Raw genomic sequence first — 288,358 nt, 5'->3', positions numbered from 1 at the left:
TTATTATTAGGGGGGGTGGACTCGCACCTAATTTCATAACCACAATCCCTCCCTGGGTAAACCACAAAAGTCACTAAATTAACCTGTGTCTAACCCTCTGGTAGCTTGGCACAAAAGAAGCTTGACTTAATGGCAGTGTGTAAAATATTTCTGCAGCACACAAACAGTAATAATGTAAAAAACAACACAAGAATGTTTTCAAAACAAATTTAGAAAAATGGGGTACATCCTAATAAATATGAATGATACCAGACCACCAAAAATCCATTCAGACTAACAGGAAAAATTCACTTTTAAATTTTGTAGTGAAAGCCGCTGGTGGTCTCAGTTGGTGCAAAGAGCAAGCTTCACTAGAACTTCGCATTGGCTTTGTCACAGATAGCAGAGTATTGGCACAAATGCATCTGTTAGTGGTTGTGAAAAGCCTAAACATCAGGATTTTCACCTTGTCTTCAGGAGGAGTACAGTCTGATGTCAGCCAAGGGCCCAGTGCATGGGGAGGCACCTCTTGGGGATCAGGACGCACTCCAACAGAGACTAAAAGGGATCATTCAGGTCCATTTGAAGGCCCAACTGGGCAGTTTCAGGATGAACTATGAAGTTTGTTGTGTCCCTCTAGCTCACACAGGATTTCAGACCACTGACCCATGAACTCACTCTGATTAGCCTGGGATGAAGACAAGGAAGTCCAGGCTTCCTTCTCAAACTGCAAGGCAGTCCTTCAAGCAGCACAGCAGTCATCTTACAGCAGGACAGACTTTCTCCCTTAGCATTGACAGGATCAGGAGTGTTCTGAAGCGTGCTTATGGAGGACCAATATTGATATACTTGGTGCCAGCATTTGTCTGAGGGGGCCCTTTCCAATCACCACAACTGGCTCTGGAAAGTTCTTCCCCCTCCCTATCAAGGCTCCAAACAGTCTGGAGGTGTTAAAAGGCAGGGAAGGCCTGGTAGCATGCTCCTTTATGTGTACAGGATGTCAAGCCCTTTGAAGTGAAAGTGGGTCTGGGAACATTCTCTTTCCAGTCATTCTGCCAGGATGGCCTATCGTGTCCACACCTAAGCCCACTTTGTGTTACTGTCTGGAAGAAAAGCACAAACCCCAAGAGCAGAGCCATTCACAGGCGTTTGGCTCACTGACAAAAGGCACAAATGAATGGAATAGGAAAATGGTAGCTTTCTAAAATGGCATTTTCAGAATTCTAGCTTAAAATTCCACTTTACCATTAAAACATATTTTAAATTGGAATTCATTTGAGTGTAAATGCCATATCTCTACTTGCTCCCAATCAAACGTTAGCACTTGAGCACTGAATGCAATAATAAATGTAGGCGTTTTTCACTGCCAGGACATGTAATACCTTAAGGCCTAAAGTAGGGGTAAGTTATATGTATTACAAAGGAAGGTTTAGGCCTGGCAAAAGGTTTATTTTGTCAGGTCATAATGGAAGTTTAAATATGCACTACAGCTGCCTGAGACATGTTTGAAAATGTCACTTTAGTGGGTGTTACAATAAGTGCTGCAGGCCTACTAGTAGCATTTAACATATAGGCTTTGGGTGCATCTAATACCATTTACTAGAGGTTTAGAAGTAAATTAAATATGCCAAACAGGTATCCGCTAAAGTAGCATGTTTTAGAGAGGGATCACACTCATGTTAACACTAGTTTGCAGTGGGAAAGTGCACAGAATCCTAAAGACAACAAAAATGGGGTTATGTAACAGAAGGCAAAACGTTGGGAGTAGCCCTGCAAAAAGGGTCAGGTTCAAAGTGTCTCAACTAACTTCACATAATTGAAAGACTTGATGACAAAGGTTTACACCTTTGTTAAGTTTGAGAATTCTTTGAGTATCATCATAGTTGTGAGTCAAATCATGATGCTACGAATGATAGTGAAAATGGATTCAACCATCTACAAGGATTTTTCATGTGAAGACACTGTAGTATAAGAAAGAAATGTAGAAAATAGTATTTGCACTAGCCCTTTAATGAAAGTTAATAACCTTCTAACATCACAAACATTGCATAATCATTTGTGTCAATATAAGAAGATCACTCTTCCAACACACTTACCATAAATGTGTGACTGCAGTTTATCCTAAACTAACACATGGGGGCTGGGTGTGTTTATGCATCCAGGAGTCTCCAGACTAGTGTACTTATCAACAGGCTTACAGCACCAAACTTCAGTAATTTCCCCAAAAGTATGTGCCATTTCTTCTGAAATCAGCTGGAAAAACGCTGAACAGGGCCAGGAATGTGCATGATTATAGCATCAGCTATGCCTTCTCTATGATGAAATGCGTGATACAAAGTGAAATCTGTTTATGAAAATACAATGTGGATTCTCTCCTACTGATTTCTTGCAAGTATGTGTGTTGGTTATGTATAAAGCTGCTGATAATGGAGGCACAAGCTTGTGTGTGTGTTTGTGTGTGTGTGTGTGCCTGTATGTGTGCGTGTGTTCATATGTGTATGTCTGTGTGTGTATGTGTTTGCCTGCCTATCCAGGATTGTTGAATTGCACATGGGAGTGCAGAAACTGGCACACAATGGTAGCTTGCTTGAGGTGCAAGAAGCAGGAGGTTTGCCCTTGAATGTTTTCAAGCCTCATCAGGACCAACCATTAGTTATCAGATTTTACCTCATCTTCCTTTCCACGTTTTCAAATTCATATTTAGGACACCCTTGTAATATGACAAACAAAATGAAGTAGAAAGCATTTTAGATTACTGTGCATGTCTGAGCTAGGAAAAGGGGGGTCATGTGTCTCCCACCTAACTGTTGCTTCAGTGAATTGTGGGGAATTTCTAGGTAGCCTAAATTGTTTATTCTTTGTTTCTTGTGGAAGTGCATTTAGCTGAGAGATCGTTCTCAGCCATACCAGCTTTGAAGGAGGGATAGAATATTAGATACATATATTCTGATTATATTTTTCTCCAATATCTGGAAATTGTATATACAGTTTGAAGAGTAAGTGGAGCTTGATCAATTACAAGTTTGAATTTGTTTAAATTGTGATCTGACCAAAAAGGTTGGAGAAATGGTAGCAGAAGAAACAGTACCTCCGAAGGCAGTTAGCAAGTCTAAATTGGGATCGGTTTCTTGGGTCACTGTGCCAAAGAGTTGCTGTAGAGCTCAGAATTGTATTACATTGAATATGTTTTGAAGGCAAGGTTAAGAGTAGTGTCCATATATGAAGAAAAGTCTCCCAGGATGTACTAAAGGTGTTAATAAATAGACTTTATTTGTTGATGACAACTAAGGGCATTTCTGGCCCCCATGGACCTCCATCAGGCTAGAAGATGACTCCATCCCACAAAGCTCTTTGTGCCTGGAGGCGCATCAGCAGCACATCTCTGAAGGGGTTGTGACCAGCCTCACTGGCGCTCATTGCTCTCTCTGCAGTCCTACAGCGTGGGTTTTATTGCAGACAACTAAGGGCTTCTCTGGCCCCTAGGGACCACACTAGGGAACTCCATCCTCCAATGCTCTTTGCGTCAGGAGGCACACCAGCAGCACATCTCTGAGGGGGGGCATGGCCAGCCTCACTGGCGATCATAGCACTCTCTGAAATCCTACAGCATGGGCTTCATTGCTGACAACTAAGAGCATCACTGGCCCCCATGGACCTCCCTTTTGCTAGGGGGCTCCATCCCCCAATGCTCTTCATTCCAGGAGCTGCACCTGCAGCATTTCTCTGAATGGGGGCAGCTTCCCTCACCAGAGCTCATGGGACTCTCTGCAGTCCTGCAGCATGGGCTTCATTTCTGACAACTAAGGGCATATCTGGCTCCACAGATCTTCATCCCACTAGAGGATTCCATTCCACAATGCTCCTTGTACCAGGAGGTGCACCTGCAGCACATCTTTGAAGGGGCATGGCCATCTTCATCAGCGCTCATATCGCTCTCTGCAGTCCTGCAAAGTAGGACATGCATAGGCTGCACCCAGGCTAAGCCTGGGCCAAGGACGGGCCCCTCCTGTGCCCATCGATGACCGACAGATGCCAGGCCAAGTCCCCCGTCTTGGTTCTGAGTCTTGACATTGCCTACTGGTGTGGACGATCTTGTAACAACTCATAGGTAAGAGAAAGACCACAGCAATCACCACGGTGTGTGACACTATTGCCACCATTGAGTTTTTTCTGGTTCATGCAGTAGGTGTTTTTACAAAGGAGATAGAATTGTCTGAAAGAAGGCTTTCTATGGATGAGGCTATGGTCTACTCACCAGCACTTGAGTCTTATGACGTTGAGCATCACAGCATGGTTCTGAGTGCCCTCGAGCAGTTCCCACTCCACCTGCTACTATTGAGGAACTGTGCACAGTATCAGGAGATAACTCTAATTCCACCTTCACTGAACCACTGGTCAAAAAGAAAAAAGGAATGGCCCTGCGTAAAAAGCCCACCCTATTGACTAAGTAGGTTAACGTGCCTAGAGAAAAAGTGAAGACTGCTTGTTCTGACTCAGACTGGGGTGTTATGGATGAAATATGTGCCAGGGTGGAAAGGTTTGCCACTATATTGCATTGCCTCTGCAGCTAGTGTAAACATGTCAGGTTTGCAGCATCACAGGTTCTCAGACCTGCCCCCACTCAGCCATGTCACAGTTTGTGGGTTGCTCTATGCACCCGTCAGAAGGTTAATCTGCTGTGGGAAAAGACATGTTTACTATGCCGCACGTTGGTGTTTGCAATGTCCTATAACATGATCCTGTTATATGTAGGTTATACCAATGCTTATTTGCAGACATATTGTACACTATGCTATACCAATGCTTGTTTTCTTGTGCCATATCTAACGCCAATGCTTGTTTGCAAGAAGCATATTATACACTATGCTATACCAATGCTTGTTTTCTTGTGCCATATCTTATGCCAATGCCTGTTTGCAAAAGACTTGTGGGTTGTACTTTCAGGTGTAGTGATTGGCAGCACCTTGGGTGTGGCCCCAGTCAATTTAAGCAGCCCCTCCCTTGGGGAACTGCTCACTATTGCTTTGATCCTTGGAAGAGACGGTTCTCTTCTCTGCAGCTCCAGTGTTCGGCTGGGTGGCCCGAGGGATTTTTTCTGCTGGGTTCTCCCAGTCGGTGAGTTGTTTCTTTCTCTTGAATTGCAAGGTAAACTTGAGGTCGGGCTCGTCCTCGGGATGCATTTTCTCCTTTCTACCGCATTTCCAGGCCCAGTGGCCGACTACTGCTACATACAGATTTTCTCAAAGCGTCTCCAGAATTCCTTAGATCACGTTCACTCTTTAAGGCATACTCAGAGCTGTTCACACTCTGACCGGTAAGCGCTTACCGAAGTGACAAGTGGTTTTCCTTTTCTTGATTTAATTAATGTATCACACTAGATAAGAATCTAGCGAACATTCTTACTTATAAGAACTCCTAAGTTATCATTGTCACAGGTTTCTCCAATTGTTCATTATAATGAATTCCATTTTAATTCGGAGCAACTGAATATTAAGGGTGGTGCCTGATCTTTTATTTTGTATAGTACTTTGTCGGCACATTTCATAAGAAGAATTCAGTCACAAGGCGCTTCCAGGAAATATTTCACAATATTCGTTTTGAAGGCAATCTTCATTTCTCACCTGGTTATGAAAGAGATCATAACTGAAATATATGGATTGGTACCACTGTTATAAAAGTATACAAGTACTGTTTGTATGTTTAACTCCTTTTCCTTTTAGGTCTCCTTCCCCTGTGTTCCCTTCTCAAGTTCCTTTCCCCTCACCTGGCCTCTCTAATGCTCCGTACTATAAAAGTAATCTGACTTGGAGCTGCCTGGTGATAGGCCCATAATCTCCTCGTGCTGACCCTGAGGGAGTTTTTTGACAAGTGTTACAAAACATTTCTAATGTTAAGGAGGGAGGGAACAATCAGCTGCAGCGTCAGCCAACTACTCTCCTCGACTCTATCGGAGAGGAAGGTTGGCCACCTCAGTTGTCTCCAGTAGCAGGCAAATATCACAAGCTGAATCGCAAACTTACAAAGCCCCTACTGCCATTACTAAACATCCCCCCCAAAGTGAGCATATGTTTCCCCTGGTTGATGGAGGTGGTAGGGGTTTACAGGAGAACTCTCAAGGCAAAAGTCAGTGAAAACCAACTCACTCATAAAGGCCTAAAAGCGAGGCAAGGGCCACTCGGGTTCTGAATCTACCACATGCATCTTGCACATATGTGGTAGTGCTGCCAAATGTACTGAGGTTTACTCAGACCGAGTCAACTGTCTAGTTGATATCAAAGTTTCTCACTGGTTAAAGAAGTCCCTGGGTTCTGCTTAGCCCACATTATGATGATAAGAAGGGTTGACTGGGTGGATACGTCACCAAAATCTTTACCTCAAAACTGTGTAGTCGTGAACTTTAGAAATCCAGCCATCACTCAAAATATCCTTCAAAATATCCTCCCGCCCAGGGAATAGTTCACCGCCTCAGTTAATTTTGCAAACCTTGTGACCTGGCTAATTTATGGCTTAATTCTATCTCAGAATCCCGGGCTGGCCTTATTGTGGTAAAGCAATCAGAGTCCGCCCCAGGGATAATGTCTAGCAATAGAATTTCTCCCTCAAATGAACTGGAGGGCTGTGATACACTGGCTGACCCAGCAGATACTGCGGCTGCATGGGGCATGGCAGGTTCACAGTCCAATGGCATCCTTAAAGCGAATGCTCCATGGCCAACCCCAATTAGAATTTTGTCATGGAACATTGTGGACCTCTGAAGTAAGATAGGAGACCAAGAATGGTTAGATCTTGTGGCAAACTGTCAACTAAATTGTTTACAAGAAACATGGGTGGTGGTCCCACCTATATCGATAGATATAGTGCTTACTGTACACTGGCCATGCCCTCTAATGTTGGGAGGGCCAAGGGGGGATTAGTTACTTCAGCATTAATTCTTTGCAGGAGTGTTAAACAACTTTATAATCATTTGGCACACTTTAATTGGTTGTTGTGTGAGTTTTCAACTGCTTTGATGGGTCCGTTACGCAGGTGATACCAGCACTTGAAAGAATGACTAATGATATCAGTAAAGCCCCCCAAAAGCCCATGTAGCTGCTTTGGGTAGGTGATTTTAACTCCCACCTCTGCCCAATGATCAATAAATCTGTCTGTGGCCTAACAGATAATAATGGGGAGCCTTTAACTCATTTTTTGTATGATGTACCTGATGCCCAAGGTAGCCCCCGCAAATCACTCTTGGTAAAGTTTAACCTCCTGATGCTAAATGGGGTCAAAGAGTCTACGCGGAGGAGGGGTTGGCCCCGACTTTTATGGGCACACTGCACTGTATGTGTTTTGTACAGAACTTCTAGCCACAAGAGTGGCTGATTTCAGGGTTACATTTTCTGGTTTCAGTGACCGCACCCAGGTGTGTATTAAGATAATGATGAAGGGCAGAGATTTGACACATGAAGAGGTGGAATTTAGACTGATCTTATCCAGAAAAAATTGACTCATGGTTAAGTGGGAGAAAGTGGATAAGTCCAAGTTGTTGTATATTGTGCTTATTATTCAGGTTGAAGTTTCCACATGTTTGGATGAGGGGGTTGATACTTGACACAGGACATGGGTCTAGCTAAAACCCGTTCCTTGGCCTGGTTTGATTCAACTTGCACGAAGGCCCTCCCTAATCTACACGCAATTCTACATAGTAAACTCAGAGATCACTCTCAGATCAGGGAGGCGAGGTCGGCTTATAAAAAAGCCAGTTTAAGGATTAAGGAGATCAAGGAGTGTAAATGGAAGGCTCTTCAAACCATTAGCCTTAAGAAGGAATGGGCAGCCTTCTGAAGGGTGATTAATGGCACTTATTTTAGGGACGATGTAGGCCCATTTACAGATACACAGAGTCAGAATATTCCACTCTATCAGAAATTGTAGAGGATATGGACACTTTTATGTTCCAAGTTGCCCGCCTCCCCCCCATCATTTGTGATCTAGGTGGTACTGTGTGCCCTGAGGGAAAGTTGGTGAGGTAATGCTCCTGGCCCCAATCGGGTTCCAGTAGACCTCTACATCAATTGCCCAGATCTTTTGGAATGTCTGATCACAAATCTTTTCAATGCAGTCCCAATGCAGTCACAATGGTGGGTCATTTGGCCACCTGGAAACAAATCAGTGATTGTCACCATTTAGAAGAAGGGAGGGATGTCAGAGCTGAAGAATTATAGACCGATATCCCTACTGGATGCAACAGCAAAACTAATCAGTAAAATACTGTTGCATAGATTGGATTAGTGGCCCAGTGCAAACCATTTACTAGTAGATACCCAGTACAGTTTTAAGAGAGGTATGGATACCACAAGACCAATGTTTGAATTTGAGCTTGTTAATTTTTAAATATGATGTTTCAAAATGAGAAACCTTATTTTTAGTGTTCATGCATTTAACAGCAGTGTTTGACTGCGTATTTCATGTCAAACTTTGGGCAATCATGACTGATATGGGTATTGAGGATGGTATTATCAACTTTATTAGACCGCTTTATTACAAGGCCACCACCTCTGTAGGGTTTCGAAAGAATGGGGAATGCAGCAAAGTGTTTGATATACAGTGGGGAGTGAGGCAGGGGTGCATTTTGGCCCCCTTCCTTTTTTCCCTCTGCACTAATAGAATTGAGGCTGCTCTCACTTTAAGTTCTAAGATACCCCTTACTTGGGAACTCACCATCTATCTTTTCTCCTCCATGCGGATGATGCAGTCCTAATGACCAGAACTGGGAGGGTATTGCAAGGGCTCATTGGTGAGAATACCAGTTTGATGTGGATCCTGGGCCTTCACATTAATGAAGGGCAAAACCTTCACAATGCCTTGGGGGAAGAGGCCCAAGAGCAAACCAGTACATTGCGTGAAAGATTTGAGAGTGAAGAATACCACTTTTTTCTCTTTCCTGGGAGTGCTATGCGACAGCAAATATTCATGGAAAGCCATGGTTTTAAACAGATGTGCCTTGCTAGAGAAAACTATTATGGGGTTACAGGGATTCTGCAAAAAGCTAGGCTTCAAGGGAGTTAGAGAGCTGCTAACCATTTATGAGGATAAAGCAGTGGTGGTTGCTACATATGGGGTGACCATTTGGGGCATGGTGGACATACAAATCATCCAACTAATAAAAAACAGCTTTCTTAAGAAGCTTCTTGTGGTTCCATGCAGTTGCCCAAAGTCCATGATCCACGATGAGCTGGGTGTTCCTCATATAGTGTACAAAATCAAACTAGTCCCATGATTGCCCTGACACACTATTTGGGTGAGGGAGTCCACTACATTAAGCCGATTTATTATCAAGGATTGCCTGAAATTGCATGCAGTTTATAACATCCCTTGGCTCGTATATGTGAGAGTGGCATTGGGGGACATAGGACCTCCAGATTTATTGGCTTCCCTGAATTCCTGCTCCAGATTCCCGATGGCCTGCTCTAGGGGGAAGCTGAACGATGTGGCTGTTGCATTATCTAGGGCAATGAGAGTAAGAGCTGATAGTTCTTCAGCCGTGGTATTTTTTGTTATAAACTGGTTTCCTTCCAAGAAGGTCTGCAACCATACCTCTACGTAATTCATAATCAGCAACCTTGCTTCGTTTTAACCAGATTTCGGTTTAATAACCTCCCCCTCATGGTTGGTTATCCTGCTGGTTGCCATTCACTGTCAGGTTTAGGTCCCCGCCCTTGAGACTGAGTGTCACTTCAAACCGATTTGCACATCTTGCACTTTTTATGAAACGCCAAGGAGAAATTTGATGTTACCTTATTTTGAAATGTTTACATTTCATCATTATAGGCATTCCCTACTTTTTCTACAGCAATTGCACCCCCCTTGTCTCCCACTCAAAGGCGGTGTATATATGACAGATCATGAAAATAAGTAAGAGTGGAGTGGCTTAAGGGTGAGTTGTAGATTTTGTTTATTTGTTTAAAGTGTGTTGCTGTGGATTGTGATATTTGTGATGCATTTTTAATGTACTTAAATCTATATGATATCGGCCGTATTTATGATCGGTTCTTTGGCTGATGATTTTTATTATTGTTAACCATGTTTCTTTTATAACGGATGTGCATCTTGTATGTTTATTTATTCTTTTATGCTGCTGAAATGCTGTGAATAAGGATTTGATTCTGACTTAATAAAGTCTTGCACAAAAGCTGGGGTTATACCTGGGGGGCAATACGTTAACAGGAAATAATACACTGGAGGTGCATTTAGGGAAATCTTAACAGCCAAACCAATTCGCTTAAAAGAGTGGATCATACAACGATTGTGAATAGTGACTCCTTATCCACATTTCTCACCTTCTTCATCAGAATACAAGACTCTATAAATGTGTGGTGTGGCATCAATAGATGCGCAAACTGAACACTCTTTCAGCCAAGTCTCAGCACGAACTGAAATGTTAAATTTTTTAACTAAATTAAGACCATAAGCATGTTTAGACACTGAACATGCATTTAATAGCCCCACTTTTAACACGAGGGTGATCTACTTGAGGCTCTTTTACGAAATCACCAAGTTGATGGCCAACTAATAAAATATTCAGAGTAAAGTCATGAAACAATGTGACAGCAGCAGACGATTTTTGTGAAGTAGTACAAACTCAAGTAGACTTTAAGCTCAGAGAGTTTTTTTCATACTACCATAAGAGGGAAAATGGGCATCACCTCTAATCTCTGGGTTCGGCCGGGAATGGAGGGACACAGAGCACCTTGTTTTTGGCACACCCTTCGTGCACACCCACTGTGGGGCTAAGCATTTGGTATGTTTTGTGGTTTTATTTTGGGAGGGTCCTGTATATGATTGGTAGACACATGAACATCCAGGTCACCAAGCCATACTGTGCAGGGAGCTGAAGATTGTCACTTTGTTAAATATAAAGAGGAGGAAGTCGGACTCATCAGACAGAGAAAATTGGAAGTTTCTAGGGAATGGTTTGGCCGCGCATAAAAAAAGCTATAAAAATATTAGGCATGCAAACGCACATTTGCATTTGATTTACTTTGTCAAGATCTTTCACATGAAGGAAAATCTTTAAGTAAAGTTCATACATTTAGAGTAGTACACCAACTGTAGTTTTACAGGGGTGCTTTTGGGATTCTTTGAGCATGTCTTTGATTGAAATTTACTCCAAATTTGGAAACATACCTATGGGAAAAATGCTGAATTTTTGCCGGCTGCCCATGTGAATCGGGCCCTTTTTCAAAGATGCAGGTTTGCTTGATCAAATATTCTGCTTCAGGGTTAAACAAAAAAAATGAAAGTCTATGTTGTAGGAGACGCTAACAAGCTGTACTTTTCAGAACTTTTATCTCATAATAGTTTGCATAGACGTTATTGTTAACAGTTATTTCTGTATAGTGTAGATTTGATTGTAAATCTATGCACACATTCAGATTAGACATAAGCACAATTTCGTTCGTTCGTTCGTTACTTTATTTCGGCAAATATTGCCATAAAAGTCAGGACAGGAAATAAATACGACATACATAAATACATTATACAATAAAATATAAGATACAATACATACAGTTGGCAAGAAGTATATGGATGTCCCCATGATTAAGCAGTATCATTAAGTGTATAAAAATATAAATAACAATTTATAAAATAATTAAAAGCCAGAACTAAGAGGAAAGAAAAAAAAAAAAAAATTAATTAACTTGTCGATAAAACAGTGCATCATATACCTTTGCAAGGAGGGGGATGAGCGGGCCTCCTGACAAAGCGTTACAATTTGTGACCAAGTCGATTCCTGATAAGGTACACATTATATAGGAATCTGCTTGTGCCAAACACCACTAGTTGTGAAGTATTGGACTGAAATATGCGCACTGCTTCTTTATAGGATCTGACCCCCACATATTTACAAACGGGTTTGATCCACCGATCCCTTGGTTTCTTGTATACTGGGCAAAAGAAGAGTAAATGAACAACGTCTTCTTTAGCCCCTAAGGTACAGAGAGTGCAGAGTTCACAACCTTTTACCCCTCCCCAATTGCATGTGTAAGCATTAATCTGTAAGACCCCGTACCTAAACTGTAAATAAAGTGTTTTTGCCAGAGGAGGGCCGACCTCATCCAAAAATTGTTCGAATTTAGGTGTATCTTTTATGTTTAAAAAATTCAAAGTCAGAGTACCAATCGATGAACTATGCAATAGCTCTCCGTTGACATAAGACCAAAAAGTGTCCTTTACATTTTTCCTGGTACATGTTGTCATATTCTGTGGAGCTTCCCATAGGTGTGATAAACCTAATCTCTCGTACCACTTAGATACATATTTTAACCAAGGGGTATTCATATGTCCATCTATCTGAGTTAGTTCAGTCAGTCCGTTCTTGGAATCACTCAACTCCGGGGTTACCCATAGCCTGACCCAATACAGCAATGGTCTTAATAATGCTTGATAGTCTGCTCTTTTAAGATTAATATCAAGGAAAACAGGGACTAGGGGGGTTCTTGTCGGTATTTTAAGTAGCCTTCGTACAAAATGGTTTTCCGTTTTTCCAAAGTTGTTATTGCAATGGAAGCCCCAGAGTTCAGCACCATAAAGGGCGGTCGATTGGGCCTTTGCTTTATATACTTCCAGTGCTGGTGAGATTGCTTTAGAGTAACTGGCTCCGTGTATTTTTAAAATAGGCATTGAGTTTTGTTTAAGGGCTAGGATGCTTTTATCCATCTGCCCTTTCCAGGACAGGTTACTATCCAGCATCATCCCCAGATAATTGAAACTCCCTACCTGTTCCAGTTTTTGGTTATCCAAGGACAGATTATTCCTGAGGGATTTCTTGGAGTTTATTGACATATACTTTGTTTTGGTAGGATTTATTTCTAGCCCCTTCCCCACGCAATACTTCTGGAAAGAATCCACCAAATTCTGTAAACCTCTCGGAGTTTGAGAAATGAGGATGGTGTCATCGGCAAATAGTAATGCCGTAACCGGCTCGCCACCTAGCTTCGGTGAGTCATGTACACAATCCCTTAAATAGATTGGAATATCATTAACATATAGTGAGAAGAGTGTAGGAGCTAACACGCAGCCTTGGCGCACACCACGGTCTACAGGTATGGCCCTTGAGGTCTCACCTTCTTTACCCCACCTAATTTTTGCATAGTTCCCTGTGTGAAGCTTGATAAGTTCTTTAAGTAGTTCCCCAGGGACTGCCATGTTTCTTAATGTAGACCACAACAAATTGCGAGGAACAAGGTCAAAGGCGGCCCTTAGATCCATGAATGCCACATAGAGGCTACCCTTCCTTATGTTTATATACTTCCAACAGATGCACATGAACCTAAACACCTCGTCAACCGTACTTACTTTTATTCTAAAGCCAGCCTGATATTTGGTTAATATTTTAGTCTCTTCAATCCAATCTAAAAGCCTGTTTAAAATATGTCTGGCATATATCTTTTGAAATGAGTCTATCAAACTTATTGGGCGGTAATTACTTGGATCGTAGCGATCACCTTTTTTAAAAATTGTCATAATTTCTGCCCCTTTCCAGGAATCGGGGATTGGTGTGCCTGCCACAATGGAATTACTCAAGTAATTTATGTAAGGCCCCCACACATCCACATCATATTTTAGAAGATCTCCGGGGATTTTATCAGGGCCTGGGGCTTTGCCCAATTTCACAGCTAATAAAACCTTATTAGTTTCTTCTAAACTAAAGGTTAATGGAGCAACACTTATCTCTGAATTTGTCTCATGGTCCTCGAAGGGCAAATTCTCCTGTTTGTTAGCATAGAGCTTAGTGAAGTGGTCGCACCAAGTATTTTCATCTAGGAAAATATCCTTTGTTGATCTGCCCTGCTTATTTCCATTAGCGATTAAATTCCAGAACATACTCTGATCCTGTAGCTTAGCTGCATTCAAGAGATCCTCCCAGAAATTTTCATCCCATGTTTTTTTAGCTTGGGCCAACATTTTTTTGTGGGCTAGTCTATTGTTTTTTATATCCAAGCTGTTCCCGGATTTTACTGCCTGGATTAGTCTTGATTTTGCTATACGACAGTCTTTATTATACCATGGGTTCGCTGCCTCAAGATCATTCCGTTTCCTATTACCATCTTTTTTATAGATTTTGCTCAATAGTGGGGTTAATGCGTCTACCAGCTTAAGATGTATGTCAAGCACACCTTGTGTTCCCACTAATGCTGTCTGAAGGCCTCCTACCGTGTCAGTAAATACATTGTATATATTTATCAGCGTTATTTCAGTTCCCAAGATATAGGGCCATCTTAGGGCACGCCTGTTATTAGTTACCTCTAGTTCCGCGACCGTGGTATTTAATAGGGTCTCTTCTTTGGATTTAATAATGAATGATTGAGAATCCAGCCATAGTAGGAGGGGAAAATGATCACTCTCCGTCCTAAGGTCTATCTTGAAGTCGGTTATTTGGTCCCATATATTCCGGGTAGCCATTACAAAATCTATATGGGATCTGGAATTTCTCTTAAAATAGGTTGGGGCTGCTGGTCTGTCTGAGCGAAATCGACCATTACAGGCCCTTAGGTCATGCGCCACAGTCAACTGTAAAATCTGTAAGGCGGCTTTTGTGCCTTTAGCTGCACTTACAGATTTTAAGGGCAGGATGTCATTAGCAGCATCTTGATCGTCAAATAATTTTTCCAACCCCGGGATAGGCTCATATTTACAGTTAAAATCTCCACCAACTAACACCTTTGCATTATCTCCTAATGAGTCTAGAACGGAGTCCAAGAGTTCTACTACCTCTGATTCCTTGTTAGAAGGGAACGGTCTGTTATATATATTTATTAGATGTATAGTTTCTTTCCCTCTTGTTTTGATTTTAAGGCCTAGTAGGTCCGGGGAGGGGATGGGTAGCGGGGTGACATCTATTTCTAGGGTCACTTTAACCCAGATGACCAGTCCTCCTGAGGCTCTCCCTCTAGTTGATGGAATAGCATGGGAACAATAGGTTTTATACCCCAGCCTATGGGGGGTTTCTACCATCCAAGTTTCTTGTAGGAGTATGATGTCGTAGTTCTCAATATAGGAGCACCATACCACATCCTCAAGGTTCCTTGCTAAGCCAGCTATGTTCCATGATATCAATCTAATACTTGATTTTCCTTTTACACAGGGAGGATCTAATACTGTAAGTAGGTTGTCTTTTTCTGTAACATCCTCCAGCTCAACTAAGGGGTTTGGCTCTTTATCTTGGTTGTAGTTTTTACTAGTGTCTTTACTAGTGTCTTTACCCTCCATGGTCACTGAGAGGCACTTATCCAGTACACCCGAACTAGTTGTCTTACTTAAAATAGAATAAGGGGATTTAACGTTGCCTACCAATTTAACTGTCCTTGTATTTCTGGGACTCGAGGGTACTATAAGTTCCGGTTCAAGATCTTCTATACTCTGTTTTTGTTCCCACGTCTGGGTATATACTAACGTTTCTGTGATGGGATCCCCTGCTCGTGGGAGTCAATCGTTTTCGTCCAAAGTGCTCAGTACCGAAAAGGTATTTCCAGTTGGGGTATAAGAGCTAGTGTTTCTTCTAATAGTCAAGGGTCTGTGTTTTTTAGAAGGTTCTGATGTACTGGCTAAGTGTCGATAAAAATAACCCAGAGGATGCACACCCACGTCAGATTCCTTTATATCCAAGGAGGCTGCTCTAAGAAGGACAGTCGCAACATGTTGAGGGTGCCTAAAATTGACAATTACACAGTCTCCCTTACATTTTTTCCTTGCGTTTCCGATCCATGGTATCCATCTAGTAGACAGTATTTGATCGGATAGGTGTGGGGGGAAACCACAATTTTTGTTTAACCAGGCAACTGATTTCCGTTTGAGAGAATCATGTGATTCCTCACGGAAGTTCACTGCTGTTGGGTCTAAGGGAGGAATGTTCGAAAGGACTATGACATAGGGTTCACAATCAGGTGGAAGGTTAATAAAATTTGGTCTGTTCACAGGAGTAGTGTTCCTCACAATATTAGATGCAGCTGCTTTCATATGAGGGGTACTATCCACCATACTTGGTGGCTCCCTATATTCAGGTAAACGTGGCCTCTGTGCTTCAACCAATTGTTCAGGGTTGCCGGATTGGACGGATAGCTCAGACTGTTTCATAGTCTGTTCCATATACATTTTGTCTAAAAGACCACCCAAGCTAGATACCTCCGTAGATAGTAATTCAATCTTTTCCATAAGAGGTTTAGTCATATGGACTAGTTTTTCCTCAAATAGCTTAGCGATGTGGCCCAAGAGAACACCATTCACATCGTCCTTGTTAATTGTAATCCCATTTTCAGCTACATTACTTCTATGACCATATTCTATCATTGGTTCTATTGTTGGTTTGAAATGAGTGTTACCCCGCTTGGATAGCATTTTTCTGCATTTTCTAACAGCTCTCTTAGGGGGAGAGTGAGACGATGCAGGCTCACTCGGGGGCTCCAATGGGACTTGATTTGGTGGCTCTAAAACTAAGGGTAAAGCGGCTGAGTTTTCCAAAGGGAAAGCTTCAATATTAAGGGGGTCCATCATAACAGAACCGCTACCATTGTTTACAGGAGAAAACATTTCTGGGGTGGACTCCTTCCCTAAGGACTTCCTTCTATCAGTGTTTATCTTGCTCACCATTTTAACCAGGTAATTATCCAGGGTGGAAATATTCTTAGCCATTCTACACCGCCTTCACGAATATGACGACCACTACTAGTTTTTGATAAATACTAGACTGTCTAGTTTTATGGCCCTGCACTACACAGAACTTTTATATCGTTTACAAAGTATAGGGCCTCTACATATATCAGCAATAACACAGAACAGCAAGTGTATAACACCCAGAAGACACAATGAATCAATTTAAATGGAGCCCAGGTATACAGCTTACTAAAACGTTATCAGATTCAATAAAAACAATTACAATTAACTGCTTAGTGAACTTGCTCAACCCGACCCCTTCTGGCCCCCTAACGGCTCCCTAACGGACTCACAATGGCCTGTCCTTTGCCCGACCCCGCTCAGCCAGGGGCAGGATCAGTTTGATATCACCTTGGGGCGTGTGAGATCTGTTTGTTCTGCTTCCGTGGTGCTAGGGGACCTGGCTAAAGTAGTCCCGTCCTGGTCCGTCAACGCTCCTCCCACACAGCGGTCGCAATGTCGGGCGACGGCGGGGGGGAGACGTGGAGGTCAGCAGAGGGAACAAAAGGGACAGCACCCCCCGAGGACCACAAAGGCACACAGGTATGCTGCACGATACAGGTGTAATTAAATTACAGCATTAATATGTCTGTGACCAGATATTAAAGAGGGGTGGCCCAGCCCAGCCTCTTCCTGTCGATGACGGGCGAAGGACGGGCCCGCCCTTGGCCCGGGCTTTGCCCGGGCGCCGCCCGCGCGCGTCCCGCGGTTGCGGGCGCGCTGTGAAGTTAAGAAGGGCTTCCCGCCCTATCAGCAGCTGAGGCTGCCTCCGACAATGTTTAAAGGGCTCCCGCCCTGGAAAGAAGCTGTGCGCGTCCCGCGGTTGCGGGCGCGCTGTGAAGTTAAGAAGGGCTTCCCGCCCTATCAGCAGCTGAGGCTGCCTCCGACAATGTTTAAAGGGCTCCCGCCCTGGAAAGAAGCTGTGCGCGTCCCGCGGTTGCGGGCGCGCTGTGAAGTTAAGAAGGGCTTCCCGCCCTATCAGCAGCTGAGGCTGCCTCCGACAATGTTTAAAGGGCTCCCGCCCTGGAAAGAAGCTGTGCGCGTCCCGCGGTTGCGGGCGCGCTGTGAAGTTAAGAAGGGCTTCCCGCCCTATCAGCAGCTGAGGCTGCCTCCGACAATGTTTAAAGGGCTCCCGCCCTGGAAAGAAGCTGTGCGCGTCCCAATTTCAAACTTCACCCTCCAAGTTCGGTGATGTAGGCAATCTTTACACTTTGCACAGATTGTAAAGTTCGCCAGTTACCGACGGAACCCAACTTTTCTTCCCGGATGTTTTTCTGCACATAAACTAGGATGAGATTGAATGAAGATGTTGATGATGATGAACGCTTTGATTTCTAATTCTAATTCTCTTCGTTGTAAGAGAGCTTTACACTTGAACGCCTATTCTTAGCAGGACCTTTTATCAAATCTTTTCTTTAGAATTTTCAAAATAGCCTATGCAACTTTGCAAAGCTAGCACAAATGTGCCTTGAAGCTATAGAAATAACAATGAGACGAATTGTAGGCTGTACGTGATTAGAATACAGTAACATATTAACTGAAGATCCTCCCCCTTCACTCAAAATCAGAATTATGAAACACGAACCCATTTAGGTAAGTGGATTGATGATCATCAACTGTTCAGATTCTGTGTTGTTTGACAATAATTTGTTCATTGATTTTCAAAATGACCAAACAAGCTTATATCTGCATTTATCAATTTGATACAGAAGGCTTCACTCAGTTGAGCATATTTTGTAACAATAGTAAGGATATAGAAAATAAAAGTTAACAAGAGTAGTATAGAAAATAAGAATATTTTCTGAAATACTAAACATCCACTCTATATATCCACTGAATTGCCCAGAATCTAAAAAAAGCTTCTGCCAGCCTTCGGTCCACAAATATTTATTTTTCACTACTACTTTGGGACATGTGGCTACCTTTAGTTACTTTTTTGGTAATTTATTGAGCTTTTTTGCACCAACTTTTAATACCTGTACAAGTTTTCAAATATTTCCCCCAAAAAATTCCCTTTAGAGATCACCTTGGGACTCCACCTGATGGTCCGTGCAACTTGGACCAACCCCACCTCTAACTGTTGATGGTAGAAACCTGCGCATGATCCTGGATACCATCCTCATCATGAAGCTCCAGGTCAATGCTATCACCTCTGCATGCTACCACATCCTCCCAATTTTATGTAAAGTCTTCAGTTGGCTCCCAGTGGATACCAGAAGCATCATCACACAAGCACTATTCACACGCAAATTGGTCTACGGCAACGCATTCCATGCCGGAATCCCAACTCATTCTTCTTCACAGACTTCAAACCATCCAAAATGCTGCCGCAACCCTCATTCTCGACGCCGATACCACACCACACCTCATAGAGCTCCACCGGCTTGCCATCCAAAAGCGCTGCAAGTTCAAACTTCTCAGACACTCATTCAAGTCACTACATAACATGAGACCTATATCACTGGCTTCACTTCCACCATCCTACCAGACTTCACTCAGCATCACTCTCACTCCCACACACCCCGCATCCACGGAAGCAGAATGGGAGCTGATAATCCTCCTTCCACACTGCCAGATCATGGAATGACCTCCTCCATCAGATCGGGCCTCCTTCTCATTTTTTTAATTCCACAAGAAGCTGAAGATCTCCATTAGTGTTCTTGCATGACCGTCAAGACCACCATTACTTAGGCTCAGCCTCACCACAGGCTTACTCTCACCTACTCAGCACCTGGATACCCTCATGGGTGACCAGCAGCACTCTACAAATCCACCTTACATTACATTATGTTACATTTAGTTCAATTGCATGAACCATCCTCTTCAGAAATGAAGTACTCATCAGCCTTAAGGGTTTATTTTCTCCGTAGCTGAATGTTCTAAGATTCATGAACTGGATACACCTCATGTTAGTCATTTGCAATTCCTTTTGAATATCACAATTTAGCATGATTTTCATTTTCAGAAAGGTCCTTTTCATAGATGCAATGCATAGGATGTCTTTTCAATTGTTAGAGAAAGCTGTGTGCCTCCGGCAAGAGCTGTCATATCTTTTCAATGTTCTGTTTTTGCTTAATAAACAGTTTTGGCACATCAGATAGGATTGTTAGGTATCTGAGAAAAATGACAGACAATGTTACCCTCCACCTCAAACACTCTTTTTCTGAATGTCTTAACCTGTGATGCATTACCGGCATGCGGCAGGAACATTCACACATTGTTAATTTCTTTATCAATATGCGCCTATGACAAATGCATCATTATAGCCATTTCTATTCAATGTAAACATGACTCACATAGTGGCAAGATCCATGCAGAACCGAAAGCGAACAATATGAACATTAACAAAATGTGCTGTTTCTCTTGGTGTTAAAATGCAAAATGCTAGTATAAAAGACATTTAAGAATAGACAATTCCTTCATTTTTTGTGCCCTAGAATAGCATCTTTCTCTGTGATCTATTGTACACCACACCCTCATTATTACTTGAGTCTAGGGGTCTCAATTCCAGATCCTGGTGCCAGATGTTGGGCATTCCGCAAGCGTCCACTAGTCTCTATCGGTATTGTAGCTTGACTAAGTTCAGTCACATTTTTGAACAAATTAATCAGAAAAATAGTGGGGGTATGGGATCCTGCAAATAATCTTGTTGGTGACAGGAGGGGAAGAACGAGGTATTTGTCGCCATTAGTGGGCCTTGGCATTGCTGTCCGCAATGAGCAGAGGGCTGCATGTGAGGGGATAGCTATAGACAGCTTTTGGTGTTCTGGAATCAAAGTTGCATTGGAATCTAGCAGCTGTCGTCCAGGGCTAGTGAGCAAGGCCAATCACTGCAAGGGGGATTTCTGGCTGTGCAGCCTCCATGACATTTTTGAAAAACAGGGCAACGCGGGGCATTTCGCAACACATATTTCAACATATACTGATAAAACGTCATAGGGTTTATAGCATAATGAGTATAAGATAATATGAAATTGCACCACTAGCTCAATCAGGATGTGAATCGTAGGAAGTGGTAACATTCAGTTGAATAAATTTAAAGAGGTAATAAAATAAGTGAATTAAAAATACCCTGTAACATACAAAAAAGCAGAGCACTATTACTAAGAAATCAAGGTAAAGCTGGAGACATCATACGCCTATAAACAAATGTTACTTCTATCTCCATGTTGACAGTTTTTACAGAGCAGTTTGCCATCCTCATGGCTTGATTCATTATTATGTATATATTTGTAGTAAATATCTGCTCGGAAACCAAGTGGTGGTTGTTTTTTAGCTTTCACTGTCTCGCCAGCATCATGTTTTCCAAAATTATTTTTAATAAAAGCACATTTATACAGTGTATACATACAGGGGCTTTCTGCTACTCCTTTTCATCTGTTGGCCTGCTCAACTGCTATTCACATTATGCTTCCTCTGACCACAGCATACAGGATGGAGCACTGGGTCAGCCCACTTCATTCATAAACTGTCTTACACTTTTAGTGCCAGGATTTTTCTTAATCACATTCGTATAGCAGCCGGAAAAAACTAGCATATCAAGGACAGGGCTGGGTTATCTACGATGCTGACCCTGCCTGTTACTTATCATTGTTAGCTTTGTCATCAGCCTAGTTTCCTTACTTCACATTGGTCAGCCAGTGCCAGTTTTATGTTCTCTTTGTGTGCTTTTCCCCTCCCTGGAGAATGGACCAGGCACTTATGAATTGCTTTCGTTGTGTCCTTCCACTGCTTGCACTCAAACTTAGATACATTTTTATGGGCAAGCGCAAAGTGCTCCGTCCCATTCTGTAATCTCTCTTTGGGCTTCAAGCCACACCCATGTCACGTCAGTCACTTTCCTTGGTTCGTGGGCTTGCCTTTTCAAAATCCGCTTGCTTTCATTTGTGAAAGGCATGCATATGTCATGCCTTTTCCGGTGTTTAGCCCACCTATACAGCACCGGTAAACTTGTAAAAACCTACGAGGCTCGATGTTTTCAGCATGGCGTCCGGACTACTTTATCTGTTTATTTTTCATGCAGCGCGAACTCGCTGCATTTTCTTTTCTCTACAACGCTAATAGCTCTAACTCGAGCAAATGCGATACCCGTTGCATTGAAAATGCTTGTATTGTCATCGTTGCTGGCTCAATTCCACGTTGTTTCTTGCACCCATTTTCTCTTGTTTAAATCACTGTGCCTCATGTGTACACTCATTCTCAATACACATTGCTCATTCTTGTTCCACTTTCACTTCAAGCAAGAGAAAAAAACACTGTGTGTCTCTCCGTCTATCTTTTGCTTTCCTTTTGCCACTTCCTTGCCCAGGCAGAGTGCTGTGCCTTCAAGGTTTCAGCATGTTTTTCCCAGTTACCAGTGTTATTTACTGGTGATCCTAATAGGGGACAGCAGGGATCAGTGCTGCTGCATCAGCCTAGCAGTGAGAATATAACTCTCCTTGGCCATTAAAGGTTTAAAAGTACAGACATTTAACATTGATACTGCTTGCAATTGGAGTGTTTAGTTAGATGGTGAATTATTCTTGTCTCCTTCACAAATAAAAATAAGAATAAAATGTGTATTACAAAAGAACGGCTTGTTATTCAAAAAAGCAACTCCACTAAAATGGCCAGATCAGTACATTATATTTAAAGTTTAATAATTTAGTGAAGACACATGTCAGCCACAGCTAGGTAGGCACATGCTTTCTTTGTAACTTGAGCTTGTAATAACAAACATAATAATCATTGCACAGTCTGCCACGATCAGACCTAATGGATTTGACAATGGTTGTTAATGATTGTGAAGATGAAAACAATACATTTGAGCTATGTTTTGAGTTTACAGGTATCAATGGTCTCTATAATCATTACTTTCAGCTAATGCTGGCATCTTAGCCAAAGGCAATTTAATTCTGTATTCTTGTAGTTTTACTCTTCTCATTATCGGTATAGGCCTAAATATACTAGCGTATAAAGACTAGACTGACTGAAAGTGTTTCTAATGACACAGGAGCACTTGGCAGGGATAATATGCTTGCCATTGCTCATAGTTTAGACCAAATGTTTTAACACACCCTGGTTAGATGTAAAACTGGAGATCTCAGAAACTCGTAATTTTATGTGAGCTTAACATTTTGTATTAACGTTTACCATAAAAGCTCTAATTTCAGGAACCACAGGACTTCTGATGAGGCATTATCATATGCACACAATGTGATTTATAGATTATAGTGACTCTGGGTTGCAATGCTATTCCACCATTCCAAATTTTCTCTAAAAAATATGGGGGATTACTACTCTCACCAGTGTGTCTACACTGATTTCCAGAAATAATTCTACATTTCCAGACAACTGTTGTGAACATATTTAACCAGACAATACCTGATGAATATGTTCTCTTCTTAATCCCAATGACCCATTACCAACCTTGTAGGAAATTGGGCTACTTGTGGACTGGGGTGTAATCCCTGGTTAAGCAGCAATCACAATCATTGTCAGGGTAAGGCAAAAGCAAACCCCAAATTAAGCTGTGTTCGGCCTCCTGGTAGCTTGGCATAGAGCAGCCAGGCTTAACTTAGAGGCAGTGTGTAAAGTATCTGTGCAGCACTTCAAACAGTAACACAGTGAAAACACATCACAAAAGGAGCACACAACAGAGTTAGAATAATGGAGTCGATTTTAATAAATAAAACAAGAACAAAATGACAAAAATCCAATTGGTAGAACTGTAGTTATCAAATTTTAAGTTTTTGCAAGAAAATACTGTCAAAAGGTGTAAAGCTCCAAGTGTGGATATCTGGTAATGGTGGAGTGGAACAAAGTCATGAGTTCAGGCCAACTGTAATGGAGTGTGGGCCAGCTACAAGGGTCCAGTTAGGCCCACTGAACAGAGTACCTTAGACCCTGGGTTGTGGAGAGTTGCATGGATCCATGTCAAAGATGGGTTGCTGATGTGATTAATTGGTTCTGAGATGCAGCGAGGCTGCGGTGCGAGGTCCTGTTACATCAGCTCTGAGGTTCCCATCGACAGGGCTTGCAATGTGAAGTCCAGCGTTGGGGTGATGCCTCAGTTACAAAGAGCGGTGAGGCTGCGATGCAGAGTCCAGCATTTTCGTCAACGCTACTGTCAAAAAATCTGAGGGCCTGCGTGGAGGAGTGGTGATTCTGATGGTGTTGTGGGTTGCAGCACCAATATGAGTCTTTGCGATGACTCCTATTGATGCAGCAGCAGTGATGCATTGGTTCTGCTCAGAGTTGCACTGTGTAGCAGAAAAGATAAGTAGGTTCTGCTGGATCCACAGAGGCTGACAAAGCAGCTTAAGCCCTCTTCCAAGGGTCCAGGTCTGGACTGGCACCACTTGGCAAGGTAGACTCACCAATGACAGAGTCCAGGTGCAGATGTAAGGTTGTTGGAAGCCTCGTATGTCCTTGAGGCTGGAATCAGGAGGCCAGCCAACTAGCCCTTGGATTCACTTTTGGTTCTGGGTCCAAGAACTACAGGCCCAGTCCTTCTCCCAAAGGCAAGTGGGCAGCAGGCAGAAGGTCAGTATAGCAAAGCAAGAGTCCAGCAGGGTGAAAGTCTTTCAGCAGTAAAACAATCCCTTCTCCTGGCAGAGTAGCCACAGCTCCAGAAGAGTTGGTGTGATAGTTCCAGTATTTATACCACGTTGTGCCCTTGAAGTGGAGAAAAAGCTTGTATAGGTTTCCCTTTCAAGTCCCTAGGGGGCATATTAATACTCTGCGCCAGATTTGCATTATTTGTTTACACAAATACAGAGCAAACTTTACTCCATATTTATATTTTTACGTTAGACCCGTCTAGCGTCATAATATTGGAGTTAATGTCTTTTCTTTACCTTGAAAACCTACCATGTATCAATGAGATGCAAGGTAGGCGGTCCCGGGCAAAAAATCACTCTAAGGCCTTAGCGCCTTATTTACCTTCCCATGCAAAAATAACGCACTGGGGGAGGAGGGCCTTAAAAAATGGTGCTAGGCCTGTTTAGCACCATTATTTAACACCTGGGTCAGGGCAGGTGTTAGGGGACCTGTGGTCTCATTTTCATGGTAGCATTCCACAGGTACCCTTCCCTGACCCCAGGGACACCCCCAGCCACCCCTACCCACACATGGAGGACACCTAAGGATGAGGGGACCCATCCCAGGTAAGTCCAGGTAAGTTTAACATTTTTTTAAAAAAGTGCTATAGGGGGCCTAACATGGCCATTGGGGAGGGGGGGGCATGACTCCTGTCTTTACTGAGACAGAAGTCATGTCCATGGGGATTGTGCGTCCAAAAAATGATGCTAGTCAGGTTAGAGTAATTTGTTTTACTCTAACCTGACTATCGCCATTCTTTGACGCACAACCTCCTTTTACCCCTATGCCTCCCCCATCCAGTTGGCGTCATTTATTTTTATGCTAACCAGGCCTTAAGCCGGCTAGCATCATTCCTTAAATATGATGCCTGGCTGGTGTCCAGGAATGGCGCTAGCCAGCGGTAAACTTTTTGACACAAACCTGCACTAACGCAGGTTTGCGTCAAAAAGTATAAATCAGGACCTAGGTGTCCTGCCTTCCCTGCCTTAGCTCCAGACCAACTACAGGGGGGAATGCAGTCCTTTGTGTGAAGGCAGGACACAACCTTTTCAGGTGTAAGTAGGGCTGTGGCCTACTCCTCCCTCTCATCCTTCCAGTCTCAGCTCAACCAAGCACATGTAAGCTACCTATTGTGTGTGGCTATCTAGACAGGGGTGGCTTCTCCGCAATAGTGGAGGAGTGTTGCCCCCCTGGCTAAGAGCCAGAAGATGAAAAATAAAACAATAGCTTTCTATCATTTTAATTTTCATCTGCTGGCTCAGCGAGCAGTGCAGGGAGGGGCAGGGCTTGGCCATGGGAGGGAGGAGGAAGAGGAGGAGAGAATGCACATAAGTGCAAATGTGTGCTTCGCCGGCTGTGATAAATAGGCAGGCTGGAGAAACTGCCCAGACCCCAGGGCAGTTCAAGCCACTCCGACCACTTCTAACGCTGCTCTCATGCTTGGCTTAGCACGAGAGCAGTGCCAGGATTGCTGGGGACCCTGTACTGATGTCCCTGCGGCAGGGAGAGTGGTAAGTGTTTTTTTGCTTTTTGTCCACTTGCTTCCCCCTCCGCCGTCATCCCCCCACCCCTCTTTGACATTTGCGGCGGCCGTCACTGTGTCAAGGAGGAATATTCAAAGCCCAACTGCCAGCTTCACCCAGTCACGTGACTAGAGACAGGCTGCAGACACCATTGGCTGAGGCAATAAAATGGCAACTTTCTAACAGTGCCATTTTCAGAATTGTAATTTAAAATCTGACTTTACCATAATTTAGAATTGAAATTAGGATTCCAGAGACATGCATGAACAGTTATCTCTTCCTATTTGGAAATTAGACTTATAAAATGTAGTAAGACATCGCCAAAGTTATCCCATGGAAAAGATAGACCTTGCAGTAGGCAAAAAATTATTTTAAGAGCTTTTCATAACCAGGGCATATAAAACTTGAAAGTGCGTCATGGTTTTTAAATACATTGCACCTTGCCTTCTGGGCTGTCCAAGGCCTACCCTGGGGTGACTTATATGTAATAAAATGATGGCTTGGGTTTGGCAAAAAGTTTTTTTCACCAGGTCGAAATGGCAGTTTAAAAAAGCACACACAGGCTGTGCAATGGCAGCCCTAAGACAGTTTCAAAGGGCTACATAGTGGGTGGCACAATTAGTGCTGCAGGCCCACTTGTAGCATTTAATTTACAGCCCTGGGAACACTTAGTTCCACTTTATAGAGACTAATATGTAAATTAAATATGCCAGTTGAGGATAAGCCAATATTATCATGTTTTAGGGAGTGAGAACATGCACATTAGCGCTGGATAGCAGTGGTAAAGTGGGCAGTGTCCTAATGTCAGCAAAAACAAGATCAGACAAAATGGAGGAGGAGGGCAAAGAGTTTGGTGGAAGATCACCCTAAGGCTGACAGGTCTAGCAAAACTCATCTAGAATTCCAAGAATTTTAGAATAAGAGACTGAGGCCTTTATTACGAGGCTGGCGGTCCTGGGACTGGCAGACTCGAGGTGGGAGTCAGACCGGCACCAAAGCACCTCTGGCCTGGCAGTGCCAGCGGTCTTAATCCACCAGGGCAGCACTGCCCACAGTGATGCCTTGGGGATTACGAGTCCCCTCTCTGCTGTCTTTTACATGGCGCTTCCACTGCCATGCAAAGACTGACGGAGATGGGGTGCCAGGGGCCCATGGGAGCCCTTGCACTGCCCATGCACTTGGCATGGGCAGTGCAAGGGCCCCCATGGACAGCCCGTCACAATTTTCATTGCTTGAATTACAGGCGTTGAAAAGCAGGATGCGTGCGGTTGCACCCTAAGCCCCGCAGTATTGCTGCCGGCTCAATTACGAAACAACGTCAGTGTTGCGGCCTGTTTCCCGCTGGCCCAGTGGGAAACTCATAATAGGGCCAGCTGGGGGAAAACCGCAGTGCCAGTTTTCCATCCTAAAGAGTTTGGCGGGCAGCCTCTACCACCCGCCAAACTCAAAATGAGGGCCTGAGTCTTTCTGTTCAGTATATGCCATTCCAAAAAGCAGATGTTGTGAGAAAGTAGCCTCTTTCTAGCCTTGTTACTCCCACTTTTGGCCTGTTTGTGAGTATATGTCAGGGTGTTTTCACTGTCTCACTGGGATCCTGCTAGCCAGGGCCCAGTGCTCATAGTGAAAACCCTATGTTGTCAGTGTGTTTGCTATGTGTCACTGGGACCCTGCTAGCCAGGACCACAGTGCTCATAAGTTTGTGGCCTATATGTATGTGTTCCCTGTGTGATGCCTAACAGTCTCACTGAGGCTCTGCTAACCAGAACCTCAGTGGTTATGCTCTCTGCTTTCCAAATTGTCACTAACAGGCTAGTGACCAATTTCACCAATTCACATTGGCATACTGGAACACCCTTATAATTCCCTAGTATATGGTACTGAGGTACCCAGGGTATTGGGGTTCCAGGAGATCCCTATGGGCTGCAGCATTTCTTTTGCCACCCATAGGGAGATCTGACAATTCTTACACAGGCCTGCCAGTGCAGCCTGAGTGAAATAACATCCACGTTATTTCACAGCCATTTACCACTGCACTTAAGTAACTTATAAGTCACCTATATGTCTAACCTTCACCTGGTGAAGGTTGGGTGCGAAGTTACTTAGTGTGTGGGCACCCCTGGCACTAGCCAAGGTGCCCCCACATTGTTCAGGGCAAATTCCCCGGACTTTGTCAGTGCGGGGACACCATTTCACACGTGCACTGTACATAGGTCACTACCTATGTATAGCGTCACAATGGTAAATCCGAACATGGCCATGTGACATGTCTAAGATCATGGAATTGTCACCCCAATGCCATTCTGGCATTGGGGAGACAATTCCATGATCCCCCGGGTCTCTAGCACAGAACCCGGGTACTGCCAAACTGCCTTTCCGGGGTCTCCACTGCAGCTGCTGCCAACCCCTCAGACAGGTTTCTGCCCTCCTGGGGTCCAGGCAGCCCTGGCCCAGGAAAGCAGAACAAAGGATTTCCTCGGAGAGAGGGTGTAACACCCTCTCCCTTTGGAAATAGGTGAGAAGGCTGGGGAGGAGTAGCCTCCCCCAGCCGCTGGAAATGCTTTGATGGGCACAGATGCTGCCCATCTCTGCATAAGCCAGTCTACACCGGTTTAGGGATCCCCCAGCCCTGCTCTGGCGCGAAACTGGACAAAGGAAAGGGGAGTGACCACTCCCCTGACCTGCACCTCCCAGGGGAGGTGCCCAGAGCTCCTCCAGTGTGCCCCAGACCTCTGCCATCTTGGAAACAGAGGTGTTGCTGGCACACTGGACTGCTCTGAGTGGCCAGTGCCATCAGGTGACGTCAGAGACTCCTTCTCATAGGCTCTTACCTTTCTTACTAGCATATCCTCCTTCCTAGGTAGCCAAACCTCCTTTTCTGGCTATTTAGGGTCTCTGCTTTGGGGAATTCTTCAGATACCGAATGCAAGAGCTCACCAGAGTTCCTCTGCATCTCCCTCTTCACCTTCTGCCAAAGGATCGACCGCTGACTGCTCAGGACGCCTTCAAAACCGCAACAAAGTAGCAAAGACGACTACTGCAACCTTGTATCGCTTCATCCTGCCGGCTTTCTCGCCTGTTTCCTGGTGGTGCATGCTCTGGGGCTAGCCTGCCTCCTTCTTGCACCAGGAGCTCTGAAGAAATCTCCCGTGGGTCGACGGAATCTTCCCCTTGCAACCGCAGGCAACAAAAGACTGCATCACCGGTCCTCTGGGTCCCCTCTCAGCATGACGAGTGTGGTCCCTGGAACTCAGCAACTCTGTCCAAGTGACTCCCACAGTCCAGTGACTCTTCAGTCCAAGTTTGGTGGAGGTAAGTCCTTGCCTCCCCACGCTAGACTGCATTGCTGGGTACTGCGTGATTTGCAGCTGCTCCGGCTCCTGTGCACTCTTCCAGGATTTCCTTCATGCACAGCTAAGCCTGGGTCCCTGACACTCTAACCTGCAGTGCACAACCTTCTGAGTTGTCCTCCGGTGTCGTGGGACTCTCTTTTCTGACTTCGGGTGGACTCCGGTTCACTCCTCTTCTAAGTGCCTGTTTTGGTACTTCTGCGGGAGCTGCCTGCTTCTGCGAGGGCTCCCTGACTTGCTGGGCGCCCCCTCTGTCTCCTCATCCAAGTGGCAACATCCTGGTCCCTCCTGGGCCACAGCAGCATCCAAAACTGTAACCGCGACCCTTGCAGCTAGCAAGGCTTGTTTGCGGTCTTTCTGCGTGGGAACACCTCTGCAAGCTTTTTCATGACGTGGGACATCCATCCTCCAAAGGGGAAGTTCCTAGTCCTCTTCGTTCTTGCAAAACACCAAGCTTCTTCCATCCGGTGGCAGCTCCTTTGCACCCTCAGCTGGCATTTCCTGGGCATCTGCCCACTCTCGACACTGTTGCGACTCTTGGACTTGGTCCCCTTGTCTTACAGGTACTCAGGTCCGGAAATCCACTGTTGTTGCTTTTCTGGTGTTGGTTTTCCTTGCAGAATCCCCCTATCAGACTTCTGTGCTCTCTGGGGGTTGTAGGTGCACTTTACACCTACCTTACAGGGTCTTGCAGTGGGCTATTTTTCTAACCCTCACTGTTTTCTTACAGTCCCAGCGACCCTCTACAAGCTCACATAGGTTTGGGGTCCATTCGTGGTTTGCATTCCACTTTTGGAGTATATGGTTTGTGTTGCCCCTATACATATGTGCTACTATTGCAATCTATTGTAACTTTACACTGCTTGCATTACTTCCTTTTGCTATTACTGCATATTTTTGGTATTGTGTACATATATCTTGTGTATATTTGGCATCCTCATACTGAGGGTACTCACTGAGATACTTTTGGCATATTGTCATAAAAATAAAGTACCTTTATTTTTAGTATATCTGTGTATTGTGTTTTCTTATGATATTGTGCTTGTGACACCAGTCGTATAATAGGAGCTTTACATGTCTCCTAGTTCAGCCTAGGCTGCTCTTCTATAGCTACCTTCTATCAGCCTAAGCTGCTAGAAACACCCCTTCTACACTAATAAGGGATAATTGGACCTGGTACAGAGTGTAAGTACCCCTTGGTACCCACTACAAGCCAGGCCAGCCTCCTACATTGGTTGTGCAGCGGTGGGATAAGTACTTGTAACTACTTACCACTTTGTCATATTGTACTTTTCGTAAGAGAAAAATATACAAAACAAGTTCAGTGTATGTACACCTAACCAAAAAGTTTTGCTTTTCTTCTCTTACACTTTCTGCTAAGTGCTGAAAAGTACTCCTAAACTTTCTAAAAGTTTGAAAAAGTTTGAAAAAGTATTTTTTCCTCTTCTTTAAAAAGTCCTGAAACTTTTTCTCTCTTCTCACTGTCCCTAAACCTTCTTCTATCATGTCTGATGTAGGAACTTCTCTTAAAATGGTCAATACAACATATGACAATCTTAACTTTAAGAGCCTAAGGAGTCTCTGCATTGATAGAGGTTTAGTGGTAGGGAAGAACCCTTCTAGAGAATTTCTGTATAACATGCTCATTGAGAATGATAAGTCCCAGGGTGGCACTTCATCTGAAAAGTTAGGGGATAGCTCACTCTCTGACTCAGGGGAACCCCTTGAGGGAGGTGTACAGGGTTCTCTCCCAAATCTGCCCCTTAGCAGACCCATAGCAATGCTGGTAGTAATAGAAGCTCTCATCATAGTAGGGATGTTTTTGTTCCTGAAGGCCAGGTTGTTAGAGTACAAGCTGTTAGGGGCAGGTCTCCCTCTGTTGAATCCAATATATCTTCTGTGTCCAAGCATTCCCAACCCACCCACCCTGAAGACAAATTGTTAGAAAGGGAACTCAACAAGTTGAGAGTGCAAGAGACCAGACTGAAGCTTAAACAGCAACAGCTGGCTCTAGACAGGGAATCCCTAGATCTGGAGAAGGAGAGACAGAGGTTGGGGTTTGGACCCCATGGTGGCAGCAGCAGTATTCCTGATAGCAATCCTGTGAGAGAGCATGATTCCAGGAATCTGCACAAGATAGTTCCCCCTTACAAGTAGGGGGATGACATTAACAAGTGGTGTGCTGCACTTGAGAGGGCCTGTATGGTACAGGGGGTCCCTCAAAGGAAGTGGGCTGCTATCCTATGGCTATCTTTCAATGGAAAGGGTAGGGATAGGCTCCTTACTGTGAGAGAAAGTGATGCCAATAATTTTGCAGTTTTGAAGGATGCACTCTTGGATGGATTTGGCTTAACCACTGAACAATACAGGATTAAGTTCAGAGACACCAGAAAAGAGTCCTCACAAGACTGGATAGACTTTGTTGACTGTTCAGTGAAGGCCTTGGAGGGGTGGTTACATGGCAGTAAAGTTTCTGACTATGAAAGCCTGTACAATCTAATTCTGAGAGAGCATATTCTGAATAGCTGTGTGTCCGACTTGTTACACCAATATCTAGTGGACTCAGATCTGACCTCTCCCCAAGAATTGGGAAAGAAGGCAGACAAATGGGTCAGAACAAGAGTGAACAGAAAAGTTCATACAGGGGGTGACAAGGATGGCAAGAAGAAAGATGGTGAGAAATCTCAGGATAAGCATGGGGATAAGGGTAAATCCAAAGATCCTTCTTCAAATCCTAAACACTTTTCAGGGGGTGGGGATAAATCAAATTCTTCCTCTTCTTCACAACCTTTACACATTAAAAAGCCTTGGTGTTTTGTGTGTAAAAATAAAGGCCATAGGCCAGGGGATAAGTCCTGTCCAGGTAAACCCCCTGAGCCTACCACCACTAATACATCAAACTCTAGTGCCCCTAGCAGTAGTGGTAATAGTGGTGGGACTGCTGGCAACAGTCAAGCTAAGGGTGTAGTTGGGTTCACTTATGGGTCCATCATAGAAACTGGGGTAGTCAGTCCCAAGACAGTTTCTGTCACACCTAGTGGCATTGGCCTTGCCACACTGTCTGCTTGTCCCCTTACAATGGATAAGTACAGGTAGACAGTTTCAATAAATGGTGTTGAGGCCCAGGCCTACAGGGACACAGGTGCCAGTATCACTTTGGTGACTGAAAACCTTGTGCCTCCTGAACAACACATCATTGGACAACAGTACAAGATTATTGATGTCCATAACTCCACTAAGTTTCTTCCCTTGGCTATAGTTCAACTTAGTTGGGGTGGAGTTACTGGCCCTAAGCAGGTGGTAGTATCACCTAGCTTACCTGTAGACTGTCTCTTAGGTAATGACCTAGAGACCTCAGGTTGGGCTGAGGTAGAGTTTTATACCCATGCAGCCATGCTGGGTATCCCTGAGGAATTGTTCCCTCTCATTTCTACAGAAATGAAAAAGCGAAGGAGAGAAAAAGGCCTGAAAACTCAGGATCCCTCTCCAACAACAGGTAAAAAGGGGATCACAGTATCCCCTAACCACCCTGCCATTCAGGATACCATTCCTGTGGTGGGAGAAACCTCTCCTGGGGTGGCACCTGTACCAAGGGAATCATCAGCCAGCATAGCTGTACTCCCTGAGGTGGAAGTACTTCTCTGTGGGATAGCTAATATTGTTGAGAAAAAGAGCACCATTTCAGTTAACATGGAGCATCCCTCCAACCCTCCCAGTGAAACTTTAGGGCAGAAACCCTGCACTGCCTCACAACACTTAGGACAGCAGCCCTGCCCTAGTGTGGAGCTCATAGGACAGCATCCCTGCCCTGCTCCAACTAAAGAGAAACAGCATTCCTGTTCTCTTTTACAGCCATATGGACAAAGTTTTTGCCCAGCTATGGCTTTACTGAGACAGCATCCCTGTCTGGCATTCTCATCACTAGAAATAGGTCCAGTGGACAATTCCCACTGTTCTAAACTAAAACTTACTGATAGGAACTCTGAAAATATATCTTCACATTGTTGGTTAGCTAAAAAAACTTCAAACAGGGTGGTTTACATCCCCACAGGGAAGTAACAATATAGTGGATGATAAAGGGAGTAACCAGTCTATTGCAGAGCTACTCTCCACTTATCACCACTTAGACAATAAAGTCTCAACTGGCCAAGGTTAGCCTTATTGTCCTTCGTTTGGGGGGGTTGTGTGAGAAAGTAGCCTCTTTCTAGCCTTGTTACCCCCACTTTTGGCCTGTTTGTGAGTATATGTCAGGGTGTTTTCACTGTCTCACTGGGATCCTGCTATCCAGGGCCCAGTGCTCATAGTGAAAACCCTATGTTGTCAGTGTGTTTGTTATGTGTTACTGGGACCCTGCTAGCCAGGACCCCAGTGCTCATAAGTTTGTGGCCTAGATGTATGTGTTCCCTGTGTGATGCCTAACTGTCTCACTGAGGCTCTGCTAACCAGAACCTCAGTGGTTATGCTCTCTCTGCTTTCCAAATTGTCACTAACAGGCTAGTGACCAATTTCACCAATTCACATTGGCATACTGGAACACCCTTCTAATTCCCTAGTATATGGTACTGAGGTACCCAGGGAATTGGGGTTCCAGGAGATCCCTATGGGCTGCAGCATTTCTTTTGCTACCCATAGGGAGATCTGACAATTCTTTCACAGGCCTGCCAGTGCAGCCTGAGTGAAATAACGTCCACGTTATTTCACAGCCATTTACCACTGCACTTAAGTAACTTATAAGTCACCTATATGTCTAACCTTCACCTGGTGAAGGTTGAGTGCAAAGTTACTTAGTGTGTGGGCACTCTGGCACTAGCCAAGGTGCCCCCACATTGTTCAGGGCAAATTCCCCGGACTTTGTCAGTGCGGAGACACCATTTCACGCGTGCACTATACATAGGTCACTACCTATGTATAGCGTCACAATGGTAACTCCGAACATGGCCATGTAACATGTCTAAGATCATGGAATTGTCACCCCAATGCCATTCTGGCATTGGGGAGACAATTCCATGATCCCCCGGGTCTCTAGCACAGAACCCGGGTACTGCCAAACTGCCTTTCCGGGGTCTCCACTGCAGCTGCTGCTGCTGCCAACCCCTCAGACAGGTTTCTGCCCTCCTGGGGTCCAGGCAGCCCTGGCCCAGGAAGGCAGACCAAAGGATTTCCTCTGAGAGAGGGTGTAACACCCTCTCCCTTTGGAAATAGGTGTGAAGGCTGGGGAGGAGTAGCCTCCCCCAGCCTCTGGAAATGCTTTGATGGGCACAGATGCTGCCCATCTCTGCATAAGCCAGTCTACACTGGTTTAGGGACCCCCAGCCCTGCTCTGGAGCAAAACTGGACAAAGGAAAGGGGAGTGACCACTCCCCTGACCTGCACCTCCCAGGGGAGGTGCCCAGAGCTCCTCCAGTGTGCCCCAGACCTCTGCCATCTTGGAAACAGAGGTGTTGCTGGCACACTGGACTGCTCTGAGTGGCCAGTGCCATCAGGTGATGTCAGAGACTCCTTCTCATAGGCTCTTACCTTTCTTACTAGCATATCCTCCTTCCTAGGTAGCCAAACCTCCTTTTCTGGCTATTTAGGGTCCCTGCTTTGGGGAAATCTTCAGATACCGAATGCAAGAGCTCACCAGAGTTCCTCTGCATCTCCCTCTTCACCTTCTGCCAAAGGATCGACCGCTGACTGCTCAGGACGCCTTCAAAACCGCAACAAAGTAGCAAAGACGACTACTGCAACCTTGTATCGCTTCATCCTGCCGGCTTTCTCGCCTGTTTCCTGGTGGTGCATGCTCTGGGGGTAGCCTGCCTCCTTCTTGCACCAGGAGCTCTGAAGAAATCTCCCGTGGGTCAACGGAATCTTCCCCCTGCAACCGCAGGCAACAAAAGACTGCATCACCGATCCTCTGGGTCCCCTCTCAGCATGACGAGCGTGGTCCCTGGAACTCAGCAACTCTGTCCAAGTGACTCCCACAGTCCAGTGACTCTTCAGTCCAAGTTTGGTGGAGGTAAGTCCTTGCCTCCCCACGCTAGACTGCATTGTGGGTACCGTGTGATTTGCAGCTGCTCCGGCTCCTGTGCACTCTTCCAGGATTTCCTTTGTGCACATCCAAGCCTGGGTCCCCGACACTCTAACCTGCAGTGCACAACCTTCTGAGTTGTCCTCCGGCGTTGTGGGGCTCCCTTTTCTGACTTCAGGTGGACTCCAGTTCACTCCTCTTCTAAGTGCTTGTTCCGGTACTTCTGCGGATGCTGCCTGCTTCTGTGAGGGCTCTCTGACTTGCTGGGCGCCCCCTCTGTCTCCTCATCCAAGTGGCGAAATCCTGGTCCCTCCTGGGCCACAGCAGCATCCAAAAACCCTAACAGCTACCCTTGCTGCTAGCAAGGCTTGTTTGCAGTCTTTCTGCGTGGGAACACCTCTGCAAGCGTCTTCACGACGTGGGACATCCATCCTCCAAAGGGGAATTTCCTAGTCCTCTTCGTTCTTGCAAAACACCAAGCTTCTTCCATCTGGTGGCAGCTCCTTTGCATCCTCAGCTGGCATTTCCTGGGCATCTGCCCACTCTCGACACTGTCGCGACTCTTGGACTTGGTCCCCTTGTCTTACAGGTACTCAGGTCCAGAAATCCACTGTTGTTGCTTTGCTGGTGTTGGTTTTCCTTGCAGAATCCCCCTATCACAACTTCTGTCCTCTCTTGGGGTTGTAGGTGCACTTTACACCTACCTTACAGGGTCTTGCAGTGGGCTATTTTTCTAACCCTCACTGTTTCCTTACAGTCCCAGCGACCCTCTACAAGCTCACATAGGTTTGGGGTCCATTCGTGGTTCGCATTCCACTTTTGGAGTATATGGTTTGTGTTGCCCCTATACCTATGTGCTCCTATTGCAATCTATTGTAACTTTACACTGCTTGCATTACTTCCTTTTGCTATTACTGCATATTTTTGGTATTGTGTACATATATCTTGTGTATATTTGGCATCCTCATACTGAGGGTACTCACTGAGATAATTTTGGCATATTGTCATAAAAATAAAGTACCTTTATTTTTAGTATATCTGTGTATTGTGTTTTCTTATGATATTGTGCATGTGACACCAGTGGTATAGTAGGAGCTTTGTATGTCTCCTAGTTCAGCCTAAGCTGCTCTGCTATAGCTACCTTCTATCAGCCTAAGCTGCTAGAAACACCTCTTCTACACTAATAAGGCATAACTGGACCTGGTACAGAGTGTAAGTACCCCTTGGTACCCACTACAAGCCAGGCCAGCCTCCTACAGATGTGCACTACTATTCCAATAATTTTAACTCTTCTAGGTTAATTGATGTGGACCTGCAACCAGAATAATTTATATTGAGGGAAACATTTAAAGTGAGTAGAGTAGTTTTAGCTTGTGAGGAGGGTCAAATTGGGGTGGGAGTGGAGTGTGGTTGTTCATAGTTGACAGGCTTTGGGTCCCATTACTGTTCTGTTAAGTTATGATTGCTATAAAACTTCTTCCATTCTTCATGTCTCAAATCATGCTGTCTTAATAAATAAGATTAGCTTCATGCGTCTACCTTCTTAACTCCCTTTAACCTAGCCTTTCGCCCACTGTGCTGGGATACACAGCCCCTCTGCATTTTTTCAAATGTAGTCATTTATTGTTTATGTATCAAGTGTCTTTTTTAGCACATGGAAGACCCAACAACAAAAAAAAGCTTTATATAAAAAGCAAATTTGTAGTGAGACAAAGTAAAAAACACAGGTGATCAGGTCAGAAAAGTATTCCAAACTAAAGATGAGCAAAATGCCTTTTTTCTCATACCTGGAAAGTGGATACAAACTGCATTCAGTTTTGCCAAATCTGCATCTGTCTCCTGTGTAATGCAAGAGAACTCACGCGCAGAACAAGCTTCCTTCACTTTAGGCACTGATGAATGCAAGGAAAGAAGAATGTATGTATGTTTTGATATTTCTAAAACATAAACCTAGCTGGCAATCAAGAGAACACTGTACCATGTGCAAACCTCAGTGAAAATAAATGGAATAAAGGAACAGATGGAGGGTGTAGAGCTTGAGAAATCTGAGCCAATTTTCCTTGAAGAAATGGGTTTTCAGTTTCTTCCTGAATGGTAGAAGTGTTGGTGCTGTTCTGGTGTTAAAGGAGATTATGTTCCAAATGCTAGAGCCCTAGGCTAGAAGGCTTGCTTTTTTCACACTATCCTGCAATGTTTAGTCTCTAATCTGGGTATGTCAGAACTCTTCGTATAGCTCTGACCTCCAGATATTGTTGTTTTGTGAGCTATGTAGAAGTAGTTTTGGTGTAGAGGAACTTATAAGCATTGCAGCTCATCTTGAAGATGCTCCAGGCTTGCATTGCGTGCCAGTTTAATTCCTTTAGCACTAGGTTGACATGGCCAGACTTCTTTAAGCCCATGACAAGCCATACTGCTGCATGAAGAATGTTTTAAGAGGAGCAAGAGTATGTATGTTTGTATGCATGTATGTATGTTTGTATGCATGTATGTATGTATGTATTTATGATTATGGTATTTTTATAGTGTGAACGTAGCCAAACAGCAGTGGTGCACGATACAAAGTCTAACAAAAGCATAATGTCTTCAAGTGATAAAAGCAGTAGCTGGGTTGAGGACTGTTAATGCATTGTGATGTAGTGTTCTTTAGATAGCTGAGTCTTTAATTCTGTCCAGAATTTTAGCAGCGCTGGAGCAGTCCTGATGGATACGGTGATCCTGGGTGCATAGATGAAAAATGTCTACTGTCTTGCTTTTGTTTACATTTCCTAGTTTGAATCTCATGGTATCCTGGCTGTAGGTGTGCCTTGGACTACCAGAAATATGAGCTTGTCTGAAAGATGAGTGACAGTGCAGGCCATTATAGCTTTGTAGATACGCAGGTGGTTTTGAGGATGATGTGAGCTGACAAAGGGAGACAAAGGAGTTTCAAAGGTCCTCAATGGAAAGTGCTGTGGTATGCAATATGCCCCTAATGGGTGCCAGTGTGGAGTCTGGGAGGCCATGGAATAGGAGTGAATCCAAGGAACAAGTGTTAAAAACTGCAGGCCAATCGCAATTGAGGACATCAGGTTGCTCACCTTAGTCCCTCTTTTCTGGGAGCCTCAAAGATAAATTGAACATGTTGTACTTCACCCCTCCCAGACAGACACTCCTCCTGCAGAGTTAGCAAGAGGTTCCTTCCCTCTCCCTGTAGACAAGCAGGCTTCTAGGCTCTTCAGGAGAGGCTTATATCTCCTTCAGCAAGAGATACAGACTTAGGTGATGTCCTCTCACCGATGGGGGATTGACTGTCATGCATACACGAGTCTATCTCACTTTTATACACCAAAATCTGGCAGATGTCCATCCACTGTCTGCAACTGTAGAACCTGGTTGAGGTGGTTCTACTCTCATGTGTACTTTCTAGGCAGCTCTCCAGACACAGTCTTTGTATAAAGTGATACTTCTCACAGCAGGGTTTGACTCCCACATAGAATACCCACAAGAAAATGCACAATGAGATGTGAGGTTTCTGCATCTGGCTGTCGTAAGCCAAATGAAGGAGTAATCAGACAAAGTGTCAGGCCTCACCTAAAGGTTTCCTCACCTCTGCACAACAGAGTCTGCAATTCCACGCTGTTCTACTACCATACACCAAATGGCAGTAGCATCTCCTTGCTAGTGAAAGGCCTAACTAAATTTCTATAGTATCTTGTCTCCATTCCGCTGTCTGCATTCCCCTCCCTTTAGTGTACCTACACTTTCCTGTAAGTTTACAAGTTTTTATTCACAAACTATAAGTTAATAGTATGTGTATGACTGCGTAGAGTCTGCAGTCAGGGCAGATAATTCTGAACATAAAAAAGATATCCCGGTCCTATTCTTTTATGTGCAAAGCTCTTCATCCTGATTGTTGAGGCTTTACAGTGAATACCAAAAAAATAGTAAACTTACACAGAAGTGCAAGTTTACCTTTGTGAATCATGCCCTAAATGGTGCTGTGGTTACTGTTATTGTAGCAAAATCTATGATATTACATATGTTTAAGGTGTGGGCCATCTTTTTCTCCTAGTTGTTGTGTGATTCAATGATATCACAATTTTGCTTCTGTTAAGCATTTTTGGCTACAGCATCAGACAATACTGATATGCAATCAATGTAAGCTATATCAATGCAGTGAAAAGGATGTACACAAGAGTTTATTTCACCAACCAAGTTTAGTACAGTCATATCATTCTTATATAATATAATGCTATAATGAAGATCAAAAAATATTTAATACCTATTTGTCTTTTGCTTAAAAGTAACTCTTTATTTGCATCTTGCTCGTTTTTTTAAACGCAAACAAGGGTTTCCTTGGGTGGGATGTAAAACTTAAACTGTAACATTTTACAAATATTCTGGCTTCCATTGATTCTTTATAGCTATCTGCCTGCTACAATCTAACAGGAATATAACTTTGCCTGTCAGCTTCAATGGTATTCTAAGGGTGGTTCTTTTTCAGCAATTTGAAAGCTCTGTACCACAGCTGTATCTGAGGTTGTAGAACCAAGATTGGCAAGCAGCTACATACCTTTGATTCAAGATAGAAGGACAGAACATAAAAGCCACAAAACAGATCTGAACTACAGCAGCAGATCACAGCATCCACCACTGCTTCCTGGAGGTTTTCAAAACTGGATTTCTTCTCAATACCAATGTAGGAAAGGGAATTATTATTTGCAGTGGACTGTAGTCCACCACAAGTTATAATGGCACTTTTCTTGTTCGGTCCAGTGAAGGGTTCAGAAATTTGAACCTCAATCCCTTGTAGCTGTGGCACACAGCAGACAGGCTCAAGTAAAAACAAAATTGTAAAGTATTTAGAAGTACCAAAACAGTTAAAATGGCAAAAACACAACAAAATAAAAATCCCACTCCAATTTAAAAAATTGATAATGTTGTAATGAACAAAATGACATCAAGACAATGTAAAATTTAATAAGAGGTACGGAGATTAGAATTTTTACATTTTAGATAAAAATAGCATCAAGATGTGCAGAGTGCCAACCGCGGAAAAGTGTTTGCACTTGACAGGGACAAGGATAACATTTAAGACCTTCAGCCAAGAAGCAAGGGTAAGATACAGAGACCAGGTCTGTTGTGGCTGGAAGTTTTCCCTTCTGACTTAGGGCCTCATTACAACTTTGGTGGTCCTAAAAGCGGACCACCAAAGCCATGGGAAGGACACCACCATCATACCTGAGCATATTGCAATGTCCCGCCATGCTGACCTGGAGGAACATTCTGATACGCACTACTGCTGGGCTAGCCAGAAGGAACAGTGCCAGGATATTGCCTCAGCTCCTTTAAGGGAGCTGAGACCAATATCCTGGCACTCCAGGACCTTGGAATGCTCACTGTCTGCAAAGTAGACAGTGCGCATTCCGACGGTGCTGGGCAGGGGGGCCCCTGCACTGCCCATGACTGGCTTACTGGCAGCCTTTTCATGGCAGGGTCCCCTCCATGAAAAGGCCGGTGGAAAGTGGGGTTCTAATCAGCCGAGCGTCTCTGAGTTCAGCACCACCCTGGCTGGTTACAACCCCGACCGCCGTCACCCCTTCAGGAATAATGTTCTTGGCAGGAACACCAATCTCCTTGTGGGTCCACCCACCACGGTTGTAATGCAGTGCCCGACTGCCACCATGAGGATGGGGGTCCTAGGACTGCAAACCTCATAATAGGCCCTTAGTCTCTGTAAAGGGAGATAAAAAACAACAGCGGGCAAGGCTGTAGGCTGTAGCTGAGATTAGTTCTGTGAGGCTGAATAGCTGTTGGACAAAGTCCTGGTAAAGCTGTTGGCTTTTGGTGGGCATGCTTCAAGTGGGGGAAATACAAAATTCATGTCCAAGAACGGTTCGTTGGCAGTCAGATACTTTTGACGTCATTGCCTGGTGAACTTTTCTGCCTTCGGACCTAATCAATTTTTTGGAGCTCAGATTCCTTCAGTGGGGCAAGGATGAAATCTGAAGCCGAACAAAGATCCCTGAGGCAATATACCTCCTCTGTGATGTCCCACTGAAATGGATTTGCTGGTGCGGAACAGCACTAAAAGGGAGCAACCTGAATGTTTGGCCCAGCAGCAATGAACCTTCGTCGGGTTGACTTGGCAGGTTGGCCCCAGTCTTCTGCCAGTTCTCTAGGTGAAAATCCTTGAAAAGGTTTTCACTTATCTAAGGGGCCCAGCTCCTTAGGGACACCACTTAGAGGTCAGATCTAACTCTAGGAGAACCTACTACCTGTGCCAGGACATGTTCAGTTGGAAGCACTGGGCTCTCCAGAAAGTGGGCATCTTGCATCTTTTGTGCTCCTGAAGCTTAACAGAAGGTCAGCCAATTAACCCTTGGAGTCGCTTCTCCTGGGTACACATGGGAGCATGTCCAGCTCTTGGGGACTCATCACAACAGCAGGTGTAATCCATCTTCTGTCTTCCACAGGTCCAGAGGTGTTCTGAATAGGGAACATATATGCCTAGTGCAATCCTGTGAGTTGGGGAAAATCATGGCTACTACCTAACCAATGCAGTAAAAGTTCCCAGGGGTGACCCAATCTACTTTTGCAGCATTTCCTGGGTATTGTAATGTAAGTTATCCCACAATGGCCCTCTTTACTGAAATTATAAATCAACATCTCAAAATGTTGCTTCCGCTGTGCACAGTTCCCTGTGCCAACCCAGAGATGTAGCAATGATAATGGGAAACTCCTCCCATGTAGCCACTTCAAATCAGTTTTGACGGTACCCTCCCTCATACAGATTTTGGAGACAGCCTGGCAATGAGGGCTAAAGTCACAGGAATGCAGGCTGAGGTGTGAGCTACATCTGTCAGTGAAAGGGTAGGCTTCTTTTGATGCTCAAGAAGGGACTGTGCACAGCCCTCAGGCCATCTTGAACAGGAATAAAAACATATCCCCACACACTAACCATTTGTCTGCTTTCTCATAACAATACATATCTCACAACATGAGAAACATTACCAGCCAGGTGACACTAAACACTGGCGTAGATGCACACTTGGCTTAGGTAGGAATATGTCAAATATACTACTAAAAGAAGCCCTTGAATCATTTTCGAGCTATTCCCAAACTGACGTTATGTGTTAAAAGGTGTTATAATGTAGCCACGCTCTATATGACAGGCAGTCTTACCACAAGGAAAAAAAATATTTTAGATATTTTTCACTGTCACAACAAGTAAAACATAAGTATACATGCCCTGCGTTTTAAGTACCATACACCCCTGGCCTATGGGCATGTAGCACCTAATTTAGGGGTGACATATAAGTATTAAAAAGGAAGGTGTGGGCCTGGGAAACTATTTATTTTGCCAAATCTATTTGGTAGTTTCAAAACTACCTACCCAGGCTGCAGGGGCAGTTCTGGAGCCATGCTTTACATTGTCAGTTTAGTGTAGGTGCAATGGATGCTTCAGTACACTAGAGACATTTAACTTACCAGCCTTGGGTACACTTTTGTACCATGTGCTAGGGACATATAGGTACATTAGACATGCCAATCAATAGTACAACCAATTTTGACATGTTTTACAGGTCAGAACACATGCACTGGACAGAGTGAAAAAACAGCAGCATCAGTCCAGATAAAAAATGGGTGACCATGTGTTGGACCTGGCTTTTTGACAGGGTCATCCCCAAACTTTTTGCCTTCCTCCTTCTCTTTTTCTGACCTCATTTTTGCTGGTTTTTAGACTCTGCGCACTTTACCACTGCTACCCAGTGCTAAAGTGCATATGCTCTCTCCCTTAAAACATGGTAACCTTGAATCATACCTGATTGGACTATTAATTTACTTATAAGTCCCTAGTAAGGTGCACTTTATGTGCATAGGGCTGGTAAATTAAATGCTACTAGTGGGCCTGCAGCACTGGTTGTGCCACCCGCTTAAGTAGCCCCTTTTCCTTGTGTCAGGCCTGCCATTGCAAGGCCTGTGTGTGCAGTTTCACTGCCACCTCGACTTGGCATTTAAAAGTACTTGCCAAGCCTAGAACTCCCCTTTTTCTACATATAAGTCACCCTTAATGTGTGCCCTAGGTAACCCCTAGAGCAGGGTGCTGTATAGATAAAAGGCAGGACATATACCTGTGTAGTTAGATGTCCTGGTAGTGTAAAACTCCTAAATTCGTTTTACACTACTGTGGGGCCTGCTTCCTTCATAGGCTAACATTGGGGCTGCCCTCATACACTGTTGAAGTGGCAGCTGCTGATCTGAAAGGAGCAGGAAGGTCATATTTAGTATGGCCAGAATGGTAATACAAAGTCCTGCTGACTGGTGAAGTCGGATTTAATATTACTATTCTAGAAATGCCACTTTTAGAAAGTGAGCATTTCTTTGCACTTAAATCTTTCTGTGCCTTACAATCCACGTCTGGCTGGGCTTGGTTGACAGCTCCTTGTGCATTCACTCAGACACACCCCAAACACAGGGTACTCAGCCTCACTTGCATACATCTGCATTTTGAATGGGTCTTCCTGGGCTGGGAGGGTGGAGGGCCTGCTCTCACACAAAGGACTGCCACACCCCCTACTGGGACCCTGGCAGACAGGATTGAACTGAAAGGGGACCTGGTGCACTTCTTAGCCACTCTTTGAAGTCTCCCCCACTTCAAAGGCACATTTGGGTATAAAACAGGGCCTCTGCCCTACCTCATCAGACACTTGCTGGAGAAGAAACCGGAACCAGAAACTACATCCTGCCAAGAAGAACTGCCTGGCTGCTCAAAGGACTCACCTGTCTGCTTTCTACAAAGGACTGCTGTCTTGCTGTTGCCCTGCTGCCTTGCTGAACTCTTGTCTGGCTGTAAAAGTGCTCTCCAAGGGCTTGGATAGAGCTTGCCTCCTGTTCCTTGAAGTCTCAGGACCAAAAAGACTTCTTCCTTTCACTTGGACGCTCCGTGCGCCGAAAATTTCGACGCACAGCTTGTTTCGCGGCGAGAAAAACGCCGCACACCGACGCTGATCGACGCGACGCCCTCGGGACGATCGAGACTTCGACGCACAACCTCGCAAGGACAAAGCCGCTCGACTTTCCAGGAGAAATCGGCGCGACGCCCACCGTGAGTGCGAAACTTTGACGCACGGCCTCGCAAGGACAACGCCGCCCGACTTCCAAGGAGAAATCGACGCGACGCCTGCCGTGAGACCAAACTTTCGACGCACGGCCTCGCAAGGACAACGCTGCCCGACTTCCAAGGAGAAATCGACGCGCCGCCTACCGTGAGATCGAAACTTCGACGCGCAGCCCCGCAGAACGACGCGCAGCCGGAAAACAAGCAGGAGAATCCACGCACAGACCCGGGACATCTGGTAATCCCCGCGATCCACAAAAAGAGACTGTCTGCGCGCTGGAAAACGACGCCCGACTTCCCCGCGTGGAAAAGAACGACGCAAGTCTGTGTGTGCTGAGGAGAAATCGACGCACACACCCCTTTTTCCACGCATCTCTTCTCCTGTGGCCCTCTGAGGAGATTTTCCACCAGAAACCAGGTACTTTGTGCTTGAAAGACACTGTATTGCATTCTAAAGACTTAAGACACTTTATATCACTTCCCTGTGATATTTCTACAATTTTCCATTGCAACTTTATTCTTTTTGACCTACAATTATCCTGATAAATATTATATATTTTTCTAAACACTGTGTGGTGTATTTTTGTGGTGCTATATGGTGGTATTGTATGATTTATTGCACAAATACTTTACACATTGCCTTCTAAGTTAAGCCTGACTGCTCGTGCCAAGCTACCAGAGGGTGGGCACAGGATAATCTTGGATAGTGTGTGACTTACCCTGACTAGAGTGAGGGCTTTTGCTTGGACAGGAGGTAACCTGACTGCCAACCAAAAAACCCCATTTCTAACATTGGTGATCAGCGGTGAGGATAGGACTTGTATTGTGCAGTGACATACAGTAGCTAAGTATTTCACTACCTACCCACAGTTGAAGGTCAACTTGGTTTTTATCTCTTTTTGCAAATCCGTTTTTTTCCTGACAATTTTCAAAAACTAAATCCTCACTCAACATGTCTCTGACTGGGTCTCAGACAGGGGACTTTGACCTAGTCCAGGTGGATACATATACGGTCAAACAACTAAGAGGATTCTGCAGGGCATTGAGGGTACCCACCCAAGGGGCCTCCAGAAAGGAGGACTTTCAAGTGGCACTGAGGGCCTGGGCAGAAGCCCATTTAGAGGATGATGAGGAAGAGGAGCCAGAAAATGGCCCCTCAGAGGAATTTTCACTATCTGTGGATGGTGTTACCACTGCAATTGTGCCCCCTTCCAGACCAGGGAGCAGTGTCTCTGGGCAAAGCCTGACCGCAGAGGAAAGGAGAGAAGAAAGGGAGTTCCAATTGCAAATGGCAAAATTGAAAATTGAGGCTCAACAGGAGGAGAGAAGGGCAGAAAGAGAAGCCAAACAAGCTGAGGCTGAAAGAGCAGCCGAACAGATTGAAGCTGAAAGAACAGCCAAACAGATTCAAGCAGAAGCTGAAAGGGCAGCCAAACAAGCGGAAGCTGAAAGAGCAGCCAAACAGGTGGAAGCTGAAAGAGCTCTGGCTGAAAAGAAACTCTTGTTGGCTCATGAACTGAGTCTCAAGGAGCTGGAGATCAAGGCAAGACAGTCTGAATCCAGCAATAATGGTGGCAGCATACTGACAGGACCTGCTGGAGAAAAGAAGGTTCGTATACCCAAGAATGTGGTGCCCAGTTTTGTGGTGGGAGATGACATAGATAAATGGTTAGCTGCTTATGAAGTTGCACTAAGGGCTCATGAGGTTCCTGAAGGGCAATGGGGGGTAGCTATGTGGGGTTATGTACTGCCATTGGGGAGGGATACACTCCTCACATTGGATCAACCTGATCAAAACACATACCCACTTCAGAGAGCCATTTTACTTGCCAAGTTTGGGCTGGCCCCTGAGGGATACCGTCAGAGGTTCAGGGACAGCACCAAACAAACCACACAAACATGGGTAGATTTCTTTGACTTCTCCAGTAAGGCACTGAATGGATGGGTGCGGGGCAACAAAGTAACTGATTATAAAGGTTTATATGACTTGATTCTGAGAGAGCATATGCTTAATACTACTTTTACCGAGTTGCGCCAGCACTTAGTGGATAGTAAGCTGACTGATCCCAGGAAGCTTGCTGAGGAGGCGGACCTCTGGGCAAGCACCAGAGTGTCCAAAAAGGTATCTGGGAGTAACCCCGAGAAGGGTAGTTCCGGTTCCCCCCAACAAAGTGAGGGGGAGGTTAGAGATGACCCAGACGAGTTCCAGAGTAAGGGGGGAAGAAAGGGTTCCCATACCCCCTCTGAGAAACAGGGTGGGGGTTCTGGTGGGCAGTGGCCCAAAGTATCCCATTCCCAACCCCGCTGCTTTGAGTGTTCCCAGATAGGACACAGGAAGGGGGACTCTGTCTGTCCAAAGAACTCACCCAATATTGGGACCTCTACAGGGGTGGCCAATGTGGCCTTAGGGGAATGTCGTCCCCAGGGGCAGGTCGTAGACCATGCCTTCATCTCCTTCAGTTGGGAGGTGGACTCAGAGGGTAAACTGGTGATCCCTGAGGGTGGGAGTCGTCACTTCCACCAGGTGGGAGTGAATGGGATCCCAGTCACCGCTCTGAGAGACACGGGGGCTAGTCTTACCATGATTGTGGAGAGACTAGTGTCACCAGAGCAGTACACCGGACAGGTGTGTAGAGTGACTCCAGCCATTGGGGAAGATTTCTTCCGCCCCATGGCCCGCGTGTCCCTAGAGTGGGGTGGGGAGGTGACCCAGAGGCGGGTCATAGTTAGTCCCCAGCTGCCCATTGACTGCATTCTGGGGAATGAGTTTCCCTTAGTGTCAGGAGAGCTGAGAGGGCCGACCCCCAAGGGTGCCCTAACAGTTCATATATCTGGCGGTACCACTCCCCAGAGGAGGGTATGGAAGCCCAGATGGGGAGGCACGGGGAAAAAGGACTCACCCCTGCCCTCTGTTCAGCCTCAGAGTACAGACCCTGGGCTGAGGGACCAGTATCAGGGACCCACCCCTGACCTGGTGAGAGTGGAGAAGGGGTGCCAGACCCCTGGGGTTACTACCCCCCATTCTGGGATGCTACAGGAATCCCTTGGGAGCTCCCAACCAGCCCCCCAGCTGGAGGAGAAGCTCAGCCAACGGCCCCCCTCCGGGTCTCCACCTAGCAGTGGATGGTCAGGGGCCTGGCTCATAACACTGACAGCTGTCAGTGGCATCTATTGGTTTCTGTCCTTGTGGGCAGAGTTTTCCCTGGGTGGGGGACAGAAGTCAGACCCAAGGAATGGAATGGGCCACATCACTTTGTTGGCCATGGTGATACTGTCTGCATACTGGGATACATCTGTAAGCAAATTAAAGTTAGGAGCTGTCCAGATGGGGTCCTCAGGTGATGAGAAGGGTTCCCCATGGGCCAGATCAGTGGCCCCAGAGAGTATAGACAAAGAAGCCTCACTGAGTTCGGAAAGGCGTAGAACTGGCGAGTGCCCCTGCAGTAGTGGGCCATTGTCCATGTTCTATCGCCTTAAGCAGGGAAGTCCATCAGAGTGTTGATTAGTCTACCCTGGCTTTAGGCTGGGAGGGGGTCATGTTGGACCTGGCTTTTTGACAGGGTCATCCCCAAACTTTTTGCCTTCCTCCTTCTCTTTTTCTGACCTCATTTTTGCTGGTTTTTAGACTCTGCGCACTTTACCACTGCTACCCAGTGCTAAAGTGCATATGCTCTCTCCCTTAAAACATGGTAACCTTGAATCATACCTGATTGGACTATTAATTTACTTATAAGTCCCTAGTAAGGTGCACTTTATGTGCATAGGGCTGGTAAATTAAATGCTACTAGTGGGCCTGCAGCACTGGTTGTGCCACCCGCTTAAGTAGCCCCTTTTCCTTGTGTCAGGCCTGCCATTGCAAGGCCTGTGTGTGCAGTTTCACTGCCACCTCGACTTGGCATTTAAAAGTACTTGCCAAGCCTAGAACTCCCCTTTTTCTACATATAAGTCACCCTTAATGTGTGCCCTAGGTAACCCCTAGAGCAGGGTGCTGTATAGATAAAAGGCAGGACATATACCTGTGTAGTTAGATGTCCTGGTAGTGTAAAACTCCTAAATTCGTTTTACACTACTGTGGGGCCTGCTTCCTTCATAGGCTAACATTGGGGCTGCCCTCATACACTGTTGAAGTGGCAGCTGCTGATCTGAAAGGAGCAGGAAGGTCATATTTAGTATGGCCAGAATGGTAATACAAAGTCCTGCTGACTGGTGAAGTCGGATTTAATATTACTATTCTAGAAATGCCACTTTTAGAAAGTGAGCATTTCTTTGCACTTAAATCTTTCTGTGCCTTACAATCCACGTCTGGCTGGGCTTGGTTGACAGCTCCTTGTGCATTCACTCAGACACACCCCAAACACAGGGTACTCAGCCTCACTTGCATACATCTGCATTTTGAATGGGTCTTCCTGGGCTGGGAGGGTGGAGGGCCTGCTCTCACACAAAGGACTGCCACACCCCCTACTGGGACCCTGGCAGACAGGATTGAACTGAAAGGGGACCTGGTGCACTTCTTAGCCACTCTTTGAAGTCTCCCCCACTTCAAAGGCACATTTGGGTATAAAACAGGGCCTCTGCCCTACCTCATCAGACACTTGCTGGAGAAGAAACCGGAACCAGAAACTACATCCTGCCAAGAAGAACTGCCTGGCTGCTCAAAGGACTCACCTGTCTGCTTTCTACAAAGGACTGCTGTCTTGCTGTTGCCCTGCTGCCTTGCTGAACTCTTGTCTGGCTGTAAAAGTGCTCTCCAAGGGCTTGGATAGAGCTTGCCTCCTGTTCCTTGAAGTCTCAGGACCAAAAAGACTTCTTCCTTTCACTTGGACGCTCCGTGCGCCGAAAATTTCAACGCACAGCTTGTTTCGCGGCGAGAAAAACGCAGCACACCGACGCTGATCGACGCGACGCCCTCGGGACGATCGAGACTTCGACGCACAACCTCGCAAGGACAAAGCCGCTCGACTTTCCAGGAGAAATCGACGCGACGCCCACCGTGAGTGCGAAACTTTGACGCACGGCCTCGCAAGGACAACGCCGCCCGACTTCCAAGGAGAAATCGACGCGACGCCTACCGTGAGATCGAAACTTCGACGCGCAGCCCCGCAGAACGACGCGCAGCCGGAAAACAAGCAGGAGAATCCACGCACAGACCCGGGACATCTGGTAATCCCCGCGATCCACAAAAAGAGACTGTCTGCGCGCCGGAAAACGACGCCCGACTTCCCCGCGTGGAAAAGAACGACGCCAGTCTGTGTGTGCTGAGGAGAAATCGACGCACACACCCCTTTTTCCACGCATCTCTTCTCCTGTGGCCCTCGGAGGAGATTTTCCACCAGAAACCAGGTACTTTGTGCTTGAAAGACACTGTATTGCATTCTAAAGACTTAAGACACTTTATATCACTTCCCTGTGATATTTCTACAATTTTCCATTGCAACTTTATTCTTTTTGACCTACAATTATCCTGATAAATATTATATATTTTTCTAAACACTGTGTGGTGTATTTTTGTGGTGCTATATGGTGGTATTGTATGATTTATTGCACAAATACTTTACACATTGCCTTCTAAGTTAAGCCTGACTGCTCGTGCCAAGCTACCAGAGGGTGGGCACAGGATAATCTTGGATAGTGTGTGACTTACCCTGACTAGAGTGAGGGCTTTTGCTTGGACAGGAGGTAACCTGACTGCCAACCAAAAAACCCCATTTCTAACACCATGCAAAAAGAGGTATATTCCTGCACTGATGGTTTCTTTAATTTGAATTATAACCAGGTTGAAACTGATAGCTGTTAGTGGTGTGGTTTTATTCAGGGTGACATATACCTCTGTCTATACCACTAGCAGTCTGGTCCATTGATCCTCTCTGATAAAATCATTAAACTTCTCCACACCTGGGACCCCTCACTTTTGCCTGATTAAATGTTGTGATATGAATCATACCCAGGGCCAACAGAATGATGCAAATGTGTGGCTGCATTGTTTTTTTAAAACATATGGATTCATCACATTTGCCACATACTCCTCCATCTGCTGCTTAATTTGCAGATTTAAACAAAAAAATGTTTGTAGCTCAAATGGTTCAAAGGTTACTAAAAATGCAGCAACACATGTTGCCACATAGTGGAAGGTCCTTTGCAAAGTTTAGCTGGTCACTTTTCTTTTGCTTAAACTGCTAGTTCTGAGTTTTAACTGACACCGTTATGTTAACAAGTATGAAAATGCCAAAATAATGAAGTAATACTAGCATAAAATGGGCTCACTGCGTTTCATAATTTGCCTCTTGTTGCTGCATGATTTAGTCAACCTTGCCGCCTAATTTGGCACTTTCCTGCCACATGACACCAGCGGCCCTAGTAATACCTGTGTAGTATGTGTCTTTCATAAATATGATGCCTATTGAGTAACTAACAACATGGTGGGTCTCCCCTATTGCAGCAAATCCACCGACATTACCTGAGAGGCCCGGATTTTATTGTTCACTCAGCTCTTGTTGAACTAAAATCTACATCCAGCATATCCTTTGCCCAGAAACAGACCGTGGGCAGAAAGAACATGCTATAGAAATATTAGGGTGAGATGCACAATGCACACTGCATCAGACATTTGCTTTCCTCCACAGTCCATCTACAGCTTGAAACGTGGCCCATACAGAGTGCTACCACTGCTCCAGTTGGCCCAGTCCTCATAATTTGAGCAATGCATTACAGTAGGTTGGACCACAGATTTCTCTTCATTTGTCCGAGCTTTGGATAGAAACTTGTCCATTTGGATACAATATTTGGCAACAATCTGGAGTGTCAATAGGATCTGAACATCTGGAAAAAAGTGTCACTTCAGGGGCCATAAGGACTTAGGGGCATATTTAAGAGCCCCTAGCTCCTCCGTGAGCCACATTAGCGTTATTTGTTTTACGCTAATGTGGCCAAACAAGGCCAAAATCATCGCACCATGTTTACAAAGTGGCACAATGCATGCATTGCGCCACTTTGTAACCCTTTGCGCTACATTATGCCTGCGCCCAGCATAATGTATGTAAGGGGGGTGTTCTACCCATTAGGGGGGCTGAAAAAATTAGGCAAAGAAATCTCCTAATTTCTTGGTGTCAATTTTTTCAGCACTTTCATTGCCGGCTCAGAGCAGGCATTAAAAGGAGGCACTCCATTGATTACAATGGGCCTCAATGGGCTTTGCAGGATTAGCATCAACATTTTTTATGGTTATCCTGCAGAGCTCCGGACTAGCGTAGTTTCCTAACTACCGCCATGGTGCGCCGTGTTTTAAATATGGCGCACACATGGTGGCGTTAGGGGGGCACTAAAGGGCACAACAAAAAGTGGCGCTGCACTGTGTGCAGAGCCACCTTTCTCATATATGCTTTTTATTTTTCTGCCAACAAAGCAAAGATAAAAAACACACAGGTGAATTCAAGCTGTTACTCAGCCCTGTGACCATCCTTCCCCAATGTTTTTGAAGTGGGAATATATAGGGGGAATAGCCTGGGCTCACGGACGAACTGTTGTCTTGAGTCATTGAGGATGGTACAGAAACACCAGCCTACCAACGGACGTTGGGCACAGTTGCACACCATGGCGAAGGGTGCATTAGATCAGACGCACGAATAGGCTAGTCGTGGTCAAATGAATGGATAAACAGAGAAAGTGGAACAGCACACCTACTGAAAAAAACAACTGAAAGTGCATGTTGTACATACAAAATGCACAAAGCATGTATGGAACTAACTTGTTTTATTTCTACCTGTGGCGAAGGCAAAAGTGTGTAAACTTTATAAAAGAACGAACACACTCACTGCATGGTCCCATGTACTTGGCTGCCTCTGCAGACATACACTTCCCTTCCCATTGATCAGACTATTCAGGGATCACACATGGGGAGCTTGTATGAAAGTACAGAATCCCTGTGATATGCGATGGATCTGAGGTATTCTTTACCACAAACCGTGGCTGAGTCCAAGAAGGGTTGTGATCGGCAAGAGAAGTAGCTTGGTACCCAGGACCCAAAAGAAAAAGCCAAGAGCAAAGTAGTTGCAGGCCTTGGACCGTTTAAGCCCTATTAAGGAATCGGGGGCGACTGGCAGAGTGGTCCCCTGAAGTTGATAAAGGACTACAAATAGGAGAGGAGGTGGAAGTAAGAGAGTCCTTTCCGTGAGATACGGAAAACAAAACTCCCACACAAAATTTAAATCTATAGAGAAAGATTTCTAAAGACGAGCGGCATTCATTGAATTCTAGATGAAGCAATTATCTCAAGGACAAAACAAATATAAGGGTGCACATGCTTTATTAAATATGAAGAAGATAATTTTTCATTTATATCAATCCAGCATTCAATTATTGAGCATTTTGCATCAAATACATAAAATGCATCCTCAAACGAATCCTTTTTAGCAGTGGGTAGATATTAAATAATTAAGATTTCCGTTAAAATGCATGTTTTTACTAATTCGGAGCAAAACAAGATGTTGGTCTTTTATAATGCTATGAAAAGCTTTTCAGAAATCAGCGACTGAAAAAGATGTTCAGACCAAACAAGGATTTGCATTCCTAGAAGTATATTAAAAAGAGAAATGTTTGCCATATGAATCAACAACTCAAGCGCAATATGAAACTTTAGTAGCATTGTTCTGAATAATAGCAAATAACGTTTGTATTCAGGTGTTAATCTCTATTTTCTCACGCGTGTGTTGTAAAATAATTACATGTAGGTCCATACTTATCAATACAACACGTTGTTACTCTTCTTTTGAGTGAGAACGTTTAATAAACAATTCAAGCCTACGATCAGTCTTAGTATGATTGCATAATTTAGAAATGGTACTAGGCATACTGAAGTGGATTGCAGGTGTAATTTGTGCAATTGTGCTGTGCAAAACAATTACGAGGAAATCGTCATTAACATATAAAGCCTGATCTGTCAAACGTACGTAGGTTGAAACGCTGAACATACTTGCATTCTTTTAAGTTTGAGTAACTCTTCTGCATAGTTAATCATGGTATCGTATATATATAACGGAGGCCAGAAAGTGAGAGCGAGGGAGAGTGAGTGTGTGTGTGTGTATATAAAAAGCCAGGTGAAATCCAGTAGACACCATACCCGAATGAAAGTTCCTGTACCAAACTATTTGTTAAATAATACATTTATTGCGGGTGTAACACCCTCCTGAAGCTATGCCCCTTTTTGAGATCCCACTAAGTTAAGCACTTTGGGTCTCAGTTTGAGTTTTATGGATGGAGGAGTGTCTGTCTGGATGGCTGAGGATATTACCCCTGCCATTTCTACAGTATTCTGCCCACTATATTTAGAGACCCTGTCTAGCAAACTCAAAATAGTGGCCGTAGGGCCTCACTTACAAGGATTTTGTGCCGCTGTAGCATAATTGTTTTTACGCCTAGGCAGCACAAACAGTTCCTCACACAACACCGAATTCACAAACTGGTGCAGTGATACCATTGTGTCAGTTTGTAAAGCCTTGCACCACATTGTACCTGCGCCAGGTATAATGTATGCAAGGTAGGTGTTACCCCGCATAAAGCCCAGCATGAATGACACAGTGAAATCTACAAGATCTACATTTCACTGTGTCATTCTGCACTCTCACAGTGCCATTTTCTTAACTGCTGTTTAGAGCAGGCCTTAAAGTGATTCTGTGCTGTTTTCAATGGGGCCCCCTTAGTATTGCTGGACTAGTGTCAAAATTTTTGACGCTAGTCCAGCCATCCTAAGGTTTCACACCACAACTGTGTCAGAATTTCTGATGCAGTTGTGGACACTGTACGCCATGGAGCATTATACTATAAATACAGTGCTCACATGGTGTTGTTAGGAGAGCTCAGGGTGGAGAAAGAAAACTGGTGTATTGATGATGATGTGCCAGTTTCTACTAAATGAGGCGCTTAGTTTTTAGAAAGTTCCTTTGAAGTAAAAGAGGGTATCTGTGAGGAATCCTGGGCTTATCCGTAGTAGCTTGGAATCAGCAGTATGATCATCTCAGAAAGAATGTACGATGGAACAACGCATGCGCCAATCACGCATGCCTAAATAACGTGGTCGAAAAAACGACTGCATTGTTTCCACAAATGCCTTTACCACGCATGCCTTTTCAACGATTTTTCGTTGTAAAGGCATATCTATTTTCACATGCCATCCCCCACCTGCCCTAATAATACAACTACCCGACCCCCCACCCACCCTAAAAATAAAACTACCCCGTCTCCCCAACCCGCCCTAAAAATAAACTACTCCGACCCTCTAACCACCCCTTAAAACTACCCCGATACCCCACCTACCCTGAGCCATAAAACCGACCGCTACCCCACCCCAAAAATAAAACTACATCACCCCTTAAAACAAAATTACTCCGACCCCAACCCCCAAAACCAGCAACCCCCACCCCAAAAAACCAAACTAGCCCGATCCCCCACCCCCAAAAACCAAACTATCCCGGCAGCCCCACCCCCAAAAACACTAACTACCCGGCCCTCCACACCCAGAAATGAAACTACCCTGACCCCCACCCCAAAAACCAAAATACCCCGCCCACCCACCCCCAAAAAAAATAACTACACCCACCCCCCCAAAACAATGACCCCCCACCCCAAAAACCAAACTACTCTGATCTCCTCACTCCCCACCCCCAAAAACAAAACTACCACAACCCCCAACCCAAAAAAACAAACAACCGATCCCCCACCCTCAAAAAACAAATTACCCTGATCTCCCGCCCCACCCCTAAAAAAAAAAACTACCCCAAGCCCCACCCCAACCCCAAAAACAAAAGTACCCCAACCCCACCCCAAAACAAAACTACCCTCACCTGCCCCTAAAAACATAACTGCCCAATCCCATATCTCTAAAAACCAGAACTACTCCGATCCCCCACCTCTCCCCTAAAAAAAAAAACTACCCTGACCTACCCCACCCCATGTCTCTAATCCACACCCTCCCATAAAAACTACCCCAACCTTGCCCTAGCCCCACTTACCTGACTGAGTTCTCTCCCTATGGCGACTCCCTTTTTCTCTGCCATAACCACACATGTGTGTTGTTCAGCACATGCGTGGTTCCACTTGCGTTACCAACGTAGGTCTTTGTTCTGAAGTTGTTGTTCCGGATGTTCCCCTCTCAGAAATACTGATGTATTACACATAGCACAACAGTAAACTTCAGGAAATAAAATCTATTTATTTCTCAAATGTATTCAGTAAATAGTAAAATTTTTGATTAAAATAAGGGCTTAATGACAAAAACAGTGAAAGGGAATGGAATCAGGAGTTATGCATTTTTTTACAAAAATGTGAAAAACATACATAGAGAACAATGGGAAACCAAAAAGTCAGTACTATTGTTGGACCTTGCCCTTTTTGCAGGGTCATCACCAGACCTTTTGCCTTCTTCCTCCTATTTTTTCTGACCTCTTGCTGTTTGCTCTAGAACTCTGAGAACTTTATCACTGCTGATCAATGCTAAAGTGCAGGTGCTTTCCCTTCTGAAGTTGGTATGATTGGCTTACACCTAATTGGAACATTTAGTTTACCTGTAAGTCCCTTGTACAGTGGTCTCTCTATAACCAGGGACTGTAAATTAAATGCTACTAGTGAGCCTGCAGTGTTGCTAGCGCCACCAACAGAAGTAGCCTCTCAAACCTGACTCAGGCCTGCTAGCACAGGGCCTGCATGCACAGTTTCCTGCCACAGGGACCTAGCATCTAAATTTACTTGCCAGGCCTACAACTCCACTTTTACTTCATGTAAGTCACCCCTAAGGTAGGCCCTCACTAGCCCTGGGCAGGGTGCTATGTATGTATAAGGCAGAACATATGCCTTGTTGGGTGGCCTGTCCTGGTAATGACAGACAGCCTATTTTGTTTCTCACTGCTGTGAGTGCTGCCTTACTCATTGGATTGCACTGGAAATGCACTGCCTTGTGTCTAGGGATTATTGTCTGATGTATGAGGGGTAGCATAGGCATGTTTGGTATGGTTGTAATGGCAGTGGTAGTGAGAAATGCTGCTTACTGGTGTAAATGGATTTTTTATTACCATTATAGAAATGCCACTTCTAGAAAGTGAGCATTTCTCTGTGTTTATGACTTTTGTGTTTTGCAGCTTGACTCCAATCCACATCTGGTGCACAGTGACAGCTAGGCTTTGTGCATACTTTTCAGACAGCCTGTACACAGGGAGGGTGGAGGTGTCTCAGTGGTGCATCTGCATAATGAATGGTCTTCCTGGGCTGAGAGAAGGGGAGGCGGGGCACACCTGCGTTTGTAAAAGCTGTGCCCTGGCCTCACACAAGGGGCTTGTTTACCCCCAACTGTTGTCTTGAGCCTGTGCTGGAGGAGAGAGGGGACAGTCCTAGAACCAGTTAGAACTTGTTGGAACCTCTTCTCCCCCTTTTGTGAAAACTTGTGCAAAACTGAGTATGAGTATAGGGGGTTTTCAAGCATGAAAAAGAGCCATCTTGAAACAAGAAGGGATATTTTTGGGACACAGAATGCTGCTGGAGGGACTCACTAGGAACGGCCTTGGACTGCTGCTGTTGTGCTGACCTGTTACCTGCGGAACTTCCACTGACTGTAAACCCCCTGTGCTGGCCTGCTTGTTGGGTCCTACTGCCCTGTGCTTCCACTGATGTCCTCAGGGTGTGGGTGCTGCTACCCCTGCCCTCCTGCAACTACTTACTTCCAGCATGACATGAGCGCTATGTTTGAATGCTTCTGTAATGAAGCGTAGAGCTTAAGGAGCGCTTTCCTTTAATCCTTGAAGCGCATGAAGGAGCGCTTTGCTTGATATGTTCATCACACTTTGAGAGCACTTTTCTGCCTTTCCCCAAGGGAGAAATCACCACCGCGACCCTGGACTCACTAGCATGTTTGAAACGCGCTTTGTAACATGCCCCCAGGGCATGGGCAAACGAAGAACAAACTGATTTCATTGCTGTTGTGCTCCGGGAGGACTGGGGTGCTTTGAGGAGTGCCCCTGGAGCACAAGCAGGCAGTTGCTGCAGGTGCGTTCACTGATGTGACCCCCAGGAGACGGGGTTGAAGCTGGGTGGTGCATGGGCTGCAGATTCCAGGCTACATTAAGCCTCAGTGATTGAAGAAGAGGAGAGTAGAAGGACTGGCAGGCTTCTAGTCCTCATAAGGCGAAGCACCTTTGTTCCCATTGAAGTCTGTGCCGGAGCCGGACTGCTACCCAGACCTCTCCTGGCCGCTCGTGAAGACAAGAGCGACCGGGGGAAAACTCTCCTTGCGTTCTCTAGAGAGACACACAGGAGCGCCGCACTCTCAGTAGGAAGAGCACTCTGGAGATAAGAAGTCCCCGGGCAGTGCAGCCTTGGGGATATTAGGAGCACACGAGCTCGGCCCCTGATATAGGTGACCGATCATACTCGCCAGGGTTGTGGAGCGTACCATGAAGCAATATGTGCATTTTTTGGGGATCTGACATATACCATTGTGGACTGTTTCCTATTATGTGGATTTATGATACTGTCATGGTCTTTAGTGATGTGTTTACTGCGCCATGTGCGTTCATGATAATACTTTGATAGTAATGATCATATGTTTAATTATAATGTATGCATTTATGGTGATATGCTTTTATGACTTGCCATGTGTACTGCTTATGTTGCAGGATAACCAGTAACCTATGTGTTGTATGTGACTACTGCTGGCTCTCGCAGAGTAATAGTACTGTGTAATGTTCTGACAACTGCTTGGGTAGCAGGGTATTTGCTGACATGTTGTGTTTGGTCCAATGATGTTGTGTACAATACAGTTTATTTTATATAACTTGTGTTGTGTTTCCTTTGTGGTGGGGATAGTGCGTCATGTGTGTTGTGTGTGTTGTACAATCCTTTACGCATTTCCTCTGGGATAGGCCTGACTGCTCGTGCCAAGCTACCAAGGGGGTGATCAGGGGTTAACTTGGGTGTATAACTCCCTCACCATGACTAGAGTGGGTGGGTTTCACCTGGCTTAGGTGCATACCCTAGCCACCAGAAACCCCATTTCCAACAGTTATCTTATAGAGAGTGCTACACAGGGACCTAAATGCATTTCAGGCCAACACGACGCAGCACGGTCCTGCAGCCAAAAATATATTCCAGTCAACAGATTTACCTTCAGATTTTTTTTTTTTATCAAAGGTTAAAATCCTTCAGCGAGGCAAAGCTTAATGCTGTAGCTGAACAGTGCTCTACAAATTAGGGGCTGTATAATTTATGATGCCAGCGGAGGAGTGCAATTGCAGATGGGGCCGTTGCGTTTATTTTTCTTGAACTGCACTCTCTACAGAGCATATAATATTTTGGAAAACCTACGAGTATATATATATTTCAACAGATGTTCTGGTAAAGCAATGTATTTCATGAAGTGTAGGTGCAATCCACTCGATGACACCTTAGTTACCCTGCCAATTTTTCACCAAGATTCTTCCTTCAATACCTCTAAATGAAAGGAAAGTCACCATGACTTCCAAGTCAAGTCTTTGAATTAGAAAATAAACCAGATGCCCAACTACATCACTTTAAAAGCACAAGAAGGGGAAAAGAGCTTGAGGAGATTTTGATGTGGTCCAATAATACAGAGGGGTTATGGAAAAAGAGAAAATGACATACACTAGGTGTTAGACATGACAGCCCTAGGGTGGTCTTCCCCAACTTTGTGCTTACCTCCTCCATTTTTCTGAGCTCGTTTTTGCTGGCTTTAGGACTTCGTGCACTTTACCACTGTTAACCCGTACTAAAGTGCTTGTGCTCTCTCCGCCAAACATGGTAACATTGGCTCCTCCCCACTTGGCATATTTAATTTACTTCTAAGTCTCTACTAAAGTGTGCTATATGTGCTCAGGGCCTGTAAATGTATTTACACTTGTGGATCTGTAGCACTGATTGTGCCACACACTTAAGTAGCCCTTTAACCATGTTTCAGGCCTGCAATTGCAGAGCCTGTGTGTGCAGTTTCACACAGCCATCTTGACCTGGCAAATTAACCCTTTTGCACATGACCAAACCTTCCATTTTTATACATATAAGGCACCTTTAAGGTGGGCCCTGGACAACCCAGAGGGCAGGGTGCAATGTATCCAAAAAGCAGGGCAGATTTCAATTTGCAATTCTGAAAATGCCACTTTTAGAAAGGTGGCATTTTCCTCATTTAGCCATTTGGGTGCCTGCTGCCTGTCTCTGATTACTTGTCTGGAGTGGGTGACAGCTGGGCTTTGTGTATTCCCCCTAGACAGCCACACACAATGAGAGCTTAGGTGTGATTTAAAGCGCCTTGTGGAGCCATTCTGGCAGGATGGGATGGGGGAGCCGGCCACTGCCTAACTTACACCTGAATATCCTGTGGTTTGTCCCCACACAAAGGACCTCAGTGAGTCTGCAGCTAGGGCAGGAAGGACTGGACCTCTGTGCACTTCAAAGGCCTGTCTTAGAAGTCTCCCCACTTCTTTTTTATTTTTTTTCATTTTTATGATGATTAATTGCGCACAATAAGGTACAGCGAGCCGATGAGCAAATAACAAATAGATAGATACTGAACGGCACCGTTCTTAAAGGAGCCATTAGATCTGATTTAGCCATTGAGTCAGCAGGCACCCAGAGTTCTTACCCCACTTCCTGCGTTTATGCCCTTTTAATGCATACAGGCCCATCTCAAGGTAATACATAGAGAGAGTACGTGCATGCCATTGGTTAAACGTTGGTGGTTCGTGACTGAGCCAATCTGAAGCGATACAGCACCGTACAACCGCCATAGCCAAAAACAGAAAACCTTGAGATTGACCTGGGCACATCTCTTCATCAATCCCTAGTATTACAAGTTGTGATGTTAGACCGTCTACCTGTTGATTTATCTTCAACAAAAAGTCTGTCATGTCAGAAAAAAGGGCTTGAAGCTTATTGCAGCTAAATTACATATGAACTAAATCCGCACCCACACTATTGCATCGGGGGCAGCAAATCCCTTTAGACTTCCCCCATTTGGAGATCCTGAAAGGGGTATATTCAAGATTGAATGGAGTTTTATAATGTTGGGCCTGTGGTCCAGCCACAAGCGATATCCATTGAGTCAGTTCCAAAGAAGCTTAAAAAGAGGTCTCAGAGGCCCTTGTCCACTGCCCCCATCTTTCTATATGGTGCCCCAGATCACCTTGGCTGCCAGCTAATAAAAGCGAGTAAAGTTTCTGTATGCCGGTTTCTGCTATATTCTCAAGAGCCTCCATAATAGCGAATATCTCCCCCAATAAACAGTTGCTGGATGAAAATGTAAAAAAAAATTCTAATTTGCAGAAACTTAAAAAAGTCTCTACTCTCCAGAGCAAATTCCTCCTTTAGCTCACTGAAGGATTTAATTTGCTGACCATTATATGAATCCCCTATTTTTCAGATCCCCCCATGCCCATTTATCACACCATCTATCTCAAAATATCCCAGGAAGAATAGGGGTGTTCCACATAGGAGCCGCCCAATTCCTATTTGCTGCTTAATTTGAAACCATACTGTAAATGCTGCTCGTATCACTGTAAATTTAATTTTTTTGAAGTAGCTTGGCTCCACAATCCTCAAAAAAGCAGCATTAGCTGAATTGCCCCAGATCATGCTATATATAGTTGGACAGGGCCACCATGATAATTGACTAAGGTCAACATGTATGATTAGGGGCTGAATATATTGCAGAACCGCAGCCCTGCTGGTCCTGCTGAGACGAAGTTGTAGGGCCAATTGCCGATTTCCAGGAAGGGGTTAATAACCATCTTATTTGCTTTGGGGCTTTGAAAAAATCTGGGATCACTGAGCCATCGCCAACCTTGACATCGGACCTGACTCCACTTTCAGCGCTTCAATCCTTGCCCTGTTCGGGCTTTTTCCTGGAGTAAGCCCCCTGGGGCTTAGAAGCCTGCCTCAAACTGTCGTTGGAGGCGCCCCCCAAAGAGAGACGCTGCCTCTCTGCTCCAGCACCTGCACCAGTCTACCCCCAAGTGCAGCGAGGGTTTTTCGGCACCATGCTGCTGTGTGGGCACAGCTGCCGATGTCTGCCTCCCAGACGACCCCATCCACAAGTCCACTCGCTCATCCATGGGCTTACCCCGTCACAGCACCTCCAACTGCCAGCACACTACAGCCCCTCGTTCTGCGTAGGGCTACCACAGCTAGCAGTACCACCACTCCGGAGCCTCGCCCAAGCACCCCAGGGGAAAAAAAGGTAAATAGCTAAAAGGCCGCTCGAGCCATCGGGAGAGAAAGGAGGGGGCTCCCTGCTGCCTCCGCTCACACAGCCACGGCTGCCATCTTGTCTCTTGAAGTCTCCCCACTTCAAAGCCCAAACTGGGTAAAATCACTAGACTTCTGACACTACCAACTCAGTTCACTTCTTGACCTGTGACTACTCTGCCAGGAAGAAGGACTGCTGTGCTGCTGAAGACTGCTACTCGTCTGGACTGCTGCTTTGCTGGACTCCTGCCTTGCTGTGGTGTCCTGTCTCTTGCTGTTCCCCTGCCTGGGTAATAATAACTAGCCTAACATCATTTGAACCCAGTGTGACTCCAAGAGCCAGCAGACTGATCTCCTGAACCGAAGTCTCAGGGACACAAAAGACTTCCAACCAACCTAATGCTGCACCCGGACTCTGCCATCTGTGAGTCTGCCCTGCTAAGTGTTTCCACCCCAGTCCCGGACCCTTGGAAGTGAGACCTAAGGTGCTTGCTCCAGCAGAACCACTGCATCTCCACGTTGCATGGACAGAACCGGTGCATCGCTACCATTGTGTGGCATAACCAGAACATCACTTTCGGAACCAGCACTGCAACATTTCCTTCAGCATAAGACCCCTGCATCCTCATCGATGACAGTCTTGATGGTTACACTGAATCCCCATTGCAGCCACTGCGCTCATCAGAACCAGCGCATCACCTCAATGTCGATGCGACAGGCACTTGACCCGAACTCCATCACATTTTAGTTCTGACACATCACCACTGCTGCATTGGGAACTTCAATGCATCTTTGCAACTGTGTGGGGACAATCAACACATCTCCTCCGCTATGGTGGTCGACACTAACACATTGCTTCTGCTGCATCCTGCATCTGTGATGCCGATGCAACCAGGAATAAGGTACTTTTGTTCAGCAGGTTTCACTGGGTCCCTCTATCCAGTCGGCTCTCCATTGCAGTCAGCCTGAAGTTTTGATTTTGTCTCGGTCTGGCATGACAATATATCCCCGATTGACGCTTTTTTGCTTCTAAGCACTATTTTACAGTTTGATCTTTAAAAAATCATAATCCAGGTTCTACTTATTGAAGTCTTGTCATTTTTTACTCCTTTTATTTATTAAATTAAGCTATGTTTTTCTAACCAAGTGCGGTGTCTTTTTGTGTAGCGTTTTCACTGTATTACCATTTGAAGTGTTGCCTAAATACTTTACACATTGTCTCTTAAGGTAAGCCTAGCAGCTCTGTGACAATGTACCAGAAGTTGTGCACAGGTTAATGTAAGTGGTGTTTGTGACTTACCCTGACTAGGATTGTGGTGCTGCTTGATCACGGTGCATACCTTTGTCAACCAGAAACCCAGTTTCTAAAAGTAGATCACTGTGCTTCACATGGTTATCTGCAAACAAAGGACATGATGGATGTCACTCTTGGATGAGACCTCCCCTACAAACACATTGTACAGAGTACAGAAGAAAACTACATCATAAAAGCCCACTGGTGCACACAAGAATTCAGGTGCACAAAGAGACAAATTAATCAAATTGACAAACACAATGGAAAATGCTTGATAAGTGGCTGCAATAGAAGAGTTGGCTTCAAAGCTTCAACAAGAAGTCCCTACAAAAAAAGTGGGGGGTAAAAATAATTTAGAAGCAAAAATGATGGGAAGACAAAGCTAGGCAGTCCTAGGCATAGGATATAAAGAGATACTGGAATTTAATAAACAAGTTTGTATTACCAGGAATTGCATCAATCCATCAAATACAAGTGAATGTTAATGTCAAGATACTGTACATATCAAATTTTTACTATGACACTTCAGCTAGTAATTGGGAGATTTGCACATATAGTATCCCAGACCTACAGGCCACAGAAAAGAATGGGCTCTATAATCTTAAATCAGCGTGACCATATGATGCACCTGGATCCAAATGGATATTACTTCATATTTTCAAGGCTGACCCATGCTTTTGGTCTCAACCTCTAACATCACTTTTCTCAGTGAATGCTGAATCCATTTGTATAACACAATAGTGGAAATGCTATATTCTCCAACCGATTATAAAAAAGAAATAGATAGGGACAATCTGAAGATCTATAGAGCAGTCACCCTATCTGACACACAGATTGAAAAATTCACTGGTATAGAAAGCTAACTTATTCTCAATATACTTAGAAGTATTTAGAAAGAGGTGCAAGACCTTGAATAACAGCATCATCGTAAACACTCGTGCACAGCAAGCCTGTTTCCTCTTACCCTGTGGTGCATCAAAATGGGCAAGGACAACACCTACAACCTAGAAGAATTATATTTGGGACCTCAAGGAATATAGCAGTTCCCTGAAATGTTTATTTTGAAAACTTTAGCTAAGTCTCAGGATACATTAAAACATTGATCCTTGTAAAGGTCTGCTTTGAATTGCAAGTGCTCCCATAGCTGGAGCTTTCGTTATTGGGCTTTGGGGTGCGGTTGGTCCAATGGATGCATTATGCAGCCTGATGCAAATAAAGAAAACCTTAACACACATTTGTTTTTATTATAAATTCTTTATTGATAAACATTGCTGATAACATTGCAATGCCTATACATATAATGACTTTTGAGTATGATTATTGCTTCTATCCGTTTTACTGGTGGTCCACTAGTGAATCATAACATGTGGGTATTCTTATTAAGGTGCTGCTGCTCTGATGAAGCCAGTAGGCCGCCTTATATATTAACGGGAACCATGGCAAAGCCAGTAGATCTGCCTTATGTCTAATTTTAATGTGATGTTGCAACTGATATAGGTTGGTGGCATTGTGATTATGGGGGTTGGGACCCAAAAGGGGTAAACTGTGATACGAGGGTGTCACCAAAGATACTTCCATCTACCTTAATATGTATTTGTAGTATCTTGTATAGTATTTAATAATGTGTGTTTGTGTGTGTGTGTAATGAAAGCACATTTCCTTTTTAAAAGAAAAACATATACAGGACACAACTTGAGTGAGTGTTATTGTTGCATTGCAGCAAATTGAGGTCACTTCCCTTGAAAATGCCTTGGACTGCTATAATTCACTACCCTGAAAGAGCCATGTACTATAATGGGTACGTGGTTCCCAGTGTAAGAGCGCAGCCAGGGAAAAGTGGATTGCTCTCATATCTGGTGGGAGCAGAAAGAAATGCTGTACCTTTCAGTTGGGAGCAAACTGGCCTCTGGTCGTCTCCTGCTGGCACCTGAGAATAGGTGCTGGCTGAGGAGCTGGCAGGAACTCAATGGTCTAGGCTTTCACCCTGCAGCTTTCAATGGGCTTGTGAGTTGTAGGTGCCCCAGATGGGACCAAGGCACCCACACAAAATAAAAATAATATGTTGGTGGCACCTGTTCTGACAAACAGGATGGGTGTTAGCTAGGGAGCAGGCTAGGCCATAGGGTCATTGGGGTTCCCCCATGGCCCCAAACAAACTAGAAGCTATGGGTGCCCCAGGTGAGACCTGAGTACCATAAAAGGGAATACTAAAAGGAATAATAAATGAGTAGCTTGAGCAGCTCATTTATTATTCACTGATCCCAGATCAGATTGTCCCATGCTGACCTTGTGGGTTAAGTTGTACATGTTTATGGATTTGTGGTGTCCCAATCTGGGAAAGAGCACCACCAACATGATCCAAAAGTATTGTGGAGGCTGCAGGGAGTGTAGCAGCCCCCTCCCACAGAAATCATTTTTTTTAAGTGACTGTGTATTTCCTGGGGTGTATACAGCGTGACTCCAGGAAAAGCTGTTTGTAATTATTTCCAGAGCTAGGGCTTTTGCATTAATAATTAATATTTTTGAATATGGTATTGGATTCTAATGGTTTTAATGTTCAATCATAATATGACTGATTTTAATAAAATATGTTTGCCTTCATATATTAATGTGACCGCCACTTGACAAATCCATTAGGCTTGTATTGTATATTGATGTGGTCATCCCTTGACAAAACCAATAAAACTGTCTTTTAGGTATTGATTTGGTGTCCACTAGACAAAGCCAGGCACTCAGCCTTCTTTAAAATAACACCCTCAAATATTATATCACTCATGACATGTTCCATGACATCACTAATAACATCTCAAATGACTTTATTGATGACAACACTGATGATGCCATCCACCATACTGCTGTTAAATTATCTCCACAAACTAGTACAGCTTTTGTAATACTTAGGGACTAAATTGCACAGGACCATATTGTTATGAATTAATTTTTCACTTCAAAGGTTCTTTATAAACCTTTATTAGGTTTGTATCATGCTTAACCAACCTCCTCAGGCAGCGATTCGATCATAACTTCACATTCAAATCTCCCCTAGAAGCTTGACACTGCCTGGATTGCTGTAACCTCAAAGTGATTGTCACCCCATTCCAGCCAAGTGATCTATTGCAAACCATAACACATATAAAGCATAATTTACATAAATATATATGCTTATATATAATAATTAACATGTAGCCCAGACACCCAGGCCCCATCAGGTGGTGAAGCCCTTACCACACACAGGCGGTCATTCTGACCCTGGCGGTCAAAGACCGCCAGGGCGGAGGACCGCAGGAGCACCGCCGACAGGCCGGCGGTGCTCCAATGGGGATTCCGACCGCGGCGGTAAAGCCGCGGTCGGACCGGCAACACTGGCGGTCTCCCGCCAGTGTACCGCCGCCCCATTGAATCCTCCAAGGCGGCGCAGCTTGCTGCGCCGCCGAGGGGATTCCGACCCCCCCTACCGCCATCCAGATCCCGGCGGTCCGACCGCCGGGAACCGGATGGCGGTAGGGGGGGTTGCGGGGCCCCTGGGGGCCCCTGCAGTGCCCATGCCACTGGCATGGGCCCCCGTAAGAGGGCCCCTAAATGTATTTCACTGTCTGCTGTGCAGACAGTGAAATACGCGACGGGTGCAACTGCACCCGTCGCACAGCTTCCACTCCGCCGGCTCGATTCCGAGCCGGCTTCATCGTGGAAGCCTCTTTCCCGCTGGGCTGGCGGGCGGCCTGAAGCCGACCGCCCGCCAGCCCAGCGGGAAAGTCAGAATTACCGCCGCGGTCTTTCGACCGCGGAACGGTAACCTGACGGCGGGACTTTGGCGGGCGGCCTCCGCCGCCCGCCAAGGTCAGAATGAGGGCCACAGTGTTCATCCTATACATATCACTTCATTGACCGCTCACTACTTTCATGCACCCAACCCCCTTTAGGTAACCAAGACCCTACTATGCACATCTGCCATCATGTGCCCAATTCTTTTGGAGAGGGAGCTCCTTCAAGACACCCTAGCCCCACTAGATTGCCAAGCTTCTATTATACACAGACATTACATTAGGAGACCAAGCATGTTATAAAAGTATGCAGTATGCATTAGAAGTGCAGAAACTGTAGAAAATGTGCTCTATCTGTAGCTCACTGAATACATGTCAGTATCAAAAGTGTTTAGAAAATGTCCCTCTCATTGACAATGTCATCAATGATATCATCAATTATATCATTTGAGATGTCATTAGTGATGTCATTGAACAAGTCATGAGTGATGAAATGTGTGAGGTCATAAGCAGTGGATGGCGTGGACTCAATTTACAGTTAGTTTAGTAAACTACAACTGGTGAAACTATTCTAGTTTAAAAGTTTATTTTTATCTTCTTACCTCACTAAAGCATCACTTTAACCTGTGGAAACTCTCCCAATCCCCCCCCTATACTTTATGTTTTATTTTCATTTTCAGGACATGGCCACCAAGTCCTGCAGTGTGAAGTTATGAATAAAGCTTCAGTTCATCACTTATGCACCACTTTCAAGCTACTATAAGTCGTGTGCCTCCAAACACAATCTTGCCACCTAACTCGCCACACGACATTAACTATAACATATGCCTTTTCCATGCACTGTTTATACTCTTGCAGACTACATGACTTATAACAAGTGAAATCATAGCATTCATAACAACACTTATAACTTCTCAAATTACATTATTTGTCACAACATAGTGCATGGCAGAGTGGTGGGTTATAGGTAGTGTTGTTCAGCAAGCTGAAAAGAGTGTGTAACAGGGTCTGCAACTTATAATAATTTGATGATGGAGAATAAATTGCAAATGAAAGTTATAACTATAACCTTAGAATTTTTAAAGGATGTGTTTTTTAACTTGGCTTGCGTAAAGCAAATAAGTTTACCTAACTGTAACTAAAATGTAACCTTTGGTTTTTCATTGAATTTAATTTTTTCAATTTGTTTTTAAAACAAATGTGCTTTAAAGAGTCCAGTGTCCCAAGTGGAGAGTTTTTATGTGGCGTGTCATACAGTATAGGAGAGGGTTGTAAAGTCTATTGTCATAGACTGAAGTCTTGTAGGCTGCAATTGAATGTAGTAGAGTAGATTGTAGTAGCATATTGTACAGTGCAGTAAAGTGTTATATAGTGCAGTAGCATGTTGTCTCCTACAGTGGAGTCAAGTACCGTAGATGGGAACAGCAAGTTGTACAGAGGTATGGTGTGTCAAACAGTAGAGTAGGATGTTGTAGGCTGTTATAGAGTGCAGTAGACTGTTTTAACGTGGATTAGGGTAAAGTGGAGTTTCAAGGAGTGGAGTATCATCAAGTGGAGTGCCATAGATTAGAGTGGAGGAGAGTGCCATAGAATGGAGTGCCATATCATATAGTGGAGTGGTGTATCATAGAGAGAAGTAGAGTGGTGTGTCATCAAGTGTCATACAACACTCTACAGTGGTGTAGAATGGATGGATATAGAGTGGACTAGAGTAGCATAGATTGTAAAACAGTTTTGTAGAGTGTAGTTGCATACAGTGGAGTAGAGTGTCGGACAGTGGAGCGGTGTAGAGCAGACTATGGTAGAGTAGCGTAGAGTGGAATAAAATGTAGTAGAGTGGAGTATTGTGGAGTGGAGTACACTGGAGTGGAGTAGGGTAGAGTGGAGTAAAGTGTCATAAGGTGGACTATAGTGGTGTTATGTGCACTAGAGAAGAACAGCTTAGCATACATTCAAGTAAAGTGTCATAAATTGGAGTACTGTGTTGTACAGTAGAATGTAGTGGTGTGTTGTATAGTATTGGAAAGTAATGTAGACTATAGTACATTATACAGTCTAGCTGATTTTTGTTTATTTGAGTTGTGTACAATACAGTACAGTGTTGCAGAGTGTGGTATAGTGGGTTGGCATATAGTGTTACAGAATACAATGGCAAAGAGTGGCATAGAATGGTATACAATAGAGTAGTGGAGTAGAGTGGAGTACAGTGTCAGAGTGGAGTAAAGTGGGGTGCTGTGGCATACAAAGAGTTACATAGAGTGTTGTTTAGTGGACTAGAGTAAAGTAGAGTGGTGCAGAGTGTTGTAAAGTGGCATACATTATAGTGCAGGCTTTTACAGAGGAGTGAAGGGGCATAGATAGGAGTAAAGTGTCAGAGAGTGACATACAGTATAGTCGATTATTGTAGAGTGGAGTTGCATGGAGTGCAGTAGTGTGTAACACAGTGGAGCTGCATAGAGTGGATTGTTGTATAGTAGAGTAGAGTGAGGTAAGGTCTTCCACAGTGGAGTGTAGTTGAGTTGAGTTGTGTAATGTAGTGTAGGGTAAAGTACAATAGGGTGTATTGGTGAGTCATATAGTAGAGTGGCATGGAGTGGACTGTACAGGCAAAGCGGATTGTCTGTAGTAAGCTGTAATAAATTGGAGTGGTGTCTTACACAGTAGAGTGGAGTGCTGTTTCATATAGAAAGGTGCTATATAGTGGAATAGAGCATTGCACATTGGAGTGTAGCTGCAAATCACGCGGTACCCAGCAATGCAGTCTAGCGTGGGGAGGCAAGGACTTACCTTCACCAAACTTGGACTGAAGAGTCACTGGACTGGGGCCGTCACTTGGACAGAGTTGCTGAGTTCCAGGGACCACGCTCGTCGTGCTGAGAGGGGACCCAGAGGACCGGTGATTCAGTCTTTTGTTGCCTGCGGTTGCAGGTGGAAGATTCCGTCGACCCACGGGAGATTTCAGATTTCTTCAGAGCTCCTGGTGCAAGATGGAGGCAGGCTACCCCCAGAGCACGCGCCACCAGGAAACAGTCGAGAAAGCCGGCAGGATGAAGCGATACAAGGTTGCAGTAGTCGCCTTTGCTACTTTGTTGCAGTTTGCAGGCGTCCTGAGCAGTCAGCGGTCGATCCTTTGGCAGAAGGTGAAGAGGGAGATGCAGAGGAACTCTGGTGAGCTCTTGCATTCGGTATCAGAAGAATTCCCCAAAGCAGAGACCCTAAATAGCTAGAAAAGGAGGTTTGGCTACCTAGGAAGGAGAATAGGCTAGTAAGAAAGGTAAGAGCCTATCAGAAGGAGCCTCTGACGTGTCCTGCTGGCACTGGCCACTCAGAGCAGTCCAGTGTGCCAGCAACACCTCTGTTTCCAAGATGGCAGAGGTCTGGGGCACACTGGAGGAGCTCTGGGCACCTCCCTGGGAGGTGCAGGTCAGGGGAGTGGTCACTCCCCTTTCCTTTGTCCAGTTTCGTGCCAGAGCAGGGCTGAGGGATCCCTGAACCGGTGTAGACTGGCTTATGCAGAGATGGGCACCATCTGTGCCCATCAAAGCATTTCCAGAGGCTGGAGGAGGCTACTCCTCCCCAGCCCTGACACCTATTTCCAAAGGGAGAGGGTGTAACACCCTCTCTCTGAGGAAGTCCTTTGTTCTGCCTTCCTGGGCAGGCCTGGCTGAACCCCAGGAGGGCAGAAACCTGTCTGAGGGGTTGGCAGCAGCAGCAGCTGCAGTGAAACCCCGGGAAAGGCAGTTTGGCAGTACCCGGGTTCTGTGCTAGAGACCCGGGGGATCATGGAAACTGTCACCCCAATGCCAGAATGGCATTGGAGTGACAATTCCATGATCCTAGACATATTACATGGCCATGTTCGGAGTTACCATTGTGACGCTGTACATAGGTAGAGACCTATGTACAGTGCATGCGTGTCATGGTGTCCCGCACTCACAAAGTCCGGGGAATTTGCCCTGAACGATGTGGGGGCACCTTGGCTAGTGCCAGGTTGCCCTCACACTAAGTAACTTTGCACCCAACCTTCACCAGGTGAAGGTTAGACATATAGGTGACTTATAAGTTACTTAAGTGCAGTGGTAAATGGCTGTGAAATAATGTGAACGTTATTTCACTCAGGCTGCACTGGCAGGCCTGTGTAAGAATTGTCAGATCTCCCTATGGGTGGCAAAAGAAATGCTGCAGCCCATAGGGATCTCCTGGAACCCCAATACCCTGGGTACCTCAGTACCATATACTAGGGAATTATAAGGGTGTTCCAGTATGCCAATGTGAATTGGTGAAATTGGTCACTAGCCTGTTAGTGACAATTTGGAAAGCAGAGAGAGCATAACCACTGAGGTTCTGGTTAGCAGAGCCTCAGTGAGACAGTTAGTCATCACACAGGGAACACATACAGGGCACACTTATGAGCACTGGGACCCTGCCTGGCAGGGTCCCAGTGACACATACACTAAAACAACATATATACAGTGAAATATGGGGGTAACATGCCAGGCAAGATGGTACTTTGCTACATATACAGTGGAATATCATACTGTGAAGTGTTGCAGAGTAGAGGGACAAACTGGAATAGAGTAGAGTAAAGTGGCATGCAGTAGAATGACGTAGAGTGTAATAGCATATAGTGGAGCAGCATACAGGGCAACAGAAGGGGAGAGAGGTACTTCTTCTTTTCCATCCTCTCTTATTTCTCAAACCATACACACACAGCTTAGGAAAAAGAGGAATAACTGATGTTCTTCTAGACTCCAAGTCACCTTATGACAGAAAACAATGCAAGGTTCTTAAAAACTGCCCTCACCCGCTAGTCATGGCATGCTTCATCATTGGGCTTGCTGCAACATCCCCACACTAACCAATGTCAGGGATGGAGCAAAAGGGAATGTTAAAGCCAATATAATACACACATCTGGGGTTCTACTCAGCAAGCATACACAAAAGTAAAGGTTAAAACTATCTCATGGATGTCCTTTATTCATGGACTCCCTGGATAGGATTAAAAATGGTATCGCAGAGATGAAGCAGGGATATTACTGCCCCTTCACCCTTGTCATCTGCTCATTTGTCAACATGTTTTTGGCCATTGAACATCACCCATATCGGTTAGACGGCCTTCATCAGGACTTCAGATCCCTCCTAAATTCAAAAAGCCCTGTACCTGTAAACATGGTTTTAGGAGGTGGGATATGATGACATACAGCAAACACACAGAGTAATTCCTACAATAAACACAAAAAGACGAACAAATAAATAAAAAAGGACCAAGGGGGTCATTACAACCCTGGCGGACGGTGTTAAAGCGGCGGTAATACCGCAAACAGGCTGGTGGAAAAAAAAGGGAATTATGACCGTGGCGGAAACCGCCAACATAGACAGCCACTTTAACACTCCGACCGCCACGGCGGTACAGACAAGCAGCGCGGCGGTCACCGCCAACAGACAGGCGGAAGACAAAGTACCGCCCACAGTATTACAACAGGCCAATCCGCCACCTTTTCCGGGGCGGATTCACTGTGGATAAAAACACGGCGGAAACAGCCATTTCATTGGGAAAACGCTCACCTTAACACACTCCACGAGGAAGGAGGGCACCATGGAGCCAGAACTCCAAATACTCCCTGCGATAGTGTTCCTGCTCCTCTACGAACATCAGCAACGCCGGCGCCGAAGACAACGGTGAGTACTGCACCTACGACATAGGGGAGGGGGGAGGCAAAAGTCACGGACACACACACGCAACACCCCCACCCCCACCCCCACCCCGACCCTCGCACACTACAACACACACACCAATGCATTTCTAAACATCACAGTAACAACCCCCAACCCCCCCGGAAGAATGCAAACACAAAAGGAAATGAGTGCAACCATTGTAATGTATCAAAATACAGTAAGCTAATATATACAGAAATATATACACAGTCCAAAAATATACATCACGATCAGTAGTGCAGGTATGTACCATTCAATGTCCGTGGACCACTGGGCCCAAAATGCATGGGCGAGGCCCACACAAGGTACCTGTCCAGAAACGGAGAGAACACTGCAGGGGCATCAGATAGAAATACAACAGGCACCTCAGGGGGAAGGGAAGGGGGGGCACCTCACCCGGATGACAGCACCACGCCAGATCCACGACGGGGCTCCATGCCCATTGATGTATCCTGGGGAGTGCAAAGCCACAGTCTCTCAAGTCTCTACAGTGGGTGGTTTGCCCAGTGTACCATCCTGGGGAGTGCAAAGCCACAGTCTCTCAAGTCTCTACAGTGGGTGGTTTGCCCACTGTTACATCCTGGGGAGTGCAAAGCCACAGTCTCTCAAGTCTCTACAGTGGGTGGGTTGCCCACTGTACCATCCTTGGGAGTACAAAGCCACAGTCTCTCAAGTCTCTACAGTGGGTGGTTTGCCCACTGTTACATCCTGGGGAGTGCAAAGCCACGGTCTCTCAAGTGGATAACAGTCTCCACTGGTTCTGGAGGGGGACTGGTGCCCAGAGTGCTTCATCCTGTGCAGGACAGACGGAGTGAATGCAGGTCTCCACTGGTTCTGGAGGGGGACTGGTGCCCAGAGTGCTTCATCCTGTGCAGGACAGACGGAGTGGATGCAGGTCTCCACTGGTTCTGGAGGGGGACTGGTGCCCAGAGTGCTTCATCCTGTTAAGGACTCAGGTAGTGGATGCTGTTCTCCACTGGTTCTGGAGGGGGACTGGTGCCCAGAGTGCATCACTCTCCCCGTGACGGTCCCAGTTCCATCACTGCCCCTGCCGCACATGGGCTAGCGATGCATGTGTTGGCAGTGCTTGCCCTGTTCAGCGGTGCTTGCCATGGCGGCCTTTGCCCTGTTCAGCGGTGCTTGACTTTGCTGTCTCTGACCTGTTCAGCGGTGCTTGCCATGGCGGTCTTTGCCCTGTTCAGCGGTGCTTGACTTTGCTGTCTCTGACTTGGGCAGCGGTGTGTGTCATGGCGGTCCCTCATTGCCCAGCGGGGCTGTGGCTGCCGGGGCCCTCCTGGGCTCTGACTCTGACGTTGGTCTCCTGACCAGTGACGATTGTGCTGCCCTCCTGGGCACTGACTCTGGCGGTGGTCTCCTGACCAGTGACGATGGGGCTGGCGGTGGCGTCCTGGGCAGCGGGGATGATGGCAGCCTTCTCCGCCGTGCTGCTCTTCCCAGACTTTGGCGCTTTCTTCTGCCCCTTCCCCACCTTGGGAGGAGTCACAGCTGACTCAACACTCCCCCCGGGACCCTTGTGAGCGGCTTTGCCTGCAGGAGTCTTCACCCTCTCCCGTCGGCCACTGTCCAACTTCTGGTGCTTCACAGGGGGGGGGACTGGCTGTGCTTTGGCTCTGTGTCACACTGGCTGCCCTGGTGCCCGGTGCATTCCACATACCTCTAACAGGCACCACTGGTACCGGACATTTTTTGGCTGAGGTGCTACTACGGGACCTATGAATTGGAGGGGGGGGTGGTGGGAAAGAGGTCAACGTTGCTCAGGAAAAGTTCCTGACGAACACTGGGAAGGGTAGCTGGAGGGGGTCTGGAAGTGGAGGAAGAGGAGGTGGTTGTAGGAGGTGTAACTTTTGATGATTTGGTTGCAGGTGCATGTTCTGGAAGCTGTCGTGAGGTGGATGGATGTTTGGTGTGCGTGTGCCCGCGTTTGTGTACTTTGGGAGGGGGCGTCACAGACACACTGGGAGAGGACACAGGGGACGTGTAAATGGTAGTGAGGCGGTGAGTGCAGGTGAGCGTGGTGTGGTGCCGGACGCGTTTTTTCGGATGGACCGGTGTGCCTCGCTGCTCTAACCAGGACCATTTTGGAGGCTTATCAGGGCTTACCGTCTCCACTTTTGACTACTGGACCACTAATTACTGTCCTTGCCAAACTCAGTACAAAACCACTACTTACCTGCATACCGGTTATTGTTACATTTTCCTTGGCCGGGGGGGCCCAGCCTTGATAAGGTCACTTGTGTGACGAAACACGTGTTGGCTGTTTTTCTGCAAGACGAATCTTACCTACGACAAACTCTGTCTGTGAATAAACGAAACTGTTCAACACCAACTTGGAATCAGCGCTTATTTCTCCGCTTCTGGATTCATACTACCAGAGATACCTTTTTCCTATAAACTTTGCTGGACTTTGCACCTCTGTGTGCCTTGGTCATCTTGCACTATTTGTCATTGTGTATCTCGGTACAAAACTTTCAGTGCCCACGGGGTAGTTGGGCACTCGACCATCTTGGCACCAGTTTCTTAATTCCTTGACTTTGTTGCTGAATACGAATTGTTACATTACGGAGGTGCGGCACCTTCACCGCCACTACCCGTGTGGTGCTGGGTGTTCTGGTGCGAGTCCTAGTGGCTGTAGTGGTAGTGCATGCAGGTGAGAGTGTAGACGACACTGGGAGGGAGGAGGGAGATGACGAGGAGGGGGACACAGTGGAGTCAGTGGATGTTGCTGTGTCTGTATGTGGGTGATGCTTGTGTGAGTGCCTGTGTGATGTGTGGTGCCTATGTATGCCTGAGCTGCCCTTGTGTGTTGAGGTGTGTGCAGGCTGGTCTGTAGGTGTGCTTGGGATAGGCTGAGGTACAGGGGATTGGGTCTGGGTGGAGGAAGTTGGAGGGCGGAGGCTAGACACAGGGACAATGGCTGCCATCAGTGCTGAGGCCAGAGATTGCAGGGTTCGATGATGGGCAGCCTGACCAGAATGAATGCCCTCCAGGAATGCATTAGTATGTTGCAACTCCCTTTCTACAACCTGGATGGCATTCACAATGGTAGACTGCCCAACAGTGAGTGACCTGAGGAGGTCAATGGCCTCCTCACTGAGGGCAGCAGGGGTGACACGGGCAGAGGCTGAGGTGCCTGGGGCGAAGGTGATACCCACCCTCCTGGGTGAGCGGGCACGGTGCGAAGGCTGAGGGGCTGCTGGGAGGGCGGTGCTGGTAGGGGGGGTGGCGGCTGTACCTGTAGAAGTGGGGGGCACAGATGGTGCCACCACCACAAGGGAGCTCTCATCGGAGGACGAGTCCGTGTCACTGTTTGGTGATCCAGTGACCGCCGTGAAGCTCCCCTCGCCCTCCGTCCCACTGGTGTATTCGGAGTCCGTGGTGTGGCCCTCCATGGCCATGTGGGATGCAGCCCCCTGGTGCTCCGGTGCCACTGTACCACCGCCTGATGATGCTGATGCACAAAAGAACGGGGAGAGCACAAAAAGGGGTTGGGAAAGTGAAGAAAGACAGGTTGAGTGCATGGCTTACCGCTACCGTTGGCGGACAATGCAGACACAGCAGCCCCCTGCACTACGCCGTGCTCTTGGGCTCTACAGATGCAGTTCCTGGGATATGGCCTACATGGCTATGGTGGACATCTGTACACATAGATGACACAGGGGCATGTATACCTGTACTTGGCACTCTACAGAGGTGGGGTGGAGTGGCACATGGCCTGCATTACGGAGGGGCCTAGCCTACGGAACTCGCCCTGGCCTAGGGGAACCCACAGCCCTCCTCCCCCACCCAGACACCTTCACTGCGCGCAAAGTCCGCAGAATGAGAGTGTACTCACCCCCTTGTCTCTGCTGTGATGCCCTCATGCACCCATCCAACTCCGGGTAGGCCACCGCCAGGATTCGGAACATCAGGGGGGTCATGGTGCGACGGGCACCCCTCCCACGTTGGGAGGCCATCCCCAGCTGAGCCTCCGCCGTCTTCTTGCTCCAGCGGCGAATGTCCTCCCATCTTTTACGGCAGTGGGTGCTCTGTCTCTGGTGGACCCCCAGGGTCCGGACGTCCTTGGCGATGGCACGCCAAATATCCTTCTTCTGGTGGGCGCTGACCTACATGACATGTACAGGGGAAGAAGAGAAGTCATTAACAACTGCACCATCGAAGTGAGTGGCCCACATCCCTACCCTTGCCATGTGGCACATGCATTCACACTCCTTCATGCTCACAGAACTCAGCCCCCTTCCTTCTTACATCCAGCCCTCTCCACACAGGCATAGCCCATACAACTTGCACCCTATGTACTCACCTGTTGGTCTGGAGGACCGTAGAGTAGCGTGTACTGGGGGAGGACCCCGTCCACGAGCTTCTCCAACTCCTGTGCAGTGAAGGCAGGGGCCCTTTCCCCAGACGCACGAGCCATTGTCTCTTCCAGACCGAGGTCACAGCAGCACTTGCAGTGTAGGTCCTCTCCTGTCGAAGATCAGGTATCGAGTGATTGGACAGATAGAAAATGGCGTTCACGTCCGCGGCGGTGACGTCTGCGGCGGTGCGTATCATCACCTCCGGCGCACTGCGTCATTGGCTCCTGGGACCCATAGGGTCCAATGTTAACCAATGCAGCATTGCGCAGCGGTCTACGACCGCCTACCGCGACGGTGTACAACGCCAGCGCAGTTACCTCACATCCCATTGTCCCACTTTAGAGGTCAGGCAGCCGCCATTTCAGGGGCCCAAATGGCTTCATTTGCAACTGCGTCACACATACCTAGGCCTGGACTCAACACACATACAGACAACTTTTTGGAGTTTGTTTCGTGTTCTGTGTAGATGTGGGTTCATACCTCTGAATTGCTTGACTCTGTGGTCGCTGTTGTCCTTCCTAGGCACCGTCAGCTGGGACATGTGAGGAGATGGCGGAATCCTCCGGTGTACCGACCGCTGGTGGACCTGTTGACAATGGAGGAGCGACATTTAATCATCACCTACAGGTTTGACCGTGCCACAATCCAGGAACTGTGTGCCCAGTTGGAGCCTGACCTGATGTCAGCAATCCGCCATCCCACAGGAATTCCCCCTCAAGTGCAGGTGCTATCAGTGCTCCATTTCCGAGCAAGTGGGTCATTTCAAACAACAGTGGCCATGGCATCAGGGATGTCCCAGCCTATGTTTTCCAACGTGTTGTCCAGAGTGTTGTCTGCCCTGCTGAAACACATGAGGAGCTACATCGTTTTCCCTCAGGTGGAGGATTTGGCTACAGTTAAAGGTGACTTCTATGCCCTGGGACATATCCCTAACATCATAGGTGCCATTGATGGGACCCATGTAGCTCTGGTCCCCCCCCACAGGAGTGAACAGTTGTACAGGAACCGGAAGAGTTATCATTCGATGAATGTACAGATGGTGTGTTTGGCAGACCAGTACATCTCGCAGGTAAATGCTATGTTCCCTGGCTCAGTGCATGACGCCTACATCCTGCGGAATAGCAGCATCCCTTATGTGATGGGTCAACTCCAGAGGCATCGGGTGTGGCTATTAGGGGACTCTGGTTACCCCAACCTGTCATGGCTATTGACCCCAGTGAGGAATCCCAGGACCAGGGCAGAGGAACGCTACAATGAGGCCCATGGGCGGACTAGGAGGGTGATCGAACGCACCTTTGGCCTCCTGAAGGCCAGGTTCAGGTGCCTCCATATGACAGGTGGTTCCCTATTCTACTCACCAAGGAAGGTGTGCCAGATCATCATCGCCTGCTCTATGCTTCACTATCTTGCTTTGCGACGCCAGGTGCCTTTTCTGCAGGAGGATGGTCCAGATGACGGTGTTGTGGCAGCTGTGGAGCCTGTGGACAGTGATGAAGAGGAAGCAGAGGAAGAAGACATTGACAACAGGGACTCAGTCATACAGCAATATTTCCAGTGACACACAGGTGAGAACACTTTCTTTACTAATACATTTACTTTCACACTTCTACCTCTATCCTGTCTGTCAATTTCAAGCAGTATTTGGTAACTGAGTTGTACATTTCCATTACGGTTTCACAGGTGTGGTTACCAACGTGTGTCATCTGCTTGCATCCTTCATGGACTTGTGATGTGTGACATAGGTATGTTGACATTACTATTGAGAACGGATTTTGTCATTGTCATAACTAATACACTTTTTCAAAATCACAGACTGACTCCAGATTGTTTTGTGCTTCAAGGGTGTTTATTGAAGAGCTAATTATTGGAGGGGGTGGTAAAATGGTGATGGGTGATGGTGGAGGAATGTCCATGTCAGAGTCCAGTCTATTAGTATCACAGGTGCACTGCCCATATGGACATAGGAAGTGGAGCTGGGCAGTTCCAATATGGACAGGGTTACAAAGTGGGACAGTGGGATGACAATCAGGGTGGTCTCATTTTTTGGTGGGGGTCTTGCCATCATGCTCTGTCCTGTTCCTGGATCTCAGGGACCGCTTGCGGGGTGGTTCTCCGTCTGCAGGGGGTGGGGTGCTGGTGTGGTGGTCCTGTGGCGGGGCGTCCTGTCCACTAGCGCCGGCGGAGGTGGTGGGCAGTTCATCGTCCATGCTAGTGTCAGGGGCCCCTTGTAGTGCCACGGTGTCCCTCATGGTGTTCTGTATGTCCTTCAGCACCCCTACGATGGTGCCCAGGGCGGAGCTGATGGTTCTGAGTTCCTTCCTGAACCCCAAATACTGTTCCTCCTGCATGCGCTGGGTCTCCTGAAACTTGGCCAGGACCGTAGCCATCGTCTCCTGGGAGTGGTGGTATGCTCCCATGATGGAGGAGAGGGCCTTGTGGAGAGTGGGTTCCCTTGGTCTGTCCACCCCCTGTCGCACAGCAGCCCTCCCAGTTCCCCTGTGTTCCTGTGCCTCCGTCCCCTGGACTGTGTGCCCACTGCTACTGCCCCCAGGTCCCTGTTGTTGTTGGGGTGGTGGGTTATCCTGGGTTCCCTGTAGTGGTGGACACACAGCTGATTGACGTGTCCTGAGGACGGAGGTATGGGCCCGCTGGGTGGGTGCTGTACTGGTGTTTCCAGAGGGTGGAAGGCCAGTGTTGGGCTGTGCCTGTGTGAGGGGAACCGACTGTCCCGAGGCCCACGATGGTCCGGGCTGGTCATCTGGATCCAGTTGGCCAGAGCTGCTATCATCACTGTGGGCCTCTTCTGTGGGTGGGGTAGAAATGTCTGGACCCTCCTGTCTGGTGACATTAGGTAGTAGTCCTGCAGGGGTATAAAAGCATGATTATTGCATGTGTGTGTGTCATGGTGTGCAATGGGTGGGTGAGCGTGTACCCCAGTGCTAGCATTCCTGTGTGGGGGCTTGTGTGATGATGGTTAGGGGTTGTTATGGGTATGTGCAGTGGGCATGCTTTAGTGTTGGCTGTCTATGCTTTGTTGTGTCATGCAGGGCTTGGTGTTGGGATGTGTGGTTTGTGTTATTAGTACATTAGTCAGGAGTTGGAGTGATAGGGGAGGGGGTGAGGGTGGGGGCGTGTGATAGCATGCAGGTAGGGTGTGGGATATGATAGTTAAGATTTGACATACCAGTGTCCATTTCTCCACCGACTCCTCCGAGGCCCTCAGGATGCATAATGATCAAGACCTCCTCCTCCCATGTTGTTAGTTGTGGGGGAGGAGGTGGGGGACCGCCGCCAGTCCTCTGAACCGCCAGGTGGTGTCTTGAGACCACGGAACGCACCTTCCCCCATAGGTCATTCCACCTCTTCCTGAAGTCCTCCCGATTTCTTGGGTGCTGTCCCACTGCGTTGACCCTGTCCACGATTCTTCGCCATAGCTCCATCTTCCTAGCTATAGAGATGGGCTGCACCTGTGATCCAAATAGCTGTGGCTCTACCCGTACGATTTCCTCCACCATGACCCTGAGCTCCTCTTCCGAAAACCTGGGGTGTCTTTGGTATGCCATTGGTTGGTGTAGGTGATGTGTGGGATGATGAGTGTGGTGATGTGTAGTGGTGTGGGGTGTTTTGTGCGTGGATGTTGTGTGGGTGATGGTGTTGTGTGCCTGTGGATGCTAGTATTGTTGATGGTGGTGTCTCTCTCTGGCCTTCTCTCAGTAATTGTGGTCGTAGGGGTTTGTGGGTGATGTGGGTGTGTGTTTTATATTGTGTTGGCTGTGTGGGAGTGGTGTTTGTATGTGTATCAGGTGTGTGTATTTTGAATTGTCCAATGTGGCGGTGCTTGGAGATGTGTGTGTATTTTGAGCGCAGCGGTGTGTACCGCCAATGGAATACCGCGGTTGAAAGACCGCCGCGTGGATTCGTGGGTCGTAATAGCATGGGCGTGTTTCTGTTGTCGTGACGGTGGAGGATTTGTTTTCGCCAGTTTATCACTGACCTTTGGTGTGGCGGACTTGTGTGGGTGTCTCAATTTCGGCGGATTCCGTGATGTGTGTCATAATAGCTGTGGCGGAATTCCGCGGCCGTGGCGGTGTATTGGTGGTCTTCTGCACGGCGGTAAGCGGCTTTTACCGCCGATGTTGTAATGACCCCCCCAAGTGTTTTTACACGCATATACTAATTGAACAGCAGCCATGCAATAGTTGATTATAATTTAATCTCAATGATCATGCATTATACACAGGATTCCAAATCCAGAATCTTCTATCTCCAAGTCCATGTCACCTCTACAGCGGTCATCCCACCACCACCAGTAAGTAGCTTACTGAGTTTCACCCCTAATTGTTCCTAAAATGGAGTCCCAGTGGGAACACCTCTTTGTAGTCACACACTGGTGAAAAAAAAAAACATGTACTCCAGTAGCAAATTCAGTCAGAATACTCATCCCATCTCGATGCCCTGAAGCTTCAAGCACTACTGCTTCTATGTTTCATCTGTTTCTCGAATGCCAACTGCCTTTCAGATCTGTGATCCGATGTCATAATTAGGGATAATTTTTGCCATATGTTTATCATCCTACTAACCTGGTTGACTCAGCATTTGTTACAAAACCACACTCTTGCACTTCCCGGGCCCAGCCCATGTTTAGCGTGTCACCCCTGATACAAACAGTGCTTTCTGTTTTCATGAATCTCCTTGCTCCATTGTTCAATAATAATTGGTGGAGCAATCCTCTGTCAATCTGCTCCCCTATGAGGACCTGTTACTCTTGTCATTTAGTGTCAGACGCCACCCCTCTACGCCACTTGCAGCTCGGTGGAGACGCCGGTAATGATGTACATTCTTCTTTTGTTCCCAGTCTCCTTGTCTGATGCAGCAGCAGCTGTCTCATGTGATTGCTTATGGGTTGTACTGTTGGAGGATTGCTCCATAACTAAAATCAGCGCCACCTTCTTGGAGCTGTTTCTCCGCTATTTACTCTAGCCAGACTTGGCTCTCATCCATCCCGTATTCAGTCTCTATATCAGATTTACTTTAGAAATGTTCAGCATGCAGTGATCCTATAACCAATTTTTCTATTGTGGTATATTGTCATCATCATCAAGAATGGACAGTCATAATTATGGGCCGCCCTATGCATTGGAAGCAGCTTATCCCCATGAGGCTGTGTAATTTTTTTTTAAAGAAGGAGGGGAACACGTTGGGGCATAAGTTCTTCTTCCCAGGGGCGTTTCTTTCTGGCAAGGTCCAACGTCTACACCTACTGTACAATCTATAACACACTTTCAACCTTGTCAACCTCCCACAAAATATATACTTACCCTTCTGGAGTATGAGTCTGACTTTAGAATCATTCTGATGTTTGTTACTCATGACTGTTTTCAAAAACAAGTTACTGTCTCAGGGGCAGTTCAACTGATGTCAAGGAATGGCTTCGGTCTGACATATCCACTGCTTTTCATGTCTGAAAAGAAAGTTCTTCACATATTTCAAGTTAAGTGAGCTTATCCAGTACTGTCCATGCATTATGCTCAACACTATGGCCATCATTATGAGTTTAGCCATCTTTACCGCCAACCGCCGTGCTGGCGCCACCAAAAGACCGCAGTGGAGGCAGTAAACTTACCGCCATATTACAAGTAAAAAAAAATAAACCACCAGAAAACAGCCACTGTACCGACACTGCCATGTTGAACGACGGTGGCAAAGAGGCAGTTTGGCAACCGCCACCCGCACGGCAACAAAAAAACGCCCTCCAAGTTACGACTCACAAATCAGCACAGCGGTCTTTCAGCGGCATTCTTCCATTGGCAGTACGGACCACTGTGGTCAAAAAATTAACTCCCTTCCAACACCATCTCACATTGGACAAATTGAAAACCCCACACCTGATACACAGGCACACACTTCACACACATCACTATAAAACACACACCCACAATCCTTTGCAACGCCTATCTGCTACCATACAACTCCCGGCCACCTGGAAGAAAATACCACTCACCCAACATACACTCTTGCACACCCCAGACGTCCCACAAACCACACAACTCACTAACACACAAGCATCCCACCATACCACGATACAACATCTCCACCCCTTCCACTAACTCACACACCATCCACTACCCCAAAAAACAGCACTACATCCACAGCACTCATATCCACACATAACACACCTTGGCACCCCTTAGAGATCCCCGTTTTACTGACAGGGAGTTGTGGACCATTGTAAACGAAATAGTCAGGATAGAGCCACAGCTGTTCGGTGCACAGGTCCAGCATACATCCATAGCTAGTCAAATGGAGCTCTGGCAGAGAATCCAGTGGGCAGCCATCCACGCACAAAGGACAACATCAGGAAGAGGTGGAACGACCTGCGGGGGAAGATCTGTTCCATGGCATCACGTCTCCAGACTGCCATCCAGAAGACTGACAGTGGTCCCCAATCTCCTCCCCCAGATTTCAGCCACTGGGAGGAGAAGGTCTTGGCTATTCTGCATCCAGAGGGCCTCATTGGACTCACGGGAGGACTGGACTCTGGTAAATCATTAACATACCCCTCCCACTATGTACACCCGTAATGCATGTCTCCCCTCCCCTTATCACTACCCCAAAACACCCTATCCCATACCTATCCCACCCCCTCAAACACCATTACCCCTATCCCCTGCATGCCTACACCAACCCACTAACACATAAACAAAGTCTGTGCACACAACCACCACTTCCAGCATGTAACGCTTGAAACACTACAAGTCCCACGATGCATCACCAATTCCTCAAATAACAATGCAGAAACACCTATCCAAAAGAGAGTCATGAATGCAGATGAATGGGGATGAAAGCACAACAAACAGGTGGCAACTGCAGACAGGGACATGGCAATGACAGGATAGAGACCATCGACAGAAGGAAAGACATGCCACTGCTAATGTGTGATTGTAAAACACAAAATGAATTTCCACTATAGATAACTAACTGACTGTCAATGCCATATCCGCTGAAGCATATGAATACTACAACCACCCAGCTGAAACACAGTCAAAACTTTGCAGGACACACAATAAAATGTACTTTCTCTCCACAGGTACTACTGCTAATACCAGCTGCGAGGAGGTGCCAGGAAGTGCCACCCCCCAGCAGAAGAAGGCCCCAGTGATGACATGACATCCGATTGGGTGTGTGAGGGCACTTGCTTCTAACATTAGGGTTGCCCTGTGATCTTTTTTTTTTTTTTTTTTCTCTTGGGAACAGTGTATTTTGTATTTATATTGAGTAGGTTTGGGAGGCTATACAGTACACTGGACTGTTAATCTCCCTGGCCCTCATTTTTGTTTATCCTTTGGTACAGCAGCTGTGCTGTGGGACTATACTGTGTGTGGACTTTATCCCTGAGATGGTCCAATTCCAAGGTTTAAGTTTCGATGACAATGTGGTGTCTGCAATTTTGCAGACACCCTCCATCCTTTGTAGTGATGGATCTGGCCCTTCTAGGAGCTTAAAGGAGGACTGGGACAAACTGTATTCCTTGAAAAGAGAATTAATCAAAATGATCATGCATGGCACCATAATGACGGAATATTTGAGAGCTAACATCGCCCCAAATGGCTTATTGGTATCAAATGTGCCTAGAATCTTTTTACAAGATCTGGCTTTCAGGAAGGATTGGGCACAGAGCGCTTGGAAGTGTACAAGAGACTGGCTAGTCTTGATAATCAATACATCCAAGTGCATAGCGGAATCAATTACTGTTCAAATCAACATGGTTGAAAGCACCTTGAAGACAACAGTAACACTGACTGCTTTTAAGAGTCGCCTAGCTGAGATCAATCCTGAACTTAATGAAACGAAGGAATTTTTGACCCAGCAAAAAATTACTGTTACAGAAAGACATTAACAAGTTCAGTGAAGAGAAGGTGTACCCTTATATCAGGGATGACTTTGAAGGTGACACTCATTCACGTTCATCAGATGAATCAACATCTTCCTACAAAAAGCTGTGCAAATACAGCAGCGGGTCATCGTCTGACGGCTGGAGTACTGACGAAAATATGCAACAACCTTATTTCAATTTTCCACAGTTTGTCGGGAATCAAGCCATGGGATGGCAACCACCATATCCTTTTTCCCAGCCTCTCCCCATGATGCCCTACATGCCTTTATTAGGCCGCAGCCAGGGCAGAGGCACAAGGAGAGGAAGAGGAAGAGGAAGACATGTACGTTGGTCCCAGGAGGAACCTCAGAAGGTGACTCGCAGTCAGGGCAAGAATCAACCACAGAAAATCTAGTAATCAATTTATCCACTAGACCTCTATCTTACGATGAATCGGTGGCTCTTAGCAAGGGCTTGGGCTTTATACCTACCCCGAATGAAAAAAAAATCAGATTAAACTGTGAATTGTCTAGATTCTTTAGGAAAATCTGACTGCACCTCTTTTTCAAAGACAACCCGGGTGTTCCTCAGGATGAGGATTCAGGTCAAAGGAAACCTTCTCCCTTTGTTCCACCATCTCCAACCATGCCATGTGAAGTCCTGGCCTTTGAGAAAGCAGTCATGTCTGACCTCAAACTATTCCAAGGCAAACGTCCCTTTATTAACAACTCATCTAAAGAGAGGGAAGACTTACACACTCTGGCAGCTGATCAATCTATTGTGATAAAGCGTACAGATAAAGGTGGAGCTATTGTCATTATGAATTCTACTGATTACAGACAGGAGTGTTTGCGCCTCCTTAGTGATTCTACCTACTATGCCCCCATTTCCAGAGATCCTACAGAACGATTACAGATCCAGATACGAAGTTTGATTGAGGAGTCCCGCAACAACCTGTGGATTTCCCAGAAAGAAGACAAATTTCTGGAGACTGCCCATCCACGGACCCCATACTTTTACTGCCTTCCTAAAATACACAAGGGGCGAGTGCCCCCCCAGGACGTCCCATAGTGTTGGGCATTGGCTCGATCTTAGAGCCCCTTTCCACCTTTTGTGATCACTTCTTACAACCATTGGTCAGGAATTCCCCCACCTACCAGAAAGATACTAATGATATCTTAAACGTGATTGAGGCCATTAACTCAACCACAGAAGTCCACACTTTGATTACGCTGGATGTTGAAGCACTGTATACTAACATACCTCAGGGGGCGACACTTCAAGTAGTTGAGGATGCTCTGCTTGAAAGTTCATTGGACTCTCCTACTCCAGCACATTTTATTATGCAACTCGCCACGATTGCAATGACTGAGAATTTTTTCCAATTTGAAGACTTCCTTTTCCATCAGATAAGGGGAACTTCTATGGGGAGTACATTTGCTCCCAGTTTGGCCTGTCTTTATATGTTCGACTTTGAGAAACGACATATACTTCCTCTCGCCAATCCTTTTTATACTAACATCAAGTTATGGCGACGCTACATTGACAGTATTTTGATTGTCTGGCAGCGATCAACTGCAGAGGTTGAACCTTTCACTATCTGGATCAACAGTCTTGACCCCTATCTGAAGTTGACCTCCACGGCCTCTTCAACACAGATTCATTTTCTGGATTTGATGATCACCATTGACAAGGGCAAACTAACAACGTGTACATATCATAAAACAACAGATCGCAACAGCCTGCTACTTTTTGATAGTCATCACCCTAGAGCATTACGAGAAAATTTACCCTATGGACAATTTTTACGATTACGACGTAACTGCAGTAGTATTCAACTTTTTGAAGATAAGGCAGATGATCTTGTCATTAAACTGCAGGAGAGACACTATCCTCTTCAGGTTGCTAATACTACACGCAAGAGGGCCAGGAACAACAACAGAGATGCACTTCTGACACCCATCTCCAAGGCACCAGATAAGCGACTGACTTGTGTGTCTACGTTTACCCCATTGTCTAACAACATTAAGAAACTGATTAATAAAAGATTGTCGATCTTAGAGAGTGGAGGCACACCTATTCCTAAACCTCTGTTTGCTTTTAAAAGGACCAACAATATCAGAGATATAGTGGTGCATACTCGCCCTCTCACACGTTCGGGAGATATGAAACAGACAACCTTGTGGGGTTTACCGTCCGTTTCAGGCCACTATCCCTGGGGTCAGTGTAATGTTTGCCCTTTGACCCGACGTTTGAATACCTTAGACCTGGAACTGTTGGGCACATGGCAACTTGTCAAACACACCAATTGTAACACATGTAACTGTAGTTACATGATTACGTGCCCTTGTGGCTTACGTTACATTGGCATGACCACCAGACCGGTCAAAATATGGATCATTGAACACCGCAGTAACATCAGGTGTGGTCATATTACCAGTAAACTGAGTGCACACTTTTTGGAACTCCGCCATAGCCCAGATGTTATGTGGTGGGTAGTCCTTTATTCCCCGAGGCACGTCAGTAGCAATTCCAGTTCCCTTTTTGAATCTGAGCAACGTTGGATATTTAAAGTGGGGACCCATATCCACGGGCTCAATGATGACATTCCTTGGCTGCAGTTTACCCGTTGATTACCTTCCAGACATTTCATTGACGCCTTTCTGGCCGGGCAATTGTCTGTCTCAGGACCATTCATATCTTACTTTTGAAGTCCTATCGACACTCCTTTAACTTCTACCCCTGTCATGCACTTGATTACATGCCCCTTTTGTTGACTTTTTTTGCAGGTTCTCTATTTTATCTTTTTTGAATTAAGTCATCTCTTCTAGAGATACTAGTGACGAGTGTGGGGCAGTGCTGACTATTGTAGTGAGGACGTGGTACTCCTAATTATGAAACTGATTTCTAATCTTCATTCTGTTATTCCCAGATGTTCTAGGACTAACTCCAGTTTTCAACTTCTTTCAGCCGTGAATTATCATGTCATAGCATGTCACTTTGACACTCTCACCGCATTAGGACAGCTTGTTTTTATGACTATTGTGGGGTATTGTTTTCAGTAATGCAAACGTGGACGTAGCCTTTCACCCTTCATTTGTTTTTTAATTAATTTTACTTTAGGGTGAACACTATTTCTTGTACTTGCTCCCACAGTCAGTTTTCAGTGATTATTACGGGACTCGGGAGTTAGTCTGTTTTCTTTGTTCACTACTGAATACACGTGATCGTGTGTATTCAATGGGAGCCTGTGCCCCTCCGTTGGCATCCGGGTTGCGCTGGCTTTTTCACCCCACCGGTCGCGTCCCGGATTGTCAATTCAGGAACACAGCCACGGGTAGGTCCTGTGCAGAGGATTGCTTACTTTCATGTAAGTTTAGTCCTGAGCGCGAGCCGCTTATTTACGCGCGCTAAGCTTCATAGAATCACGCCCATAAGTGTTGGCGTATAATCCTTCCTTGTCCATCTACGCGTGATTAGACTTGTATAGTTTTCTTATGATGCCTGTTCGATTATTGGCATGCTGCGTGTATTTTGATTTGTCTGTATTACTTTACATAGTGAGTGTAAGAGTTCTTCCCTGACTTAAATAGACTTTAGTAACCTATACCCTTGGATGTGTTTTACACCTTTATTGGGGATACCAGCAGAAAGTGGAGTCTGGCCCCTGTTTTCTCTGAGCACATAGGGGTGAATACTGAGGTGACCTGTATGATTACTTATATGGATACCTAGAGTTTTTTACGCTGCTAACCTTGTGCTAAATCATTTTAGTGATTATGCTCTCCTCTTGGCTCGTGTTTTCCTATGGAGCCCGATCCTAATAATGGGATGGTAAGGTAATGTACCTCTGTTCCAGACACTACCACTAAGCATGATAACACTGTGTGTTCACTGCGTGCCACCTGTATTTTGTGTGTGCGCTTATTGGATTGAAATACAATTGATACGATATGTATGCTTTCTTGTTTGTTCTTCCAACAGGTTGACCCTTACACTAGACAAGCCTGACTTGCAGCCTTTTTGTAGTAAGTGACTGGACTTAACTGTGACTGTCGGTTTTGGACACATTGTGCCCTTGAGTTTTAATCTATAGGAAAAGTATTTAGTTGCGCTTTTTGGTGTTCATTAAAATTTGGTGTCCTGTTTGGGTTTTGAGTCAATTTTATTCCTTTTCCTCTCTCTCCTTACTTTTACAGTGCCTGCAGGTGGGCATCACTCACTCTACATTTTTTCATCACAGCACAGTGCTACTGAGAAAAGATCTCCGGCAAAGAGTCCCCTTACAGGGGTGCCCATCAGACATTGCAGCGCCGGTCTGACGAGGAGCATGCCCCATGCTGAAGCATGACATCTGAAATTTTTTTCTCTTGCAAACAGTGTATTTTGTATTTATATCCAACATTCTTCCACACACACACTGCACTGCCCTGATGAGTGAGTGTCATAACATAATAGAGAAGAAACATGAATGTGAAGGTGGTGAAACACAGGGCAAACTGTACCTTATACTCATTGGAAGTAGAGCTGAATGAGCTGAGTTCTGGAGTTAACATCATCCTCCTCCCCTTCTTCATCACTGTCCTCTCTGCTTCCATCAGTGGATTAGATCATCCTTCCTCTTCCAGTAATGGAACATGGCTTCTCAGTGCCAAATTGTGCAGCATGCAGCAGGTCAGGATGATCTCCCTAACCTTGTTTGGGGAGTGGCACAGGGACCGCCCAGACATATGGAGGCACCTGAACTTTGCCTTCAGTACTTCAAACGTCTTCTCAATTACTCTTCTTGTCGTGCCATGTACCTCATTGTAACGATTGTCACCCTCTGCCCTGGGATACCTCACTGGTGTCAACAGACAGGATAGGTTAGGATATCCAGAATAATCTGTGAAGAGTGGACACACATAGCACACATCACCATTGTGCAGAGGGTAAAGAGAATGAAAGGCAGGTTGCTATTTACTTTCATATGACATCATGCTCACCTTCAAGCCAGGCTCTCTCTCTTTGTAGTTGTGACATCATGTGTGGGACACTGCTGTTCCTTAATATGTAGGGCTCATGCACAGATCCTGAGAATTTGGCAGTCACTTGGGAGATGTATTGGTCTGTAAGACACACCACCTGCACATTTATTGAGTGATACCTTTTCCTATTCCTATACACTTCTTCATTTACCTTGGGAGGAATTAACGGAATATGGGTGGCATCTATGGCTCCAATTACATGAGGAATGTGTGTAATGGCATAGAAATCAGATTTCACAGTGGGCAAATCAGCCCTTTGGGGAAATTATATGTAGCTGAGGAGGTGTTTCAGCAAGGCAGTGAGGACATCCCTTAAGATATTACTGAACATTGGCTGTGACACAGCTGCTGCCAAGCCCACTGTCACCTAAAATTACCCACTGGCCAAAAAATGTAGCGCAGATATACCTGTACAGCTGGAGGAATAGCACAGGGATTACGTAGAGCTGGTTGTAGATCTGGCTCCAATTGGGCACACAGTTCACAAATTGTCATCTGGTTCAGACGGTATGTCAGTAAAACGTGGCATTCCTCCATGGTTGCCACGTCAACTAGGGGCCCGTACACCGGTGCATTCCTCAGTCTCCACTGAATGATGTATTGGCACACACATCTGCAGTATTTTAGCCTTCCAATAATGGAAGGGTTGTTGAAAGAGTACATTGTGACAATCTGTGAGTGATGACAGTGTGATTCACCATACATATCCATCCGACTAGTGCCACACATCACATATGGCACGTATTGCTTTGTATGACTGATGTACCAATGAATCACATTACAATACTACAGCACGGACGGTGTGTAGGTAGTGTAGTCAGACAGATTTTTCTGTTAAAATGGCTGCCGCCTGTCCTACATGCAGAGGACTGATGGAAGTGACATCATTCTGCTGGCGTTAGTCGTCATGGCGTTAGGCGGTCTGTACTGCCGTGCAACTCCTCATTGGTTAACATTGGCGTCTATGGGTAACAGGGGCCAATCATGATCACCCCCATTTTATGTTCCTCTTGACACTTGGCTCCTGAACCTCAACACAACCACAACTCCACTGCGTGAGCGTCTCGTTACTACGATGGCATGTACAACAGGAGATGGGCCCCAGCCTTCACCAAGGAGGAGCTCACCAAACTTGTGGACGGAGTCCTACTCCTATATGCGAAGTGGTATGGGCGGCCAGAGGAGCAGTTGTGTGGATTAGCAGAGTACTTGAAATAAGAGCGATTGCTGTAGGTGTATGTGTGTGTGAATGTTGGATGACCAAATGAATAGGAGTAGCGGAACATGCCATATATGCACGTGTAGCAATATGATGGAATGTATGCTGGAATACTGTCAATAAAATTGTACCCTATGTCAGCATGTGGGTGGTAAGTCTACATAAATCTGTCTTCCTCTGTGTCTCCCATGCAGGTTAGCGCCCATCAGAAGAAGGGTCTGTGGTGAGCCATTGCCAAGGAAGTGAGGACCCTGGGGGTCCATAAGCCGGCAGAGCACCCACTGCAGGAAACAGTGGGAGGACCTGAGACGCTGGGCCCGGAAGCCTGCAGAGGCCCAGCTGGGGACGGCCTCCCAATGAGGGAGGGGTGCACGTCAGACCGTGACCCCCCACATGGCCCACATACTGACGGAGGCCGACCCAGAGTTGGATGGATGCTTGAAGGCAGCACAGCAGCCACAAGGGGGTGAGTACTCACACTGTTCTTACTGCCAAATGTAGTGAGTAGGTTGTAGGTGATGGTGAGATGGTACACTGTTTCAGAGATTCTTAGATGTCAGGGTGTGCAGGTGGTTGGCTTAATGTCCGGGGTTAGTTACTTTCCTGTGTAGGTGGTATCTGTACCCAGGTAATGTCTTCATTAGGTAGACCTGTTATTCAGAGGTTGTCACTGTTCTCTTGTAAAGTCACGTAGTGGTAGCCCTTTCATCTGAGCATTAAATGGAGTCCTCAGTTGGTAATGCAGGATATGTCCATATGATTATGAAGTGCAGCATTGTCAGTGTAGTGAACTCCAGTGAGGCAGGTGTAATCCCTATCTATGGCGCATTCCTGTTCTGAGTGAGGTCAGATGTACTACATGTGTGCCTTTAAGTTACATACACCTTGCTCCCTTTCTTTCTCTCCGCCTCCCTCCCTGCCTCTTCTGTCCTTGTGTTCATCAGCATCATCAGGCGAAGGAGTAGAGGCACCGGCAAGTGGGGATGCTGCAGCCCACGGGACCCAGGAGGCAGTATTCACAGATGCCCATGGGATCAGTGGGGTGAAGGGTGAGGAAAGTACCACAGGGGAGCCTACTACAACTGCAACATCAGACTATGATTCTTCCTCCGATGGCAGCTCCCTGGTGTTGTCGGACCCCTCTGGAACACCCCAGCAAGATCATCTTCTGCCACCTCCTGGACCAGCACTGCCCTCCCAGTAGCTCCCCCACTGAGTTACTTGTGCCCGCCCACCCAGAAACGGTGGGTGTCTCCTTCACCGCAGGCACCTCTGCACCTGCCCCAGTCAGCCCTGCTGCCCTCCATGAGGAGGCTATTGACCTCCTGAGATCCATCTCCATGGGGCAGAAAACCATTGTGAATGCATCCAGGGCCTGACATACCAGATGCAACAAACCAATGCCTACTTGGAAGGCATTCACTGTGCCTTGTCTGGCCTACAGAGAATGTTTTAGGCTCTGGCCTCCTCTTTGGAGGCAGCCAGTGTTCCTAGTTCTTCCATCCCCCCTCCAACCACCTCTGCTCCATGCAGCACCCGTCACCCACACAATCCGGCCAGCATGCACTCAGGACAACACACTAGGCACGCAGGGACAAACACAGGCACCACAAATCATACCACAGGCATGCACACACTCAACATTCACCTGCAAACACTACAACAACCACTTCCTCCACTGTGTCCCCTACCACCTCCTCCCTCACAGTGATTTCACCACTCGCACCCACCAGCACTGCATCCTCACTCCTAGATCCTGCCTCTAATGCACTCTTGCCCACAGTCAACACAACAGCAGTCACCCAGACATGCACCCCAGAAACCACACCCGCACTTACCACAACCATTACAGATACATGCAGCACACACACCATCTTGCAGACACCACCCCAACATACAGTCACATGACCTACCTGTCTTCTCCAACCCTTTCTTCCCCCCTCCTCCCAAAACACATAAATGCCTCCACTCAGCCACCCATCATTCATCCACCTCACACAACCAGACTAAGCACACACCTGCATCCAAGTCCAGCAAACCTATACGTCCTACGACCACTCCCTCCACCACCACTCCCAAACCTGTTTCCACAGCCCCTCCATCTGCTCCTAAAATCTTTTCCTTTCCCATATTGACCTGTTCGAACCTCTTGGTCCACCCTTTCGTGTCCCAAAGTGTTCCCTTGGCCTCCCCAAAACCAGTCCCTCCACTTCTGTGACCTTGCAGGACCTCCCTTCTGGTTCCCATGTCCCTTCCCCAGCCAAAAGGTGGAATGGGAAGAAGTCTGAGCCAACTCCCCCATCCACATTAATGTCCAAACCACAACCTCATTCCCAAGCCTAGGGCCAAGCCCCCTCTTCTAAACCTGAGTCCCCACCACCACCCCCTCTTCCTATGCCCTGAGGTGCCTGCCTGCCCCATTGATGCCCCTGTCCTGTGGAGGCAATGGTAATATCAGTAGTCAAGTTGGGGTATTTGTTGGCACTTTGGTGCCTTTGGGACATTGACCTGCCTTTGGGACTTGGACCTTTGCACTGCCCTTTGGGCATCTCTTGTATACTTGTTTTTTTATTTGCTATGTCTTTATTGACTAAAATATATCTGGCCAACATGCACAATTGGTGCAATTTTCATTCAGTTGTCCTGCCTTTGAATATGGCTGCCTCATGTACACAGGTATGTTTATCGTTTTCATGATCTGTGCATGTGTATTTGGATTGTATAGCGTCATTACTTATGTTCATAGCTTTGCCTCTGTCTGTCTGTATTTGTGTGAGGATTGGTGTATATGTAGCGGTGAGTTTCAGAGTGGCTGCTGATGGTGTGTGTGGGTACATGATTGTGATGTGTGTTTAGTTGTTGTACATGGTGTGGGAAGAGTGTGTGGTATGGACGATGGTGTCATGCATGGTACCTGTGTATGTTTGGATAGGACTTGTGGTAGTGTGCCATTTGTGTATATCTGATATGTCTGCCTGCTACCTTATGTCTGTGCCGCCGTGGTTTTGTGGTCAATTTGTGTGTGGGCCATGTGGCTGGGTATGAGTGTTGCGGTGTGTTTATGTATGGTATAGTTTGCTGTGTGAGTGATGTGTGTTGGGCGTGGTGTGTATTTTGGTTGTGTGTGTGTAGTTTGTGTGCTTGTGTTTGTGTGTGGATGTGTGTGTGCATAGCTATGGGGGTTGGTTTGAGTGTGTGTGTGTGGACGTGGCAGTCGGCGTCGGGTGTGTGTTATGTATGGGTGTGTAATTGTCCCCTTCCTCCCTTGTGTGCTAGACGGGTGTACTCACCGGTGTCATCTTATTCAGTGCTGCAAGTCCTGGAGGTGGATGGCAAGATACAACATTGGGAAGATCTCTGGTTCACGTTCCCTGTTATCTGTGGCCTCGTCTGTGTCCCTACGGTAAGTGTTTCCCTTATATACTGCTCCTTTCCGCCAGCCTTTGGGTGACGGTTGGACTGACCCAGAAATCGTGGCAGTCTGCTGACTTGTGATACGGTAGGCAGTAAGGTCCTTTCCGCTGGCCTGAAAATGGCATCCGTCGGCTGCAGTGGTCAGACCGCACTGGTGGTACTGTCGGTGAACTGGCTGTGTTACAGCTGGTTCACCGTCGCTGTCATAATACAGCGGTCTACACTGCGGCCTGGCGGCAGTCAGACCAACACGGCTGACACTGGTGGTCCAAACTCGTGATGACCACCTATGTCTCATCTCCAAAAACATTAACATTAATTAATTTGTAACTTTTTTACATTCAATGTTACTTCTATGTTCCATGATTTTGATCTTAATTTTGCATAGGAGATTGCATGGACAGTAAATCAAATAAATAACATTATTTTAGTTACAGTTCGCATGTTTCATTTGTACCCAGGGGTAACCCAGGCCAGTGCCCACTGTCTTTGTACTTCTTATTAATGGAGACACACTACATGAGCCACAAGCAGTGTGGCCCGTTACTGGGAGAAGATCCCACATCCTGGGTTCCTGACAAGGATCCTTATCTTGAGGTTGCATATGCATGAGCCTGTCCTGGAGACTGGCATTATTTTTCAATGAAAATATAGGTGTCTTCAAGTTCAGACAGTTGGAGTTCGCCAGTTCCTCGTAATTATTTGTTTCACATGATTAGGTGCCATACTGAATGTTGTTACACAAAGTGATCTGTCTACTTTGGGTTGTTCCCTCTGTTCCAGTAGCGCATCTCGGTGAATGAAAGGCAAGCATCAATATTTTTAAACAAAATTGAGATAATTATTTTTCACTAGTGACCAATTATCATGCCCTCCAAATAGTAGCTTGTGTGTCTCAGTGCTAGGTCAATTGTACATTTTGCTGCACAAGGGTGCATATGAAAGGTGATTTCAGGTGATTTAGTTTGGTTTGTCCAGCCAGTTGTATTTTGTGAGACTGAAACTATGCAAAGAAAGCTAATGTAGATTAACATTTATTCTCTTCGTTATGGGTTTGTTTATAGGTTTCCATTGGCATGTGACCATAAATGCATCTTTTAGTTGTTCATGTTGTAAATCTGAAACTTTACATATGCAGTCTAATTTATTTTTTGGGCTTCCTTGCTACTTTTAGTAGTTTTGTAGATTGTTACTGAACATTTTAACTATAATGTTACTTTAACCTTTGTTTTTTTTAGTGACGTTTTTTTATAACTTAAAATAATGTTTTATTACCATACGTAAACACAACTACCACTGTGCGTGGCTTTTGGTTGTGCATGACGGGAGGCTGGCTACAGCCAATCCCAAGCTGCACATGGCCATTGACCGTGCGCCACGGGGGATTGGCCACAATGCAGCTAACACCATGCTAGCAGCCCAGGCTAGCACTGCCTTCAGCCATGCATGGTGGACAGTTAGCCACAAAGCCTGGCCTGTGATCAACCTCCCAAAGGATACCAATCACATGCTGTGCAGGGCCTTTGGCTGTGTGTGGCAGGGGTTGGCCACAAGTTCTAGCAGCATTGCCCCCGAGCCTTATTTGGCCCTGGGGACCCCATTCCCTGGGGCCAAAATATAAATGAAAGGGGAGGGATCCACATGACCCCCCTCCCAGATTCCTTACAGACTCCAGATACCACATCCCCCAGGGCTGTATCTTTTTTAAAGGTGAAGGAGGCCATGAGACAACCCCGCCTATTTTGTAACTGACCACATTCAGATCTCCCCCAGAAGCTTCACACTGCCTGGAATGCTGTGAGCTCAAAGTGATTGTCACAGCATTCCAGCCAAGTGATCTAGTGCAAACCACAACACATCTCCTTCCCTTATAATATCATATTAGAATACAACAATTAAAAATCAATAGTAAAATAATAAGCTTCTAATAAGACAATTATATCACATAAATCATATGTGTACAAAAAGACAATGAAACACATTATGTACATATGCATATACTCACTTTCTGTATAACAGTATAAGGTTCCCTTATTTAATAACATTCTTCCATTTTATGACTTAAGTTCATAGTTTGTAACTTTCTCCATTACGTAGTCTTTGTGCCAAGTAGGTTTATATCTCTTTCTTCTTAACAAAACCTCTTTATCATCATTCAAATCCTCCACCCCAGGGCTCTCTTTTAGCATAGTTTCTGAACCAACCTCATTTAGTTTTGTTAATCTAGATATACTCCAGACATCCCCTGAATTGCGACATTCCTTTTAAGAGAAGTTATCACAAAAGAACCCATGAATTTAAAACGCCCCTTTATTATTAGGTCTTTTCACTAAAACTCTGTCACCAACATGAAACTTTGATTCATGGGCACAATTCTTAGCATCATAGTGAGTTGTATATGTATTTTGATATTCCCTCCTACGCAGAACAAGTTCATCATTTGAAACATCCACATTTTGTTCCCCACTTATTTTTAACAACACAGGACTGAATTTACAACGTGGTTTCCTGCCTTTAAGTGAAACAAATGGAGATATAGATGTTAGACTTTTAGGAGTGACACGGTGTGCCCACCAGGTTTCTCTCAACATTTATTTCAGGGATGTCTTATTCAAGAGCGCACGCTGTGCACTACTTTTTATTATCTTATTTATATTCTTTGCTAAACCATTGGCTCAAGGTGAATAGAGGGCCGTCTTGAAATTAGTTACTGACAATTCTTTAAGAACATTTTTCATTTCCTGGGATACCAATTGTAGCCCATTATCAGTTATGAGAGTTTTCGAAATACCCTCCCTAGAAAATTCTTCTTTTAAAAACTTGTTTACTATTTTAGTGTTTACCGTAGCCACACACTTTGTGACCACCCACTTAGAAGTATAGTCTACTGGCAGCATAACAAATTGTTCATGATCGGCTAAAAAATCAAATGGCCCTGCTATATCTAGACCTAGCTTAATCCATGGCTCCACTGGAACCTCACCAGGTGACAAAGGAACTGTGTGAGTTTTCTTTGTATGTCATTATTCGCATAATGCCAACAATCCTTTACCACCACATCAACCTCTTGATCCATTCTTGGTCATCAGTACCATTCACGCAAACGAATCTTGGTTGAATTTCTCCCTATATGTCCTTCATAATCATTTTTTACACACAGAACTCCTTCCACATAAGTTGGTATATCTTTCTTATTTGGCCAACCATTTACAATTAGTTCCTTTCATTTAGATAATTCTAAGTCTCTTAAAATAGCATTATCCCACTCACTTTCCTCCAATGCTGATTCACATACCCAATCTACAGCTACATGTTCACACACATCTACAATCTGGTTGATCTGCAGTGTAGAGAGACAAATTGCGATTGTATTCCCTGCTCCAGGTATATACTCAACTGTAAAATTATAACTGGTCAATTCATCTGACCACCTCCTGATTGTAGGGGATACATTCTCCATCTCCTTTCATAAGAGCGAAGGAGTAAGTGGAGGATAAACAGATTTGACCACAAATGGTATTTCCCATTAAAAAAAACTTAAAGTGGACAATGTAAAGCTAGGGCCTCTTGTTTAATAGAAGCAAAAGCTATCACCGTCATTTCATCAATCGCCATTTGGGCCCAAACCCTTTAGACTGGCATTGGTCAATACAATTGTTTTCCTATGAGCTTCAAAATGTCCAGAAGTTGGTCATCTTCCAATGCTGCATTTAATACTGCCAAAAGACTGATCACATTCTTCAGTCCAGTTGAACTGAGCACCCTTCTTTAGCAGCAATCTCAATGGTTGAGAAACACTATCAAAACTTTAGATACATTTTAAACAAACTTCTGCCAAACCAAGAAATATTCGTACTTGGGCTTTGTTTTCTGGTTTGGGAGCATCCACAATACTATTTTCCAAATCAATATTTTGAATTATACCTTCCCCTGAGATAGTGTGCCCCAGATAAGTTACAGTGGATACTCTGAACCTTCATTTTTCATTTTTTATCACCAAGCCTGCATTCTGTAAGCTCTCTAGCACCTTCCACAATATTTTATCATGTTTACACTGGTTTCGTCCATAGACCAAAAGATCATCCTGGAAAAACAAAACTTTGTCCAACCCTTCTAACACTTTCTTCATGACCCCCTAAAAGCATGCTGCTGCAGAAGCCAGTCCAAAAGTCATCCGGGTGAATCTAAATCCTCGCAAAGGGGTTACAAATGATGTTAATGGCCTAGAATCAGGATGGAGCATAACCTGGTGGAAAGCTGAGGACAAATCCATCACACTGAATAACTTAGCATCTTTGATTAAAGCCAGAGTTTCAGAAATATTCGGTAATGGTTGACAATCAACCCAGATGCATTTAATTAATCCTCTCAAGTCATACACATACGAATCTCTTTACCCCTATTCTTTGGTGCTAGAACTATGGGGACCAACCTCTCTGAGCACTCTATTTCTTCAATTGCTCCTCTTTCCTTTAATTTCTTTAAATTATCGTTTGAGTGGTGCTAAGATCAAATGTGGAACCGTCCTTACTTTACACACACATGGTATGGCACCATTCCTAAGAACACTTCTATGTTCAAAATTCTTTAGAAACCCGAAGTCATCTCTAAATACTTTAGGAAACTTAGAAACTATCTCATCTGAGAATCCGTCATTCACCATTATTAACACTTTCCATTTGGAATTTGAATTTTATCATCCCCATGTCCCTTTAATGTCTCCAACTGAAAAGGTTATCACCCCTTTTCACTACATACACTTTCCCAGTTGTTTCATGCTCATCAATTTGAATTCTCATCACCAAATAACCCAAAACATCTATTTTCTTGCCTCTGTACCCAACAGGATTTATATCTGGTGGTAGTAATTCAATTTTTCCATTCCCAAATATTGAGTTCCAAATCTTGTCACCAATCATTGTGTATGGTGACCCTGAATCAGCAAGTAAAACCATTTTTTTTCTCCCACCACAATTTCACGTCCATCATCTTTTATACTGAAAATACACTTTTCTCCAAAATTTCTTCTCCTTCAACACAACTCACCGCCTGTTATTTATTGCATCTATACACCCTGGCATAGTTCCCTTTCTTACCACATCTCTTGCAGACTGCTAATCTTGCAAAACTTCCATGACTATTGCAAAGATGTCCTTTGCTCCCACATCTAAAACATTTCACACCTGCACTTATTGTTGATGTTAGAGTATCATTTTGAGAAAATGTCTTCTTCTCAAACTTTTTATCTCCCACCTTGCTTTTCATTCTCTCATGTTTGCCTACTTCCGTCTCTGCATTTCTACCAACTCCTCTTACTTCATTCACAGAATCATCCACAAGCATGTTGCCTTTTTCTTTTTCATCACTCATGTCATGCACCCCCAAATCAATATTATCCATACCTTCAACTATAGCTATCTTCTCTTTCAAAGTGGGATTTTTGCTTATAATTTTTCTTGTACTTTTATATTATTTGTACACCTGACAATCAGGTCTCTAACAAGAGAATCAGTCAGTTGTTCAAATTCGCATGTACGAGCTAATGTTTTCAAGGCTGCAACATACGTGCCAATTTTCTCCTGTTTCCACTGCATTCTGGTAAAAATGTGTGCCTTTCCAGTACAGCATTAATCTGTGTACCAAAATGGTTCTCTAACATCATTACAGACATTTAAAAAACATTGGCCCTCATTACGAGTCTGGTGGTCAGTTTACTGCTGCGGTGGAGTTGCGGCCACACCGACCGCGGGCCCGGCCGTGAAGACTGCCACATTACAAGTCCTGGAAAGGTACCTGCAGAACACAGGCAAGTTACCGTACCAGCCACTGCAGTGGAAATGCTGGCGTGCCAGGCAGCAGCCATCTCCAGCCTGTTGGTCAGACAGCATCCCACGACCATATTACGAAGTTGCACACCGCCAGAATTTCCGGGGTGGAACCACCGCCACCAAAACCCTGGCAGAAGCAAACAATATAAAAGGTAAAAAGTTCTGCCCACACTTCAGGTCAGCAAAAACATTTACAGCAGTTCCACTCTCTCTTGGTGGCTCCCCTCTCACCTCAGTGTCCACAAAATCACTTCAAAAGATGCTTAATATGGGTTGCGTGGGTTCTGATTCAACTAGGAGGTTGGCAACAGTTTCTCCCTCATTGCCAGTGTTAAGAATACGCTTTTCACTTTAAAGGTTCTTCATAAATCTTTATTAGGTTCATACCATGTTTATCCAACCTTCTCAGGCAGCCAACCAATCATACCTGACCATATTCAAATCTCCCCTTGAGGCTTGACACTGCCTGGAATGCTGTGACCTCAAAGTGATTGTTACCGCATTCCAGCCAAGTGATCTAATGCAAACCACAACACATCCCCTAGGACACATTTATTTTGAAGGGGAGGGGAGCCATGTGGCCCTCTTCCCAGAGCCTTGCCAACCTTGGGGACCTCATCCCCCGAGCCTTATTTATTTTAAAGGGGAGAGGGGCCACATGGCCCCCCTTTCCCAAGTCTTATTGCGCCCTGCGAGGTACATCCCATGGACCCTTCTTTCATTTAAGGGGATGGGCCGCATGGTAGTACACAAAGGGAGAGTATAAGGGAGTAAGAAAAGGCACCCATCGTACTCGACTCCCCAAACACAATACTAAGTCACAAAAGAGAGTACGGGGTTTTTTGAAAATATAAATGGACTGGAAGTGTGCTAATTGCGTCACCATGCCAGTCCTAAATCTCAACTAGAGATACAACGCGGGGTGGTTCACGGTCTGTAGAGGGGGATTTCCTTTACGGACTAAGTGGTCTCACACACTATATAGTGTCATGCTTCATCATATGACCACCTAGCCCCACCCAGGTATGGCAATACCACCTGGGCGGACTCAACCTCGCTGTTAAAGGAACAGGAGGGAGTGCGTAAATTTAGTTAGATTTCTGGAAAAATAGGGATCCAGCTATGCTATGGGAATAAAAACACCTACTCAGATACCAGGGTAAGTTTTAATAGAAGGTTCTGTGTGGTGTGGTTAAAAGGAATGGGAGACCAGTGTGAGAACAATGACTCACAAGGTCACCTATCTAGCCGACATGTTTCTGCCCTTGTGATTGAGCTATGGAGGGTCTCTGGGCATTCATCAGGGCGTTGGATCCCTGTTGCGGATGCTAATAGCGCGCTGCAGTTAAATTCGTAATAGGAAAAAACGTGGGAAGGGAAGGAAGGGCCTACGTTAGCCAGGGGAATACCTGGGGAGAACCCTAACAAAAAAGGCTACTAGCCTCTGGTATCCTGGAGAGGGAGCGTCCCCTTATAGTCAGACTTGCATCAAAGGTGGGCGCTCGCTGTGCGCCTATACCGACCTCTCTGTCAGGACCGCTTGGGTCCCTGAGCCTTATTAGAGCCTGGTGCTCCATCCCCCAAGGCTTTTCTTTTCATTAAAGGGAAGGGGGGTACAGGGCCCACCTCCCAAGGCTTACCACATCTTCCCATGCCCTTTTTTTATTATAAGGGAGGGGGGCATGCAGCCCCTTTTCCCAAGTCTTTGCTGGCCCTCCAGACCCCATCCTCCTGATTCTGGATTACTGAAAGATGGGTGCACCGGTACCCAGCCAGCTCACCAACTGCATACTCATTGGGAGACACAGGGGGAGCTCTGTAGCTCCCAGCCGCCACTCCACATGCAACGGGAGTCGGCATTTCTCCTACCGGTAGATACTTTAAGGTAGGTACCAATTATATTGGTGTACACAATTAATAACGAATATCTGGACATGTGTAAACTAATTATGTTATGTTAGATATTGTTATCTATTTGGGATAGGTGCCAACTTGCTAAATTTCAGGTCAAAGAATATAAGGGGCATATTTATGAGAGGGGCTGCATTGCTCTTGCACCACAAATGTCAAAGACCACCTTGTGTGGCCCAGAGTGGCTTGATAAATCCAGAGTAATGCATCACATTGCATTACTGTGCCCCAGAGAGGCATTCCATGGGTGGTACATGGGTGTTCCTATAGATTTTGATGCAATCCCAGATTCACCAAAGTGCTATTCCTTCCCAGGTGAGTCAAAATGAGGAGAAATATCTTTATTTCTCCTCAATACTTCCTCTTTCTGCATTCTGAAGCACACATAGGAAGAGGAAAATGCCTCAGGTGATTGATTTTGTCCACCATAGTGCAAGGGTGTCTGCATTTGTCGCTAGGCAGCAAAAACAGCACCAGTGCAGGGACAATGGCAGGAATGTGCTGTGTTCTTTTAAATATGGCACATTCCTGCCCTTTCCTTCTTATGCAGCACAGCACAGTGACTTGGTATGCCATGTGACATTTCCATAAATATGCTCTATAATCTCTCAAAATATGAATTCCCCATTTCAAAAGCAAACAAAGGAATGCAATGAAAATCTAATAAGGGAATCAGAATATGGACTTACTCACACAGAGAATAAGTTCCTTTCTTTAACAGTGATATCCTTAGAACTTTTTCAATTTCCTGTGGAAATAACCAACTACTTGAGTTTTCCTTGTTTTCATATGTGAGCCACTGTTCTGTTCATAGAGAGAAGTGTTCTGTATTTGAGGTCTATCCCCAACTTCTTCTCTAGGCTAGTCATATCAAGCAGATTATACACCCAAGCTTGAAAGACAACCCATGCAGGTTCAGGGGATGTGGAGGTAGAGGGAGACAGCAGCTTTGATGCGGGAGGAAGTCCTTCTGCATTTGTCCTTTTACTGTCCTGCTGGTGTTTTTACTGCTTGTGCTTTGACTGTTGGCTAGATAAATGCAAGGACCTATTCCTCTACTATCCCATAATGTACATCAAGGAATCTGAGGAGATCTTTCCACTGTACCTGGCACTCTCCTGTTCACCTCCGTCCTTTCTTCCTGGAAGTCCATATCTTGTGGGTGAATGTGCAAAAAGAAGAAAAGAATACTACAATTAGTTTCCCCAATTCACTACCTATTCCCCTTGACCACCACTTAGTTAACTACCTAATTGAACCTCCCAGAGAAACCTCCTTTTGCATGTCACTACACTGGTTAACTTCACCTGGACTTGGCCTGCGAATTATTTTCACACCTTCAGACAAACTAGAAGAATAATGGCCCAACACCTGCTTCATGGCACTCTATATGGCAATTAATCTGTATTTTAATTTTCTCTTGCAGCACTAATAGGGGTATGTCTCATCCCAGTAGTGCCATTTTTCTCTGAATCTAGTTATTAGTTCCTTGATTTAAACACTCCTGTCTCCTTTAGCAAAGCATGTTTTCTTTCACTTATTTACCTGTGCACGCATCTTTGCCTTGATATTACCTGTCCAACAATAGTATTAACATTCCCTTGCTTTTTCTTTTTAGATGTTTTTTCCATGGATTCTGCATTCCCATGGTGATGAGTATTACTCTAAGCTATTGTTCCTTACTATGTATCTTCTAACTTTGTTACTGTTCTTGTGTTAACTTGTTCTTTCTTCTTTCTAGGATCAGCTCTGCTTGAAGTGAATGGTGTCAAGCCCAAAGACCTTGGAGTGAAGAAGAAACAAGATAGGTAAGTGATGTCCTCAGCAGAGGAAGTACGCAGCAGCTGCTACTCAAGCTATCCAGATTGCAAGCAGTAAGGTGGGGAGTGGGCGAGGCTTAAATTGACCTTCCATGCCCTGGAACAGTTGACATCTAAAAAAGCTCATGCAATCTTGCAAGCAACTTGTTACCTTTACTCACAACCCCGCGCCTTTTAATGTCACAACATGTCATTGCTTCCCTCATCATTGTTGGAGCCAGCGCTAAAGCCCATTGGCAATGTGGTCCGTTTGAGAGGGCTTGGGAACCATGAAATAAATAGATTAATGTAAGGGCTAACTCTGTAATGCTTTTTCAGTTGGTGCTTGGTTACAGTGCCTATATTGCCCAATTCTTACTCCTCCACTGCCTTCCACCAAGGATATACCACCTCAATATTCACTATTAAGTGTAAGGTGTTCTTCATGCTGAATGGATGTTGTATTATCTCAAAATGTTTTGTTTTGTTTATCTAAAATGGCGTCTACACCATGTTAACATTCAGGGCATCATTACGAGTTTGGCAGAGGGGATTACTCCGTTACAAACATGAGGGATATCCCATTCGCCATGTTACAGGTTCCATTATATCCTATGGAACTTGAATTACGGTGGACGGGATATCCGTCATGTTTGTGACAGAGTAATCCCCTTTGCCAAACTCGTAATGAGGCTCTCAGTGTGCATGTACACCATGATACTGTCAGCCATGCTCAGTGGTAAAAAAAAAAAAAAACATAATTATAATAGCTCATAGGCAATTGAAGATGATTCTAGCATTCAAAACACTCCTGAAGCCATTTGGGGCAGATAATTACAAAATAAACAAATCTATAGAGTGCATGGCTACTCAGCAGAGTGTCCCGGTGCTAAAAGTTTGTTGACCACTGATCCAGAAGTGTAAATTAGAATTCCTGGCTGAATAGCAGGTTTTTAGGCTCCGGTTAAAGGAACCTTCATCTTTAGCGGCACACAGATGGAGAGGAAGGGCATTCCAACCAGAGGCCACAAGAGCAGAGTAATAGGCGCCTTCCCATTTCTTTCCCTTGATTTTTGGCAGAAGTGCCACTAGAGTATGTCTGAGTCCATTGGCCAGCTGGCCAGGACCTGACCAATAAAAGGCTCTATGGTCCAATACAATCCCCTTTAAATAAACTCTCTCTCTTACTGACAACCAAAGCAATTCCTTACATTTTGCACCAGATGGAGTCTCCTAATTAGGAATTTGGTACAGTGGGAGACCCCAGCACAGAGCGATGGCATAGTCCAGTCGAAAAGCTATAAGGGCATGGATTACAACCTTTTGGCAGTGTAAAGGAAGCAAGAACAAGACTTTCTTAAGGATCTAAATAATCCAAAACATGTTCCTACCACGCTTCACACCTGGGAGCTGAAGCACAATTTATTGTTGAACTTCGACTCCAAGGTTACGTGCCGCTGTGGCAGGGGTAGGAGGAGAAAGGGCAGGACTGTGCCTAAATTGACCGCCCGAAGAAGGGTGAGTAATGCCGAAGACTAGTATTTCAGTTTTACTGGTATTTCTTGGGCACATCGATTGAAATACTGCTTCAACATGCTTCAAATCTGTTCTGGGTACTGGAGACATTATTGTCCCAGGTAAGAAGGATCTGTGTATAGTCAGCGTAGGATACCAACTGCACACCTAAAGATTCCACTAGGACTGCCAAAGAAGTCAAATACATATTAAACTGTGTTAGACATAGAGCAGAGCCCTGAGGTACACCAAATTGAGTTGGATGCACAAGGTGGCATCCAAACTGATTGACATCTGTTTTGAAAGAATGAGTCAAACCAGGCCAAGGTGGCCTCACCTATCCTAATGTCCCTCAGTCATTGCATGACGATAGGGTGTTAAACTGTATTGAAAGCAGCTGATAAGTCTAGAAGCCGTAGTGCAACTTGCTTCCCTTTGTCCACTGCTAGTTTGATGATGTCGGAGATAAGATTGAGATGGATGCAGCAACTGTTTGGAGTACAAATACTTGGACAATTGGGCATTGATCAGTTTCTCAAGAATCTTTGAGAAGGCTGGCAGTGGCGATATGGTCCTGCAATTGGCCAGGCAACACATTTAAAAATCAACTTCTGATACTAATTAAACAAAACAAATGTGCAAGCCTGTAAAATAATAAGTAATAACATAATGTTGTTTCTGCAAACGATAAATCAATACCAAGATCCAAAAGAACTGTTGGAGCCGGTCGTCAACAAAAAATAGATTAGAATTGGCTTTTTGATGGCAATTGTGTAAAACTAAAATATACACCATCTGGTCTTTAATAACCCACTTCCAAGATATCAGTGTAGTATGTTCTACCCACAGAATTGAAAACGTGTGAAAGACAAGAGAGCTAGCCTTGGAGCATGCAATGTAACATTTAGTATTATGACTAATGTAATGGGTGAAAAACATAAGGCAACAGGAACATGGTAGGAATGATTGCCAAAAATATTTAATGAGTAATCTTGTGTTCATTAATGAGGATTTCGAACAAACACGAATCACGATAACATCTGTTTTCAAACTGCAGCGAGAGTAATCTTTAGTGAGTTGGTATATTTAATATCACCCTTGAATCTGACCGCAGAAACTATGCCTTAAACCGTGGCTTCATGGTTTCCTTTGATTTACTAATTGTTATTTAATAATATATAGCATGTATTTCATCTTACAAAGCTGCATGAGAATTGGTTGTCTGAACAATTACTTGGGGGTGAGCTTGATTCATGCAGATCGTACAGAGCTTCAATTTGTACTAGCGTCATAAGAAAGTTAATCTGATGAATATGTTCTTAAGCCCTTAATGATCCCACAGCTATGCCCAATATTCCTTCTATTTCCTTTCATGTGTGTTGATGTAATGTGCAAATGAATGTTTTGAAAGTTCAGACACAATCATTGCCTGTAGGGAAAGCACATGCATTTTAATAGTTTTTGCAATGTCAAGCCATCAGTATCAATCCATCGGTATACATTTTTGGATAGTAAATCTACCAGATGATTTGTTACAGAGGTTAATTATACTTATAATTAATTAATAATTATTAGAACATTGGAATGCTGGAAGCTCCATTGAAAACAATGGAGTGCTGCGGACTTTTACTGGCCGGTAAAAGCCCGCAGCGCCAACATTCCAATGTTCGCTTTGTTCACAGCAGCAGCTGTGAACAAAGCATCACGGAGCCCGAGGGGATTTTAATCCCCTCGGGCTCCGTGAGCAATTTGTTTTTTTAAATAGAACATTCTGCCCTGATTGGCAGAATGTTCTAATAGCCTTAGAACCCGCCGTAGCGGGCTCTACCGGCTATTAAAGGCCCTTTCCCTTGTTAAATGCCCTCGCCTTCGGCTTGGGCATTTAACGTGGGGAGCGGGCCTTTAATAGCCGGTAGAGCCCGCTACGGCGGGTTCTAAGGCTATAATATTATTATTATGCTTTCCATGAAAAATAACATCAGCAATTATTCACAGACACCAATGGTATTGCAACACTTTGATTAGAGAAAGACAATATAAGAATCATACAAGTAGAAAATACTTATTTTAATACTTTGCACTAAGACAAGTCATCAGCACTTCTGGTACATCAGAAATACACACAAGAGGTTCATTGTGTTGCTGCTTCCAACATAAACCACCCTGTTTTATAGGTGTTACTTCCCTCTTTCAGATTTCCTTTGAGTAGCTGATCTAGCACTGCTCTTTCCTGTGGTTGATAATACTTATGATTCTCTATCAGTCATACCCCATAGCCTCACTTGTGTCTTAGTGGGACACATTGAAACTATCTATGATGACAAAAAGAAACTGCCCGTGTCTTTCAATGTTTAAAGGTTCGTATATCACTATTGCAGCAATCCAGGTCATAGAAAGTCAAGAAAAAGTAGACCCCTATCAAACCATATCATATATGTTACTTGAGTTCTAAAACCTGAATGAATACAAGTAGTTTCTGCATCCTTCATATGGAGATTACGGCATTGGGTAACAATGAATATTTAACTTTCAGGGCTGTAGATTACTATGATATCAAAGAGAGGCTAATTGCACTACTTTGTGCCCCAGGTCTAGCATTGTTTTGTCTACCAAACAGTTGGTGACAGAATCATCTGCTGATATTATCATTTGTACAAATGATTTCAAGGGTATTGCTGAGAAGACAAACATTGTCCGTTAAACAGGACCCACACCATGCAGAAGTCTGTGCATATAATCCTGGTTTGGATGGGAAGCTAGTGAAGAGGATGAATACTGGAGGAGCATGTTCAAGTTTAGCAGTGCCTGACACTTTTCAAAGTTTATTTTTTTTAAGTAGCTTTATCAGTTTTCTGGACAGCCAAGACCAAGACACCTCAATATTCAATACATGAACCAATGCTCAGTCTAACTATTCTAGCCCTGGTTTTCTTTGTCGAAGGCAGGGTGTACTTTTTACAAGATACAAAGATAGTAGTCATATGTTTTGTTGTTGTATGTACATGGTCATCTGTGGAGAGGCTTTAATAACAGTTATAAAACAAGACAGTTACCCTTTTGAAAGCCTTAAGTTGGTGCCCTGTAAACAGAATGATTTATAGTTTCAATCCTGATAACAGATGGTATGATCAGATCTTATAATCAGCAGCCTTGATTTACTTGCATCAGTCAGTTATCTCCATTCAGTCCGGAAAAGATTGAACAAACTGAGAGTTTAGCAATTCCTGGGTAAAATCATTATCACCCATAGCAGGAAACAACAGATGGGTGTCATTAAGTTCTATCTTTTTTAGACAAGGTAAGAATTTGTGGATGTGTTAGAAATCAGTAAAAGAGTATGGGAATAATGCATGATTGCTCATCTATCAAACCCTCCTAAAAGCAGATGTTAATCCTGCGACTCATTGCTACTACATTTTCTAGCTACAGCTATATATAGGCAAGAATTGAAAGAGACTTGTTCATAGGTACAGTAGTATTCCTAATTCACTCTTCTGCCAGTTCCTGAAAATCAACCACTTTTAATGCCTTATATCATTCCCTCAATATTAGCAATGAACATAATTTGTATTGTTAGGTGTCTCTTGCTTTATCCTCATTGTGATACTAGACTCCATGCTCTCCAAAGTCATGACTACTGATGCTCACTGCCCAAATTATCAGTTTGTAAGTGTCCACCAAAAAGGCCCTCTAAGCCAAACCATCAAATGCTTAGAATTTGATATGGTAACTGTTGGACCTGGCCCTTTTTTCAGGGTCACCCTCAAACTTTTTGCCTCCTTCCTTCTAATTTTTCAGACCAATGTTTGTTGGCTTTAGGACTCTGGGCACTTCACCACTCCTAATCAGCGCTAAAGTGCATATGCCCTCTGTGTAAATTGTACTGTTGATTGGTTTATCCATGATTGGCATATTTGATTTACTAGTAACTCCCTATCAAAGTGCACTAGAGGTGCCCAGGGCCTATAAATCAAATGCTACTAGTGGGCCTGCAGCACTGACTGTGCCACCTATGAGTCGCCCTGTAAACATGGCTCAGACCTGCCACTGCAGTGTCTGTTTGTGCAGTTTTAAACTGCCAGTTCGACTTGGAAAGTGGACCCACTTGACAGGCCTAAACCTTCCATTTTTATACATGTAAGGCACCCCTAAGGCAGGCCGTAAGTTAGTCCCAGGGTGCAGTGTATGTTAAAGGTTGGAAATATACTTATGTGTTTTACATGTCGTAACTGACAAATTCAGATTTCACTGTTGCAAGGCCTATCTCTCTCACAGGTTACACGGGGCCTGCCTTTAAATATTCTTAAAGTGCAGTTTCTCTTTGAGCATATAGAAATATGAAGTTTGGGGTCTCTGCACTCACAATTTAAAAATACACCTTTTAGTAAAGTTGGTTTTGAAATGGTCTGTTTGAAAATGCCACTTTAAAAAGTGGGAATTTTCCTTCTTAAACTATTCTGTGCCTCAGCCTGCTTATGTATTCCATGTCTGGGTCAGACTGACAATTGGGCTGTTGTGAATTCCCTCTGGACAGTGACACAAAGGGAGCTGGGGTGTAGCCTGCATATCCTGATGAGCCATCTGAGCTAGAGTGGATGGAGGAGTGGTCACTTACTCCTGAAAGGGCTGCCCTTACACAATGCAGTCTCTGACCCCCCAAGTGTGTCTTGGGCCAGGCCTGGGCAAGGCAGGACAAGAGAGACTTTCCTTTGAAGTATGCCTACTTCAAAGGGAGAAAGTGGTATAAGTAGTGGACCCAAAACCCCAGAGGTTTAGAATCTATCTGGATCAAGAGGAACCTCTGCCAAGGAGAAGAGCTGAAGAGCTGAAGGACAAATACTGCTCACAGCTCAGCCTGGGTATCCCCGATGACGATGCTCCTACCTACACTAGCGCCGCTGTCTGCACCCTGGCCTGTGGACACTGCTCATGAGGTGCACAAAGCCTCGTCCCATCCCGCAGTGCAGTCCCGGTCCACCAACGCCAGCACCATCAACTCTAATGTCATCACCAGGCATTCATGCCTGCAACCTGTGGACATTGCACAGGGCCCATCCCAGGCCACACCGCCGACTTGGGCCTACCAATGAAAGCGCTTCAGCATCCAGCTCCACCGTGAGCTGGTGACACCGCACGTCACATCGCCCCGCTTCACACTGAGGCCCTGGTCTCACCGATGCCGCTGGATGTCATCACCGAGCCGCTGCCTGCACCGTGACCTGTGGGCACCGCACGTCACATCGTTCCACTTTGCACCGCAGCCCTGATGCCAACTACGCCAGCGCTCCTCACTTCATCAGCCAGGAGTTCTATCTCCAACGCGTGTGACTTTAAGGGCCCGACGACCCCCGCACCAGCCTGCGGAACTGGCACCGCAACGCCAGTGATGATGCCTTCCACACCTCATCGCGAGGATCATGACGTTCTGCATTTCCAAGGTACTGTTTGCAGGTCTTCCCAACACCGTAGCTGGCCTGCGACGCCGCGTCCAGCCTGAACTGTTGGATTTGTTGTTCACACACAAAGCTATTGACTTCAAGAACTGTATTTTTAAGTAATTCTTGCAAAATTCATATATATCTTGGAAAATATCTTTGTTATTTTATGTTGGATTTTTATCATATTTGGTCATGTTTATATAGATAAATATTGGTTATTTTTCTAAAACAAGTGTTCTGTCCTTTTGTAGTGTTTTCACTTATTTCTGTGTGTTATGTGCAAATGCTTTACACATTGCTTCTGAGATAAGCCTGACTGCTCATGCCAAGCTACCAAGGGGGTGGGCAGGGGTTATCTGAGTGGGTACCTCCCTTATCCTAACTAGAGTGAGGGTCCCTACTTGGACAGGGTGCAAATCGACTGCCAACTAGAGACCCCATTTCTAACAGTCACTATTAACTTTGATGTTAAAATGTAATTCTAAGCATTCAAGGTACAAATCGGTTCCTGAAATATGGGCACTTCTATACACTGATTGAAGAATGATTGACAAGATATGTACCCCATTTGCTTATAACATTTGTGCATTTCTTTGAGAGAGATTAGCGTTTATTAATTGCTCCCCATGCTTTGTGTTTGATCAAAGAATGACCTGTCCTCTTCAGTTGACTGTAGCGGTAGCCCCCCTGCCAAGTCTTCTATTACATGACTGGTTTGTTTACAAGCATCCAAGGTATCATTATTTCCTGCTTCTGCCTGCATTTCTGGACCTGCATCCCTGAACAGTTTGCTCACTGATTGATCAAATGACCTAGCGGATTAAGCCAAAGCATCAGACTGAATGGTTGAAGCGGTCTTGTCAGTATCCTCCTGTACAGAACGTTGGCATTACACCTTTTTCACATGAGGATTGTCCACAACTGTCCATATGGATTCTGCAAGTTACTCCGACACTTCTTTTGCTTCAATTTAATATCACAAGAAGACAGCATTGAAGCCACTGTGCAACAATAATATCTTGACCTGTGACATTTTCTATAGGTTGCTGCTCTTTCCAATTTGAATGCATGTGATAATATATGAGAGAATCCAAAGTTGATCCTTAAGCTAGACCACATACCAATGCATTTGAGGAACTGACTCTAGTCATTGTATGATGTTCCAATAAAACGTTATAATTTATCACATTTTAGACACAAAGAGCCTCATTATGAGTTTGGTGGACGGTTTAGACCATCCACTGAACTTCTGACGGGGAGGTTGCCGCCATACTGGCTACCTCCCAACCAGGCCCATTAAGAGTTTCATGCTAGGTCAGCGGGTGGAATCCTGAGTTTAATGTGGCGGTATGTACTGACAGCCTGTTGGCAGTACTACTGCCACATTTACACCGACCGCCGGGTCATAATGACCCCCTTAGTCTTCCAGGTATTAATCATGAGGCACTTGTTGGAGTGTGACCTTTTATAATCAATATTAACATGAAAAGCTTGCAAATTAATGTATAATGAAGCTGCATAGAAAATGTGTTAGAATAATATGAATGCATGCGTTTGAAATGTGCCCACGGGGTGTGGCCACCAAAGTATATGATGACTAATGAATTAATGATGTATTCATGTATGATTTTGTATTAGCTTTAAGAGTTATGTATTAAGGTTTTGCTAAATTACTCACTAGGCCTTAGTTAGCAAGGGTTCGGTCCTAGCTGCTTATTCTGTTAGTAACTGTGTTTTCTAACGTGCAATGTGCTGTTTTCCTGAAGGACATAAAGCTGTACTTTTCCAGAAGTTAGAGGGATGTGTGTGTAACCGTAGTAAATTCTTTCTCATGAGACCTGAATTGCTCAAGGAGACATTCTTGCCGAGTGCAACAGTGTAATTCGCAACAGGTACAAGGTCGCCTAAACCAAGGGAAGACAATGGAAATACTGACTGGAGCGACAAGTGTAACTTTTCCTACCTGACATTCTATCCGTTAAAGACGTCAATCACAGGAGCCAATAAACTGCATGAGAACTGTCTTAGGTTAAAATTCTAGTAAGGTGAGCGACGGACTATTGGACAAAGATAACGATGCACCAAATATTGTCCAAAGGGAAATTAAGGACTTGTCCGGCAACTTTTATATAACGACGTGACACAAGGAGACATCAGCCATTACTGGACATTCCACAGACCAGTTACCTTGCCATCTTTGCTTTCTGAAAGACTTTGGGGGTCATTCTGACCTCAGCGGTAAAAGGCGCTTACCGCCGGTCAGAAGACCGCCATAACACCGCCGCGGTCGCGGTAAACCGCCACGGTCATTCTGACCCGCAACTGGCAAACCGCCAAAACCCGACATCACCAAAATTCCGCCACAGCAACGGCCAGCGAAAAACTGGCGATGACCAAACCTCCACCGTCACGCCAACAGAAATACGCCCATGCCATTCCGACCCACAAATCCCCGCAGCGGTCTTTCAACCGCGGTATTCCATTGGCGGTACACACCGCTGCGGTCAAAATACACACACCTTTACAAAACACTACCACATTGGACAATTCAAAATACACACACCTGAGGCACATACACACACCACTCCCACACACCCAATACAATATAAAACACACACCCACATCACCCACAAACCCTTACGACCACAATTGCGACTGAAGGACAGAGAGAGACAGCACAGAATAGAGTAGACCATCACACAGAGGCAAATCACAACATCACCCACACAATATCCACGCACAAAACACCATACACCACCACACTCACCACACTCTACAACACATACACCACCCCTCACCTCATCCACACCACCCCATGGCACCCCAAAGACACCCCAGGTTCTCTGACGCAGAACTCAGGGTCATGGTGGAGGAAATAGTTCGGGTAGAGCCCCAGCTCTTCGGGACACAGGTGCAGCACACCACCATTGCCAGGAAGATGGAGCTATGGCAAAGAATAGTGGACAGGGTCAACGCTGTGGGACAGCATCCACGAAATCGGGACGACATCAGGAAGCGGTGGAACGACCTATGGGGGAAGGTGCGTTCCATGGTATCAAGGCACAACATCGCGGGGCAGAAGACTGGTGGCGGACCCCCACCTACTCCCCCAGAATTCACAGCATGGGAGGAGGAAGTCTTGCACATCCTGCATCCTGAGGGCCTCGCAGGAGTAGGCGGAGGAATGGACTCTGGTAAGTCAAATCTTCACTACTTCATTCCCCCCTCCCCACCGGCATGCCAAATCATACCCCCACCCCCATCACACCAACTCATTGCAAATGGCTCACCATCACAACCCACCCATCCCAAAACCTAGCCCTGCATGCGTCCCCAAAGCATGGACACCCATCACCAAAGCATGCCCACTGCACATACCCATCTCCCCCACAAGCCACCGTCACAAAAGCCCCCACAAGGGAATGCCAGCACTGGGGTACACGGCCACCCACCCATTACACGAAATGGCACACACAGAAGCAATAACCATACTCTTATACCCCTGCAGGACCCGAACGCCACCACACCGCCCAGGAGTGTCCAGAGATGTCCATCCCACCCCCAGAAGAGGCCCCCAGTGATGACAGCAGCTCTGTCTCCCTGGACCCAGATGACCAGCCCGGCCCATCGGGGACCTCGGGACAGTCGGATCCCCACAGACAGCCACAGGCTACAGCAGACCTAACCCCCTCTGGGAACACCAGCACAGCTCCCTCCCAGCGGGCCCATGCCTCTATCTCCAAGACACGTCAATCAGCGGTGTGTCCACCACTACAGGGCACCCAGGTTGACCCACCACCCCAACAACAACAGGGACCTGGGGGCAGTGGTAGTGGGCACACGGTCCAGGGGACAGAGGCCCAGGGAAACAGGGGAACTGGGAGGGCTGCTGTACGACAGGGGGAGGACAGGCCCAGGGAACCGACTCTCCAAGAGGCCCTCTCCTCCATCATGGGAGCATACCACCGCTCCCAGGAGACGATGGCTACGGTACTGGCCAGGTTCCAGGAGATCCAGGTACTGCAGGAGGAACAGTACATGGGGTTCAGAGAGGAACTGAGAAACATTAGTTCCGCAATGGGGACCATCGTCGTGGCCCTTAACCAGATAGTCACCACATTGCGGGACCATGTGGCACCACAAAGGGCCCCTGTCACTAGCATGGACCCAGACCAGGCTACCACCTCCGCCGGCGCTAGTGGACAGGAGGCCCCCACACAACGACAGGCCACCAGAACCCCACCTCCTGCAGAAGAAGAACCACCCCGCAAGCGGTACCTGAGATCTCAGAAGAAGACAGAGTAGGATGCCAAGACCCCGCCAGCAAACGATACCCCCTGATGTCATCCCACTGTCCCACATTGTCACCCTGTCCAAACTTAAACTGCCCCTGCTCCATCCTTCCACAGGCATATGGACAATGCACCTGTGAGACTGAAAACTGGACTCTGCCATGGACATTACTCCACCATCACCCATCACCGTTTTACAATCATGTCCCTAAATTTAGCACTTTAATAAAATCACTTATTGCACTTAAAAAATCTGGAGTCTGCTTGTATTTTGAACAAATGTATTAGACATAACGGTGCCAAAATGTTCAGTTACATTGTGATGACAACATACCACTGTCACACAGCTGTAGTCCATGGGCAAACAAAGCAGAGGTCACGCAGTGGGGCCCACAGCTCTGAAAACGGAAGGGAAAGTCACAACTCAGTTAACAGGAACTGGGGGGAAACACATACAGTAGAGAGGCAGGAGACTTTAAGTAAATGTAAAATGGCGGGGTTGATTCGTACCTGTGTGCTACTGAAAATACTGTTGTATCACTGTGTCCCTGTTGTCTGTGTCCTCACTGTCGTCTTCCTCCTCTTCACTCTCCACAGGCTCCACAGCTGCTACAACACCACCATCTGGACCATCCTCCTGCAGGAAAGGCACCTGGCGTCGCAAAGCCAGGTTGTGAAGCATACAGCAGGCCACGATGATATGGCACACCTTCTTTGGTGAGTACATTAGGGATCCACCTGTCATATGCAGGCACCTAAACCTGGTCTTCAGGCTCGATCACCCTCCTAGTACACCCATGGGCCTCATTGTACCGTTCCTCTGCCCTTGTCCTGGGATTCCTCACTGGGGTCAGTAGCCACGACAGGTTGGGATAACCAGAGTCACCAATTAGCCACACACGGTGTCTCTGTAGCTGTTCCATCACATAAGGGATGCTGCTATTTCGCATGATGTACGTGTCATGCACTGACCCAGGGAACTTGGCATTTACATGGGAGATGTACTGGTCAGCCAAACAGACCACCTGGACATTCATCGAATGATAACTTTTTCTGTTCCTGTACACCTGCTCACTTTCACTGGGGGGAACCAAAGCCACATGGGTCCCATCAATGGCACCAATGATGTTGGGGATATGGCCAAGAGCATAGAAATCACCCTTCACTGTAGCCAAATCGCCCACCTCAGGGAAAACAATGTAGCTCCGGATGTATTTCATCAGGGCAGACAACACTCTGGACAAAACCTTAGAAAACATAGGCTGAGACATCCCTGATGATATGGCCACTGTTGTTTGGAATGATCCACTTGCCAAAAAATTGAGTACTGACAGAACCTGCACCAGAGGGGGAATCCCTGTGGGTTGGCGAATGGGGGACATCAGGTCTGGCTCCAGCTGGGCACACAGTTCCTGTATAGTGGCTCGGTCAAGTCTGTATGTCAGTATGACATGTCTTTCTTCCATTGTTGACAGGTCCACCAGCGGTCTGTACATAGGAACATTCCTCCATCTCCTCGCAAGTCCCAGCGGACGGTGCCTAGGAAGGACAACATGGAGCACAGAGTCAAGCAACCCACAGGTACGTAACCACAGCTTGCACAGAACACGATTCGCTATGCATTGAATGGCTTGTATGAGTGGCAATGCAAGGCCTAGGCCTGTGTGACGCAGTAGAAATTAAGCCATGTGGGCCCTTGAAATGGCGGCTGCCTGACCTGTGAAGTGTGACAATGGGATGTGAGGTCAATGCGCTGGCGTGGCACACCGTGGCGGTACGCGGTCGAAGACCGCGGCTCAAAGCAGCATTGGTTAACATTGAACCCTATGGGTCTCAGGAGCCAATGACGATGTGCGCCGGCGGTCGCGGTACGCACCGCCGCCGGCGTGACCGCCATTTTCTATCTGCTTAATCACTCGAGACCTGATCATCCACAGGAGAGGACCTATACTGCAAGTGCTGCTGTGACCTCTGTCTGGGAAATACTATGGCTGCTGCGACTGGGGAAAGGGCCCCTGCCTTCACATCTGAGGAATTGGAGAAACTTGTTGATGGGGTCCTCCCCCAGTATGCGCTACTCTACGGTCCTCCAGACCAACAGGTAAGTACACTGGGACCATGCTTTGTGGGCAATGCCTGTGTTGAGTGGGGTGGATGAAAGATGGTGGGGAGGGGAGCGAATGAGGCATGCATCGCACGTCAGATGAGAGCATGTGCCATATGGCAAGGTTGGGGAGGGGGGGCCACTCACATCGACCATGCAGAAAATGATGATATTTATTTTCCCACCCTGTCCATGTCACATAGGTCAGCGCCCATCAGAAGATCGACATTTGGCGTGCCATCGCCAAGGACGTCCGGACCCTGGGGGTCCACAACAGACGGGGCACCCACTGCCGCAAGAGGTGGGAGGACATCCGCCGTGGGAGCAGGAAGACCGCGGAGGCTCTGTTGGGGATGGCCTCCCAACGTAGGAGGGGTGGCTCCCGTCAATTGACCACCCTGATGTCCCGGATCCTGGCGGTGGCCTACCCCAATTTGGATGGGCGCGTGAGGACATCACAGCAGACACAAGGGGGTGAGTACCAGCACATTCTGCTATGTTAGCGCACAGTGGAGGTGTCTGGGTGGGGGAGGAGGGCTGTGGGTATCTCTAGGCCAGGGCGATTTCTGTAGGCTAGGCCCATCCAACAGGCATGGCCCTGTGCCCCCGCTCCCCACCTCTGTAGGGTGCTAAGTACAGCTATCCATGGCCCTGGGTCACCTATGTTTGCAGTTGTCGTCCATAGGCTTGTAGGCCAAGTCACAATAATTGAGTAGTGTACACCGAGTGCGCGGCGTAGTGCAGGTGGCCTCTGTGTCTGTCCTCTCCGCCAACGGTGTCGCCAATGCATGCACTCAACATGTCATTTTTTCTCCCCCCCACCTTTTTTTTGGTCTTCCTGTTCATGTGTGCATTAGCATCATCAGGCGGAGGAGAAGTGGCAACGGAGCACGAGGGAGCTGCATCTCACATGGCCCCGGAGGGCCATGCAACCGACTCCGAGTTCACCAGTAAGACGGAGGGCGAGGGGAGCTCCACAACGGGGACCCGTGGAGACATCAGCGACACAGACACGTCCTCGAAAGGGAGCTCCCTTGTGGTGGCGGCAACATCCGTGCCCACCGCTACAACAGGTACAGCCGCCACCCAGCGCACCAGCTCCGCCCTCCAAGCAGCCCCTCAGCGTTCGCCTCGTGCCCGCTCGGCCAGGAAGGCGGGCATCTCCTTCGCCCCAGGCACCTCAGGCCCTGCCCCAGTTACCCCTGCTGCCCTCAGTGAGGAGATCATTGACCTCCTCCAGACGCTCATTGTTGGGCAGTCTACCCTTTTGAATGCCATCCAGGGTGTAGAAAAGGAGGTGCACCGGAGCAATGCATACCTGGAGGGCATTCATTTGGATCAGGCTGCCCATCAGCGATCGTTCAACGCTCTGGCCTCAGCACTGACGGCAGCCATTGTCCCTGTCTCCTGCCTCCCCCTCCAATTTCCTCATCCCAGTCCCACTCCCCTGTTCCTCTGCCTATCCCAGCCACACCTACAGACCAGCCTGCACATACATCAACACCCAAGGGCAGCTCATCCAGACATAAGCACCACAGATCACACAAGCATTCACACATGCAACATCCACATGCAGACATGCCAACAGCCACTGCCTCCTCTGTGTCCCCCTCCTCCTCGTCTCCCTCCTCCCTCCCTGTGACGTCTCCACTCACACCTGCATGCACACCACCATCAGCCAGTACGTCCATCACCAGCACACCCACCAGAACACTCCGCACATGTGCAGTCACCACCCCCACTGCCATTTACACGTCCCCTGTGTCCTCTCCCAGTGTGTCTGTCACCCCCTCTTCCAAACCACACAAACGCAGGCAGACACCCACCCAACAGCCATCCACCTCACGACAGCCTCCGTCACAAGCACCTGCACCCAAAGACACCACACTTGACTCTCCTACAACCACATCCTCTACCCACTGCACCTACCCTTCCCACTGCTCCTAAAAAGTTTTTCCTCTCAAAATTAACCTCTTTGCATCACCTGACCCACCCCCTCCATCTCGTAAGAGTCCAAACAGCACCTCAGCCACCACAAGCCCTGCACCTACAAGGACCATAGTCCAGGGCTATTGGAGTCCACCAGCTTCTAGGGCAGCAACATCGGCCAGCAGCAAGGGGACAACCAGCCCACCCCCTGGGAAAAAAACTAAAAAAGGGAAGGGCCGGCGCGAGAGGCCAGAGACGGCAGCCCCCAAAGGCACTACACTGGCACTGTCACCTGGCACATCCACAAAGGGAGGCAAGGGCCCCAGAGAATCGGCAAAGGAGGGCAAGGGCAGCAGGGCGGACAAGTCCGGCAGCAGGCGAGCTGCCCAGGAGGGCCCCACCAGCCCCATTTCGGGTGTGAAGGAGGACACCCACGGGCCCAGGACTCCAGCACAGGAGGGCCCCGCAAGCGAAAGGTCGGATGGCGACTGAGCGGAAAATATTGGCCCGATCTGGTTTCCTGGGAACACATGTCAAGCACCGCTGAACAGGTCCCCGCCGTGACAAGCACCGCTGAACAGGGCCCCGCCGTGACAAGCACCGCCAAACTGGGCCCCGCCGTGACAAGCACCGCCGAACAGGGCCCCGCCGTGACAAGCACCGCCGAACTGGGCCCCGCCGTGACAAGCACCGCCGAACAGGGCCCCGCCGTGACAAGCACCGGCGAACTGGGCCCTGCCGTGACAAGCACCGCCGAACTGGGCCCTGCCGTGACAAGCACCGCCGAACTGGGCCCCGCCGTGACAAGCACCGCTGAACAGGGCCCCGCCGTGACAAGCACCGCTGAACAGTGCCCGCTGTGACAAGCACCGCCGAACTGGGCCCTTCAAGACAAGCACCGCTGAACAGGGCCCCGCCGTGACAAGCACCGCTGAACAGGGCCCTTCAAGACAAGCACCGCTGAACAGGGGCCCGCCGTGACAATCACCGCTGAACAGGGCCCCGCCGTGACAAGCACCGCCGACCTGGGCCCTTCAAGACAAGCACCGCTGAACAGGGCCCCGCCGTGACAAGCACCGCTGAACAGGGCCCCGCCGTGACAAGCACCGCTGAACAGGGCCCTGCCGTGACAAGCACCGCTGAACAGGGCCCCGCCGTGACAAGCACCGCTGAACAGGGCCCTGCCGTGACAAGCACCGCTGAACAGGGCCCCGCCGTGACAAGCACCGCCGAACTGGGCCCTTCAAGACAAGCACCGCTGAACAGGGTCCTTCATCTCAAGCACCGCTCCGCTGGGCCCTTCCTGTCAAGCACCGCTCCGCTGGGCCCTTCATTTCAAGCACCGCTCCGCTGGGCCCTTCATCTCAAGCACTGCTCCACTGGGCCCTTCATCTCAAGCACCGCTCCGCTGGGCCCTTCCTGTCAAGCACCGCTCCGCTGGGACCTTCATCTCAAGCACCGCTCCGCTGGGCCCTTCCTGTCAAGCACCGCTCCGCTGGGCCCTTCCTGTCAAGCACCGCTCCACTGGGCCCTTCATCTCAAGCACCGCTCCGCTGGGCCCTTCCTGTCAAGCACCGCTCCGCTGGGCCCTTCATCTCAAGCACCGCTCCGCTGGGCCCTTCCTGTCAAGCATCGCTCCGCTGGGCCCTTCCTGTCAAGCACCGCTCCACTGGGCCCTTCATCTCAAGCACCGCTCCGCTGGGCCCTTCATCTCAAGCACCGCTCCACTGGGCCCTTCATCTCAAGCACCGCTCCGCTGGGCCCTTCCTGTCAAGCACCACTCCGCTGGGCCCTTCCTATCAAGCACCGCTCCGCTGGGCCCTTCATCTCAAGCACCGCTCCGCTGGGCCCTTCATCTCAAGCACCGCTCCGCTGGGCCCTTCCTGTCAAGCACCGCTCCGCTGGGCCCTTCCTGTCAAGCACCGCTCCGCTGGGCACCGCCGTCTCTGAACTGCTCCGCTGGGCCCTTCCTGTCAAGCACCGCTCCGCTGGGCCCTTCCTGTCAAGCACCGCTCCGCTGGGCCCTTCATCTCAAGCACCGCTGGCCCATTGGCAGGGCCGGATCTGTGTCGGCCAGGGCTTCACAAAGCACTCTGGGCACCATGCCTCCTCCAGAACCAGTGGAGTCTGTAATCCACTTGATGGACTGTGACTTTGCACTCCCCAGGATGGATCAGTGGGCAAGCCACCCACTGTAGAGACTTGTGAGACTGTGGCTTTGCACTCCCCAGGATGGTACAGTGGGCATGGAGGCCCCTCGTGGATCTGGCGTCGTGGACTCAACTGGCTGAGGTGCCCCCCCTTCACTTCCCCCTGAGGTGCCTGTAGTTTTACTATCTGATGCCCCTGCAGTGTTCTCTCCAATGGAATCGGGTCTCGTGTGTGGGCTTTGCCCATGTGTTTAGGCCCATTGGCCCACGAACAATGGATGATAGCCAATATGGGCCGGACTTTTGACCTATGTATATATTGTTCATGATGTAATATATTTTATTTATATATTTCATATTTCACTTAACTTCAATTATGCTATAATATACTTCATTTTTAATGATCATTTTATTTTGTCTTTGCATTCTTCCGGGGGGTTTGGGGGTTGTCACTCTGACTTGTTGCTCTGCATTGATGTGTGTGTTGTAGTGGGTGAGGGTGGGGGTGGGTGTGTGGCGTATGTGTGTCCCTGTAATTTTTTGCCTCCCCCCTCCCGTGTGTCGTAGGTGCAGTACTCACCGTTGTCTTCTGCGCCGGCGTTCGTGCACCTGGTAGAGGAGCAGGTAGACAATAGCTGGTAGGATGTGTAGTTCTGGTTCCATGCTGTCCAGATTCCTCGTGGAGTGTGTAGAGGTGAGCGTTTTCCCGTTCGTAGTCTGTTTCCGCCGTGTTTTTATCGGCGGGGCTCCCGCCCCGGAAAAGGTGGCGGATTGGTGAGTTGTGATAGGGTGGGCGGTACATTGTCTGCCGCCTGTCTGTTGGCGGGGACCGCCGCGCTGCTTGTCTGTACCGCTGTGGCGGTCGGAGTGTTAAAGTGGCGGGCTGTGTTGGCGGTTCCCGCCAGGGTCGGAATTCCATTTTTTGGGCCGCCTGCCTGTTTGCGGGTTAGCCGCCGCTTTTACACCGACCGCCAGGGTTGGAATGACCCCCTTTGTCTTTTACCCTTAACCATCCTCGCCTTGCCCTTTGCTTGAGATGCACTTCTCCTCCTCATGAGGGAAGAGCCCTTTGCTATACCTTGCTGAGCCTTACCTGCTTATCCTGGCTGCTGGCGAATCGACTGATGTCCTGAGGACGAAGACTGTCACTGTATGCCGCCCCATTTGGATGGGTAACTATCTGATGATAAATTGTAATTGTCTGTTTGCCTTTTCTTTCTAGGTACCAACTGCTCTTTTGATAGAGGCCATAGTTAGATGTTTTCTAAATTCATGTTACCAAATTGTTTTGCATGAAGCCCAACATGCTGATGCTAATTAGAGGTTAGTTAAGGAACTCACTAAATCGGGTGCAAATAGAAAAATTACTGAATCTTTGCTTTGTTGAATAATTTACTAATGTTATTGTGCTAAAGTTTGATTCATGTTGACTTGGTGTTTTGTCCTAATGTTCATGATCTTTGTATTGATAAAATCTTATTCGAGTTGCCATATTGTAGTTTTGTTGATGTGCTTTTTGGTATTGAGACTAATGAATATGCTAGTAGGTTGTAACTAATAGGGAATAAATATCTAAAATCTTATTAGATTGCGTGGTTATTCATGGCGGTAATGTCATGGTGTGTTACATTCTTATTAAATGCTATTGATTAGTCTGATTGATTAGTTATCGTGAATATTGATTAGGTTATAGATCTATCAATTGAGATGTTAAATAGATATCGCGTCCTGAGGAGTCTCCAATCAGGGTCAAAATATTCATTGGCCTAAAACGAGTCCCTTTGTAAGTAAATTACCAAAGTTGGGACGCGTTATCACACTTTACTTTACAATTATCTTTAAAACCTCTCACAATTTATGCATTGAATAGTCAGTGCAGGCCATGAGTACTGTGTTGTCTGCAAAAGGAGGACAGACATCTCCAGACCCTCACAGCTTAGTATATCCAAATTCAGTACTAATTTATCATAGCCCAAACTTGGATTAATAACATTTTTGCTGGCAATTGAACATGAGCTGTTAAATTACCTGTCTATGACAGACCTCTGACCTTACCTCCTCTGTCCACCTGCACTTCACTTTACCCTACACTTTGTCTGCCCTTACAGGCCATTAAACCTTTAATCCCTTTCCAATGATTAGAGTTCCTCTTGTTTGCTCCCCCAGAGAATGGCAAGCCTGCTACTGCTGTACTCACTGAACACAAGGATTACGTACTCCGGGTAGGCTCTGACCTCGCAAATCCTGAATATTCCAACTGATTTAGCCTCCTTCTCTTCCACTTTTTATTTCTCTTCCTGCTCTTGATTTACTTTACCACATGCCAAGGATCTACACCCTCAGGAACCATGATAGCACTCTCCAGCCAGGCGCATAAAACAGTCCATCTGTCATCGCAAGGAAGATGACATACTTGTGACTTTTTTCATAATTTGCACAAGTGAGGTCATTTATAAGGAATATTAATTCTGTCCAAAGGATAGCCTAGTCCAATTTTGATTTTCTTGCCAACAGCTAATACTAATTGCTTCCTCACTGTACCAATGCATTTAAATGCTCGAAGCACCAAACAACTCTGCTGCGTTTCAACTTTCAGCTTCATTTTTGAGCATCCATTTCATAAAAGATACACAGAATTTAAAGAGTTCATTTGCAATCAGGGTCCATTGTTAGTTGAGCTTTGTTGACAGCATCATTAAATAACACTTCTCTCACTTTATTTGCGCCAGAATGTAAACAATGGTTAGCCAATGCCATGTTATGGTTTTGCTGACTTTTATGAGCCCCTTAGACTTTGGACTTGTGATTTACTACCACAGAACATCTACAATAGCATTATGAAGCCATAATGATGTTATTTGTTGTTAAGTATCCTCTATAATATATGCCCATGTACTTTCATGGAATAAAAAACATTGGTTTTAAGGGCATATTACACTAAGATGGCGTTATTTATCAAATGGAAGGGACTGTCTGGCTGACATCCTTACCAAGAAGCGAATTAGTCTGTCGACCTGACAATGTATTTAGATAATGAAAGCACACATCCGCTCTGCTAAGATTCACCATTGCTCTTTGTTTAATAGTGTCTCTCCATGAATGGTAAACTTAACCTAAAAATCCTCATTGCAGCCAGGCACCATTTTTAGCTGAACCCTGCAGGGATTAGCTTCAAACGCCTATCTCTCTTGAATGGGCAGAAAAAGTTTAAGAACAGAGAAAACGTGTTTCACTACATTTTTACATTCTGAACATTGCTATTTTTTTTACTACCGAGAACTAAACATTACACTCCAATATTTCTTTTCTGTGGTATACAAGTACATAATCGGGAACATATATTTTGGCCCAACAAATCCAATTCTTGGTCCTGATCACCAAGCAGATTATGCCATCAAAATCCCACGGCAACAATATCGAACTGTATTAACAGTTACCCTTAATGTGTCTCAAAATCTATTTAGTTTTTAAATACAAAAAAAATATATGAAGCCAAACCTTTACGCCATTAAAAGATAGAGAGATGAATCACTAACAAAGGCTAAAAATAAAGAATTCAATACGAATAATGCAATCAGAATGCATTTGCTCTGCGGTGGCCCACTTTCAGTTGATTAAATAGGCTGAGCAGGCAGCTACAGTAAGTCTTTAGTTGCTCAGTGTGGAGAAAATGTCATCCATACTGGTGTGCACCTTAGAGGGACAGGCAGATAAATCCATAACAACAGAACTACAAAGTGAATGCTCTTATCCTTAGGGATGTGTATATACACGCTGGAACACACCATATTACCTTGTAATTGGTTGTAAAAGGCCAGGCAAATATCTCCTCAGTAGGAAGTTAATCTGCCACTTAACTAGTACTATTTGAATGAAATTGCCAATAATGCTTAGTTACGGCTTCCAATAAATAGCATTTTCAACATGGTTGCAGTTTAAGTTGAATGTTTTCTTTGCTTATTGGGTTATAATATAGAGGAATGCATCCTCATCGTGTTGTACTGTAGCAATTATATATAATAATACTATAGAGGGCCAAAGTGTACTATCTAATGGGTAGTACGTTACTCCATGGGCAAGCATATCGATTCCGAAGTATTTTATTTGATGTTATCCTATGTAGAAATCATTTCGGTGCTGTGCACGAGTGAGAGATGTTTTTATCTACTCTAGGAGCACAGGGCCTAGCAGTGTGATGAAGAAAATGTAACAAATAGACACCCAAAGGGAGAAGGAAAGGATAAAAAGACAAGTGAAAGAGACTAGGTTCTAGCTGGAAGGTCTGCACTATTAGTATTCCATTCAGGGGGTAGATAACTAAAGCATACAGGCTGCTACACATCATCAGTGTAGCCACTGGGGCGTAGGGTGGTGTGTGGTTTGTGTGTTCAGAAAAAGCCTAATAATCCATGTGGCATGTGCAAAACAGAGATGCACTCAAATGAGAAAAATTATGTCAAATGGGCAAAAATAGAAGCTGATGAAACCAGCCGTACTTATGCATCTTTTTACAGCAAGGGATATTGTCCCCTGCTTTAAAAATGCAACTCGTTAGCAAGGAAAGAAGCAGAATAGCAATCAAGGTTATAATCCTTAGCAAAAAAAAAAATATACAATCTACAAAGGCCCAGATTTCACCTACTACTGCTACTCCGAAGGATGCCAACATTTCAAGCAGGTTGGTTGCGTCCTATGTCTTTTTCACGCTTCTGAGGCTTCCAAAGGCTGCCAAAGGTAGATGAGCCTGCATAGTTGAGGATCAGAGTCAAAGCATTTGGTAGGTTATCTCCCGTAAAGCACACAAACAAATCAATCCACCTCATGTTACCCTTCTGTCCTCAGTGCTCCATAAGAGTCAATTAAGTTTTATTTCATATACCCTTGCTCTTTTAGTTTATGTGCGCTGGCATACTCTATCCTTTTTTGAATTTCTATGCAGCCAACTTTGACATTCGTTATTTAAGGGAAAAAAGAGGCAATGTGGTGAAAGACCTCTTACCCTGCTTCCACTGCCTTGATTTGGACAGCAGCATGGCATGGCTTTTGTGTGTTTTAGGGCGAGATGTAGCAAAGGGTTTTTCCCATTCTGTGTCAATGGGAAAATATGTTCATACATTTGGCCCTTAATCTTAGCCCATCTCTTCTCAGATTTGTGAGCCTTGCAAAATACAGCATCTATCTAGATCTCCACAAGGTAATTTTCATGTTGCCCTCCACCTCGCTTCTTCCTACTCCCCCCCCCTCAGCTTTAACTATTGCTATTGACTCTAGCAAGAGGCCTTTGGTCCAAACTACAGTAAACGAACAGGTGTCATTCTCTGAAAGTCTTCTTAAGCTAGCATAGTGTGTTGATGGAGTAGGCAGGACCCTGCAGCTCACATCTGCCCTTAGGGATTGAAGCTTTGTGCTTACTTGCAGTACTGTTTTACGTTGTAGCATTTAGAATAAGCTTCATACCCAGTTGTGATTGCCAAAGCTTATTATCGAACGAGTAGCATGCACATGTGGAGCGCACCGTGTTGTGATAATATGTTGATTAGGATGTCATTTAGGTCACACAGGTCTTGCAGGTAGGTCATAAAGAGAGAGAGCTGAGACGGTTCCCATAGGTTATATCACACATATGACACAGTCGTAGTTTAATTTAATTCTTTTTTTCTTGGGGATTTCAGACAAACCATTGAAAATATTCTGTATAATATCGAGAATATGAGGTTTCCCTCAAATGAGTGCAAAAATCCACTTATAAATGAGAGATAAGCATGCAGTAGTCACAGTAAAACACTTAGGGGCATATTTATTCTCCGTTTGCGCCGGAATTGCGTCGTTTTTTTTGACGCAATTCCGACGCAAAACTAACTCCATATTTATACTTTGGCGTTAGACGCGTCTAGCGCCAAAGTCCATGGAGTTTGCGTCATTTTTTTGCGTGGACACCTACTTTGCGTTAATGATATGCAAGGTAGGCGTACCCGTCTAAAAAATTGACTCCGAGGCATGTGCGCCGTATTTACACTCCCGGGCAAATTTCACGCCCGGGAGTGGGCGGGTCAAAAAAAATGACGTACGGCCGATTTTGCGCCGTTTTTTTGCGCCTGGACAAGGCAGGCGTTAAGGGACCTGTGGGCTCGGAAGGAGCCCAGAGGTGCCCTCCCATGCCCCCAGGGACACCCCCTGTCACCCTTGCCCACCCCAGGAGGACACCCAAGGCTGGAGGGACCCATCCCAGGGACATTAAGGTAAGTTCCGGTAAGTATATATTTTTTTTTTTTGTGGCATAGGGGGGCCTGATTTGTGCCCCCCTACATGCCACTATGCCCAATGACCATGCCCAGGGGACATAAGTCCCCTGGGCATGGCCATTGGGCAAGGGGGCATGACTCCTGTCTTTGCTAAGACAGGAGTCATTTCTATGGGGGTTGGGCATCGAAAAAAATGGCGCAAATCGGGTTGAGGCGAAAAATTTGCCTCAGCCTGACTTGCCCCATTTTTTGGCGCCCAAGCTCCATATCCCCCTGCGCCGGCGCTGCCTGGTGTATGTCGTTTTTTTTCACGCACACCAGGCAGCGCCGGCGGCTAACGCCGGCCAACGTCATTGATTAAATACGGCGCCTGCATGGCGCTTCAGAATGGTGTTAGCCGGCGCTAATTTTTTTGACGCAAAACTGCATTAGCGCAGTTTTGCGTCAAAAAGTATAAATATGGCCCTTAGGGTCTTAGTTACAAGACCCAGTGGTGCAGGGCGGCCCTGCACCACATGAAAGGACAGAAATGCACTGTATCTACAAGATGTGGCACATTTCTGTCCTCCCCCCCTGCGCAGGCGCTAAAATTAGCTGCCTCGCGCCAACACAGGCACCCTAGCACTATAGTGCAAAGATGCCTGCATTGTGGGAAATTATTGTTTATGTGCAGGAAGGTGGACCTTCCTGCACATAAGCAATCATTAATGGCGTATTGCTCTTTATATGTGTGCTGCCGAATGCAGTACAAATCGAACGAGCAAAAAACGAGGAGAGTATTGCTCCTCCTTGTGCCAATCTAATGCCTTTTTGGCGCTGCCTCAGGCTTACAATTTCTCGTAAATCAGAGCAATGTCAAAAGCAATGGGTCTTGCATGGAAACAGCCACTGTAACACCAATTGCTCGCTACTCTGCCTCGGAAAACTGCATCGGGGGCCCATATTTGTAAGGTGGCGTTACGTCACGTAAAGTGGCTTAGGGCCACCTTGTAAATGTGGAAATTGGCACAGCGCCGCCGGAGCATCACTGAAAGTGATGCTCTGGTGACACTAGGGGTTTGTAAATAAGCCCCTAAATGCCCACAGTATACTATCATGTATTACAGGAGAATGAGAAATGTGGGCATTTCAATCAATCTAACCAATCGTAATACTTAGAATGAAGAAGCCAACAAATAATAGGTGCCTGAGCTTTAAGAATTCTGGTCTGAATTGAGGAGTTTCCAATATTCTTCCTTCATGCTTAATTCCTTCTGCAGGTCTTGCTGTATGAACAGGAGTCGTGCACAGCGCGTTCCCTCTGCAGCTGTCACTGGTAGAAGTGTAATGACCTAAGAGTTTCAGAGGCGAAGGAAAATAACTCTTCAAGGTTTCCTTCACCAGTGGCTGGTGACAGTGAATGACATTTTGAGTAGGGGTCACACACACGACCATTCTTGACTTCTTCTGCACCTCTGATTCAGCAGTGGTGCGTCGCAGGGGCGTACTCCATCCCTTGTGGCTTCCCCGAAAGGGTAAGATAACTGCTGCTTTCACTGACTGAGAGTTGGAGCTGGGGCTGCACAGTATAACATATTTGGTTTATGTTTCCAATGTTCTATAGCGAGAGCAACCATCGGAGAGGCCAGGCTGACAGTGAGCAGGCCAATAGGCTGACAATATTCATTCTGAGATTTCGGATCCCCAAACCTTTCAACGGATGTTCTAAAAGCATTAGGGGCATGCGGAAAGTGGAATAATGCTGAGCCTCCTTGAGAGCAATATCATTCAACTATAAACGCCTTAACCAATTTATCTACTGATAGGCGTACCGTACAACCACCTAAAGATGCTGATCACCGAACATTCCAGAAATGAAGATTTGGCATATTTTTCTTCTTTTGTTTACTGAAAAATGCAACCCAGAAGATTAAAACTCTTGCTGAAACATATTCATCACATGTGTAGGAAAAACTAAAATGCATAAAACAGAAGATAAAGTTCACTACCTACATAAGATTTAGCCATTCAGAATAGAATCGGTATTTCATTTTTCTAAATAAAAATTAGATGTAACTAGGGGCGGAGGTATAAATCAGAGACCATACTTCAATTCAAGTATCTTCTGTATAATCTTCTGGTAAAAATGACGTATCTTGCAAAGAGGGATTACATAAAGTAATCTATTTTATATAGCTGAGGCAGATTAAAAGGTTGAGAGGAGAATGTGTTTGTTTCTACCCACTTATTCCTTCTTTTGCCCGCCAGAGGGATGCCAGTATGTTGTCATCCTAAAGGGATGAAGCCTTTGCAGCCTCTTCCACAAGAGGAAATGAAGAAATGAATGTTCGAGGGCAACTCACAAAATAGAGGTAGATTTCGGGGGGATCTGCCGTAGCTCTCTGCAATGAGACCCTCAACAAGCTGGACTAAACATGGGCAATCAATCATGTTGGCAGCACTCGTCCATATTATGAAATTGGCAGGGATTTACAGAGTAAAAGGGGATATTCAAAGATGCTCAAACCAAATGTTTGGGTTCAAAAGAGGGGTGGGTGGTCTCTGCCACCACGATCGCTGTTTTGTCAGTATTCTTTCTGAAGACTGTTTTTACTCATATATTCTTTCAAAAATTAAAAAGACAGGCAGAGACATTCTTCAGCTGTCCTAGAGGAGACAATGTTAGTTGAAGTAAAGGGCCCTCGAAAGAGTGGATAATTTATGCCAGAGGAGCCGAATACACGTTGAATATTAAAAAAGACAATGGTCAGTCGGGCAACACCACAAGCATGGGTGATAGGGAAGAAAGGATGATCAGACACTGAACTCTATTGATAGGAAGAGACATAATCAAACTCTGAGTTAATTATACATTTATATTTTGCAGCTCCTTTACTCCCACTTGACTAGAGTAAACCAGGAACTGGTTTGTTACATCTAAAAATAGCAACCCAGAAAGACCTGCAATATAGAGACTAGACCAACACTGTCTTTAGCAAAAACGCCCAACTGCCTACTTAAATGACTAAAAGAACAGTTGCAGCATCGTTTTTCAAATATCTATTGCTCTATTCACCTGCAATTGAGCACCGCAAGAAAAATGAGTGTCTACCACGGCATTTGTTCATAATATGACAATACCAACATGAAGATTGCTGGATTATCGCATGTCCCTTGTTGTGTGTCTGTCTCTATTAGAAAAAGGTACAGTATTTTGTCGACTTAGTCATTTTTGAATTCTATGGACTCCCACTGAATTACACAAGAACCCGGACATGGCTTATGCAATTTCTAGGATTTGAACCCTAGTACAATACCCAAAAAGACATCAAACAAATCTATACATTGAGGGTGACCAATCAAGATGGCCGATACACAACTTGAGTTTATGCTCCTTGAGCCACTGTTGTATCCTTAATAATCCTTTGCACCTTCCTTGTGCTGCAGGGCCTATTACAAACTAGAGCCATGAAGGAACAATAAAAGATTATACAATGTCTCTAAATAGCCCACATTGACTATGCCCGGCAGCAGTTTGACGATGTGAACTGGACCTGGACCCTTACTAAAGATGGCAGCTGGGCCACGCAGTTGAATACTCAAGGCATTGGTGCTTCTGCTGTATCCCAAGGCTAATGCTCAGGGGCTGGTGAAGGATCCGACTGATTCTTCATGTGCGGAAAGGGGGGTGTAGGAGGCTGGACTGGCTTGTAGTGAGTACCAAGGGGTACTTGCACCTTGCACCAGGCCCAGTTATCCCTTATTAGTGTATAGGGTGTCTAGCAGCTTAGGCTGATAGATAATGGTAGCTTAGCAGAGCAGCTTAGGCTGAACTAGGAGACGTGTGAAGCTACTACAGTACCACTTAGTGTCATATGCACAATATCATAAGAAAACACAATACACAGTTATACTAAAAATAAAGGTACTTTATTTTTATGACAATATGCCAAAGTATCTTAGAGTGTACCCTCAGTGAGAGGATAGGAAATATACACAAGATATATATACACAATAGCAAAAATATGCAGTATAGTCTTAGAAAACAGTGCAAACAATGTATAGTTACAATAAGATGCAATGGGGAAACATAGGGATAGGGGCAACACAAACCATATACTTCAAAAGTGGAATGCGAACCACGAATGGACCCCAAACCTATGTGACCTTGTAGAGGGTCGCTGGGACTATTAGAAAATAGTGAGAGTTAGAAAAATAACCCTCCCCAAGACCCTGAAAAGTGAGTGCAAAGTGCACTAAAGTTCCCCTAAGGACAAAGAAGTCGTGTTAGAGGAATAATGCAGGAAAGACACAAACCAGCAATGCAACAACTGTGGATTTCCAATCTAGGATACCTGTGGAACAAGGGGACCAAGTCCAAAAGTCACAAGCAAGTCGGAGATGGGCATATGCCCAGGAAATGCCAGCTGCGGGTGCAAAGAAGCTTCGACTGGACAGAAGAAGCTGCGGTTTCTGCAGGAATGAAAAGGGCTAGAGACTTCCCCTTTGGTGGACGGATCCTACTCGCCGTGGAAAGTCGTGCAGAAGTGTTTTCCCGCCGTAAGAATGCCAGCAAGCCTTGCTAGCTGCAAATCGTGCGGTTAGCGTTTTTGGATGCTGCTGAGGCCCAGGAGGGACCAGGAGGTCGCAAATTGGACCAGCAGAGAGAGGGGTCGTCGAGCAAGACAAGAAGCCCTCTCTGAAGCAGGTAGCTCCCGGAGAAGTGCCAGAAACAGGCACTACAAGGATACGTGAAACGGTGCTCACCCGAAGTCGCACAAAGGAGTCCCACGTCGCCGGAGACCAACTTAGAAAGTCGTGCAATGCAGGTTAGAGTGCCGTGGACCCAGGCTTGGCTGTGCACAAAGGATTTCCGCCGGAAGTGCACAGGGGCTAGGGTTGGTGCAAAAGTCGGGTTCCCAGCAATGCAGCCCAGCGAGGTGAGGCAAGGACTTACCTCCACCAAACTTGGACTGAAGAGTCACTGGACTGTGGGGGTCAGTTGGACAGAGTCGCTGGATTCGAGGGACCTCGCTCGTCGTGCTGAGAGGAGACCCAAGGGACCGGTAATGCAGCTTTTTGGTGCCTGCGGTTGCAGGGGGAAGATTCCGTCGACCCACGGGAGATTTCTTCGGAGCTTCTGGTGCAGAGAGGAGGCAGACTACCCCCACAGCATGCACAAGCAGGAAAACAGTCGAGAAGGCGGCAGGATCAGCGTTACAGAGTTGCAGTAGTCGTCTTTGCTACTATGTTGCAGGTTTGCAGGCTTCCAGCGCGGTCAGCAGTCGATTCCTTGGCAGAAGGTGAAGAGAGAGATGCAGAGGAACTCGGATGAGCTCTTGCATTCGTTATCTAAAGTTTCCCCAGAGACAGAGACCCTAAATAGCCAGAAAAGAGGGTTTGGCTACCTAGGAGAGAGGATAGGCTACTAACACCTGAAGGAGCCTATCAGAAGGAGTCTCTGACGTCACCTGGTGGCACTGGCCACTCAGAGCAGTCCAGTGTGCCAGCAGCACCTCTGTTTCCAAGATGGCAGAGGTCTGGAGCACACTGGAGGAGCTCTGGACACCTCCCAGGGGAGGTGCAGGTCAGGGGAGAGGTCACTCCCCTTTCCTTTGTCCAGTTACGCGCCAGAGCAGGGCTAAGGTGTCCCCTGAACCGGTGTAGACTGGCTTATGCAGAATTGGGCACATCTGTGCCCAACAAAGCATTTCCAGAGGCTGGGGGAGGCTACTCCTCCCCTGCCTTCACACCATTTTCCAAAGGGAGAGGGTGTAACACCCTCTCTCAGAGGAAGTTCTTTGTTCTGCCATCCTGGGCCAGGCCTGGCTGGACCCCAGGAGGGCAGATGCCTGTCTGAGGGGTTGGCAGCAGTAGCAGCTGCAGTGAAACCCCAGGAAGGGCAGTTTGGCAGTACCAGGGTCTGTGCTACAGACCACTGGGATCATGGGATTGTGCCAACTATGCCAGGATGGCATAGAGGGGGCAATTCCATGATCATAGACATGTTACATGGCCATATTCGGAGTTACCATTGTGAAGCTACATATAGGTATTGACCTATATGTAGTGCACGCGTGTAATGGTGTCCCCGCACTCACAAAGTTCAGGGAATTGGCTCTGAACAATGTGGGGGCACCTTGGCTAGTGCCAGGGTGCCCTCACACTAAGTAACTTTGCACCTAACCTTTACCAGGTAAAGGTTAGACATATAGGTGACTTATAAGTTACTTAAGTGCAGTGTAAAATGGCTGTGAAATAACGTGGACGTTATTTCACTCAGGCTGCAGTGGCAGGCCTGTGTAAGAATTGTCAGAGCTCCCTATGGGTGGCAAAAGAAATGCTGCAGCCCATAGGGATCTCCTGGAACCCCAATACCCTGGGTACCTCAGTACCATATACTAGGGAATTATAAGGGTGTTCCAGTAAGCCAATGTAAATTGGTAAAAATGGTCACTAGCCTGTTAGTGACAATTTTGAAAGAAATGAGAGAGCATAACCACTGAGGTTCTGATTAGCAGAGCCTCAGTGAGACAGTTAGTCACTACACAGGTAACACATTCAGGCACACTTATGAGCACTGGGGCCCTGGGTTACCAGGGTCCCAGTGACACATACAACTAAAACAACATATATACAGTGAAAAATGGGGGTAACATGCCAGGCAAGATGGTACTTTCCTACACAACCCCCCCCCCCAAACGAAGGACAATAAGACTAGCCATGACCTGATGAGTCTTCATTGTCTAAGTGGAAATATCTGGAGAGTCCATCTGCATTGGAGTGGCTACTCCCAGGTCTATGTTCCACTGTATAGTCCATTCCCTGTAGGGATATGGACCACCTCAACAATTTAGGATTTTCACCTTTCATTTGTTTTAGCCAAAGTAGAGGTTTGTGGTCTGTCTGAACAATGAAGTGAGTGCCAAACAGGTATGGCCTCAACTTCTTCAGAGCCCAGACCACAGCAAAGGCCTCCCTCTCAATGGCAGACCAACGCTTTTCTCTAGGGGTCAACCTCCTACTAATAAAAGCAACAGGTTGATCCTGGCCCTCAGAATTAAGTTGTGATAGGACTGCCCCTACTCCTAATTCAGATGCATCAGTTTGGACATAGAAATTTTTAGAGTAACAAGGGCTTTTCAGCACAGGTGCAGAGCACATGGCCTGCTTCAGCTCCTCAAAAGCTTTCTGACAGTTTGCTGTCCATAATACCTTTTTAGGCATTTTCTTGGATGTGAGGTCATTAAGAGGGGCTGCAATGGAGCCATAGTTCTTAATGAACCTCCTGTAATACCCAGTGAGGCCTAGGAAGGCTCTCACCTGAGTCTGAGTGGTAGGGGGAACCCAATCAATAATTGTTTGGATTTTCCCCTGAAGTGGTGCAATCTGTTCCCCACCAACAAGGTGTCCCAGATAAACCACCTTACCCTGCCCTATCTGGCACTTTGAAGCCTTGATAGTGAGGCCTGCCTTTTGCAGGGCCTCCAAAACTTTCCATAGGTGGACCAGGTGATCATCCCAGCTGGAGCTAAAGACAGCTATATCGTCCAAATATGCTGCACTGAAAGCTTCCAGCCCTTGCAGGACTGTGTTCACCAACCTCTGAAAAGTGGCAGGTGCATTTTTCAAACCAAAAGGCATTACAGTAAACTGGTAATGTCCTCCAATGGTAGAAAATGCAGTCTTAGGTTTAGCATCTTCTGACAATTTGATCTGCCAATACCCTGCAGTCAAATCAAAAGTGCTTAGATACTTGGCAGATGCCAGTGTATCTATGAGCTCATCTGCCCTGGGTATAGGGTGAGCATCAGTTTTGGTTACCAAGTTGAGACCTCTATAGTCTACACAAAACCGCATTTCCTTCTTTCCATCTTTGGAATGGGGTTTTGGTACCAGTACCACAGGAGAAGCCCATGGACTGTCAGAGTGCTCAACCACTCCTAGTTCTAACATTTTCTGGACCTCTTGCTTTATGCAGTCCCTGACATGGTCAGGCTGCCTATAGATCTTACTTTTGACTGGCAAGCTGTCTCCAGTATCTATAGTGTGCTCACACCAAGAAGTGGTACCTGGCACAGTAGAGAAGAGTTCAGAGAATTGATCTAGGAGATTTATGCAATTGTCTTTCTGCTCAGCAGTAAGACAATCAGCCAAAACTACACCTTCCACAAGAGCATCTTGTTTTGTGGAAGAGAAGAGATCAGGTAGAGGATCACTGTCTTCTTCCTGTCCCTCATCTGTTGCCATGAGCAGGGTGAGATCAGCCCTGTCATAGTAGGGTTTTAGGCGGTTGACATGGAGCACCCTAAGGGGACTCCTGGCAGTGCCTAAGTCAACTAAATAGGTGACTTCTCCCTTCTTTTCAACAATTGTGTGGGGACCACTCCATTTATCTTGGAGTGCTCTTGGGGCCACAGGCTCCAAGACCCACACTTTCTGCCCTGGTTGGTACTGAACCAAAACAGCCTTCTGATCATGCCATTGCTTCTGGAGCTCTTGGCTGGCCTGAAGGTTTTTACTGGCCTTTTTCATGTACTCAGCCATCCTTGATCTGAGGCCAAGTACATAATCCACAATATCCTGCTTAGGAGCTTTTAAAGGTTGTCCCCAACCCTCCTTTAGAAGTGTGAGTGGACCCCTAACAGGGTGTCCAAAAAGAAGTTCAAAGGGGCTGAAGCCCACTCCTTTCTGGGGTTCCTCCCTGTAGGCAAAAAGGAGGCATGGTAGAAGGATATCCCATCTCCTGCGGAGTTTTTCAGGGAGACCCATAATCATGCCTTTGAGAGTTTTATTAAATCTCTCCACCAGTCCATTTGTTTGTGGATGATAGGGTGTTGTGAACTTGTAAGTTACACCACACTCCTTCCACATGGCCTTTAAGTATGCAGACCTGAAATTGCTTCCCCTGTCTGATACTACTTCCTTTGGGAAGCCCACCCTGGAAAATATTCCCAGGAGGGCCTTTGCCACTGCAGGTGCTGTAGTGGTCCTTAAAGGAATAGCTTCAGGATATCTTGTGGCATGGTCCACTACCACCAAGATAAATCTATTGCCTGAAGCAGTAGGAGGGTCAAGGGGGCCAACTATGTCAACCCCTACCCTTTCAAAGGGAACCCCAACCACAGGCAGAGGAATAAGGGGTGCCTTTGGTGTGCCACCTGTCTTGCCACTGGCTTGACAGGTTTCACAGGACTTACAAAATTCCTTTGTGTCCTCAGACATTCTAGGCCAATGAAACAGGGGAACAAGCCTGTCCCAAGTTTTCATTTGTCCTAGATGCCCAGCTAGGGGAATGTCATGTGCCAGGGTTAGGAGGAACTTTCTGTACTCCTGAGGAATCACTAATCTCCTGGCAGCTCCAGGTTTAGGATCCCTATGCTCAGTGTACAAGAGGTTGTCCTCCCAGTAAACTCTGTGAGAGTCACTGACATCCCCATTAGCCTGTTTGACAGCGTGCTGTCTGAGACCCTCTAATGTGGGACAGGTTTGCTGTGCCACACTCAGCTCCTCTCTGGCAGGCCCCCCTTCACCCAAAAGTTCAGCAGTGTCTGCTTCCAGCTCCTCTGGTGTTGGTTCTGCACAGGGAGGGAATTCTTCTTCCTCAGAAGTAGAATCCACTGTAGAGGGAGGGATAGTAGGAAGTGGTTTGCTTCTACTAGCCCTAGCTTTAGGGAGCACTTGGTCCATTGTTCCAGGATCCAAGCTTCCCTGTCCTTTTTGCTTTTTGGCCTGAGCCCTTGTCAAAGCAAAAATATGCCCTGGGATGCCCAGCATTGCTGCATGGGCCTCCAACTCCACATCTGACCAAGCTGATGTCTCCAAATCATTCCCTAATAGACAGTCTACAGGTAAATCTGAAGCTACCACAACTTTCTTTGGACCAGTAACCCCCCCCCCTGTTGAGATTTACAACAGCCATGGGGTGGCTAAGTGTGTTGTTGTGAGCATCGGTTACTTGGTACTGGTGACCAAGTAGGTGTTGTTCAGGGTGGACCAGTTTCTCTATGACCATAGTCACACTTGCTCCAGTGTCCCTGTAGGCCTGAACCTCAACACCATTTATTAGGGGTAGCTGCTTGTACTTATCCATATTAAGGGGACAAGCAACTAAGGTGGCTAAATCAATAGCCCCCTCAGAGACTAACACAGCCTCTGTGGCCTCCCTAACAAGGCCAACCCCAACTAAGTTACCAATAGTGAGCCCAGCTACTCCCTTGGATTGGCTTTAGTAGGTTTGCTCCCACCACCACTGCTATTAGTAGGGACACTAGGTATAGCAGTAGGGGTTGTAGTGGTAGGAGGCTTGGTGCCTTTCTTTGGACAACTGGGATCTGTTGCCCAATGGCCTTTTATTTTACATAAATAGCACCATGGTTTCTTTTCCTTGTTCTGATTAAAAGAGGATTTGGGCCCACCACCCCCACCAGAGTGTTTTTGTGGGCCTGATGAAGACTCATTTTTAGATTTGTCCCCACCCTTGTCAGAAGACTTACCATCCTTCTTTTTGTTGCCATCTTTGTCACCCCCTGTATGAACTTTTCTGTTCACCCTTGTTCTGACCCATTTGTCTGCCTTCTTTCCCAATTCTTGGGGAGAGGTCAGATCAGAGTCCACCAAGTACTGGTGCAACAAATCAGACACACAATTATTAAGAATATGCTCTCTCAGGATCAAGTTATACAGGCTGTCATAATCAGTAACTTTACTGCCATGTAACCACCCCTCCAAGGCCTTCACTGAATGGTCAATGAAATCAAGCCAGTCTTGTGAAGACTCCTTTTTGGTATCTCTGAACTTTATCCTGTATTGTTCAGTGGTTAAGCCATAACCATCCAGGAGTGCATTCTTAAGAACTTGGAAATTATTAGCATCATTTTCTTTCACAGTAAGGAGCCTATCCCTACCTTTTCCACTAAATGATAGCCATAGGATAGCAGCCCATTGCCTTTGAGGGACATCCTGTACAACACAGGCCCTCTCAAGTGCAGCAAACCACTTGTTAATGTCATCCCCCTCCTTATAAGGGGGAACTATCTTGTGCAGATTCCTGGAATCATGCTCTTTTGCAGGATGACTATGGGGAATACTGCTGCTGCCACCATGGGTTTCTAAACCCAGTTTCTGTCTCTCCTTCTCTACTTCTAAAGTCTGTCTATCCAAATCCAGCTGTTGCTTCTTGAGCTTCAGTCTGGTTTGTTCCACTCTCAATCTATTGAGCTCCCTTTCTAACAATCTGTCATCAGGGTGGGTGGGAGGGACATGCCTTGAAACAGAAGTATGGTGAGAATGGACAGAAGGAGACCTGTCCCTTACAGAGGCCACCCTAACAGCTTGGCTAACAGAAACATCACTACCAGTATGGTGAGAATAAATGCTTTTGCTATGATGTGAGACAACACTATTTGTATGGTGTGGCTCATCATCATTACCAACTATGCTAGACTGTCTAGTAATGGGCAAGCTAGGGAGTTTCTTTCCTGAATCTTTTCCTGGGGGAGTCCCTGGATCCGATTGAGAACCATTAGCTACTTTTTCAACAGATGGGGCACTTCTAGCCTTATCCTGTTCTCTAAGCATGTTAAGTAACAGTTCCAAGGAAGGATTCTTCCCTACACTCAAACCTCTCTCTATGCAGAGACTCCTTGCTCCTTTCCAGCTAAGGTGATCATATGCAAGTTTGGACAGATCAACATTTTGGCCTGTGCCAGACATTTTTAGAGAGAGTTAAAGTGATAGTAAAAGATAAAAAAGTTGGTCAGAGCTTTTAGAAAGACAGAGAAAAAAACTTTTAAAACTTTTTAGAACTTTTTGGAAAGTTAGAAGTACTTTTCAGCACTTAGAAAAGAGTGAAAAGAGGAAATGCAAAACTTTTTGGCTATGTGTATATACACTGACCTTGTTTTGTATATTTTTCTCTTATGAAAAGTACAATGACAAGAGTGGTAAGTAGTCTCAAAGCACTTATCCCACCGCTGCACAACCAATGTAGGAGGCTGGACTGGCTTGTAGTGAGTACCAAGGGGTACTTGCACCTTGCACCAGGCCCAGTTATCCCTTATTAGTGTATAGGGTGTCTAGCAGCTTAGGCTGATAGATAATGGTAGCTTAGCAGAGCAGCTTAGGCTGAACTAGGAGACGTGTGAAGCTACTACAGTACCACTTAGTGTCATATGCACAATATCATAAGAAAACACAATACACAGTTATACTAAAAATAAAGGTACTTTATTTTTATGACAATATGCCAAAGTATCTTAGAGTGTACCCTCAGTGAGAGGATAGGAAATATACACAAGATATATATACACAATAGCAAAAATATGCAGTATAGTCTTAGAAAACAGTGCAAACAATGTATAGTTACAATAAGATGCAATGGGGAAACATAGGGATAGGGGCAACACAAACCATATACTTCAAAAGTGGAATGCGAACCACGAATGGACCCCAAACCTATGTGACCTTGTAGAGGGTCGCTGGGACTATTAGAAAATAGTGAGAGTTAGAAAAATAACCCTCCCCAAGACCCTGAAAAGTGAGTGCAAAGTGCACTAAAGTTCCCCTAAGGACAAAGAAGTCGTGTTAGAGGAATAATGCAGGAAAGACACAAACCAGCAATGCAACAACTGTGGATTTCCAATCTAGGATACCTGTGGAACAAGGGGACCAAGTCCAAAAGTCACAAGCAAGTCGGAGATGGGCATATGCCCAGGAAATGCCAGCTGCGGGTGCAAAGAAGCTTCGACTGGACAGAAGAAGCTGCGGTTTCTGCAGGAATGAAAAGGGCTAGAGACTTCCCCTTTGGTGGACGGATCCTACTCGCCGTGGAAAGTCGTGCAGAAGTGTTTTCCCGCCGTAAGAATGCCAGCAAGCCTTGCTAGCTGCAAATCGTGCGGTTAGCGTTTTTGGATGCTGCTGAGGCCCAGGAGGGACCAGGAGGTCGCAAATTGGACCAGCAGAGAGAGGGGTCGTCGAGCAAGACAAGAAGCCCTCTCTGAAGCAGGTAGCTCCCGGAGAAGTGCCAGAAACAGGCACTACAAGGATACGTGAAACGGTGCTCACCCGAAGTCGCACAAAGGAGTCCCACGTCGCCGGAGACCAACTTAGAAAGTCGTGCAATGCAGGTTAGAGTGCCGTGGACCCAGGCTTGGCTGTGCACAAAGGATTTCCGCCGGAAGTGCACAGGGGCTAGGGTTGGTGCAAAAGTCGGGTTCCCAGCAATGCAGCCCAGCGAGGTGAGGCAAGGACTTACCTCCACCAAACTTGGACTGAAGAGTCACTGGACTGTGGGGGTCAGTTGGACAGAGTCGCTGGATTCGAGGGACCTCGCTCGTCGTGCTGAGAGGAGACCCAAGGGACCGGTAATGCAGCTTTTTGGTGCCTGCGGTTGCAGGGGGAAGATTCCGTCGACCCACGGGAGATTTCTTCGGAGCTTCTGGTGCAGAGAGGAGGCAGACTACCCCCACAGCATGCACAAGCAGGAAAACAGTCGAGAAGGCGGCAGGATCAGCGTTACAGAGTTGCAGTAGTCGTCTTTGCTACTATGTTGCAGGTTTGCAGGCTTCCAGCGCGGTCAGCAGTCGATTCCTTGGCAGAAGGTGAAGAGAGAGATGCAGAGGAACTCGGATGAGCTCTTGCATTCGTTATCTAAAGTTTCCCCAGAGACAGAGACCCTAAATAGCCAGAAAAGAGGGTTTGGCTACCTAGGAGAGAGGATAGGCTACTAACACCTGAAGGAGCCTATCAGAAGGAGTCTCTGACGTCACCTGGTGGCACTGGCCACTCAGAGCAGTCCAGTGTGCCAGCAGCACCTCTGTTTCCAAGATGGCAGAGGTCTGGAGCACACTGGAGGAGCTCTGGACACCTCCCAGGGGAGGTGCAGGTCAGGGGAGAGGTCACTCCCCTTTCCTTTGTCCAGTTACGCGCCAGAGCAGGGCTAAGGTGTCCCCTGAACCGGTGTAGACTGGCTTATGCAGAATTGGGCACATCTGTGCCCAACAAAGCATTTCCAGAGGCTGGGGGAGGCTACTCCTCCCCTGCCTTCACACCATTTTCCAAAGGGAGAGGGTGTAACACCCTCTCTCAGAGGAAGTTCTTTGTTCTGCCATCCTGGGCCAGGCCTGGCTGGACCCCAGGAGGGCAGATGCCTGTCTGAGGGGTTGGCAGCAGTAGCAGCTGCAGTGAAACCCCAGGAAGGGCAGTTTGGCAGTACCAGGGTCTGTGCTACAGACCACTGGGATCATGGGATTGTGCCAACTATGCCAGGATGGCATAGAGGGGGCAATTCCATGATCATAGACATGTTACATGGCCATATTCGGAGTTACCATTGTGAAGCTACATATAGGTATTGACCTATATGTAGTGCACGCGTGTAATGGTGTCCCCGCACTCACAAAGTTCAGGGAATTGGCTCTGAACAATGTGGGGGCACCTTGGCTAGTGCCAGGGTGCCCTCACACTAAGTAACTTTGCACCTAACCTTTACCAGGTAAAGGTTAGACATATAGGTGACTTATAAGTTACTTAAGTGCAGTGTAAAATGGCTGTGAAATAACGTGGACGTTATTTCACTCAGGCTGCAGTGGCAGGCCTGTGTAAGAATTGTCAGAGCTCCCTATGGGTGGCAAAAGAAATGCTGCAGCCCATAGGGATCTCCTGGAACCCCAATACCCTGGGTACCTCAGTACCATATACTAGGGAATTATAAGGGTGTTCCAGTAAGCCAATGTAAATTGGTAAAAATGGTCACTAGCCTGTTAGTGACAATTTTGAAAGAAATGAGAGAGCATAACCACTGAGGTTCTGATTAGCAGAGCCTCAGTGAGACAGTTAGTCACTACACAGGTAACACATTCAGGCACACTTATGAGCACTGGGGCCCTGGGTTACCAGGGTCCCAGTGACACATACAACTAAAACAACATATATACAGTGAAAAATGGGGGTAACATGCCAGGAAAGATGGTACTTTCCTACACAACCCCCCCCCCCAAACGAAGGACAATAAGACTAGCCATGACCTGATGAGTCTTCATTGTCTAAGTGGAAATATCTGGAGAGTCCATCTGCATTGGAGTGGCTACTCCCAGGTCTATGTTCCACTGTATAGTCCATTCCCTGTAGGGATATGGACCACCTCAACAATTTAGGATTTTCACCTTTCATTTGTTTTAGCCAAAGTAGAGGTTTGTGGTCTGTCTGAACAATGAAGTGAGTGCCAAACAGGTATGGCCTCAACTTCTTCAGAGCCCAGACCACAGCAAAGGCCTCCCTCTCAATGGCAGACCAACGCTTTTCTCTAGGGGTCAACCTCCTACTAATAAAAGCAACAGGTTGATCCTGGCCCTCAGAATTAAGTTGTGATAGGACTGCCCCTACTCCTAATTCAGATGCATCAGTTTGGACATAGAAATTTTTAGAGTAACAAGGGCTTTTCAGCACAGGTGCAGAGCACATGGCCTGCTTCAGCTCCTCAAAAGCTTTCTGACAGTTTGCTGTCCATAATACCTTTTTAGGCATTTTCTTGGATGTGAGGTCATTAAGAGGGGCTGCAATGGAGCCATAGTTCTTAATGAACCTCCTGTAATACCCAGTGAGGCCTAGGAAGGCTCTCACCTGAGTCTGAGTGGTAGGGGGAACCCAATCAATAATTGTTTGGATTTTCCCCTGAAGTGGTGCAATCTGTTCCCCACCAACAAGGTGTCCCAGATAAACCACCTTACCCTGCCCTATCTGGCACTTTGAAGCCTTGATAGTGAGGCCTGCCTTTTGCAGGGCCTCCAAAACTTTCCATAGGTGGACCAGGTGATCATCCCAGCTGGAGCTAAAGACAGCTATATCGTCCAAATATGCTGCACTGAAAGCTTCCAGCCCTTGCAGGACTGTGTTCACCAACCTCTGAAAAGTGGCAGGTGCATTTTTCAAACCAAAAGGCATTACAGTAAACTGGTAATGTCCTCCAATGGTAGAAAATGCAGTCTTAGGTTTAGCATCTTCTGACAATTTGATCTGCCAATACCCTGCAGTCAAATCAAAAGTGCTTAGATACTTGGCAGATGCCAGTGTATCTATGAGCTCATCTGCCCTGGGTATAGGGTGAGCATCAGTTTTGGTTACCAAGTTGAGACCTCTATAGTCTACACAAAACCGCATTTCCTTCTTTCCATCTTTGGAATGGGGTTTTGGTACCAGTACCACAGGAGAAGCCCATGGACTGTCAGAGTGCTCAACCACTCCTAGTTCTAACATTTTCTGGACCTCTTGCTTTATGCAGTCCCTGACATGGTCAGGCTGCCTATAGATCTTACTTTTGACTGGCAAGCTGTCTCCAGTATCTATAGTGTGCTCACACCAAGAAGTGGTACCTGGCACAGTAGAGAAGAGTTCAGAGAATTGATCTAGGAGATTTATGCAATTGTCTTTCTGCTCAGCAGTAAGACAATCAGCCAAAACTACACCTTCCACAAGAGCATCTTGTTCTGTGGAAGAGAAGAGATCAGGTAGAGGATCACTGTCTTCTTCCTGTCCCTCATCTGTTGCCATGAGCAGGGTGAGATCAGCCCTGTCATAGTAGGGTTTTAGGCGGTTGACATGGAGCACCCTAAGGGGACTCCTGGCAGTGCCTAAGTCAACTAAATAGGTGACTTCTCCCTTCTTTTCAACAATTGTGTGGGGACCACTCCATTTATCTTGGAGTGCTCTTGGGGCCACAGGCTCCAAGACCCACACTTTCTGCCCTGGTTGGTACTGAACCAAAACAGCCTTCTGATCATGCCATTGCTTCTGGAGCTCTTGGCTGGCCTGAAGGTTTTTACTGGCCTTTTTCATGTACTCAGCCATCCTTGATCTGAGGCCAAGTACATAATCCACAATATCCTGCTTAGGAGCTTTTAAAGGTTGTCCCCAACCCTCCTTTAGAAGTGTGAGTGGACCCCTAACAGGGTGTCCAAAAAGAAGTTCAAAGGGGCTGAAGCCCACTCCTTTCTGGGGTTCCTCCCTGTAGGCAAAAAGGAGGCATGGTAGAAGGATATCCCATCTCCTGCGGAGTTTTTCAGGGAGACCCATAATCATGCCTTTGAGAGTTTTATTAAATCTCTCCACCAGTCCATTTGTTTGTGGATGATAGGGTGTTGTGAACTTGTAAGTTACACCACACTCCTTCCACATGGCCTTTAAGTATGCAGACCTGAAATTGCTTCCCCTGTCTGATACTACTTCCTTTGGGAAGCCCACCCTGGAAAATATTCCCAGGAGGGCCTTTGCCACTGCAGGTGCTGTAGTGGTCCTTAAAGGAATAGCTTCAGGATATCTTGTGGCATGGTCCACTACCACCAAGATAAATCTATTGCCTGAAGCAGTAGGAGGGTCAAGGGGGCCAACTATGTCAACCCCTACCCTTTCAAAGGGAACCCCAACCACAGGCAGAGGAATAAGGGGTGCCTTTGGTGTGCCACCTGTCTTGCCACTGGCTTGACAGGTTTCACAGGACTTACAAAATTCCTTTGTGTCCTCAGACATTCTAGGCCAATGAAACAGGGGAACAAGCCTGTCCCAAGTTTTCATTTGTCCTAGATGCCCAGCTAGGGGAATGTCATGTGCCAGGGTTAGGAGGAACTTTCTGTACTCCTGAGGAATCACTAATCTCCTGGCAGCTCCAGGTTTAGGATCCCTATGCTCAGTGTACAAGAGGTTGTCCTCCCAGTAAACTCTGTGAGAGTCACTGACATCCCCATTAGCCTGTTTGACAGCGTGCTGTCTGAGACCCTCTAATGTGGGACAGGTTTGCTGTGCCACACTCAGCTCCTCTCTGGCAGGCCCCCCTTCACCCAAAAGTTCAGCAGTGTCTGCTTCCAGCTCCTCTGGTGTTGGTTCTGCACAGGGAGGGAATTCTTCTTCCTCAGAAGTAGAATCCACTGTAGAGGGAGGGATAGTAGGAAGTGGTTTGCTTCTACTAGCCCTAGCTTTAGGGAGCACTTGGTCCATTGTTCCAGGATCCAAGCTTCCCTGTCCTTTTTGCTTTTTGGCCTGAGCCCTTGTCAAAGCAAAAATATGCCCTGGGATGCCCAGCATTGCTGCATGGGCCTCCAACTCCACATCTGACCAAGCTGATGTCTCCAAATCATTCCCTAATAGACAGTCTACAGGTAAATCTGAAGCTACCACAACTTTCTTTGGACCAGTAACCCCCCCCCCTGTTGAGATTTACAACAGCCATGGGGTGGCTAAGTGTGTTGTTGTGAGCATCGGTTACTTGGTACTGGTGACCAAGTAGGTGTTGTTCAGGGTGGACCAGTTTCTCTATGACCATAGTCACACTTGCTCCAGTGTCCCTGTAGGCCTGAACCTCAACACCATTTATTAGGGGTAGCTGCTTGTACTTATCCATATTAAGGGGACAAGCAACTAAGGTGGCTAAATCAATAGCCCCCTCAGAGACTAACACAGCCTCTGTGGCCTCCCTAACAAGGCCAACCCCAACTAAGTTACCAATAGTGAGCCCAGCTACTCCCTTGGATTGGCTTTAGTAGGTTTGCTCCCACCACCACTGCTATTAGTAGGGACACTAGGTATAGCAGTAGGGGTTGTAGTGGTAGGAGGCTTGGTGCCTTTCTTTGGACAACTGGGATCTGTTGCCCAATGGCCTTTTATTTTACATAAATAGCACCATGGTTTCTTTTCCTTGTTCTGATTAAAAGAGGATTTGGGCCCACCACCCCCACCAGAGTGTTTTTGTGGGCCTGATGAAGACTCATTTTTAGATTTGTCCCCACCCTTGTCAGAAGACTTACCATCCTTCTTTTTGTTGCCATCTTTGTCACCCCCTGTATGAACTTTTCTGTTCACCCTTGTTCTGACCCATTTGTCTGCCTTCTTTCCCAATTCTTGGGGAGAGGTCAGATCAGAGTCCACCAAGTACTGGTGCAACAAATCAGACACACAATTATTAAGAATATGCTCTCTCAGGATCAAGTTATACAGGCTGTCATAATCAGTAACTTTACTGCCATGTAACCACCCCTCCAAGGCCTTCACTGAATGGTCAATGAAATCAAGCCAGTCTTGTGAAGACTCCTTTTTGGTATCTCTGAACTTTATCCTGTATTGTTCAGTGGTTAAGCCATAACCATCCAGGAGTGCATTCTTAAGAACTTGGAAATTATTAGCATCATTTTCTTTCACAGTAAGGAGCCTATCCCTACCTTTTCCACTAAATGATAGCCATAGGATAGCAGCCCATTGCCTTTGAGGGACATCCTGTACAACACAGGCCCTCTCAAGTGCAGCAAACCACTTGTTAATGTCATCCCCCTCCTTATAAGGGGGAACTATCTTGTGCAGATTCCTGGAATCATGCTCTTTTGCAGGATGACTATGGGGAATACTGCTGCTGCCACCATGGGTTTCTAAACCCAGTTTCTGTCTCTCCTTCTCTACTTCTAAAGTCTGTCTATCCAAATCCAGCTGTTGCTTCTTGAGCTTCAGTCTGGTTTGTTCCACTCTCAATCTATTGAGCTCCCTTTCTAACAATCTGTCATCAGGGTGGGTGGGAGGGACATGCCTTGAAACAGAAGTATGGTGAGAATGGACAGAAGGAGACCTGTCCCTTACAGAGGCCACCCTAACAGCTTGGCTAACAGAAACATCACTACCAGTATGGTGAGAATAAATGCTTTTGCTATGATGTGAGACAACACTATTTGTATGGTGTGGCTCATCATCATTACCAACTATGCTAGACTGTCTAGTAATGGGCAGGCTAGGGAGTTTCTTTCCTGAATCTTTTCCTGGGGGAGTCCCTGGATCCGATTGAGAACCATTAGCTACTTTTTCAACAGATGGGGCACTTCTAGCCTTATCCTGTTCTCTAAGCATGTTAAGTAACAGTTCCAAGGAAGGATTCTTCCCTACACTCAAACCTCTCTCTATGCAGAGACTCCTTGCTCCTTTCCAGCTAAGGTGATCATATGCAAGTTTGGACAGATCAACATTTTGGCCTGTGCCAGACATTTTTAGAGAGAGTTAAAGTGATAGTAAAAGATAAAAAAGTTGGTCAGAGCTTTTAGAAAGACAGAGAAAAAAACTTTTAAAACTTTTTAGAACTTTTTGGAAAGTTAGAAGTACTTTTCAGCACTTAGAAAAGAGTGAAAAGAGGAAATGCAAAACTTTTTGGCTATGTGTATATACACTGACCTTGTTTTGTATATTTTTCTCTTATGAAAAGTACAATGACAAGAGTGGTAAGTAGTCTCAAAGCACTTATCCCACCGCTGCACAACCAATGTAGGAGGCTGGACTGGCTTGTAGTGAGTACCAAGGGGTACTTGCACCTTGCACCAGGCCCAGTTATCCCTTATTAGTGTATAGGGTGTCTAGCAGCTTAGGCTGATAGATAATGGTAGCTTAGCAGAGCAGCTTAGGCTGAACTAGGAGACGTGTGAAGCTACTACAGTACCACTTAGTGTCATATGCACAATATCATAAGAAAACACAATACACAGTTATACTAAAAATAAAGGTACTTTATTTTTATGACAATATGCCAAAGTATCTTAGAGTGTACCCTCAGTGAGAGGATAGGAAATATACACAAGATATATATACACAATAGCAAAAATATGCAGTATAGTCTTAGAAAACAGTGCAAACAATGTATAGTTACAATAGGATGCAATGGGGACACATAGGGATAGGGGCAACACAAACCATATACTCCAAAAGTGGAATGCGAACCACGAATGGACCCCAAACCTATGTGACCTTGTAGAGGGTCGCTGGGACTATTAGAAAATAGTGAGAGTTAGAAAAATAACCCTCCCCAAGACCCTGAAAAGTGAGTGCAAAGTGCACTAAAGTTCCCCTAAGGACAAAGAAGTCGTGTTAGAGGAATAATGCAGGAAAGACACAAACCAGCAATGCAACAACTGTGGATTTCCAATCTAGGATACCTGTGGAACAAGGGGACCAAGTCCAAAAGTCACAAGCAAGTCGGAGATGGGCATATGCCCAGGAAATGCCAGCTGCGGGTGCAAAGAAGCTTCGACTGGACAGAAGAAGCTGCGGTTTCTGCAGGAACGAAAAGGGCTAGAGACTTCCCCTTTGGTGGACGGATCCCTCTCGCCGTGGAAAGTTGTGCAGAAGTGTTTTCCCGCCGTTAAAACGCCAACAAGCCTTGCTAGCTGCAAATCGTGCGGTTAGCGTTTTTGGACGCTGCTGAGGCCCAGGAGGGACCAGGAGGTCGCAAATTGGACCAGCTGAGAGAGGGGACGTCGAGCAAGACAAGGAGCTCTCTCTGAAGCAGGTAGCATCCGGAGAAGTGCCAGAAACAGGCACTACAAGGATGCGTGAAACGGTGCTCACCTGAAGTCGCACAAAGGAGTCCCACGTCGCCGGAGACCAACTTAGAAAGTCGTGCAATGCAGGTTAGAGTACCGTGGACCCAGGCTTGGCTGTGCACAAAGGATTTCCGCCGGAAGTGCACAGGGGCCGGAGTAGCTGCAAAAGTTGTGGTTCCCAGCAATGCAGCCCAGCGAGGTGAGGCAAGGACTTACCTCCACCAAACTTGGACTGAAGAGTCACTGGACTGTGGGGGTCAGTTGGACAGAGTCACTGGATTCGAGGGACCTCGCTCGTCGTGCTGAGAGGAGACCCAAGGGACCGGTAATGCAGCTTTTTGGTGCCTGCGGTTGCAGGGGGAAGATTCCGTCGACCCACGGGAGATTTCTTCGGAGCTTCTGGTGCAGAGAGGAGGCAGACTACCCCCACAGCATGCACAAGCAGGAAAACAGTCGAGAAGGCGGCAGGATCAGCGTTACAGAGTTGCAGTAGTCGTCTTTGCTACTATGTTGCAGGTTTGCAGGCTTCCAGCGCGGTCAGCAGTCGATTCCTTGGCAGAAGGTGAAGAGAGAGATGCAGAGGAACTCGGATGAGCTCTTGCATTCGTTATCTAAAGTTTCCCCAGAGACAGAGACCCTAAATAGCCAGAAAAGAGGGTTTGGCTACCTAGGAGAGAGGATAGGCTACTAACACCTGAAGGAGCCTATCAGAAGGAGTCTCTGACGTCACCTGGTGGCACTGGCCACTCAGAGCAGTCCAGTGTGCCAGCAGCACCTCTGTTTCCAAGATGGCAGAGGTCTGGAGCACACTGGAGGAGCTCTGGACACCTCCCAGGGGAGGTGCAGGTCAGGGGAGTGGTCACTCCCCTTTCCTTTGTCCAGTTTCGCGCCAGAGCAGGGCTAAGGGGTCCCCTGAACCGGTGTAGACTGGCTTATGCAGAATTGGGCACATCTGTGCCCAACAAAGCATTTCCAGAGGCTGGGGGAGGCTACTCCTCCCCTGCCTTTTCACCATTTTCCAAAGGGAGAGGGTGTAACACCCTCTCTCAGAGGAAGTTCTTTGTTCTGCCATCCTGGGCCAGGCCTGGCTGGACCCCAGGAGGGCAGATGCCTGTCTGAGGGGTTGGCAGCAGTAGCAGCTGCAGTGAAACCCCAGGAAGGGCAGTTTGGCAGTACCAGGGTCTGTGCTACAGACCACTGGGATCATGGGATTGTGCCAACTATGCCAGGATGGCATAGAGGGGGCAATTCCATGATCATAGACATGTTACATGGCCATATTCGGAGTTACTATTGTGAAGCTACATTTAGGTATTGACCTATATGTAGTGCACGCGTGTAATGGTGTCCCCGCACTCACAAAGTTCAGGGAATTGGCCCTGAACAATGTGGGGGCACCTTGGCTAGTGCCAGGGTGCCCTCACACTAAGTAACTTTGCACCTAACCTTTACCAGGTAAAGGTTAGACATATAGGTGACTTATAAGTTACTTAAGTGCAGTGTAAAATGGCTGTGAAATAACGTGGACGTTATTTCACTCAGGCTGCAGTGGCAGGCCTGTGTAAGAATTGTCAGAGCTCCCTATGGGTGGCAAAAGAAATGCTGCAGCCCATAGGGATCTCCTGGAACCCCAATACCCTGGGTACCTCAGTACCATATACTAGGGAATTATAAGGGTGTTCCAGTAAGCCAATGTAAATTGGTAAAAATGGTCACTAGCCTGTTAGTGACAATTTGGAAAGAAATGAGAGAGCATAACCACTGAGGTTCTGATTAGCAGAGCCTCAGTGAGACAGTTAGTCACTACACAGGTAACACATTCAGGCACACTTATGAGCACTGGGGCCCTGGGTTACCAGGGTCCCAGTGACACATACAACTAAAACAACATATATACAGTGAAAAATGGGGGTAACATGCCAGGCAAGATGGTACTTTCCTACAGGGGGCTGGTAGCAAGGACAGCCAGTAGCTGAAGCTAGTGGGGTAGCTGCTTTCTTGTCCACTCGAAGAGGACGGTGGACTTCGGGTCGGATTGCAAGAGGCCAGGCTGATAACCAGACCATGAAAACTGCAGCTGCAGGCACAGAGTGACGCCCACGGCTCGAGCTGTTGCGATGAGGTGGCTGCTCTGACTTGGCTTCCCTTGACTTGCCTGTTTGGGGAGACCCGAGGTGCATTGTTGGTGGAGGAAGGCCTCCTTGCACCCTGGAAAGATGGAGGACTGAATGGCAAGCTGAGGATCGCAGTGAGCCAAAGCTTGTGACAGAGTAAAGCTTTGTCCACCTCAGGCTATTGAAATACGCTGCTTAATAGGTAAGTGGAGAAAAGGAAAATCATGCTACTGCATGGTCAATGACCCCTCGTTCCCTCACAGAGGCAGCTTGAATGGAGGTACAGGAAACTGGCTTCCTGTTGACACTGCTCAAATTGACAACAGCCTCGAGAGCGTTTTGGGGAGGTGCCGAATACAGGTGAAGGAATGCATGGGCGATGACATATGAAGGGTACTCACTGATACAGTTGATGCTCTGCCTGTTGAACAGATTTATGAGAACACTAAAAAGAAGTAGATTGTGTTCTGAGCGGCCTTAATTGGGAGCCTCAGCTTTTAATACCTTGGACAGTCAGGCAACCTTACTGAACACAGGGTTGTTTATCTTTAATACACTTCCTTTTGGGCTACATGGAGCAAGCTCAGTGAATAACCATATTCAACATTCAGTATATTGATTGATATCCCCTTCAGGCACAATATTGCATGTATATTTGAATAACTGGAAACCTGCGTGGCATGGTTTGATTATGTTGGATATAGAGGAGGGGGCATTGGTTTTATTGCACTTGCTGTGGGAGACATGGAGACAATGGAGTGGTCCTGAGCATTGCCTTCACCCCTCCCTACATTTACATGATCTTTCCTGTGTGATCTAAAGGCAGTCGCTGCTGGCCGGGATTACAGGGGTGGGGCAGGGAGGAAGAATTTTAATAAACTTTGAAAAAAAAACTTACCTCCGCTCCACTCCGCTCCTCCCGTCCTGCCACTTCTCAGTCTTGCAGTGCAGGCACAGGCTCACAGCCTGCCCTGAGGCCAATCCTGAAACTGCTCAGAGCAGCATCAGGATTGGTTGAGTGCACCCTGGCTGGGCACTTCCAGGCAGACTGGGAGCCTGTGCAGGCTCTCTCGGAGCACACTGCACATGTGTGTTTGGCCGGCCCAAGACGGCCAGCCAAACACACATGTGCTCTGAGAGAAGTGCACAGTGCACTGCCCTCAGTGCTCGTCACCCCATGTCCCCACCCTTTCACAACAAAGCTTGTGAATGCTTTGCAGCTTCTGCTGCTGGTGGGGGGGGTGACGCTCCTCCGAAATAACGGAGGAGCCACCACTGTCTAAAGGAATTCTGAAAACAAGAAGAGGGAGAACGAGGATGAAATGGCGGGTCCGCTCTCCTAATTAACTATATAACTTCACAAAAGACCCTGCAGGAATGGAGACTCCACAAAGAAAAAAATATTGTTTTCTTTGAAAACCCTCACACCCCTTGTTTACCCCTTGGTGGCATGCTTCATCATTGGGTTCCTTCCATTCTGCTTCAGAACGGGGCATGTTACCACCTGCGTGATACATGGGATCACATTTTTTTAAAGTATTTTGACAATATGACCCAGATGAAAGGAAAAATAGTAGTGGGGGGGGTCTTACAGTGGTTAAAATACTTGCCTCCTGGATGGTTTAAATGCTTTAATGGATGCCCTAGTGGTGGTATGATTAAAAACAAGGGGGTACATGGAAGTAGGATATATTATGTACCTGCCTGAAGGGGCGTACTTCCACGTACCCCCCTGTTTTTAATCATACCACCTCTAGGACATCCATTAAAGCATTTAAACCATCCAGGAGGCAAGTATTTAAACTGCAAGATGTAAAATGCCCTGGGCGGGGTTGGCTTTATTGTTTTTGTTAATATGAGTCTTTGTCGAAATGTGGTACCCGAAGCTGTTAGCTTAGGTGAAATGCAATAGGTGTGCATACAGAATAAGTGCAGAATGTGAATACTACAGGACAACGTGCACCTTGAATATCGACCCCTGAATATTGGGGGTGCAAAATATCAAGGACACAATATTGAAAAAGATATCGACAGATAACTAAGTCTAGATGTTCTCTGCCTAATTCTACATATACGTACCTATGCATATATCTTCAAGGTATGTAGATGTGGAGTCAGAAATAGTAAATCTGTGCTTCTGTATTTACACTTAACTTCCCATTTTGTGCCCCTGAAATTCTGTCCTCAATATTCTTACAAGATGATATTCCTGGATCGATATTCATGAGTACCATCCTACTGGACACTATGTAGGCGATCAGGAGAGAGGTGCACACTAACTGTAACTTAAGTATTTGGAATGTGAGCGGTATGGCAACTCCTATTAAATGTCAATGTGTCTATGCTTAACCTAGGTGTCGACAGGCACACATTGCATATTTACAAGAAACACATTTTTGTCTGTTGAAAAAACACTAACATACTAGATGATGAAGGGGACAAGTAGTGGACATGACCTATTCAGCAAACACCCGTGGCATACTTATATGGATATCTCCAGGCATTCAGATTGTGGTGAAACACAAACCTATTAATCCAGAAGGCAGATATGTGGTGGCAGAGGGGACACGTAATGAGGAATTGCTATATTTGGGGTCAATATAGGCCCCAATCAGTTATCACTCCCAGTTCTTATATACACTCACACCTCCTCGGTGTATGACATTGAGGTATTGTACAGAGTGGGTTTTTTAACTGTCAATACGATCTTGACCTAGATAGGACTACTCCGCTTCTGCAGGGTGCCCCATCAGTTAAGGCTCACAACAATTTAAAATCCCTGATTGTTAATGGGCAGTTGCATGTTGTCGGCTGCCTCATGCACCTGACAAAGAATATTCATATTACTCCTCGCTACTCCAATTGCCAACCAGATTGCACATGTTTCTATGCAGCCAGGAATTGTGGGTTAAACTTCGAGACTCTGAGTATTGAAGCAGGATCATTTGTGAAAATATTCCACTTAGGATGGTGTTGTTATGGTGCACACATTGTACACAAATACCCATCTGGTGACTCTATGTATAGGAGCTCCAATAGGTAAGAAAATTGATCATTAGTTTAGAGAAAATGAGGAGACAGCTACAAACTATTTAATGGAGTGGGTCATATTTAATATTGGTCTCCAACTACATAAGATAAAAAGTCAGTACTAACATGGTATATTCTGCACATAGAAACCAAAATTAGAGTGGCTAAATTACAGTCTAGGAGAGACATTAGAGAGGTGCAGAACTGTACAAAACTTGAGAAAGAACTCTCTGGACTCATAAATAGGCTGTGGAAATTTTACTTTGTGGAGTATGTGGCATTTCAACACTCAGAATGGGGCAGGTCTGGGGGACTGCTGGCCAGGCTGTTCAGTTCAGAGGTTTAGAGGACACTGATTGGAGCCATATGGACACATAGGGGTGATGTAGTGCATACTCAAGAGGGTATAGATAGGGACTTCATAGACTACTCCAAGTCTTTACATGCTTGTGCTGCAATGGCAGATGAACATTTATTGAGTGCCTGTTTAGATGCAATACCTATACCCCAGATCGATCAGATGCAAAAGTTATCCATAGATTAACCACTTATGATTGAAAAACTTTGAGCTGTGATCGACAAGAAGACACCCAATAAAACTCTGAGAACCAATGGATTCTCTGCAGAGCTCTATACCACATACAAAAGTAAACTGTCGCTTAAGCTCATGCAAGTATACCATACTGCTAAAGATTTTTTTTTTTTTAAGATCTCTTTTATTGCTTTATAATTGCATGAACGCATACAAAAACAAATAACTTCCCATCTTTTTGTAACTCCCCCTCCCCCTCCCTCTCCCCTTTCGCACTTCCCATCAATTATACAGAGGTATTTGTTCGGTTCACAAATGAATCATTTATTTGGTCTCTTGTACGATCTTCAACAGGAATGTCTTGAACAATTATACATGATCTGTTTCTGGTAAATCTGCCTCCGCATCAGAGTTAGAAGTGTCAGGTGTTCTAAAATTCTCCAGTATCATGTTCCAGTGCTGAGCATTGTCTCTAGTTCCTAGGCCCCTGAGTGTTTCCCTTAGTAATACTGTCCCTTCAGTTTCCGCCCACTTGATTAATGCATTTCTCCAACAATTTATCTGTGGTCCCTTCGGATCTTTCCAGTGTGAAGTTATTTCTCTCCTTGCAAGTATCAAAGCCAGGTCTATGAATCTGTTTGTGATTTTATGCTTGCTGGGGCGAGGGAAATCGCCCAAAACCGCCACCATGGCTGATCGGGATAAATTTCTGCCCGTGCAAGTGGAGAGTGCTTCAAATATCCCCATCCAGTAGTCCCCGATTAGTGGGCAACTCCAGAGCATGTGCAACAACCCTGCTGCTAGTTCTGCACATCGGGGGCAGCTGGCATTTTCTACACCATAAATCTTTGATATCATATAGGGGGTTAAGTAAGCTCTGTGATAAACATATATGTTTATTAATTTAAACCTGGCATTTCTGGAAACTGTATATATGTGTGTGGTTATTCTGGTCCACTGTGTGTCATCTATTGTACCATCCAGTTCCCCCTGCCATTTGGTCTTAAGTTTATTTAAGGGAAGACATATGCTGGTTAGTAGAGATGTATATATCCCTGAAATCAACTTCCCTTGGTCTCCTATAGTGCATATTTGGTCACAGGTGTTATGTCTGGGGGGCTCTTCTAGTCCTGTACCCCATTGTCTACGAAGAGTCCTAGCAATTGCGTTAAACGTTAGGAACAGCCCTGGTGGTATCTGGAACCTTTCCTGCAGTTCTGCATACGTGCACAGTTTCCCGTTATTATATAGAGCCCCTATGGTGTCAATCTGAAGTGCCATGAATTGGGTGATACCCCTTATTACATGATTACCTGTGACGGTTCCTATACAGATCAGGGGGGCCTCTGGCGAGTACGGTGTTCTAGTGTGTGTTCGTTTTAGGTATTGTTCCCAGCAGTGACGTGATGCTTCCCATTCTATCGGAAGTGTTTTATTCTGTTTCTTGGGGTTTAGTAGAATGCCCAGAATTCTATCACGGGGGCAGTGGAGAGGGGTTCTCAGTGCTTCCCCCACTGGGGGTGCTCTGATGAATCGCGCCAGCCATTGGAGTTGGCTCGCCCAATAGTATAATTCAAAGTCAGGAACAGCCAAACCACCCTCTGCTGTTGTTCTCTGGAGGGTGCGCAATGCTATCCTTTGTCTGTTGGTTCCCCATATGAATCCTGTAATCAAGGACGAAATTGTTTTAAATACCACCCTCGGTATAATGAGTGGGATGGTTGCAAAATAATATAACATTCTAGGTAACACTATCATCTTAATCAGTGCAACTCTCCCAGTAACCGCTAGCGGGAGTGTCTGCCAGAATATCATGCTGTTTTTGATACTCCTAATTGTGCTCTGAATGTTCCCTTCTAGTAAATCCTCAGCGGAGTGATAGATATTGACCCCTAAATATTTGGATGTGGACGGGGACCACGGAAGACCCCGATTGTCCATTGGTTCTTCGATACCCCTAGCAGCTGGAAAAATGGACGACTTCCCCCAGTTTATCCGGAGTCCAGATGCGGCTCCAAAGTTGTCTAACATTGTCATTGCTCCTGGTAGATCGGTCTCTGCGTTCCGGAGGAAGAGTAACATGTCATCCGCATAGAGAGCAATATGATGCGTCCAAGCATTGATTGTAATGCCTTCGTAGAACCTCTGGGACCTAGCTGATTGGGCGAGAGGTTCAACTGCCAATGCAAAAAGCAAAGGTGAAAGCGGGCATCCCTGTCTTGTACCCCTACCTATGGCAAAGGAAGGGGATATTGAACGGCCAGTGCGTACTCTCACTGTGGGGTTTGTGTAGAGAAGCCTCGTCCATTTGACAAATCCTTCTCCTAGTCCTAGCTGCAGCATCACTCGTTCTAGGTAGTCCCATCGTAGGCTATCAAAAGCCTTCTCGACATCTATCGAGATGATTACTGCTCTATTTGCGTCAGGGGGTAGGGCATGAAGGAGTGAGATCAATCCACTGATATTTTGGGCAGTGCTTCACTTTGGGATGAATCCCGATTGGTCCTGATGAATTAATGAGGACATATATGGTAAAAGTCTATTAGATAGTACCCTGCTTAGTATTTTATAATCTAAGTTCAACATTGACAGTGGGCAGTATGATCGAACTTCTGTGGGGGGTTTGGTAGGTTTCAGAAGGGGAATCATTATTGCCTCTGTAGTGGAAGGAGGTAAGCTGTTGTTATTCCATGCCTCTATATATAAGATGCTGAGCTGGGAGGTTAATGAATCCTGATATGTAAGTTAGAACTCCAGAGGGAGACCATCTGCTCCCGGTACCTTGCCCCTTGCCATACTCTGGATTGCAGCCTTTATTTCTGTAAGTGATATGGGAGTCGCCAGGGCTATTCTATCTTCCCCTTTCAATGCTGGGAGGTTGAGGTTCCCCAGATCTTGTAATTGAGCGTCGCTGAGTATTTCGGAGGGAGGCGCATACAGCTCTGAGTAATATTTAAGAAAGGTGGTATTGATCTCCTTCTGTCCATATACTTTTATACCCCTGGTTGGTCTCCAACTCCACCACTATGGTTTGAAGTTGGGGCGGTTTGGCCAGCCATGCCAGTAGGGCGCCTGCTCTGTCGCCCTCTGTATGTTGCTTCTGCAAGAATTGTATGTAATGGAAACATGACAATCTAGTGTTAGTTTCTATTATTCTAGTCCTTGTCTCTTCTAGTTGTGTTGAGAGGTCGGGTTGTGATGGGTGCTTACGTTCGAGTTCCCTAAGGGAGTTCTCGAGATCGGTTAGTTCTGTCTCTAGCACTTTCCATACTCCCACAGTAGTGCTAATACAATATCCCCTGATCACTGTTTTAAAGGATTCCCATTCGACAGATCTGGATGAGGCAGTTCCAGCATTGTTCTCGAAGAATTCCGTAATCTGCGTGCCCAGTTGGGTTCTAAAAGCTTCGTCTTCAAGTGACTCTGCTCTCAGGCGCCAAGTGGGAATCAAAGGTCTTTCGCCGCACCAGGCCAAAGAGATCAATAAGGGATTATGATCTGAGATGGTGCGGCCAAGATACTCGGCCTTCGACACCACAGATTGCACCTCTGGAGATGCCAGAACGGTGTCCAGTCGTACATGCAGGTCGTGAACTGCTGAATAAAAAGAGTATTCTCTATTGGGGGGATTAGGTTTGCGCCAACAATCCGTTAATTGCCAGTGTTTTTGCCACTGCTGGAAGTGCAGTGCTGTTTTATGAGTTACGGATTGTGACAATGGTGGGTGCGATCTATCCATTGCGGTATCCACTACACAATTAAAGTCTCCTCCTATTAATGTAGTGCTAGTGAGAAGTGTGCTCATGGTCAGTGATAATCTGTCTAGGAATTTTCCCTGTTCGTGATTTGGGGCGTATAGTCCCGCAAGAGTTATCTCTCTCCCGTCCAATCTACCAGATATTACTACGTATCTCCCCTCAGTGTCGATCAAGGTATGAAGAACCTGTAATGGAACGCCTGGTCTGATCCATATCAACACTCCCCTTGCAAATGCTGAGTGGTTAGTGGCGAATATTTGTCCCCTCCAGCGCTTTTTCAAGGCCTTGATCTCCTGCTCCAACAAGTGAGTTTCTTGTAAAATAGCTATGTGCACTCCCCTTCGTTTAAGAAAGCTGTGAACTTTGTACCTCTTGGACATGTTATTTAGGCCCCTGACATTCCATGTGATTATCTTGTATTCTGTGGTCATAATTTAGGGAGGGGTGTGGAGACGGTCCGCTAACACCGCTCTATTACTACTACTGGACAAACCTATTGAGTCTCGTAATCTAAGGTGTGAACCGTTTGGGCTGTGAGATAGATGTGCCTGATAAACCCTGAAAACAACACAACCAAAATCAAACCCCCTTTGTAACTCCCTCTCCCCAGGACCGGTACCTACAACTCTCCCCATCCAAACCATTACAACTATTGTAATCCTAATTATCAACCTATTGGAGGGAGGCGTGCCAGAGACCAAGAGGCAGCGTCCCGGACTCTCCCCCAGGCCCGATTATATGTAATGTGCCGGTTAAGAAATGACATCTAGGTTCCTATAGCTCTATATTTACGGTTGGGTCTTATCAATGTCCCTAAACAGATTGAGATTCCCCCACAATTGTCCGCTTACTTGCCAACTTGTTCTTTTAGCGAGGTCAGATAATCTCGTCTGCCGTTCCTGGGGTGATCAAAGGCAAGCCGACGAGAGTGTCCTGGGAGGATATTGAGGACTGTTCGCAGTTTGAGTCAACGTCTGATGTAGCATCTGGGGTCCGGCGTATGTGGAAGTCTCCCCCGCTTAATGCTGCTGCTGTTTCCACCGCATCACGCATCTCCTGTTGTGATTGACGTTTCGATGGAGCTGCTTCTGTGGTCTTTTTCCGGGATCTGCTACGTTTCTTCCCGGGGTTTCGGAATGTCCGGTCGCGGGTTGCTCTGCAGTGGATGTTCAGCGATTCAAGCCATTCCATCGCCAGCTGAGGTGTGAGAAAAAAGTGGGTTCTGTTATCGTATTCCACTCGGAGTTTTGCCGGAAAGAGCATGGCATATTTTATACCATGCTCTCGCATGGTTCGTTTTACTGCGATGTAGGATGCCCTTTGCGCCTGTGTTTCTCTCGTAAAGTCTGGGAATATCATAACCTTTTGGCCATCCAATTGAATCTCACCTAGCTGGCGGGATTGTGATAGTACATAGTCTCTATCTTTGTGGTGGAGTAATCTAGCGATTATTGGCCGTGGCCTGACTCCTGGTGGGGGTGGTCCGCCAGGGATCCTGTGGGCATGTTCCACCGCAAAGAATGGTGAGAAGCCCTCTGATGCTATCGTGTCTCTGAGCCACTGTTCTAGGAATACTTCTATATTAGCTGCGGAGGCCTCCGCCCCCTCCGGAACCCCCACTAATCTGATGTTGTTCCATCGGGCTCGGTTTTCTGCATCCTCTGCCCTTGCCTTCAATGTTTTCAGCCGGGTGGTCAGGTCTTTGATTTCTGAGGATGAGCCTTTGTGCTCCGCTAATACTCCTGTCAACGTGGTCTCGGGCAAACCCACCGTTTCTTTTAATTTACGGTGGTCGTCTCGCAAAAGGGAAAGATCTGTGGTGAGGTTATCGATTTTACGCTCAAGCGCTTCCCGGGAATCTTTAATAGCCAGTAGCACAGTGTCCAGAGTTGTTTCTTGTTGCTCGTGCCCCGTTTGCGATTCTCTGGCGGGCGTTGGGGGTGGATTCTGAGTGTGCGGGGAGTCCCCCGCTGGTGATTTATCTTGCTTTTTTGGTTTTACCATTGTAACAGGTCTCAGACGCTTCTCTTCACTTTTTGAGATCTTAGGTTGTTATTATGGCAGTATCTAAGCTTTGGGCCTGGATTGTGGCCCGAGGGCGCTGCCCTACACTGTATTCGCTGATGTTCCGTACTGTTGCTCTCGTCGTTAGTGGCAAAAGTGACTGAGTCCTTTGCACTCTTCAATGGATCGAGGGCCGCAGCTGTAGCTGATTTCCTGCTCCGTCGCGGCCGCCATTTTATGTCGTGGCAGCCGCGAACTTGTCAGGGGGAGTTTTTTTTGGGGGGCGATCTCTGCCCCAAAGTGGAGCGCCGCGGTTCCTACTTGTGCTGTATATTCTCCGATCGCTTCTCTACAATTTTTAAGACCTCCGGTCGTTATTATGGCAGGATTTAAGCTTCGGGCCTGGATTGTGGCTTGAGGGCGCCACCTTACTCGCATTCGCTGATGTTCCGCTTCGTAATGTTGTTCTCGCAGTTGGTGGTGAAGGTGTCTGAGCCCCTTGTATTCCTCGATGGATGGCGTGAGGGTCCCCACCTCCACGAGACCCTCGTGTCCTCACAACCGAGGGCCGCGGCCGCAGCGAGCTCTCTGTTCTGTTGCGGCTGCCATTTTGGGTTGCGGCAGCCACAAAGTTTTCGGGGGGAGCTTTCCGGGTGATCTCTGCTCCAGGGTGGGGCGCCGCGGCTCCTACTTGTGCTGTATATTCTCCGATCGCTTCTCTTCAATCCCCAAGACCTCCGGTCGTCACTATGGCAGGTTTTAAACTTCGGCCTGGATTGTGGTCCAGAGGCCCCACACTATGCCGCTTTCGCTGATGTTCCGCTTCATACTGTTGCTCTCGCCGTTTGTGGCGAAGGTGTCTGAGCCCCTCGTATCCTCCAACGAATGATGTGGGGGCCCTCACCTCCACGGGACCTTCGTACCTTCTCAGCCGCGGACTGCGGCTGCAGCGGGTTCACTGCTCTGTCGCGGCCGCCATTTTAGGTCACGGCAGCCGCAGAGTTGTCGGGGGGAGTTTTCTTGGTAAACTCTGCCCCAAAATGTATCGCCTCGGTCTCTACTTGTGCTGTATATTCTCCGATCACTTCTCTTCAACTTTTAAGACCTCCGGTCGTTACTATGTCAGGATTTAAGCTTCGGGCCTGGATTGTGGTCCGAGAGCGCCGCACTACGCGTGCAGCTCCATTGGTCCCAGGCCACGCCCCACCATACTGCTAAAGATAGTGGGATGATGCTGAAATGAATGAGAGAGGCATTGACTGTATTTCCGAAGTGAGAAAGACTCCATTGATGCCCACTCATAAAGACTCCTATCATTATTAAATTCAGATTATAAAGTACTAGGCAAAATCCTTGCCAATATATTGACTCTGATAGTCCAGTTTCTGATGCACTCAGATCGGAATAGCTTTAATCCTGACAAGAACACATTACCAAATCTGAAACATCTGTTTAGGAGGAGCACCACACAAAGGCCCATGGCCCGTATTTATACTCCGTTTGCGCCGAATTAGCGTCGTTTTTTTCGACGCAAATTTGGCGCAAAACTAACGCCATATTTATACTTTGGCGTTAGACGCGTCTAGCGCCAAAGTATGGGCAAATAGCGTCATTTTTTTGCGGTGAACGCCTTCCTTGCGTTAATGAGATGCAAGGAAGGCGTTCCCGTCTAAAAAAATGATGGCGACGCAAATGCGTCGTATTTATACTCCCGGGCAAAAATCACGCCCGGGAGGTGGCGGGTCAAAAAACCCCGCATTTGCGCCACTATTTAACGCCTGGGTCAGGGTTGGCGTTAAGGGGCCTGTGGGCTCAAAATGAGCCCATATTTATACTTTTTGACGCTAAACTGCGCTAACGCAGTTTAGCGTAAAAAAATTTAGCGCCGTCTAACGCCATTCTGAAGCGCCATGCGGGCGCCGTATTTATGGAATGGCGTTAGCCGGCGCAAGCAGACCGGCGCTGCCTGGTGTGCGTGGAAAAAAAACACGTAGACCAGGCAGCGCCGGCGTTGGGAAAAAATGACGTTAGGGCGTCTTAAAATGGGGCAAGTCAGGTTGAGGCAAAAAAATCGCCTCAACCCGATTATGGGCCCATATTTATACTTTTTGACGCTAAACTGCGCTAACGCAGTTTAGCGTCAAAAAATTTAGCGCCGTCTAACGCCATTCTGAAGCGCCATGCGGGCGCCGTATTCATGGAATGGCGTTAGCCGGCGCAAGCAGACCGGCGCTGCCTGGTGTGCGTGGAAAAAAACCACGTAGACCAGGCAGCGCCGGCGTTGGGAAAAAATGACGTTAGGGCGTCTTAAAATGGGGCAAGTCAGGTTGAGGCAAAAAAATCGCCTCAACCCGATTTGCACCATTTTTTTACGACGCCCAGACGCCATTTCATGACTCCTGTCTTAGTAAAGACAGGAGTCATGCCCCCTTGCCCAATGGCCATGCCCAGGGGACTTGTGTCCCCTGGGCATGGTCATTGGGCATAGTGGCATGTAGGGGGGCACAAATAAGGCCCCCCCATGCCACCCCAAAAAAATAAAAAAATATAAAAAATTATACTTACCTGAACTTACCTGAATGTCCCTGGGGTGGGTCCCTCCATCCTTGGGTGTCCTCCTGGGGTGGGCAGGGGTGGCAGGGGGGGTCCCTGGGGGCAGGGGAGGGCACCTGTGGGCTCATTTTGAGCCCACAGGCCCCTTAACGCCTACCCTGACCCAGGCGTTAAATAGTGGCGCAAATGCAGGGTTTTTTGACCCGCCACCTCCCGGGCGTGATTTTTGCCCGGGAGTATAAATACGACGCATTTGCGTCGCCGTCATTTTTTTAGACAGGAACGCCTTCCTTGCATCTCATTAACGCAAGGAAGACGTTCACGCAAAAAAATGACGCTATTTGCCCATACTTTGGCGCTAGACGCGTCTAACGCCAAAGTATAAATATGGCGTTAGTTTTGCGCCGAATTTGCGTCGAAAAAAACAACGCTAATTCGGCGCAAACGGAGTATAAATACGGGCCAAAGTCTTCCCATTGACGACAATATCTCTTGATATTGAGAAAGCTTTTGATACCCTAGGATGCCCATATCCAATGAAGGTTCTCGGCCGGATGGGGACAGAGTTCCTGGCTTGTATTACATTGCTATATAGGGAACCATGGACTAGGGCCCATAAGGGTAAATTTTTCAGACAGTTTACAGTCATCAGGGGCCTGTCTTGTGCCCCATCAACAGAGGTACCAGACCGGGGGTGCCCGCTATCACCAATAAAATTTGCACTGGCCATGTAGCGGTTGGTACATCTGTTCATGTATGGGATTCTGTAATCCCTGAATTAACAGTAGTCTCTAATTTCTTTATAATCAGAGACTTGTAACGCATCCATTCTCCAATAATAAAGAAAATACGCCAGAACTTAATTATTATAAGTTATTACAGTCGAGTTCTGACATCTCAATGCCTCCTCCTATAGCCAGCAGCCGAGGTGGAAGGCAGTTCTGGTCACAAATTATAATTAAAGCAGCTGTTAAAAGCAGCTAAAGCAGAACATTGTTGTTCTTTCTTCTGCTCTATTTTCATAGCTCACAATGATAAGCAGAGAGAACATCTTTATTTTTTCTCTCCTTAGATAAAGAAACACTAGAATCTTTCTGCGTGTTTCTGCACATTCCAAGCTACTGCAGCTTTTTTTAAGAACTGACTTATATTGAACTGTTTCCAATATATGTTTGCATCAAATATGTAACAGGTTTTTGAAATATTTAATTTTGCACTAGAGGTTTCTTTTTTATTCTTCATGTCATCAAATATGCTCACTCTTTCATTTGAAAGAGATACACATCAAGGTTTTAAGTGATTTGGGGAAAAGGTACTGCTGTGACCATGTATTTTCTGGGATAAAGTAACCCCTGGCATACATGATAGGGATATCACCTCGAAGTTCTATAATGTGATAAAGCAACGCATCCTTCAACCTTGTTCCTCTTTATGGTTATGGAACTCCTCGGTGACTTGCAGTATCCTTATGTTTTATAGCTTGTTGAACTCTATCCCATACATTTGGAAATGGGTTAAATGAGCTAATACCACATTAACAGCTTTATGTATGTCACCAGAACCCTGATATGTTTCTAATGGAAACCTGACCCATGATGTGCATTATGTTTTGAGACAGGATATGTAAAGGGAAAATATAAAGACACAATGAATAGATTTACCCCTGTATTCTATAATCTAATGCAATTGTAAAATGTGTAAAACGTGTTTCAGAATGACTGCTATTTGTATGTATGTGCCTCTCCTCCCCCTTGCCTTACTCGTGCCTGTCCACAGGCTCTGACTCTGATGCTGCGAGGGCAAATTGGGAGGTCAAGCTGGGAGCTGCTCAGAGCTGTTCAGAAGCGAGAAGATCTTGTGGATAGAGCTGGGAGGGGCTGAGAAGCTTGTCAGGTTACATCAGGGAAGCAACCATGAGGCAATTACATGCTGAAGTGGGAAAACCTCGATTTTGCCTTTTTTTGCTGCACTGCGGCACCCATAGCCCGTTGCTGGTATGATCTCTGCTACTGTGTCCTGCTCACTTGGGGAACCAGGCGAGCTTTGGGTGTGTCAGGGCAGAAGGATGGTGGCGGTCGGGTTTTAAGGTTTCGGGACAGCAGAGGGGCAGTTAGGGAGTGGTACCAGGAAAGTGCCACTTCAGGGTGTCAGGAGGTTATTTTAGGAAGAGGAACTCTCGTTCAGGAACCTGAAGCATACAGCGAGGGGTTTGGAGGACTGAAAGCAGTTGTATTGTAACGAAGTGGCTATCAGCCATTGGTTATTAGTCCTATGGCATTTCCTTTAAGACTTTAGGATTTCAGAATGTTTGACTCACAGGCAGCTGCTACTTTGTTTCCCTCACTAGCAGCGTTTCGGTACACTATGTACAATGTTGCACGGCACTAAGATGCCCAAAAGCTACCTGTTTTCCCCAGAGCATTTTGGCTTTTCTGATCTTCTTCATGTTTGATTTTTGGACCAGTTTTGGGATTCATTTTGGCAACCCTGTTTGATAGCACGGTGGAAGCATATAAACTTTCACAACCTTATAGTTTCTTCAAGTTAGGGTGAGATTTTCACTGACAATATGGGAAACCATGGACAGTTTTTTGCAGCGAGCTGTGAGCATGATAAGTAAATCAAACTTGTGGAAAGGCCCCCAAACCTCCCCTCCAGTTGTTAGTGGCTCTACTGCTCTCCCCAATGTCCACATCTCACCAAAAACTGATGAAATTTGAGTTGATGTATCTCAGTCTTTCCCCAAAACATCTGGTTCCTTAAACCCAACAATGGTGCCATGTTCAGGCGTACAAGAGTAGTGAGAGTATAAATTTAACCTGGAGCCGCAAGCCCCTGAAAAGCGGTGTAAAGCTGAAGCTAAAGTGCAAAGGGGAAAGAGAAAGAGAACAGAGGGGAACAAACATCAAAATGTATATGCCCCGATGAGCATAGGAGGACCTTTGTGGAAGGGCAAACAACTATAAGGACAATTCACATCACGGTGAAAAGGGACAAACTGTATACCTTTTTCCCAAAGGTTGTTGTGTCTTCAGAGGTTGTGTTTGGGTTACTCTCTGACTCATTAAAACCCATTTTAGATTGCTTAATAAAGATTGAAGAGACTCCATCCAAATAGGAATCTGGGATGGGGCAGGGTTGCGCATGAGTGGTACCCTTGCGGGCACAGGGGGAAACGCCTTGGGTTGCAAATTTATATGGAAGGCTGTGCTCAGGAAGCCACCTCTCGGGAGCACCGGGGTTCCGTTCAGTCATCACTAAGTGGTCAGCAAGCAATGGACAGAGCTTTAAAGGACCTGCAAATAGTGCGTTGGGAAGACAAGGTCAGTCATGAATCTCCTAGGTAGCCGAGTAGGAGGCCATACGGGGAGTGAGGCCAGCTCACAAAACGTAGCTGCCCTACCGAATTGACTTTCCGCTCCAGGTAGCCTACTTTATTAGCAAGTTTACAGCTCCTCTCCCAAGCCACCCCATACATTATGTGCTAAAAGGAGTGCCTCCCTTGCAGCAGGGGGTCAGAAAAGATCACAATCAGCTCTTAAAGAAGATGGTTCACTGGGCAAAAGGAAAGATTGAGGGTCAAGGGGTATTACATGAACAAATCAATCTTGTGTGGAGTGTAGGGTGGGTGGGTAACTTGGTGAAGTCAGATATAAACAACTGTGTTGTAATCAATTTTAAAGCTAAGGATGTCAATAAGGTTATCCTATCAAGATCCACTCCTCTGGGCAGGTTGATACATCTTCCGATGCCCTACTTCTAGGTTTCTTTTATAGACCATTGAGGATAGGGCCCATAGGGCTAAAGCCATACCTCCCTCCAGTCCCTACCTCAAACAGATTTCAAGTACTGTCACAGCTGGATTCCCAAGACTGACTCCCCGCCCATGACTGCTTGTCTAGCCAGCTACAGAGCCAGTCATCAGAGTCTGAGAAATTATCAGGACCAAACTTCTCTGTTACTCAATAGTACTAACCAGTGGATGCTAGTTAATGCATGGAATGTAGCCGGCCTTGAGAACAAACAAGATAAAGAAGATTGGGAGAGATATGTTATGCCTGCACACATAGTTTGTTTACAGGAGACTTGGCCTGTTACACAAATAGCCATAGAATGTTTTGTGTCTTTTAACACTGCTGCTGTTGCTTCCACCATGGGTAGGGCTAAGGGGGGTCTGGTTACTTTCATCTCTATGACTCGCGCTCCAAGGATTAAGGGAAGCATTTTAACCTTTCCTCATTACGAGCTCATTTTATTAACTCTTGATAACATGTTGGATATAATAGTTATTAATTTTTATTATAACATATTTGACTCTTCAAGAGTGGAGGTGGTGAAAGCGCAGGAAAGACTTAGGCCAGTTTGCTAATAGATGTAGTAAGGAGCCTTTCTACCTCTGGCTGGGTGATTTTGATATCAACCTGTGTCAAAATGGCTATGTGGTTATAGAGATATGAGGGGGTGGTCCTTGGCACATTTTAGACATAGTAAGTACAGACTGGCCCTTAATGACCTAGTAATGAATCATAATTTAAAATTTGCTGAGTATTGTAGCTTCAGCCGTGTCCCACAGCTCTTCACTTTCACAGGAAGAGGTAGTAACACCAATATTGATCATATTATCACCACAGATAGCAAGCAGATCACTGTATTAGATTGCTGTACAGAGTCTGTATGTACTAGGGATCATAATACTGTGTTCTCAACATTAGAGCTCTGCCTGGCATTCAGTGAGGATCCTCCTAGGATTTACAACATCTTACCGGCTGGAATAAATGGGATGAGAATTCAATTGGCCGGGGTAAATGTAGGAGGCTGGCCTGGCTTGTAGTGGGTACCAAGGGGTACTTACACTCTGTACCAGGTCCAGTTATCCCTTATTAGTGTAGAAGAGGTGTTTCTAGCAGCTTAGGCTGATAGAAGGTAGCTATAGCAGAGCAGCTTAGGCTGAACTAGGAGAAATGCAAAGCTCCTACTATACCACTGGTGTCATTTGCACAATATCATAAGAAAACACAATACACAGATATACTAAAAATAAAGGTACTTTATTTTTATGATAATATGCCAAAAGTATCTCAGTGAGTACCCTCAGTATGAGGATGCCAAATATACACAAGATATATGTACACAATACCAAAAATATGCAGTAATAGCAAAAGGAAGTAATGTAAGCAATTACAATTACAGTAGATTGCAATAGGAGCACATAGGTATAGGGGCAACACAAACCATATACTCCAAAAGTGGAATGCGAACCACGAATGGACCCCAAACCTATGTGAGCTTGTAGCGGGTCACTGGGACTGTAAGAAAACAGTGAGGGTTAGAAAAATAGCCCACCCCAAGACCCTGTAAGGTAGGTGTAAAGTGCACCTACAACCCCCAGAGAGCACAGAAGTCATGAAAGGGGGATTCTGCAAGGAAGACCAACACCAGCAATGCAACAACAGTGGATTTCCGGACCTGAGTACCTGTAAGACAAGGGGACCAAGTCCAAGAGTCGTGACAGTGTCGAGAGTGGGCAGATGCCCAGGAAATGCCAGCTGAGGGTGCAAAGAAGCTGCCACCGGATGGAAGAAGCTTTGTGTTCTGCAAGAACGAAGAGGACTAGGAACTTCCCCTTTGGAGGATGGATGTCCCACGTCGTGAAGAAGCTTGCAGATGTGTTCCCACGCAGAAAGACCGCAAACAAGCCTTGCTAGCTGCAAGGGTTGCGGTTACGGTTTTTGGATGCTGCTGTGGTCCAGGAGGGACCAGGATGTCGCCACTTGGATGAGGAGACAGAGGAGGCGCCCAGCAAGTCAGGAAGCCCTCACAGAAGCAGGCAGCACCCACAGAAGTACCAGAACAGGCACTTAGAAGAGGAGTGAACCGGAGTCCACCCGAAGTCACAAAAGGGAGTCCCACGACGCCGGAGGACAACTCAGAAGGTTGTGCACTGCAGGTTAGAGTGTCGGGGACCCATGCTTGGCTGTGCATGAAGGAAATCCTGGAAGAGTGCACAGGAGCCAGAGCAGCTGCAAATCATGCGATACCCAGCAATGCAGTCTAGCGTGGGGAGGCAAGGACTTACCTCCACCAAACTTGGACTGAAGAGTCACTGGACTGTGGGAGTCACTTGGACTGAGTTGCTGAGTTCCAGGGACCACGCTCGTCGTGCTGAGAGGGGACCCAGAGGACTGGTGATGCAGTCTTTTGTTGCCTGCGGTTGCAGGGGGAAGATTCCGTCGACCCACTGGAGATTTCTTCAGAGCTCCTGGTGCAAGAAGGAGGCAGGCTACCCCCGGGGCATGCACCACCAGGAAACAGGCGAGAAAGCCGGCAGGATGAAGCGATACAAGGCTGCAGTAGTCGTCTTTGCTACTTTGTTGCGGTTTTGCAGGCGTCCTGAGCAGTCAGCGGTCGATCCTTTGGCAGAAGGTGAAGAGGGAGATGCAGAGGAACTCTGGTGAGCTCTTGCATTCGGTATCTGAAGAATTCCCCAAAGCAGAGACCCTAAATAGCCAGAAAAGGAAGTTTGGCTACCTAGGAAGGAGGATAGGCTAGTAAGAAAGGTAAGAGCCTATCAGGAGTCTCTGACGTCACCTGCTGGCCCTGGCCACTCAGAGCAGTCCAGTGTGCCAGCACACCTCTGAATCCAAGATGGCAGAGGTCTGGGGCACACTGGAGGAGCTCTGGGCACCTCCCCTGGGAGGTGCAGGTCAGGGGAGTGGTCACTCCCGTTTCCTTTGTCCAGTTTCGAGGGGAGTGGTCACTCCCCTTTCCTTTGTCCAGTTCCGTGCCAGAGCAGGGCTGGGGGATCCCTGAACCAGTGTAGACTGGCTTATGCAGAGATGGGCACCATCTGTGCCCATCAAAGCATTTCCAGAGGCTGGGGGAGGCTACTCCTCCCCAGCCCTGACACCTTTTTCCAAAGGGAGAGGGTGTAACACCCTCTCTCTGAGGAACTCCTTTGTTCTGCCTTCCTGGGCCAATCCTGGATGGACCCCAGGAGGGCAGAAACCTGTCTGAGGGGTTGGCAGCAGCAGCAGCTGCAATGAAACCCCGGGAAAGGCAGTTTGGCAGTACCCGGGTCTGTGCTAGAGACTCAGGGGATCATGGAATTGTCTCCCCAATGCCAGAATGGCATTGGGGTGGCAATTCCATGATCTTAGACATGTTACATGGCCATGTTCGGAGTTACCATTGTGACGCTATACATAGGTAGTGACCTATGTATAGTGCACGCGTGAAATGGTGTCCCCGCACTCACAAAGTCCGGGGAATTTGCCCTGAACAATGTGTGGGCACCTTGGCTAGTGCCAGGGTGCCCACATACTAAGTAACTTTGCACCCAACCTTCACCAGGTGAAGGTTAGACATATAGGTGACTTATAAGTTACTTAAGTGTAGTGGTAAATGGCTGTGAAATAACGTGGACGTTATTTCACTCAGGCTGCAGTGGCAGGCCTGTGTAAGAATTGTCAGAGCTCCCTATGGGTGGCAAAAGAAATGCTGCAGCCCATGGGGATCTCCTGGAACCCCAATACCCTGGGTACCTCAGTACCATATACTAGGGAATTATAAGGGTGTTCCAGTATGCCAATGTGAATTGGTAAAATTGGTCACTAGCCTGTTAGTGACAATTTGTAAAGCAGAGAGAGCATAACCACTGAGGTTCTGCTTAGCAGAGCCTCAGTGAGACAGTTACTAATCACACAGGGAACACATACAGGGCACTCTTATGAGCACTGGGGCCCTGGCTGGCAGGGTCCCAGTGACACATACACTAAAACAACATATATACAGAGAAAAATGGGGGTAACATGCCAGGCAAGATGGTACTTTCCTACACAACCCCCCCCCCCAAACGAAGGACAATAAGACTAGCCATGACCTGATGAGTCTGAGTTGTCTAAGTGGAAATATCTGGAGAGTCCATCTGCCTTGGAGTGCGTACTCCCAGGTCTATGTTCCACTGTATAGTCCATTCCCTGTAGAGATATGGACCACCTCAACAATTTAGGGTTTTCACCTTTCATTTTGTTTTAGCCAAAGTAGAGGTTTGTGGTCTGTCTGAACAATGAAGTGAGTGCCAAACAGGTATGGCCTCAACTTCTTCAGTGCCGAGACCCCAGCAAAGGCCTCCCTCTCTATGGCAGACCAACGCTTTTCTCTAGGGGTCAACCTCCTGCTGATAAAAGCAACAAGTTGATCCTGGCCCTCAGAATTGAGTTGTGATAAGACTGCCCCTACCCCTAATTCAGATGCATCAGTTTGAACAATTAATTTATTGGAGTAACATGGGCTTTTTAGGAGAGGTGCAGTGCCCATGGCCTGTTTGAGCTCCTCAAAAGCTTTCTGACAGCTAGCTGTCCACAACACCTTTTTAGGCATCTTCTTGGAATTGAGATCATTAAGTGGGGCTGCAATGGAGCCATAGTTTTTAATGAATCTCCTGTAATACCCAGTGAGGCCTAGGAAGGCTCTCACCTGGGTCTGAGTTGTAGGGGGAACCCAATCCATGATTGTCTGGATTTTCCCCTGAAGTGGTGCAATCTGTTCTCCACCTACCAGGTGTCCCAGATAAACCACTTTCCCCTGCCCTATCTGGCACTTTGAAGCCTTGATAGTGAGGCCTGCCTTTTGCAGGGCCTCCAAAACTTTCCACAGGTGGACCAGGTGATCATCCCAGGTGGAGCTAAAGACAGCTATATCGTCCAGATATGCTGCACTAAAAGCCTCCAACCCTTGCAGAACTGTCTTCACCAACCTTTGAAAAGTGGCAGGTGCATTTTTCAAACCAAAGGGCATTACTGTGAATTGGTAGTGCCCTCCAATAGTCGAAAATGCAGTTTTTGCTTTAGCATCCTCTGATAACTTGATCTGCCAATACCCTGCAGTCAAATCAAAGGTGCTTAGATACTTGGCAGATGCCAATGTATCTATGAGCTCATCTGCCCTGGGTATAGGGTTAGCATCAGTTTTTGTTACCTGGTTGAGACCTCTGTAATCTACATAAAACCTCATCTCCCTTTTTCCATCTTTTGAGTGAGGCTTTGGTACAAGGCACCACAGGAGAGGCCCATGGGCTTTCAGAATGTTCAACCACTCCCAGTTCAAGCATTTTCTGAACTTCTTGTTTTATGCAGTCCCTGACATGGTCAGGCTGCCTATAGATTTTACTTTTGACAAGCATGCTGTCTCCAGTATCTATTGTGTGCTCACACCAAGATGTGGTGCCTGGCACAGTTGAAAAGAGTTCAGAAAACTGACCTAGGAGATTTATGCAGTTGTCTTTCTGCTCAGCAGTAAGACAGTCTGGCAAAACTACACCTTCCACTAGAGCATCCTGTTCTGTGGAAGAGAAGAGATCAGGGAGAGGGTCACCCTCTTCTTCCTGTCCTTCATCTATTGCCATGAGCAGGGTGAGATCAGCCCTGTCATAGTAGGGTTTTAGGCAATTGACATGAAGCACCCTAAGGGGACTCCTGGCAGTGCCCAGGTCAACAAAGTAGGTGACCTCGCCCTTCTTTTCAACAATGAGATGGGGTCCACTCCACTTATCTTGGAGCGCTCTTGGGGCCACAGGCTCCAATACCCACACCTTCTGTCCTGGTTGGTACTGAATCAGAACAGCCTTCTGGTCATGCCATTGCTTTTGGAGCTCTTGGCTGGCCTGAAGGTTTTTACTGGCCTTTTTCATGTACTCAGCCATTCTGGATCTTAGGCCAAGTACATAGTCCGCTATGTCTTGCTTGGGAGCTTTTAAAGGTTGTTCCCAACCCTCCTTACAGGGTGCCCAAAGAGGAGTTCAAAGGGGCTGAAGCCCACTCCTTTCTGGGGTACCTCCCTGTAAGCAAAAAGGAGTCAAGGTAACAGGACATCCCATCTCCTCCTGAGTTTTTCAGGGAGTCCCATTATCATTCCTTTGAGAGTTTTCTTAAACCTCTATACCAGTCCATTTGTTTGTGGATGATAAGGTGTAGTGAATTTGTATGTTACACCACATTCCTTCCACATGGCCTTCAAGTATGCAGACATAAAGTTGCTACCCCTGTCTGATACAACCTCTTTTGGGAAACCCACCCTGGAAAAGATTTCCAGGAGGGCTTTTGCCACTGCAGGTGCTGTAGTGGTCCTTAGAGTTAAAATGGTAATAATTATGTAGCTTGTTTTATTTTTGTTAAAATTTAGACATATAGTTTTTATATTTACAATGTTATATTTTGGGGTATTTAAGAGACTTGTTAAAATATGTTAAGTGTTTGAAGTGCAGAACACTCTCTCTACTGTGGATATTGTAAATGTTACCATTCCTGAGTCTAACAATTTCCCTACTGTTGCACACACTGGACTGAGAATAGTAAATTTTACCCATCTTGAGTCCAATGCCTTTCCCTACTATTGAATAAACCAGAGTGGGAATAGTATATTTTAGCCCTTCTGAGTCCAACACTTTCCCTATTGTTGCCCACACCAATGCTTTCCCTACATTTGCACACACTGGAGTGGGAATAGTAAATTTGACCCCTCCTGAATCTAACACTTTCCCTACTGTTGCACAAAGTGGATTGGAAATAGTAAATGTTACCCCTCCAAAGTCCAACGCTTTCCCTACTGTTGCCTTGATTGAAGTAGGAATAGTACATTTTAGCCCTCCTGCGTACAGCGCTTTCCCTTCTGTTTCAGATACTGCAGTGGGAATAGTATATTTATTATTTCAGCAGTTTAATAACTTTGTTTGTATTGTTCAAATATCTAATATTATTATGTGTTTGTGTATTTAATGTTATATTTTGATATATATATATATATGTATATACATTTATGTAATTTTTCACAGATTGTTAATAATGCATATTTTTATCTATTGTTAACTTTTTAGGGTGTGAGAAAACAGGGCTCATTGCAGAAGCCCTTTAAATTTTTGCCCCCATTTTTCACTTTTTTGCTGGTGTTTTCCTGACTCGGATGGTGCCGTGGGTACTGCTAACCACTCTCAGGACCTATGCTCTGTGTTAAATGAGCATGCAAATTCGGCTAATTATAATTGGCTATGTCAACCTACCTATAAGTACCTAGTATATGGTAGGGCATGTAGGTTTAGGGACCCCAGCATAGATGGTGCATCCAAAGATGCACTGCTGAGGTGCCCAGGGTCATTTTAAAGGCAAGACTGCCTTGCTGGCTGCTTTTAAATTAAAGTTATATACAAATTAAACTTTGGAATTAAAAGTACTTCCAAAGTCTCAAACTAAGTCACCCATAAGGTGTGCCCTAAGTTCCCCTAAGTTTGGGTGCCATATAACTATAAGCAGCAACCTTATAAAAATTGCTTTATAAGCCCCGGTGAGGTAAAATAGGAAAAATTGTTTTTCCCTCACTGTAGTGAATGGCTTCCATAGGCTAAAATGAGGAGACTTTATTTTAATTAACAAAGTTCCCATAAGAGACAGATACTTTGTGATTGGTATCAAATTGGTATATTAAATCCCACAACTTGCCATTGTTAGATTTAAAATAACTTAGGGCCAGATGTAGCAAAACGCCAATTTGCGACTTGCAAATTGCGAGTCCCTGCGACTCGCAATTTGCAACTCGCAAATTGGTATGCAGTACGGTCTGCGACTCGCTATGGGGTCGCAATGACCCACCTCATTAATATTCATGAGGTGGGTCGCTAATTGCGGCTCCATAGCGAGTCTAGGCACTCGCAAACATGGAGGCCTGCTGTCGTCAGCAGACCTCCATGTTCGTGACTGCTTTAAATAAAGCAGTTTTTTTTTTTTTAAGTGTAGCCCGTTTTCCTTAAAGGAAAACGAGCTGCACTTAAAAAAAAAAACGAAACCTTTAGTTTCGGTATTTTTTCAGGGCAGGGAGTGGTCCCTTGAACCACTCCCTGCCCTGAAAAAATATTTGTGGGTCCATTCACAAAGTGGAAGGGGTCCCATGGGGACCCCTTCCAATTTGCGATTGGGTTACCATCCACTTCAAGTGGATGGTAACTGCGACTCCATTTGCGACCGCATATGCGGTCGCAAATGGAATTGCATTCCACTCCGAATCGCAAATAGGAAGGGAACACCCCTTCCTATTTACGATTCTGAAATGCATATTGCGAGTCGGTCCCGACTCGCAATATGCATTTCTGAATAGCAAAGAGGCTTTTGCGCCTCGCAAACGCCGATTTTCGCTGTTTGCGAGGCGCAAACCCTTTGCTACATCTGGCCCTAATTCTGTTAAACAGTTTTAAAACTCTACCTGAAAGTTGGCAACTTTTGCACTGTAAGTGCCCTTCTCTGATTGGCCAGCTTCTGGCGGCCTAGCCAGACTGGCTTGATGAGGTGTGAAGTGGCCTGGGCTGAACACAAAGGATGTGCCTGAAGGAGGAGATCAGGTTCAGCAGATGGTGAAACAGGATGGGGGGAGAGCAGCCAAACTGGTCTTTAAAGGCACTAAAGGACACTTGGAGCAGCTCAGGACTGCACCTATTTCCTATAAACCCAGACAATTAGGCACCCTTTTGATTAGATTAGGAGAGGGGTGTGTTTAGGATTTTTAGCCACACCAGTGGTTGGGCTCAGCCAAATCTACCTTCCAACACTCAGTTTTTAGCCATGTTGGATTTTTGAAGAATGTTTCTTGTTAGAAATGGGGTCTTTGGTTGTCAGTCAGGTTAACCCCTGTTCAAGCAAGGACACTCACTCTAGACAGGGTAAAAGAGAATCACCATCAGCTAACCCCTACTTACCCTCTTTGTAGCTTGGCAGAGCAGTAGGCTTAACTTCAGAGTGCTAGGTGTAAAGTATTTGTACCAACACACACAGTAACTTAATGAAAACACTTCAAAATGACACAACACAGGTTTAGAAAAATAGGAAATATTTATCTAAACAAAATGACAAAAATCCACAATACACAAGTCAAGTTATTAATAAAAATGCAAAAAAAGAGTCTTTAAGTAGTATTAAACACATACTAACACTGTTAGCGAGAAAATGTACCTTGAGTGTGTCAAAAATAACCCCGCACGGGTGAGTGTGTGTCAAAAAGGGCTTGCGATGCGTCAATTCCACTCATGAGCGGGACCTTGCATCGTTTCTCCTTTTGTCAGGTCAGGCACGTTATTTCTTCTCTCTGCAGGAAAGCGATATGTCGATCCGGTCAGCACTCTGGGGTCCGGGCAGGCCTTGCGTTGTTTTTACATGCCCAGCGGTGCTTGAGTCGGAAATCCAGCCGCACGATGATCCGAAACCACGCAGCGCGGGTTGCGATCTCCCAGCCTCCGGCAACGATGCTATGCGTCATTTCTCCTGATCCGTGCGTCGATTCTTCAGTCGCGTTTCTGGCGAGTGTTGATTCTTAGCCGTGGAGCTGCCTGTTTGGTCGTTTCTTCAGCCGCAGATCAGAGTTGCTTTGATCTTTTCTCTACACGGCACTCTGTGCGTGGATTTCCTTTTCTTTAGGCTGCCAGCTTCTCCTTTCAGGGTCCCAGGAACTGGATGGGCACCACAGGGCAGAGTAGAAGTCTCTCCAGAGACTCCAGGTGCTGGCAGAGAGAAGTCTTTGCTGTCCCTGAGACTTCAAACAACAGGAGGCAAGCTCTAAATCAAGCACTTGGAGCGTTCTTCTCAAGATGGAAGGCACACTAAGTCCAGTCTTCACCCTCTTACTCCGGCAGAAGAAGCAACTACAGGATAGCTTCACAAAGCACAGTCACAGGCAGGGCAGCTCTTCTTCCTCAGCTCTTCATCTCTTCTCCAGGCAGAGGTTCCTCTTATTTCCAGAAGTGTTTCTAAAGTCTGTGGTTTTGGGTGCTCTTCTTATACCCAATTGCTCCTTTGAAGTAAGCCTACTTCAAAGTAAAGTCTCTTTTGAATATGAAATCCTGCCTTGCCCATGCCAGGCCCCAGATACTCACTAGGGGGTTAGAGACTGAATTGTGTGAGGGCAGGCACAGCCCTTTCAGGTGTGAGTGACCACTCCTCCCCTCCCTCCTAGCAAAGATGGCTCATCAGGATATGCAGGCTACATCCCAGCTCCCTATGTGTCACTGTCTAGTGTGAGGTGCAACCATCCCAACTGTCAAACTGACCCAGACAGGGAATCCACAAACAGGCAGAGTCACAGAAATGGTATAAGCAAGAAAATGCTCACTTTCTAAAAGTGGCATTTTCAAACACACAATCTTAAAATCAACTTTACTAAAAGATGTATTTTTAAATTGTGAGCTCAGAAACCCCAAACTCCACATGTCCATCTGCTCCCAAAGGGAATCTACAGTTTAATCAGATTTAAAGGTAGCCCCCATGTTAACCTATGAGAGGGACATGTCTTGCAATAGTGAAAAGCAAATTTAGCAATATTTCACTGTCAGGACATATAAAACACATTACTAAATGTCCTACCTTAACCATACACTGCACCCTGCCCTTGGGGCTACCTAGGGCCTACCTTAGGGGTGTCTGACATGTAAGAAAAGGGAAGGTTTAGACCTGACAAGTGGGTACCCTTGCCAAGTCGAATTTACAGTTAAAACTGCACAGACAGACACTGCAGTGGAAGATCTGGGACATGATTACAGAGCTACCTATGTGGGTGGCACAACCAGTGCTGCAGGTCCACTAGTAGCATTTGATTTACAGGCCCTGGCACCTCTAGTGCACTTTACTGGGGACTTACTAGTAAACCAAATATGCCAATCAAGGATAAGCCAATTACATACACATTTTGTAATGGAGCACTTGCACATTAGCACTGGTTAGCAGTGGTAAAGTGTCCAGAGTAACAAAAACAGCAAAATCAGAGTCCAGCACACAGTTGCCCCCCTGCTTTCTACCTGAGAAGCAAGGATACATATGGCAGAGCTGCACACACTCCTCAGATTCCTACAAGGAACAAGACAAAGAGGAAGAAGGATTGCCCTGCTGGACCTCTGACCTACACCTGGACACTGCACTCTGAAGGACTGCACCAGCTGTACACTTGGGCTTTAACACTAAAAGGACTTTGCCTGTCTGCTAATGCTTAAAGAAGGGACTCCCTGTTTGCTACAGGTACAAAGGAGTTGCTCAGAGTCCCCTGAATCAAAATCTGCAAGAAGAGCCCAGCTGACCGGCATCTAGTTGCCATTTGAAGATTCTGGGAATAGTAGTACCAACTCCCAAGAAGCAACTCAGAGCTTCTGGAACCTTGGATCAAGTTGTGGACACTTCCAGGACCCAAAAAGGACCTCAGGAAGAAGATCCAGCAGTTTGTAGACATTTGGGGCAACGTCCTAAGTTGAAGAGATGCATTGTGGGAGTTGTAGTCCCAGACACCAAGAGGCAAACCAGAGCCTCTGAACCCTTGGCCGGTGCTGTGGACACTTTCCTGAATAATAAAACACTTCTGAAAGTAAGTCTTACAGTGTCACCCCATGTGTGGCCTGAACTCTGGACTTTGTCCCTGTCCAGTGTGACCATTTTTAACCCTTTGAGAACTAGAAAACATTAAGGCCCTAATTACAACTTGCGGCGGTCTTTCAAAAAGACCACCGAAGCTGTGGGCGCCACTATACCACCAGCATTTTGTGGCTCCCTATTATGACTTTTCCGCTGGGCCAGCGGACGGAAACAGCGTTTCCATCTGCAGGCACAGCGGACAAGTCACATCAACATTGCAGCTAGCTCATAATAGAGCCGGTGGCAATGTTGATGTGCAGCGGGTGCAGTAGCACATTTCACTGCCTGAAATTCGTGCAGTGAATAGTGCGATGAGGCTGTGCCTGGGCAGTGCAGGGGCCCCCAGGGGCACCCGAGTCCCCCTTACCGCCAGCTGAAGCAGAAGCCTGGCGGTCAGTTGCAGGGGCCGGCGGTATGGCCGTGGCTAATGCGCCACATTCATAATAAACTGCCTGTTGGCGGTGTTACCGCCTGTGTACCGCCGGCCGCCAGTGCCGTAATGAGGCCCCAAGTCTTTAAAACTTAAAACATTCATATCTCTGGTTTCCCTCATCCAATTGTAATAATTTTGGTGTCATTTTAAAGATATAAATATATTCTATTTGTATAAATTGGTGTTGGATTTTTATTATTTTTTGTTTTATTACTTATTTACTGTTTTTTGATTTTTAAATGCTTTAAACAGTTTAAAGTAAGCCTTGTTGTTCGTTAGCAAGATACCAAGGGTTGAGCAGGGATTAATTTATTGAGACCTGACTGGACCTAGATGGGGTTAGCGGCCTATTGCTAAATGTAGGTACTTACCTGCCCTTACCAATAATCCACTTTTCTACAAATTGCAAAATTTTACTTTTTTTACAGATTGTTTGATATATATATATATATATATATATATATACATATATATATATATATATATATAAAATTCCTCACAGGGTCGCGTAAGTCAGTGCCCTCACGGCAGACAGAGACGGGGTCCCAAACCCCATAAATATTCTTCCTTCTGTTTCCTCCTCTCAGAAAAAACACCTCTGTCACTCGATGTCCTCTGACAAATCCAATTTATTTTGGCAAAACAAACACCCAACGTGTTTCGGAAGTCACAGCTCCCTTGATCATGAGCAATTTAGTCTATACTTTCATTTCTCTAAATACCCTCCACCAACTCAATAAACATAAAAAACGGTCCACAGTTCTTACTCAAAATATGGCTGCCATCTTTAAACATGTTTTTCTTACAGTTGAGCATACATATTTATGCTTCACATATCTTTTCCCTTATTATTAATTTTCCAAAACAACAATTATCTCATGTAGTCTGCTATCCTATATTTTATAATACATTTACTATATATATATATTGTCTATCATTATCATTTTTATATCAACACCTGGTTTCCACTTATATACAACCTGTCTACATGTTCTCAAATGCTGCCCATAGTCACAACAATATGCTATACACATTCCTAATTTTATGGAATTTTTTTACCTCCCAATTACTATCAGTTTCAAGCCCTTAATTCAACACTAATCCTTTTAGCATTACCATCTATTCCTTACCAACTAATAAATACTGGTAAACTCGCCCAAGTGGGCAATTACAGTTCAAGCATCACCATGAAAAACATAAGTTCTCCATTCCAACAGGGAACCCTGTGATTATTTATCCTCCTATTCAATTACATATTCCAGAGTAATCAAACTCAGATCCTGCAGAATATCACCAAATGTTATTTATGCGATAGAGTAGCTCCTCTGCATTTCCATTGACCGTTCATATTTTCTTCTTTTTTCTAAAAAACAAAATAAACACCTCTTATTAAAATCAAATTATGAAAAAAAGCTCTCCTTTAAAATTCCTTCAAGATATCTAATTTTATACTACATTGTGCATACTCTCCTGACAATATTAATTCATTTACTTTTCAATGCATCAGATGTACGGCTAATTCCTCATCCTTATTTAATCCTTCAGGTTCCATAGTGTTACAGTCAATAATTAAACGTGATTCTAACTTCCTTAGCTCTAATGTTATATTTCCTCCTCATGTATTCAACATGATTTTATCCAGTACCACAAATTTTAATTCATTTACATTATTACCATGATGTTTTTTAAAATGTCTGGCCACCGGATATGCCTTATCCTCATTTTTAATTGCTCTTTTCTTCACCATATTTATAGTGCTCCCTATATAGAATTTATTACAGAAGCATTTCAAGGCATATACACAATAGTCCGAGTGGCACGTTACATGTTTCTTAATTTTAAATGGTTTTACATTCCCTATGAATTTTATTTCTTTACAGTTTTCACTGTGTTTACATGCTTTGCATTTACCACAAATAAAAAAAAACCTGGATAGGATTTTTCTTTTTCATTGCTGGTACCAGACATTGGCTTAATGTGTCTTTTAGGGATCTACTTCTCTTAAAAGTAAATGTAGGATAATCCTTAATCATCTTTGCTAAATTCTCATCTGTTTTCAATACTGGCCAATATTTATTGAAGATCTTTCTTATTTTACCTGTTTTGTTATGATACGTTGTAATAAATCTCATTTGTCTTTCATCTTCCTTTTTCCAGTCTTAAATTTAGATACCAATAGATCTTCCCTTTTGATTTGTTTAACTTTCTGCAATGCCTTTTCTATACTACTCTCTGAGTATCCTCTTTCTCTGAATCTTTTAATCATAACACATGCTTCTTTATCAAAAGTGGTATCCAGACTACAGTTCCTCCTTGCCCTAAGTAATTCCCCAAAAGGAATACAATGGATCAAATTCTTAGGGTGATTACTGGTAGCATGAAGTAGGCTGTTTCCAGACGTATCTTTTCTAAATAGCTCGCACTCTAACTTGTTATTAATCACACTTACTTTCACATCCAAAAATATCAACTCCAAATGATGGATTTCGCTACTAAATTTCAAGTTTAGAGAATTATCATTCAATGTTGTTACATATTTCATGGCAGATTCCTTACTCCCTTTCCAGATACAAAAAATGTCATCTATATATCTCACCCAGGGAACTGCCTGGTCTTCAAAACCAGTGATGTCCCTCACCACCTGTTCCTACCACCAACCCAGGTACAAACCTGCATAGCTGAGAGCAAAACAAGTGCCCATCGCAGTCCCCTGGCATTGTCGATATACTGTATTTTCAAAAATGAAGAAATTGTTTGTTAAACACATGTAAATCATTTCTAATACCATCTCAGTGTGTAAACGATACGACAAGGACCTTGCTCTCAAAAAATGTCTTAATGCCTTAATGCCTTCTTCTTGAGGTATACATGTGTATAGACTTGTAACATCCAAACTCATTAGAAGGTAATCATCCACCCAGATCATCCCCTCAATTGTCCTTAAAAAATCTCTAGTGTCTTTGATGTATGAAGGTAGTGTTTCTACAAAAGGACATTGAAACAAATCTACATATTTTGAAATATTCTCAAAAAGACTCCCTATTGATGATACTATAGGCCTTATATACAAAAAGAAAACACAATTAAAAAAAAAAAACACCCATCATGTCTCTTTACATTTATGCACTGTTTTACACAAACATTAAAAAACGAAGACCATCAACATTGTCATCTGTACTCTTCATTATAAGATCACCTCATTTTTTTTTATTTTTTAGCAGTTCCTAATATTAAGGTTATTCAGTATTTGCAGTTGTATTATGAGTAACGTAGTCACATGTGTTACTGAACATTTGTTGCCATTAAAATTGATTCTATTTATTATTACTTTCAGTTGGGTTATGGGTAACAAGGTCACATATGTTGTTAAACATTCGTCCTTTCCAATTTTAATCTATTTATGATTACTTGTTTATACCTCTTACTTTACGTAGCCTGCCCCTAACATTTCCCAACATGTTATATGTTATTTTACGAAGTTTCAAATTAACAACCCAGTGGACAAATTATTAAAACAAAATTTTTAATATTTATGGGTATGAGTACCACTCCCATGTTTGCGATAAAAGGCGATCCTGTTGTTTTAAACTTTTTACAGTATTAGTATCAACAATTTACTGTTATTATCTAGGCATCAAATCACTGAAATATCCTAAAGGTGAATATGATGCAATATATGATCAACCTCATATCAATTTAATCTCTGTGGTACCCATGATATATCTCTGTTTTATAATACCTCTTTATGCAGCATTACTAATTGCACACTTATCCTTGCTATTCTCTATAAAAACACTGCTGATTCTGTTTTAACCACGACTACTCTACTGTTACTTTATGCAAAACTACCCTCCGAAAAACATATTGTGTTTAAAATGTACAAACACTGAAAAGTGTAAACTGAGGGATTTGTAAAACTCGTAATCTGATGCCACATTTATAATTGCTTAATTTGCTATTATTCTCCGAATACTCAGACTCAGTAGTCCATTTCTCTTATTCATCTACATTTGTTCTTTCTTCACACAATTCTATGCAAATTTTGGATTGTTACAAATGTACAAATAACTCCTCATCCTGATTCAAACCAAGGGGGGTCAATGAGTGAATCTCCAAGATATGTCTAGATTCAAGTTGACACAGTTGTTTCTCTCTGTTACCTCTGAGTTCATTCTTGGGTACATGGTCTATTGCATAGTCAACGTTACTTAAAAAAAGAGAAGGTGGTTGATGCTAGCGTTGCACATCCGAAACAACACACTTGACAGTCTTAAAGTAGCAAAAAGCAAATAGCGAATGGTGCAATCCTGGTTGAAACGCCCTAATTGGAGGAAGTGGGAAATCCTAGATTGCGTAGTTTATGCAGCGCATGGTAACGCTCGTAATCACTGCACTGATTACGAGCGTTACCATGCGCTGCATAAACTACGCAATCTAGGATTTCCCACTTCCTCCAATTAGGACGTATTTAATCACAGGAGCAATTGAATCCTCGCCGTTTTGACGACATATTTTACCCCCATACGGCAACCTTTCTAACCTGGATTTTTCTCATAGACATAGGATAACACGGCGTGCTATCCCAATAGGAATAGTTTATATGGTCAGCATCTTTCCTATACCATTGTTTCTGAGCCTTGAAAAAGTCCAATAGAACGAAACACGTGTTGGCTGTTTTTTCTGTTGTTTCATTTATGGACTTATTCACTTCTTGAACCTTTATATCAGGCCCTGCTTGGGAAACAATAAATTTTCTCCAACAACTGGACTTCTATGGACATTTTATTGACTTTGGAGTGCCCTGGTTGTGCTTTTTTCCTTTGCGTCTCTTGCATAGTATATCATTAATTCCCATTGGCTATTATGTGCTTCCTCCATGTGTCTTGCAGTTGTGTAGCTTCTGTCCAAATTTATCGTTGCTCGGATATGTTCTAGAATCTGTTTTTTTGTTTCACATGTTGTACTTCCTCCTTATTTTAAACCACAAGGACATTCAATAACCTAAACTGTAAACCGGCTTTTACATGTGATGTGTTGTCTAATTTGTTTTACGAGCCCATTTCCAATAGAATGTTATTTTTTGTTCCTCCCAATTTTACATGCTTTGCATTCAGCACACTTACAAAAACCTGGTCTTTGTAACCAATTTTTCTTTCCATAACTAAAGTGGCTTCTCGTTAATTTATCTCTTAGATTGGGAACCTGCCTAAATGTCATTTGTGGTTGGTCCCCCATAATTTCTCCCACTATTGGGTCCTTTTGTAAAATGGGCCAATATCTTTTTAAGATTTTCCGCATTCCTAAGGCATCTTTCGAAAATGTAGTAATAAACCGTAGCTGATTTTCTGAGCCTTTTTAAGATGTTGTCCTTGTATTATGAATTAGTTCCAGCCTTGGACCAGGACTTATACGTTCTTTGGCTCTGGCTAGGCATTTTTTTGGATATTTTCTGGCTTCAAATTTCTCTGCAGAGGCCTTAAGATGTTTTGCACATTCACTGGGTCCTGAGCAAATTCTTTTAATTCGAAGAAATAACACCGTAAGGAATGTTCCATTTTGTATTAGGTGGATGAAAACTATTTGCATGCAAAATTGGATTTGTTGCTGTCATTTTCCTATGTAATGTTGTTTGCACTGAGCCCTCCTTGATATATATTTCCATATCCAAAAATGTCACCATGGTAGCACTTATTTCATATGTGAAACTCAGTTTTGCTGTATTGTTATATTGTTATTTAATATTGTGAAATATTCCTTGAATTCCTTCTCTGTGCCATCCCAAATAAGGAACAAATAATCTATATGTGTGTATATATATATATATATATATATATATATATATATATATATATACACACATATATATATATATATATATATACTTATATATATATATGTATATATATGTGTGTGTGTGTCATATTAGTATATGACAAAAATTGAAAATTATAATATAAATTGACATTATATTTTCTAATAATTTTACATAAATTATATGTATATAAATATATACATATACATATATGTCTGTGTGTTTGTTTAAATAAGTATATATTAATATATTAATATCACAATTTTGTATATATTTTTCAAAATTATTGTAAACTAATATTTTTTTCCTACATTTTGTACTTACCTAGCTATGTATAGGATAACGATTTTTTGTGGTCAATATTTTTGTAGCAAAATATTTTTGGTTTAGATATTAATGGCCTGATTAACAGTTTTGGCGGTCAGACAGCCAGAATGCCATGGAGGCGGTCACAGAAACACTGCCATATTACGATGTATGCAGGCTGAACCACCATCCGACAAGACAAATGGCAGCACACCAGCTGCGCGACAGCCTGCAATCTTGGCGGTGTGCACTCTGTTGCCTTCATGGCCACAGGGAACCACAGAGTCCATTACAAAAACACAATGGAGTGACCTGAAGGGGAAGGTGCATCCCCTGGCATCCAGGCAACACATGGAGGCCAATAAGACTGGTGGTGGTCCTCCCAGTGCCCCATTAAAACGTTTTCCCTGGGAGAAGAAGGTCTTGGTCATTCTGCATCCAGATGGCTTGACAGGAATACCTGGTGGAGTGGAGTTTGGTAAGTTACAATGCAAAAACTGTCACGAATCTTCAATGTCCTGCATGCTTATTTCTCACCTTTTGCCACTGTGTTGTTCATCTAATTTCCCAACATGCAATACCCAGAGTCGCAGAGATGTTAGCTTGTCAATGTGTATTGTCATACATAACATCACATGTATCAATCCCCATTACATGCCATGTGTTGGAATGGGGTCTGTAAGTGTTTCACTATTAAATGATCATCCCAGGACCCATTGAATAGTATGGAATAGGCATGAAACTTGGTTACACTATTGGTTGTCCCTGAGATTCATCAAGCCATTGTGCATGTGGAAATAGTGGTCTTGAGGCATGTGAAAAGTGAAATGTGTCCCAGGGAGGTAGCCTTTTTGAAGTTCACTATACCTATTCTCAAGGAATTGTTACATTGTGTGCTTTGGATGTTTGTCACACAAATTATTCTGCATCCCTTTTACCTTACATTGTCTTATAATGTGGATAATTTGTGTGAGTCCATTACAAGGATTTAGCAGGTAAGGTGTGTTTGGGTTAAATTACACATCCATACAGATGTATATGCTATGTGATGACAGGCCAGGACATGTGAACAATGCAAGGGTGTCACTTCAAATTTTAGGTGTGATATTGATCAGGATTTGCTGTTGTGTGATACAATGTTAAGAACACATCACTATCCCTGAAACTTACATGTGTACACATATCAAGTTTTGTAGAGTGTAGCTAGGCAGTGTTAGTGAACTGCCCAAAGGGGGCATCATGGGTCTGTGATTGGGTCATATATTGTGTACAGCTCTGAACCAGGGACACACACTATGGGGGTCATTCTGACCCTGGCGGCCAGTGGCCGCCAGGGCCACCGACCACGGGAGCACCGCCAACAGGCTGGCGGTGCTCCCACGAGCATTCTGACCGCGGCGGTTCAGCCGCGGTCAGAAGCGGAAAGTCGGCGGTCTCCCGCCGACTTTCCGCTGCTCGGGGGAATCCTCCATGGCTGCGGAGCACGCTCCGCAGCCATGGGGATTCTGACACCCCCTACCGTCATCCTGTTCCTGGCGGGTCTCCCGCCAGGAACAGGATGGCGGTAGGGGGTGCTGCGGGGCCCTGGGGGCCCCTGCAGTGCCCATGCCCATGGCATGGGCACTGCAGGGGCCCCCGTAAGAGGGCCCCGCAAAGTATTTCAGTGTCTGCCATGCAGACACTGAAATATGCGACGGGTGCAAACTGCACCCGTCGCACCCCTGCAACTACGCCGGCTCAATTCTGAGCCGGCGTCCTCGTTGCAGGGGCATTTCCTCTGGGCCGGCGGGCGCTCTTTTGGAGAGCGCCCGCCGGCCCAGAGGAAATGTTAGAATGGCCGCCGCGGTCTTGTGACCGCGGTGCGGTCATTTGGTGGCGGAACCTTGGCGGACGGCCTCCGCCGTCCGCCAAGGTTAAAATCAGGCCCTATATTTGGGCCATAGAACACTGCCCACATATCAGGTCAGTGGCGGGCCGTCGATTTGCTGTTGAGTTGGAGGAAACAAGTAAGTGTTTGGCTTACCGTCAGTTCCGTCTACAACAGCATCAGTTTTGTGTGGTATCAAAGAGCACAAGCACTAGCAGAATGTGTAGGATGTGTAGGATCGGCTCCATGGTGACACAGGATGTGTGACCCTGCCTGGAGGTGAGTTTCTGACTTATATCCCTCCATTTCTGCCAGCTCATATGTGGTGGCTGGATCGGTCCACACTCTGACAGGCGCATTGACCTATTTCACTGCCGCCGCAGTCTAATGTAGCTGGTTGTGTCAGCGGCACGGCAGTGGTCGGAAAACCTACATGGTGGTGGTTGGGCCGCCGCCATGGCAGTCCCCTGACTGACAAACTCATAATCAGGCCCTATGTCAGTGAACCGTTCTTAACCATGCATAGGGTATAAGCTTGTAATCATACATGCTAGGCTTTATGCATCCCCTCCTATCTGGCACAATAGGAATACCATGATGGGCCAAGTACCTATCAATTGTTCAGATTGGCAGCAGAGTGGCTTTAAACCACTAATTCAATGTCAGCTTTACTGTAGTCTTAAACTGTTGTGTTCCCCTTCTTTCAAACTGATTGTAACCTGCCACCCTAACATCAGTGGTGATACAGACAATTGAAACACAATAGAAGGAGTCCACTGGCTAAAAGTCCATTAACATTACAGTCATCTTCCATTGAATAATACCTGAAATTCGAGGGCCAATACCGGTGAATTGTGGTAGGGTTATATAATGCCATAATCACACTTCAAACCCTATGGAATATGCTAGAAGGCTTCGCTACCACATAAAAATGCTTCCCAGAAGATTGAGGCTCACTTTTACAAGACCATGACAATGTTCTACATGAAGAGAAACTGAGGTTCTTATATTACAAATGGTTACATGACTGCTACTGGTCCCAACAAAAGCTCCAATGGGCCAGACATGTACAGCATATGAAGTGCTGGAAGTGTGCTAGTGAAGGGTGCAGCATATTTCACATTGTGTAGTAATATGTGAGTATAAGACCATTCTTGTTACATGTGTGGGCTAAATTGGAAGTTGTTGGTGAGGTGATGTGCAGATTTTTCCATCTGCACAATGAGTGATATTACCTGACATGGTGGACATTGTAGGAGTTTCTGCGCATAAATAGAGATGGCTAGCCATATCATGGGCTGCAGCAAAACATGTGAGTAACGTCACTGGCAACAATTTACTGTATCAAGAAAACATGACTTGATACTGGAATTGCAAGGCATTGCAATGTGAATACATAGCGTAGAATATAATTGACAAATTTGATTTGCACCATGAAATCTGGATATTCCTTCTGAATTAGAGAAACCCTGGTAGCAAGATCCAAAATATTGAAGCACTTGTTTAGTTTGAGACCTGACAAAGGAGAAAGAAAGCAAAGCTAAATAAGGACTATGATCACTGCAATATCCATGTTAACACTTCTTACCTCTTGTATTTCCTTTCTCGCAGATTTTTTTTCTCCAATACTATAAAAATTAGTTGTGGTTGTTCTATACATGCAATGCTGAATATTTACTTCTGATAAGGTATTCTGCTTACCAGATAAGTTGTAGCTTATTGTGGTATCGAAATGTTTATTACATATATCTCTAGATTTTGAACAATGACTAAAAAAAATAATAACTAACAGGTGCAAAATAAATTAAAAAAAACACAGTGCTCTCTGGGTTTAATGAGCGCTACATTTGAGACATATTTTTGCATACATTGTACAGAAGGTTTCAGTTACAGCTTTCTTGTGTGACAGTCTTATAGTTCAGTTATATGGGTCTGCTTGTTTTATTTTAAATTTGACCATGATCAACTGTCAACTGGAAAGTTTATTCAGACTCTTAATTTTTGTATACATAGTCAGACAGTAAGGGTTATTTACTAAGGTTTTGCTTTTCACCAAAAAGTGTTGCAAAGCGGTGCAACACAATGCCAATTATTGTGTTTATTTACCTTCCATTACAGAAGCCTACAAGTGCAGCACAAGATTTCACAGCACCATGAAAGTACTAATACAACCTTCAGTAGATAAGCCCCCCAAGTGTAGTTTGTACAATACTATCCTCTTGGATGATTGGTTCATGAATTCTAGTACCACTATGGCTTCTTAGTTCATGGCTGGAAATGAGGAACTGCACACTTCTTAAAAGGATTATTTGTACCCCTTTGTGGGATGCAATAGGTTTGGCTCCTGACTTTGTTCCAGTAGTCCACCTGACAGAGTTTTTGGGGTCTGTTATTCAGCTCTTATTTCACACACAGTAGTTCCTGAATTTTCTGTCTTATAGAGCATGTTCTCCTCCTTATAGTTGGCTTCAACCTGCATTAAGGTCCTCTCTCAGTAGTAATTGTTCTTTGCTCTGCTTTCTCCATTAGTTGTAGCAAAAAAGAAGAATGGCGAACTAAGGGTGTGTGTGGATTTGAGAGGGCTCAACAGAAAGATTTGAGTAGAGTCACATCCCCTTCCTAAAATTAGTGAAATGATCTCTACCATATCTGGAGCAAAGTTGTTTACAAAACTTGACTTGGCATCAGCTTACCCCCAAGTAGAACTAACACCTGATTCCCGTCATTTCACAGCATTTGTGTCTCCCTGGGGTACATATCAGTACTGCCACATGCCTTTTGGTCTTACATCAGCAGCATCAGAATTTTAGAGAATAATGACTACATTTCTCAAAGGTATAAAAAAGTTTGTGTTTTTCAGGATGATGTGTTGGTTTATGCAGGTGACCGTGACGAAAGTCTTTGATGCTGCTGGTGTTGTACAAAAAAGGGAGAGATGTCAGTTTTTAAAGCAGTCTGTTGAGTATCTCAGTCACATTATTTCAGCAGAGGGTGTGAATCCTAAACCAAGGTTAGGGGGAGCGATTCAAAGATCACCTTCTCCTCAGGATAAAATGGGTGTCAAATTTTTTCTCAGACTATGTGAGTTCAACTTAGGGTTTATTCAAAATGTTGTGACTTTGGCTAGACCAAACTCCAATTTATTGAAAAACAAGAATGAATTCTTGGAGAGTTCTGAATGCAAGAGTGTGTTTAGTGATGTCAAAAACATGTTATCTAATGTCAAAGTTTCGAAATCTTAGGACTCTAATCTTAAATGTTGTTTGACTGTTGATGCTAGCAAATTTGGAGTGGGAGCAGTATTAACGCAAGTTAGCAGTTACCACGAACCCACTATTGGTTTTGCCTCAAGAGTGCTTATAGAAAAGGAGTTACATTTTCCTGTGATAGAAAAATAACTTTTGGCATGCTGGTGAACCATTGAAAAATTCAAATGCTATCTCTGGGGCAGACACTTTATTTTGCAAACTGACCATAAACCACTTGCGTCTATTCTCAATGGTACCAATGTTAGGAGTAGCACTCCGAAAATTGCAAGGTTTGCAGCCAGACTGGTGACAATTCGATTTTACAGTGCTTCACATTTCAGGTGGGAAGAATGTGAGGGCTGATTACCCATCCAGATATCCTATAATGAAGAAAGACAAGGAAGATGACAATTATGAGGATGAGAATTGTTTGATGGCAGCTGTTGAGACTGGGCAGATTAGTTCATTCTCAGAAACAGAGTGGAAGGTGGCTTCAAAGGACGATGCCCTGTTGTGTAATGTTATGACTCACGTTAAGAAGGGGTGGGATCAAAGTTTTAGATTTAAATTCTCAAAACATTTTAAAGGTTTCAGATGAATTAACAAATGAGCATGGAGTACTAGTGAGAAGTGATACATTTGTACCCCCACTGGTCATAAGGTATGCCATTTTGAAAAGTGAACATGAAGGACATTTGGGTTCCACTCTCACCAAACGGAGGGTAAGGGAATACCATTGGTGGCCACAAATAGGTAAGAATATTGATTTAGTAGTCAGGGATTGCCCAAACTGCGCCGTGAGTGACAAATCCATGAAAACATGCATGTCTCTATTGACACCAATAGAATGTCCTTTACATCCATGGGAAAAAGTTGGTATTGATCTTATTAGGCTGTTTCAATTGCTGCTGCAAAAGTTAAGAAATGCTTATGTTCTAACGAATTATTATTCCAAATGGCCACATGTGAAGTTTATCAGTGAACCTACTACAAAAACTGTAGTGTCTTTTTTCAAAGATGTTTTCTTGTATGAAGGCGGGCCAAAGGAACTGGTGTCTGACAATGGGGTACAATTTGTTTCCACTGAAGTAAAAATCTTCTTGAGGGAAAATGCGATTAAACATTTGAGGAGTTCTCTATATCAACCACAAACAAATGAATTAGTTGGAGGCTTCAATCGTGTTTTAGGTGAATGTATACAGTGGACTTTAGCTAAAGGGTGTATAATTGAGACAGCAGTACAAAGGATGCTGTGGTTCTACAGAACCACACCCCATTCAAGCAAGGGTATATCTCCGTTTGAAGCTCTAAAAAAAAGGGGAAACTGCCCACTCTATTTAGGCCCGCTTGGAATTCCAAATTTTACAAAAAAACAAAATCTAGGGAAGATATTGATTTGTGTGTTCGATCTAATATCAAAAAAGCTCAATGCAGACAAAACACATATCATGTGAACAGAAACGTTAGGGATATTCAGTTTGCAGTGGGTGACGGGGTACGCATACAAAAGGCTGGTTTTGTCAAGAAAGGTGAATCAAAATATTCTGATCCAGTAAAGGTTGATAAGGTGCGCGGCAATGCTTTAAGAGTGAATGGAAGAAACTGGTGGAATGTAGGGAAAGTAGCCAAGATCTCAGCAGAAAATCATGATGTACATGTTGGCGATCAACACACAACCAAGAAACAGTAGGTACCTTATCCAGATTTCAGTAACTCTCAAATGCCTTTTAAGCTTCAGGGAGAAATAAATAAGGGTAGTGGTTCTGCTCCCTATGAGACTCCAGTTAGAAAAAGTGTCAAGCCTCACAAGCTACCTTTGAGATGCCGGTAGTGTGTATTCAAGTGCGAGATATATATACTTAAGGTGAAACTAGTCTCAGTACCTATCTCTGTTTTCTTTGTATATTTTTTTTTGCAAATTGTTTTGGTTTCTTGTTTCAAAAATAAAAAATGAGTTTTAAAAAAAAATAAGAGGAATACTATATGTAGTATTCATTATGTCCATTAATTGTAAAATGTTGATTTTATTCGATAGTCTATTTACCCTGTAAACTCTTGTTTGTATGTTATAAAAGGTCTTGGATGGAAAGGGGAAGCACAATGAGAGTGAGTGGAACTGAGACGGTTGTGGACCCTAAGTCCGCTGGGGTGATTGGATTACAACAAACTTAAGCCCATATTTATACTCCCTTTGCGCTGGATTAGCGTCATTTTTTTTACATGAATCTGGCACAAACTTAACACCATATTTATACTTTGATGCTAGACCCGTCTAACGTCAAAATATCCAAGTGTGCGTCATTTTCTGGATGTGTGAAACCGCCTTGCATCAATGAGATGCAAGGTAGGTGTTCCCGTCCAAAAAATGACTTAAACACGAGTGCACCATATTTATCCAACCAGGCAAAAATGGCGCATGGCTGGTAGGCGGAGCCAGAAAATGATGCATATCCCGATTTGCGCTAAATTTTCATGCCTGGGTCAGGGCAGGCGATAAAATGGGGCAAACACACCACTACTTAAGGAAAACTCTCACAAGCAACATCATTGCTCAAGAAGGAAGACATGGAGGTGCTACTCATGCAGCATGCTCAAAGACGCAGAGCACAGGACCAACAGCAGCAGCTACCACCACACCAACATGGACCCCAAAGGCAACGCAGAAGGCAGGAGAGGATATTCAGGACCAGGACAACCCTTCTGGGCCTCAGGGAACATGACATCATCCAGAGGTACAGACTAAACTGGCAAGCCATACAGCAGCTGCTGTGCCACATTGAGCCACAGTTAGCAGCCAGCTTGCAGACACCCCACATCATTTCACCGGAGACCAAGCTGCTAGATGTCCTGCTGATGTTAGCAAATGGCTCTTTTCAAACCACTGGTGCCCTGGTTGCCGGGATCTCACAGCCCTCATTCTCTGCCTTCCTTCCCAAGGTACTCGATGCCATCATCTCCCTCAAGCCCGCCACATCAGCTTCCCCAACACACAGCAGAAGCAGCAGGAGACCAAACAAGGGTTTTATCAAATGAATGGCTTCCCGCACATGCTTGGTGCCACTGACTGCACACATGTCTGGATTGTGTCACCTGCTGCAACTGAGCACCTATAACGCAACAGGAAGCACACACACTCCATCAATGTGCAGGCCATTGTGGATCACCAGAGATTGCTATCCAACATCATGGCAACGTATCCTGGGAGTGAACATGATTCATTCATCTTCCGACACAGCACCATCAATTGGCACTTCCAGGATAGACGATATGGCAATGGCCTACTTGTTGGTAGGTACAGAATCCTAGTAATTTACACACAGCACAGCAACCCTGTAGGACTCCCAACACATACACCACTACATTGACACATGGCCAGGAACACACTGAGGTGTGACACTGGTAGTCATGTTTCATATACTGACCCAATGGGATACACACCTATGGACAAATGACGGATGCATATAACAATAGATGCCACTCTAGAGCCACACGGGACCAATTTAAAACCATACAGTGACAATGACATGGCCTTCACTGGCAGTACAACTTGGAAGATGAACCTTTCAATATCACATAAGGCTACAGTCAATCCCACACACTTCCAAGCAATATGTCCTGTGTAAGGGGTGTGTAATGTGTGTTGCTGCAGGTCAGACACCATGAGACACATACCATGATGACGCTGACTCAAATGAAGGTGACATGGAATTATTGAGGCAGTACCAACATCTCACATCACTCCTGGGGAGACATTGCCAGCTAGCAATAAGGAAGTGGACTGTGCTATGAAAACATGTGGATATGACACTAATGCAAAGTGCACACTGCTACACATATGGATCGAGACAATTCCCCATATACATAACAGATGCTAGTCAAACAACCAAATGCAGAAAGAACATCACAGAAACCTAGGATCCCACACAATACCACAAACACATATGAGTCACAGACGACACAAGATAACAACTGCCATGGAAAGTGACAATCACGGTGCAACCAACAACAAAATACTTACCCCAATTCTCTCTCTCAGCTGATCAGGGCTACGGGATCCAGCCATGGATCATGATCCCATTTGCCAACCCAAACACAGCGGCAGAGGCACATTGTAGGACACGCACCATAGTTGAGCGGACTTTTGGCATCCTGAAGTCTAGATTCAGGTGCCTGGACATCACCGGAGACAGCCTCCTATATGCCCCTGAATGGTCTGCCAGGTCATTTTGACCTGTGCCATCCTGCACTACATTTGTTTGAGGAGGAGCATTCCCCTCTATGAACCGGATCAACAAATGCCTGAAGAGGAGGAGGAGGAGAATGCTGTCTGTGAAAATGAGGGGGAACATCCAAACACAGCTGCAGGATTGCGGTGCAGACAACAGATCGTACAAAACTTCTTCTAACTATAGTTACCATCACCACTTTGTTAACATATGAAATTAAACACCTTACTTCATCACTCAACCATGCTCTGGGTAATTATTTATGCATCACATGATCTCTAGGAATCATAATCAGAGTTTTGCCTCATGGAGCATTGCAGAAATACAAATTTGCATGCTGCAAAAGTCACATCACATTTGATTGGTATGAATGTACAGCAAACATCACACACAGTTTTAATAACATATATCCTGTCTATGTCACATTTGAAGGGCAATATCAGAGGACCACAGCTATGAGACACATCCATGTTGCCAACATGGTTCATTGCAGCATATGACACACAACTAAGACACCATCAATCATAAGGAAAAAAGTGCATCATACATGAGGCAGTGGATGTGCAATTGCACTGGTAACAAGAATGTATGACCAGACCCTTGACAGCAGTAAGTGTGACATCAGCTATCTCCGCAAGGAGCATTTGTGACAAGAAGTGCATCAAACATGAAAATGGATAGCACAAGTGCCCCAGGTATGACAAGCATTGCTCACAAGACTTGCCCTGCGCAGACCATCCCAGGTAATAAGTCCGGCCACTGCCATGTTTTAAGTCTCTGCCCACCCTTCACTAGGGGGCGCTGTAAATGGACTATCTGTTTGCTGAGAATCATCATCTACACTCACCCAGACTCCCATTCTGACTACTGTGTGCTTCTCTCTTCAGTATGGCATGCCATAGCAGTCTGCATGGACTTCAGGTCCGATAATGCCCTGCCTGGTAGTCGGTAAGACCTGTAATCTGCTGTCCATTGCTTCCCGTGTGAAAGGTCCAGTTGGCACTTTGAACTTGATTCTCAACTCCAGGACTTGTGAGAGACTGAAGTTGCACACACCTGTGAGCACTTCCATGCAGCCCAGCCATTTGAACCTACCCTGCCCTTGCTGATGCCTGGAACTGCTTAGAAGCTGGCATTTTCGGAATCTCCTTGTTGTGCATTGGCGTACAAATCACTTGTGTACCAGAGCCCTTGGGGGATTGTGTAACAGTGCAGACTACAACAGAAACTGATATTTGTTCCCACAGTGTTGTTCCTGCTTGTCCCAGTCAGAGTCTGCTCACTGTGTATTTGCCTTGTTCATGTTTGTTCCTGACAGAGCCTGCATCCTGTTAGCCAGATTGGTTCCTGTCTTTGTGTTAACCATAGACGTTCTCTGTGGCTACATTTGTCTCATAGTTGTTTTCCATGCCCTCTGTTTCCTCTTGGGGTATTGTGTCTGGTAGGTCTACGATGAATCCTCAAATGTACAGTATAGTTTAATAAGTTTACTTATCGTATTTTGTTCTGGGACATGTATTCAAACCAGCCCCATCCCTTGTCTGGTTTTGCATGTATTTGTTAGTGCCAAACAGTGAAAGTGTGCTATGGCTGTATGCATGGATTTGGTACTGTGCCTCTAGCACAACAAACAGGGGTTCCTAATGTGTATGTAAGGACAAAACATGTTTGCGCCCTGACGGTCCAGACACATATTCACTTCTGCCGCCACCTTTTGATGGGGCTTGCGTGGTGACTAGCTGTGAGATTAATCAGCACAGAGGCACTGATGTTTCCTGTTGCACTGGGAATGTTGAAGCCCACCCTGTGTACAAATGTTGTGATGAAACCTGCCTGTTTCCTATTACTGATCCATAACGTATTTGAGCACACCAAGGTTACTCTGTCGTCAGCCTTCTAAAAGTTCTGCTGTGCCATAGCTGGACTATCCCCATGTATGCTGTTAGTTGATCTTTGGCTTTTGGTCAAATCTGCTTTGAAGGATACTCTGTAAATTCAAGAATTGGCTCCACAGACTCATGAATAGACCTGCATGTAACTGTGACACCATGGAGGCCAATACTGACACAGGGTACACATGGCCACACACTTGAACTGGACACCTTTTTGCAATGAACCACTGGAAATATAGGAAGACATGCAGCATGGTCTGCTGGTCCTCCACAGCCACAGGAAAAACATAGGTCATGTACATGACTCAGACTGTGGTGTACATAACAATTTTAGGTTTGGATTTGAGACTGTGTCACAAACACTGTACCTACCTAGCATGTTCAAATGCCTGACTCATGGGTAGTATACACACAAGTGACCATGAAGTGGTATCCAACATTTCATTACATGTGAGGGGTAACATATCTGACATAACCATTATCAGCCATCCTCGATCTTTCCTGTGTATAGTTAGTCATGGGAAATGTTTTGTCCCCAATGTCAAGCAAGTACACACAGGATAAGCTGCAACAGATATTACAAACACATATCATGACTGATGTTCCTCAATGAATGGCATCTGATGGTTATACCTATTTGTAACACATTCATACATGCAGATTATGCCAAATCTTTTGCATGCCCTTCCCACAGAGGCACAACAATAATTTGAACAGACAATTCACACACATAAACACACAGGCCATGAGTCTATTTGTTTAGTAGCGTAGCCTTGCTGTCCTCTGTTGATGCAACACCTGCTCAAACTAGAAAAATCCTATTTTAGTTCCAAAGTTTGTGTTGCTGTTGCGTGAGTTACGAGAGCTAATCCTGCACAACAACATAAGTATTATGGTCCGCAGTAGTATGGCCTGCCACATGTGCCCAAACACTAGAACACACACTGCAGGTCATACCATCCTATGTTTGTATAGTTCTACATTAACTACCAACGGGCGGTTTTGGGCAATACTGGCGCTCTCCTTAATAATTGTACAATTAAAAACCTAATTAATCAAACTGTGCTAAAGCTAAGAAAACCCCCCATAGAAACTTAGCTGCGATAGCCATACACAATGTTATCCACACAATTGAATATACCAAGCATTCGTCGCAAATTTAGAGTCAATAACAAGTAGTATGGCAATATTATACACAAGTCCTCCTATAATTCAAAGTCCAATATTTAACTTGAGTTGTCCTTTATTTCTCTTAATCAATTCCAATCAAAGATGCTCCAATTTCAATCAAAATTCGCTTCAGTTCCAGTCAACACGTGTTTCGTCTGGGGAATACCCCTCGACTTCCTCAGGACTTTCTAAAACAAACAATATCCAAAATAAACATAATAAATGTACATTAATTCTTTTTAATATTTTCCATCTCCCATATCCATGCAATTTGTTAGTGTGATTTCATTGTCATCCGTGGAAACCGTAATCTCAAACAACAAGACTACTCCTCACCACTCGTGATTTTCCCAAAAAAACATAAACAGTATCCCTTGTTAAAAACCTAAGTGAGTATCTTTATAAGTATCGGAAAAACATCATCCTATCTGTGCAATGGTGTACTTGCAAAATCCCCATCCATTTTGGGAGTAAGAGAAGGTTATACCTGTTTTGTTCCTAGCGTCAATTTCATAAATTCTGACCGTCGTTCTCATTAATCACGCTATGGCATGCAATGGTGCCAATCTCCATATCTATGAACATAAATTCAGTATCCTTTAATTTTTATGTTTGTTCCTTACTACTTGTAATATATTAATACAAAATTCCCTTACTCGTGCCGCTTACCTGGTACTATGTATTGGTAGTGAACATTCCTTTCATTTAGGATGCACCTATATAGTCCAGTTGGAGAGCGTATCCTACAATATTAAATTAGAACTAATAAAAATCCACATTTCTTAGTGAAAGTTAGCATAACCCATCTTATAAAAAGTATGCTGTACTACCACGTACCTGTCCTTGGTTCTGTTTGCTCCGCGTGTACGCTGATTAGGAATTGTATGGTATTAGCTGATGATCGATTCTCAAGATAATTATGTTAGATTATGAAGAAATCAGGGTCTCTGACAATACAGATATTCTAATTTGGGATTTCTTATAATTTTGGGAATTTAAATGATTAAGAATGATGAGTATGGTAGTTTATTGGGATAATTATAAGACTAGTCACAAACACAAGAATATTCACTGATGTAAAAGAATGTATATATTTCGGGGATAGTATACTTCAAATGTTATAAAAGGATGTAAATATTTTGATTATAATATACTCAAATTAAGAAATTAGGAATAGCTCCTCTTTCTGGCTCTGGCAGAAGGAGAAGTAAATAAGGGAACAGTTTGAGGTTTGTGTACAAAATGCCCAATATGAAGAGTGGAATATGCTTAAAGTGATAAAATGCGGCAATAACTACTTTTCTGCTTACGGTGAAAGGATTAGTTATTAAGGGATGAGATTCAAGGTTTGTGTACGAAACGCTCAAATAAAGAGTGGAGCTAGTCCACTCTCTATGTTTAATGAGGGAAGACATTTAAACATGGAAAGGGAGAACAGACTCTCTTTACAAGTGCTCAGCATACACGTGGAGCAAATGGAACGAAGAACAGGTACGCTGTAGTACGGCATACTTTTTATAAGATGGGTTATGCTAACTTTCACTGAGAAATGTAGATTTGTATTAGTTATAATTTAATATTGTAGGATACGCCCTCCAACTAAACTATATAGGGGCATCCTAGATGAAAGGAAGGTTCACTACCAATACATAGTACCAAGTAAGCGGCACAAGTAAGGGAATTTTGTATTATTATATTACAAGTAGTAAGGTACAAACATAAAAATTAAAGGATATTGAAATTATGTTCATAGATACGGAGATTGGCACCATTACACGCCATAGCGTGATCAATGAGAACGACGGTCAGAATTTATGAAATTTATGTTAGGAACAAAACAGGGATAACCTTCTCTTATTTCCAAAATGGATGGGGATTTTGCAAGTACACCATAGCACTTATAAAGATACTCACTTATGTTTTTAACAAGGGATACTGTTTATGTTTTTTGAAAAATCACGAGTGGTGATGAGTAGCTTTGTTGTTTGAGATTACAGTTTCCACGGATGACATTGAAATCACACTAACACATTTCAAAGATATGTGAGATGGAAAATATTAAAAAGAATTCATGTACATTTATTATGTTTATTTTGGATATTGTGTGTTTTTTAAAGTCCTGAGGAAGTCGAGGGGTATTCCCCAGACGAAACACGTGTTGACTAGAACTGAAGTGGATTTTGATTGAAATTGGAGCATCTTTGATTGGAATTGATTAAGAGAAATAAAGGACAACTCAAGTTAAATATCGGACTTTGAATAATAAGAGGACTTATGTATAATTTTGCCATACTACTTGTTATTGACTGTAAAATTGCGATGAGTTCTTTGTATAGTTATAGGCTGCATGCATGTTAAAAATTGAAAAATCACTCAAACACAGTTTAAGACAGATTTTTTGACGCAAATGCATCAGAATATTACGCATGTGTTGAAAAATTATCTCATGCGTTAAAAAAGACGCATATGCGTTAAAAAATGACGATAACACACACATTATACATCAATTGGTCGCTAGTGTTAGTTCTACCAACGCACCCCAGGAATGCAGTTATCCATTGAAAATGTATTGATCTTTGAATGCATGGGAATTTCACGCATATGCGTAAAAAAATATTGACGCAAACCCCATAAGCGCCATAAAATTACACGCAATACACAAACAGGCCGCAATTGAGACAGGAAGTGATGTAATAGGATATCCTGTTTGCAGAAATGGTACAGTCTGTGTACTTTCACTTTCACTTTGCAGTCTGTGATTATTCTATACTGTGTAGCTGCGTCTTGACTTGTCTCTGTGAATATTGTGAATTTGTCACCTGTGTGCTCTTTGTATTGTCTTTTGATATTTTGTAAGTGTCTGTGGTATCCTGTGTAAGTGTTTTTTGTCATTTAATGTATTTAGATTTGTCATTGTACTGTTCGGAGTCTGTTTGTGGGTATTGGTAGTTGGGGTATTGTTGGGCTGTCTGTGGATTAGATAAGTTTCCTTTTCCTACCTCCTTTCCCTGTTTTTCCCTCTTTACCATTTTCTTTCCTAATTTTGTTGAGATGTTGGGAAGGCCACGGCTGGGTTGAATGGGTGAGGAGGAGCTAGGGGCATTTGTGTGGCTGGTGTGCCACTTCCTTCCCCTGATGTTGGAGTCTAGGGGCCGTGTGATACAGGGGTGTCACACGGAGGCAAGAAGGCTGAGGTGGGCAAAGGTACTGTTCCACCTGCGGCGCATATTCAACAGCCAGTGCAACGACCACCAGCTGAAGCACAGCTGAGCTGAGCTGGTGGCCTGAGACCAGAACCTGCTGGACCACCTGGGTGTGGTGATTGATGGCCCTGTTGGTGAGTACAAGATTGACTAATGTGTACAGTACAATGCTCTGGAGTGACAGTAGCAGATGTTGTGTAATGCTGCATGCAATGTTTGTGGACATGTGAAAAGCAAGTTGAACAAACTGTGGCCCTGATTTATACAATTTTTGCAGCGCATTACCGTCATTTGTTGATGCAAAAGCCACGCAAACTTACAAAATACAATCGTATTTTGTAATTTAGTGCCGCTTTTGCGACAATAGATGATGGTAATGCTGCACAGACAAAAGTATGAATCAGGGCCTGTGGGTGTACCAGGAATAAGATGTATTCCCCAGTTTTGTGGAACCATGTCTGAACAGTATTCATGGCCATATGTACCAAGCTCTTCATAACCTCCGCTATTATCTTAGGCCCATATTTCTACTTTGTTTGTGCTATCTGGACGCAAAAGTATCGCACACCTGCTACATTCAAATATATTTTGCTAATTTCCATAGCTGAACCGTAAAAAAATGAAGCAAATGCAACACAAAAAAATGACACATTTGGCCCTAATTGACTGTTTCTGTGTGTTTACGTCTGGACAGATAATCTTTCACATGACCAAACCCAAATGGGCCATGGTGCTACCAGATTGCAGTAGCACAAAACAGGTTCATCTCGTTGCTTTTTGGAGTAGGCGTTTAAATCCTATTATTGAGTAGCAGGGCCCAACAACATTTTTGGCTTGGGTGCAATTGCTGGTGCTGAGCTAGTGCAGTTACCATCTGTGTCACTTTTGTGCCAACCCATTTTGTAAAGTGAATGGGTCATCATGGGATCCCTGCTCTTTGTGAATGCATGGTCACAAACTATTTTTGAGCATTACGTTGTGCAAGGGACCACTGACTGCTTCCATGATACTATTTTAGTGAAGAAATAGATTGTTATTTTACTTTTGGTACACCCCTGCTGATATATTGCAGCATTTCTACAAATGTTAACTTCTCAGTATGAAGGCAGTCACAGACATGGTGGTCTGCTAAGATCAGCAGGCCAGCATTCCAGTGAGTGCTGCCATTCCCAAGGTGCTTTCAGATAGAGACTTACCTCATCATGATTGTAGAAGTACGACATTTGCTAACTCATGTTTTTATTAGCAGATAGTGTCAGTTCGGTTGTACTACCACTGGTCACCTAACTTGGCAATTCTAAGTTGCTGATTCTGGCAATATGTGATTTACAATACCTGATAAAGGTACACAGGGCCCAGAGTAACACATTTCAGGTGCAATGACTACACCTGTGCCCATGCATTCTGTCAAGGATGATCAACTAAGACACTGTCAGCATACATCTTTTTGTTGTTTTGAATCAGAAAAGTGGCCAATCCAGGTTTAGCGTAACATTGTCATCAAGTAACACACAGGATCCCTGCCATCATGTTGTCATAGGGGGCATACACGGCTCAGGGTACACTGCCAATGTGGCATATGTAACCTACATACAACACTGGCACATCTCTTATAGACCACTGAAAGCACAATAATTCCTGAACATAAATCAACCCACATGAGCATCACACAGTTACTCATTGTCCCTTGATGCACAAGCCACAATACCTGAGTCACGGTATTTCAGTGCACCATGAATGTGGTATGGCATGTGTCTCCCAATTACAAAAGATGAAATGGAGTACCCTCTGGAATGAATTAAGCACAAAATTGAGTAATCATATTTGGCACCACATGATTGTTAGGGCCAGTGCATGTGTGCATATGTGTGTCTATCACTCACTGGAGTGACAGTGTCAATGCATGTTTGCAGTGGTATGTCTGTTGCCTGATTTGCAGCTCTATCATATAAAATGTCACACACAGTGATTTGTTGTTCCAACTTTTGTACAGTGAGCAGACATTGAGCACATATCACCCTGCCAGGTTTTACAGGTGGACCAGCCCCCTACATAATAGGTAAAGTGGCTCGATTTGCAGACCCAGACGTATCCGGTAAGTGTTAATATGTTTGTCCTGTGTTGTGTTTGCAGATGTTGTGTGAATGACTCCTGTGTGTTGGACTCATTGCAAGATATGATGAGCTGGCACGTGATCTGATATGTGACTTGATTGGAGGTTGACAAATTGTTCTATGGAAGAGTTAGACATTCAGCATCGGAGAGTCATATATTGGGAGTCGAGTGCTGCGCAATAGGCATGGGCAGGTGAACAAGGTGATTTGTTGCTACATGTATGCCAAAATTAGATTTGGAGGTGGCTAGTGTCATAATTTAGTCAGCAAGTCATACCCTAATTCACACAGAACAGTGATGCATCAGTTTTACACACAGACTTGCGCATCCCTGTTAAGTAATGAACATGTAGGACTGTATAGGTGACTTTCCTGCAGCATCTAGCTCCACATGTTGTACTCTACGTACGTGGCCCTTGAGTGAAATGTCATAGGCGTGCATGCAGGTCAAGGCCAGATGGGTGCTTACATCAATGTGGTTGATTTTGGAAATGTGTCAGTGAGATCTAATGATGTTGACAATGGTCCGCAAATAGAAACATGAATGTAGATGTGATTGTCCAATGGTTGACTCAATCCTAGTTGGCAGGCCTCGTTACCTGTGGTGGACTGACTAAACCCATGTACAGCTGTACAAAGCTTCGTGGTTGTCCTTGATGTTTGAACGTATGTGTTGCATGTCCATCCCCCTGAGGCACAGGGTTAGGGCTAGAAAATATGTGTAGCTAGGTGTGATGGTCACAGTGTCGATGACAGACATGTAATTCAAGCATTCATGTGGGCCAAACTACATTGCCCCCTCATGATTACCAACTGCATACCATCCTGGCAGTTCCATATACAAATCACAGATCTTGTGTGCCTTGAATTTGATCCAGAAGATAGTGATTAGTCGGCCTGGCACATGTTGAGTACTTGCAGCATTTGGTATGTGAATAATAGCACTACAAATATGCATAGATCATTTAGTTAGGTACACACCTTGTTGTGCATTGTTGTGCTGTTAGATACTTGATGGGTAGGCTGCGTTGGCATTTCATTTGTCAGGGACATTCTATTATCTGTACTGTGATTTGGACTGCATGTGCTATTTTTGATGAAGTGTTAGAATATTGTCTGTACATGTATCACACAATTATGTCACTTATGTTTGCCTTTTTCTATTTTTACAGCTGCCAACATGAATGCCCTGGAGATAAGTGAATTTCAGAGGTGGGCAGTGCGGTACCGCCACATCCTCGATGTGGAGGCTGGGTTCCATACTATGGCAAGGAGACATCGTCATGAGAGAGCCACAGGGGCATGGAGGGCATTTAGCCAATTGGGGCCAGCATTTCCCACAACTGCCACCACCACAACAGATCAGACCACAGTGGACCCAGGGATGACAGCCACTCCAGCTGTTCCCTCGACCTTGTCAGCCCAAGGCCCACAAGCAGCACCTTCTGCAGCCACACCTCCACCCACGGTACTAGCACCAGCTACAACAAGTGCTACCCAGACGACCCCAGCTGCAGTAATGGACATGACCGAGTTCAGGACACTACAACGTGACATGCAACGTATGTTGTGCCGGATGGACAGCCTGCTGCAGGAGGTGGCCTGCAATAGCAGGAGACTGCGAGTGATTAAGAAAATCCTGAGGAGGGCAAATCTGTGACTTGTTGATCGTCACCCATAATTCCTTCCCCTCCCTCCTCTTTCCTTGTTCTTTTCTTCAGTGGGTTTAAGGGGCTTAGTGTTAGGTTAGAGTAGGCTGTTAGTTTAGTTAGGATAAGTGGGTTGGGGTGGGGGTTATATTATTACATGTTTGTTTGTGGGTGGGGGATGATGTTGGGGTTTATGTGTATAAAAAAATATATATATATATATTTGTTTAGGATAATTTAGTATGTGTTTAGGTTAGTATATGTTGTCCTACATGTGCCCCATCATTTAAGGGGGGTGGGGGTCGATGTTTAGAGTGTTTAGTTACATGTGGTAAGTAAGTTTAGCTTAGGGTAGTTAGGGCCAGTTGTGGGTAATGTATAGTTAGGATAGGTTAGGTTAGGTTAGTTTAGGTGTTTCCCATAGTTTAAGTTTCCTTTCATACTGATATATTAAAGTTTGCTGTACTCGTTTACAGTATGTGTCATATGCTTGGGGATCAGGGCCTTTGATTGAGTGTACAGTGTCAATTTTGTATTTGCATTTGTGTTCCATCCTGCATCCAAATCCCATTCTTAACATGGTTATTCCCACTTCTTCCAGATGAGCCGTCACATTGGCAGCTACAACAAACCTACTTCTCTATGCATCTGCTATCCATTGCACCCACCACTCAAGGTAACTATGGTTCCCAATGTGTTGTAAAGGTTGGTGTGATTTTCAAACTGTCATCGCTTGAGTCCTGTATTGGAATTTTGGGCACTGTGGGACGTCTGCCTGCAGCCTGATGTTCATGTGAACTCTGAGAAACTGAGTGGTGTCATAATCTTATGAAGTTCAGAATCCATAAATCACACCTATGATTTCTTACATTGTACTCCCAAGTTACGTTATTGTCCATACACTCGTCTGCATCCATTCCTGCTGTATGGTGTGGGTGTGTGATTAAAGTTTAGAGTCAGATGTCACATACATAATGATTGTCTTGAAGGGAATGTGGGCCACATTGAATTTCATCTTGTACATACGTTGGACCTGACATATTCAGTTCTACACAGCATTATACTGTTTGTGATCTTTTAACTTCAGAAATAAGCATAAAGAAGCACAGATGATGATAAAATCCAGACCCTTGTGCATAGTTATCAGCCCACATTCTTTCTACACTATTGTATTGACACTCTGTGGCCATTGACATGTTACATGCATCACAAATCTCCTACACAGTTGATGTGTCACATTAGACAGAGACAAAGTGGATGTGTCAGTGCTATTTATTTTAAAGTGCTGTAGTGCAATATTTACATAGTCCGGGATTGTAAGTCCATTAGTGTGACGCCTTCAATTGTGATGCAACACAAGTGCAATGGTGAGGGACATGTCATTGGACATGCTGTGATGGAGTGTCATTCAGTGCAGAGGAACATGAATTGCCAATTAGGCAGTGACAGACAATTGCAGTGCATAGTGGCAAGTAAACAGTGTGCTGGAGAACAGTGCATGTTACCAACTGTAGCAAGACTGGCATGTTAACAAGCACAGCACATGGGAAATCAGTGCCCATGTGGCATGGATTGGTGCTACCGGGTACTCCTAAGGGTAAAGGTGATCTGTTCCACGTCATCATCTTCTGATGTGTGTGTTGTCTCCTCTGCCCTTATTGGTGGTGGGTTTGAAGGGGCAACACGTACTTCAGTGTTTGAAGAAGTGGACTCAGAATTCCCGGTAGCTGCTAACTGTGGGGCAGTTAAGGGCATTACTGCAGCAAGGAGGAGCTGCTGGTTCTTGAGTATAGCAGCTACATCGCTGTGGTAGGCAGCCAGGTCGGCACTGAGGGGGTCATGATTACAGTTGTGCATGCAGTGAAATGTTTGGGAGGCCAGGTGTTGTGGCAACTCCCTAACTGCTGTGGTGAAATCCCTCACACACTGTTGTAGTTCTTGCAGTAGGTATTGTTGGACTTGCAAGGCTGCTGACTGTTCTGCGGATGACATCATGCACATGTGCATCCCCTCAAGGCTGGCTGCCATGTTTTGCATCCCCAACCTGCACCTCCTTGGCCAGCTCCCGCTGTACTCCCACTACTGTCTTCTCAAAGGTGGTACCAGTGTCGTCAGAGTCCTCAGCTGGGTTTGAGCTGGCAGGTCGTACTATTGGGGTGGTGGGTGGGTCCTCTGTGATAGCTGCTACATCTGTGCTTCTCCTTGTGACTGAAGGTGGGGTCTGGGTGGTTCCAAGGACATCTTGGAGTGTTTGGTGGCTATTGGTTGTCAGCTCATCATCCATGTCATCAGGGAAGTCCAGGACAGGCATATCCACAGGAAAGCCATCGTCCTCTGCAATGAGATATTGTACACTGACTTCCTATTAGTGAGACATTGTAATCTTGGTTCCTGTCATTAATATTAGCATTCTCACATGCCTATGCCCCACCTGCATGTCACATGTAGTGTGGGCAGTTTGGGGAATTGTCTGCGTCACATCCTCTAGGTGTAGGTTCTGTCCAATTTGTGTGTTGCCACCTTCTTGTCCTACTCAACCCTCCCTCTACTTCCATTAGCATGGTGAGGCCTTGCAATGGCTGTGGGTGTTCTGATGACACCTGCACCACACTTAACAATATGGGGCTGACCCAGTCTCTGATATTTCACATACACCTATACTTTGCTGAGACCTAGCACATACTATGTATACCATAGGCATGGCACGATACAGGTGTCAGTACTGGTAATGTGTCATGTTGATGTTTGCCAATGTGTTCTACATTGCATTGCACTGATGGGCCTGGCAGTGTTCCATTTCCTCTTATGACTGTGCAGGTGTGTTTCACTAGTTAGACACATATGTCCTCCCCCTCAATGCTGTTGTCTTAGCAGTATGACAGTTGAGATGTTGCAAGGTGGCATTGCAGCTATTGTAACACAGGCACAGGGTAGACCCTGGAATGGGCAGCATGGGTATGACATTACTGCTGTGTACTTCATAATGTAAGTAACAATACATGATGTTTATTGCGCCTATAGACATGAGCATTTGACAGGATTTACACTTTGTTAGGAATTAAAGGGGAATGATCAGGTCGTCATCCTGAACCCTCTATTTTGGGTGTGTTTGTTCCATGGGCACCTAACTGGCATTGCTACTTGACCAGCACACACAGCACAGGTGGTAGTGGCAACTGTTGTCAATGGTAAATGCCACTTGCAGAAATGGCCTGAGAATGGAAATTGAGCCCTAGTTCATGTTGTGACAATTCCAGCTGTCCGGTGACAGCAGCCCAGTTGTACACTCTAGCCTACCCTCCTGGTCTGACTTTGCCTTTCCAACAGCCTTGGCATGGCAGAGTACCCCAATCAAAGGTTGTTGGTGTGTTGTTGTGCTGTGCCCCTGGTTTCCCTTGCATAGCCCATGCACCCGTCCCATGCCCCTTTGCCCTTTACCTGATTTCCATGGCTGACATGCATTGTGTAGTAGGTATGTACCTCCCCCTGCTTGCAGTTAACATTTAGGCATTTCTGTCCCCCATGCAACTTACCCTGCATATGTGTTGTTTCCTGGTAGTCTGCGCTGTATTGTCCTGCGATTCCTGTGATGATCTCCTCTGGGATGACGGCTGCCACCATCTCCTCCATCTCATCCAGGGCCTCCTGCGGTGCTGGACTCCCACCTCCAGTCTGCAGTGCTGCCTTCCTGTTTCTTGCCATTTTTCCCTTCGTCCGGCGCTTGCAGTCATGCCAGCGTTTCTTGCACTCCGTGACTGTTCCATGGACCTCTGCCACACTGTTGATCTTGTCGACAACTTTTTGCCAAATTGCCTCTCTCCTCCCAATTGGCAATTTTGTGGTGAAAAAAAGTTGATGCTGGTGTCCTGTAACCTCTCTGAACAGTATTTCATGCTCCTCTGCACTGAAAGTACACTTCCTTTTCTTCTTCTCCATCTCCTGGGTCTTGTCTGTGTCCTCCTGGCTGGTTCCTGGTCGATTGGGGTCTCCCTGGGGTCTCTCCTGGCTTCTGGGATCCATTTTGGGGCTCCTAAGCACTGTTTGCTGCATTTGTGCTGCTTTTCGTCGCTAATGCGGTAGAAAATGGCGTATATCGGGTTTGCGACATCACAAACCGGATTAGAGTTATTTTTTCTGCGTTAACGTTGTTTTGCTTTACGATGCAGCACAATGGTTAGAGTGAAAAAAAACATGACTCTAACCCGTGCTTTGCGCCACCGTGCGTCAAAGTATAAATTTGATGCCCGGGTGGCGCAAAAAAATGGCATAAGCCAGCGTTAAAGCTTTTGACGCAAAACTGCGTTTGCGCTGTTTTGCATCAAAAAGTATAAATATGGCCCTTAATCTTAAATAAAGACAATTTACCTGAACGTGTGCCTATGTTTGGCTCACCTTACTTAGTGGTTAAGATCTCAGACTCTCTGCCTGGGTGTTAATAATTCAAGACTTACTGTAACTATGAGCATGTGGTTGCTTGAAGAACCGTCCAATCAAAAAGGGATTCAATGCTTCCCCTATAAGTGAGCAGTCAATGACTTCATATAAAGAAACATGCACTACAGCGGTTGTTATGGAGCCCTTCTAATGGGCTTGAATCCTATGTAGCCTTTTGTTCTTACTGGCATTGTTACTATGAAAACCTGTGATGGGTTTGCTTTCAGTTTTCTGCCCATTCGCTTTAATAGGGACATATCCCTTTTACATTGTGACTCTCCCATTGACTGGGTTATGACTTGGCTGGTCTTCCCTTTCCATTTTGAGGGAGTGCGGATAGGTTGTGTGTTCTATTCTTATATCTTCTCTTTTTGTTCTTGAAGCTTTTACTGGGCGATTCCTGGTCCATCCTCATTTGGATGGACACTGTGGTGTATGCCTTTTGTACTAAACCTTTGAAAGAGAGGACTGGTGGGTTGCTTGAGCTCAGGGATTCTGAGCTGCACTTCACTATGTAAATCAGGTCCTTATGCCATATTGGGAATTATTATGGTATTTTGGAATGATCTCTGGGATCCTAGGTTGTGTAACGAACCATTCTCCAGTCCAGGTCAGATACGAAGCAGGTGAAGGTCTTCTTACCTATCAGTAGCCAGGCAGTACCTGTGAGTAGTTGACCCAAATCAGCTAGAATGAATCAGTGAGGCCCAACCTTCTTTTTTGTTTAAAAAAAGAAGGGCAAGCCTTGACTTTTGGTTCTCCTGTAAACATTTAGCCATGTTCCCAACTCATTGAGGCCCAAAGAAATTCTGGGCTGTTATGCTGGGATCTTTCTAGATTTGGTAATGCTTCTTGGTGGGTTTCCTGATGCTGCTCTCCTGTGGGCACTTGCTTCCCATGGTTCATATTCCTGTTTCTTCTCTACTGGAGTAGTTATTCGATCTTTATGCCAGCTAAGAGTGCTTCACTTTAACATTTGTTGCCACGTCTAGTTCCCTTAAGGACAATCTTCAAGAACTTTTTATTACATGTTTTTCTCCTGGGACTCAGCAGTTCTACCTACAGCGCGTTTTGATGTCATTCTTTGATGATGAATGTTCAGATGATCCATGAGTCTTAGATTACTATTTCAAGAGTGGGGCTCTCCCTTTCATAGGTGGTCATAAAACTCTTGTTTTCTCTGGACTGGTTAGTTTTCACATCCTTACTAACTCTGTTCTCTCCGTATGGTGTGTTTTGGTGTCCGGCTATATGCACTCTATTTTATGAGTTTGTTACTTATTTTTCCTTCAGGATTGTCTATGAGTTTTCTTTGCTAACCCAGGGCACTATAGTTTACTTATGTATACCATTCCAGCGGCAAGGGGAAAACAGAGGCCCATATTTTTTACAAAATTGGCGCAAACTAACAAAATATAATTGTATTTTGTAAGTTTTCGATGATTTTGCGTAAATAAATGACACAAATGCAGTGCTAAAAAAGTATAAATATGGGCCTAAGTCTCTCTGCTGTTGTGTATCCTCAAACCTTTGCCTCCTGGTGCTTTCTATTGGCTTTAAAAAAAAAAAGAAAAGAATCACATTCAAAGCGTTCAATAATTTTTGTTTCAGTATTTTTCTATTTGTTCCTGTTTTTTTCTGGAATGCCTGGGGTTTGGTTTCTGTTCTTTGATAGACCTTCCCTATGGAAGTACTGGGATGAGGAAGAGGCACGGAGAGGTAATCTCCAATTACTTACCAAAAATGTTCACTACTTCTAGTCCTGGTCTTCCTCATCACATTCCTAGAAATGCTCACTTCTTGCCCACTTGGTTTTTGACAGCAGGGTAGCTGAGACAGTTGGTATTTCAGAATGTACGTATAGTCATAATCCTTCTTTAGGACTCCCAGGGAAGAGGTGAAGCCTAAATTAGGGACTGGGTATAAGTATTGGCTTTTAAATTATCTTAGGGATAGGTTAGGTAATATTATCTACTTAATGGAGCAAGCCTTATGATGTAAGAACTGTGGCAAGGAAGGGGGTGACTCAGGATAATGAAAATGTGTGATAACTAATCAGGGCATTTATGTGCCTCGTGTGGAGTCAAAGGTTTCACTTTCCTCTGTTTCACCTCTGCCTCTGTTGCTTCCTTGGTAGATAAAAAAGTGTTCTGCTCTCATGGGTCATATTAATGGTTGTAATTGACAAACTGGAGTTTGGTACTTTACAGTAAACAAGTGAAAAGGGCCCTGGAGAAGAAACCCCTGCTTCTCAAGGTCATGCCATATAGCACTGCCACAACAAGAGTAAGGGCTCAGGGAGGCCTAGTAAATGTTTGCAATGGGCACTTAATCATATTCATACTGGTTCATTCGGTAATGCCAGAGGTACGTGGGAGGGGTTATATAACGTAACTTTGCAGCAAAAGTCGTGCGCTCTGATAGGAACACAGTGCATTTTAGGTCTCTAAAGGTCTGTGTGAAAATCACCTAAAGACGTCATATCATCAGCTGCAGTTGTGCTATCTCTGATGGCAGGTATCCCATGTATGCTCTGTTTTATGCTGCTGCTTTTTTGTTCAGAGGAGTACATTTAGCCACCTATATAACCACCTATTTGCCAGATAGAGGTAATTTGGATCTTCTCTTCTATACATTGCATAACTAATATGTAACACCTACAGCTAGTTGTATGACAAAGTATCAACTACAAAAATATGGTGTTACAAAACTATATATATATGACCACACAATCATCCATTTCACCATCTCCAAGACCCAGCATACCATTACCAAGCACCAAAGTGCCATCCACCGCAACTGGGGAAAAGTAACTGTGAGTCAATGGACGCAGGCTCTCAGCACCACACCACCCGACATGTCAGTCAACCTCAACCAGGGTGTCAATAATTTTCCATTTGGATCAACAAATGCACAAACAAAGATGCCACGCTGAAATTGGCAAAATCCATAAGAACATCAAGACAAGCCAGTTGGTACATCCCAGAGCTCAGAACCCCCAAGCGCAATTGTCTTCTACTCGAGAAGCGATGGTGCATCTCCAAGGACCCCTCTGACAGAACCGCACACAACCAGTACTCAATGACTACCACCGGTGCATCAAGGAGGCCAAAAGACCAGCCATCATGGACCACAACGACACCGCTGCCAACCACAAGGAACTCTTCAAAATCATCGAGGAATTCTCTAACCTGACTGCCAGAGAAAACACAGAACAACAGTACACCCCTCCAAACAACTCTGTGACTCACTATCTGACTACTTCCACAGTAAGACTGCCAACATCTACAACTTTAACTCTCAATCGGCCTCGTTCAGCCTTGACAACCCCATCCAACCAGCAAACCCCAGACATGCCATAACCACCTAGTCCCCACTCGACATCAAGACCACTGAAATTATCATGTCCTCTATCCACTCCAGGGCACCCACCAAACCCTGCCACCACCATCTCTTCAACCTTGGATCCAACATAATCAGCACTGAACTCACCAACCTCCTCAGTGCTTCAATCTTCTCAGCATCCTTCCCAGATGGATGGAAGCCTGCAGACATCAGATCCCTCCTAAATTAGCCCTCAGCCAACCCCAGTGACCTCGAGAACTACCAGCCAACCTTCCTGCCCGCATACCCAGCCAAAGTACTCAAGAAGGCCATCAACCAACAGCTCACTGTCCACCTAGAACAAAACCACCGACTCGACGCATCACAATCAGGTTTCCAGGCAAACCATAGTACTGAGACTGCGCTCATCACTGCAGCAGATGACATCGGAACTCTCCTCGACCAAGGGGAAACAGTAGCTTTGATTCTCTTCAACCTGTCTGCAGCATTCAACACCGTCACTCACCACATCTTCATCCACAGACTCCACAACATTATCATCCAACAACACACCCTCAAGTGGATCATTTCATTTCTCTCAGGATACACCCGGCGCATCTGTCTACCTCTTTTCACCTCCGCTCCCAAGAACATCATATGCGGTTTGCCCCAAGGATCATCCTTCAGCCCCACACTGTTCAACACCTTCATGACCCCCCTTGCGGACATTGTAAGATCCCACCGACTCAACATTATCTTTTACGCTGACAATACTCAGCTCATCCTCTTGCTCACGAAAGACCCCTCTAACTCCAAAAGCAACTTCCCAAACACCATGACTGACGTAGATGACTAGATGAGGGACAGCTGCCTCAAATTGAACTCCAACAAAACCAAGGAACTGATCTTCGGAAAGAACACCTCTGCTTGGGACCACACCTGGTGGCCGGCAAAACCCGGACCCACTCCCACACTGACTGACCACGCTCGCAACCTCGGCATAACTCTGGACAGCCAACTGATGATGAAACAAATCAATGCAGAAAGCTCCTCCTATTTGCACACCCTCTGCCTGCTCCGCAAGATCTCTAGATGGATCCCAGAAAACACTAGAAAGATCATCACACAAGCCCTCGTGACCAGCAGCCTCAACTTTGGTAACATACTCTTCACCGGTATCTCCTCCCAGCTTCTCATAAGACTCCAGATAATACAGAACGTGGCAGCCAGACTCATCCTGGATCTCCCCAAGCGTACCCATGCGCTCTTCTCAGGAATCTTCACTGGCTCCCTTTCCAGAAAAGATGCCAGTTCAAGACGCACACACATGCCTACAAAGCCCTCCACAAACAAGGACCTTCCTACATCAGCTACCAACTGAACTTCCATCTTCCCTCAAGTCACCTCCGCTCCACTTCATTCACCCTCGTACATGTACCCCGCATCCATCACACTGGTAGAGGGAGCCACACATTCTCCGACATCGCAGCCAAAGCCTGGAATGACCTCCCCTCCAAAAGGCACTCTCCCTGGCAGACTTCAGAAAGCAACTCAAGACCTAGGTTTTTGCTGCAGACGCAGCAACCTCAGGACCCAGATAACCGTAGGGGTGACAGTGTTGCTCTTTAAAAAAGACTGATTGATTGATTGTGGTCAGAATATTAAGCACAAAAAAATTGCATTCATGAAGTAGGTCATTTATACACACACACACACACACACACACACATATATATACACATCTATATACATATATAGGTCTATCTATCTATCTATCTATCTATCTATCTATCTATCTATCTATCTATCTATCTATCTACCTATATCCACTGAAACAACAAAGGTTACAGGGACATTATAGTTAGGTTCTGAATTTACTTGTATAAAACCACTGTAATTCAGCTGTTATATTTAGAGTTATTCCAAGTAACTATATCTCAGGCCTGAAGGTAACTATAACTCAAAACCTCGCCATGCACAGTTTCCTTATCAATAATTTTATTGCATATGTTGCAGTGATAATATAAAAAATGCCATAGAAGATGTCTATAATTATATAATATGTGGAGTAATTAGCTGGGCATGAACAAGGCACGATTCATAGTTACCTTAGGGCCCCTGCTATAGTTCTTTGAAATAACTCTAACTCTAACTACTGAATTTCTATGTTTTTCCGTGGGTACATTTGGAACCTAACTATAGTGTCCCCCTTGTTTAATCATTTAATTTCTATGTTTTTTTAATGTAAAGTCATTAAAATCTTTATACTTTAATCCAACCAACGCCGTGCACGGCCATTGCTTGTGCACGGCAGGGGTTGGCTACAGTGCCCGTCTCTGTCAGTGGATCTGTGGATGGGTGCACGTGTGTCTGAGTGAGTGTGTGAGTGGGCACATGAGTATCTTAGTGCATGTATGAGTGAATGAATTAGTGTATGAAAGAGTCTGTGAATGTTTTTTTGCATATTCTTCAATATTCTAGAATATTCTCGAATATCCTCTAATATACTTGAATACTCCAAAATATTCACGCATATCGTGCATGGTGAAGAAAAATCATGTGAAACCCATCATTTGACCCTCAAATGACCCCATATCACACCCCTGGAGTTGGGGTACCTCCACTCTGGCCCTTTATACCACTTATCATTTCTATTTTCAACCCCAGGGACCCTCTCCCATAACATAAAATGGCAGCCACAACTTTCTAGTCAGGTTGTGGCCAGCCAATTGTAGAGCTTCTTCGTGCGCTCATTTGCAAATATTTGTGATTTTTTTTGCGGCCCGAGATACACAAATTTGGATTTTCCTCAATTTCTTGTAAAGTACTGAATGGATTTACACCATATATCCAAAGCGTAATCTGCATACTGAAAGTTACCTTTCTGCCAACTTAGGTATAATTGCATCCGGCGGTTCGGCTTTAGTCGTATTCAAAACTCCTATGGGAACTAACATGGCATGTTTATTGACCTGTCCTTTTGCTCAGCCCCCACTTGGTGGATCACCTCCAAAACTTTCCATGCCCAACAAGAATCACTGGCACACTTTTTTTGGAAACTTTCATGAAGATTTGTCAAACGGCACCAAAAATATAGACAAGTCGAAAAAGGCTTTTTCTATGGCAACATGGTCCTAACTATAACTACCTACTGGTACATTTTATTTATATATATATATATATATATATATATATATATATATATATATATATATATATATATTAAGGTTACAGTGATGTTATAGTTAGGAAATAGAATCAAGAAAAAACATAGAAATTCACTTAAAAAAGCAAAGGTTACAGGAACGTTATAGTTAGGGTCTGAATTTAGTCAGACAAAAACATAAAAATTCACCAGTTATAGTTATTGCAAATAACTATAACTCGTGCCCTAAGGTAACTGTAACTTGCGCCGCTGCCATGCACAGTTTTTTCATCAAACATTTCACTGTAAATAATACATTGATATTATCAATGATGTTATCATATATATTAGTGACATAATTTGTAGGGTAATTAGCAGTGCATGGCGAGGGCGCAAGGTATAGTTACCCTAGGGCACGAGTTATAGTAACTTAAGATAACTATAACTGGTGAATTTTCTTTGTTTTTGTATGACTAAATTCAGAATCTAACCATAACGTCCCTGTAACCTTTGGTTTTTTAAGCAAATTTCTTTGTTTTTTTAATTCTATTTCCTAACTATAATGTCACTGTACCCTTTGTTTTTGTTCAGTGAATTTCTGTGTTATTTTTAATGTAAAATAATTTTCATTACTATATACTAATGCATCCTCCGCTGCCCATGGCCTTTGGCTGTGCACAGTGGCAGTTGGGTGCAGGGCCTGGCCGCAGGGCCAGGTCTTGTGGCCAACCCCCTAAAACCATCCAACCTTGCGCTGGCCTTAGGCCATGCATGTGGGGTCGGTCGCAGGGCCTGGCCTGTGGCCAGGCCCTTCTGCCAACTGCCTAACCATCCAACCTTGAGAGAGAGAGAGAAAGAGAGTAATTCAGAGAGAGGCAGCGATTTGGACTTTGATGAATAATATACATAGAATGGGATATTTTAGGACAAATTCAAAAGAAGGGAAAAGGCCACAGACACACCTGGAGTAGAACCCACAACTTTCAGTGTGAAGGTCTGTGACCGCAACCATTACACCACAGGTGACTCCTTACCTTGCTGTTTCCAGACATACCTATGACATTCAACCCATCCATGTGTTAGGAAAGAAGTGTGAATGTTCTATCACTAGGAAGGTTTAACAGTCAAAACACTAGTCAATAACCAAACACACTGCCAAGCAATACTGGGATTTAAACCTTCAGCCTACTGAGTGACATCTCAAGACCTTGACCATTAGCCTAGAAGTGAATATGTTCTGCTCTGCATCCAAATGTAAGTATAATATTCATACCAAACATCATGCTAAACTTACTCTTTGAAGTCATTTCACGGAGACAACATTGCAATGACAATCTCTCTCTCTCTCTCTTCCATCACATCATGTAATGGAAGATAGAGAGAGAGAGTGACGGGACCGCAGGGGAGTCTCAAGACCCCTGCAGTCCTCGCCAGCTTCACGCATTCTGCGGGAGCCAGAATGGCTCCCCCAAGCAGGTAGCTGCTTTTAACAGCGGCTCCCTGCTTGCAGGAGCAATATTTTCATCTGTCTTACCAGAAAGCATATTTGCGTGCAGGGAAGACAGATGAAAACTCCTGTTTCTGCAAGTGAGACCGGTTTGACAGCTCTCACTTGCAGAAAGCAGACTTTGTTTGCTTTTGCTGGTTAGGAGCTGTCAGCATCCACCAAGGAAAAGCAAACAGTTTGTACCATGGGTGGGTACCCCGGGACATATTAGGAGCCGGCCCTGGGGTGTGGTGGTCCCCAGGGCCATCTGTGGCTCCTCGAGGGGGGCTGGGAGGCCCCCTTCCAACTGTGAATTTAGCCCTGGGGTGGTGGTGGTCCCCTAGGGCTGCAGAAGGGCTGCGTGCCCCCCAGCATTGAAATAGAAGGAAGCCCTTCTCTCCCCCCTCCAACTATAAATTTGGCCTCAGGTAGGTGGCAACATTGCCCCAGCATTACATTAGAAGGAAGCCCCAGGGAGATGGTGGCAGCGGACATTGAAATACAATCAAAATCAAGCCCGGAGGAGGTAGCCGTCCCTGGGGCTGCGTGGGGCCGCAAAGTCCCCGCACTGAAATACAGTCAAGCCCTGGTGGGGGCCTGCATTCAATGGAAAATAAACCTTGGGGAAGTGGCAGTCCCTGGGGCACTGAAAAGCCTGAGAGTGGGCCCTCTGCACCCCCCTCCTTATTTTTTACTTTGCCCCGGGACCCAGCCCAAGGCAAATTTGTGAATTTCATGAATTTGAAGCATTTTCTTTTTTTTTAAATGCTTTTTTGCCCTGGCTTGGTCTCTCTGGGACCTCAGGACCAGAGCTAAGGAGTCAGGGTGTCTCTACCCTGGCCTTTTTTCCTTTTTTGTACATTTTTTTGAGGGACTTGTCTGAAGCAGAGTGGTACTTGGCTGAAGCCGAGTCCCAAGATGGCTGCCAACACTTTCTTGTTGAAGTGCTGACAGCCAAACAGAGCTGTGCATTTCTCTGCACGAACATGTCATTATTCGCAAAGGTGTCGTGGCCAGCAATATACAAATTTGAATTTCCTTTAATTTCACAAAAACTACTGAACGGACTTACACCAAATAAGTGGAAGCACAATCTGCATACCGAAAGCTAGCTTTCTGCCAAATTTGGTGTAATTGCATCCCACGGCTGTAGTCATGTTCAATGGTACTATGGGAATAAACATTGGAAATGCAACTTTTTTTATCCCCCTTTTTCTCGGTCCTCACTTGATAGATCACCCCCAAACTTTCTATGTGCAACAAGAATCACCAGCACACTTTTTTTTAAAAATGTCGTGAAGATTCATCATACGGTGCCAAAGATACAAGCAGGTCAAAAAACACTTTTTCTATGGTAACATGGTCCTATCGATAACTATATAACTACCTAGTGGCGACCCCCTCTAGGTAACATTATGTATATATATATATATATATATATATATATATATATGCAAAAAACAAGAGAGAACTCTGGGAAGTTCCCAAATTTAGGTGGAGAGCAGCTCTAGTAAGAAGCACCCTGCAACACCAGCGACACTCAAGATTTGCTCACCTCAAATGTCTGCTTATGTAGCAAAGTTTTTAAGCATAGGATCAGCACAGAGCTATCCACGCCGAGCTAGATAGTGGCAAAGTCTTTTGCCATTTGTACAGAAAAATCTTTAAGAATAGGATTGACACAGTGTCATCTTCGCCGAGCTGTAAAATGACAAAAGCCATTTACCACTCCAGGCACACTATTACAGCTTTGGACTGGTCAAATACCGTCCAAGCCACCCTACTATCTAGCTCGGCATGGATAGCACTGTGCTGATCCCATGCTTAAAAACTTTGCTAGATAAGCAGACATTTGAGGTGAGGGTAAAGGTACCTATCAGAAGCCCGGACCCAATTGAGCTCTAGAGTTGCTATGAGGTAATTTATCAATCAGAATATAAGAATGCTATTGTACAATTTTGGGATCTACTCATTATCTAGAAGGGAAAGGGTCTTACTGAACTAGAGGAGTAACAATATTTAAGGAATGATTATCCCAGATTACCAGTTTTGTATCACAAATCTTTAGATATTCCTTGTGGGAGGCCAATTATCATCTAGAAATAGTCGTCATGAGGACATTTCATGATACATAGACTTCTTTTTTAGCCATATTGGTAAGATACCCTAAGATAAGTTGATTTGAGCAAAGTGGAATTCCAGCTGGGTAGCTTCAAACAATGTGGTTACCCAGAGTGAGTGGTCAAAAAGGCTGTCCTAAGATTTAACACAAGATCAAGGAATGGGATTGTGATTGGCCCTAATATGAAGGCCTGCTCTGAGGAGAGCTTTTTGAAGTTGATTACCACCTCTAACAGTGAGCTAACCACTTTAAGTAGAGTTCTGACAAGGAATCGGAATTTATTCAATTGCAATAGTATTGTAGATGACTTACTAGGGGATAAATCTACAATCACTTATCAGAGAAGTGAAGCACTTAATGACATTTTGGTATGTAGTGACATCGCTAGTGTAATCAATGGGATTAACAAGAAGAGCAAAGGGTTTGATTGTTTTTATGCCTGTGGCAAATGCAAGGCAGTTTATCACATACGGCACCAATTATATCATCTATGTGATACAATGCATGTGTGGACTTAAATCTGTAGGTAACATGATCCATCCTGTGCACAAGAGAGTGCATGCAAGCTATTTCCCACCATGACAATGATTATCTGGAGCGAGGCACTTTGAACAGTTTCACTTCAGTGATTGTAACTTACTCAGTTTTGATGGCATTGAGAAAGTGGATGTGGAACCACAAGAGGGTGGCAGAATTTTGAAACTACGGAAAAAATAATTATGTCAGCTGTAATGTGAAGCTATATTGGCAAATTGTGCCAATTCCCCTTTTGATTCAAGAGTGAAATTATTTTAATATTCTTCAAGTCTGTGTAGCTGTGTTTTTTAATACATAGTTTTTATTTTTCAGAAGGAGTGGAAGGGTCTCTCTGAACCAGATGTTGCTAGGGTAAGGAGAGGTTACCCAGGCTATGGTGCACTGCTCTACTCTTCCGTAGGAGAATTGGTGAATGACACCTGAAGGTTTGATATTTATATATTTTTTCACTGTTGTGTAGAATCACTTTCAGCTATAATGGAAAGAGGCTGGGCCCACTTGGGCTGTATGCATTGCAAACTGACACACTGTGACAGCATTCATTACTTATCTATGAATAATAGACTTACAATGCTCTGATGATGTTTCAAAGTATATAATCCTGAACAAAGTTAGTTGGAGGTACAATGACAACTGCCTTCCATCAACTACTTTTCAGCCCACTTGGGTCATATTTGTTGCAGTTTCCCTTTATCCTATGATCAACTTGGATGATGTATTTTAATGATATAATACCAGGGGCAGCTCCTTGGCTATGGCGAACGAGCGTCTCCTCACTAGCTGTGCCAGAAGCAGACAAATAAAACAGTAGATTGTTTTATCTTTCTGCTTCTGGCACAGTCAGCAGTGGAGGGATGGGCAGGGCTGGGCCACGGGAGATCAAAGGAGGGGAGAGTGCACCTAAGTGCACATGTGTGTTTGGCCGGTCCTCTCAGGCCGGCCAAACAAAAATGCGCACCTTGGTTTGTCCAGCTTGGCTGTGTACACAGCCGGGCTGGAGAAACTGCACAGACCCCAGGACTGTGTCTGAGCAGCAGTCACTGCTGGTCAGACCAATCCTGGCACTGCTTTCATGCAGCATGAAAGCAGCCTGGGGAGCCTGTGCTGGTGTCCCAGCAGTTAATGTTGGGACACTGGAGGAAGAGGAGCGCAAGGCGCCAGGAGGCGGCAGGGACGGAGGCAAGGTAAGTTATTTTTTTTTAATTTTATTTTTACCTTGTCTCCATTCCCCCACTACCCTCCCCTTGCAAGATGCAGCAGTCGCCACTGTATAATACGTTGATCCAGGAAACTGTGAAAGCTTGTGAGTAGTATTTAAAACAACCAACGTATTGTTTGATTCGTGTTCTTCATTAGGTTGATCTAAGAGTTTTGAAGCACTTAAGTTGGCAACTATGCTACACTGTTTATGAAGTACTGATTATGAAGGCCTCTTTCAACGACCATGTACTTACTGGCTTAGATTGGTGTTTCCCTGGGACGTGTATGTGTGATCGAGGTCGTGAGGCCAAAGAACATTACATGAGTCGGTGTTTTTATTCACAATAAGTCGATACATCTTTTGCAACGTCCTAAGTGCACAGGTTAAAATTTACACTGAAAGTGTGAGGATTCATATTTTGGTCGGGTCAGCTCCCAGCACCAAGCAACACTCCCTTTGAATAGAGCAGCTTCTACCGGACTTCTGTTTGGACATATTACTATCTGTATAAGCCGTTTACCATATAATGGCAAAGCAAACATGCAATTTCAGAGTTGCTTTATATCCAAATTTCTAATCAGCAAAAAAACCCATGAGGTTCAGTCGAGTTTCGGCCTTGCTTGCAACCTTGCTTAGTAAGTAAGTAAACAAACACATAACATAAAAAAACTGGCATATTAATCTAATGACAATAATGAATGCATATGCTTAACAAACATTATCTAACTAAACCCCAATAAACCACACATTGGAAAATTATAATTTAATTAATAATTTTAAACTTTGAAAAAAACATGTAAATAATTAAATAAAAATATCAAATTAATGAATTAGAATTCATTAATATGTAATGTGAAAAAGACTACTTAGCCACTCCACCAATATCCTCCTATACCGCTTCATAGCATTGTCTCCCAGACATTGCCTGAGCATAGAAGTCATTAGGGCCCATATTTATACTTTTTGACGCTAAACTGCGCTAACGCAGTTTAGCGTCAAAAAATTTAGCGCCGTCTAACGCCATTCTGAAGCGCCATGCGGGCGCCGTATTTATGGAATGGCGTTAGCCGGCGCTAGCAGACCGGCGCTGCCTGGTGTGCGTGGAAAAAAACCACGTAGACCAGGCAGCGCCGGCGTAGGGGGAAAATGGCGTTAGGGCGTCTTAAAATGGGGCAAGTCAGGTTGAGGCAAAAAAATCGCCTCAACCCGATTTGCGCCATTTTTTTCGACGCCCAGACGCCATTTAAATGACTCCTGTCTTAGTAAAGACAAGAGTCATGCCCCCTTGCCCAATGGCCATGCCCAGGGGACTTATGTCCCCTGGGCATGGCCATTGGGCATAGTGGCATGTAGGGGGGCACAAATAAGGCCCCCCTATGCCACCAAAAAAAATTAAAAAATATAGAAAATTATACTTACCTGAACTTACCTGAATGTCCCTGGGGTGGGTCCCTCCATCCTTGGGTGTCCTCCTGGGGTGGGCAGGGGTGGCAGGGGGGGTCCCTGGGGGCAGGGGAGGGCACCTGTGGGCTCATTTTGAGCCCACAGGCCCCTTAACGCCTACCCTGACCCAGGCGTTAAATAGTGGCTCAAATGCGGGGTTTTTTGACCCGCCAACTCCCGGGCGTGATTTTTGCCCGGGAGTATAAATACGACGCATTTGCGTCGCCGTCATTTTTTTAGACGTGAACGCCTTCCTTGCATCTCATTAACGCAAGGAAGGCGTTCACGCAAAAAAATGACGCTATTTGCCCATACTTTGGCGCTAGACGCGTCTAACGCCAAAGTATAAATATGGCGTTAGTTTTGCGCCGAATTTGCGTCGAAAAAAACGACGCTAATTCGGCGCAAACGGAGTATAAATACGGGCCTAGATGTCCGCAACTATGAGGAATCACTGGCACAGATTTAAATGGATGTGCACATCAGACTAGTGAGAACATCAGTGTAAACCAATTAATGATATAAAATACTGAGGCCAAGGGTGAATAGTAGAATAGGCTACTAATGGGGCCTTTAGTAACACTGGTTGGCATGTAATATTTATATCTGGTGGCGCTGTACTGAGTGAAAGTCAAAAGTTTAAGCCAACCGCAATGAGCGCAGGTCAGATATAGTTCTAAATTAGTCCAGCCAAAGTTTTACTTCCTCAAGATTGATCCAAGAGTCCCATTCACGGGTAGGAAGTTTGCCAGGAACAAGGAGGGGGTCACTGGCGATGGTGAGTGGGGCATAAGGAGCAGGCCTGGTGCCTTGGCGAATGGGTTGGAGCCTGTCAATACTTGCTGTGTGAAGAGACAAACTTGGAGCAACTTGCACTGGATTTCCGAGTGAGTGTCGAGGTTCCAGAGCGAACAGGCTCATTCACCTTTTGCAAAGAGCCCAAAAGTTTGATTTAAAGAGCAAAAAGACCACTTACAAGGGCCCATGTCTTGAGAGATGCCTCTTAGAAGTTAGGAGGTCTTTGAAGGAAGGTCCAGGATTTGATGGAACCTGTCATGTTCCTGAGGCTCTGATCAGGAGGCCAGCAGACTGGCCCTTTGAGTCACTCTGGGGTCTCGGGCTCCGGATGGGTTTTTGTCTGGAATTCCTCTCTAAGCAAGAAGGCAGCAGGTGAGCACAGCAAGGCAGCAGCTCTGTCAGAGTAGCAGTCCAGTAGAGTGGCAGTCCTTTCAGCAGCATAGCAGTCTTTCTTTCTGGCAGAGTATCCACAGGTCCAGAAATGTACTGTGCTGTTGGTGTCAGGGATCCTGTACTTATACCCAGTTGGGTCTTTGAAGTGGGGAATACTTCAAAGGCAGGCCTTTGAAGTGCACAGAGGTCCTGCCCTTCCCCCAGACTCACTACAGGGGGTTATGCCTCCCTTTGTATGGGAACAGAACAAAGCCTATTCAGGTGTTAGTGTGAGGATATGCCCACCTCCTCCCTCCTACCCTCCCAGGATGGCCCATCAAGGCACACCTAAACTCCCCTTGTGTGTGGCTTTCTAGAGTGTATACACAAAGCTCAGCTGGCACCCACCACCAAATAAGCGATCAGAGACAGGCAGCAGGCACCAAAATGCTAAAGTAAGAAAATGCCAACTTTCTAAAATGGCACATTCAAACCTGTAATTTAAAATTATACTTCATCCTAAATTGTGATTTCAAATTGTGATTCCAGAGACACCAAACTCGGATAGTTTATGTCTTCCAGATTGTGAATTATACTTATAAAATAAAATGAGGTAATCCCAATGTTATCTCTGGGAAAGATAGGCTTTGCTGCAGTAAAAACAAATGACTTTGGATGTTTTGCATTACCAGGACATGTAAAACTAAAAAGTATATGGCCTGCCTTTTAAATACACAGCACCGTGCCCTCTGGTTTGTTTACCTTAAGGGTGACTTATGTGTATAAAAAGGGGAGTTTTGGACCTGGCAACAGGGTTATTTGCCAGGTTGACTTGCAGTGTAAAACTGCACACAGACTATGCAATGGGAGGCCTGAGACATGACTAAGGGGCTACCTGAGTGGGTGGCACAAATAATGCTGCAGGCTCATTAGTAGCTCTTACATTACAGGTCCAGGGTACACATAGTACCACTTTACAAGAGACCTATAAGTCAATTAAGTATGCCATTTGAGGATACGCCAACACTACCATGTTAAGAGCAGAAAGCACACGCACTTTAGCACTGTTTAGCAGTTGTAAAGTGCAGAGAGTCCTATGGCCAACAAAACAAATTCAGCATAAAAAAGATGAGGAAGGCAAAATGTTTGGGGATGACCCCATAGAAAGGGCCAGGTCCAACCACTACTTTACAATGATACCCCCCTGGGTCCACTCTTGCTGGTTTTCCATAGTGACAAGGATGTTGTACTGTTTGTATTCACACTGTACCCTGTTTCTATTGTTGATCATTTCTAGTAATGATGAACCAGCTAGTGTTCCTTTGCCTGAGGATTCCCATGGTGGTCAACTCATTGAGTGGTAGATTCCTGAGTTGAAACAAAAACAGTTACCTCCGTGCATATATGTAATCCTGCTGTCTGGGAGACACTTTCTCTTTCTATGCAGCAATATAGTTTGTTGGTGAGAGTAATTATACTGTTTTTCCAGGTGCTTTGTTGCACACACTATAGGCTTCACGTTACTTCTCATTTTGTGTTGAAACTGGGAGGAGCATATTTATGCTGTGCATAATATAAAACAGAATACGTGGTAATGGATCTTATAACTTACTGTTCATCTTTACCAGCCTGATTCGAGTGGCACAACATGATGAGTGGGCCTGGGTGGAGTTCACAGAGTTTTGCTACGTAGAACTCTGCAAAGTAAAGAAAAAACTCAGCCTCTATGTAAGCGGCGGAGTGTGGTAAATTGTGTGGCTCGTGCTGATTTTTAATGCCGAGAGTTTGTCCTGTGCTGTGAAATCAGCACAAGCAGCACAATGCACAGTGCAAGAGGGCACTGCTTCTTTTTTCAGCTCGAGTAGATGTTCTACTTAAATGGCAGCTTCCTCAACACGAGCGGCAGGTTTCTCAATGCGAGTGATAGCGACCTGCTGCGACCGCTCGTATTGAGAAATCTCATCAGAATGTGGTCTATTATTTGATTTTTCTCACTTGTGCTCGCCAGACTACAGTTTGCAAGTGAGAGGAAAAACTCTGCTCTGCGCTACTCCGATTCGTTTTTGGGAACGCTGACTGAGCAAAACTCTGCAAACTCCGCTGGCTGATCAGAATTCATTGCCTATCCCTTATGATGAACTGTTGGAGTAGAGCTTATTTGGGAAGCATGTTTTTTGTACTTGTAAACGTTTCTTATTCACATCAAGTAGGACTAAGGGTGTAATGTAGAGGAGCCAGGGGAGCCAAACGCTTTAGGGGACTGCAACTCTTTAGGGAATCCTATTAAGTTTAAGGCCAATTAATATCTGTACAGTACGGGAGACCAAGAGGTCCCTCTTCTTATTTTACAGAGGGGACCCCATCCTTTGCGCTACAGCACTGAGCAGGACAAATTCTTTGCAGCAGGATTCCCTTCCCATATTAAGGACTGGGTTGATGAAGGGTGAGGTTCAGGGTAGTGATGATTAGTACGTAATTCAGCCAAATCCATTTTCCTAAATTTATTACAGACAAAACATTAACAGCATGACCAGTGCACGTCTAAGAAGTCGCAGCACAAATAGCAGAATACACCATGATAGAAAGGAATTCCCATCTGTGGATCTAAGTCCCGAATAGCTGCACAAGAGCTGCCTGCTCAAGATTGGGTTCATATAAGCATAAATCATATCATATGAGTTTGCATAGAATATAAAGCAGTTTGACTGACTATTGCTTTGATGTGCATTTGTGGCCTCTAATTAAAATGGCATTATATCTGTAAGCCTGCTGCACATACGATGTGATTACAATCCATTCCCATTACTATCAAGATCCCCTAAGTCATGTATTGAATTACCTGATGGGACTCTTATTTCGTCGAAGTCAGGGTGTCTCACAGCATGGCATATGGGAATGACGAATATATGTTCAGATGATAAAACAACTTAGGGTTTGAGCTGCTGTTTTCGCAGCATACCGTTAGCATCCGTGTAACCTGCAAGTTAGAGGTTTGAACCCGGAAGACTCTCATAATCTTTCAGTCTTACCAGGAGAACCAAGAAGCCCAGTAATGGTAACACCTCTCATTTAAGTGTCAAACGAAAATTCAGTGTGAAGCGCTCACTGTACACGATGAGTACAATAGAATGTTACGTTGCGGAATGTTTTATGGTTGTAGTTTTAATTCTCGGGTCCCTTCTCGCTGTACTATTATGATGACATTAACCATATACTAGGAAACCTTGTTCCATTACAACTGAAAAAAGTAACGGGTGACACATTTTGATGCTCGAGTCAAGGATGCAGTATGCACTTCCGTTACACTTTTACGCGTTCTACTACCCATGAGTGTGGAGAAACTGCATAATGTAATTACTGTCCGGTTGGGAGGTCCTGAGGTGTGCACATGGAAGTCAATTCACCGATCACACAGCCTTTAACCTCTACTTTCACACATACACACATACTTAAATATACACAAATTCACACTAACGCACACACTCTCTCATATAAACACACTCTCACCCGCAAGCACGCACACAACATACATTTAAACGCAGTTTTACTTAACTCAGCTGCCATGGAAGGACATAATTCTGCTAGCTGTACCCCATTATTATTCACTACTAGTTTTATATAATTTAACAGAAAGCAGAGTGGAGGCCCAGCCCACTTCCATAAGGACGAAGTGCAACTGTGTTCCTGGCACTGAACTTGCCACCCCTGAAGCCAGGGGTCGCACAGGCAGTGCCAAAGGTTCTAAAGGCAGTACCAGGGGTCGCAGCTGCCACCCCTGGCGACCCCTAAATGACCTTCATGGATCTGCACAGTGTTTTCTTTTTTCTGCTGTTGAACAAACCATAAACAAACCAATGTATGCGCAGGAACATATGTAACAAAACAACAAATCAGAAAGAAAACAGAATAAACAAAGGAACAGACATTTGCTCAAGTGCATAACCTCCTATACTGCAGGCATGTCTTCTTTTATGACTGTTTATCTGTCGGTAATTGGAATGAAGGTGAATTAAAAGAGTAGGGGATGGGCATAAATTCCCAGTCGAAATATAGCCAACAAAATAATTTAGATCACAATAACGACTACCACTATATTGTCAAGATGTGGAGTTAAGAGTAGTACTTACCTATATACATTTAGCTTGACAATTTAGAGTTCGTCAGTCAGTCAACAAAACTTTATTCAGCTTTAAAAGCCATTAAAGCATAAGTTAAAAACATATTTACACAGACATAGATCTAAAAATGTGCACACAATGAGAAAGCCACAACTGAAAAGAGGTCTCACAAGATATGCATCCAGATAAAATTAGGAGCCTGAAAATCAAAGAATGACAGTGTCTGATATCTATTTCTGATCCTCATACCACAGTGTACAGTGCTTTCCTCCAGCCAAGCCTTAATCTTCGCTGCCAGAACTCTGCCTAATAGAGGTAGTCAATATTGCAAATACAATATTTCTGTAGCTCTATAATTGGGAAATGGGGGTCTATGCTTTCTGCCATTGTGGGAAATCAGCAACTTGGAGAAAGTAGAAATTAGAGCTGGAAGCAAAGTCAAACGTGAAACTCTTTGTAGTATGCAGTCCTTCCCAGAGCAAAGAGGTCAATCCTTCTCCTTGCTCATCCAATCAATGCAGAAGAGTCAGTTGACTTCCACATTTGCGAAGGTCAGTGGGAGCACTGCTGAGATCATGGAGGCAGGGAGCCTTGTTTAACCACTATTGTAGTAACCTTAGCCTCTGTGAACCCTTGTGGTTTACAGGAAGCACTGCAGCCTGAATCCCACAATGAGGGAGGGTACCAGAACAAACAAAAACAAAGAAGTGATGGATGGAATACTTAGATTATTCTCAACCACTAGTAACTACTTAGGGCAGCATTTCAGTCCAATGTTTTTGCTAACTGTGCCACTACGGTCAGAAACTAACCATATGAAAATCTGCATTGGTCATTCTCCATTTGGAACAGTCCAGTCCAAACTGCTGCACCTTCAGTACAGCCAACTCATATGAGTGACAGGAAGGCATCAGCAATTCCTGTAAACTGAATCTTAACCTCCAAACCTGAAGCAAATTCTGCTACAACAAGAAAAGAAAGAAAGAATGGTCAGGGAATACAACAACCAAGAAGCATTTTAAAATGGCAGAAATTCTAGAGCACATATACGACTAAAGCGCATTCAAGAAACAGATAAAAAGTAGGCCGGTTCATGAACTGAGATACGTTTAAGCAACTGTTTAAGTGCCTGAACCAAAGCCTCTTCTTTACGTATAATGTCTAAAACAAAAGAAGAAGGTGAAACAATACTAGTACAGGTATTGCTTTGGTGTGAGTATGAGGACATAGAGTAGCAAGGGATCATTTTTACATTCCATTTAACCTAACTAACCTTCTACTTGTTTCAATAGGGACCCATCACTAATCCCACAGTGTGTGGATGACTGCTGATTGAACCAACCTCCTGCTTTATCTGTACCTGCTTTGTGTGCCGATGATATAGTGAAAGGAACAGGTATTAGATGGCTCCTTTGCCTAAAAAAAAATTGAGGAATATTGTTAGACTTGTCAGCCTTATGGTGGTCTTCACCCAAACTTCTTGCCTGCCTACCTAATCTTTTTGGCTGAATATTTTTGTTGACCTTAGGGCACTGAGCACTTTACTGCTGCTGACCAGTGCTAAGGTGCGTGTGCTTTTCCCTTAAACTGGGTAAGAATGGTGTATACACAACCAGCATATTTAATTGACTTGTAAGTCCCTTATAAAGTGGTATACCATAAACACCAGGCCTGTAAATTAAGTGCTACTAGTGGACCTGCAGCACTGCATTTGCCATCCTCTCAGCTAACCCCTTAAACATGTCTCAGACCTGCCACTGCGGAACCTGTGCATGCAGTTTTACTGCCACTTCGACTTGGCAAACAGAACCCTTTGCCAAGCCTTAAACTCCCTTTTTATTACATGATACGTCATCCCTAAGGTAGACCCTAGGAAGCCCTTAGGGCAAGGTGCTGTGTATTTACATGGTAGAGCATGTACATTTATGTTTTGTATGTCCTAATAGCATTTGTTTTTTACCACCATGAGGCCTACTCCTCTCATGGGTTAACATTGTGAATTTCTTATTACACTTGTAAACTGTAATTCCTGATGGAGAGGGAGTGGTTATATCATGTTTCATATCATTAGGATAGTAATGATGAATCCTGTTTACTGGTAAAGTTGGACTTAACATTACTATTTTAGAAATGCCACTTCTAGAAAGTGGACATGCTCCTGCTCTTTCAGCTCTGTATGCCTGCAGCCTGTCTCCATTATAAGTCTGGGGTAAGTGACAGCTACACCTTGTGCATTCCTTCTAGGCAGCCACAAACACAGGAAGGTTAGGTGTGCCTGAGCACTCATCTGAATTCTGCTGGCTTTTTCTGGGCAGAAAGCGAGGGAGAGGATGACACTCCTGCCTAGGTAGCACCTGTCCCCACACAAAGGGCTGATTACACCCTACCGATAGTCTGGAGCCAGAGATGTGAAGAACGGGCCTCTCTGCACTTCAAAAACCACTTCAAAGGCAAAACTGGGTATAAGCACTGGTTCTACGCCCCCCAAATCAGACACCGATGGACCTACAAACGGACTCTGTCAGAAGAACTGCTGGGCTGCATCAAAGACTGATACTCTGCTGGAATGCTGACGTATAAGGACTGCTTTTCAGTTGTGCTGTCCTGCTGCCTGCTGTGTTCTGACCCTACAAAGGGAGAGTGCTGGACTCTGATTTGCACTCCAAGTGATCTCCAAGGGCTTGCTGGCTTGCCTCCTTTTGCTTGAGACTCAGTGATATCAAAGTCTCAACCCCTACTCCTATGCCTGGTTCACTAGAAGTGGACCTAGATACCTGCACCAGGAAAAGCAATGCATCTCCAGTCTGTTTGGAGCAGAACCAATGCATCAACCTGGTTGTGGGAGTAGAACTGACTCATTGCTCTCAGAACCAACGTATCACCTCAAAAGCACAATGATTGGAACACCGCATTGCAACAGCTTGGAGAGATTAATGCATCCCCTATACTGTGCAGGGAAACCCAGCACATCGTACTTCCAAAACAACTAATGTTGGCTTTTTGCTTCATCTTCGGAACCAACGCATCACCACCACTGCGTGAAGAACATTTACACATCACTTTGGCTGCTGGCATGACATCGATGCATTGCTTGACAAAGCATTTGTCTGCACCCCACATCTCGCTGTTGCAACCAGGATCAAAGTACTCTGTTCATCCGGTTCACATGGCTCTTGTCACTGGCCTGCACTCCATCACCGTTGGGCTGAACTATTGACTTTGCCCTAGTCCAATTCAACCAGATAACCCCATTGGCGCTTATTATTTCTAGGTGCTAGAACTCTTTTAATTATTTAAAAATTCATACCTCGACTTCTACTTATTGGAAGGTTGATTCATTTTTTGAATTAGTGTCTATTGTTCTACTCTGATGTAGAGTCTTTTTGTGGTGTTTTGAGTGTGTTATTGTGTGTTGTATTGCAGAAATATTTTACACACTGCCTCTGTAGATAAGCCAGACTGCTCAGGGCCAAGCTACCACAGGGTGAACAGAGGTTATCTCTTAGTGTGTATGCGATTTACCCTGACTAAGATTCAGGGTCAGGGTATCCCTCTGTTTGTACAGAGGGCAGAACCTGAACCAGAACAACCAGAAACCCTACTTCTAAAACATATTTTTTACTGACCCCTCTTGTCAAAGATGTTGCAGTTAATATCCATGATGAATGGTATACACCAAGCTGACTAAAGCAATTGGGCGATGCTTCTGATTGGTGTGGTGTAGGGTTACCGAGGACCTTTACCATTGTCTCCCATAACCTATGTTCCTACTCACTCCCAACACCATAATTATACCCCTTTTCTCACGGTAAATTAGTTGTTGTGAGTAGTTAGAGGAAGGCACAATAATTTTCTTTCTTTCCTTATGTAATTCTTGTAAAATCACTCTTCACCAGTTTCTTTATGCATCTGGAACTATGCATTAATCCCTTCCTTCCTCACTCCATATTCTTCTTTCCTTTCTAATCCCTTCTGATATTATGTTGTACTTTGTTTTTGTCTCCCATCTTCTTGTGAGGTTTACCCTTCAAATCCCACTACTTTCTGCATTAATTTTGATGCTCTATTTCCTTCCTTTGTTCCCTTTGTTCCCTTGTATTGCTCATCCCTTGTTTTAAACACACAATTTCTACAACAGCATTCAATTCTGTCTTTTAAGTCACTACAAGGTTTCAAGGGTGCCTGGGCAAAATGTCAAAAGGATTTGTAACATATACCAAATAAGTTTGGCTCCTTGCAAACAGGAGAAAAAGTGTTGCTATAGGAAGACAGAAACACCCCCGCACAATAGGGACCTGCATGCTACCTGGGGCCTCCAGACATACTTCAGCCCACACTGCAATAAGCATTAGACACTAGTCAGTTCCAGGACACACTCAGCACCTTTCTGCCTAGAAGCAGCTTATCCTTCAGGATTGTGGGGGAGAAGGCAGGGACAGTGAAGACATGAATTAGAGTTGACTACCAAGAAGTGCTGCAAACAGTTTAAACGAAGGGAAACTGAATCAGAGATCTATTCTTTAGAAGGGAGCATGGTGTCTAATGCAAAGGAACATGAAGAGGAGTTTAGAGGCAAATTCAAAGTAGGCTATTGCACAGGCCCTACAACCTTTTAAGGGACCCCTGAAAAAGTGAACTCTCTCTCTCTTTGACCTTTGTCTATTTTATTTTTGTCTCCCATCTTCTTGTGAGGTTTACCCTTCAAATCCCACTACTTTCTGCATTTATTTCGATGCTCTATTTCCTTCCTTTGTTCCCTTTGTTCCCTTGTATTGCTCATCCCTTGTTTTAAACACCCAATTTCTACAACAGCATTCAATTCTGTCTTTTAAGTCACTACAAGGTTTCAAGGGTGCCTGGGCAAAATGTCAAAAGGATTTCTAACAGATACCAAATAAGTTTGGCTCCTTGCAAACAGGAGAAAACGTGTTGCTATAGGAAGACAGAAACACCCCAGAACAATAGGGACCTGCATGCTACCTGGGGCCTCCAGAAATATTTCAGCCCACACTGCAATAAGCATTAGACACTAGTCAGTTCCAGGACACACTCAGCACCTTTCTGCCTAGAAGCAGCTTATCCTTCAGGATTGTGGGGGAGAAGGCAGGGACAGTGAAGACATGAATTAGAGTTGACTACCAAGAAGTGCTGCAAACAGTTTAAACGAAGGGAAACTGAATCAGAGATCTATTCTTTAGAAGGGAGCATGGTGTCTAATGCAAAGGAACATGAAGAGGAGTTTAGAGGCAAATTCAAAGTAGACTATTGCACAGGCCCTGCAACCTTTTAAGGGACCCCTGAAAAAGTGAACTCTCTCTCTCTTTGACCTTTGTCTATTTTATTTCTCTTCCTCTGACTCTGTCTCGCTACTGTGTGTCATCTTAAGGATTTTTCAGGTCCTGGGTAGCATATATCAACTGTCTTTGTTTAACCATGTAAAACAAATAATTTAGTATTGTTTGGCATCGTGATGGCTTGTGTTAGCAAGAAATCGATAGTAAGATTCAAAATTTGATCTTTACAGGGGTCCCCAAAATATGTCTGGTCCCAGGCTCCCTGGACATCTTCAGATGAGACTGGAAATGTGAAGGGAGAGCAGCTGGAGTGTGAGAAAAAAATAAATGTGGTCTCCAAAGGAAGTCTGGGTGCATCCCTTCCAGGGTTTGCTGGTTATGTTTAAAGTTTCTTAGTATAGAATGCAGACCAACCACAATACTTCCTTTGAAAGTCCTGCACTCTGTCCAGTGCTCCGCAATCTTAGTTCAGGCTTGCATGTGTGTCTATGAATGGTATTTACTGTACAAAAACAAGGCATCTGGCAAAGCCCTGTGCGTAGTACATACGGAGTGTGGCCATGTTCACACTGAGCTCAGTATGATCTGGATATACCATTACAGAACTCATCAGATTTACTGAAACAATAGAAATAAGTAAATGAGCTGAGTATGCATCAGAAGCAATGTTCCCCTGATAACCCTGTAAAAAAACTAAAAACACTTCAGTGGAAGTGACCTTATGGGTGTGACAAAAAGCCCATGAAAATCCACCATGCCAAGCTCAGCTCATGACCCCATGTATGACATTAAGAACAAAGGGCCACATGTAGCAAATTCCTATATTGCGACTCGGAAATTGCGAGTCTGTCCGACTCGCAATTTCTGAGTCGCAATATCGGATGCAGAACAGTGTCTCAGACACCGTCTGCGACTCGCTATGGGGTCGCAAAGACCCACCTCATTAATATTAATGAGGTGGGTCGCATTTTGCGACCCCATAGCGAGTCCCTGCACTCACAGGGATGGTGGCCTGCTGAAGTCAGCAGACCTCAATGTCTGTGACTGCTTTTTAAATAAAGCAGTTTTTTTTTTTTCATTTTACAGTCCGTTTTCCTTAAAGGAAAACGAGTTGCAAAATGAAAAAACTTCCGAAACCATTTGGTTTCGTTTTTTCAGAGTAGGCAGTGGTCCATAGGACCACTGCCTGCTCTGAAAAAATATTTTTGTCGACATTCACAAAGGGGAAGGTGTCCCATAGGGACCCCTTCCTTTTTGCGAATGAGTTACCACCAGTGTGACACTGGTGGTAACTGCGAGTTGCTTTGCGACCGCATTCGCGGTCCCAAAGCAATTCTGAATTGCGATGCGAGTCTCAAATAGGAAGGGAACACCCCTTCCTATTTGCGAGTCGCATTCACTAATTGCGAGTCGGTACCGACTCGCAGTTTGTGAATGAGCATCGCATTAGGCTGTTTGCATGGCGCAAACTGCGATTTTTGCAGTTTGCACCATGCAAACGGCTACCTACATCTGGCTCAAAATAACATATTGTTTTTACTGATGACCTTGTTGACGAAATCTTAAGTTGCATGACTAATGGCATTACTGATGTTTTTAACACTACTTTAAAGCATTGTTGATAGTTTCTGTGCAGTACCCTTTTGTGCTTACCAGTTCCAAATGGCTTACTAACCCTGTTCTCTTCAGCATACATCACCCTAAATAATATATGTACACACACACACAGACAAACACACACACACACATATTATATATATATACATATATATATATATATATATATATATATATATATATATATATATATACATATATATATATTCTTTTTTTTGTCTTCACTGACAAAAACAATGGTTGCAGGGATGTTATAATAAGGCTCACATTTCACTCGTACAAAACCAGTTACATTCAGAACTTATAGTTACCTGAACTAACTATAACTTACTCCCCCACAATGCACTGCTTATGAACTCATATATTACATCGCTCATGTCACAGTCAGTGACATCAGTCATGACATCACTCATGACATTGCAAATGACATCACTGACAATGGCGTAAGCAGTGCATTGAAAGGGCATAAGTTATAGTTAGCTCAGGTAAATATAATTGCAGAATTTCACCGTTGTTCTTAATTCTATTTCCTGACTCTAACATCCCTGTAATCTTTGTTGTTTGAGTGAATTTCTTTTTTTTTATTTTTTTAATTTCATAACTGTAACCACTAATCTTTAACAGTGAGTGTGTGAGTGAGTGAGTGCACAAGTGTCTCAGTAGGTCTGTGAGTGGGTGTGAAAGTGTCTGAGTTGGTCTGTCAGTGAGTGTGTGAGTAGGTAGGTGAGTGGATGTGTGAGTGTCTAAGTGGGGCTGCGAGTGGGTACATGAGTATCTAGTGTATCTGTGAGTGAGTGCATGGGTTTCTGAGTGGGTTTTTGAGTGAGTGCATGAGAGTCTTTGTGGGTGTGTCAGAAGCTGTGTGAGTGACTGAGCCACAAAGGAACCACACCTGCCTGTTTATCCAACAAGTCTACAGTTTTGCACAAAGGGACATATTTATACTTTGTCAAAAATATTGACGCACATTCGGCGCAAACCTTGTACCATATTTATACTATGACGCCTGACCCCGCGAACGTCAAAATTCCTCTGTGTGCATCATTTTCTGGATACGGGAAACCACCTTGCGGTAATGACATGCAAGGTAGGCATTCCCATCCAAAAAATTACTCAATCACCCGTGCGCCATATTTATCCTACCGCGCACAAATCCCGCATGGCTGGGAGGCAGAGTCGGAAAATGACACACTGCCCGATTTGCGTCCAAAAATAACACCTGGGTCTGGGCAAGCATTAAAATGGGGCAAACACACCAGTACTTAAGGAAAACACACAGAAGCAACAGCAGAGCTCAATAAGGAAGACATGGAGGTGCTATTCATCCAGCATGTACGAACACCAGCATTTTCCACCACACCAGCAGGGACCCCAAAGGCAACGCAAAAGGCAGAAGAGGATATTCCGGACCAGGAGAACCCTTCAGAGACTCAGGCAAGAAGACATCATCCAAAGGTACAGACTCAACTGACAAGTCATTCAGCAGCTGCTGCGCAACATTGAGCCACAGTTGGCACCCAGCTTGCAGACACCCCACATCATTCCACCAGAGACCAAGCTGCTAGCTGTCCACCACATGTTGGCAAGTGGCTCGTTTCAAACCACTGGTGCCCTGGTTGCCGGGATCTCACAGCCCTCATTCTCTGCCTTCCTACCCAAGGTGTTGAATGCCATCATCTCCCTCACACCCGCCACATCAGCTTCCCCAACACACAGCAGAAGCAGTAGGAGACCAAACAGGGCTTCTACCAAATCAACGGCTTCCCACACGTGCTTGGTGCCATTGACTGCACACCTGTATGCATTGTGCCACCTGCTGCAACCGAGCATCTATACCGCAACAGGAAACACACACACTCCATCAATATGCAGGCCATTGTCGATCACCGGGGATTGATCACCAACATTGTGGCAAAGTATCCTGGGAGTGTACATGATTCATTCATCTTCTGCCACTGCACCATCAATCAACACTTCCGGGATGGACGATATGGCAATGGCCTATTTGTTGGTAAGTACAGAAACCCAGTTATATACACACTGCACAGCAACCCTGTAGGACACACAATACATACACCACTACATTGACATGTGGCCAGGAAGACAATGAGGTTGTGACACTGCTAGGCATGTTTGATATCCTCACCCAATTGGATACACACCTAGGGACAAATGAAAGATGCAAATAACAACAGATGGCACTCCAGAGCCACAAGGGACCAATTTAAAACCACACAGTGACAATGAAATGGTCTTAACTGCCAGTACAACTTGGAAGATTAATCTCACAATATCACATCAATAACACTCAATCACACACCCTTCCAAACAATATGTACAGTGTAAGGGGTATGCAATGTGTTTCGCTGCAGGCATAAGAGCATGACACACATAGTGTGATGATGATGACTCTAATGAAAGGGACATGGAATCATTGAGGCTGTACCAATATCTCATATCACTCCTGCTCTGACAATGCCCACTACCAATAAGCGAGTGGACTGTGCTAAGAACACATATTGATGTGACAATATTGAAAGTGCACATTCCTACATATACGGTTTGAGACAATTACACATACACACAACAGATGTACAGGCATATGGACCTTCTGACACAAACAGTCAACCTCACAACCAAGTTAGCCAGCTGAACTAGACCAGGTTCAGTAGTGTAGGCACACGTTTGAACATGAGTCAACTCTGTAAGGGCAGATAAATAGGTCTGCATAGAACTTGTCACACATGGGATATTTGTGCATTGTCAATTGTCAACACGTCAGTGCTGCCAACCTATGGAGATGTGTTGTACAATGTCACCTAGCCAAATCAAAGGGCCTCACTGATGTTTAACAGATTCTATTTGCATATGTTAAATTGGATGGGATGTAAAGGCCATATAGACACAACCATGTTACCACCACAGTGGAATTGATTCTGTGTATGGAAGTATCATGTCACCCCCCGTTAAGACACATGGACACCTCTTTCACATGACATAATGCATGAGAGTACACAATGTACTGCAAGTCTATAAAAATACAGCTGACATCTGGTCAATCAGCCAAACACCAGTTCAGATAATGAAACATCCCAACTGCCATGCAAGGGGATTATCATGGTGCAAGCAACATCAAAAGTTTCTCACTCATTTTGTCTTTCAGCTGATCAGTGGTATGGGATTAAGCCATGGATCATGACCCCATTTGCAAACCCAAGCACAGCATCAGAGCGTGCCTATAATGATGCACATCAGAGGACACGCACCATAGTAGAGAGGACCTTTGGCATCCTGAAGTCAAGACTCAGGTGCCTCAACATCACCGGAGGCAGCATCCTATACTCACATGAATTGGTCTGCAAGATCATTTTGACCTGTGCCATCCTGCACAACATTTGTGTAAGGAGGAACATTCCCCTCTATGAACCAGACCCACAGATGCCTGAAGAGGAGGAAGAGGAGGATGTTGTCCATCAACATGAGGGGGACCATCCAAACACTGCAGCAGGATTGCGTCGGAGACAACACATTGTACAAAACTTCTTTTAACTATAGTCACCATCACCACTGACTTACCATCTATCATTAAACACCTATTTTAATCACTATATCATGGTCTGGGTAATCATCTATGCATCACATTATCCGTTAGATTCATAATCAGAGTGTAGCCTCATGGAGCATTGCAGATATACAGATTAGGATACTGGTAAATCCACATCACATTTGATGGGTATGAATGTACACCCAACTTCACAAACACTGTAAATGACATGTATCCTGTCCATTTCACATTTAAAGGGCAACATCAGAGGACCACAGCTATGGCACACATACATGTTGCCAACATGGTTCATTGCAGCATATGGCACACAACTAAGACACCATCATTCATAAGGTAATAAACTGCCTCATACATGAGGCAGTGGATGTGCTATTGCATTGGTAACAGGAATGTATGACCAGACCCTTGACAGCAGTAAGTGTGACATCAGCTATCTCTGCAAGGAGTATGTGTGACAAGAATTCCATGTAATCTGCAAATGGATAGCACGAGTGCCCCAGGTATGACTACCATTGCTCACAAGACATGCCCTGCACATGCATTTCCAGGTCATACGTCCTGCCACTGCCATGTTTTCAGTCTCTTCCCACCCTTCTCTAGGGGGCCTTGGAAATTCACTATTTGTACGTAGATAATCCTTCCTCTACACACACATTCTGACTCCAGTGTGCTTCCCTCATTAGTATGGCATGCATAGTCATAGTTCATCCGTCTGCATGGACGTTTGGTCAGATAATGCACTGCCTGGTAGTCTGTAGGACCTGTAATCACCTGTGCATTGCTTCCCATGTGAATGGCACTGTTGGCCCTTTGAACTTGATTCTCACCTACAGGACTTGTGGGAGACTGAAGCTGCACACACCTGTGAGCACTTCCATGCAGACCAGCCATTTGAACCTGCACTGCCCTTGCTGCTGCCTAGAACGACATAGAAGCTGCCATTATATGTATATCCCTGTTATGCATTGCTGTATAAATCACTTGTGTAACACAGGCCTTGGGTTATTGTGTAACATTGCAGCACACAGGACAAATACAGTTTTCGTTTTCCACAGTGTTGTTCTCAGTCTGCTCAGTGTGTATTTGCCTTGTTCATGTTAGTTCCTGACAGAGCCTCCAACCTGCTAGTCTGATTGGTCCCTGTTTTTCTGTTACCATAAAGGTTCCTTGTGGCTACTTTTGTCTCATAGTTGCTTTCCATGCCCTCACTTTTCTCCTCGGGTATTGTGTCACGTAGGTCTACAATGAATACTCCAATACATTGTATAGGGTAATCAGTTTACTTATCATATCATGGGGTGGGACATGTCTTCAAATAGCCTAATCACGGTCCATCCCTTGTCTGGGTTTCATGTATGCCTGAGTGACAAATAGTGATAGTGTACCATGGCTGTATGCATGGATTGGGTATGGTGCCTCCAGCACAAAAAACAACGTTTGCTAATGTGCATGAAATGTCAAAACATGTTTGTACCCTGACGGTCCACACACTGATTCACATCGGCCCCAACCTATTGATGGGGCTTGCGTGGTGAATAGCAGTGAGATTAATCAGCACAGAGGCACTGATGTTCCCGGTTGCAGTGGGAATTTTAGAGGCCACCCTGTGTAAAAATGTTGTGAGGAAACCTGCCAGTTTTAAATTACTGATCCATTAACTTTGTGAGCACACCAAGGTTGCCCTGTTGTCAGTCTCATAAAACGTCTGCAGTGCCATAGCTGGACAATCCCCATGTGTGTTCTCAATTCCTCTTTGGCTTTCGTTCAATTCAGCTGTGAAGGATACTTTGTTAATGCAGGGAATGGCTCCACAGACTCATGACTAGACCTGCATGTAACTGTGACAACATGGACCCCAATGGTACACATGGCCACACACTTGAACTGGACACCTTTGTGCAATTAACCACTGGAAATATGTGAACACATGCTGCTTGGTCTGCTTGTCCTCCACTGCCACAAGAGAAACATAGGTCATTTATATGACTCAAACTGTGGAGTGACATTACATTTTTGGATTGGTTTTGGGACTCTGTGTCACAAACACTGTACAGATATAGCATTTTCAAATGCCTAACTCATGGGTAGTATACAAACAAGTGACCAGGAAGTAGTATCCGACATTCCAGTACATGTGATGGCTTAGTCTTGTAAAATTGCCATAATCAACCGTCCTCTATCTATCCTGTGCATGGTTTGTTATGGGAGATACTTTTGTCCCAAAATTCAGGGAAGTTCACACAGCATTTGTTGCTATGTGTATGACAAACACATTTCCTGACTCATTCCAACACTGAATAGCATCTGATGGTTATCCACATTGATAACACATGCATACAAGCACATGAAAACACGTCTTGTGATGTTCAGACAGTGGGACAACTAAAATTGAAATAGCCAAATCACAGACATTGACACACAGGCAATGAGTTACTGTATTAAGTTGTGTAGCCTTGCTATCCTCTATTGACGCACAACCTGCTCAAACTGGGTAATACCAATTTATATTCGAAAAGTTTGGGTATCTATTGCGTCAGTGAAGAGTGCAAATCCGGTAAAGCAACTAGAGGATCATGGTCCGTAGTAGTGTGATCTGCCACATGTGCCCAAACACTGGAATGCACAATGTTGGTGCAAACAGCCTATCACTGTATAGTTCCAGCTGTCATGTACTATAGAAATGTGAGAAATGACCCAAACCCAGTAAAGATGACATATACGTGTCAAAAAAGACACATATGCGTCAGAAACCACCGCATAGGCGTAGAAAAATGACACTCACAGCCATGATACATCCATTGGCCTGAGCGGTAATTCCCACACTGTACCTCATGAAATTGGTTACCAATGAAAAACATTTGGAAATATGGATGTGGGGTAATTTCTAAGCATGTGCGTAAAAAAAAAATGACGCACAAACTGTAAGTGTCATAATATTTTGACGCATCATAATAAAAAAGCACCGCATTTGTGGCAGGAAGTGATGTAATAGGATATCTAGTTTACAGAATTGGTACAGTGGGTGTACTTTCACTTTCACTTTGCAGTCTGTGATTTTTCTTGACTGTGTGGCTGTGTTTGGACTTGTCTCTCTGTGAATTTTGTGAATTTGTCTCCTGTGTGCTCCTTATATTGTCTTTATATTGTCTATGGTATCCTGTGTAAGTGTATTTTTGTCATTTCTGGTGTCTAATTTTGTCTTTGTACTGTTGGCAGTCTGTTGTGGGTATTGTTAGTTTGGGGATAGTTGGGCTGCTTTAGGGTTATTTTCATTTCATTTTCCTACCTCCTTTCCCTTCATTATCCTCTGTACCCCTTAATTTCCTTTTTATTTCAGTCATGTTGGGTAGACCACATATGGGAAGAATGGTTGAGGAGGAGCTGGGGGGATTCATTTGGCTGGTGTGCCACTTCCTCCCATTGATGATCGAAGCAGGTGGCAGGGTGATACAGGGGTATCACACAGAGGCGAGGTCAAAGGTCTTGTACCACGTACGACGTGTCTACAACACACCGCACAATGACCTCCAACTAAAGCTGACCTTGTTGCCAGGGAGCAAGACCTGCTGGACCACCTGGGTATTGTGATTGGTGGCCCTATTGGTGAGTACAATTCAGAGTAATGTGCACATTTAAATGCTCTGAAGTGACAGTAGCAGATTTGTTGATATGCTGCAGGCAATGCATTTGGACATGTGGAATGGAAGTTAAACATACAGTGGCCCTGAGTCATACAATAATTGCTACACATTACTGTTTTTTGTTGATTCAACAGCTGCACTAAGTTACAAAACACAACTGGAGCCTGTAAATTAGTGCTGCCTTCACGTCAATAGATGATGCAAATTTGTCTCTAACATATGTTTTAGCCATGGTCTGTGAGTATACCAGGAAAGACATGTTTTTCACCAGCTAATTCTAAGAATTTATGTGTTCCCCAATTATTTGTAATACATGTCTGAACTGTATTCTGGCCCATACGTACCAATTTCGTTCTAACCTCAGGTAATATCTTAGGCTGATAGTTTGACTTGGTTGTGCCGCAATTAATTAGGAATGGATGCCAAAGTAATGCACACAGGTTCATACCTAAAGATTTGGTGCTACTTCCCATAGCTGTAGCATATAAAATGAAGCAAATGATGCAAATTGAGGGATAACAAGTATCCATGGCCCTCTGTTCATTGTACCTGTGTGTTTTAGATTGGTCTTGGGCACAATAGCTGGAACAGACCTAATGCATTTCACATCTGTGTTACTCTATAGCCATGCACTTCTCATAAGTTATGGGATCATCATGGGATACCTGATGTTGGGGAATGCATGGTCACAATGTATTACGTGAATGATGTCGTGCAAGGGACCCCTGACCAACTCGATCGTACATATAAAGTTCCCTAATACTTTGCTAGTTTTGTTTGGTACACCCCTGCTGATCTAGTGCAGCATATGTTCAATAACTAACTTCCCAGTATGGAGGCTATCACAGACATGGGTGTATGATCAGAATACCAGCATTCCTGTAAGTGCTGAAATTCCGAAGGTACATACAAATTTAAACCTACATCATCATGATTGACACAGTGGTACATTTGCTAAACCATGTGTTAATAATATGACAGTGTCAGTGTGCTGTATACCCGCTGATCTCCCAACTTGGCAAATGTAAGATGATGAATGTGGCTCACTGTGATTTCCAAAACCCATACTGGGTACACAGGGCACTGAGTGACACTTTTCAGGTGCAATGTCTACACCTATGCCTATGCAGTCTGTCATGGATGACCACAATATACACTGTCAGTATATATCTCCTTGTTGTATTAAAATATTAAAACTGGTCAATCCATGGCTTGCTCAAATTATCATAAATTCATGCACAGGATTCCTGCCATTATGGTGTCATAGGGGGCTTATGTGGCTCAGGGTACACTGTTAATGTAGCAAATGTAACCTACACAGAAAACAGGCCCTACATGTAAGGTACCATAGAAAGCATGATAATTCATGACCTTAAATTAACCCACAGGTGTGTCACACAGTAAATGATTGTCCCTTGAGACACAAGCCACAATACCTGAGTGACTGGTATTGCAGTGCTCCAGGAATGTGGCTTTGCATGTCTCTCATTACTACAAATGATGAGAGGAGTACACTCCATAAATGATAATAATTGATGGAGCATGTTTGTTACCACATGATAGTTAGGGCCACTGCATGTGTGCAGATATGTGTGTATCACTCACTGGAGTGACCGGGTCTCTACATGTTTGCAGTGGTATGTCTGTTGGAGTATCATCATGCCTAAGAGGCTGGACTTTCAGATTTAATGTTACACACAGTCATTTTATTTGAAAGTGTAGTACAGTGCACAGACATTGAGCACATTTCTCTCTTCCATGCTTTGCAGGTGGACCTGCCCATTACAGAATCGGAGAAGTGGCTCGATTTGCGGACCCAGACATATCCAGTAAGTGTTGATATTTCAGTTCTGTGTTGTGTTTGCAGCTGTGTGTGATTGACTCCTGTGTGTTGGACACATAGCAAGGTATGATGTGCTGGCAAATGATCTGATATGTTACTTGACTGGAGTTTCACATGTTTCCATCTTTGAGTTGGACAATCATTAGCGTATAGTCATATTTTGGGATTGTAGTCAGCCCTGTAGGCATGGCCATGCGAAGAGGGTGACATTTGTTATTGAAATTTTTATAAAGAAAAATTAGCAGAGGGCCATATTCATGATTTAGTCAGCAAGGCAGACCCTGAATCTCACAGAATAGGGATGCCAAAGTCTTATCTACAGACTTGAGCCTCCCTGTTCACTAATGAACATGTTCAACTGTATGTCTGACTTCCTAGCAGCATCTAGCTCCACATGTTGTGCTCCGTGTACTTGAGTACAATATCATAGGTGTGCATGTAGCTCATGCCCAGATGTGTGCTTGTATCTATCTGCTTGTTGTAAGACAGGTATTAGTGGAATTAAATGATGTTGACAATTGTTTGCATTTACAAACATAAATGTGGAAGGGATTGTTCAAGGTTTGGGTCTATCCTAGTTGGACATCCTCCTTACCTGTGGTGGACTGTCTAAACCCATGTACAGCTGTCCAAAGCTTCCTGGGTGTCCTTGATGTTTGAAACTATGTGTTGCTTGTCCACCCCCCCGAGGCACAGGCTTAGCTTCATGAAATGTGTACCTAGGTGTTTTGATCCAAGATTAGTCCACGGACATGTAAATCTGTAAATCACTTGTCCAAACCTAGGATACCCAATCATGATTTGCAACTGCATTCCATCCTGCCAATTCCATTTACAAATCACAGATCTTGTCGCCCTTGATTGTCATCCAGAAGATAGTCATTAGTTGGCCTGTCACATGTGGAGGACTTGCAGCATTTGTTATGTGACTAATGGCTGAACAATGATGCATAGGCCATTTAAGTTGGTACACATCTTTTAGAGCATTGCTCTGCTGTTAGATAGGACATGTGTAGGCTGCGTTGGCATGTACTCTGGAAAATCTGAGATTTGTATGGTGATCTGGCCTGTTTCAGCTACATTAGATGTATTGTCTGATTCTCATCAGTAGCTATATCACACAATGAAGTACCTAATGTTTGGCTTTATCTTTTTTAACAGCAGCCAATATGGATGCCAGCCAGATTTGTGAATTTCAGCGCCGGGCGATGCGTTACCGCCACATTCTGGATGTGGAGTCTGGGTTCCGCCACATGGCACGGCGTTATCACCATGAAAGAGCCTCATGAGTGTGGAGGGCATTTGTCCAAGGGGGCCCTTCATTGTCCACAACAGCCGCCACCACCAGCACCACCAGTACGACCCAGGTGGCACCAAGGATATCAGCCACCAGTGCAGGACTATTGACTTCCACTGCTCCAGGACCACTGACAGCAGCCCCTGCACCTCCCCTACAAGCATGTCACCACCAACCAGACACACATCAACAACTGGCACTCAGACCACCCCTGCTGTAGTAATTGACCCTGGTGATTTTAGAGTAATGCAACGTGACATGCAACGTATGTTGCAGAAACTGGACAGGCTGCAGCAGGAGGTGTCACAAATTAATAAGAGGGTGCGTGCCATAAAGAAGACCCTGTGGAGGGTGAACTTCTGACAATTATACCCTCTGCCATGATTCCCTCCCCTCCCTCCTCTTTCCTGGTTCTTTTAATCAGTGGGTTTAGGGGGCTTAGTGTTAGGTTAGAATAGGCTGTTAGTTTAGTTAGTAGTAGTGGGTTGGGGGGTGGGGTATGATATTTCAAATGTTATTTTTTAATGTGTGTGGGTGGTGGATGATGTTGGGGTTTTGGTGTTTAAAAAACAAATATATAAAAATACAAAAATATATATTTGTTTAGTAAAAGACAGTATGTGTTTAGGTTAGTATATGTTGTCCTCCATGTGTCCCGTCTTATAAGGGGAGTGGGGGATGATGTTTAGAGTGTTTAGTTAAATGTGATAAGTAAGTTTAGCTTAGGTTAGTTAGGGCCAGTTGTGAGTAATGTGTAGTTAGGATAGGTTAGGTTAGTTAAGGTGTTTCCCCTGGTTTTAGTATCCTTTTTTCTGTTAAATAAATATTTAGGTACTCCTTTACAGTATGTGTCATATGCTTGGAGATCTGGGCCTTGGCATGGATGAACAGTGTCTCTTTAGTATTTGCATTTGTGTCCCATCCTGCAACCAAATCCCAATTGATCTGTCACATTGGCAGCTACACCAGAGCTACTTTGCTAGGAATCTGCCATCCATTGCACCTACCACTCAAGGTTACTATGGATTCCAATGTGTTGTTATTTTTTAATGTATGTTTTCAATCTCACATACTTTGGGACCAGATTTGATATTCAGGGCACTGTGTTAAGTCTGCCTGCAGCCTGATGTTCAAGTGAAGCCTTATAAGGTGAGTGATGGTATAGTCTCAAGTAGTATAGTATACATGACTCACACCTATCATTTGGTACATTGTACAGCCAGGATACTTATTTGTATGTACACTCATACACATCCATTCCTGCTTTATGGTGTGTGTGGAAAGAATTGTGACAAATGTCACATACGTAAAGATTGTCTAGTACAATAATTTGAAGGCAATATTTTTCGGCTTAGACATCCCTTGAAGAAGACTTATTCTGTCCAACACAGCATTTGAGGGTATAGTTTTGAGCTACCTTAGAATTAACCTTCAGGAAGGGTCGACGATGGTACAATCCAGACCACAGTGCATAGTTATCAGCCCAAATTCTTTCAGGGAAGTTGTATTGACATTCTATGGGCATTGACCTGAGGCAAACATCACTAATCTCCTTCACGGTTGATGTGTCACATTACACAGAGACAAAGTGGTTGTTGCAGTGCTATTTATTTTAAAGTGCTGTTGTACTATATTTACATTGTCCATGATTGTGAGTCCATTAGTGTGACACCTTCCATTGTGATCCTACACAAGTACAAAAGGACATGTCATTGGACATGCTGGGGTGAAGTGTCATACGGTGCAGAGGGACATGAATTGCCAATGAGGTAGTGAAAGACAATCACAGGGCATTGTGACAAGGTAAACAGTGGGCTGGAGAACAGTGCTTGAGAGCAGCTGTTGCAAGACTGGCAGGTTACTAAGCACAGGACCTTGGTTATAAGTGGCCAGGTGGCAGGGACTAGTGCTACCGGGTACTCTTACGGGTGAAGGTGATCTGTTCCACGTCTTCATCTTCTGATGTGTGTGTTGTCTCCTCTGCCCTTGGTGGTGGTGGGTGTGAAGGGGCAACACACACCTCAGTGTTTGAAGACGTGGATTCAGAAATCCCCGTAGCTGCCAACTATGGGGCTATTAAGGGCAGTACTGCAGCAAGGAGGAGCTGCTGGTTCTTAAGAATAGCAGCCACATCACTGTGGTAGGCGGCCAGTTCGGCCCTGAGGGGGTCAATATTTCATTCATGCACGCGTTGAAAGGTTTGTTGTTTGAGGTGTTGTGTCAACTCTCTTACAGCTGTGCTGATTTCCTTCACACTTTTTCAAGATTGATGTTCTCCCTTGCATGGTTGCTGCCTGTTCTGCAGTTGACATCATGCACGAACGCACCCCCTCTAGGCTGGCTGCCATATTTCCATCCCCACCCGCACCTCCTTGGCCAGCTCTCGCTGTACTCCAACTACAGTTCTCTCAAAGCTAGTGCCAGTGTCGTCAGAGTCCTCAGCTGGGTTGGAGCTGGCAGGTCGTACAATTGGGGTGGTGGGTTGGCTCCTCTGTGATGGCACTGTATCTGTGCTCCTGCTTGTGACTGAAGGTGGGGTCTGGAGGGTTCCAAGGACATCTTGGAGGGTCTACTGGCTGATGTTGTCAGCTCGTCATCCATGTCATCAGGGAAGTCCTGGACAGGCATATCCACAGGACAGCCATTGTCCTCTGCAATGAGATATTGTACAATTACTGTGTCTGTGTTGTGGCATTTGTAATGTGACGTGCCTGCCTTCCTATTAGTTGCACATTGTGATATAGTTTCCTGTTCATTGTCCCTGTCTATAATATTAGCATTCTCCCAGTCTTATGCCCCACCTGCATGTCACATGTATTATGGTCAGTTTGGGGACTTGTCAGCATCACATCCTCTATGTGTAGGTTCTGCCTAAATTTTATATTGCCACCTTCTTGTCCTACTCAACCCTCCGTTTACTTCCATTCTCATGGTGAGGCCCTTGCACTGGCTGTGGGTGTTCTGATGGCACTTGCACCACCCTTAACAATCTTGAACTGCCCCAGTCTCTGATATTTCACATCCAGCTATATGTTGCTGAGACCTAGCATAACTATGTATAGCATTGGCATGGCACACTACATATGTCAGCATTGGTAGTGTTTAATGTTGATGTTGGGGAATGTGTGCTTCATTGGATTGCACTGATGGTCCTAGCAGTGTTCCATTTCCTCTGCTGACTGTGCGGGTGTATTTCACTAGCTGGTGACATATGTGCTCCCACTCAGCGCTATTATCTGAGCAGTATAACAGTTGGGATGTTGCATGGTGTTATTGAAGCTATTGTGACCCAGGCACAGGGTGGACCCTGACATATGCCGCACGGGTATGACATTAGTGCTGTTTACCTCATAATATTTATGACAATGGCTGATGTTTGTAGCAACTATGGACATTCACATTTGACAGGATTAGCACATTTGGATTGATTTCAACTGCCATTAGCTACTTGACCTGCACACACAGCAGAGGTGGTAGTGGCAACTGTTGTCAATATTACATTCCACTTGCGGATATGGCCTGAGACTGTTAATTGAGCCCTAGTTCATGTGGGGAGAATACCAGCTGTTGTGTGCCAGCAGGCCAGTTTTACATTGTACCGTACCCTCTTGGACTGGCTTTACCTTTCCAACATTCTTGGTCTGGCAGCATACCCCCATGCAAAGGTTGTTGGTGTAGTGTACTACTGTGCCCCAGGTTTCCTCTGAACAGCCCATGCCCCCCTGCCGTGCCCCTTTACCCATACCACTCCCTGAATATCATGACTTACATGCATTGTGTAGTAGGTATGTCCACCTCCCCTGCTTACAGTTAACATTTGTGTATTTTAATTCCCCATGCATCTGTTTTGTCTCCTGGTAGTCTGCGCTGCCTGTCCTTGAATCCCTGTGATAATCTCCTCAGGGATGACGGCTACCATCATCTCCTCCATGTGGTCCAGGGCCTCCTGTGGTGCTGGACTCCCACCTTCAGTCTGCGGGGCTGCCTTCCGGTTCCTGGCCATCTTTTCCTTTGTCCTGCGCTTGCAGTCATGCCAGTGTTTCTTGCACTCGATGACTATTCTCCGTACTTCTGCCACACTGTTTAGCTTGTCAACAATTTATTGCCATATTGCCTCTCTCCTACTAATTGGCATTTTTGAGGTGACAAAAAGTTGGTGCTGGTGTTCTGTCATCTCTTTCACCAGCATTTCCTGCTCCTCTGCACTGAACCAACACTTTCTTTTCTTCTTCTACCTCTCCTGGGTCTTGTGTGGGTCCTCCTGGCTGGTTCCTGGTCTGTTGTCATCTTCCTGGGGTCTGTACAAGCATCTGGGATCCATTTTGGCTCTCTTTAGCACATTTTGCAGTGTTTGCTCTGCTTTCGGACGCTATTGCATCAAAAAAAGACGCGTATCCGGTTTCCGACGTTGTAAACCGTCTCACAGTCATTTTCGCCGCTTTAAGGTAGTTTTTCTTTACGACATGACGCATTGGTTTGAGTAAAAAAAAATGACTCACACCTGTGGTTTGCGCCGCCGTGCGTCAAAGTATAAATTTGACGCCCGAGCAGCGCAAAGAAATGGCATTAGCCGGCGGTAAATTGCATCAGCGCAGTTTTACGTCAAAAAGTATAAATATGGCTCAAAATGTCTACCCAACTGAAGTACTTTCTACTGGTTAGTTAGTAAGTTCTACCTCATTTGGTTAATGTCAAGTGTGCTTTATACAGTACAGCTCAATTAATCAATCAGTTTTTGTCGAGCCTGGCTACACACCCGTGGGAGTCTCAAGGCCCTGGGGGGAGGGGAGGGGCCTCATCCAAAGAGCCATGTCTTGAGATTCTTCCTGAAGATGGTGAGCGATGGGCTTTGTCTGAGGTGTACGGGGTGGTTGTTCCAGCTCTTTGCTGCAATGTAGGTGAAGGATCGTCCTCCGGCGGTGGTTTTGCAGATTCAAGGGATGGTGGTCAGGGTCATCTTGGTGGAGCAGAGGGATCTGGCGGTGTGGAAGGAGATGCAGTAGTTCAGGTAGGCTGGCCCTGCATTGTGTATGGCCTTGTACGTGTAGGTGAGTAGCTTGAAGATGATTAGTGCCTCAACCTGGAGCAAGTGGAGGGTCCTCAGGGGTTGGGAGATGTGTTCTCAGAGTGGGAGATCAAGAATGAGTCTGGCTGCGGAGTTCTGGATGAGTTGTAGTTTTTTATGTTTCTAGCCGAGGTGCAGGCATAGAGGCATTGCCATAGTCGAGCTTTTTTGTGACTAAGGCTTGGGTGCCTGTCCTGTGACAGTCTGCTGGGATCCATCTGAAGATCTTCCAAAGTTTTCTGAGTGTGGCCAGCAAGAGGAGGAGACTGAGTTTCCCTGGCAGGTCATGGATAGGGAGGAGTCAAGGATAATGCCTAGGTTGCGGACATCCTCAGTCGGTGGGGGGGGGGGGCGCTGAGGGATGTGGGCAACCAGGAGTCATCCCTAACTGAGGTGGCATTTCTGAAGATGAAGAGCTCAGTCTGTCATAGTTGAGCTTGAGTCAGCTTTCATTGATTCAGGTGACAATGGCTTCCATTCCTGAGTGGAAGTTCCATTTGCCCATGTGCAGGTCTTCTGTGAGGAAAATTATGAGTTGTGTGTCATAGGCATATGACACAATGTTCATACCGTGGCTTTTGACGATGGCTGCAAGAGGTGCTACATATACATTGAACAGTGTGGGACTCAGTGAGGATCCTTGGAGGACTCCCCAGTTGACCCCTGTGGGTCTGGATGTGTAGGGCAGGAGTCTGACCCTCTGCGCCCTCCCGGAGAAGAAAGAGTGGATCCATTACAGGATTCCTATGTTGTGGAGTCTGGTGCATAGAGTGCTGTGGGAGACCATGTCGAAGGCTGCTGAGAGATCGAGTAGTATGAGCGCTGAGGTGATGCTGCGGTCTAGGATGATCGGATGTAAGGTGGACTGTCTCCGTGCTGTGCTTGCTGTGGAAGCCTGACTGGGAGCTGTCCAGGGAGTTGTTAGCCTTGATGAATTTCCATAGTTGTGCATTGATTGCTTTCTCCAGTACTTTGGTGAGGTAGGGTAGCAGCGAGATGGGCCAGAAATTCTTTAGTTCTGATGGGTCGTCTGAAGTTTTCTTCAGAAGAGCACGTATTGCGGCATGTTTCCAGTCTTCAGGGAAGGTGCCATTGTTGATGGAGCAGTTGATTGTGTTCCGAAGCTCAGGGACGATGGATGCTCTGATGTATATGTGGTGTGAGCAGGGGCCCGTGCGGGGCTCCGGAGTGGGTGCTGTTCATGATGCTGTTTCTCCGTGGTGAGCATGGACCAGCAGTGGATGGTCTGGGTGGGTTCTGGGGTGGTGGGTCAGTCACAAGATCCAGGGCCAGGATTTTCCAGGAGGAAGCTGTCGTAGATGTCCTGGATCTTGCGATGGTAAAACGTGGCGAGTTTGTCACAGAGTTCCTGTGACGGGGGATGCTGGTGGCTTCGGAGTGGAAATCTGTGAACTCGTTCATGACTGAGAAGAGTTCCTTAGAGTTGTGTGTGGAGGAGTTGATGTGCTCCCGGAGTGCGCCCTTCCCTGCATTCTTGATTTTTCAGTGGTGGGTGGCGGTTGTGGCTCTGAAGAAAGCACAGTCTTCGCTGGTTTGGCTGTTCCTCCAGTTTTTCTCTAAACGTCTGCGGGCACGCTTTGATTCTTGGAGTTCAGTGGTGAACCAGCTGTCTTTCTTAGGTACACGTTTGCCTGATGTCATTCAGAGGGGGCAAGAGTGTCAGCGCATTCCGTGATCCATGCATTGAGATTGCGCACTGCTATGTTGGCATCATGAGAGGGAGGGATTTGGTGAGAGATGAGGTGAGTTGCTCATTGGTGCTTTCGTTCTACTTCCTGTGGGAGGTCCTAGAGGTGCAGGTACTGCTGCTGGGTGCAGTGATTGTGAAGTGTATGCAGAGGTGGTCGGTCCACTATTGGGTGGAGATGGTCTCGCTGGTGATCTGGTTGCTTGAGGTGAAGATGGGGTCCATTGGGTGTCCTGCGATGTGTGTAGGGGCGCAGACCAGCTGTCTGAGGCCAAGGGTGGCGAGGTTGTCGAGTCAAGTGGTAGTGTTTGGCTCGGCACGCTCCTCGAGGTGGAAATTCAGGTCACTGGGGAGGAGGTAGTCATCTGGCGCCAGGGCCTGGGGGGGTAGCGATGTCTACAACGTCGTCTATGAAAGCTGGGCAAGGACAGGGTGGGCTGTACACCAGGATGCCGCAGATGGAGGAGTTGTGGTTGGAGTGGACCAGGAAGTGAAGGTGTTCCATGGTAGTGCATTGTTTCTCTGGGACGGCCTTTACACATAGTGAGGACTTGTGTACAATGGCGAGTCCTGCCCTCAGCTGGGAAGGCCAGTCCCTCCTTAGGATACTGTATCCATCGGGAATGGCGATGTTGATGTCTGGCCCCAGGTAGGATTTGTCCAAGTCTCAGTAAGGAAGGCGATGTCTGGTCAAGCGGTGTCGATCAAATTTCAGAGTTCGGTGGCGTGTTCGTGGAGGGAGTAGATGTTCAGGAGCAGACAGTTGATGAGGTTGTGGAGATTCTTGGTATCTTTGTGTCTGTAGAGTACCTTCAGCTTGTTAAGGCTGGCGCTGAAGTTTCAGTTCCTGCAGGTGAAAGGTCTGTGGGTGTCCTTGGGAGAGATGATGCAGCAGTTGCTGAGACATCCGGTGTTGAGGCAGAGGAGGGTCACGGCATCGTAATGGAGGCAGTTCAGGGGGTGGTTTAACGGAGATCTAGGGTTCCTGGCACTGGGCGTGGGCACGGCACGGACAGGCGCTAACGGGAACAGATGGGCTTGCCTTTTGTGTGCCATTGTCACACCACCGGCGTGGCTGTCCTGGGGCAGCCATTAGAAGGGTAGAGGGCAGTGTGATCAATCTGCTGGGAGGCCGAAGGGTGGGAAAGTGCTTCGCAATGGTAGAGGAAAGGAGGGGAAAAGGAAAAGAAAAGGAAAAACAAGTGAAAAAAGGCAGAAAAGCAAGAGTGAAAGAGGGCAGAGGAAAGGAGAATAGATGGAAAAGAAAAGGAAAAACAAGTAAAAAAGGCAGAAAAGCAAGAGTGAAAGAGGGCAGAGAAAAGGAGGAAAGATGGAAAAGAAAAGGAAAAACAAGTGGAAAAAGGCAAAAAAGCAAGAGTGAAAGAGGGCAGAAGAAAGGAGTATAGATGGAAAAGAAGAGGAAAAGCAAGTGAGAAAAAGAAAGAGTGATAGAGCGACAGAGAGAAAATACTTACTTCTGATGGCCACTAGACCACCAGGGATGAGGCGCAGGAACGAGTCTGTGGGTGGAGGAGAGCCTTGAACTGAGAGTCAGTTGGCTCTCAGTTCATTCCAGGTAAAAGGCAGAGGCAGCATCAGCCAGAGGAGCTAGGGAGGGCACTCAGATACCTGTGCATGGCAAGGGCACCAGTTATAGTTACCTCTGGGCACGAATTATACTTACTTGAGATAGCTCTAACTAAAACTGGAGAACTGCTATTGTTTTGTATGTTTAAAATGTGAACCTAACTATGGCATACCTGAAACCTTTTCTTTTTTAATTGAAATTCTATATATTTTTAAAATTCTATTTCTTAACTATAACGCCCCTGTAACCTTTGTTTTTTCATTAAAAAAATATATGTAGGTAATATATATATATATATATATATATACATATATATATATATATATATATACCATTATTATAGATATATATATATCTGGCAGTTACTGGCCTTAATAGTCAGGCCCACATTTTCCAGGGCCTGAAGCACTTCCTGGAGGTGGTACTGGTGTTTTTCCCAGATGAAGCTATAGGCAGCTGTGTCGTCCATGTACCCAGTACAAAATGCCTCCTTCCCAGCCAGGGACCTGTTGAATAGCCTCTGACAGGGGCATTCTTCAAACAAAAGGTATCGCCCAGAGCTAGAAGTGACCCTATAGGGTTGAAAATGCTGAACTCTCTTTTGCCAAAGTGATCTGCCAGTACCCTTATGTAATGTCAAAGGTGCTCAGGAAATTGGCAGCACCAGGCCTGTCAATGAGCTCATCAGCACGGGGAATGGAGTTTGTTTCAGTCTTTGTGACTCAATTGAGACCACAATAGTCCACTCAGAGCCTATGTTCTAGTGTGGCACCCTTTTGCGCAGCATTGGGTACCAGCATCACAGGGCTGAACCATGGACTGCTGAAGGGCTGAATCACCCCTATTAACAGCATCTTGATACTGACCCTCACCTTTTCTGACAGTCTGTAAATCTTATTTTTAATAGGTGGGCTGTCTCCAGTGTCAATATCATGAACACACAGATGTGTGAGTCCAAGGGTGAGGAAGAACAGAGAAGCAAACGGATCCATTGACTGGCAATAGTCACTCTGCTGCACGGTGGCAGAGTAGGGGCCTCCACTGATCCATTGTGTTCCTGGGCAGACAGAAGGTCAGGGAAATTCTCTTCCACGTCCTCATTATTCATCAGGAGCATGCTTACTTCCAACCTTTTGAAGTAGGGTTTGAAGGTGTTTCTAGGGGTCTTGAGATCCACCACGTAAGTGGACTCCCCTTTCTTCTCCTTCACCTAACATGGGCTTGTCCAGTGATGCTGGGGAGGTCTGGGCTCAATAGGCTCCATGGTCCACACTTTCTGGCCTGGTTGAAACTCCACTGAAGTGGCCCTCTGGTCATACCACATCTTCATAATCTCTTGACTGTCCTCAAGGTTAATATTACCCTTTTCCAAGAAGCAGTGCATCTGGTTGCAAAGGGCCAGCATGTAGCTGATCACATCCTAAGGTGTTTTCTTAAGATCTTTCTCCTATCCCTCTTTCATAAGGCTTAGAGGTCCCCTACCAGGTTGGCCATGGCAGAGTTTAAAGGGGCCATATCCTACACCTTTCTTTGGCACCTCCCTGTTGACAGCAGGATTCCCCACTTTCAACTCATAGGTTTGGGTAGGCCCATTTTCATGCCTTTCAAGGTAGTGTTAACTCTCTCCACAAGAACATTTATTTGGAGGTCGTAGAGTGTGGAGAACCTATAAGTTACACCACATGGACTCCATATAAGCTGACATGAAGTTAATGCCTCTGTCAGACACTACCACTTTGGAGATCCTCAGATCGGTAAAAATCCCCATCAGTGTAATGGTCACTGAGGGTGCAGTCACCGACCTCAGAGGGATGATCTCTGGGTAGCAAGTGGTGTGGTCCACCAAGATCAGAACAAATCTGTTGTGTAAAGATGTCTTGGGGTCCAATGGACCAATGATGTCAGTGCCCAACCACGTAAGAGGAGTGCCAATAACAGGTAATGAGGTCAAGAGAACCTTGAGCTTTTTCCCTGACTTTCCACTGGCCTGGCAGGTGGAACAGGACACATAGAATGCATCTGAGGCTGTCTTCATCTGGGGCTAATTGAAGTGGGCAACAGGCCTTGCAAAGGTCCTGTCTTGCCCTATATATCCTGCCAGTAGTATATCGCAAGGCTGCTAAAAAGGCCCTGTAACACTGAGGGGCCACCAGCACATGGGCTGTTCAGGTGATCCACTGAGGAGTCACCTGCTGCCTGAGCCTCAGCTTGCAGCCACAAGCCCTCTAGAAAAGGTCACTCTTCAGCCCCCTGGAGAATTTCTCCCTGGTTGGTCCACCTTCCACTTGCCAACCAGCAAGAGCATGCATGTCACCCAGGGCCGCAATGTCCTCCCAAGTTTGGCTCAGAGGCATCCTTCTCAAGTACCCCTTCAACCTGAACCATGGGAACTTCAGAGGCTGGTTTCACATGCCCTTTTGCCCCTCTCTTTCTTGGCAGCTGTCTGGGCCATTCTTCTAGCTCCAGATGTCCTTAACTCCCTTCCCAGGCAACCATTGACCTCGCAGTCATACAGACCCATTCAGGCAATCCCAACATCTTCAAGTGTGATTTGAGTTGTATTGTTGTGTAGCCATTTTAGCTATAGGTCCATGCACATTATTTTAGCATACTAGGCCTGCAGCTGTGCACTTTAACCTAGATATGTTTTATTCAGCTTTGTTTCATTATTGTTGCAATAGCCACTTTTACGCTCTTGTTTTATTTTCTATCTATCTAACTGTTTTTCCTAGGCCAACAGTCTGTTCTCAAACAAAACATTCTTGTTTACTCTGTGCTTCTTCCAAGGCTGAAGCAAGATAGGTTGCCGGTGAACGTGGTATAAGTTTAGTCTCCGACATTCGTAGAAAAAACACATCCTTACTTAGGGACATTTTCTCAGAACATCAGCTGTTTTATTATAAAAACACTTCCCTGTCCATTACATGTTAGAGGGAGATTCCAGCCAGAGAACCACGACTGTATGCTGACTGCTGAATGCTTTGCTACAGATGCTAATGCAGACTTCAGGCCTTTGCTCAGGTATGGGGAATGATGTCTTCCCACGGGAACCTGAAGGGCAGAATTAGAGCTTAACATGCTGTGCTCTATTATGGTCTTGGTAGGGATTAGTCTACTGATTGTAGTGACAATATGGTAGCGTTATTCTTATGCTTCACTCTCCTTGTCACAATTTTCATACTGTCATGCCGTGTCATTCTGGTTACTGCAGCTCACTCTTTGCTATATAAGATGCAGTTGTTTTATTAAAATCATTATTGAAACATGTACTGCCTCGGTTTGTCATTGTATATATGAGACTAATGTAACTGAGAGAAACGGGTGAGACCTCAGTGACCGTGGCTTCTCTGAGAAACCAATCATGTCATGCACTCGGTTGTCCAGTCATCCCTGCCCTTGGGTAGAGATGAGGCACTGATACTTAGCTGGAGCAGAACCCGGAATGGAGCGACAGGTGTCACCTGCAGTGGGTTAGACTTAGTCTCCCACACCGCTGGCGATTCTGACACTCAAAATCCAGTAGTCTCTTTAGAATAATGAGAGCCTACATGACAGTACCTCCCTTTAAATAGTGTGCTCCAGTTTGTTGCCCAACGGACAATCTACAGGGATGGAAGGGCTCACAGCTATGTTCATAAAACCTGAGACCACCCTCCAATGAAAGCTAACTAAAGTCACCTGTCGATGGCTCTCACAATTGTCAGTGACTATTACTTGGTGAAATGTGTTAAGGGGGACATGCTCTGAAGACACCAACTGACACTTCACAAAAGTCATGCTGGCTCCTTGTGACTTTCATAGCCTGTACCCTTTGCCCATTGATGGTGACCCACTACATATACTTGGAAGTACTGGCAGGCATATAGGCTTTTGGTACCTTCTCCTTATCACCCATAGAAACTATTGTCACCTCTGTCTGCTCCCCTAAGCTAATTGACACTATCTGCTCCCTGAGTGCTACACTCGTCAAGCCATGTGCCTGTTCACCAGTAGGGGGCTGCACCCTCTTGGGACATTTTGAGTTGCCCTGGGAGTGCCCATACTTGTAGCATATAATACATTGGGATACAAACCTATTTGTCTGAGTATCAAAGAACACTTTCTTCTTTGGATCAAACAGAGACTGGTTACCACTTCTCCCCTGAAAAGTATTGTGAGGAGCTTTTAAAACTCCTTATTTTCCCATTTTTCTCCCCTCTCCTTCTTCTGGTGGGACCCCTGACCCCCCTTGGTGGAATCCCCCAGATACCTCTTTAGACACTCTGGTACTGGCCAAGATCTCTGCCTCCTCAGCTATCTTCCTAGAGTCAGTCAGCTTACTGTCAACTAGGTGGGGGCACAACTTTGGAAACCAACCATATTCAGTGCCTTGGCGGAGTAAGCTACAAAATCTACCTGGGACTGGTTGGGGAGCTTCTGGCTGTCTCTGAACCTTTGGTAGTACTTTCAGGGGTCAGCACATATTTTGCAATCAGTATGGCCTTCCTGGTAAAGTATCTAATTTGGTCCCCAACCTCTAGTGTGAGAAGTGTCTCCTGCCCCAGTGCAGGAATGTGTTTACACAAACCATTCTCCAGTGCTCTTCTTGGATCTTGTGGACCCTCAGGACTACCTTGTTGTCAGAAAACAACTTGTTAATGTCATCTCCCACCATAAAATTGCACCAGATGCTAAGGGATGTGAACCTTTCTGCCTGCGACAGACACTGTGGTATTACTGCCACCATCACTGCTGGAATCTGCCACCCTGACCTTCATGTCCAGCTCTTTCAGACTCAGATTATGAGCTAGCAAGGTTTTCTTCTCTTTTAAGGTTATTTCCGTCTCAGACTTCTAGAGTCTTTTTTTCTCCTCTCTCACCATAGCCTGTTTTGTTTCTGCTATCTTTAAATGGGCCATCTGCAGCTTCAATTTCCTCTCCTTCCTCTGCGGCAGTTTCTGTGGGTACAGGCAATTGGAAGACACACTGCCCCTGCTCTGGCAGGATGCTCCAGTTCAGGAGTCAACTCCACCCTTTCCACTGCAGGTGATTCCTCAGAAAGGTCCTCCTCAATCCTCTCTATCACTTCATTCTCTCCTGTGGTTTAAACCGGTATAGAATGGGATTCTGCCCAGGCCTTCAGTGATGTTTGTGATTCCACTTTCCTAGTGGTGCTCTTAGCAGAAAATCTAAACTCTTTGCAGAAGTCCATGAGCTGGACTACAGTGTAGCCTTCTGTGTTGGCCAGCTCAAATTCCATTCTTGTAGGTGTGGCCTCAAGCACAACAGTCATAGAAGAGATATGGAAAAATCAAAAAGGCCAATCAGGGAGAATTTAAGTAAGGAATTGGTCAAAAAATATTTATGTGGGGTGGTAGTGTAACACAAAACTACTATATGGCGAACCACAAACACAAGTCCAATCCCAGCACTGCCACTGTTGTAACAAATTGGGTTGTAGATTGACTGAGGGACGACCAGGAAACACAATACTTGTGAGGATAAGAAACACGCAAAACCCTAATTAGCTTATGCTCAACCCCTGGTAGCTTGGCACAGAGCAGTCAGGTTTAGGTAAGAGGAATGTGTAAAGAATTTGTGCACCACTTCAAACATTAAAACAGTGAAACACACCACAAAAGTAGCCCACAACAGAGATGGAAAAATTCCATAGATTTTAATAACTAACCAAAATGAAAAAAAATCCAATTAGTAGATATTGAATTTTAAAGTTTTTTTTCAAAAATAGTGCCAAGAAGCACAAAGCACTATTGGGGATATCTGGTTGTGCGGACTGGGACAAACTCTCAAAGTCAAGCCGACTTGGAAGAAGTGCAGGATGGCTACAAGGACCCATTTAGGCCGGCTGAACAAAGCACTTTAAATCCTGTATTTGTAGCATCCTGTGGATCCGCGTAGAAGATGAGTTGCACAGCTTAGATGATGAACCGTGTTATGAGATGTTGCAAGGCTGCAGTGTGAGGTCCTGGTGCATCGACATTGAGAATCCCTTCAATGGGGCTTGTGATGCGAAAGCAGGTATCAGGGATGCATTGCGCAGTTGAGGTGATGCATCAGTTCTGAGGAGCGAGGAAGCTGCGATGCAGGGTTTCAGCGTAATAGTTGAGGTTGCCGTCAGCGAAAGATGCAAGGAGCTGTGCTGTAGAAAGAGTCATGCAGCAGTGGTGCTGAAGGTGATGTATCGGTCCCCAGAAGATGTTTGCTGCAGTGATGCAAGTCTTTTGTAACAGGTCCAATAAAGGCAGCAGCTTCGTTTGCTTGAGGATGCTCCACTCAGCGGAGAAGATGCATCTGTTCTACTTGGGGATGTGTCGCTCAAAAGAGGCACTGGCAAGAACCTTAATCCCACTTCCAATGGTCAAGATCTGGGGTGCCATTGTTTGGCAGGGTAGACTCACAGACATAGGGGGTTATTCTAACTTTGGAGGAGGTGTTAATCCGTCCCAAAAGTGACGGAAAAGTGACGGATTTACCACCAGCCGTATTACGAGTCCATTATATCCTATGGAACTCGTAATACGGCTGGTGGTATATCCGTCACTTTACCGTCACTTTTGGGACGGATTAACACTCCTCCAAAGTTAGAATAACCCCCATAGTCTAGGTGCAAAAGAAAGGTGGTTGAAAGTCTTTTATGCCCCTTAGACTTCAGATCAGGAGACCAGCAAACTATCCCTTGGAATCACTCTGGGTTTTGGATTTCATTGATGCAGATCCAGTCCTTCTCACCTAGGCAGAGGGCAGCAGGCAGCAGGTCAGCACAGTGAAGCAGGAGTCCAGCATAGAGAAGTTCAAAAGAGCAGCCATCCTTTAGCAGCAAAGCAGTCCTTCTTCCTGACAGAATATCCACAGGTCCAGAAGTGTACTGTAGTGGTGGTGTCTGAGTTCCGGTTCTTATACCCAGTAGTACCTTTAAAGTGGGAAAGACTTCAAAGACATGCCTTTGAAATGGGCCTGGATAGAGTTCATGTAGCCGTGCTACATGGAACTCTGCAAAGTTGCTAAAAAACTCTGTTGCTCTATGCGGAGTTCCGCTAGTGGATGGAGTTTTTTGCCATAGCCATTTGCGTTACATTTAATGTCATTGGGAAAATGGTGTGTATCAAAGCCAAGGGTGAAGAATATGAGTACTAGAAGAACAAATTTGCAACGATGAATAGATAAAAGCTTGGAATGAAGAAACAAGAAGGTCTTCTGGATAGGGACGTTCTTCTCACTTCTTTACTTGCTTGGAATGTTTTTTATCAAAGGTTTGACTCAGAGGGTTGGATGGTATTTCTGAATGTTACCTTGACTCACAGTATTTTTCAAGGAAGGCAGGTAATATGTATCCCAGCATCCATTAAACATCACCTCCCTCCCTTGCTATAGCCTTTCACCAGTGCCACCCATGATAACCTAACAGCTGCATGGTTCATTTTTGGCAGAATCAGCACCGCAATGTTTGCTGTGCAATGTGTGTCTGTCTGCTTAAGTAAAGTTAATGTCTCAAACACTTTTCAATTCATGGCAATGCAAAATCAAAGTGTGTTTCCCTTCCCTCCCAGTGCCCACTGGGTCAGTCGCTTCCTAGTACTTCACTCCTTTAATCTTTCTTAAATTCTGTCCCAGCCTTCTGGATAATTTGAAAAATCCATTCTTTGCTTGTGCCTTTTTTATCTAGCCAAGTGACATAAATATAATTCTTTATGGCTTCCATAACCGATTTACTTATGTTCAAATGTTTCCCTTTCAACATTTGCCAACCACAGTGAGTCACACTACTAGCCAAACCTTAGGCACATGATGATGAGTAGGAATTGATCAGTAAAGTGTGTACTCTACCTACCATCCTAATACACTCTACCTTACCCTGCAGTTGAGTAAGTTAAGCAGATTCCTTTCCTAAGTGCAAAGCAAATGTATTTGTTTAGAAAAAAGTAAATATTACAAAGTATGGCGGAGCAGGGTGATGAGGACAGTGAGTAAAGTTGTACCAAGTAAGTGCCTTGATTTTCCTGAATGGGATAGTATGTGACAAACGTGCCAAATAAAATTTATATATATCCCATTCCTTAATCCTTTCCCTGTACTGCAGTACATCGCTTTTCCCACTGTCTACTTATGGCAGACAGGATGTCTGCATGATTGATTTTATCTACATGGTGTGTTTCATTCTTAGTATTCATTGGCCTTGCAGTCAGGGTACAATTGAATGGCATTTATTTAGGGGAAGAACAGGGCCATTGGAATAAGATAATTTTCTTCTATAGCGGCCCCAGACAGTAATGAGTATGGCAAGGGTGCCAGCTTAGCTAGCAATGCCATCATTAATTTAGCACAACAGGAGAGAGAAGAATAATTGTACTCCATAGTGCCTAATGGCTGTTACTCTAATCACCTTAAAACTGAACGTCCTGAGGTGACCAGCAAATGTACTGCTACTGTGCCACTATACTACATGATTTTAAACAAGTGTTTTGATCTGAACATTGTTTACAATTTTTATTTTTCTTGTCTTGATATAGCTATTCCTGCTAGTCCAAGATCACTGCAGAAAATAGCAGCCCAACTGTGGCCACAGAAGCTGGAGGCCATCAGAGCTGAGTACCAGCAGCTGGTGGTCCTCGAGGAGGAGGAGGCAGAGACGGCAGCAGCAGTCGTTGACAATGCTCAAGGCCCAAGCCAGCCCCTAGTGCCTCCAGCCCAACAACACCAGCACCGCAGTTCCATGGCAGCCGCCTGTCGCCACACCATCACTGCTGCCCCCCTTGGACACCGTTTTCCAATGCTGGGTCCTTCGAAGGCTGGCGCTATTAAAGGCCTGGCAGGCACGCATGGAGGGGCTTCTCAAACGAATCTTGGGACGCTTTTAGTGCCCTCTTCTGCCCCTTTTTTAACATTTTGTTTTGGTGGGTGGGACATGTTGTGGGTGAAATGGGTGAGAATGGGTTTTTGGGCTCAGGACCTTTCAACTTTGTTTTGTTTTATATGGAGAATTGGACAGTGTTTTTTTGGACATTGGTTGGGGAAAGGGACATTTGTTTGGGGATAGGGGTGGGTGGGTTGTGGGCGGAAGGGGCGGGTATCTATTCTTTTTGTTGGGGACAGGGAGAATAAATATTTATTTACAGTTTTTTATGACTAAAATCTTTTTGGGTGTGTTTTACTTCGCACGTCTGCCTTTACACAGCATGTTTTTCAAATCTGCTAATAGTGTATTCCTTTTAGCGCAGCATGTGTTCGAATCTGCACCTAGTGTGTAACAATTAATTATGAGGTTAGGTACCCTTGTCCAAATACTCTCCTAGTCTCTGCAGAGCATTCTGCAAAGTTTAACCCATAGGAGTAAGGCAGAGAGATTTGTCATTGCCTAAACTAAAAGTACAACAATGCTCCATAGTTCTTTTATCTGAATAGATGAAGCAAGGGCTGCACAGTTTCTCAAGGTACCACAGTGGTGTAGTAGTAGCATGCTAGTGCACTAAAAGTGAAGGCATCAGAAGCGAGGTCCCACTCCACCTAGGTGAACTCAAATGGAGATCCTGCACATTGAGTTGGCGTTGCTTCCACCACATCAGCCCCACCAAGTGTGTGATTATTCAATGATGTAAATTATTAAGCAACACCACAATAAATCGCATAGCCCAGGGAAAGAGGGTCAGGGATTTGATGAATGGATGGGAAAGGGATTTAGGGAAAGGTGTGACAAGAAGACAAACACTCCACAAACACAGTGTTCATCTGGGAAATGATCAGCAGCCTGTTGTGAGAGGAGCACAACAAATGAATATGCATGACACAGATAACTTTACATTCCGTCGGCCAGAGTAAGACCTAAATTGTTATATATCTAGAAATGTTTGGTCACCTACGTTTGCAAAATAGTACATATAATTAATGTTGGGGTAAAGCTAACACACACAGTTCTAAAAAAAGATTATTGAAAGAAAATTTTTATTAGTCTGTATTAGAAACTTGGATGGTGCATCAGCATTCTTCTTGGATTGTCTTATCAATCTTCTTGGGTGTCTGCCTGAAGCGCTCTGATAAGGTAAGCATGAGTGTAATGGTGCAGAAGAAGAGAAGGCCTGCGGATTGTAAAACAGAAATGATCATCATGATATTGTAGAATGAAGAAGGATTGAATGGAAGATAAGCTTCATGAGGAGTAGTGTACCAAGACGACTCAGAAGTGGCAAAGCAAGAGCAAAGTCCTTTACGATCATTCATTTTATGACTGATGAGCGATCAATTAAGTTGGAGCAATTACAACAACCAACAATCATCGACAAGTAGCTACATGTATCGGAATGATCAAACTTGCCGCTGTCATGATCATCATAACATTTAGTCTAGAGCATGTTCATAATGTGACATCATCCATCACATGTCTCTCTCCTCCAGTTACCTACCGTAGGCCCCCCACCCAATGAAAAAGTTTCAAGTTTGAGCCAGCCAGCACACACACGCAGCAGCATTGGATTTCCCAAATCAAGTAATCAACTCACCTCTCACCATCAGTCCACAGATTGGAGTAGGCCTCTTAGACTCATCTTATCCATGTTAATTTCCATGAAGTTGATAACTTCCTTCTTCTGGCAGTTGTTTAAGTTGTCAATTCACTCTCTGTGTCCTTCCATGATCCTCCAGACTCTGATAAAAGATTATGTCCAACTCCATACCAACTGCTCCAGAGAGTAACAGGCTCCCGACCCAATTGAGGTAGAGTGACCTATAGAGCATAGCAGTGTTTAACAACCTGAGAAACATTGATTAGTTTTTTTTTTGTCTAGAAAATATTTTTGTTTCCAAGCTAAATTGTCTGGTTGGGTCCTCTTTGACAAATGTAAACCAGAGGACAAAGCACTATGAAAAGTCTGCAGACAAATTTTTACTAAGTGTCAAAGGGCAAGGAAAATAAATCACCTTAAAGAAAAAAATTATCACCCATTATTAGGCCACCAACCTTGTAAATCAATCATGACACAAACAGAAGCAAGTGTAATATTATAGTTAAACAATAAACACCCACTCTCACTATCTGCCACCACTAGACATGAGTCACATGACCAATCTAACATTAAAACAATTATCCATCATATTGTTTGTTGGGAAATATAGCATTACTTACCTGTTCCAATCAAGCATAGTGGCACATTGCTGATCCTATTTGGTTCACAAAACGAAGCACACATTGGCCAGTGAGTTGTAAATCAAATATCTGGGGCAGTCCTGCTAGGGGACAAAAAATAAGGATAGGAATAGAATGGAGGCAGTCATTGTCTCTCACATCTTCTTGAAGTGATTTTGGTGGTGGAGGGGCTTCTTCAATGCACACTTGTCCAATTCCAATCCGGCCATACTTGTGCCAAAAACAGTTGTGGTTTACTAGTCATTTAGACAGAAACAAAAATATAAAACAATAATGTTCCCTAGCTAGCTATATTATTTTTTACTTCCGAAAGCAGTTCATCAATAGAAGAAAGTAGAAAGCTCTATGGTGCCCAAGGTCAAAGTCAGGGATGTAGACTTCATCTTCAAACTCAGGTGGTTCACCCAGAGGTTGGTCAACTAACACACTACCATGAACTTATTCTGGCCAATCACCCTCATCCACCTTCTGTTGTTCTTCAGGTATGCTGTAATTCAGGGACATAAAGTGCTGATTCATTTTGGTCAATCTCTTGATGTTTTTGGGCAAGAGACTGGTCCATCTCACTGTGACAACCACACCAGCTACACTGAATACATGCTTAGGAGACACAGAGCAAGCCAGATACTTTATAGCCAGCCTGCTGGGCACTGGCCATTGGCGCCTCTTCCCATACCAATACACCAATGGGTTTTGATCCAGATATACCTCAGTTGGATCATCCAGGTAGGCCTGGACCTTCCTCTCAATAGTCATTGGTGCTCCACCCTGCTCGACCTATTTACCTCTGCAGTGGACTTAAACCCTGCCTTTAGAAACCAATCAAATGCAGATTTTAGGGCTGCTGCTCCTGTTTCTATTATTGTTGCTGGTGTTGACCTTGGCTGTTGTGAGGCAACAGAACTGTCCGCAGACTCTATGGAAGTTAGAGGCAGCACCCCAGAACTTCTGCACGAGTGTGCCTCTAATTTCCAGACGTTCTTTTTCTAGGTTGCTGACTTTCTCAGCAATCCACTTCTTTTAGGTTGAAGCATCCCCGTCTGAAAAATAAAATAAAGTGGCCAGTAATTGTGTGTACCATGGGTCAAGAATTGTGGCACAGATGTAATGTTTGGATGACACAATGTCTCTTTGCAGCCTTGTATGATCAGATAAGCAAGGATTAATCTCTCTGTCAACTCCTGCACATCTGTTTTTCATCCACACCTGCGTACGCTTCATACACCTCCTTTAGCTGTTTCTGCAGCATATGCACCAATGGGATAGCTTGGCCTATGGTACAGTCCTCCTTGCTGACTTCCCTTATGAAAATTTAAAAGGAAGCAGCGTCTCTGTTAGGCATTTGACCAGGCCCCATTGGTCCATCTCAATGATCATGCCTTTCACAATTGAATCCCCTCTTTGCATGACATATTCATTGATCGGTCTGTACTGCTCAAACAGACGTTGCAACGTGTAATCAGTTGAATTCCAACATGTTGGAACCTCCTTATGTGGGCTTTAACTGGCATTCTATTATCACGCTGGATAATCCTCAACAACTTGCAGGCTTTAAAAGAATGGCTTAAATGAGTTCAGATTCTGCTGCATGTAGACTCAGGAGTCTTTTTATGAGAAAGTTCTCCACAGTGATGTTTTTGCAATGCGTCAAACACAGGACCCTGAAATAGCCACCATCTGTGACGACCTTAACTATATTACTGTCATTTTCCATGGCAACAAATCCAATGTTAAGTCCTTTGAGGCACCTCTATTCAAAAACGTTGTTGTTAAAGTCATCTAACATGTTTGCAGCTGTATGGGATTTCTCCATGGCAAACCTAGCTACTGTTGCATGCTTCTGAGTACCATTACAAATTTCAGTATGGCAACACCTGCAGATATAATTTCTCTAAACCCCACAAAAGAGGTCCAGTGTGCAGTGATGAACATGTAATCAGTGGCTTGGCAACTGGTCCACATTTCTGCTATCAGGTGGATTGTGTGGACAGCACTCTACTGCAAAACGTGTCAAATCAATTCCAGCACATTGTGATGTAGCGCTGAAACAGCAACTCTGGTGAAATAGATCCAGCTTTAAACCTTCCATTTCCTAAAAAACCCACTGCTTCCACAAAAGAAATAGTTGAAAACTAACATTTTAGCCAGCTTCCGGTTATACAAAGTGCTGTTGAGTGGTTGCATTCGTACTGCACCTCCTGCCTAAATATGGCAGTAATAGTAGCCTTGATTTTTTTCTTTACTGGTGTCGCTGATGCAGACGACTTCACAGCAGAAGGTAGTGGTAGGCTCAATGTGCGTCTCGCGGGGCAGCCACTGTATGTTCTTGCCTTGGTGTTTCAACTTGACTCTGAGTCTTCCTGTACCGATGTTGCTGATGTGGGCAATGATAATAATGCACTGCTGGGGACAGGGCTGATTTGTGCAATGAAAATGTCACACTCCTCTTTACCCTCACCTTCCATCATGATCGGATGAGATTCCCTACTCTCAACACCTTCACCAATACCACTTGCAGGCTTTTGGCTGCTAAGGTGCGCCTTCCAGCGGATTGAATGGTGTTTTCTCAAATGGGTTGTTTGGCCACTGGTTCCATAGTTCGTACCAAGCTTATCCCGTCTAACACTTCCTCGGGAAATGGAGCATATGATAATGTTTTTCTCCTTTTCACTAACTGTAAAGAAGTCAAAAACTGGGAAGGTCAACTTCCTAACACTGGGGCCAATGTCTGAAGAAGTAGCAGTAGGTATATGTTGTTTTGATGACATTTACATCTCTGTAGTTCCTACTTCTACTGAGGTGGCTGTGGATGTAGGTCACGGCCTGGGTCTTGTAAATATGGAAACTGGTGGAGGTGGTGGTATCTGTGCCACATGCCTCTGAGCAGGTTGAGAAAATGGGGTAATATTGGACTCCACAGGGGCTGGGCTAACATCCATGGGCTAATGTTGTCCGACTTGTGATCCTCTTCTTCTTTATCAATAATAGTAAGGCTTTCAGGAACCTTCCTTTTTACTCCTTTCCTCTCCTGGCGTGTCTCAGACTGAGATGAATCTAAGTGGAGTCTTGAACATCAGAAGGTAGGCTGGAAAAAGAAGATGGCGGAGATCTGGAAGATAGTGGATCTTATTAAAAAGGGGCTTCTTCAGCTTCTTCAACATGAAGCTCAACAGCCTGATGATCCTCTTCAGGAGGAACTGCTATTGCTGTGGTTGTCCACTGGCCTGAGTTTCCAGCAACAATTGGCTACTACTTTGAGAGAGATAAGTCTAGTTCAATGTCACTACTCATCAGTGCTCCTGTGATTAGAGAGGCTGCCTCTGTGCAGGCATGGGCTTGAACCTAGTTTGTAGTGGGGCTGCTGATGTGGGAGTGCTGCTTCCAGCTTGCTCCCCAGAGGCTGGTGTGACAGGCACACATTTTTGCCCAAAAAAAGGTCTAGGGTGACATAGCAGTGGTGGGAAGCTCCTTCTTTTCACTGGCCACTTTCTTTGTAGCACATTTCTTTGGGGCCATCTTGAAGCTGTCTGTAGGCAGTAGCACTTAGCTTCACAAGCTGAAGAGATGTCTGTGAGATCGTGAGTATAATCACACAGCACGTCATGCACAGGCCTTCTGTCTGGTAGTACTGTGGTCTCTTTCTTTTCGTGCACCTAAAAGCAAACATGCAAGCAGAATACCAGTGAAACGTCGCATTGTTGCAGTTGCATTAGTACAGAAACAATATCATTTCATGGTTACTTAAAGTATAAATAATTATGATATAATACAGTATATCCATTCTTAAAACCACACCAACATTAACTTTCATTGTCATGTACACTCATGAAGGATAAGAAAGAGCAACAACTGCAACTTTCAGAATGTAACTATTATGTGCATCAAGTTGGCATGTTGCACTCAGGGACGTGCTGGTGACAAATGGAATAATCTTTGAATAATATAGCTAAGTACACCTGTACACCTATGGCAGACATGGGGCTAATGGGGAAATGGGAAAACTTTTTTCTTAATTTAAATGATTAAAAAAACTAAAATACTGAAACCAAAAATGTCTTTAAAAAAATATTATTATTATAATTATATAATTATTATAAAATTAAATAAAAGAAAGTTTGTGAAACAAATTATTTTAAGAAAGAACAACATTGGAAACAAATAAAGTTCAATTGCTGAAGTACTAAGGAAAGGGGACTACCATGAAAAACCACAGGGATTTGGTGTGGCAAGGAGTGGTATAGGTGAAAAATGCATAAAGAGTATATAATCAAATGCAAAACACTTCTCATGCAAGCATAACACATAAAATGCCCACCAGCCACATGATCAATCAACAACCAGCAAGGAGGCATGGCCGCTACAACAAAGAAGAACACATTCAGGTCTAAGAGCACACTGGCTGCCTATACAAAATGGCCGTCAGCCACATGGTCAAAAAAAAACCAGCAAGGAGACATGGCCACCACACAAAGAAGAACACATGCAGGCCAAAAAGCACACTGGCTACCTACACAAAATGGGCTCCAGCCACATGGTCAAACAACAACCAAGGAGGCATGGCCACCACAACAAAGAAGAACATATGGAGGCATAAAGAACACTAGCTGCCTATGCAAAATGGCCACCAACCACATGGTCAAACACCAACCCACAAGGAGGCATGGCCACCACAACAAAGAAGAACACATGCTGGCCTACTAGCTGCCTCCATAAAATGGTAAGCAGCCACATAGTCAAACATCAAGCCGGATGAACAGAAAACAAAAAACACATATAAGTATAGGACAATAATTGACTATTCAAAAAGGGTCCCTGGCTGCATGGCAAGGGGAACAAAGACAAATGGTGGCCTATGACAAGCACTCTCACAAACTGGCCCAAAAAGAAGGCACTGGTACAGGAGAAAAAAACAGCATTATGTCAATAATTCCCAAAACGAAAGTTGAAGGGGCTAAAACTTTTACAACAACAACACACATCAAATGCATCAAGAATTACCCCTCCATAAGCTGTTTGCAGAAAAAATTTGAAATACCACATAACAACATTTTGTTATAATCCAATGCCATCCATGGTGTTTCAGTTCAACAGACATCACAACCAGTTGTTTCATCATGCACCCATGACTACTACTGGGCATACATCTGTAAGACCTATTCCATTAGCAGACTAAGGCCCTCATTACAACTTTGACGGGCGGCGGAGGCCGCCCGCCAAAGTTGCGCCGCAGGAATACCGCACCGCGGTCTGAAGACCGCGGCCGGCATTCTGAGTTTCCCGCTGGGCAGGCGGGCGGCCGCCTTAAGGCCGCCCGCCAGCCCAGCGGGAAACAACCTTCCCACGAGGACGCCGGCTCGGAATCGAGCCGGCGGAGTGGGAAGGTGCGACGGGTGCTACTGCACCCGTCGCGTATTTCACTGTCTGCTATGCAGACAGTGAAATACAAGCGGGGCCCTCTTACGGGGGCCCCTGCAGTGCCCATGCCATTGGCATGGGCACTGCAGGGGCCCCCAGGGGCCCCGCGACACCCCCTACCGCCATCCTGTTCCTGGCGGGCGAACCGCCAGGAACAGGATGGCGGTAGGGGGTGTCAGAATCCCCAAGGCGGCGCAGCATGCTGCGCCGCCTTGGAGGATTCTGACGGGCAGCGGAAAACCGGCGGGAGACCGCCGGTTTTCCTGCACTGACCGCGGCCAAAGCGCCGCGGTCAGAATGCCCTAAGGGGCACCGCCAGGCTGTCGGCGGTGCTCCCGCCAACCGCGAGCCTGGCGGTCACAGACCGCCAGGCTCGTAATGAGGGCCTAAGCCACTTAACATTAACATAGTGAATTAAATGAATATTGCAAATTTACATAACAAAACATGGAGAAAATGTAGTGAGCATTGTAACATTTTTCCTTTATAGAACAAAAATTACAAGTAAAAATATAACTAGGCCCCACATGCCGGCCACCCACCACAATAAATTTAAATAATCAAATAAATGTACAGATAAATCCTGGTTCATGCCCTCTATCAAACAAACATGTTTTACAACACCCTTATACAAATGTTTTTTAAACTTATTTGTGAAATATCAAATACAACAAAATCCAGTGATACACCGAGGAGACAAAAAAGTGATCCTTCCAGCACAAAATCTAAGTGAAAAGTGACCAGGAGATGGACAAAGCACAGGGAGGAGCCTGCTGGACAGGAACAGGACGTTGGAGTCTCTCAGGTACTTCCTTTAGTTATAAAAAAAAAGTAAAAGTACTCCTCGCACAAAAACATCAATGTTTACGGTCCATTAGAAAAGAGTTTTCCTTTTGAGCACAAAAGATACGCCGAAAGTCGCTGTTGCCCTGCTAAATCTTCTGGGGTGGAAAAAAATCTTGCTTTCGATCGCGGGTGACTGGAAGTCTCTCATCTTGCTTCCCATGCACACAAAATGACATTTACCATGCGCCAACAGAGGAAAAACAGAAAACAACTCAGCTCTGTTATAGAGTGCACAGTCTATTAGTAACTCCGTGTTCTCAGTGGAACGCGGAGTTGCTGAATTCCACAAACTCCACCAGCGGAGCAGAGTTTTACACCCAGGCCTAGGATTAGAATTGGGCTTTCTAAGTGAGAATGAGTATTAATTCCTTAACAGGGAACAGTCAAGGATACTGCTGATTTGCACCCACCCAAAGATTCACCAAAGGTTGAACAACCCATTAAAAAAAAAAATAATATTGGGTTGTGGATTAATTCTGGAGCCACTTTGCTAGTGTTTAGACTTGTTCCTCAAACCTTATGTACCATTGACTAACTCATTCATTAAAGATAGTATGCACTTCTTTAACATGATTGAAGGCACCACATTTGACAAAACCACTGACTTGCTACTTACCATGAATATACAATCAGTGCACATCAATATTCCCCAAATGGAGGCACTGGAGGTGATTGAAAATATCATGGATGCACAAGAACAGATCACACATGTGCCCAGTTTGTTTGCAGTTGAACCTATGGAGATTGCCATGTGGCAGGATCCCAAGAAAAATCTCCAAGGTTAGCACACAAAAGATCAGTGTAGTTACAAGTAATAAAGTAATTCAGATAAAAGTGAGAACAAAGGCAAATGGCTGGAGAAAGAAATGATGCCTGAGAAGCGCTTAAGATGGCTGCTGTGACAGCCCTTCCAGGTACGCTCAAATTGTTCACTCTTACAGCCCAGAATAGAATGTGAAGCACGTACTGGCTCAGAAATGTGCAATTCACTGAGGTAATTAATCTGTGTGCAGTTTGTTTTGCAGTGATCAATCCTCAAAGTTTAGTCAGTGAAGCGGTGTTGGTCTAAATCCATTGTTTAGTCTTCATTGCAGGCAAGCTCTGAACACTATTTTGGAAGAAATGCCTCCTGAGACAGTATTTAAATGCTAGTATCTCATCTCAGAGTTGAGGTCTGGAGGAACCTTGCGTAATGTCTTAAACTCGTTCAGGCATTTCTGTGAAAATTAGTGTCTCTATACTGAGCAGTTCTGTCGTAGCCATAAGAGGTGAACTTTGAGACACCTTTGGAAGGGTAGTGTCTCTGTATTTGAGTCAGGCTGAGGATCAACCTCTAATGTCATAGTAACGAGTCATTCTGAACGAGCAGTGTCTCTTCACAGTGACAACCATTAATATGACCAATGAGAAAAGGTTAATTTAATTGTAAAACAAAGTTGACAAAACAATATTGAAGAGGAAAAAAAGGGCAATAAAAAGGCTATTTTCTACAAAGTCTTTACTTACCTAACAGAATCAACTTAACATTGTCTTCCTCCCTCTTCTCAGACAGTGGCAGATGCTATTTGGGACACACAAGTATTCTTCCCTTAAAGGAAAAGTTTGGCAATGCATTAATGTTGTGTTTTACAGTATAATAGAAACTATTTGAAAAGAAAGTACTGTAAGTGTGATTGAGATCTACATAAGTGAAAAAACAAATAAGAATACAGGAAATTAATGCAAATTAGAAGAGAAGCTAAAACCTTAGCTGCAAGGGGTATGTAATGTTATTTTCCTGAAAGTAATAGTATGGTCACACATGAATATAAATATTTGTATTTAATGATTAGCAGTGTAATATAGCATATGAGTTTCTTTACAGATTTTGGCAATACAAAAATTGCAACACATACTGACGGAACAGGAGTGCAGACGCAAACAGAGTGATAAACAGAATACCGAAGATCAGCAAGGCAGTCTCTCCTTATATCCCCATCCCCTTTCCCCCTTTAGAGCTTTCCTGCCTCCCATTTTTTTTTTGGAGGACAGGAGGGGATCTGAGAGGGGCATTGAGTTCAATCATCATTCTGCTCCCGTCCAAGTAGCAGGTAAGAATCAAGTTTTATGACACCATAACAAAAACCTATTTCCAAATTGACAGTTATTTTTATTTTTAAACAAAGGGAGTAGGTATGGGGTCAAGCTTTGGGCCTGATATGGCGAAGCTCTATATGGGCAACTTTGAAACATACAAACTATTCACAACGGAGACTCCATTCAAAGATAACATATTCAAATGGGTGATGTACATAGACAATGGGCCTGATTCTAACTTTGGAGGACGGTGTTAAACCGTCCCAAAAGTGGCGGATATACCACCTACCGTATTACGAGTCCATTATATCCTATGGAACTCGTAATACGGTAGGTGGTATATCCGCCACTTTTGGGACGGTTTAACACCGTCCTCCAAAGTTAGAATCAGGCCCAATGTCTTTTTAATTTGGAGGGGTTAGTTACACGATCTCAATTCATTCCATACATGGCTGAATACTTAAGTGGGCAGCACAATAATAAAATTAAATATGCCAATGAGTAAAAGACAAATTAATCATGTTTTAGAGGAGTGAGCACAAACACTTTAGCACTGGCTAGCTTAGAGTCCTAAGGCAAACAAAAATAAGTCCAGCAAACATGGAGGAGAAGAGGCAAAACGTTTGGGGGATGACTATGCTAAGGCTGACAGGTCTATCAGTCATTTTCTGTTTTATAAGCCCCAGTTTCTACACTCAATGAAACCTTTTACCAGCAACCTCAGACCATGTTAAGTCTGGCATCAGCCAAAACCTTTTGTTTTTGAAAAACATAATCTTAAAAAAAAATGCATACATATAGGCATACATAGAAGGGTTTGGGCCTTTGGGCCTCACCTGTAGGTCTGCTCAATTTTCATTCAGATTTTGTTTCTGCCTACCACAATATAGAGCATAAAGTAAAATGTAATCAACAAAGAACAAGGGGCCAGATGTACGAAAGGATTTTACCCATTCTGTGTCTATGGGAAAAAGCTTTCGTACATATGGCCCAATATGACATAATAGGAATCCAATTAGGGAGACCAGAGATATGTTTTTTTTAGGTGTTGAGTAGAAATAGCCCCAAAAAGCACGAAGCACCAATGATAGGCTTTGGCTGCAGTATACTGGGACGAAGGTACAATATGAGTTTGACTGCAATGGAGCAGGTGTTAGATACATGAGCGAGGTTAATCCTAGTCATCCATTTTACCTTGTGACATAAGGCCTAATTTAGATCTTGGCTGAATGGGATACTCCATCATAAATGTGAAGGCTGTCCCGTCAACAATATTAGAAGTGTGGAATATCCCATCTGCCATGATCTAAATTAGGACCTCAGTCCTTTATGCCCCAAGTCTGTTAGTCCTTCTCGTACCAGGCAGTAGAGAGTCAAGATTGTCTTGACAACATGTACTCTCCTTTTCCAAGGGTTGTCCAAGAGTTCAATGGGGAACCCAGCAGGCCTATTAAGGAAGATTTGACACTCAAGCAAGATTTGACACCAGTGGCAATAAAAGATTCCCACAGTCCCCAATAGATCAGAAGAGTCATCTCTGCCTATTGATGTCAGCCTATCTGTTGGTCACTGAGGGCACTCCACACCTATTAACACCCATTTAAGGCTAATTATTTGCTGGGAGAAGCTAGAGAGCTTATGTAAGTTAGCCTCCAGGAACTCCCACCCAGGGAAATGTAATTTTCTGAAAGTTACTTTTTCTTACTGTTTAATACAAATCTGTCTTTACTGTTGAATTTGATGTTTATTAACTAATATAAATAGTTGTTTAATTATTTTTCTAGCTGGACCCATTCCAGAAATATAGTGTTGGTATTAAATGTCACTTTGCAGTGTTTCACTATGATCCAGCCAGTCTTCCTAAGAATCAAACTATCTTTGGGGTGATAGTCAATGTAACGACATGATAACATTAACTCTCAGTGTCTCCAACGTTTGACTACCATGCACCCTGCCTTATGCACTATAAGGTCTTCATAGGGGTGAGTTATTTACAATGGAGTTTGTTAACTTGTCAAAAGGGGTTTATTTTGACAGGTTGCAGTGGATGATTTGCACTGCTATAGTCAAGTTACAGTGGTAGGTATGAAGTCATGTTTGCTCTGCCATCTATGGAAGATGGCATAGTTATTGCTGCAGTCCACTACTGGCATTTACATTCCAGGCCCTGGGTACATTTTTTACTATATACTAGAGAGTTTTAGGTAAATTAAATATACCAATTAGGAGTCTGCTAATTCAACCTTGTTTAAAGGTGGACCAACAGTAAAGAGTACAGAGGTCTAAAGCTAGTAAAAAAACAGGCTCCAGCAAAAGCTAAAACATCCAGAGTAAACAATCAGAAAAGGTAGATTTGTTACAATGATGAAGCTGAATAATTGTTATGCTGCATCTACCTTTATGAGCTTTATTACCAAATTCATCCTAGAAGAAAAAACTTAGAAAGGGTTTATTATTTGTTATTTAAAAACTTAAACAGTACATAAACATAAACATCTGCCTACCTCGGTGTTGATTTAACCCTCTCTGATAACTATGATGTGCTAAATTTACTGAAGCTTACCAGGACCTATTGTGAGAACCAGGGCTGTCTCAGAAAATCTGTGACTTAAGGTGACTGTTAGACCTGACAGCCTTAAGTTGGTCTTTACCCAACTTTTCACATGCCTCCCTCCATTTTTCTGATCTCCTTTTTGCTGGTATAAGGACTCTGTGCACCTTACCATTGCTGACCAGTGCTAAAGTGCTTGTGCTCTCTCGCCTTAACATGGTAACATTGGTTCCTACCTAATTGGCATATTTAGAGACCCACTTTCTAACAGTGACTCTAAACAACAACCATGCATGCAGCCACACTTGTGAGTACAATCAGAGCTCAACTCTGATGTGAGACTGCTAAAATATCAAGACCCTGGAGACTAGTGTCTGAGCCTATGTTTTCTGAGGTACTTCTAAAAACACCACCCGATCTCACTGTGACAGTCTGCGTGGATGTTGCCTTAGTTGATAACTGGTTTACTTTGGTGCTTGACTACACTGCACCTCACAGACCATTTTTTCAATAGAGAGCTAGGCCAGTGGCTCGGTGTTTTACAGATGCTTACAGATGCAGTGAAAGCAGATATATCCCACTGTAAATATCTTGAAGGTAGTTGGAGGAAGGCCTATCACTCTGCTTCAAGGTTGAGTACAAAACTGCCTTAAGTAATCTGTGCATGGTAGTGCGTAAAGCTCTTAACCCCTTTGCTGTCAGGCTTTTTCCCCTCCTGTGCCTAGCATTTTCTTGGCTATTTGGGGCACTTTGTGCTTAGGCCCTCATAAGTTTTTCTCCACATAAGCTACCCATGCCAAATTTGCATCCTTTTTTTAACATCCTAGGGATTCTAGAGGTACCCAGACTTTGTGGGTTCCCCTGAAGGAGACCAAGAAATTAGGCAAAATACAGCGAAAATTTCTTTTTTTTTCAAAAAAGTGGGAAAAAAGGCTGCAGAAGAAGGCTTGTGGTTTTTTCCCTGAAAATGGCATCAACAAAGGGTTTGTGGTGGTAAATTCACCCACTTTCCAGATTTCAGGAACAGGCAGACTTGTATTAGAAACCCAATTTTTCAACACAATTTTGACATTTTACTGGGACATACCCAATTTTTACTATTTTTTGTGCTTTCAGCCTCCTACCAGTTAGGGACAAAAATGGTCGAGAAACCAATGCTGTGTCCCAGAAATCTAAACATTTCTGAAAAGTAGACACAATTCTGAATTCAACAAGGGGTCATTTGTGTAGATCCTACAAGTGTTTCGCACAGAAAATAACAGCTGAAATATGAGAATATTGAAATTGAGGTGAAAAAAACAGCCATTTTTCTCCATGTTTTATCCTGTAACTTTTTCCTGCGATGTCAGATTTTTAAAAACAATATACCGTTACATCTGCTGGACTCTTCTGGTTGTGGTGATGTATAGGGCTTGTAGGTTCATCAAGAACCCAAGGTACCCAGAGCCAATAAATGACCTGCACCTTGCAATGGGTTCTCATTCTATACCGGGTATACAGCAATTAATTTGCTAAAATATAAAAAAGTGAAAAATAGCTATCAAAAAAACCTTTGTATTTCCAAAATGTGCTCTAGATAATGTGATGGGAAGCAGTGGTTATTTGCACATCTCTGAATTCTGGGTTGCCCATACTAGCATGTGAATGATAGGGCATTTCTCAAATAGACGTCTTTTTTACACACTGTCTTACAATTGGAAGGAAAAAATGTAGAGAAAGACAAGGGGCAATAACACTTGTTTTACTATTCTGCGTTCCCCCAAGTCTCCCGATAAAAATGGTACCTCATTTGCATGGGTAGGCCTAATGCTCGCGACAGGAAACACAAAATGGACACATCACATTTTCACAAAGAAAACAGAGCTGTTTTTTGCAAAGTGCCTAGCTGTGGATTTTGGCCTCTGGCTCAGCCGGCACCTAGGGAAACCTAGCAAACCTGTTCATTTTTTAAAACTAGACACCTAAGGAAATCCAAGATGGGGTGACTTGTGGGGCTCCGACCAGATTCTGTTACCCATAATCCTTTGGAAACCTTAAATTTGGCCCAAAACAATTTGCTCCTATTATTTCGGTGACATAAAGTTCTGGAATCTGAGAGGAGCCACAAATTTCCTTCCACCCAGCATTCCCCCAAGTCTCCTGATAAAAATGGTACCTCACTTGTGTGGGTAGGCCTAGCACCCGTCACACGAAATGACCCAAAACACAACGTGGACACATCACATTTTCACAAAGAAAGCAAAGCTGTTTTTTACAAAGTGCCTAACTGTGGATTTTAGCCTCTAGCTCAGCTGGCACCTGGGGAAACATACCAAACCTGTGGATTTGTGAAAACTAGACTCCTAGGGGAATCTAAGATGGGGTGACTTGTGGGGCTCTGACCAGGTTCTGTTACCCAGAATCCTTTGCGAACCTCAAAATTTGGCCCAAAAACACTTTTTCGTCTCATTTTGGTGACAGAAAGTTCTGGGATCTGAGAGGAGCCACAAATTTCCTTCCACCCAGCGTTCCCCCAAGTCTCCTGATAAAAATGATACCTCACTTGTGTGGGTGGGCCTGGTGCCTGCAACAGAAAAATGCATACAACCTGTAGAGATTGAAGGGATAGCACAGCAAGTTGATAAGCACATATTTTTCTTTTATACATCTTTTAGGCTGACTCTGCTTTGGGGACCCACACAAGTGAGCTATCATTTTACTTAGGAGACTGAGGGGAACGCTGGGTGGTAGGAAATTTGTGCCACAGTGGTGTTCCTACAAAGAAAAGTGAGGAAAATATGCTTTTTTACACACATATTTCGGGTTTTCAGAGGAGTCTGGGTAAGAAAATGTTGGGGGATCCAGGTAAGCCACACCTCCTTGGACTCCTTGGCGTGTCTATTTGTAAAACATGTCTGGTTTTGGTAGGTGTACCTAGATGAAGGCCGCACCCGGGACATAGGTGCCCCCCCCCAAACACAGTTTTTTTTTCAATAGATCATTTTGGTGTGTCCACATACTTATGTGATGTTCCAAACACTAAAATTGTGAAAAGAGATGCACTTGGGTTATGTTAAAAAGACCCCTCACCCACCAACTAATTTGGTGGCATGCTTCATCATCGGGGTCCCACCCGAGACACCTAGCGTGTCACAGGTGTGCTGCAAGCCTGATTACAGCAGAGCAGGTTTTCTCATTTTTACCACACATACTGGTTGGATTTGGCACGAGGGTGAGTGATGGTTCAGTGGATCAAGTTTTATTAACAAGATATTTCACAAACATGAAATGCACTGTTAATAACTGAAATGCCCAAAAACTGAACCAATGACTCACAGCTCGTGAGCTGTAAAGCCATGACAAGGCACCAACAGCTTTACAGTCCATTCACACACCTTTCATACATGACATTCACAAGACCATTCATGCCGCCAGCCACGGGCCCAGCACATTTCAACACTCGCATCGACAGACAGTGCCACTCAAGGGCCCATCACTTACATACTCCCACATGCCTGATACAGCAATCACACTAGCTGATGGGAGTGTGTGGACTTGTGTTTGGCTGGCATTGTGTTGCAGTAGCCAACAGCAAGTCAATATGTACACCTTCAGCCAAGCGCCACTCCACACACAATGGCATCACTTTTTTTGTTTTAAAAACAAAGAAACCACTAACTAATAAGAAATAATTACAAAACTACAAACACAAAAGCTCTAACTAAGTACATGACAAAAATGCCAACCATGAAACTGAACACATGAAACTATAAAACAGCCAGTTTACACTCATGCTAGTTCCCAGTAATTCTTCTGGGTGTGGTAATTCTTGAAACAACCACCCACACACAGCCCAGGCTTTGAAGGACAAGCTGGGCAGTACATTCGAGTCTCCCTCCGGATACCTCTTCGAAAACACACTCTACATTTCTTAGCTGGAAAGTCTTTTTTGGGCGTGGGAGGAATGTGCTCAGCAAAGTGGCGATCTTTCAATCTAGCCACATCCTCTACCACTGCTTCTCTAGGAACTCTTTCCTGTTCCACCACAATAATGCTCTCTATCACTGACTCCTGAAATTTCACAAATGTCATCTTTGACTCTGGAGACCTATCCTTAAACACAATAAAATCATTCAGAGTTGCCAAGTGGAAGTGGTGAATTGCTAACTTCTTATACCAAACGTAAGACTTACGAATAGCAGTATAAGGTTCCAACCTCTGATCAACTCTATCTACACCTCCCATGTGCTTATTATAATCTAAAATGCACACAGGTTTGCTCACTTCAGTAACCTGACCCCAAACAGTCACGGGGGAAGTACTCTAATCTTGGATGGTACTTAGCATGCAGACATCCCTCTTTTCTGAAAATTTCAAAGCTAGCAGCTCATCATTCCGCAAGGCACTGCACTGTCCCCTCTCAAGTTTTTGACAGACAAGCTCCCTTGGATAGCCTTTCCGGTTACAATGAATTGTGCCACAAGCAACAGTGTCCACTCTAAACAATTCCTTGAACAACTGTACTCCAGTGTAAATGATATCTACATACAAATGGTCACCTTTGTTGAACAGTCGTCTACCAAGTTCCCACACAATTTTCTCAGTAACTCCAAAAGTGGGAGGACAACCAGTGGGGTCAATACTGGAGCCCCTACCAGTGTAGGAAACTGTATACATATCCTGTACTGCTTTCAGACAGCATACACAATTTAATTGTATATCGTGCCCTCTTGCTAGGAATGTACTGCCTAAAAACCATATGACCCTTGAAGAGGAACAAAGACTTGTCCACAGATATTTCTTTGCCTGGAACATAGAACTCTGAAAACCGATCTACAAAATGATCAAGGACAGGTGTAATCTTAAAAAGATGATCAGAATCAGGTTGATCTTGTGGCAAGGCTAATACATTGTCAACAAAATGCAGCATTGTAAGAAGAAGCAAATACCGATTACGACTCATGTTTGAAGGAAATATAGCTGTTGCCATCAATGGACTAGTAGACCAATAAGAAGCCAGTGACGGCTTCCTTATCAATCCCGTCAAGAGAGTCAAACCCGAAAACCTTTTCATGTCCTCCAAATTTGTGGGACTCCACTGGGTAGCAATAGAGTGTGGCCTAAGTCTAGCAGTGTTGTCCCTCAAATACTGCTCCACATACAAGTTAGTCTGCTCAACAGTCTCTTCCAAAAACACATCATCCACAAATAACTCAAAGAAATTGACAGGCAAATAGTTCACTGTATTGACTCTACACACCGGGAGACCAGTAAAGGCAGGCAAGTCTGGCTGCTCCATGTTTGGGGCAACCCAAAGTTCAGGTCTTCTAACAGGAAACCTTTCAGCCCCAGGTTGCTGCACTAATTGCACATCAGTGTCCTACTCTAAAACAGGCCTTTCATCTGCACTGAAAGTGGCTTCCTCATCAGAAGATTCTTCTCCAACAGAACCTTCACTGCCAGAATCTCACACTTCCTCCTCTGCCTCAGACGCAGAGTCCCTCTCTTAATTATGATCAGACAATGACTCAAAAAGCATACCAACCACCTGCTGAGCGGTCATCCTGAGGGTAGCCATGATCTTTCCTACGAAAAGTAACTGGACAAATGCACCACCAACAATCAGCACTGTGTAAGATAAGTAATAAAGTGTAGCTTTATCAGTAAGAGTTATAAACTCAAAAACTATACCGCTCACTTGCCTGAAAAAGCTTGACTCACCAGCAACTACTCTGCACAGACACAGCAATCACCAATGATATTCCACTAAAAAGAAAGGAAGAAAAGAAAATTAGAAAGAAGACAACACAAATATCATTGTGCACAAATCTAAAGACAATTTCACACACAATCCTGCATTTAGTACACCACCTACAAACATGTCATTCATGCATGGCAACAATACTCCTTTGGAATAAATTGTTTTTACTTACCTAAAACATGCAACTATGAAAACCGCAGGTCAACCACCACCAAAACCGCAAGGAGCCACAGCAAAGAAAGCAAAAGCTTTGAACTGGAACAAAAAGGAGACTATTTTTAATCACAAATGCAAATACTTTGCCAGTTGACAAACACTCCACCATCAAGCATTTAGAAATTGGTGCCTAAGTGGATTCTGCCCCACATAGGGGCAGATGGACCTACTAAAATATAGGCCTATCTGCCCCAAGGGGGGCAGAAATACCGTTAGTAGTGTGTCCCCATAGGGAGCGAGCATTGCCCAAGGGGCCACCCCCAAACAAAAAACATACACACACACACTATCCCTGGTGCTTAAGTGGCTTCTGCCCCCATTGGGGGCAATGGGTCTAATAGGAAATAGGCTGATCTATCCCCAAGAGGCGCAGAAATGGCCAACATTTCTATGCCCCCCACATAAATAAACAAATAGATAAACATCCCTGGCGTTCTAGTGGTTTCTGCCCCCAGCAGCCTAAAAATAATAGGCAGATCTGCCCCCAATGGCCACAGCACACATGCTCCCCAAAGGGGAGCGACTCTTACCCAAGGGGCCACTCCCCCACACAGATACATGCAAGGGAAACATAAAAAAGAAAATCCCTGGCGTCTAATGGGCATTCCTGCTGCCCGATCGCAATGCGATGCGATCGGGCAGCAGGAATGCTCAAAGAGGCACCAGGGGAAAGGAAAACCCTTTCCCCCGATGCCTCTTTGATTCAAAACCCTCACCCACCAGAGGAGAAACTCACCTGTTTCTCCTTCAATCGTCTGGAAGCAAATGGCTTCCAACGCGACCGGCACCCTAAGGGATGTCAGCGTGCGATCACGCGCTGACGTCATTGGGGGTAGAAGGGGAAAGGCTTCACCATCCATCCCCGCCTTTTAGTCCACGGAGGGAGCGCTAGCGCTCCCTCCAAGGTCCAGGCAGAGGACGTAATGCTTACATCCTCAGCACAGGAGCACTTTTCCGGTGGACATAACCATTACGCCCCCGGCACAGAAGGGGTTAAGGGGCTTATTTCATTTTCCATTACTTCAACTGTCAATAAACCTTGTGAATCGTTCAGGGTGGTGAATTCCTTTCTGCTTCCAGTTGCTGTGTAAAATGCCTTGATCCTTTCACAAAATCTGTTGGAAGGCTTATCTGTTTTTCTTTCACAAGAAAATTCAAGGGATTTATGAGAAATTCCTCCTGCAAAGAGCTCCGGTGGTGCACAGACATAGGGTGCCTCATTCAGGTCCTCTATGAGCTAAGTTTGACTCTCTCAATCTGGAGGATGTAGCCACTGCATAGGCCAGCTGTACATTGGGATCTTCGTCATATCTATGTTCCCCTGACATTCTGCATTGGGTCAATTCAGTATTCACTCCCTTCCTGCTTAGGTTGCTGAATACATCACTTGAGGGTGCTACAGTGCCTTATAGTTGAAAGCAGACCATGCTGCGTCCACTACTGAAGAATACTAATGCTGACCCTACTGTGCTTAGCAACTTCAGTCCCATATTTCTGTTCCCTGCCAGCATTCAAATGCTGGAGAAATGTATGAACCATCAAATTTCTGGTTTCCTTGAAGTTAAAAACCTTTATGATTTCCTTTCTGGTTTCCACACTGGTTACAGCACAGAAACAGCCCTGCTCGAGCTAGCTAACTTCATCAGGGAGAACCTAGACTATGGCATTATAGCTATGGTTGTTCTCCTTAATCTGTCAGCAGCCTTTGATATGGTCTCCTACTCCATTCTTTTAGACAGACTATGGGTAGTGGGTATTTGGGATCTGGCCTGGGCCTGATTGAAATCATATTTGGAGGGATGCACTCAAAGGCTTTTCCTTCCATCTCTTACCTCTTCTGCTAGACCATTGGAGTGTAAGGTTCCTGAAAGCTCTGCTCTGAGCCCTACACTCTTTAAAATCTAGCTGGCCCTGCTGGCCAGTCTGGTTGAAGATATGGGCATAAGAATTGACTTGTACGTGGATGATATATAGCTGATTCAGGAAAAGCAATATGGGGCACTGGCTGCATTCCAGGACTGTCTGAGAGATGTGGGGGCTTGGATGTGTGCAGTCAACACTGAGATTGTTTTCTTACGTACAACTTCATACCTGGATTCATCCAAATGGTGGCCTTTTGATTTAGGGGTTCCCCCTGAGCCAGACTCAGTGGTACATAACTTGGGGGTAAAAGTTGATCTTAATATATCCATTGACCCTTCCCCCACCCCCCAAGCTAAAGCTGTCCATGCCAGTTGTTTCCTGATTCTGAAATCGATCTGGAAGATGATCTATTTGATTCCTGAGGATTGCCACAAATCTGTCATCCATTCCTTGATAACCTCGAGATAGGACTATGCTAATAGTCTATATCTTGGTCTTCCAGCCCATAGGTTGCATTTTATTATTGCAGATTATCCAGAATGCAGCAGGCAGGCCGGTTCTGAAGCTTCCAGCTCGTGCATCAGTTATGTCATCACCGCGTGGCGTGCACTGGCTGCCCATTATTAGCCACATTAAATTTATAGCTCTTACTTTTGCTTACAGGGCATGTGTCTCACAAGGTCCAGGTTATCTGAGGGAAAGAATTTTGCCCTGCCAGCAGGAGAGATCGCTCCGGTCCAGTGGACAAACTTACTTCTGGTGCCAAGGATCATAAGGGCAAGGAGAGGAGTTTGTTTTCTTATCTGAATGCAAAACTTTGATATGCCCTTCCTGCGTATCTCCATTTGGCACCTTCTGAATGGTAACTTTTAAAGACCCATTTAATTGATCAGTAGTTGCTCCCATACAGTTGCTGTTCTGCTGCCCTTGCATCTTGATGCCGCTGGCTCCTGGCCACCTTTTCGGAGGTAGCTGCGTGCCTTAAACATCTTTTTGTTATTATATTGTATTGTGTATCTCCTTTTTTGTGCATTTTACTAGAAAACGAATGGGGATTCTCAAGGTTTTCAAACACCTATTCAGCCCATCCACACATTCCGTGAGCGCGGGTGCAATGTAATGTGTGCCAGGTTCTGAGTAATTTATTTGTCTCACACTAGCCAAAAGTGCATAATGCGTTCATAGCTAGCGATATTCTAACTCTTGGAGGTAGGTGCACTGATAATGAGAAACAGCACCTCATCAGCACAAGCACGTGCAGTGCAAACAGCCCCTGTCTTTTAGAAGTGGCATGCTGCCACTCTTCTTTTAACTATTCGATTAGGTGACCTTGCAGAATGTCCGACTGATTAGTCATCTGGTCACACAACTAAGCTCAGTGATAAATTTAAAATGATTGGCAGGGAAAGCTATGGCACTTAGGCGGTCATTCTGACCCTGGCGGTCAAAGACCGCCAGGGCGGAGGACCGCGGGAGCACCGCCGACAGGCCGGCGGTGCTCCAATGGGGATTCCGACCGCGGTGGTAAAGCCGCGGTCGGACCGGCAACACTGGCGGTCTCCCGCCAGTGTACCGCCACCCCATTGAATCCTCCAAGGCGGCGCAGCTTGCTGCGCCGCCGAGGGGATTCCGACCCCCCCTACCGCCATCCAGATCCCGGCGGTCCGACCGCCGGGAACCGGATGGCGGTAGGGGGGGTCGCGGGGCCCCTGGGGGCCCCTGCAGTGCCCATGCCACTGGCATGGGCATTGCAGGGGCCCCCGTAAGAGGGCCCCTAAATGTATTTCACTGTCTGCTGCGCAGACAGTGAAATACACGACGGGTGCAACTGCACCCGTCGCACAGCTTCCACTCCGCCGGCTCGATTCCGAGCCGGCTTCATCGTGGAAGCCTCTTTCCCGCTGGGCTGGCGGGCGGCCTGAAGGCGACCGCCCGCCAGCCCAGCGGGAAAGTCAGAATTACCGGACGGCGGGACTTTGGCGGGCGGCCTCCGCCGCCCGCCAAAGTCAGAATGAGGGCCTTAGTCTGTATCTATCATGTCTCGATGCCATATTTCGTGCAATAGGTCATTGTTCAAAAAGGTAACCTTTCAGGAAATTAAAGGTCTCATGCGTAAATGTGCAGTTCTATGAAATAGTTTACTTTGTTCTGTGTTTTCTAAGAAACCTACGGGATATGAAAACGTATTGACATTTTGAAACAGCTAAAGTGCTAAAATAACAAAAAGAGTGTGGTAAAGTGGCAATAAACAAAAAAAAAGAACTCTTGTTTATGCATGCTCTAGTCCTTAGACAATTAGGACTAGTACACACGTGCGTTACTTTACCTCACTCTTAATTTATTAAAGCAGCACATTTCTTCAGCATACAATTCGTAGAAGCACAATAGCATCAAGGGTAGCTGGAGAGAAGCTAATTTTGGAGTCACGCTTCCGCTGGGTGGGGCTTGCTGCATGGACTATATTTGCATGTGCTGGTTAGGGTTGGACAGTATGGACATAGTCATCAAACGGGAGTATGCACCATTTTTAGCGTTTTCTTTGTATTAATCAGTGCTTAATTTGTGCTTGTTGTTTCCAGTGCTGAGCACCGGCACTTATTCTTCATCCTCAAGCATTTGCTGCAAACAAAAGACACATATGCGAAAGACGGATAATAGAAAAACGAAAAAGAATCACAAAGGTAGACAGCAGAAAGCTGCAAGAGTGAGCTGAAGGGGCAGGGAGTGGTTTTAAATGGATTGAACAGGCCAGAGATGGCTTAAGGATTTATCTGCCTCAGTATTCCTGCTCGCACATTTAAATACAGCAGCCACGTGTTTCAGAGAACTCTGGGCACTGGCACGTTTTTACTTACAAATTAAGCACTGGTATTAATAGGCATCCAACCAAAGCACTTGCGCACTACAGGTGGTAGAATTCATATCTGTCAACCGGTGAAAGAAAGGAAAGTTAACCCCTTCTGTGCCGTGAACGTAATGGTTACGTCCAACGGCACAGTGCTCATGTGCTGAGGACGTAACCATTACGTCCTGGGCAATGAGCTCAGAGGGCTTAAAGGCAGGGATGGAAGGGGAATCCCTGCTCCTTTCACCCCCACACCACCCCCCCACCACCCCGTAATGACATCAGCGAGCGATCGCGCGTTGAGATCATTACAGGGTGCAGGTCGTACTGAAAACCATTTGCTTCCAGTGTGATGAGGGAGAAACAGGTGAGTTTCTCATCCAGCGGGTGGGGGGTTTGGAAAAAAGAGGCACCGGGGGAAAGGAAAGGCTTTTCCTTCCCCCCAGTGTCTCTTTGAGCATTCCTGCTGCCCGATCGCATTGCGATCGGGCAGCAGGAATGCCCACTAGATGGCAGGGATTTTTTTTTCTTTATTTATATTGTGTTTTGTGTCAGGGAGCGGCCCCTTGGGCAAGGGTCACTCCCATTTGGGGGCATGTTTGTTGTGGCCATTTCTTCCCCCCTTGGGGGCAGATCGGCCTATAATTTTTAGGCTGATCTGCCCCCAAGGGGGGCAGAAACCACTGGACGCCAGGGATTTTTTGTTTTTATTTAGTTATATTGTGTTGTGGTGTATGGAAGCGGCCCATTGGGCAAGGGTCACTCCCATTTTGGGGGCATGTTACCTGTGGCCATTTCTGACCCCCTTGGGGGCAGATCAGCCTATTATTTTTAGGCTGATCTGACCCCAAGGGGGGCAGAAACCACTAGAATGCTAGGGATTTTTTTAGATATGTTTATTTATGTGGGAGGGTGTCCCCTTGGGCAGGGGGGTGCCACCCCAAAGGGGACTTTGAACTGTTGCTTATTTCTGCTGGGCCTATTTTTGTTTAGGCCCATCTGTCCCCAAGGGGGGCAGAAGCCACTTAGACACCAGGGATAGTGTGTGTGTGTGTTAGTGGATGGGGGGCGCAGCCCCTTGGGCAAGGGTCGCCCCCCTTTGGGGGCACGTGCACAACGACATTTCTGCCCCCTTTGGGGGCAGATCGGCCTATTACTTTTAGGCTGATCTGCCCCCAAGGGGGGCAGAAACCACTAGAACGCCAGGGATTTTTAAAATATGTTTATTTATGTGGGGAGGCGTCCCCTTGGGCAAGGGGGGCATTGAACTGTTGGCCATTTCTGCCCCCCTTGGGGCAGATGGGCCTATTTCTTTTTTTAGGCCCATTGACCCCAAAGGGGGGGGGGGGGGCAGAAGCCACTTAGGCACCAGGGATGGTGTATGTGTGTGTTTTTTGTTTGGGGGTGGCCCCTTGGGCAAGGGTCGCTCCCCATGGGGACACACTACTAAAGGTATTTTCTGCCCTCCTTGGGGCAGATAGGCCTATTTTTTAGTAGGCCCATCTGCCCCTGTGGCAGAATACACTTAGGCACCAATTTCTAAATGCTTGATGGTGGGGTGTTTGTCCACTGACAAAGTATTTGCATTTGTGGAAAAAAAAAAGTTCTCCTTTTTGTTCTAGTTCAAAGCTTTTGCTTTTTTTGCTGTGGCTCCTGGCGGTTTTGGCAGTGGTTGACCTGTGGTTTGCATAGTTGCAAATTTTAGGTAAGTAAAAACAATTTACTCCAAAGGAGTATAGTTGCCATGCATGAATGGCATGTTTGTAGGTGGTGTACTAAATGCAGGTTTGTGTGTGAAATTGTCCTTAGATTTGTGCACAATGATATTTGTGTTCTCTTATTTCTAATTTGCTTTTCTTTCTTTCTTTTTAGTGGGATATCATTGGTGATTGCTGTGTCTGTGCAGAGTAGTTCTGGTGAGTCAAGCTTTTTCAGGCAAGTGAGCGGTATAGTTTTTGAGTTTCTAACTCTTACTGATAAAGCTACACTTTATTACTTATCTTGTCCAGTTAATTTTCATAGGAAAGATCATGGCTAGCCACAGGATGATCGCTCAGCAGGTTGTTGGTATGCTTTTTGAGTCATTGTCTGATCATGATTATGAGATGGACTCTGCATCTGAGGCAGAGGAAGAAGTGAGAGATTCTGGCAGTGAAGTTTCTGTTGGAAAGGAATCTTCTGATGAGGAAGCCACATCGAGTGCAGATGAAGGGCCTGTTTTAGAGGAGGACACTGATGTGCCATTAGTGCAGCAACCTGGGGCGGAAAGGTTTCCCTTTAGAAGACCTGAACTCTGGGTTGCCCCAAACATGGAGCAGCCAGAGTTGCCTGCCTTTACTGGTCTCCCGGGGTGTAGAGTCAATACAGTGAACTTTTTGCCTGTTAATTTCTTTGAGTTATTTGTGGATAATGTGTTTTTGGAAGAGATTGTTGTGCAGACTAATTTGTATGCTGAGCAGCATTCGAGGGACAACGCTGCTAGACTTAGGCCACACTCTAGAGCTACTCAGTGGATTCCCACAAATTTGGAGGAGATGAAAAGGTTGTTGTGTTTGACTCTCTTGATGGGGTTGATAAGGAAGCCGTCACTGGCTTCTTATTGGTCTACTAGTCCGTTGATGGCAACAGCTATATTTCCTGCCACCATGAGTCGTAATCTGTATTTGCTTCTTCTTAGGATGCTGCATTTTGTTGACAATGAATTAGCCTTGCCACAAGATCACCCCGATTCTGATCGTCTTTTAAAAATTAGACCTGTACTTGATCATTTTGTAAATCGGTTTTCAGAGGTCTATCTTCCAGGCAAAGAAGTAGCTGTCGACGAGTCTTTGGTCCTCTTCAAGGCTCGTTTGGTTTTTAGGCAGTACATTCCTAGCAAGAGGGCACAATATGGAATTAAATTGTATATGCTGTCTGATAGTACAACAGGATATGTTTTTAGTTTCCGTGTCTACACTGGTAGGGATTCCAGTATTGACCCCCCTGGTTGTCCTCCCACTTTTGGAGTTACTGGGAAAATTGTGTGGGAACTTGGTAGACGACTGTTCAACAAAGGTCACCATTT

The sequence above is a fragment of the Pleurodeles waltl genome, chromosome 2_1 (genome assembly GCF_031143425.1).
Source record: "Pleurodeles waltl isolate 20211129_DDA chromosome 2_1, aPleWal1.hap1.20221129, whole genome shotgun sequence".
NCBI lineage: Eukaryota > Metazoa > Chordata > Amphibia > Caudata > Salamandridae > Pleurodeles > Pleurodeles waltl.
This window is presented reverse-complemented; position numbering follows the sequence as displayed.